General features: G+C 36.7%; 1 protein-coding gene across 1 annotated transcript; it reads left to right on the top strand.

Annotated features, from left to right (window-relative positions):
* Nucleotides 1-20,855: 20,855 nt before the first annotated feature.
* Nucleotides 20,856-199,559, top strand: WDR72 (WD repeat domain 72). Its single transcript, XM_090270624.1, has 19 exons — nucleotides 20,856-21,016; nucleotides 26,710-26,816; nucleotides 31,649-31,727; nucleotides 32,786-32,960; nucleotides 33,632-33,708; nucleotides 34,718-34,837; nucleotides 35,781-35,926; nucleotides 36,312-36,408; nucleotides 41,120-41,261; nucleotides 42,844-43,089; nucleotides 44,974-45,194; nucleotides 47,562-47,757; nucleotides 73,064-73,266; nucleotides 108,575-109,392; nucleotides 112,232-112,323; nucleotides 116,174-116,253; nucleotides 121,552-121,747; nucleotides 192,542-192,646; nucleotides 197,979-199,559. The coding sequence occupies exons 1-19, from the start codon at nucleotides 20,864-20,866 to the stop codon at nucleotides 198,032-198,034; spliced, it is 3,309 nt and encodes a 1,102-aa protein (XP_090126750.1). The 5' UTR covers nucleotides 20,856-20,863; the 3' UTR covers nucleotides 198,035-199,559.
* Nucleotides 199,560-234,090: the final 34,531 nt, after the last annotated feature.

Below are 234,090 nucleotides of genomic sequence, written 5' to 3'. Positions count from 1 at the left end.
ATTATAGCAGAGTATCTGTGGGTTAAGGATTCAAGAGTGGCAAAACTGTATGGTTGTGGTATAGGGTCTCTCATGAGGTTGCGGTCAAGGTGTGAGCTAGGATTGGAGGATCCATTTTCATAATGGTATCTTCACATGAGGTGGCCTCAATTCCATAATGGCTATTGGCAGCAGGCTTCAACTCCTAACCACATGGGCTCCTCTGTAGAGCTACTTGAATGCCCTCATAGTTGGCTTCCCCCAGAGAGAGAGTGATTCAAGAAAGAGTGATAAAAAATGGAAGTTACAATGTCATTCATGATGTAGATATGACTCTCCATCTTTCTTAACATTTTGTTAGAAACCACACCCAAAGAATAGCCTACACCCAAAAGGAGGGAAATTAGGCTTCACTAAAGGGAAGGGTATCAAAGAATTTTTGGACATGTACCAAAACCATCACAAATTACTTTTAATTTTTCCCAGAATTGACCAAATTAATTTTCTTACACTATGTATTTCTATTCATTTTTATATTATAGTATGTCAGAGAATCTATTCTGATTTGAAGTTAAATTACCGCACACCCTCCAGGGATATTTATTTTATCTGGTAAAATTCTTTAGTGCTTAAAGAGGAGAGAGGATTGCACTGGATAGCATCTTATCACCAAAGAAACACATTTCAACTATAAATGAAATATTTGTCCATTTGTTCAAAGACCCAAATCCTACCATATAGAGATTAACAGACCTCATTGCCTGGCTTTCCCTGTTGAGGTGGTGGAAGAAAAGGGAGGAAGTATTTTTGTAATTCAAGGCACTTTTCTGAAAGCACAAAAGTATTCTTGGGACAAAAACTCAATGTCTTCAGTGGCCAAAAGGTAGTATAAATGTTGACAACTATAAGGAGTGATGAGGCCTTTAATAGTCAAATGCAATAAAAAAACAGTAACAACAATATCAGGTTAGCTAAACAAAACACCTGCAAGTGCCCAGTTTGGGGTCTCAGCTGCCAGCTTGCTCTTGCTGTTGAGGTCTATAAGGTCTGACTTGCTTTTCTTTGGAAATTCTGCTTTGGAATTCATTAGTTTTGGAGCAAAAAAGACCTTGGCTTATCTAATCCAATTTCTCCATTTTACAGATAGGAATGAGACCACAAAAGGTGTGTGTGGGGGGTGGATTTGAAGGGTCTGTTGTACAGCTTATCATGGATGAACAAGGTCAGTCTTATCAGTAAGTCTTATGTAAGTCATTTCAGGAAGCACGATTCCTTCGAATAAACCATTTTCCAAATACAAAGGAGTGGGAAGATTTCTCTAACTCTACTGTTTTCTAGGATTACAGGGCTTGAATAATGTTGAACATTGTCAAGAACTGCACTGGTTTACAGACCAAATAATTAATATTATGTAACATTCTTCAGCCTAAAAGTTATTTTATTCTTTCTTTACATTTTTGTGTGCCCTAAAAGTATCTAGGGATATGATCTGAGACACAGAGAGATTGAGGGCCTTTGAGACCACAGAGCTAGTTATTGGAGAGTTCAGGCAAGAGAGACCAACTCCCAGGCTCTTACTACCCCTGTACCTCTACGAAAAATGAAGACTCTGCTCAAGAGGTAGGATGAAGACTTGGGGATGAGGAAGAAATAGAAATATTAGTTTGAAATTGTTAGGGTCAGAGACCCCATGTTGCCCACCCTGGAACCTGCAACCTGTATCATGCCACCCTAGAACCTGCAACCTGTATCAGGACTTGCAAAATAGTCTACGGTCAGTGGTCACTGTGTTCTGGGGAACTGTGGCCTACAGTCTTGCAGGACCTAAGCCAACACCTGTGCTAAAGCAAAGAGGGTATCCATCACCAGCCATGTACCTGATCACAAAGTCCCCTATTGTCAAAGGCAAACGAGGCATAGCTGCCAGCATCCTGCTGAGACCTGGTTTCTCTCCCCTGAGCATTTCCCAGGAGCAAGGGCCATAAATCTCCTGGACTTTCTGTTTCCATAGCAACCATCCCTAACCAGAGGGCATTATTGTTTCACCTACATCCTGGACTCTGGAGCTGGCAAGCAGGGTGACTCACTCCCCCTGGGGTCTGCTCCATGCCCTTAAAAAAAAAACCTACCCTTTCCCTTGCCGCTGATGTCTGCTCGGACTCAGCCTGAGCATCCTTCAATAAAGGCTTTGAACTGGTCCATTCGACTCCTCCCTTCTCTGGGCACAAACCTAACGGAAATGATATTCTATAGACCTATAAGGTAAAGATAGATGAGGGAAGTTCCTTAAAGAACTGGGGCCAGGAGGTGCCTTAATAGTTTGTCACATGCATGTCATTCAACATTATGTGTTTACTACGTGACTGAGCTGACAGGCCAGCAGGGAAGCCAATGCAACAAACAATTTCAGTAAGTCGTGACTAGTGTTATGGCAGAGGAAGTGAGGAATCTTGCCAGTGAACTGCAGGAACACCTAACCAGAGGAAAGTGAAGCTGGGGATGAACCAAGAATAGGAACTAATGGGTCACAGAGGATGGTGAAGGTGAGAGGAGTGTCCTAGTATGAGGTATTCACACAGGAAGACCCAAGATATGTGAATCTGACCTCAGAGCTGACCTAAAACTCGTGCCTGGCCAAATATCCTTAGTACTTGGGAAGCCAGGTATCAGTGAACAGGGAGTGGTTAAAAATCTCTCCCCGCCTGCTTCAGGAATCCATGACTAAGTCGCCCAGAGTTTGAGGGTAAAGTAAAAACTGCGAAACCTGAGGAAAAACAAACTGTCCCTCCCGTTTCTCTAAACCACCCCGCCAGCTGAGGTTCCTGGGCCACTCTTTGCGCGTAAGAACGCTGGCCTCCAGGTTGAATTTTCCACCCATTGTAGACGGGTACCTCGAGTCCCACTCTTCCCTGCAGGAGGATGCAGTATGGAGGGGGCCGCTTCTCTCGTCCCTCATTGGAAGTCTTGGGGGCCCCAGTCCCTGCCACGTCACCTGCCCTACCTTAAATCTCCTCACCTTAACTCGAACTCTCCCCAGCCCTGGAAGAACTGGGAGCCTCCAAGGCTGTGGGTAGGCCTGTTCCAGCCGCCGCCACCAGGCGGGACCACAGGGCGGGGCGCGGGTCCGCGGGCGGCCCAGGCCGGAGGGAGCCAGAGCTTGGCCCGGAGCAGGCAGGGGGGGCAGGTGTTGGGAGGGGAGGGCCGTCGGGGGGCTGGGGCGTGGCCTGGGCGTGGCCGGCCAGACCAGAAGGGCAGACCCGCGGTCCAGCTGTCAGGCTGCGGTTTCTCCGCTGGCGGGTCCACTGCATGCGTCCCGGGTGAGGCGGGCGCCTCCAGGCTCGGCTCAGGCTTCCGGTCCCAGACGGCGGGTGTCGGGCTCCCCCGGGCTTGTGCCACTGCTCAGCATCCCGCTCTCAGAGCCTGTGCGGGCGCGTGTTTGGATACTGGGGCAGTGAACGAAGGTGAGCGTGCGTAGCAGTTGATACATCCTCTTCTTTGCTCCAAGTTTTTGCACGTGAAAAGTTCCCCCTTCAATCTGTTGGCCAGATGTCGCAGCGGTGACTGAGGCCACGCATCGGTCAAGTCGGTCCTTTCGTGGGGGGTGGGGGGCAGAGGAGAGGGCGGGGCGGGGGTTGGTGAAGGCCTCAGTATTCTTACCTGTGGTCCTGGAGGGAGCCGATTCTCCAAGACTTTGAGAGACCTGCCATTCTCTTAAGATAGTGTCTGGGGGCTCGGAAATGGGACTTCTATGGAACTGGTATCCATTGAATTAATTCCAATTGATTTCCGTAACTAGGAACACTATTCGGTGCTGTGAGCCAGAGCAGGTGCGTGACAGCTTGGCGGCTGTCGGAGGAGGGGGACCTGGCAAAACTTTCTTCCAGCGCATTTGCGGTTGAGCCAGCAATAAAGAATGAGGACACAGGACTTTTATCACCTTTAAAGCTGGACAAGGGGCAGGGAAATAAAGGGGAAGAAGGGGTTGATGTCTCCATTGACGAATATCTGGAAAAGGTGAAATACTAGGAATACTGCCCTCGCGACAGGTGCTTCCTTATTCCACCCTCATGCATTAGAGCACCTTTGTACATATCTAAAAATTTAAGATATAAAGAGAAGGTTGCAGCACAGTGACCTTAACTTTTTCTTTCGCCCTCTCCAGTTTTATACTAAATGAGTTCAAGGTCACCTACTGGAATACTAAGTCGCCTGTTGGGACTATTTTCACGTTAAGAAAGGATTCCTTTTATCATCCTTCCTATCTCCCCCACTTCCTTCCCTGACCCATTGTACTGTGTCGTTGTTACTCTAGACATGGGGAGAGGAATGCAATCGCTATTGCCATGCAAATACTTGTGGTTAATTTGGTGTTGCAACTCGCTCCTTAGCCTTCCTTTAGTTCCTTCACTGCACCAGTAGTGTTTCCTGTAAAGAAAAAGTTGGAGGAGAAAGGGAAACTACCCCCTGACGTGGTCTAGTAAACTGATAATTATTTGTTTAAAGTGCAGAAATTGGGACTCTGTTGAATTTCAATGTTTTTACCTCTTTTGGGAGAAGATATGTTTAAATTATAATATCAACAACATATCAACTGATAAGCTTCTCCCTGTGTAAAATCTATTCAATGGAGTGAATGCCTTAGAAATCTGAAGTTCTCATTAATAGAGGCCAAATGTAATAGAAGTCCATTTAAGTTATAAAATAACTTCATGGAACCTTGTTAATAATGGTATTAAGATGAAAGTTTTTTAAGATTTCAAGGTTTCTGCATTCAGATGTCTCTGCGGCTTGAAAATTCACTTCTTCTTTCTGTCAGTTCATAATGTTACAATGTGTGGCATCTCTTATTAATAATTCTGTCAGTGTGTTATAAAGGACATCTCTTTGGAGCCTTGTTCTGAATGCCTAGTTTTTCTTCCCAGTTGGCAAGATTTTTAGATTTAGTTCTGCTCTAGACTGAATTGGAGGCAGGGAGAGAAGGTGGGAATCAGGACTAAAAGAATCTGTGCACTGAGTTCTAGTACCAGATCAGCTTTGAAGTCCTGATAAATTTCCGAATTAATTCTGGGAACCCAGAAAGTTTCTTAACTTATGTATACCATTTTTTGTCTTCAAAATAAGGTTGTTGTTGGTCTTACTCAAAGGACATTCAGATCCCTTGAACTCTTCTATAAAAGGCAAACCCTTATTTCTACAAGTAAGCATCATGGCCTTAGAGAAGAATCTCTTCTACAGTTTTGTTCTCATTTCCAGGTGTCTGTTAGGTTTGTGCCCAGAAAAAGGGAAGAGTCAGGTGGATCAGTTCAAAGCCTTTAATGATGTTCAAGCAGGCGGGCTGAGTCCGAGCAGACTGCAACCCTAGCAGAAGCAGAGCAGGGTTTTTTGTTGTTGTTGTTGTTTTTGTTTTGTTTTTAAGGGGTGGGTGAGTTGGCAGAACTTTCAAAAGTTCAGATAGAGCTAATGATTGATAGGGAAGTAAGCTCTGAGAACAGGAAAGTTACTAAAATCTTATCAACAGAAAAAAATATCTTTGTTAAACAAGATAACGGCAGGGCATAGGCAGTTACTGGTGGCAGCAGATAGTGGGGACAGCGGATTTATCAGGGGCTTGCTGAAATTAGACCTGAATTCCCAGAACCCAGGTCTTATGCCTAAGAGTACCCTAACATTCCGGGCACTTCTGCCCCACCCAAGTAAGCAGTGTAGTGCTTTGGTTAAGAGCATGAGTTTTGGAGACTGATGGATCCCTTTCCATTTTCTAGCTCTGATCTTGGGCAAGCTATATATATTCTCCAAGCCTCATTTTCAAGTTTAAAAGAAAGATAATAATAATGCCTAGGGTCATAAGATCAAATGAAGCAATGCATATAATGTAAGTAACCATCTATAATTTAATGAATGGTAGAGCTAAAAAACAAAATTCAACTAAGTAAGTTGGAACATATGATTGGTTTTATTAAGATATTCGTGAGCCTGACTGATATGGCTTAGTGCACTGAGCACCAGCCTATGAACTGAAAGATCACAGGTTGATTCCCAGTTAGGGCACAAGCCCAGGTTGCAGGCGAAGTCCCCAGTTGAGGGTGTGCGAGAGGCAGCCATTTGATGTTTCTCCCACACATAGATGTTTATCTCCCTCTCTTCCTCCTTTCCCCTCTCTCTAAAAGTAAATAAATAAAATCTCAAAAAGAAAAAGAAAAAAAATTCACGAATGGGTCGGTATCCCATCTAGACACTCAAAGTGCTCTTAAAGGTTATTCAAAATGGAAGGTCTTTATGGGAAGAAGGATAGAGCAAGGGAGTTATTAACAAAAAGAAAAGAAGGGATTATTCTTGAGCAAGAACAATTTCTTGAAGGAAGTGTTTTATCATGCAAATTGACCCTTTCTATAGGGTAGGAGAGAGAGGAGGGCCCATATAGCAGATTACCCCATTGGTGTAATCAGAAAATTTCAGGCTGATTAAGATTATGTTTCTGGGCGTATTGAAACTTCAATTAGATCAGGTATTAAATTTAGGTTTGGTATCGGGTTTTTCAGCAAGAGTGATGCCATTTTCAGCCTGTGGTTTTCTCTTTAACAGTAGAAAGTGTTTGTTTTCAGCACTGACCTTTCTCCTTTTTTTTTTTTTTTTTTTAACAAGATGACATTTAATCTGAAAAAAAAAAAAAAGTCAAATCCTACATATGGGTATTTGAAAAAATAAGCAAGTACAGAATGAGGAAGTTGTAATTAATTTAATTAATCAACCTCATGGTTGATTGACTGTGTATTTCTCCTATGCCAGCAGTGAGCTGTGAGGACACAGCACACTGATAAGATTTTTGGCTGCTTTAGTAGAAATTAGAACGCACTTCAGTAGCCAAGGATATTTTTTCTACATCTGTCTTTTGCTTTTTCTGCAAACCTCAGAGCTACATTCAAGATGATTATTTACAAACTGACTTGTCTTGGGAAAGAAAGGACAAGAGGCAACTCTTGGAGCCATGTCATATTTATTCATAATTAAAACATTGTTTGATTTTCCCCTTCAGCATTTTTGACCTTTTAGTATATGTTAAATTATCTGACAGCAGAATGCAAAAGAAAAAAGGACATGTTCTTGCCCTCTAAGCATTCATAGTATAGTTCAGGTAACAGACAAGAATAATTACAGCAGAGTGATAAGAGCTCTGATAAAAGTAAAAAAAAGGAATGTTGAAAGTTGAGAAGTTCTAAATATCAACCAAGGAAGGCTCAAAGTGTCACTGGAAAGGGACCAGGAATGAGGCAGGTCTGCTCCTGTTTGGTCTGAAATGTGTAAACCATTTGTTTCTAAGTGTCCTTGGTTAGGGAGGGTAAGACCTTGTGATTTGTTGGATGGTTGTAGGTTGCCTGGCCTTGTTTAACTCTCAGTTTCCCCATGCTACTTGCCAAGGAATTTTCCTAGCTTCTTACTATCCTGCCTCAAAGGGAATTAAAGTTTAGTTCCAGTTTTGAAGGTTCTGTTACTGGACCAAACCAGGTCCAATTACTCAGTGGCTGCCAGCCAAAAAATGACTCTGAGAAGATTTTACAAGAAAGAAAAGTACTGTATTGTAAGCAGATAGACAAGATGTGTATGTGTGTGTGTGTGCGTGTGTGCGTGTGTGTGTGTGTGTGTGTGTGTGTCATTTCCCCAAAATGGTTTGTCCCCAAACAAAGCCTCAGATTCATCTTTATTCATGCATAAACATTGAGGTGAGATTCCTCATCACAAGTATAAGTGTAGACATTCCTGCACATGCTCAGTTAGAAAACATGCTTAAGTGCTCTTCCTCTCAGGAATACATCCACGCCAGGTGCATTACCTTTGCCTTTCCCTCTCGTAAGCTCTAAAGTAACTTGTTTCCTGAGCCTACGCAGCCCAGCTGGTTCACTTCTACTACCTCTGTAACTTTCTGAATGAACTTTCTCTTATAACTGGAAAACAAAAAGAAAGAAAACATGCCAATACACACATCATGTGATTAGCTATAGCTAATCAAAAATTTCCATACTTTGCTTCTGCCTTTTTTTTATAAAATCTCTCCTTGGGCTCATCCTGTGGGTGAAGCTCTCCTAACTTCTTCCAGTTTGGTGCTGGCTGATTCAAATCTGCTTTTGCTCAAATAAATTTATTTTTTTTAAAGAATTCATTACCATCTTCTTACATCATGAAGTTTAATGGATGGATAATTTCAAGAGTATGAAAATTATAAAATTCTGTCTGTAGAGACCTGGTTAGAGACTTAGCTACCTTAAACATTTTTAATGATGGATGTAAATTGCCAACTGAATATTGCAGTAATTAAATATCCCTTTGAGAAGCCCTCCTTGATCCTCTGCCCAGACAGGGTTAAGTACAGCCTCCCATGAGTGCTCCATATACCTTGTGGGAATCAGGCCTCCGACCTTCTCATTGTGTGGTGATACAGGTTGTATGGTCGGTCAGCATTGTGGGCCATGAACTGGGGCCTTCCTGTCAATCTCAAGCATTGACCATAGTCAGACACACAGTAGGTGCTTTGTAAACACTTGTTAAGCAGATTAACCACTACTTATGCAACCACTGCTAAAACATAATTCATTTATTATTTTTCATAACACATTTTATCATTTCTCCTCTCTTTTAAATGTGAAAGACTCTATGCTATTCTAGATGCTTCCTTTTGAAAAATACAGGTATCCAACTGTAATCACTATTTAGAGATTGAAAGTAAAAAGAAAATTTAATAGCATTATATATACTTTTTTTTAGTTAAGAGAAATAATGACTGATTATTTATACCCCATCAAGTCACATGGGTGCACAGACACTTATATCTCCTCTTCTTGAGGCACTGGAAGGTGAGCATTGGAAAAATATTTTTCTGTGCATTTTGATTTTCTATTGAACAATAAATACAGAAAGAAACAGCTTTCTTTTCTTTTCTTCCTTTCTGTTTGTGTGAGGTCACAGAAATAAACCAAGTCATAGCAACTGTCTTGAATAGCTAATGTCTGTCTCCTGAAGAAGAAGAAAATTATTTTCTGCCCTCCATGTTCATGTGTATAGAACATGTGTTCTGAGTAGCTGCTATTTTCCCTGCCTCTTTTTCCAGTTGAAGTGCAACATAAACTATTTTAATTAATATTGTGTCACCAAAAGGGATTGAAATAGCCAATTGAATTCTACCAAGATAGAGTCTTTTGATGAAAACATATCTTTATTGATTGTGGATGAAGAAAATCATTCCTAAAATGAAATCCAGAGAAAAATCATATCCCTCAGAGAAAATTTCTGAGTGGCAGGCTGAGATTAACATCATAAAATTGAATTTGTGCTGCAAGCCTTTGATGTAATCAGCAGCTGGGAGATGGTGTTGCCCTCGCTGTGCTCCCTCTGATTGTGGTGAATTATTGTGTGGAATGAAATAAGTGTTTCTGGTGTCCCTCCTCCAAGAAATACAAACAAGGCATTACTAGGTAGTTTCTTGCTAGTTAAAATGGCTTGGATCGATTCCAGACCTTTCAGGCTCACATATAGCCATGAACTCTGGGAGTTGGGCATTTATTTATGCCTCAAGGACAGAATTTCTTGATATCACTGGATAGTGACTTCTTTGGTCAGCAGAAAGCAAGCAGAGAAGAAACAAGTGGGGTCCCCCTTGCCAGGGACTTTTTATTCGTTAGAATAAGCAGAGGCCAGGATATATTAGAAAATGCTACATTTGCCTGGTTCCTGCTGGCCTATAGGTCCAGTTGAGCCCTTGGCTACCACTGTGACATTCACTGCACGGAAATCATTGTAGTGTGGAAATCTCACTTTATGCCATGAGCTTTGTTCCATAACACCGGTGTTACTATGAGCTTTTTTTTAATTGTTCTGTATTAAGTCTTGATGCGTTGAAAACTTTCTTGCCCATGCACGCACTTCTGCACATGTAATGAATAGGTTTTGTAGATTACAAGAAAAATCTACTTCTATTTTACCCTCAGAGTAAAGAGTGATTTGGCATCTTAACCACCACTTTAGTTGAACCTCAGTTGTTTTTGTTTTATTTTGTTTTTAAAAATAGGCATTCTGGTTTCTCTGTAAACAAGAAATGTAAACTATGAACAGGTATTGGTGTCATTATTGTGTACTCACCCTCAAGCCCTTTGAGAACTGCCATGGTCCTTGCTGTCAGACAGATCTAAGATGTTATCCAAGCCAAGGGATTTAGATTTACCAAGCCTCCTTTCCTAAGAACACTGATGGTGGGTGTACAGATTAAGAGATAATGCATGGGAAAGCTCCCAGCACAACATCTGGATTGTCCATGATTCTAGTTAACACGCAGTAAAACACTTGTTGGATTGAATGTATAACACTATGACTTAAGACTAGGAAAAAGGGGAAAGGACAATTAAGGCAGAAGGTGGGAATGTGTCCTGGAATAGGGAAAGTAGGAGGAGCCAAGACCAGGAAAAAGGCCGTAATACAGTGAGGTAGGGGAGTAGAGGATATCAAAAGGTGGTAGGACTTGCTTTTGATCACAACAGGAAATCCACAAAGATGAGAAAAATGGTTGCAATGGCTCACCTCCTATGTCTGGAATTAATGTTAGAATGGGCTGGAGGTTCTAGAATATAACTTTTTTTAAAATTGAATATTCCAGTAAGGCTAAAGTCCATTGGATTATGACCATCAAGTCCTTTACCTCCTCTACTACTCTTTCTAGATTACCACAGGATTCTGCATCTATAGCCTTCTTGATGTGAATCTGTTTTGACTAAGCTTTTGCTAAGATCCCGAGTGTGAGAGGATAGGTTGAAAGGCTTCCTTGCCAGAGGTGTCCTTGTTTTGGTGGACAGTCACAAAACACTAGAATCATGGACATTTGAGTGGCTTCTCCAAATAGGACTGTCTCTATAAGTCCATATTCCTGCCTGTGAAGAGTGCCTTCTGTGTTTATTCTGGGAGGGAAGGAGAATCGTCATAATGGCAGTGTACTGATTTACAATGTTAGCTTGTGTTGGGAGAAAGGAAGTAGATGTCAGGGACAAGGAAGGACACAATGACCCATGGAAAAACACAGAATATTTCTCAGAGAAAAGCCTGGGTGTATGATATTCAATGTTGCCAACATTGGGAATGAAGTGACCTTTGCTTTTGTACCTTGGCAATACTCATCCCATCCTATTCTGTATCAGTTATTGATGTATTTATGACTTGACATATAGGTTATGAATTCCTAAAAGGTTAGAAATCTGTATTTTCATCTTGCATTTACTAAGGCTTTTAATAATAATCTGTCAAATGAATAAATAAGTATATTCTTTTCACAGAGAACCTATAATGTGGATAGAAAGAGGGTTTATTACATAAAAGAAGTAGGGAACAGAATTTAGCATACGACTAGTTGTGAAATTCAGACTAAAATTTAAGTATATGTTTCAAGAATTGATATATGCACGAAGCTGTAGATTCTGACTAGAAAGAGACAAAATCTGTCAGATGGTGTGTTAGATTACTAGGGCTGCCATAACAAAGTATCAGAAACTGAGTTAGCTTAAGTGACAGAAATTTATTGGCTCACAGTTTTAGAGGCAAGGTGTTTGAAATCAAGGTGTCTCTGAAGTCAGGGTGACAGCATTGTTGGTTCCTTGTGAAGAAGAATCTGTTCCATGCCTGCCCTCTCGCTTCTGGTGGTTTGCTAGCAATATTTGGCATTATTTGGCTTATGGAATTATCATCCCATCTTTGTCCTCATCTTCACATGGCTCTCTTCCTGTGTGTATCATTCTCCAAATGTCCCTGTTTTATATGGATGCCAGTCATATTGGATTAAGAGCCTCATCCAGTCTGACCTCATCTTTATTAGATTAATTATATCTACAATGACCCTAATGCCAAATAAAGTCACGTTTTGAGGTTCTGGAGTTTACAACTTCAACAGAGGAATTTTCAAGTGGGCTCAATTCAACCCATAACAGATGGGAAGGTGGTAGATTTTGTTCTCCTTTACCAATTTGGTACCTGTGTAGTTCTATCTTTATCTCTCCTGCTTAATTCACTAGTAGATGCAATCTACTGTAAATTATGAATAATAAAATGGTGATTATAAATGCCAATGATTTCACTTACTGTTCTACTTTTTACTTAGCAGGATTTATACACAGATTTTGAGATTTTAAGAAACCTGCCAATAATAGCAGGTAGCATTTATTGAAAGCTTACTATCTAAAGATTTCTCTGCATTATCCCACTTTCATATTAACTCTATTAGAATGATATTGTTATTTATTTATATTTTATTGATATGTAATTCAGTATGCAGTCATAAAGTAATCTACCCAAGGACATAGAGTGGTGGAGTTGGTTGGCATTCCAGCCCAGGCTGACGACCCCTAGGCCTCACCACTCAGTTTTATTTCAGCCAAATAAGGTAGAGGCTATTTCCATTTCATGGATGAGTAGAATAAAGTATAAAATAACTGGGAACTTTCTGGGTCACAAAACCAGTAAGTGCATAATGTTATATTCCTGGGGAAATTCTTCCCATGTTTAATTTCAAACTCCACCTGTGTTTCCTCCTCAAACGCTCTTGCATTTACTTTACATGGCACTGATCAGGACATGCCTGTCTCCTTAGACACTACTGAACTCCTTGAAGTTTATAACTGTCCTTGTCTTTCAGATCCACATTCCTAAAATTTGCATAGTCTCTGGCATATAGTAGACAATAAATCTTTGTTAATTAAATGTATAAAAGTAAAGGCAAAAGGGCCAAGAAAAAGGGAGACCAGTTGAAGATATGAGAAAAGGGGTTAATAAAAGGAGTAACTGAGGTGACAGAAGATGAAATTTGAGGTAAAGATAAAAATGTTAATATAGATCAGCTATCTTAGAAAAATAAGCTAAAAATAAGAAAAAGATACAGAATTTGAAGTGATGAAAGGAAGTCCACTCATGTCTAAATGCCAGATTTTCTTGGTTAATCAGAAGGAAGAATCATCAGCTAAGAGTGCTTGGGTGCAAGGAATTGTCTGTGTTGGGGTGAGGTTTTGAAAAGGTAGAAGAAAAGGATTCACTATGGGAATGGATTAGAGACATGTTTCCCAATATGATTATTTTTTTTTACTGTGTGGTTGCCTCTCTCTCGCGCCCCCAACTGGGGACCTGACGTGCAACCTAGTCATGTGCCCTGACTGGGAATCGAACTAGTGACACTTGGCTCACAGGCCGATGCTCAGTCCACTGAGCCACAGCAGCCAGGGCTCAATATGATTTTATGTAGTACACAGGATACAGTCATCACAAGTTAAATAAGTACTTATATAAGTAGTTATTTTAATTTGTATTTTGAAAAAATCTAAACAGCACATCATACTCCTTGGTTTTATGGTGATTGGAATAATTATAAGGAGACTCTTATATAGCTTAATTTATTCTTAAATACAATAATTTAACTTAATACTTAAATAGAGTTAATTTAAAGTCATATATTAGGCACCTAGTTTTGCAGATTATACTTAGATACAGCAAAAAATACCACTCAAGATTGAAAATAGGTTTACAGAATTTACACAAATGTTTTGTCTAATAGCAGAAATTCTTGGTTAAAGCTAATCATAAAATGACTCATTGTAAATACTTTGAGGTCAGGAACTGTGTTTTTCCATTCTGTTTGTTCTCTGAAACCCAACCCACCTCCTTCAACACATTTGGTTCTCAGTAAATATTTGTTAGATTTATTTAAGAATGGACTTATAATAGTGGTATTTGTTGTTTGTGTTAATTGCCTCTAAGTTATAAAAAGATTTTGTAAAATTCAGCATGGTTAATGTCGAATAAATTAAAAGAAAAAAATTCACTCTTTAAAGCCTACAATTAAAGTTTTAGAAATGTATTAGAGATCCATGAAGTTATTCACTGATTGAATAGTAAACAAAGGAGCCACCCAGAAAGAAATGAGTTGTCCTCATTTCTTTAATCTCCCTAATGCTATCTCTTTGACCATGATTGTAAATGAAACATATTTGGTATTAATTTAGCTATGTGATCTCTGTTGCACTACAGCTTAATGAGCAAGGAGGTAAAATTTGAAAGTAATTCAGTACTTTGTGAAAATCTTTCTCACAAGGCTGGAAGAGCTGAGAACTGTGATAGAAACTATCTATATAGTGAAAAGGATTGTGATTTCTTAGCTGTTTTGTTTTATATGTCTTCCAGATCATGGGTGTTTGAAGTTCAGAGATTAATTTGCATATCTGTTTAATTCTTCCACTGATCTCTAGGTTATTTTACCTGCCAATGTGTTCCCTACCTAAAAGATATTACTTTCTAGAGATTCTTAATCAAGTCACTCAATAATATTTTTGGAGGAGTATGGGTTTGATACTGGTTAAGGGTTAATTCTGAAATAGTCATGCTCCACTGGGCAAACCAGGTGGAATTTTATGTGCCTTGAGTAGCTTTTGACTTTGTAGAAACTTTTCTTTTTTTTTGGTAGTTGTTTGTTTCACTTTTTCTAAGGCGTGATCTAATTACAGCCTGTTGATAAAATAAGGTCTTTTGCTTCTGGAGCATCTGCAAACAGACAGTTTTTGGAGAATAGGGCTCCCTTCTTCTGAGACCATCCCAGCTATGTGTTGTGCATGCAACCTTGAGGCTACTTGCTTCATATTCCCATGTGGTTCAATAACCCTTACTCTGCCCTACCTTCATACCCTGTTACGTTCTCTCCAGTTTACTTCTACTCCTTGTCCCTTCAGAAAGCCCTCTTTGTCCTCTCCCAATTTATTGCCACTTAGACTAGCGAGCTCTGTGACATCATTCAAACTCTGATCCCTAGTCTCTCTGTTTTTCCAACTTCATTAAGGTATAATTTACTTACAATAAACTACACCTATTTAAAGGATATAGTTTGAAGAATTTTAACATTCCAAACTCTTTTAACCTAAACTCTAAGTTGAGAAACAAAATGCTCTCTCGGCTCTAGATAACCAAGTTATCTTATGTGAAGGAAAGAACATGAAGTAATTTATTTGTGTCCCTCACAGCAATCAGATACAAGTTTTGAAGAAGTAGCTGGTATTTCTCTCCACTTAGGATACAGATTCAGAGAGTTCACAGGACTCTAAGGAGCAGATCTGAGATTCAGATCCAGATTTGTTTTTATTTCAAAACTTGTGTTATGAACTGCTAAGCTACTTTTACTCTCTTTTTAAAAGAGATTTACTTATTTTTGGAATGAAGGAAAGAGAGGGAGAGAAACATTGATGTGAGAGAGAAACATCGATTAGTTGCTTCTCGGGCACATGAACCTGCAAGCCAGGCATGTGCCCTGACCAGGAATCAAGCCAATGACCTTTCTCTTGGTGGGACGATGACCAACAAACTAAGCCACACATATCAGGGATACTTTTACTTTCCTCATGGGTGTTACTTTGTTCAAGAAGCTATTGCTATGCGTGGTAACTGAAGTCTTTTTTTTTTTTAGTGTATTTTATTCATTATGCTGTTTCAGTTGTCCCAATTTTTCCCCTTTGCCCCTTTGTGGCAGTAACCCCCCACCCCCACCCCGCTTGCCTCCAGCAATCTCCTCTTAGTTCATGTCCATGGGTTGTGCATGTAAGTTCTTTGGCTTCTCCCTTCCCTATACTATTATTAACATTAATCCATTGTATTTTTTATTTGGCCATCTTCAGTCTAGGTGCTTGAGGTTTGTCTCTGTCTTTGAGGCTGGTGAGGTAGAGACTCAATGCCTGGGCATGTCCCTGAAGAAAGCTATTTATGGCAAGGTAAACAATCTCAATGTCCAGTAGACACCAGCCACAAAACCACATTTGCATCATACTCATTATTCTGTTAGCCTCATGTAAGTCTGAAAGACAAAAACAAATTGTTACAGGGAAGAAGATGAAGATGAGAAGGAGAATAGGGATTGTAGTGTGAATGGTGTGTTGTCTTTTCTTGTACTTGCCAGGTATATTTATGGAGAAAGGACTAGAAATGATTAGCTCAGTTTTTAAAGGCTATGGAGGTTATATTGGAGACTGAATATTTAGGCAGTTTTATTGTTGTCGTTTTGCTTAACTGTTCAAAATTATACACACATATATATATATATACACACACACATATATATGTATGTATATATATATATATATATATCCCTGGCTGGTTTGGCTCAGTGGATTGAGCGTCGGCCTGCGAGCTAAGTGTCGCTGGTTCGATCTTCCAGTCAGGGCACATCAGAGAAGGAAAACTCTGACTCCAAAAAACCTCCGCTGCCTTGCGGCATACCTCTTCAGGGGAAAGGCTAAGGGAGTAAACCCCGACAGAAAATCCGGAGCCGGAGTCCCTAAGGCGGTTTGACGTTGTAGTCAACACCGGCAACTCCTGCGGCGCACCTGAAGCCAAGCTGTATTGACTCTGTCTTTCCCTTGGACCCTTCAGCTGCGAAGAGAGGGGGGGTCTGCTGCATGGGCAACAGCAGACCCTCCATATCACCCTGCCCAGGCTCTGTAGCTTCAGCTTCACTGGAGAAGACACCCCAGCGTCATCGCAAGATGTCGATTCAACACGGGAGGAGACAGATACCGTGTCACTCCCGAGTCGGACTGCACAGCCATTCTCGGCGGTGCAGATAGACTCTTAAGAAGCTACACCATCGTCTCTCGAGACGGACGGTTGCCGACGAGATATATATATATATATATATATATATATATATATTTTAAGGAATTACCAAAATAACAAAGGGTTTTGCTTAGTAGATCACTAAGACTTTCTGGTGGGGAAGTCTGTCTTGAATTTGTCATGATGTATGAGGAAGGGCTCTGGATGGGTTATTAGAAGAATACCTAGTTCTGGTTCTTGCTCAGCCACTCTCTTCCTAGGTTATTTGGCAAAGTGAATAACTGTCCTGGGCCTTCATTGCCTCCTTTGTAGAAGGAGGGAAAGGAGTGATAGTGATCTTCAAGTCTCACTTTTGGCTGTAGCCTAGGGTTACCAGTGGCTCTAGGATGCCTACAGGATACCCAGTTCAATTTGGACTTCAGATAAACAATAACTTTTTATGAGCATGTCCCATGCAATAGACAATATATTTTCATGTGTGTGTACACATGCCCCAAATATTTCTTAGGACATACTTATACTGAAAAAAAGTTATTTGCTAAATCTGGAAGCAGTGAATGGCTATGACAATGACCACATCACCAGGAGGCATATTTCTTCATTGTCAGAATGGCTTTTCCAACTCTGTTATGGTTCAGACTCTATAGCTTTAAATTATTTATGTTCCTAGACAAGTCTTATTGAAGTTAGTGTTTCCCATTCTTTTTCACATCAAAACATAAGTATAGAAAATGACTCTCTTTGTGCACACTTGGTTGAGGGTGTCAATTTCTCTCACCCCTTGTACCAACTACTCACAATCCAGTGTATGCCATGACATACAGCTGGGAAGCTCTGACTCATTTAATTTATATCATAGTCGACCACTGGTTATAGAAAGGGAGCACAGAGACTTCTATTGTTGAAATTCTGTTTCAGTGAAAATGAAAACAGTAAGTATTCTACAAAGTCACTACAAGAAAGTTTTCCTTTAAACTGTCAGCTATTGATACATTCACCTGATAAAAATCTTTATATGGAACATCGAGCTGCCACTAGTACTTTAAAAATCAATACTAAAATGGGGAAAATCATAATGATTTCATTGAATATGGCCTTTTCTAGAAAGGAGAAATATTCACACACTCAATGTATTTTGAATGATTAAAACCATTCATATAACAATTGGCAAGTAAGAGTATGAAACCTCTCATTTAGAAACAAAATGTGGGAATTAGAAAAATGAATGTTTGACTTTTTTAACCACAATAGGGAGTCTAAACATTATGGCACAGATGCAACTTTGATCTTGTTTTATAGTACCTTAATTTCAATCTGTATTTAAATATGTAATATTAAAATAATGTTTAAATTTAATATTTTGCTTTTCTTTTATAGACAGGTATAAATTGAATTTGTCTTTATATAAAATTAAATTATCAAAATCAACTTTATCATACACTAATTATTACTAGATCTAAAATAATGTTTTTCTTTAAATTATTTTTCATTGTACTATTAAGAACTAACAAAATAATTAATATGTATGTGAAAAGAGCTTTGAGAGACCATATATTATTGAAGAAGGGGACAAAAATCAAATGGCTAGGAAAGTTGAAGAGACTCCAGGTATGTTTATGGGTCTCAACACACTCTAATCTGTGTTCTCATGGCGCTCACTCACGGCCAGAGCATTGTCGCATTGTCCTATGCTGCTACATGGTATTAAAGCCACTTTAACATTTCTCTGTCTCTGTTTCTCTCCCTCTCTCTCTCAAGTCAATATTAAAAAGTGTATATAGGATACAATGATCATAAACTGAGGCCTATGATAGAGATTTGTAATCTTTTCCCAAAGATTTACGAGTCATCGAGATTCATAGTTATTTGAAACAGGACTTCTGTTGGAGACATAACTTACTCCTGCCCTAAATTCTAGATTATGGGAGTTTATAATATGAGTAATATATGCAAGGTATTAATAGCATGGCCCTGGCTGGTTTAGCTCAGTGGATTGAGCGTCGGCCTGCGAGCTAAGTGTCGCTGGTTCGATCTTCCAGTCAGGGTACATCAGAGAAGGAAAACTCTGACTCCAAAAAACCTCCGCTGCCTTGCGGCATACCTCTTCAGGGGAAAGGCTAAGGGAGTAAACCCCGACAGAAAATCCGGAGCCGGAGTCCCTAAGGCGGTTTGACGTTGTAGTCAACACCGGCAACTCCTGCGGCGCACCTGAACCCAAGCTGTATCGACTCCGTCTTTCCCTTGGACCCTTCAGCTGCGAAGAGAGGGGGGGTCTGCTGCATGGGCAACAGCAGACCCTCCATATCACCCTGCCCAGGCTCTGTAGCTTCAGCGTCATCGCATGATGTCGATTCAACACGGGAGGAGACAGATACCATGTCACTCCCGAGTCGGACTGCACAGCCATTCTCGGCGGTGCAGATAGACTCTTAAGAAGCTACACCATCGTCTCTCGAGACGGACGGCTGCCGCCGCCGCCGACGATTAATAGCATACTATGTATATTATGTCCACATGCTTTTATTAACATTACGAATTTATTACGCATAAGAATACTGAGATGTAGGCAATGCAGGTGATGGGATCTTCATTTTGCTACATATTACCTTTATAATCTAGAAATAAATGTCATAAGTGGTAATAGATACCTTAGAACCAGGTATCTGAATTCCAGGTCTGTTTCCACCACAGTTAGCAATCTGGATTGTTCAGGATTAACTCTGTTTAAGATCTGATTTCTTGTGGCTTTGGTCTTGGTGCTTTTTGTTTTCGGATTTGGATGTGTTAGAAATCCTAAGACTGCTAAGGGCTTTAATCTGTGAATTGTTCTGACTTATTTGATTCTCTAAACTCAAGTGCCTTGTACTTAAACATTTGCATGGGGGGATGCTTTACTTGATAGGAGTCTTTAGACTATAATGTGTACTTTCATTCATTTATTCATTCATTCATTAAGAAAATAGTTATTGATTTCCTGCCTGCCCTAAACCCTTTTCTGGGCTCTGAGAATATAGCAGTGGACAAATAAGAAAGAAATCCCTGTCTTTGGAGGAGAATTTAAAATCTCATGAATTTGTAATGAACTTAATATGAATCAAGATAAAGCAAAAATGTGATGGTAAAGAAGTTTGCTGTGGGTAACTGTTGCTATTATCCCAAGGCCTGGGAGCTAGAATTAAAATAGTAGTAATTACCAGTCTGTGTTCTACATTATATGCATGTTCTCATTTCACCCTCATAATACCCTGAGGTAGGTATTGTTATTATTCTCATGTTATTGATGAGAAAACTGAAGCTCGGAGGGCTTAAGTGACTCACATTTAATTCTAATTTGGCTTAAAGTTCATACTCTTAATCAACTCCCTACTTTCAGAAACAGAGTTTAAAAATCATAAAGAAAAGAGTTTATCCAACTCATTTATTTGTTTTTTCTGTTCAAAGCACTGTGTTTCAGGTACTGTTTGGGACATAATAATGATTAGGAAATAATTCCCTTCTTTCACAAAGAATATAAAAGGAAGAAGAATTAAGATCAGTTTGGTTAAAAGAATATTTATGAAATACCCCCTATTGGTCAGCCACTATGTACTAAAGGCCTGGTCTCCATCCTTAGGGAATTGTATCATTTCATTAGAGAGATATCAGTGTAAAGCAGATAATTTAAGGGAAATATAAAACCAGACTAATACAAAGTGGCTGATTATTGGGTGGACAATGTTGCAAAATTCCAGTTAGAGAAGCTAATTTCCCAGAGTACTAAGGATATAAAGAACTAACCTCCACGTGAATATGATAGAAATCATGACATCAATCTTTGAAGACCAGGAAACACTAATTTTATGGAAAAGATTTACTTTTTAATAGAGAAATTCAGGTATATTTTTTTTATTTAGGTGAGTTGACATTTCTAGGGAAAGAGAGTCTGCAAAGCTGTCTTCAAATTGTAATGTGTAGACAGCTCTATTCTTGAGAGGCCTAGCTGGGCTTTGAAAAGGTCAGGATCATCCCGAGTCAGAGCTGGGTATGAAGTGGGTAGACTATTTCTATCCTTATCTTCATCAGTATCAGTAATCAAGAATTGGAATAAAAGTCATTCCTCTCTGACAAATGAACGCCAAGCAGTGTCTTATGACTATCTTTCCCTCTCATTGATGGCTCTGGTAGAACATGTTCAAATTTGTGTCATTATAAATCTGCTGTGGGATATGATCAGTTTCCCTAAGAATGACTGCTGTATACACTTCTTCCCTTCTCATGTTTCCAGGATTCTCCCAACATGAAGTCCTCCCTGCAGGCAGTCGCACTCTGGGGAAAGAAGGCCCCTTCCCACAGCATCACTGCCATCATGATCACTGATGACCAGGCAACAATTGTGACTGGAAGTCAAGAGGGTCAGCTCTGTCTCTGGAGTCTCTCATCTGAACTAAAGGTTAGTGAAAACTATTATATTGAAACAAACAACACACAAAATAAGCATAGCTTGCTTCTTCTATCTGCAATGACACTGGAAGCTTTGCGTGATTGTTAGGGAGATGCTTACTGAAGTCACAAATTGGTTATACTTCTGGACTTGGAGAGAATGAAGTGTTACAAGATAGATCAAGATCATATTGGAAAATTATGTTATTAATATTGCTAATCTTAGCTGCTAGCTGTTATCACCCTTTGAGCTATGCTGAATTTTACTATTTTATATCCTGAATTATATGTTTAAGTAACTGAACTACAGGCATGTAAGTATAATTCTAAAAATTATGGCTCATTAATCTAAACAAAGGGCACCCTTGAAAACCGCTATTAACTAAATGAGTAATATCTTAATTATCTGGGTGTTGCTGTCAATTGGCCTTCTTGCTATTTTTTTAGTCTCTGCTTGCCTGGAACTTTTATAGATTGCATCACAAAGCCCCAAATTCAATTTACTATTGTCGTTCTATTTCAGAACCTAACCTCATCTAGGATTTGGCCCATTGATTAGCAATTAATTGTCCCTGTCCCAAGTCATAAACATTTAACATATTGGAATAGATATTTGCTTAGCTCTAGCAGCCTGTAGACCCAATTTGAACATTTAAACTAATGATGTACTTAAAGTATACTGCCCTCATTAAGAAGCCTTTTAAAGATCAAAGACTATTTTTAGCCTTTAAAGTTTGTCACTTTAAAACCTAAATTAACAATTAATTGTAATTCTATTTTATAGTGTAATTAATTAACATCTCCCATCACTGAACAATTGCACCACAGGACTGCCAAGAACAAGCAGAGCAGCTCAGCTCAATGTTCATGAACATCCCTGAAAGAAGGAACTGGTATTATTTCAGCAGTAGAGCTGAATTATCTCTTATAATTTAAACTCAGACCCCTAAATGGCTAAAAATGTCTTGCTATTCTATTTAATGTTGAAGTGTAGTATTCTCTGGCCAGAACATGTAGGTTTTTATAGCTTAAGAAATTTTGAATCCTTGCTTCTGTATATTTTTAGGTATGTTCCTGGTATTTATTCAACATTTATTCAACATACATTTATTGAGTGAATATTATAAGTTAGGATGGTAGGTACATGAGTTCAAACATGAAGACCTAGTGCTGCCTTCCCAGAGGTTATAGTAGGCTAATGCAATGCAGTTATGTTATAATACAAGGTATTCTAGGTAGGGAGAGTTCAGCACTGCATCTTCAGTGGGAGACATTATGCAAGCTTTGCTTAGGAGCAAGTCTTTTGCTTGGGGTTAGAGCAATGGTTCTTAACAGAAAGTGATTTTGTGCCCCACTCCAAGAGATATTTGATAATGTCAGCAGACACTTTTTGGTGGCATCAAGTGGGTAGAGACCAGGGATGCTGTAAACATCTCATAGTGCACATGAGATCCCCTTACAAAAAAAAAGGATTATTCCGTCCAACATGTCAGTAGTGTTGATATTGAGAAATCCATGATCATAGATATAATGTAGAAATAGGAATCTGATTGGCAAGGGTGGAAGAAATAAGGAGAACCAGCAAGAAGATTTAAGTTGGGGATTGGACCAGCCTTGTGTTTTGGAAATTTACTGTGAGGATATGGTGAAGAAGTTAATAACACAAATAAGATACTAATTAGTATGGATGTGAGATTTTCCCACTTGAGAGTTCTCCTTAACATTTTCTGTGGCTAACCATAGGGCCCAAAAGAATGAACAGCCTCTCTAATTTTTTTCCCATGAATCTCATTCTTAAATGACAATGGATCAACTATTAGCAGGGAAAAGTCTAGGCTTTTCAAAAATCAAGGGCATTTTTGAGTCCTCAACAAATCCTGTTGCTATCTTTAAGGCAGTAAAGTGAGTGGCTCATCATTAATATTTGAATACTTCATAGTTTAATTTTACTTTTGTTTTATATATATATATATATATGCATAATTTGGGCAGGGTAAAAAGAAGGGAGGCCTTGAGGACATGGGAGATTGTAAGAGGGGACATAAATATCTGGGTGACTGAGTGTCTGTAGGAAAGCTTAAAGACAAAGGGCATATCAGGGTGAAGATAACAGGTAGGAGAGAAGGAAGTTGTCAGGGCAAGGGGCAAAATGATCTGGAAGCCATTTATTTTCTTTTTGTACTAAATTTGGAAAGAACTCACCTCTCCCCAAAAGGATTTAGGTAAGAACACTCAGTTGCCACTATATAAGTGGAAAAACAAACCTAGGCACACTTACTTATGCCATCATTAGACAAGTTACACAGGTGTTTTTGTTGTTCTAGGCATGGATCCCTCCTTCAAGTTTCTCAGAGTCTAATGTAGAAGACAGACTTGTTAATAGGAAGTTGTAAAGCAGTAGGACACTTTCTGTTTCTATGAGTATGACTATGTGTATCACAAAGTGAAATCAAACAATATTTATCCTTTTGTGACTGGCTTATTACACTTACCATAATGCCCTTCCCATTGAAGACTGAAAAATATTCCATTGTTTGTAGAACTCACATTTTGGTTATTCATTCGTCCATCAGTAGACACTTGGGTGCCTTCTACCTTTTGACTAATGTGAATAATGCTGCTATGAATCTGATTGTACAGATATCTGTTTGAGTTTCTGACCTCACTTCTTTGGGATATATAGTCAGAGGTAGGATTTCTGGATCATGTGGTAGTTCCATTTTAAAATTTTTGAGGAGTTGTTAAACTGGTTTACATAGCAACTTACATTTTACTTTTCCCACCAACAGTGTACAATGGTTCCAATTTGTCAACATCCTTACAACACTTGTTTATTTTATTTTTTGTTTGTTTTATAATAGCTAGCCTAATCAGTATGAAGTGGTATCTCATTGTGGTTTTGGAGGGAAAGGCTCCCTGAGGGTAATGTTTGAACTGAGTTTTAAAGGATGCACAGGATTTGAACAGGAAAAAGAACAGGAGGAGAATAAGGACAGAATAAGTGTGCATAAAAAGCATGAATATTTTGCTTTCTGGAAACTGATAAGAGTAGTTGAGTAGGCCTGGAACACAGCAGGGAAGTTAAAAGTGATAGGCCCATCTGTACGTGCTGTAAGGGATGGAGCAGACTCAATCTGGAATTTGATATGCTGAGGGCGTTTATATATATATATATATATATATGTATATATATATATATATACACATATATATATATATATATTTTTTTTTTTTAACTAGTAAGAGCTAACACTACATGTTAATTAAAAGTGGTGCTGTTAAGGGATTTGAGGATGTTTTATGCAAGGAGATGACATAATGCTATGTTATTACATTTGTGATTTAGAATATCACTGGGTATTAATGTGAAAGGTATATTGAAGGGAGGGGAAAATAAGATAAGGGAAGGGATTATGGGTAGCAGGCTTCTATAGCACTGTAGTCAAATAAGGTTTTGAGCATGACCAAATTAGTGGCAATGGGAAAGAAGAAGAGATGAAACCTGAAAAGCTATTAAGCAAAGAAAATAGACAGAATGGAGCAACAACAGTTGGATGTGGGGTAAAGGAGCAGGAATAGTCAAGGATACCTTTCAAGTTTGGGGTTTAGATGATAGATGGGATGGGGAGGAATGATATAGTATAAGGAATAGAGCATAGCAACAGGGGCAGGGGAGAAGGTGATTTAAGTTCTAGATATCTTGGAGTATCCAAATATTCATCAGTCTTTCCGTTGTCTGTGGGTGGTAGATGGCAGGGTATAGGAGAGCTGGAGACTATCTCCCTGTCCTGGGCTTCTCATCACATGCCTAGATTATGCATGTTGCTCCCAGGCTCAAGGTCTAACTCACAAAGACTTCTAGTTTCCCTGGAACTTTTGTCTACTAATGTGAGAAACTTTCGTGCTTGGGTTTCCTGGTATTGATTGCTAGTGTTCATCACACCTATAAGAATAAAAAGAGATGAGTTGAATGTCCTCTCAAATATATTCCCTTAGTTTTGGAATGTTCTATTTTCTTTCTGTTTAATACAAGGAAACACAACAATGACAAAATAAAGACTGTTGATATTGTGTAGAAAGAATGGAGATATCTGAGTCAAGTTCTAGCTCATATTTACCAACTCTGTATTATTGGACAAGTGACTTATATTCTTTGAACCTCAATTGTATCACCTTTGAAATCAGGATTAAACACTTTTCATAGTTGCGCCAGTGCCTGGGATTTGGTAGATGCTGGTCAAATTGTGTGTTCTTTTCCCTTTCTCATTTTTGCCATGAGAAGTACACGGAGTGGGTGAGGGTAGGTATGGGAGGACAGTGCTTCATAGAGGTAGAGCCAGTGAATACAAGGAGGAGTCTCCTGGCTTTCATCAGGACAATGACTAGGTGTGGTTGTAGATATTTTTTATTCATAGAAGTTCTAAAATATGATAAAATTAGAAGACTAGTGAATTGTCATAGCTCGTTCAAGTACATGTGGGAATTTAGTAGCAGAATGAGTGAGGACCTAATATCAAAAGCAGCGATGTTCCATTCTGATATTTGGTCCATGGTGGATTTTCTCTGGAGGAGAAAATGTTTTTGATGTGCCCAGTTCATTGTTTAATTAGCCTGCAATATGTTGGAAATGGGATTGAAGACCTAGGAGTATGCATTTCCAAGTGTTATGATGAGGAAGCATATTATGTTGTTCTGAGATGCAACCTTCTGAATTTCTCAGTAATTAGGTAGAGAGTCTGAACTTGGGTTGTAAGTGACTGTAACCAACCACAAAACCCTTCTAATACCACTAGAAATTTAGTCTGATAACGCGTTTTAAAGAAGTATTTCTGTTTATGATAGAAATAAGATGAAGGCAGAGAGTGATTATCTATGAAATAATTTGTTCTCATTCATATGGTTGGTCAGTCATCTCCATATATCTATGTTTACATAGTTCAGAAAAAACATAATGAATATTCATTAATTTCCAAATTAGATTTTTTATTATTCATGAAACAAGTTTTATTAACTACAAGTTTTCTTGTGGTTATTCAAATTAACAACCCCTTCTCCATTTTAGAAGATCCTGCATGTTTCCCATTTTATATTGTAAATTTTATAATCATGTTTTACAAAATAATGAGAAATAGACTTTTTTCACACCTGCAGTAATGGAAGGATTAGCCCTTAGTGCCATATTGTTAAATTCACAGACTGGAGAAAATACTGGCATTTTATATAAGCTCAATTGCAATTTAATTTTTAATATAGAAAAGTAAAGCATTTCATAAGCAGAAGTCAAATAAGGCATTATAATGGTTACAGAAAGGGTAATCTTTTGTTTGTGTTTTGTAAACTCATTTCTGAATTCTGAACTTTGCATATTAATATTCTAATTTCATTTGAAGAACATTCGGTGCATACTAAACATCAACACTAACTTATTTGTATTCAAAACCTAAATGTTGTAAAACCGGTCTGACAGTCTTCTAGGTTTCATGATGGATACAGAACCAAAAACAAACGAAACTTTACAGCATAGTGTCTTTACTTAGAAGTTTATTATTGTGGATTTTGATATGACATATATCAGTTTTCCTATGTACAGCAAAAACATAATATAACAGGATTTCCTTAGCAGACTTATGAATATATATATAATGTTATATTTTCTACTAAAAGGTTTACAGCTGTTTAAAAGCTTACCCTCATCATTTTCAGATTTCAGCAAAAGAACTTCTGTTTGGTCATTCAGCTTCAGTAACATGTTTGGCAAGAGCCAGAGACTTCTCTAAACAGCCCTATGTGGTTAGTGCTGCTGAAAATGGGTAAGTATGATGTGTGGAACTTTGTATCTCTATTTCCTCTCTAGTTTTAACACCTGATGGGGTACTGAATTTGAGGGCTGAAGGAAGTGTTAGAAATTAACATGTTCGTTTTACATTTGGAAAAGCTCAGATTTTGAATGGTTGAGTAATTTATGTGATGGTCTCAAGAAATGTAATCTGTACTATGACTCCCAGTATTTAAACATCCCATTGTGTGTATCAGGCCTTCTGGCAGCCTCACTGTGTAAGTAGCACCTATTATAGAATTGAAAATGCGGAAGTCCAGGTGCTTGTCTTTTTTTATGTAGCAACTCACTTAGAGCTCTTAAGCAAACTCATCCATACCTTTGGAGTTTTGTAGAACAATTCAATAGTTACAATCTTCATGCACTTGACTGAAGTCATTATAAAATGAACAGAGGAGTGGATTCCATTGTGAGTGAAATTGTGGGAGTGAGAAGGGAAAGGAACATAGGCAGTGATTTGAGTTCTGTTTCATAGAAGTGAGGTTTGTTTAACAAAATACGACTTGGCCGTAGGAAAAAGCCCCACAGATGGAAGAGCTATGAGGAACTAGACTCCTCTGATGACTTATTTGCCAAAGTATACTCAAGAATGCAAAATTGATTTAGCATGGATTTGTGAATGAGGGATAGGGTTACGGGTTGAAACAAGAGAACCCCTCATTTTTTTGTTTTTAGTCTGAGGAGAAATGATATGACTTTAAATTCTGAGAATCAAAAGAATGAGGAATCAAGTGTCGAACTTGGAGAATCTAAATAGTTTATAACAAAATGGCTAGTGGAACTGATATCAAAGAAGTACTTACACCCATAGCTTATACCAAGAAGTACCTATTCCCTAATTGTTATACTTAGATTGAATTTTGAATAAGGTTAAAGTGAAATGGCCTAGTACATTTTGTTTTAACAGTTGCCAATAGCTTTGGTACAATAAGGCTGCTTCAAAGCCTGCTACACATGCTGAAATATTTATTCCCACTCTATTTTTTTTAACCTTTTTTTATTGTTCTTTTATAGTTGTCCAATTCCCCACTCCTTACTCTTCCCCTGCTCTGCCCACCCTCCACCCTCTGTTCCACAGTCAACCCCACCCTGTTGTCCATGTCCATGGGTCATTCATACATGTTTCTTGACTAGACCCTTCCCCTTCTTTCCGCCCTTATTCTCCTCTTCCCTCCCCTCTCTCTGGTCACTGTCAGTCTTCTCCAACTCTAGAGAATATGGGGAGTGGTGGGGAATGTTTTCTGAGACTACTTGGAGAACTGAGAAAAGTAATAGCTAAGTGAGAAATAGATATGAAAAGTAATTGAGTTCCAGATTGAAGTTTTTGCCCATAGTGGTCTAGCTCCGAAACAGAATCTAGGGTTAATGCACAGATTCTTGATGATTGATGAATTCAGCTGTATGAATCCTGTAAATATGATTGTTAAATAGGTAATGAGTTTGGTTTGGTCTTTCTTTGCCAATATGACTTGAATTTTCTAGAACTCTGTTCATTTGATATCTAAAACGTATCCTGCATCTATAATATATTTCTTAGAGCTACTGCATACTTACCATCTAATTTAATCTGCTGGACATCATTAAAATTACTAGGCTTAGCCTATTATTCCCCAAACAACTTTTTTTTTTTTTTTTAAGTTTTCAGACGACCCAGGAAGTGGCTGGGGGCACTCAGCCTTTCTGCCTCAAAGATGATCAAGGGGGACTCAAAACTGCCTCATGACTCAGTTTTTCACTTTCCCCCCCAAAATATTACATCATGTGTAAGCATGAATCCTAAGATTCAGGAATCCCAGTGAATTCTAGGGCAAATGAAAGGAAATAAACACTTGGAGATCTGATAATAAAACGACAGAATGAAAAGGCATTATTTACAAAGGAATGTTAATTAAACTGATCTGACTTCTCAACAGTAAAATAAAATTATACAGCAGTGAAATATCTTCAAAAAATTGAGAGAAAATGTTTATCAACTTAGAAGTATATCCTTTGCAAAAATATCTTCAAACCATGAGGGCAAAATGGTAACATTTAAGTCAAATACTAATAAAGCTTTCAATTACTGCCAACAGACCTTCTACAAATAACAAAATTCTAAATTATGTTCTTCAATAAGGAGAATGATTGCAGAAGGAAAATCTGAGCTGGGAGAGGAATATTGAATAAGACACAGCAAATATTTTAAAAATTAAATAGACAGACTATAAAACACAGTAATATTTATATTTACTCCGCACCCCACCCCCATACAATCCTAAATCAAGATCACATATAGTAGTGTAATGATGAGAACCCACGTGCTCTGGAGCTTTAGAGCGGGTAAGGGTGTTGATTAACTTTAGACTTGAAGCTAGATGTACTTGGCGACCATCCAGAGTGGCTGCTAGAAGAACAGACCAAAGAAATAAAAATAAAATAAATAGAATGTATAATTTTCAACTTAAAAAAAACAAACAAACAAAGAAAACCAATGCTGTTTAATCCAAAAACAACAAAAAATAAACATGGTAGATAGAAAGCCCGCAATAAGATAGTTGAAATAACTCAGAATAGAACAGCAATCTAAATTATGGGAAGGCACTAAGCCCTTCAGTTAAATTATACAAATTAGCAGATAATTTTTAAAATTAGCATATAATTAAAAAAAAAAAACAGCATAAGGGCATGGGAAAGTTAAAAGTAAGTGAATGGGAAAAGATTTATCAGATAAATACCAACCAAAATAAGGTTGGTATAGCTGTATTGATGTTTTATATTAACAAATATATCTAGTTAATAAAAACTTTAAGGCAGAGTTCTGCATTAATAAAGAGGGTTTTTACTTGTTAATAAAACTTTTAATCATCAGCAAGAGATGAGACCAAAGAGACAAGCAGGCACCTGGTCATGGACAGGGCCCCTCAAACCAGAGCCTGCATCAGGATCCCTGCAGAGTTTGTTTAAATACAAATTTCTGGGCCCCACTACTGGAGGAATGGGTTCATTAGGTCTGGGCTGAAGTTCAAGAACTTGTATTTTGTAACACATTCCTGGACAATGCCAGAGAGTTCCAGGACAATGCTCATGCTGCTGGTTCAGAGATGTATTTGGAATAGAGAGTCTAGAAACATTAATATTGCTGGGGGAGCTTTTACTCGTGCCCAAACTTCAACCGGGAAAAATGCAATTTAATTAGTCTGGCTTGATACCTGAGTTGGGTCCCACATACTAGTATTTTTTAAAAGCTTCCTGATAGTTCTGTTATATAGCCAGTGTTTAGAACCACTATTTTGGAGATGAACACCTAAAAACTAACCAGGAGCTTTTCAAAATTCCATGCGCTAGGATCCCAACATAAGGCTATGAAATTAGAGTCTCTGAAGGTATTTAAAATATATATATTCCCAGGTGATTATTGATACATAGATAAATTGAGAATCATGATGATAAACTCTAATTCCTGATAGGGATAAAATTTTATATTGATGACTGCTTATGACTCTATTTTTTTTAACTTTTGACATATGTTTCTTTACCTATGAGATACTTTATTTCAGTTTCTACTATTCTCTCAATCTTATATTTCAGACAGACACACACACAAAGGCACAGATTTTTCCCCCAGTTATGAATTGCATGCCTTAACTTATTTTTGGAACAAGGTTTGATATCAACAGAGATAAAGACATGAATTTTTTTTTCTAGAACATGGTTTGACAACCTCAGTATTAATGACAGTTAGACCATTGAAGAATTCTTTGTTGTGGGGACCATCCTATGCATTATAGGATGTAATTTAGCAGCATCTCTGGTATTTCTCCACTAGATGTCAGTAGTGCGTTCCTAAATCGTGGCAACTGAAATATCTCTAAACATTGTCAAATATCCATTGTGGGGCAAAGTCACCTCAGGTTGAGAATCACTGATTTGAAAATTGAGTCCTAGTGTTTGGCTAGAAAAGAAAAGGAAAAAAAAAAAAAAAAACAGCCTGCAAATTACTAATTACAATGAAAAATATTAGTCTATACTTGTTTTCTTAATAGCAGCTACTCCCCTTAAGCCAGTAAAACTTCCATTTCTTCCATGAAAAATTGTTTGTGTTTTGAAACTGTCAAAATGGAAGGATATTACCCAACAATTTTGGAACAGCCATTCTGGTTTTTGTGAACAGAAATCATAGAGATTTAAACTGCTTTCACTAGATATATTTTGCAGCTGTTATTTCATGACTGCCTATCTCTTTGTAACATAAATGTAGCCAAGTAAGAGTTTTCTAAACCATGAGAAGTTTTTAAACATTAAGTGGCAAGGATGATTTCAGGATTTCAGGAGAAGCAAAGAAATAAATCCCATCATTAACAGGCCAAATGTGGCCTCTTGGTGGCACTGTTTATTTTTCCAGAAATGCTACCTCTGCTGCACAAAACACAGCACTTGATGCATTATGCTTTTCAGAATATGTAGTTTAAGTTCAGTGAAATAACCCGTTTTCAAGAGGCTTCAGCTTCCACGGAGAGATTGCTGCACTGCTCCTCTAACAACCTGTGATAGCTGTATCCCCACAATTTGTTGTAGGTCAGATTGGCACCAGGGTAAGATTTGTAGGCTGGCTGCAGGTATAATTATCCACAAAAAAAGACTCAGATACAGTATGTCATCCCTGCTAATGACCACAACATTTTCTTGCCCAGTAATCTGTAACAAAAAGCCACATAAACGATCAGGCCGCTTTTAAGTGCAGCACTAAAGAAAAACTTGGTGGCACAAAAATTATTCCAGGCAATTGAGTGGAAATGACAGAGAATAATACGAGGTTATCTCTGCTAGGGAGATGTGTGTTTGGAATGTCACCAATGGACAGTGCGTGGAGAAGGCCACACTTCCTTACAGGCACACTGCAATCTGTGTAAGTACGGTCACTTCCTTCTTAACATGGCTGGGGTCTGCAGCTCCTTCAGGGCATTGCTATGCACACATTTGAAGAACTGTCTTTGGAGGACAGTCTTTTCTTGAATGTTTTATCTTGTCATTGGAGAATAACATTGTCAGTTATTATCTTTTATTTCGGCATTTTTCTTCCCCCAAAGCTATTATTCAGCCAATGTTTTTCTTATTCTTTTACTTTTGTATCTTTTAGTAAAGATAAATTTGAAAGACAATTTTCTTATTTTTTCTTAGGTATACTCATAGAACACACACACAGAGATACAGACACAGATACAAGGACTCCATTTTAATAATATGCTATTTTATAAAGAAAAATATGTGTGTGTTTTTCCCTTGTTTCCAATTTTTACATTTTTGGGGTGGATAGATTCTTATTTTCTGAATTTGCTATTCATGAAGAGAGCAAGAGGCATAGTTTTAACCTTTGTAATCATTTCCCAATATTTAAAATAGATTTGGCATTTGGTAGATGAACTCCAAGCATATATGTGAGGTAGTTGAATGATTCCAATGGTGCTGACAGCTTTTTCATATTTCATTCATTGCTTGTAGCATTGATGACTTGCCCTGCAACAAGCACAAACTCTTTTCTGGGGCCAAAACCCTCCACAATGACTGAGTTTCAAGGGTAGACTATACTACCTGATCTTTAATAAAAGCCATTCTCAAAACTTATTCAGGACCAGAATCCCTCAAATGCTCTTCAAACACTGTTATTTCTTCTTAACATGTAGCAATGCTGCTAGAATAAGGAGACTGGCATTTGGAATAAAGTTCCTTCTTCATGAATGATCCCCTTTTCTCTAAAAAATTATGAAATAGAAGCAAGGCTAAAGTGCAAAATCAACACTTTAGAAGTATGGAAAAACGTAACTAAAAGAACTTTTAGTTGCCATTCACTCTAATACTTTAATTGAATAGGTGATAAAACTTAAAATTCAGAAAAATTTTCACCAAAGCCAAAATTATGTTAATTGCTAGTTGTAATTATTTTTTTGCTTGAATCCATTTGCGTAGTATTACCACTGCTCATTCCGGATGACAGGAGATGGCTGGCTTCTGTGTTGTGGAGAATATCAAGACATTCTTATAATTGACGCCAAAACCTTGGCTCTTGTTCATGCCTTCACATCCTCTCAGTCTCCTGATTGGATCAACTGCATGTGCATTGTTCACTCCATGAGAATTCAAGGTAATGGATCCTATATAACACTACGAGGTTTGATGTAAAAACATCATGTTTGTACCATTTGTTAAATTATTGTGCAAGAATTTAGAAGCCTTCTTTATGTTTCCTTGTTAGTGGGGAAGCTCCCTAAGCCAGATCAGGAAAAACCGGGAGCCCCTAGGTGAAGGGTTCAAGTCGATGGAAAGCCTGCAAGAGGTTAAGATGAGGTGGAAAGAGGAGCACCTGTATTGCCACCACCCGGTTTTGCTTGGGACATTTTTAAAAGTTACAAAAGCTGGGTCTCTGGTGGATTAGCAGGACTCTTGCAACTTTCATCCTGCTGTACCTTCCAGCTGTGCTAATGCGGAGAATTTAGTGTCTGTAATGAGCAACTACACAGGAACAGGAAGGCTGGCTGCATACCGATTTCTGAAACAGGAAGGTGTAATACTGCTCACGGGACGGTGTTTACGCGGTTCTGCTTCTAGTGCTGCTCTCCTTTTACATGGGGGGCCACTTGGAAATTTTAAAACAAGTTAAAAACCTGATCTAAAATGTTTATTTAAATGAACAACAAAGCTGAATATTTATCATCTGCATAGCCCTGCATAATCCTTAAATGACTATGACATGATCTTTACACCAACCAGTTAGAGCAGTGGTCAGCTTATATGCAACCTTTGCTGTTTTTACAGAAGACTCTCTCTTGGTCGTATCAGTAGCTGGTGAACTTAAAGTGTGGGATCTGTCTTCATCCATCAACAGCATTCAGGTGGGCTTGTGAAACTCCTTTTTTTCCATATCTATTAAATCTTTTTTAAATTACGGGGATAGTACATGCTTACTTTGGACGTTAAAATAATATAGACAAGTATAAGTTTTACCTTTGTGTACTTCCCCCATCCCTCTTCCCGCTTAATGCCAGGGCTGGATTGTGTTCTTCCATGCTTTTCTCCATGCATATCCAAATCTTTTCATCTATGCACACACACTAATTACATTTTAATTAACAACAAAATTATGGATGAATATCTCTTTGTCCCTTACAGCAGAAGACCCCCCTTTTTTCCTGGGTGTGTGTGAGCAGTGGCAAGGAGATGACTATGAACAGCTGGGGGTCACATACACTGGGAGTCCTGTATATTCCCCTGCTGCCTGGCTTTAGGCTACAAGTTGAGGTGATGGACAAAACAACAGTCATAATATTTGTTGTGCTGGTAACGAAATTGTTTTGGCTGCCTCATGGTGCTCAGGGCTCTCCTTAGGAATGTCTTTGTTGAGGAAGCTCAGAAATTATATTGGCATACTGAGCCCAAGAAACATGCTCCCAGCATTTTCAAAAACTGATCGACAATATAGCATTCTATTCTGGCCGCTCTTCTACTTTTTCAAAGCACTTTGTGTATTTTTCTACTATAGCAATTAAGAAACTGCAGGGTTTAAAAAAATTATTTTTCTTCCTTTTTTTTTTTTTTTTGGTTTGTCTTTCTGCCAAGTCTGAATGTCAGTAACTTACATTCTCAGCACCCAGCCTAGTCTCCCACAGAATGTTTGCTGAATGATTGTATTTACATAATCTTTGAGTCCAAGTGGGTTTCCTGCTCATGGTGTCTTTTGCAAAGTAACTTCTTGGTTCAGAAAATTAAAAATGAAACTGGGGTACTCTTCATTTTATAATAATGGTGTGATCTACTTCAGGTGTTCAGTGGGGCAAGTTTTCTGATATAGTCACAGATAAACTACCTAGATCTAGTACTAAAATGTCTTCATTCCTTTTGAAGGAAAAACAAGACGTCTATGAAAAGGAGTCCAAATTTCTTGACTCCCTGAACTGCCGGACAATTCGATTTTGTACATATACAGAAAGACTTCTATTGATCGTGTTTTCTAAATGTTGGAAGGTATATAAAATAACCTAATAAATGCCAGTAATATACACATGTAATTTTTAATTTCTTTCTTATTCAGTGCAACAGTTATAAGAATATGTTTTAAAATGTAATACAAACTTTATGTATTATTATTACCAGAGCATGAATGACCTAGCTTTTATGATTGACTTTTATTAATTTCCCACTCCTCAAGTTCAGCTGTTTTGCTTCTCAGGAGATTATATATATAATAGGAAATGCTCATATTATTAATAATGAACCATATTAATAATGAGATTTTATCTCTAGATTATTTCCAAAAGTTGATACCCTGAATTAAAAAGAAAATTAATACTTTTACCTACTTAAATTTGTCTTATTTATAGATATTTTTTCTTTTTCTGCTTTGTCATTGCACTTGATTTTTTAGGGAATATACATTTCTTTCTTGTAAATATATTCACTGGTATTTCCAAGAAGATTTTTTAAAAATTAAGTTACCATCAGTGATAGCATCCTTTAATGTTTCATATATCTGACTCAGTTAACAACATTATATTTTCTTACTTATATGCTGATATATTTTAAACAACAAAAAAATGCTAAATAGATGGTCTAACAAAGAATTTATACTATTTAAACTTTTTGTGTAATAAATTTTCAAATGTTAGACTTGGACTGTCCATATGGAAAGAATAAAATTATGTAGCGATTTGGGGATTTCTAGTCTCTGTGCTTAATGGACAAATAAAGTTTATCTCCTGAAACCTACCTTAGGATAAGTAAGAAAAAAATAAGTACTAGTAAGTTATCATGATACGTAAATACAGTGTGGACTATCATTAATAGTTAATATGTTGTTGCACTAACACTGTTATCTAAATAGTCTTGATAAGCACAATTTATCTATCATCTCAGTAGCAGATTATATTGGAAGCTTTTGTTAATGTGTGCCATTCATTTTTTGCTTTAGGTTTATGATTATTGTGATTTTTCCCTTCTGCGGACCGAGGTCGGTAGAAGTGGGCAGTTCTTTGCTGGTGGTGAGGTGCTTGCTGCTCACAGAATCATCATCTGGACAGAAGATGGTCACAGTTACATCTATCAGCTGCTGAACAGGTGGGCTCAGATGGGAGCGGCATTTAAAACATTCAGGTTGGAAATGAACTTTGGGAGGTTTATTATGGAAAAATCCCTGCCTGCTGCCCATGATCAAAAACCAGAACAAAACAACTTTGGCACTAGAAGATTTACTCTGAGCTTGGTAGGCTCTGCTTTTGTATAAAACAGCAGGGGATGAAGGAATGAGATTAGCCATGTATAACTTGTACAGCTGGTGCTGGGTTTTCAAAAAGTCACTTGTAATTATTAACCCAACAATTTCTAACTAGAGTTTAGAAACTTGAATGGTACCGTCCAGCTTTTGAAAGTAGGAAGGAAAAAAAAGAACACAAATAAAGAACCCCAAAGTTCTAAACTTCGCTTTTTATTTTTTGCCACGCAGTGGGCTTTCAAAAAGCATATATCCTGCTGATGGAAGAGCGCTTAAAGAGGCCGTTTATCCTCATTTACTGTGCTCTACTTCTGTGCAGGAAAATAAGGTAATGCAAGAAAAGAGGGGCTGCCTCCATGCTGTCTCGCTCCGTTTCTCAGATAAGTGTTGCTTCGTCTGAAACAAAGTCAGGGTTGAAAAAATTGAATTGAAAAATCACATCAAGTTGTTAATGAGAAAAGCAAACCTAACCATTAATGGCTACTAAAGAGAAAACTTTGTCTTAAAAAAAAATCCATTGTTTTCAAGTCAGATTAAATAGTACATTTTTATTATAGAAAAATTATAAGTGTTTTAAAAAAAGAGGAATTAAAATTCTAATAGGACCACACTAAATATTCACTGTAAATATTTTTATATGTATTTACTTATTTTAATTGGAAAAAAACTTTAAATACTTGAAAAGTTGCAAGATTAGTACAATCATCATTCACGTATCCTTTACCTAGACTCACCAATTGTCAACATTTTGCCATATTTAATCTCTCTACACAGACACACACACATTCTTCAGGGACCTTTTTGATAGATGGTTTGATACAACGCTAACATTTTGATGTACCTACTCCAGTTTTAACTTTATCAAGTGGTTTATATCCTGTTTTTTTTTTTTTTAATATTGAGGTCATTTTCACATGCATTTTACTCATCTTCTGAATATATTTTCTTGTTAAAAACAAATATAATTATGATTTCTGGAAGAAAATTGAGGATATAATTGTGAGCTTTCACTTGGCTGAATTATATCTTAGATACTCTATGAAGCCTGAAGACTTAAGCAGTTATTTTATTATAGTAGTGTTAAACAAAGTGTTTTTTTTTTTTTAACTTATTGGTCATAGTCATCAGTTAATTATCCAAAAGTTATTTCATGGAGAATGGGGGAGTTTAGAATTATTGATGTGCCAACCAAGGAAGCATGTTAGTTTTTACAGAGTGATGGTTTGTGTAATTAGACAGTATAACTGTTGAAAATCCTATAGTTCAGTGATTGTTCCACTAACATATCTGTGAGGTTTTGTTGTAAAGAGTTGATTAGGAAGGTGTCAACCCAAAATTAGAATTGCAGGTACCACTGGTGTATAGGCAAACTTTAGAATTATGGCATTCAGCAGAGTTTCTAAACTCATTTGCAGTCAGCAACAGAGCTTTGTGTTGCTGTTGATCAAAAAAACAGTTTTGTGGTTACTCAAAAAAGTATTTTTAGTTATTTTGGATAAACTTTCCCTTTTTTCCTTTTTACCTCCAGAATACATTTTTATAAAGCACAGTTTTCCCTAAAAACTAAATATAAGTAGTGTGCTTTATGAGCTTGTAGACCATTACAAATATCAACACTATGCATAACTATGCTGAACAAGTGCAGTAATTATTTTTTAATAAAATACTAATATTATGGGAACCTACCTTGCTTTGTGTCAAAGTGTAAAGATAGAGTTTTATGGGTCTTCTATCAATAATTTTTGTTTAGACAACCACAGTTGTTTCTGTATTTTATTTTATTTTATTAATCCACAAGCAATTTATTTAAAAAAATTTTTATTGTATTTTTTTCCATTATCATTTGTCTCCCTGTTTCTGTATTTTATAAGTGGGAAGTGCTTGGAATAACCTTAAACTGAAAGAAGATGCTATACCTATTCTTAGCCCCTTGGCCTTTTATCCAGCCAAGAAAAGAAAGTCAGATATTGTTCTCCTTATTCAAAATGTCACTGCTATTCACTAATTATGAGACTTCTTAGTCACTCTTGTAGCTAAAAGATGACGTAAGCATTTTGGTTGAGTGGGGAGATGAGTAAGCATGTAGTATTGACTGAATTTTTTTTTTTTTTTGAAATTAATCATAGAATTAAATTTCAAGGTTTGACTGTAATATGCTCTCAGGGTTACCATTTGTGATACAGAGTACATATCTGAGGATGGAGTTGTATTAGCAAGAATGGGGACTCCTCCTTCCTTTCAGTAGCTTTACGGGAGCTTTCCTAGCTTCAAGTCATAGCTGGTGCGGCCTGCTAAAGGGCTCCTGGCTGTAAGAATGAGGAGCTGGGCTTGCCAGGGTCTTAGCTGAGGAGTAAGACTATGTTGCTAAATGGGAGTAACAGTGATAGAAACAACTGAAGGATTGCAGGGAAGACATCTGAGTGCATGAACTAAGAGTAATGACAGGATGATGATGATAGTTCTTAATATTGTCAAACATATTTTACATCAGTTCTCACCATGTTCAGAAGGTTAATACCCAGGATTTGAACTCAGGCCTGAGAGACTGGGAATGGGTCTTTGGAGTGAGTTTCTCGATTTTTCGGGAAGGGGATAATGAGAATTGTTGATATCTATTGAGCTCATACCAAATGCTGGGCACCATTCTAGGTATCTTACCTTATCAATTCAATTCTGACCACATAGTAGGTGCCTTTATTAGCCTTCATGAAACATAAAGAAGTAAATTGTCTAAATCAAGCAATCAGCTCCTTTAATAGATTAGTATGTGCCAAAACCAGTATTTGAATCCAGGCAGTAAGCCCAAGAAAATTCACTCTTAATGACTATTTTATTACATATTGGAAGAGGGGTACTAGTTCTTATAATGAACAATGAGAATTCATATGGTAAGGGATTCTGAGCAGGTTTTTAGGTGACTTGCAGAACTAGAGAGGAAACTACTGGACAGAAGGATGATCAAGATGTCAAGGGGTAGGGTGAGCAAGTCAGAAATGGCAGGGCAGAAGCTGAGGACAAAGGGGACATCAGCAGCAGGGGAGCATGAGCTGTAGGGGTAGCTCATGGAGCAGGGAGGGGAGAGGTGTGCTGCCACCAACCTGATAACCCACCAGCTTCTCTGGAGCTTCATTGTCATCAAATCCTTGGGGGAGTTGGACTAGTCAATTCTGAAGCTCCTAAAGGCTGAGAGAGTTTGAGAAACCATTTTCTCAACACCATTCTAACACATACAATGACGATGGCTATGAGAATGCTAAGACGCTAAACTGCCTTCTGAATCTTAAAAAACCAACACAAAACAAAATTTATTCAGAGAACTGACTTCATGGAACTGTTTTCTCTTCTGCAATGCTCTAATTTCTTGGGACTATAGAGGATTACATATCTTGTTTGAATTGTCTTGACTTAGTTTCTTATTTCCTTCCTATTTTAGTTTTCTTATCTCCATAATAAGAATAATAACAATATTTACTTATTCTGTAGTTTTTTTTTAAGGATTAAATGTAGCAGTATTTTGGCCCTTAATATTCTCTAAAGATACATTATAAAAACTTTCTACTAATATATTTAAGTTTGGGCCTTCAAACATGTATTTTCTGACTAAAAACTGTCACTTTCTTACACTTATTTTTTTATTAAAAATTTTTAAATTACAGTTGACATTCAGTATTGTATTACTTTCAGATATATAGAATAGTGATTAGACATTTATATAATTTCCAAAGTGATTACATGAATAAAACTTTCCTAGATGTCTTTAAATTTAGCACCAGCAGTTGGTTTTCTTTTCGGTGTACCTTTTATAAATCAAGAGTAGTTTTTGTTTTTCTAATCACTTAATTGTTTTGATCCCTTGTGCATAATCTCTATATACAATCTACCCGAAGAACATCTACCCTGCACTGAAGTACTGGGGAGATTCAAACCTCATTCACTAGTGAAAGTATATCTTTCAGAGCACTGGTTCCCCATATTGACACTCTGCCTCAGCAAAATTCTAACTCTCTCTCTAAACATATAGCATTGATATAAACTATAACTATACAATATATGATGTATATTTTATTCATATTAATAACACATAATACATATTTTAACAATTTATGGGCCCATTTTTCCTTGTGGACACTTAGGAAATTTGAAATCAGGTAAGTTGAATCTGAAAAATGGTCAGCAGAAAGTGGAAAGTAATGAACAAAACAAACAAATGAACAAAATAGAACCAGAGGCATCGAAACAAGGGGCAGATTGACAGTGACCAGAGAAGAGAAGGAGGGGGAGAAAGGGGGTAGAAAGGGAAGGGTCTAGTCAAGGAACTAGTATAAATGACCCATGGACATGGACAATGGGGTGGGGATGGACTGTGGGAGAAGGGGTGGGGGTGACTGGGGCAGAGGAGAGCAATGGGGAAAAAAATGGTACAACTCTAATAGAATAACAATAAAAAATGAAGTAAAAAAAAGAAAGTGGAAAGTATTATATTAACTATACAAAATTACTATCCAAATATTAATTGTTGTGATTTTTACTGACAATTGGAACATAGAGAAATCAGGTCTTCTTGACAGTAGAGCATGGTTATTATGATATGGGCTATTGAGTCAGAACTACTGGACTCAAGATCACTACTGTCTCTATCACCTTAGATAAACCAAATTCTTCACTGGCAGTTTATTCGTCTGTAGAGTGAAGACAATGATAGTGCTAACTTCACAGGATTATAATGAGGATTATTTAACTGAATACATGTAAAGCCCCTAACAATATATGTAATACATACACAGAACATGTTCAATGAATGTTAGATATTTTTATTAACTCTCTGAAGTCTAACTGATGTTATTTCTTTTCATTTTATACAAACTTTTTTTGACTTGAATAAGAGATTATAAGTACTTGAAAAATTTTAAACAGGAGGAAGTAAATGCAAACAATTTAGTTCATCTATGAAGTTCTGTTCCTTCATTTAAAAACAGTGGCTATTATTTTATACTTAGATATTTTCCTACATAAAAACTAACTTTTTTGTTTTGGACCAGAGCCTTCCCTTTGTTATGGGCTATATGAATGAAAGGAAAGAGCCTTTTTATAAGGTACTTTTCTCTGGAGAAGTCTCAGGAAGAATTACTTTGTGGCATATACCTGATGTTCCTGTATCCAAGTTTGATGGTTCTCCTAGAGGTAAGACGATCACATGTCTCCTGACAACTAGTTTATAATTAACTCAGTGTTTTTTTAAGTTGAGTCACAGGGGCTACAAACAAGTAAAATTTCCTCATGTACTACTTACTCATTAGATGCTGATGTAAATGGCTTATAGATCTTATACAATAATATAACCAATATAATACAAAATAACATTAATTTAACATGAGTAATATTTTACTGAAGTAAAATGAATGCTGGCAATAATGACATAGGGAAGGCTGACACATCATATTTATATTTTTGATTTTGTCATGTCTATATGCAGTACTCTTTTTCAACCAATTTCTCTGTTGGGATTATTCCAGTGCTTGGAACAGCAAGCACAGATATTAACCTGGGCACTAAAACATTTGGCAATTTGAATGCTAACTAGATGATTTAGCATTTGCTTATTTTAATTTTTCTCAGAATAAAAAACTGAAATCATCAAAGTAGACCTTATTGCGGAAAACTTTCAAACTCCTGAGAGTATGTATTCCAAATTGAGGAACCCCGTCTTATGCACTCCCTCTTATTCCAAAATCAGTGTGTCATCTCTGTGAATCATTGGCAGGGGCAAGGCAGAATCAGGGTTCTTTATACCTGAATTTCTAAGAACAAGTTTCCATTAGTAAATAATTTCACTGGTAGCACTTTTAGTGTCCCTGTCCCAAATGTTTTCAAAATGGTTAATTTAGACCTAGGTTAATAAGAAATGGGTCAAGAAATAGACTTAGAGCTTGGTGTAGCATGTGGAAAAGTTTCTTATAAGTCATTCTTAAGAGTTAAAAAGTATACCATACCCACTGCAGAGGCTGCTTGATGGTGGCTCTAAGATATTTTATACTGTTCTATTTATAGCAGCAGAATTAAATATCTAGTCAACCTTCTTTATAATTAGAACCAGAGACATTTATGACAACTCTTGGTACTAGTTGAAGGTTTAAAGGTGGAGGTTTGCACGGTCACTGTAGCATGTGTACTGGAAGGTCAGGGAGGCCCTTTCCTAGAGAGGTAGGTTGGCTTTATCTTGCCTTCTCTGCTCCTGAATGCCAAGCCACTCTCACTTCCTGAGCTGACCTGAGTCCCAGTTTAAATGCTCGGGCAATCAGCTCTATAACAAGGAAACCAATGCTCTTGGTGGCCATAGATAGTTGCCTGGGCTATGGTATGATTTGGAGATACTCCTGTCCTTGACATTTAAGGAATAAATTTCTTCCATTTTACCTCACACAATAAAAGAACCCAATTTTCCTTCTTAACCTTGCTAAGGCAAATAGAGAACTCACGAGAGTGGTCTAACACTCTACATCGCTGCAAGAGTCTCAGTTTTTTTCAGTTGACCTAAATCTAAAATGAATGCACTAATACACATTGATTCTTCCAAGGCTCATTGAAGGACAGAGAACCGATAAAGTTTCATTTTTGAGTCAAGATGGCGGATGGCAGGAGAACTTTTCTGCCTATAGCCCATTATTAGAATGGCACATGTCTCTAGGCACCCCCACAGGACAGTGCCTTGAGAATATTTTCCAAATCTATGATGACTATATAAACCAATTATTTTTCCTTTCAGAGATACCAATAACTACCACCTGGACCCTTCAAGATAATTTTGATAAACATCATATCATGTCACAAAGTATTATCGACTACTTCTCTGGGTTTAAAGATGGAGCTGGAACTGTGGTAGTCACTTCATCAGAGTATGTTCCAAGTCTTGATAAACTAGTATGTGGCTGTGAAGATGGGACTATTTTCATTACACAGGCTTTGAATGCTGCCAAAGTGGGACTTCTTGAAGGTGGTTCTTTATTAAAAGGTCATTGAATTTTATTTAACCCTATGTATTTAATTTATCTAAGTTTCAACTTTAGCAAGCTGAATTAAGAATATTTCTGAAGCTTATAAAAATCGCTGGCATTTGCTAATAAATTTGTTCTTTCTTTAACATTAAAATTTAAAAAATACTAAAAAATTACACATTTTTTTTAGTCAAACAGAAGGTTATACAATGAGAAGTATGTTTCTCCCCTTCTTTGATTTTCTTGTTTTCTTCACCAAAGGCAACTGTTAATACATTTCTTTATATCTTTCTCAAAAGTTTTTATGCATATATAAGCATATACCAGCATAGCAATATAAATTCTTTAATTAGTTTATACAAATAGGAACACATTCTTCACACTTTACTGAAATGTTCCTAAACAAATCTTAATAAAATATTTTGGAGTACATCCTTTATGAGTTCATTTTAAATGACTAATAATAGTCAAATTTTAATTTTTTAAAATATCTTATTCATAAATATTTAAGTTTTTCTTGGCTTTGACTGCTAGGACAATGCAGAATTAACTATCTTTGCACATATATGTGGGTAAATCTATAGTATTAACTCCCAGAATTACTGGACCAATATTTGTATCTATTTTTAATTTTGAAAATACATCCAAAAATGTTCTCCAAAGAACATGTATCAATATACATGTGTGTCTACTAACCTTAGCCATCTTTGTGTGCTATTAAACATTTTAATATTTACCAATCAGTAGAAGAAGATATCCTATTTTAATTTTATTTCTTTGTTTTGAAAACATAAATATGCTTTTGTACATCTTTGTGCATTGCAATAGCAATAAGATACTGCTATCAGATCAATGGCTGCTGTTAAAAGTTAGTGAAGAAGCTTAAGACCTTAGCATGTTTTTTACCAATGCTGATTTGTCTTATCCAAAAAACAAGCAAAAGGTTACATTTGACTTGTAGGTTTTATTTTCAGTAACTATAATATGAATTACTATCTATCTTGGTTTGCTCAGGGGATATAAAGTAAGAGCATATCTGATGAAATAGAAGTAACTAATGATTTTTCAATAGAAGTAATAATGACTCTTTGGGACTCATTTTTAATTTGAATACAGAGAGTTTGTGGTCTGTAGTCCTATCCAATTTTTTTTTAGATTTCACTAATGAAAGAAGAAACAGTGTGGAAACTGGGTATCGATAGCCCTGAGTTCTAGTACAACTACGGTACAAAATATCCTTTCCTCCTATGTGCCAGTACCAAGAAATTATGGACCACATCTTATTTATTCCACACAAAGTAAGAGTGATAATTAACTCAGTGTTTCCAGGTGCAGTATCTGTGGCTTAGAGGGACAAAGCAACTTGTCCATGGTGACACACCTATTGACTGATAGACCCAGAAAAACAAAGCCAGATCTGATTAACAGCAAAGCCATGCTCTTAAACATTATGCTGTGCTTTTTCACTGGGATTCAAGTCACTTAACCTCTCTGAAACTCAAATACTTTATCTGTAAAGCAAAGAAGTGGAACTAGGTAATCTATAATATTTTTGAAAGCAAAAATATTCTGTGAAACTTTTCTTTTATAATCATGGTTGTGCTAATTTAAAGTACAGCAGTAATGTTCTAAGATTTCTTTGTAGAGACAAATGTTCAAAATTGTTTGTTCTTTTTACTTGCTAATGTCCTTAAAAGAATTAGTAGACTTTTTCGTCAGTAATGATCTGGCTTACGAGGAAGCGCTTGCCTTTGAGATGATCCAAGAGTTGTTCACTAATTTGTTAGCCAACTTCCTAGTTCTTGTAGTTTTTTTACCTTAAAATTTTATAAAATGCTATCCCAGGACTATCTCTTGAACAAAAATAACTTTTGTATTATTTGGTGTTGGTCGTTTTTCAGATTCCCTTCCTTACAAAGTTCTCAAAGGCCATCAACAAAGTGTTATTTCATTACTTTATCCACATGGTCTCTCTTCAAAATTAGACCAAAGTTGGCTGGTGTCTGGGGACCAGGACTCATGTGTCATCATGTGGGATATCTTTACTGAAGAGATTTTGCATAAATTCTTTTTGGAAGCTGGTCCAGTAACAAGTCTTTTGATATCACCAGAGAACATCAGAGTAAGTTAAGAAAAAAGAGTAAAATACATCACATAAATTTAAAAGCTTTTTAACATTACAAATAGATTATTTTTATGCAGTTTTCTAATCTTTTTATATTAGTTTTATTATTACAGATTATACAAATATTTTGGTTCTAAAGCAAAGGTTTTGTTAACTCTTGGCTTTACAAAGGCCTATTAATTCTCCTAAAATATCTACATTCTTTCCTTTTTTTCCTCCTAGTTCTATATCTTAATTTTTAATGGAATTATCTTGTCTTTCTTAATAAAATTATAAAAGTAAGGACACTCAACTTAAAAACAATTAAAATATTTACAAATAAGAAATTAAATTTTGCCTTCCACAATTTAATAATAATATCGATAATTACATTTTCTTTTTCTTAAGTCAGTTTTTGTTTGTTCTTTAATTTATTTAATAAATTATAAGCTTTAACAAATTTATGACCATCTACCTTGTGCTGGGCAAAAGAAAATATTTTCAGGTATAATTTTCCTATGCAATGTGAACTTAAATTTCATAGCTCTTTTATATTTGTTACAATATTAACAGCCAACTTTTGAGTTTCCTGAGTTTGTAAGTAAGTTGATTGGTTTGTAAAAATTATTTCTCCTTAGTAATATTATAAAAAATCAGCTCTAAAGTAAGCTTAGATAAAACTTATGCTGTATTTTTGTAGAAAGACATAAATAAAGCAGTGTATCAACAATACAAACAACTTAATTAAACAGCAAAATAAAGCCAACTGACTTAAAAACCAACAAATTTCATGGGCTGATTTGGGATATCTTGATATGTCTTTTATTCCTGAGGTTCCCCTCCTTTATCTTTTACTTTTTTCTAAACCATTTTTTTTCTCTCTCAACTCTAGGATGGTAGTCCAAATCAGTTCCCTTCCTGATCCCTTTTACTTCTGCCTCAGTCATAGATAATTTGACTCTAAGGAACAAGACCCATTCAGACCAAGTCAGATTAAAAAGGGAGGTTATTTAAAGGGCATAGGAGACAATCTTTTTATATCTAATATGAAACACTACAGCAAGGACCTGGAGGAACTTGAACTTGAATACAGAAACCAAGGTTACTCCTTGAATCTCCCTACTTCAAAAGTCTGCTTTTCTGTGATTTTTTTCTCTTGCTTCTCCCTATGACTTGTTTTACCTTTACAATTTAGATGCCTACCAAAAGAAAAAATTCTGATTGGCCTTGTGTGGGCCTCTAGTGTATGTATACTCATGGCCTTAGGATTTGTGTTCATGTGTTATGTGTGTGTTCACATGTGTATAAGAGGCTATGCATTGGGCAGGTACTCCAAGAGGTAATATTTGGGAGGCAGTACCATTTTCCCCCTTCTACAAGTCCAGGCTCTCCCCAACTAGTCACCTGCCATTTTGTGATTTTTTTTTCTTCAGGATTTCTGTAGTCTCCTTAAAAAGAATTAGGAAAAATAACATGCTCCCCAATGCCCTATGGACTATGGTTAATGATGGGCACTGGATGATTTTTAAGGGATCCCAACTGATGCTTTAATCATAACAGCTGGAACTCTGGCTAGTTGGCTATGTGAAAGTGGGGGTATCCATATACCAAGGTGATTAGAAAAGAGACAGAGAGGGTAGATGAGCCACTACCTTCTCTCCTCCTTACCTGCCCTACCTGCTCCACCACATTCATGGGCTATTGCACAGAGCTGCCTTATACATTTTTCCCCAGATTAGCTTCAGCAGTACCCTGCATGGATGGTTTTGTCCTAAACTGTGCTCAAGGTAACCACATGCTGACTTTTTTCAAAGTACCTTAAGATTCTTTGTCCTATGAGCCTATTTTTGGTCCTTATGTCTTTGAGCCTGAACATTCACTGGGAACTATCTAATTGTGTCTACACTGAGTTTCCTGTTTGGATTAGAATCTGTAGAGTTCTGGGAACAGCACCAAATCACATTTTGAGGCTTTAAGTGGAAAATACTAGCTGATGATACCCTTGGGCCTAAGCTTGTGTCTACAAATAGCTTCTTTTTGTGGCAACAAATTAGTTCTGGGGTTTATTTTATTCTGCATTATTTCCGATGTCTGCCTCACTGACTGAATTTGCTGAGTGATGGTAAAGTCCTTCATTTATCTTATACGTAGGTCTGGCCTGGGATTCTTCTTTTTACCTGCATCTCTTGACCTTCCTGATAGGCTCTTGTTTAAAGCTCCCTCTTAGAGTATTGTGTCGAGAGGTGCCGTACAAAGTGGAAATGTCATTTTATAAATGGGACTTTAATACACATTTTATATTAGTAGGGGGAAAAGATCTGATTTAATTTTAAAGAAAGCATTTGACTATTTACTTACAAAGAATATCATTTATTTTTTCCACAGCTAAGAAGTAATCAGGTAATTTTCTGTGTATGCAGTGACCATTCTGTGGCTCTCTTTCACCTTGAGGAGAAGAGGTTTCTCTTTTGTGCCCGGAAGCACCTTTTTCCTGTGAGGATAATAAAATGGTACCCTGTTGAGAATTTTTTAATTGTTGGATGTGCAGATGACTCTGTTTACATCTGGGAGACTGAAACAGGTAAATGGAAGATTTACCCCTTTTCATCCTTTATATATTTATGCACTGAACATTTGGCTAGGTGGAGAATTTCAGAGAATATGCTGTGATGACCTCACTTGCTTCTGCTTTTGGTTGGGTTGCATTTAATGACTTCAGTTGAAGGCTGATGTGGAAAATAAAACAGAATGGCCCCATCAGATCCTGACCAACTGATGAACAGCTGACAGGGCAGTGCACAGGAATGATCCGGATATATCTGGAAGCTATAAATAAAAATATACGTTATCTACTTGAATTATTAACAAGAGAGAAATTTAGTGTCCTATTAGTCTCAAATTATCATTAAATTCTGCCTTCTTCAGCATACCCACCATCTCAGCAACATTTTGAGTTAATTGATAACCAGTAATAATGGAATATGATTAATTACAAAACTCCAAAAAGTTGAGTCAGGGAAACTGAAAATCGAGTGGCTCAATTGAACTCCTGATATCATAGTGAGGCAAATGTATAGTTTGAGCCTTGAAGCTTTTAAGAAAGTTTTGTTATATAACTTGAGAGTAAGACATTTCAGGCAAATGCTGGGAACATATCAAATAAGTTGAGGTAATTAATAAATGTGAGTCAGTGGAGTATGCTGGAGAGTACATTCCACTTAAACCATTGCATAATTTTTATTGATTAATCAGTGGTGGTTTTATGTTGGGTGTTATTAACAGACTGGATAGTTTACTATATTATAGTTTAGAGCCATACTTCACCAAAATAATTGCTACTTTCTTTACATTTCACTTTCATGTGTTAATGATGATGGCTAATGTACTGGTATATAGCAGATGCAACATAATCTGCCTTACACACGTACCTCACTTTATAGCTTTAACAGGATTTCATGCTAGTTTCCCATTAGATTGCTACAACCTCTAGGATAGAGGGGAAAGATCTTATTCTCCATTTGCTTGATGAAGAATCTACAGCTCTGATTTATAAATGTGCAACAAATATGAGGGCCCTCATTTTTCTGTGCAAGATATACACAAAATTATGAGAGTTTTAGAATTAAGTAATCTGTCAGCTTGAGTGACAATTAAGTATCATGGATGAAATGGCTATAAACATTGGGCTTGCCTACAGGGCCTGATAACAGACAGATACAAGACCTTGGGCAAATTGCTTGGCTTCTCCACATGTCAATTTCCTCAACTGTGTAATGAGAGTAATAGTACTGCCTTCCTGTTAGGATTAAAGGGACTAAAACCTGCAATGCTTGTAACAGTGCTTATAGGTGTTGCTAAACCCTTTGTAATAGTTAAATATTATTTTATTATCATCATTATCGCCAAAGAATGCAGAAAAATCTTGACTTCTGATTGTGAAATCTGATGTAAAACACAAGCACTCATAAATGTGTGCAAGTTGCATTGTTTTCAGTTGTGAATGCTTGCTAACCAAACATTTTTCCTAGGAAATAGAATTTGGCAGGAATACAGAGATATCAGGACACTCACAAGTGTTTGTGGTTCTATTGCCCCACACGGTACTTTTTAGGGCTATGTAGCTTTTTTAAACTTATTTTTGAAAGGTGGGAGCAGTAAAGGAGGGAAGTCAAACCACTAGCACTTCTTGAGACCACATTGATTACCACATTGTATTTTAATTTTATTTCTTTTCACACTCCCAAAATACATAATCAAATATTGTAGAACATTTGGAAGATACAGAGAAACATGAAGAAAAACAAAAAATTCTATGTCACCACCTAAAGGTAACTGCCATTCATATTTTGATCTACTTTCTGTCAGACATTTTTCTATGTCAATAAACAGATGTCTAGATTCTGTTTTAGTCACAGTCTTGGCAGGAAACTGAATTCAGCCCAGGTGGGTCAAAGGAAGAGACTTTAATGAAAAGACTATTATTGGGGTGCGGGTAGGGATTAGGGAACAGACAAGGAATGGAGAACGAAGTCCCCATCACCCAGACCCTGGCAGTATCAGGAAGCTTTTACCACCTCTGGGGCTAAAGTGGCAAGAGGAGAAATAGTGTTACGGGAACGGGAACACAGTGTGAGCTGAAGTGGAGGAGGCGTGGTCACTGCCTGAAGTGATGGAAGAGCAGCAGCTCCCGCCAGAGATGGAGAGCTGGAAGAAATTCTCTTCTCTCTCTTGAAGTCACCTTTATAGCTGAGTTCAATGGGGAGGCCGAGGGGAAGGAAGTGCAGTACTTGGCATCAGCTAGGGGCACAGAGCAGGACACAGAAGGTAGGGGAAGGATGTGCATAGGTGATCAAATGGACACTAATCAGCCTACTGGTTCTTATGGGCACATCATACTTTAACTAAGGAATCTCCTACAATTAGTTATTTATAGTTTTCTTTTTTTTCCTTAGATATCATGTGGCAATTTATTTTTGTATCAAACCCATGTCATAATGTTAACACTGCTTATATTTCCATTCTCATCACTTACAATCCCGCTTCAAACCCAGGCTTCAAACCTGGGGTCCCACCATGGCAAATCATATGCATCTCCCTGACTGCCACCTTTGTTCCTCCTGTCCCATAACAAAATACCACCCTCAGTGCCTCTTATTGTCCTGCCTAGAAAATTCTCAAATAATTTCTTTTTCTTTCCTGATTTCACTACATCTGAAAAGTTTATCATTTCATGATTTGGGTTTTAACTGACAATTGCAGTATATATATTTTCTTTTTCACTTTAAAAAATTTTATTGTTGTTTAATTACAGTTGTCCCAATTTCCCCCCCATTGCTTTCTCCTGCCCCACCCACCCTATTGTTCATGACCATGGGTCCTTTATCCATGTTCCTTGACTAGACCCTTACCTTTCTTAGTGTTTTCTATTTTAAAAGTTTGTTTTAAAATTATTATATAAAATAACATGCACTATGTCCCCTTCCAGTATTCATTATTTAATATCAATAGTTAATTGGTGTGCCATATTAACTTATAGAATATTTGTTCCAAATGAGACAGTGAGGCTGTTTATCTCTTCCTTATCTACATTAATAGTTGGTGAACAACCATAACCCAACTTACGATGGAGCCTATGATTTGTGAAAATATTATTAATGATTCTATCAGTGCCTTTACATTTGTGATGGGCCTCTTCACTTTTAAAAGAATCCTCTCACTGATGGTCTCATCTGAGCCCCACAGTGCTCCATGTAGGTGGCTGGCCACGTGACTTTGTTCCCCACACCTGTTCCTTTTATATCAGTTCATGTCATTCCTTTCCATCTTGTGTCTGGTATTAGCTTTGTTTTGGCTTCCATTTAAACCTGAAATTCCAATTTTGCTTAAAATTTAATGATTTATTTTGCATTCCTAAGCTGGATTTTGACTAGCTAAGAGGCATTCATCATGTTTATTGTACTTGATTTATATTTCATCCTTTTCCTTAGGTGGAAAAACGCATAATAAGGAAGGTTTTCCAATTATTGTTTCATAAAGTTAAGGGGGGAAACATCAGCTAAGACCAGAACAGTTAGTGTGAAAAGACATCTACGAGGGCATGGAACATGTTTGCTCACTGATGTGCCTGACACATGAATGAATGAATGAATGAATGAATGAATGAATGAACCCACATGTTCTTGGTCCTCAGTAGATTATGAATGAGTTCATATTAACATAGGCCAGTTGTGGTGGCTCTTAGACTGTGGCTTCTCAACTGTAGGTGTATGTTCTTGGCTTTCGCCTCCAAGTCTCCCCTAGAATTTCTGAAATTCACAGCATATTTCACCTCCTCAGGTAGAAGCCTGTGTATTTTCTACTCTAGACAATTTTCTCTGAGTCTTTGCCTTTCTGCCTTGCTAAAAGTTTCAAACTGAGTTCCATGTATGAACAGACCTGTCCTTTGCTTCATTTCTTCAGCACTCTGCCTCCTCTAAATACACGAAAGAGGAATAAATTGACACTAAGGCATTTATCAGATCTTTCAGCACCAGAACAACTCCAGAGCCCACAGAGAGAAAAATAGGAGGTGTCAGTGGGATAAGGGTTAGGAGAAATGAGCCTAGAAAGAAAAGGCAGGGGGACAAGCTTGGAGCCAAAAGTAAGTAATTTGCAACTGTGCCCAAAGTCTGCCTTGGCAGAAGGTTGAGGGAGGGGTGGGGTGTATATATAGTCCAGTTCCTGTGCCACCTTTTCATACGTGTTGAGAATGAGTTATAAGACTTTGGCTTTTCACAAACACTTTATAACAGTCTATTCCTGCTTTATTCTGAGGTTCTTTGGTAGAATGTGCAAACATATTCTAGAGCCATTTACCCCATGCCCATTTTATATTGAAATCACAAGAGGTGCTTCTTTCTGTGACAGGTGGCATGATCAGATGCATGCCGGGGAAAGGGTCAGGATCATAGATGCGCATGCCATCTCATGGAAGAAGTGAACAATCAAAGTCGAGGCGTATTTATGTCACAGTGAGGGCCCTCACCTTCTGGTTCTAAAACTGCAGCTCTTCCAGGTTGGGAGTGATGAGGGCATCGAGTTTTGCTTATTGATTTGCTGGATGTCCCATGATGGTTAGGCCTGATTAGGAAGGGAAATAATTGGAGATGTCATTTTGATTAATCTTTGATCTCCCACAGTATGTTTGGCACTGACATCTCCGGGCAGCTCTGTCGCCCTCATTGCTGTGAGACACAATAGGGATAACGTAATACTGATTTTTTTTTCCCCCTAAAATACACACCAAAAATAAGTCTCAGCTCTGAGCTCGTTGTTCTTTTAGGAATTAGATTTAAATAATTCTAAGAACTTTTCTGTTCATAGTAATGGATTTTCATAGCAGAAAACTTTTGTAATGAATTTCTTGTGTGTTATTAACATTATTATTATTATTATTATTATTATTATTGTTATTATTATTATTGTTATTATTATTGAAGGTTTTCTGTTAAACTTGTGGCCTGTGTTGTGAAAAATGCCATATTAAGCAACTGGATTTTATTTTTGTGTGGAAAAGTGAAACCTGACTTGCTTGAAAACAAAATACCTCTTAATAAGATAGGTAGAAAAACTGTTTTTTTTTTTGTAAAGGGCTAAATAGTAAAGATTTTCAGCTTTGTAGGTCATGTGATCTCTGTTGCAACTACTGAGCACTGCTTTGGGAGCACAAGAGAAGCCACAAACAATTCATAAAGAATCAGGTGAGGTTGTGTTCCATAAATCTTTATTTACAAAAGCAGGCAGCAGGCTGGATTTGGCCTGTAGTCACAGTTTGTAGAACCCTAAGACTGATGATAATTCTTTTTAAAGATCATTAGTTTCATCATAACTCATTCTTGGGCAGTGTACAATTTTTAATTGATTACACTTCATTGATTATATGGTTATATTCATTTTGCTAGTGAGGAAGTAAAGCAGACAGAGCTTGTTTGAGTCTGAAGGTCCCACGCTGGGTGTTGGTTCCGATGTGTTCTCTACTGTGCCACACAACAGGCACAGTTCTTGCAGATGGAGGCCAGCTTTTCAAGACTGTCAAGCATGGAATTAGTTAAGAAAAGCTGCCAGGAAACCTGCTACATGCTCTCCTGAAGGAGATGATCTCTGTCTATTTCTCAGAGCTTGGCTCTCAATTTACACCGAGTTCTAACGGCTCTGGTCATCTGATTTCTCAGATGACAGATTGGAAACAGCAAATTACAAGTGGGGAGACTGCTAGTGGCAGGCACTCTGATAGCAGAAACGACAGCTGATGGGAAGGGAGGAGAGGCAAAACTGTGTATCTCTGCTCAGGGCATCTTCCCTGTGCTCATGGGAAGACGGTCACCAGAAAAAGGCTGAAATTGTTTCCCCTGTTCAGGAAGCTCTTAGATGTGCCTGCACAGGTTATACGGAGCTTCCACTCCACTTCTCATGATGCCTGCGAGAGAGCTGGATTCTCCTTTGCAGGCATTTCTGACTTAAGTAGTCATATTTAAATGTATTAATTAGATCGATGGTGTATTCCAGATGTAAGGAAATCTCAGAAGCAGCTTGGGGCCTGGAGTTCAAGGGCACTGAAGTCTGGTCAGCGAGCTGGTAGAAGTTAGGGTGAATGTGAGTCTATTTTTGTTCATTTCTTCCTGTTCTTGCTCAGGTAATGTGAGCTGTGTGACCGTGAGCAGGAAGCGTTACTCCTGTAGCCTGGCCTGAGCACCCAGCTTCTGCTTATGATATGGTTTCTGTGGGAGAACACATTCTTAGTTTTGAAACAACCTTCTTTTACGCAGGCCACTGGAACAAAGCCTACGCATATGAAATTGAGGAAGTAAGAAAGAAGCTAATACATTTTGAGGTTATTTTCACCACAGGGGTTAAATTCTCTCTCTCTTAATTTATTTTTCTTAGTAAAATTAGTAGCAGTTAGCTAGAAAAATTATTCAATCTACTATGATGCCATATAAAATGAAACATTTGTTTTTCTGTGGTTTCAAAGTACACAGTATTAAAAAGACAATTACAAGAATTAAACCATTAAGAAAGATAACTTGAGGTTTGTCAAGTAATAGCTAATAGTCATATTTTTAGAAAATATCTACTGTTTAATCTTCTACTCTATATATCTGTTTGCTCTGATTGTTTAGGTTAAGGGATATAGCTATATGCAGGACACAGTTTACCAGAAATATGCAATGAGTTTTTTCCAAATAATGTGGAACCATGTGGTTAAATTCTCACTTTGCCACACAGTGTCACTACATGGACAAGTAATTTTTCAGTCCACAACTTTTACTTGGTCTTCTTCTTTTATAATATATAGTATATAAAATTAAAAATTCCACTAGTGACCAACTCTCTTATTCTGAGGGGTGTTTTTTCTTGGTTTTCCCATCAAGGTCACTACTTTGGGGATAAAGTTACATTGTGTTAATGGCTTTGTCAGCATAACCAGAGTATGATTTTCATTATATGCATGTTAAAGGTAGGTTTGGGATATATAGCAGTTAATAGTTTTTTTTGATGTGTCATTTTCTCAAAGCCATATATATTTTTAATATGCTTTATTGATTATGCTGTTATAGTTTTCACAATTTCTTTTCCTTTTGTTCCCCTCCACCCAGCAATGCCCCTCCCTCCAGTTATCCCCCCCCACTTTGTCGATGCCCATTTGTTGTGCATATAGTTCTTCTCAACATCTTCCTGTCTACTCCACTCCCTCCTATTATGCTTCCTAATTCCTGTACCATCTCCCTCCCTTTCCCCCTTCCCCCTCCTTGCTGACCTCCCCCCAAAATGTTCCCCATACCTATAATTCTTTTCCCACTTTCATTGCCTACTTAGTTTGCCTTGGTTTTGGATCCCTAGCTCCTGTTGTTGGTTGTTGTGATACAGTTTTCATTTTAATGTTCATAGTTTTGATCTTCTTTCTCCTAAACAAGTCCCTTTAACATTTCAGATAACAGTGGTTTGGATCTGATGAACTCCTTCAGTTTTACTTTGTCCTGGAAGCACTTTCTCTGCCATTCTATTCTGAATGACAGTTTCTCTTGATAGAGTAATCGTGGTTGTAGGTTTTTGCTTTTCATTCCTTTGAATATTTCTTGCCAGTCTATTCTTGTCTGCAGAGTTTCTTTTGAGAAATCAGCTGATAGTCTTATTAGGACCCCTTTATACATAATTGTCTTCTTCTCTCTTGCTGCTTTTAAGATTCTCTCTTTATCCTTAATTTTTGACATTTTGATTATAATGTGTCTTGGTGTGGTTCTCCCTGGGTCCAGTTTATTTGGAACTCTCTGTGCCTCCTGAACCTGTTAGTCTATTTCCTTCCCCAAGTTAGGGAAGTTCTGCTTCATTATTTTTTCACATGATTTTTCAATTTCTAGTTGTTCTTCTTCACCTTCTGGCAACCCTATGATTCAGATGTTGACCCCCTTATAGCTGTCTCATAGGTTTCTGAGCCTCTCCTCATTTTCCTCACTTTTTGTTTCCTCTTTCTGCACTGGTTGACTGTTCCTTCCCTATGTTTCAATTTGTTGATTTGATCCCTGTTTTTCTTTCCCTCACCACTAGTTTCATATGTGTTTTTGTTTATTGCAGCAGGACTAGCCTTCAATCCTTCCTTGTCTTGTTTAAGATCTGCTGTTAGATCTGTAAGCACTCTTATAACAAAGCTCTGAACTGTGCCTCAGATTAGATATTTGCTGTCTGGTCAGCTGCGTTACCAGAATCTCTATCATGATCTGTGCCATCCTGACAGTTTTGTGTTTACCTTTGCTTCCTGGGCGGGGCTGTCACACCTCCTACTCTATAGGAGGCGGAGGCCCATGCACTCGTTACTACCGTGAGACCCTTCTCACCACACTGTGTCATTTTGTGTGGGGGTGGGAGTCTAAGATGGATTCCTGCCATTCACTCTCTGCTGAGAGACTGGGAGCCTCCTCCTCCATCCCCACCCCCTCTGGGCCTCACAGTCCAAGGCAATGGGGGTTGCCTTCCCTGGCATTGGAATTGCAAGTTGATGGGTCTGGTCTGCAGCCAGGGGTGCTCCCCAGGTGCTTCTTGCCTCCCCTTAAATATGGGTGTCTGTGCTTACCACTGTCCTGCCGCCATCACTGCTGCTGCCGCTGTCAGCACAGCTTGACCTCTCTGCCCTGGCTTCGTCCCTCCTATCCATCCGGATGAGCACCACTTCTTTATAACTTCATACGTTGGACTTCCACTTATTTTCTAGAACTTCTGGTTATTTATGGTTTTGCGATAGTTGTGAAGGGAGACGGAACGTGTCAGTCCAGCCCTTCATCTTGGCCAGAACTCTCCTGTATGTGTCTGCCTCTGTGTCTTAGGTAGAGCTGTCGCTCATGTTATGTTATAAGGGGTGGAGCTTAAGGATTCCTCAGTACAGGGCGACTTGTTTCACCACGTTGTAGCGCTGTATGTGGGGAGGCATCTGAGAAGGAACAATGGCACTTGCCCAGCACTAACCTCTTTTCCAGGCATGTCTCCCACTTCTGTATGGGACTGGTGCCTCTCTAGCTGTTGCCCTGGCTTTTGTTCCCAGAGTGGATGGGTCTGCGGATGTTCTAGGACTCTGGGGGGTCCTTTAAACAAGTGGGTCTGCTGAGTGATCAGCAGTTTTTGCCTCCGCCCCAACCCCCACTGGTTTGCACAGTCAGAAGCAATGAGACTTTATTTTCCCCCAGTGCTGGGACCTTGACCTGTGCGGTCTGGTAAGGAGCTGGGAACGCTCCCCAGGTGTCCCTCCTGACTTTTAAAAACATGTTACTGTGCTTTCTGCCAGCCTTCCGCTGCCACCGCTGCTGCTGCCACCACCACACCGTGTCCTCTCTGCCCTGGCTACGCCCCTCCTACCTGTATGGATGAGTATTTCTTCTTTATATCTTTGTTTGTTGAACTTCCATGCAGTTTGATTTTCTGGAACCTCTGGTTGTTTTTACTGTTGAGGTAGTTGTATTCCTTCTTAGTTATGGAGGGAGGTGCAGCATGTGTGTTTATGCCTCCATCTTGACCAGAAATCCCTGTCATATTACTTTCTTGTGGTAAATTATAGACAGAACCCATTTGGGAAGATTGTTTTCAGAAAATAAAAAATAGGATATATTAAAGGACAGGGTGGGAGTTTTCCTAAATCACTTTTTCTAAATCCTTTTTTCTTTATTATAATAGTTATTATGTTATTACTCAACACATATTTTTAGCTTACTGCCTATTTTTTGGAATCTTTATTTATTACTATTGGCCCTAGTTATTGCAGCTACATTATAATTTGGGATTTTGACTTATGTAGCATTTTGTGTGTACATGTATGTATGCAGAGTCATATGTACACACTTGTATGAACTTTATCTGCAATTTAGCTGCTAAGTATTTACACAGCTGTCAAAGTTTAATGTCCTAAGTAGGAATTAGTATCCATTGGGTTTATGACCATGAGCCCTGGGATTCAGACTCCTGGGCTTGAATTCTTGTTCTAGCCTTTAGAATCCACGTTATCCCAGTAAACTTTTAACTCCTCAAAAACTCACCATCTCCTATATACTGTGTGTGTGTGTATTTTAACTACGGTGTTATTCAACTCCACCCTTTTAAAAAAATCTCTGGCATCTTAATATATGTTAGGCATGTTATTATGGTATTTCCAGGATGTCTGTGGAGCATTTTGTATGCTCAGAAACAAGTATGAAAATCAGTATTATTTTATTCTAATGATACAAATAAATATTTTCTGTTCTTAAAATTATTTTCACAAATTAAGTTGCATCCTTCGCTGCCTTTATTGTTTCCCTTGTCAGTTGCTCTTCCTGGGTTTTACTTAAGTAGAGAAAATCCTTGGCTGGCTTATAATCAGTTTTAGCTGGCTCCTGCAGTCTGATTACTCTTCTGGATCCTGTGCTAGCTGGATATGTTTGTTACATATCTGCATTTAACATTCTTCGGGCTTATCCTACAACAGGAGAAAGAGGAACACGTTAGGATGGCTGATCTGTGGCTCCTCCTTAGCTTGAGCCCCCCACCTTCTGTGAGCATTTTATAGGAACATTTGGAACGTTAGTGGGTTTCACAGCTGCCATGTTTGGCAAAATAAACCCAAAGGAGCCATCTGCCCCTCCCCACGCTGCCTCCTTTCAATTCCCTAGCAACTTCCCAGTAGCCAGCTGCCACAGAGATGATTGGAAAAGCAAGACTCAGTGGACTGTAATGATTGTTATTCTCTGGGAAAACAGTTTCTTTGATTTGGCTGCAAGATAAAGGCTATTGGGTGCACTTGATTCATCTGAGTGTATCAATAATATCCACCTTGTACCGTTAACTTACTCATTAGGATTTGATGGGAAAGATCTTTTGTGTTTCTAGGGGTGAAACAGGTAAAAACAAACCCAAAAGTCCAATTGTACACTTGGGAGTGGTGAGCAGAGAATGTGACTGTGGGAATGTTGTCAGATTTTATCTTACGTGCTACAAAAAAATGTTGGTTGCTAATCTCAAACTTGTCAAAAAGTCCCAGGCATGGATTGGCCTGCTATTTTTCCCAGTCCCTCTGACATTCAAATGCAAATAGACTCCATTCCACTCAAGGCCCATGTGCTGGGAAGACTAGGGGCTTGTTACAGCCATTTGAAAGTGTTGGGTACCAGAAGCTCCACTGAGGGACACAGGATATCATCTTATAGACAGTTCATTAGTTGAACAGATTTTAAGTTGCTTTTGTAAACTTAGTTAAGTGAATTGTACTTTATCCTTAAAGAACATTTATGGGTTGAGATCTTGAAGAAGAACTGGAATAAGATTTGACAAAACAATTGACCTTTAATCTATGATTTACACTACAATTTAATTTCTGTTAGTTATCACATTTTTTTCTTCCTTCTAGAAGCATCAGCTGTAAGTCTAGTTTGAAAAGCCTGTTGTTACATATTTCTTATGTTCTTGTCTTCATTTCTTACTACTATAACTGTTTTCTCAATATGGGTTTGTTGGTAAAGTTATCCCTTATCAATGATTTTATAAAGGAAGTTGTGCTTTTGTTCAAGCATTGGACATAAAAGAATCTTTAGTAAATTACAACCTAATCATAAATGACATAGACAAAACAATCAGCAAAATTGGGTGTTTGGAATTAGATGACTTAGCTTACCTGTATAGCTTTAAGGAGAAATTAAATACATGAGCAGATAGACATCCTGTATTCTGAAAAACTGAACATTTTGCCAACTTATCTTAGAAAATATCTCTTTCAATAGCTCTGACCTCCTAGCTACCAATTATTTTGAATACAAGTCCACATTTTTTTTATTCACAATTTAAAATCTAAAAGGATTTATTTAATTACTTATCTACTTATTTATTTTTGGTTCATAGTAAAACAAAAAAAGGAAACTTCAAATCGGGCTATTTATTTTACTATGTCTGAATATTATTTTCATTTTTGCTGCAGATATATGACATACTTGATTACTGTCTGCTCTCCTAGACCCTGCTATAGCTATTGTAAAATATACATATGTGCATTATCTTATATCTCCAAAATCTGAAAAATCCTGAATTCTGAAACCCTGTGGTCCTAAATGTTTTAGGTATGGAATTGTGGGCACCTATTTTCTTTTTCTGTTATTCTCCCCAAAGTCATTGATAGTTCTCTACAAAATACCATCTTTGTTTTCTTGCCTCTCATTTATTTAACACATTGTAATCAGGCTTCTGCCTACACTAATCCTAGTGGGACTATTCTTCCTGATGTTACCTCACTGCCAAGTTTAGCTGTCATTCTCTAGGTTGCAGGTAGTTGACCTGTCTGAAATCACTGTCAACAACACCTTCTCCTCTCTCTCTCCACCCTCAGCCTTACATAACACTGTCTCTCCTAATGGCTAACAACCCCCTTTTCTCAAGTTGTTTTATTTCTACATGTGCTGTCTATATTATTCACTGAGTTTATTTGTGTTTTTCTTGGGCTGCACTGTCAACATAGATTGTATATGTGTGTATGCGTGTCTGTGATTGTGGTAAAATATACATAACATTAAATTTACCATTTAAACTATTTTTATGTGCACAGTTCAGTGGCATTAAATACGTTCACATTGTTGGGCAACCATCAGCACCACCCATCTCTGGAATTTTTTCAGCTTCCCAAAATGAAACTCTGTACCCATTAAGCTTTCCCCTCAGCCCTTGAATAACCACCATTCTATTTCTGACTCTATTAATTTGGCTACTGTAGGTACCTCATATAAGTGAAGTCATACAGTATTTGTCCTTTTGTGATTGACTTACTTCAAGGTTCATCTATGTTGTGGCATGTGTCAGGCTGAACAATATTCCATTGTATGTATATACTACATGTTCTTTACCCACTTATTTGTTGATGGACACTTAGGTTTATTTCCACCTTTTGTCTATCCTGAATGATGCTACTATGAACAGAGATGTACAAATGTCTCTTTAAGACCCTGTTTTCAATTCTTTTGGATACAAACCCAGAAGTCAACACAGGTCTTTTAATTATTACTCACATGTCCTAAGAGGTGGGTTATGGCACATTGTGGTGTAGAATGAGCAGTCACCCAGAGTGAGATCTTTCCCTGACAAAGGGCCACAACACAGTATGGAGGAAGATCAGGTCATTTTCTAATTTAGAAATAAATTTTTCTGCTATCAGCCTTTGTTCTATCTATTTCGTATGGCTCCTTCTATGACATAAGGTATATGCAACTACATACAAACCACCTACAGGAAGTTGCAGCAGATGACAAGCTACAGAAACAGTGATGGTGGTGGACAAATGCTCTGGCTAAAGAAGAAGAAGAAGGAAGTAGTTTTATAGTGTTAAGAATCCACCAAAGACCACTGGAACCCATGTAGCCATTCCATGAATGCCCTAACCTATAATTCCAGAGGGCATTATGGTTTCTTAGCACCAATGCTTTCAATAACATCCAGTAATAAACTTGGATAAATTAAAAGACAAATTGTGTGCTATATTTCTTGTAAGCTTCCGATAAAACACAGAATTATGTAATATAGTCCAGAGGTACCAAAAAAAAAAAACAAAAAACAAAAAAAAACAGGTAAAATTAAAATGTTATAGGGCAAATAAATTGGGACCATCATCATTTTTTATATTAACTATTGAAAAATATCCTCACTGATTACCTTGTTAGTCAAACCCTGTCTTTCATTCTCCTCTCCATTTTGGCAAACATCTACATTGCACTCAGCCCTGAATGTGCCATTCCCCGTGGTGTGAGGTGAAAAGGTAACTTCACTGCAGAGCATCACCACCCTTTCCTAGCTTTTCAGTTAAAACACCTCCCCTAACCACCCTCCCAACCGCAGTATATATAAGTACCCTGAAACTTACCCTTTCTGAACTTCACTTTCTTTGTACCTTGCTGCATTGTTTCAAGAATTAAATGTGCTATGTGAAATACTAGTCACAGCACTTTGCACTTGAAAGTACTCAATTAATGGTAGCTAATGGTAATTCTGATGATGTTAGAAGAATGAGAAGATATATATCTTGCCAATAATTCCTAATGAAGTAATCAAGTGACTAAAAAGTCATCTTTTTGATGTAGTATATGATTGTTTAATCACCAGCTATTTAGTGAATATCTTTATGGTTCTTACTACTCAGAAAATTTAAAAGCAAAAAATGTCTAACCAGGCTTCACATTTATTTATTTTTATGATTTTATGCAGTAAGATATTTAGTCATTTTGTTTGAGGTGGGACTTACACTTATGAAATAGTGAAAAAAGAATAAAAGAAGAGATCTAAATAAACCTGTGGTCAAGAGTAAAATTACTGCTGCAAATCCTAGTGGTATTTCCTATCACTACACACATTTATCAGCTTAAAACAACACCTATTTATCTCACAGTTCTGTAAGTTGGAAGTCCAGGACTCATTAGGTTCTCTCAGGGTTGAAATCAAGGTGTCAGCCAACTGGGATCTTAACTGAAAACTCAGGGGAAGAATCTGTCTCCAAGCTCATGCAAGACCTTGGGAGAATTTAGCTTTTATGGTTGTAGGTCTGAGATCTTTGCTGGATGACAGCCAGCTGTCAGTCTCAGCTCCTAGAGGCCATTCTGATCCTGTACATGACCTCATCCATCTTCAAAGTCAGCAATGATACTTTGAATCCTTCTTATGCTTTAAATCTCTCTGACTATCCTTTCTTCCACCAGCTGGAGAAAACTCTGCTTTTAAAGGGCTCACCTAATTAGGTCTGGTCCTCCTGGATAATGTTCTTATTTTAAGGTCAGTTGCCTTAAAAATCTTAATTATATCTGCAATGTCCTTTTTTGTCATGAAGTAATATAACCACTGGGGTGCTATTTCATTATATTCACTGGAGAAGGAGGGTCATTAGGGATAATTTTTAGAATCCTGCTCAGCGTATTGGCGCTTAGGTCGGGTAGTTTCTGGACGCTCCCCTGGGTAAGTAGATCCATGGAACAGAAGAGTAAAGAGATGGAAGAAGCCTTTTGGGTTATTGGGAGCAGAAGCATGGAATGAAATTTTACAAGTGGCACTGGGAAGCCAGGACTGTAGAGGGTACACTGAGATTTGGTCCTTTCAAAACAAAACCCTGACATGCCTGCTGGAAATTTGGTTGCCCATTATTTATCTGAAGAAAACCACTCCCATGTTCCAAGGGGACATTCATTGCAGTTAAAATGTTTTTGTCCTTTCATCTCCACCATGTTCCCCCAAATCCCTACCAAAAAAAAAAAAAAAAAGACTTTACATATGACTTCTTTCCTCACCCAACATCTTATTCAGGAGACTGTACCCCAATTTTTTCTTTTCCAATTCTCCTTCTCTTTCCTAACAAAATTCCAGATCAACTCAGTAAAATATTTCCCTAATTAAATTAATTGACACCAGCCCTGGCCAGGTGGCTAGGTTGGTTGGAGCATCATCCCAGGGACTCAAAGATTATTGGTTCAATTCCTGGTCAGAGGATATACCTAGGTAATGAGTTCAATCCCTGGTCGGGGTACATCTGGGAGGCAACAAATTAATGCTTCTCTCTCACGTTGATCTTTCTCTCTCGCTCTCAAAATCAATAAATATCTCCTCAAATGAGGATTTTTAAGAAGTTAATTGACAGCAGAGTGAATAAAATGATAGAGTCAAATATTTCCTAAGGAACTTAACCTTCCACCAAGAGCATGAGGAAAGAAAAGATCTGTTTTTGAAATATTTTAAAATTAAAAAATGAGCATGCCTGGTGTAAAACTTTGAAATAATAAAGTGAATGATATTTTCAATACTTTTTCACATTTTGTATAAAATACATAATTATAAAGTTATGTTATTTTAGTGTTTTGTATATAAGTAATTATAAATTTAAATATATACTGTACATAATAATACAGAAACATTTCTGTTAACATTCACTTTTTAAATTGCTGGTAAATTGTATTAATTTTTAGAGTAGGGTTAAAAATTAAAATTTAGTCATAGTAGATTCTGTGAGGTTAGCACATGTTTAAGAAAAAGTATTTGATAATAAATTCCTTATCCAGAAAATTTACTTTAAAATTAATGTATTATTTATATTCCTTTTTATATCTCAACAACTTTAAACCTCTATATGTTTTGATCCTTATTTTTTTTCTTTCACTCCACTCCCACCTTTTTATTCTGTTTTTCTGGAGGTCAGTGGTTAGAATTGGATGTGAGGGCTGAGTGTAGCCCAGTTGATAAATCCCAGGGTTGCTCTGAATGTGCTGGAGGCAGTGGCGGAGCTGAGGGTAAGGTCGCAGTGGTCAAGGACTTTATAACAATGTATTTTATCTACCCTTAAGGTATAGAAGGTTGATGTAAAGCCTTTCCTGACTTTGTTATCATATTAGGGCCTTTATATAGAACAACATAAGCCACATTCTCCACAATCGATGTTACAGCTGAATGTATTATGTTCAATTATATTTAGGAATGAAGTATGTGCCTTTATGCCTAACAATATTTTCAGATTCATTTTCTCCCCCCACTTAGCTAAGTTTGATATCTCTAAGATCCCCTGTACCTCTTCAGAACCCTTATTAGCTAGACATTTTCTGGAGTAAGATGCAGTAAGATGTTTTGTTAGAAATGAGGCACCAGGTTGATCACCATATGTTTATTTGAGCAAGGCAATAAACTTCATGTATAACTGAAGATAAATGATAAACTTACAAAAGACCCAGTGGTCAAATTCCTTGATATGTGAAATTTGATTATAGCTGTTAATCAGTTGATTTGTTGAAATCCGATTTTATGAATTTGACTACTAAATTTGGTAGATGAGGCCATTAGCCCGTTCTGTTTTAAAGGGAATCATTTCCTAATATTGTGGTGAATTCAGTTAGAAAATGCCAGCCTAATGTAAAAAAAAACCTAACTCTAAAATGTATCCACTCGCACGGTCTTGTTGTTAAGTTTGTTTATGTAAATATAATTTATACCCATCACAAAATAGGAAATACTCTTTTCAATTATTTTTTACAATAGCATAATAAGCAGAATTTTAATTGTATGTGTTTTGTTTTTTGTGAAACAAATTGTTTAAAATTTGATGGTTTACAATACATGTAATTTTAATGGGCTGGGAGGATTTTATGTTTCTGTAGCAATGCACTTCCTATAATGTTCTTCTGAGGAAAAGCACCATGAGTTTTAGTAAGTTAATTACTGTCTCAAATTTATTTGTGTATATATATATTTTTTCATTAAAAAATGTTTTTGTGCAGTGTGATAAAATATCAATCCATTTGGGAGTGTTTTTAATTTTTTTTAAGTATATTTCATTGATTATGTTGTTACAGTACAGTAGTTCCAATTCTTTCCCCTTTGCTCCCCTCTGCCCAATACCCACCTCCCCTCCAGCAGTCCCACCCCCCTTAGTTCATGTCCATGGGTTATGCATATAAGTTCTTTGGCTTCATCCTTTCCTATATTATTCTTAACACCCCCCTGTCTATTTTGTACAAACCAATTATGCTTTTTAGTCCCTGCACCATTTCCCCATTTCTCCCCCTCCCGCTTCCCGGCTGACAACCCTCCAAATGATCCCCATACCTATGATTCTCTTCCTATTCTGGTTTGCTTAGTTGGATTTTGTTTTTACTCTTTAGATTCAGTTGTTGATAGTTGTGAGTTTTTGTCATTTTATTATTCATAGTTTTGATCTTCTTTTTCTTAAGTAAGTCCCTTTGACATTTCATGTAATAATGGCTTGGTGATGATGAACTCCTTTAGCTTCACCTTGTCTGGGAAACACCTCATCTTCCCTTCCATTCTAAATGATAGCTTTGCTGGATAGAGTAATCCTGGTTGTTGCTTGCTTTTCATCACATTAAATACTGCTTGCCAGTCCCTTCCTGCCTGCAAAGTGTCCTCTGAGAAATCAGCTGATAGTCCTATAGGCATCCCCCTGTAGGCAACTCTCTGCTTCTCTCTTGCTGCCCCCAGGACTCTGTCTTTATCTTTCCCCTTTGGCATCTCAATCATGATGTGTCCTGGTGTGGTCCCCTCTGGGTCCAGCTTGCCCAGGAACCTCTGTGCTTCCCAGAACTGCATGCCCATCTCCTTCGCAAAATTTGGGAAGTTTTCCTCATTTTTTTCAATTCTTGCTTCCTCATTCTGCACTGGTTGACTTTTTATTTTTTTCCTTATGTTCCAAATCATTGATTTGAACCCTGGTTTCCTTCTCTTCACCATTGGTTTTGTGTGGATTTTCCTTTGTTTCACTAAGCATAGCCTTCACTTCTTCTCTTATGTGTTTGCCGTACTCAAGCATATCTGTCAAGCCTGTGAGCATCTTTATCACCAGTGTTTTGAATTCTTCATCTGTTAGGTTATCTATCTCTTCATCTGTTAGGTTGGCTATCTCCTCGTCGCTTAGTTCTCCCACTGGAACCTTGATCCATTTCCCCTTTTTGGCCATACTTCTCTGTCTCCTCATTCTGACAGGGTCCTATGTTTGTTTGCCTCCCTGTCCCAGGTGGAGCTGTCGCTCCTGTTATGTTGTAAGGGGCAGAGCCTTAGGCATTCCTCAGTACAGGGCGACCTGTTTTACAACAATGTGGCGCTGTATGTGGGAGAGGGGTCCAAGAGGAAACAATGCCGCCCACCCAGCACTCGCCCCCCCCCCTTCCAGGCACTTCTCCCACTTCCGCACCAGACTGGTGCCCCTCTAACTGCTGCCCTGGCCATCATTCCCAGCTTGGGCGGGTCTGCGGACGTTCTAGGACCATGCAGGCCTATTAAACAAGTGAACTCTGCTGAGACTGGCAGTTTCTGCCTCCACCCCAACCCCTACTGGTCTGCACAGTCAGAATCAATGAGACTTGATTTTCTTTGGTACTGGGACCGTGGGCTGCTAGGTCTGGTGAAGAGCTGGGAACGCTACCCAGGTGTCCCTCCTGACTTTTTAAAACATGTGACTGCACTTTCTGCTAGCCTGCCGCTGCTGCCACTGCTGCTGCCACCACCACACCACATCCTCTCTGCCCCGGCTCCACCCCTCCTACCTGTCTGGATGAGTACTTCTTTATATCTTCGCCTCTCAGTATGGAAGTGTTTTTGAATCTTAATCTACTCCTGATCATTTGTAGATGGATTCATTAAGTAACTATAATTTCTTTTTTTAACGATTCTGGTCCATTTTGGGATAGTAGCAGTTGCTTTTTCTACAAACTTAGTGAAACTTGTTGTTAAGTTGTGAGACAGAATTTGTCTGGCTAGGGCATTTAAATATGTAATTTAAAACTATTCATTAATTGATAGTAGGTTGTGGTAATTTTATTGATTGTGAAAAAATGTTTAGATAGAAGACAGCAAATATTAAATGTATAGGCAAATTACAAGGGAATGACTTTTGGCTGTTTCAGAGGGAATAAAAATATAGACTATTACTATTCCTTCTTCCCTTTCCTCATGCAGATGATCATGTCTGGTACAGCATGAGGCATATTTTATCACCCAGAAGTGTTCTCTGTATCCTCTGCTTTGCTCCTCTATCACAACTGAAGGCAGCATTTTTCACTGTATGTCTTGCTTTAAGATAGCTGGTACTTCACAATCAGATTTCATAGCAGGTACATTACAAAATGTTCATTTGCCCTATTTAAAAACAAAACAAAAAACTGTAGGTACCCTGGAAATATTGACAATTCCAATGCATTTGAAGTATGTCTGTATTTTAGCAACATCCTGATTTCCAACAGTTCCTGAATCTCCCTCCCTTTCTTTCCCCTTTATGTACAGAAACTGGTAAAGGTTTTGTGCTGATCTCTTGACACATCTCACTCCAAACTCTCTTAAAGATGGTATTCTTTCTTTGGGATTTAATCCTAACCCATCTGCTGATATAGCTTAAGCCAAGCCTTTGTCTCTCTGCTCTGATCTCTACCTAGGATGCTGCTTGTTAACTTCTCATGTCTGTTTGGATGTCTTCAAACTTGGCCTTTGCAACAGTAGAAACATCCTCTCTGTCTCCTGTTTATTAGAGCTATTTAGGTAGCTAGCAAGCTATTGAAGTGAAGCAAAGTTGGTTTCATTAGAAAGAGGTATTTGATATAAAGGATTCAGGGGTGTGTTGCAGAGACCTTAGGGGCAGTAGTCCTTAGGAAGGAATTAAAAACAGAACTAGAAAGTTGAAACTTTCTCCCCCTGTCTCTCTTCTTCCCTCCCTCCCCGTATCTGTCTCTGTAGACTATCACTTTCTGCTTCTGAGTCCAGGGAATAAGAAATGGCTACTGCATAGGTCAAGCATGGTGTCACATGCAGAGAATGACTTGTTGCTTTCAATTCCAAATTCTTGGGGCCTTAGAACCGACCTAGCAGCATAACTAAGAGCTGGGATAGACAAGAGCATCTGAGTGCTGCTTCTCCCAGTGTGGGCCCTCCTGGGCTCTAGGGCTCAAGTTTATAATGGGTATTGTTGGATGTTAACGCCTTTCACATGGAGACTTGGGTATGCTCTGACGTAGCTGCCTCCTTCCATTGCTACAGGGAAAGGAAAAAATTTAATTTATTCATTCTCTGAACAGGTATTGAGTCCTGCTTTGTATGAAGCTCATAGAATACATACTTGCCAAAAAGGATTTAGAATCTTGTAGGGAGGTAGCCCTGAATTTAAGCAAGCAAATAAAAATATAACAATTATAAATGTGTTAGGTTCTTCAAAGTAAAGAAGCTGAGATAGGAAACAATGCAAGAGAGGAGAAGGATTTGCTTCAGAAAGGTCTCTGTGAAGAAGTGAGATTTTAAGCTAATACTTAAAAAGTGAGATGGAGCTATCAGTAAAGGATTTATTTTCAGGTAACTTAAAAAAAAATCTAAATTGTGAACAAGGGGAGGATGACATGGGAGAAAAAAAAAGGGTGAGAATATGAGTTAGGATTTTGGATTTCATCTCAAATGTAGCCATAGTAAAAAGTGATTAGCCATGTTGCTGATGTCATATATTCCATTAAACAATATTTCTCTAGCCTTCAAATTATGCCAGAATTCAGTCTGGTTTACTGAGGAAAATTCAGAAATAAGTCAAATATATAATCCTACCCAGATTGTGATTATAGCCTAGTCTGAGAGGCTAGGCTGACTGAGGAGGTTCTAGTTGCAGGTAGGAGGGAGGGGGGGCCCCACACTGAACCCAGGTATCAGACATTGCAAAGCCATGGAGCCTAGGAGGTTTGTTAAATGGCTCACAAGGGACTGAGTAGGAACCTGTCATGCATCTCAGAACCTTATAAACCTTATTAAATATCTGCTCAAATAGATCCTCAGAGTAACCTAATGGGATAAGAATTATTATCCCTATTGCACAGATGAGGAAAGGGAGGCACAGTGGAAAATGGCCAGCCCAAAGCCACACAACAGGTGTGAGAAGAGCCAGGATTTGAGTGCAGGGCAGGCTGGTACAGTCTGCTCATCCCCACCATGCAGCGGGGTCTCCTGGCTCTCAGCCTTGGCAGCTGGAGAAGAGAGCCACTGAGCACAGGGTAGCAAAGCGAGTCATCCTGGTTTAAAAAAATATGATTAAGGATGCTGTGGGCTGTGTTGAGTTGATGGGGAAAGCAGTATATACAAGTGGAAATATTGTCAATCGGGACCTGAAACCACAATTTTGGCTGCTTATTATGTTTCTGTGCACTGACTTTGGAGGACTAGGCAATTTTGGATCAGTGAAAAATATTTTGAATGCTGGGCAGTGCCATCTTTCCTTCATTTTCTGTTAGGATGTTAATTGCTGTAAGCTCTCATTTCTTCCAATTGCTTCTATTATGTAGTTTGGGACAAAACAGATTATATCAAAATTCATATTCATAAACTAATACTAAAATGCAAGCTATTTACTGGAAAACATTTTATATTACACAATGAAGAGTTTACTTGTGTTAGATTGTGTGGTATTTATTCTTACAACGTTTACTTTGAGGGAGAAAATATAACTGTCACTTTCAGTAATATTTAACTCTAATATGTCTCTACATCTTTGCTTAACATTTTCAGATTGATCCAAATGGATAGTGTGAGTAAACTCATCACCTTGATGTAGCACAATGCAAAAGAAAAAAAAAAAAAAAAAAAGGAGAGAGAGAGAGAGAGAGATCTAATTATCATTGTGTTTACTTTGGAAAGCAAAAGATCTCCTTAAATGGGAAGTCAAATTAAGAAATTTTGTTAATCTTTAGTGTCTGTTATTTCTTTGATAACAGGAAGCAGTGACTATTCTCTCTCTGTGAACTAACTATCCAAAGACAGTTCTATTATAGTTGCAAAGGCCATCCCTGGACCTCCTTGGGATCATGCCCTCCCTCCTAGGTTACTGGTTTTACTATTTACTCTCTCTAAGTATTTAACTATGTCACTGAAGTTTCATGTTAAGTTCCATAATTTTAGGGATATACTTACAGTAACTTTCTGCATGGGAAGTAATTTATTATGCTATTTTAATGAGGATGTAATCAGGAGAGAGGAATGACACAGTAATTGAACCAGAAAAAAATTCAACATAAATAATTACTAGCTTCCACACATTATGCGAGTGTAAGGGATTGGTTAATAAGAACTAGACACAGGAATAGCAGACTAAGGAGCAACCACTACCCTTGGAGCTGAGGTAGGTTGCCTGGGGCACAGGTTCCCCAGGACTAAGATCCTGACCTTACTGGAAAGCTCTTTTCTGTGGTCACTGGGTAGTAGAGAAGCTGCTGTAATGTGGTGTGGTATGGTGTTGCCAGAAATATGTCCTCTACGGTATAGGGAAAGCTGTTCATAGGGAGATGTCTCCCAGGAGGCACTCTGTTGAAAAACTACACAGAGTGCCCCAGGGGCAGCTGCTGTCATGCACTGCCCGAGTCTGGTGCTGAGGAAGCTGCCCACACTGCGGCGATAGAGCATCCCAACACTGAGAAGTCCTTCCTTCTGCAGGTCTTTCCAGCACCTTTTATCCACAAAGGTTAACTTGCAATAGCTGTTAAAAGAAACATATTTAGAGAGGGCCATATCTCTTTTCCAGAGCAGGCAGTGAGGGGTGGATTTGGAACTAAGAGACAATCAATTAATAGCTGGCACACATGTGAATCCCTATCTATTCACTGTCAGCGTTTTGACCAAGGGCTTTCAAAAGCTGTTGTCCTGAACTTATTAGAAAATCAACTTATTACTTTTAATACGTAGCTTACTTATTTGTCTATGGTGACTTTTAAAGAAATTGACTCTCTTTAACCACTTCTTATGTCACATTGTGTCACAACCAGTTCTTTGAAACAAAATAATCTAATTATTTTTCAAGTACTTTAGAATTAATCATGATGGAAACTATTGTTCACACAACCACGTGTTCAATATTTTGTTGAATAAATGTTAGTTTGTCGTGAAAATAGCTCATGTCTTATTTTAAATATAGCAAATTAGTTTTCAGATGTTTCTTGCCTCTCTACTACCATTGGATTTTAAGTAAGTTCCAGGCTGACTGGGATTGAGTCATTCTTGTTTACTACATGTTGCCAACATCTGGTACAGTGAATGATACATGGTTGATGCTCAGCTGATTAGTTATCTATAAATGAAAATTGATTACAGCTGTCAAACCTTGTAGGTAAAGTATTTTTATCATAAAAAGATATAAGAAATACAAGAAACAGTTGTGTATAGATTAATATATATGTGAATATATAAAATTATATAAGGCACATTTCATGCATATTACAATATAACAAGATATTTTCTAAGAATTCTTTAAATCTTTAAAAAATACAATAGTTTGAGAACCACAGAAAACCTGTGAGAAGAAAATATCCATGGTGATACCATTATTCAAAGAGAGATTTCTCATAAAAACAGTGAATTTTACCACATGCTGTAGTTACAAGTTCTGGAATGTGGTCATTTTCAAGAAGTAGTAATAACTATTATCTTCTGTTTGAGAAACTCTTCTTACTGTCATCCTTGAAAGAAAGGATTTTCTTGATGTTACTGCCAACTTTGTTTGTTGAAAACATTGATCTTGATGGAAGAGGAAACCTCAGAGAAATAATATGTTTATTATGTTTTATGTTAAAGATGGTAATTTATGAATGTAGGAAGGTTAAAATGAAAACAAATCATTATTAAGACACTAGGGACTAAATTTTTGCCCGGTAGCCTAATAATTGATACCGATTCAGACTCCAAAGCACCAGCTAACGGTAAGGTTAGTTTCTGTAAAGGAAGACATAGAAGAGAGGAAGAGAAATGAGGTTTGGAGAATCATAATCTTTAAATTTATCTACCTGTCTAAAGACATTGGTATAGAATCATTATTTTTATTTTTCTGATGGTAATTACTTTAAATTGATATTTTTCTTAATACTGTCAGTAAGAATGATCTTTTTCCTTAGCAAATAGGACAACTACTTCTTTCTCGATAGGAAAAGAATAATATGAAATAAAATATGTTTTTTAATTGTATGACAAGTTGATTTTCTTTAACTTCTTTGCTTAGTAAAATATAATTATATATTTAATATGGTATGAATAATGCAAAAGAACTTATGACTGATATGAAACAATAGTCATGGTTAATTGATATTTATTGAGATTACACTGAGCATACATCACTGTATTTCATAAAAACACTAACATTAACACTTTGTGAATTGTTTTCTGACATTTTTGCTTTGTTTTATATTTGTTCCTTTTAAATTGAACTTGCCAACACCTTGAAATTCTGAAACTGCAAGAATGACAGAGAAGAGGGCAAAGGAATTTTTTCCCTTCTAATAACATAAGACATGAAGGTCAAATGTTGTAACAGCTATAATACCAACAATAACAACAACAACACCCTAGTGTGGCCTGTGTTCCTGAAGCTGTGAGAACACTTTGGTGAGGGAAGTAGTAATACAAATCATGTATGTCCTTACTTAACCTATTCACTTCAATTATGTACCAACAATGGAAACATTTTAAGCTTAGGAACCCAAGCAAAGCACTGTGGATTCTCCGTCGTTTGTGATCAGAACACTTAGGGACAGCACTAAAATATTCCATAGTTTTTTGTTATTCATCACTTGCATACTATATAATAAGTAAAAGATTTTACTGTTAAAGATTATTGAATGCCCTGTTGATTTCAGTAGATGAAAAGCACAAAAAGGAAGATGAGCTGTTTAAGTCCATAATTTCAGCCTTTGAAAGATAATGATTTGAATAATGTAGAGAAAAGTTCCAAGCTGTTTTTTGGTTGCAAGAAGAGAGTAAAACATGATAACTTAAAGAATTGTGATTTGTCTGTTAAAAGTGTTTTGTTCATTTCATTCTTTTGGGGTCAATATTTTGCATAAATTTTTATTTCTAATCTTGTTTTCCAGGCACTTTGGAAAGACATGAGACAGGAGAAAGGGCAAGGATTATTCTTAATTGTTGTGGTGATTCACAGTTTCTAAAGCCTGAATCTGTGCTTCCAGTTGCCTCAGAGACACATAAGCACAAAAGTGTAGAACAGAGACCCTCCAGCTCATACCAATTTGGGCCAATACCTTGTCCTGGTCTGCAGGTGGAGTCCTCATATAAGGTAAGTTCAAAACAAACTGCTATTTATAAACATCATTGACTATGACTGAGAACTAATATGCTTTTATAAATATGTAGCAGTTAAATATCAGCACAAAAACAAGAACTCAGATATGACTACATCTACCAGACATATCTACCAAGTGATCTTGGGGTTAATCAGCATAACTTTTTGAGTGATTATTACTCTTGGTATAGTTTTTTAAATAAAATAGATTCTAGCTTATCAAAATTGAGCTAATTTTATTATTATTATTTTTTAGATTTTACTTATTTATATTTAGAGAGAGGGGAACGGAGGGAGGAAGAGAGAGAAGCATCAATGTGTGGTTGCCTCTCATGCGCCCCCATCTGGGGACCTGTCCTGCAACCCAAGCATGTGCCCTGCCTGGGAATCGAACCAGTGACCCTTTGGTTCACAGGCTGGTGCTCAACCCACTGAGCCATACCAGCCAGGGCTGAGCTAACTTTATATTAACTCTTGAACTCTAAGATGTTTTTTCACTGATAAAAGGGAAAAACCTACATTCCGTGGTCTAGATCCTTTTTCTTTTTTTCTTTCTTTTTAGTTGAGAGTATTTGACCTCTTTTTATAATGCTAATTACAAATAAACCCCCAAAAAATGTATATCAGAAGAAACTGAATCATCATATGGACAATTCACTCAGCATCTCTAGGAAAACCAACTTTTTAGGTTTCCAAGCCTCAGTTAATGCACAATGATGGAATTTATATTTACTTTCATAAACCAAGTCAACCAGCTTCACAGAAATTTGGATCGGGTTTATTAGTTTTTAATTACAAATATGATATAGTAATTCATTTTGATTTCTTTAAGGGACTCTTCTATCTTTTCATCATCTTCACCTCTAATTATTTCCTCATCTTGTTATTATGCTGCCATATATGTGCATATATTTACTGTAAAACTTTTTTATATTATTACATACTTTTTAATGCCTGCATCATGTTCAATATACTGTGTTGTACTATTGCAGATGTGAATTGTTTTTCCATGGCTTAATATTTGGATTGTGTCTATGTTTCCCCTGTTTTGTTTGTTTTAATTATATTATATTGATTATGCTGTTACAGTTGTCCCAACTTTTTCTCCCTCTGCCCTGCTCCACCCAGCAGCCTCCACCTCCTCAGGCAAAGATATGGAGAGCATTTTGATGGTCGCCAGAAGTGAGGGGGTGTAGGGGAATGGGTGTTTCACTTTTATGAATAATGCATCTATAAGCCTAAAGTTTTTTTTTTTCATATTCAATATTATTTAATAGAATATATTTCCAGAAATGGTATTTCTAAGTCAAATTTTAGCTGATGTTAAATTACATATTATTAACGTTTTCCATTATTTTAGTGATAAAAAGACTGTTAAAATACCATTAATAAGGACATTAAATAAAACTTCATTTCATCTCATGTGTTTATATATAGTTAGAGGCAAAAAGATGTGTCATCTCCAATTTTTTAGGTTTAGAGACTTGATTTAGATTTTGAAGCCAGGGTTTATCAACTTTTTGAGAACTGACTCACATTAACCAAACATCCAATAAATGAATATATAAACTAGAACGGTTATCATTTAATTTACAACAATAAATGTAATTGCAGTGCTGGTCATCACTCAGCACAATCTCACTGTAGCAAAGCTGTAGGGAGTGAGGAAGAGGAGGGAGGTAAAATGGTGTATGTCATTGACGGGCATGGAGTCAGGGGGTGTTCACTCATTGAGCTCTAAGTGTCTCATGCAGCCATTCCTTCGGCCCATTAAGGTTCTCTCTCATGTTTAAGGCTGATTTACATTGAAAAATTACTAAATTTTGGATTTCTCTTTTTAAGAATCCACTTAGGCCACCTACTTTTGTTTATAATTTCCTCCTTCAGGTCTTGAAACCAGTGTTTAGGCAACAGCAACCTCCCTTGCCTTTTTTCTTGGTTAGTCAAATTGTTTTTAATTTCCCAATTCCCCAAAACTATTGTTCATGTTCAAACTTAAAAGAGGTCATGTTTTATAAGGACAATTATATCAGTATGATAAAACTTTAACATCCACAGCTGAAAGAGGAAAGTCATAAGGTCTTAGCCTCCTAAGACAGAAAATTGAACCACACTTATATTATGTATGTGTCATAAGGTTGGAATACCTAAAGCCCAGTGAGTGAGCCCGGCTGACTGCCAGGCATTCCCTTCTTAATGTGGCTTTGCTACTCTGTTAATAATAGAGTGTGCATTTTAGGGTGGGAATTGTTCAGTGTTAAACTAGTAGATGAGAACTTGAAGATGTCTCTTGACTAGTGCATGTCAAATGTCTAGGGTCTGCAGAAGCAAATATTCTTAAGAGCCCATTTTACTAATTTAGTGTCCAGAAAGCAAACAGATGGCTCTTTCTTTTAGTTTCTTGGAGGACCTCAGACCTACCGTTTAGGTAGTAGTAATAGGATATATAGATTTCATTTTCTTTATATAATTTTGTTTCTTTCTTGACTCTAGGAAGCAGTAAAATGCCAGGGTCTTGTTCTCTTACTCTTAGGCTGATTTCCACTTTATTTTTTAGCTGCTGCCCTTTAGGTGACTACGGTATCTAACCTTCACTCTCTACAGAGTAAGAGAATTGAATAAAAGAAGGCTACACCTCCTTTGTTCTATATTTTATACTATGCTTCTACTATTATTGAGCTTACTGTTACCTAGAGGTTTTTTTTTAATTTGTGCTTCTCCTAAGTTATATCTTCTCCAGTTATGTCCTGCATCTCTTCATTTCATTCTCTTAGATTTAAGCCATTGAGATTGTTTCATCTTAATCTTATTTATAAATTTGATAAGCATGAAATTTCAAGAGTACTTATAAATTCTCCATTCTTCTTATAGTTAATATAGTAAAATGCTCCATGAGGTTTTAACCAGGAAAAATAGAATCAGTTTTTAAGAAATGATTTGAGTAACCCTCATTTTAGAGATGGGAAAAACAAGGGACAATAAGCCTGTGAAATTTGGAACTGTCTAAGGTTACTCTGTTTCAGGAGTTTTTAGTTGGATTTAAGGAAATAAGTGAAATATTTTCAAATGGTAGAGTGAACTGTCTAACTGGGAAAATAGTGTGTAAGATCTTTACTGTGAGCTTTGTGTTTGGCAATATTTATAATTTATTAGCATGCTCTATTCATATTTCCCTCTTGCATTTGAAGAGTACATATAAATTTGGGGAAATATTTTAAAGAGAACAACTACAACAAAACATTTTAAAAATGGGTCCAGTTTGGAATGCCAAAGGAGTTGAATTGTGCAGCTAGACAAAGAAAAATCTTTTGGGTAGGAGAGGCCCAAGGTCTTAAAGGATTTAAAGAAATACAATATCATGCTAGTGATGCGGAAATGATTTTCTCAGATTCTGCTGAGGATAAAACAAGATAGAAACTGTTTAAATTGCAGTGAGAGGAAATTAGCTTCAAAGTAGAAAATAAACAATCTTACTAAAATTATCTCTACATGACAGAACTCTTTGTAGCTTCATTATATTTTAAGGAGAGAAGGTATATTTTGTCTGTTGGCATGTTTGTTTTAAATTATTTTTCTGAATTTTTTGTCTATAAAATGAGCACAAGAATAAACTGGATTATTTTAGTTGCCACGATTTAGAACCCTTGTACCATCCTGGGAATTTTTTTTAACTGATTTTCTATAGAATGAGTCCTCAATAGCTCCCCCTGGTTCCTTATTTAGAGCTACACTGTAGAATATGGTAGCCATTGACCATATATGACTTTTGAGCACTTGAAACTTGGCTAGCACCACATGTTAAAATGATACTTTGGATATATAGGATTAAATAGAATATATTACTAAAATATTTAAAATTTTTAAATATGGCTACTGAACAGTTTAAAATTGCATATGTGGTTTATATTTTACTTGTTTTGAACAATGCTGAACTAGACCAGGGATAAGCAAACTTAAAAGACCGTATGGTAAATATTTTAGACTTTGAAGGACAGATTTTTGCTATTGTAACTATTCAACTCTGCTGTTGGAGCATGGAAGCTACCACAGACAATTCTTAAATGAGTAAGATTGTGTTCCAATAAAACTTTATTTGCAAAAACAGTCAGTGGACCCCATTTGATGCTCATTGACCATGGTTTGCCAATTTCTGATCTAGATAGCCCTTTCTGGATTTGGAGATAATGAGACACTAGCAGGAACTGGCAAAATAGCCAATACCTCCCCTCTCCGTAGATAACTGAATTTTTAATACAACTCACCCCAACTTCGTTAGAGTTGACTTCCACATGCACTAAAGAAGTTGGGATGAGTTGAATTAAAAATTCAGTTATCCTGCCACCTGTCATAAAACACAGATGGTGCACTGGTAGCCACCAATAAAAAATTGGATCACACTATTACATATTACTTTATCAGAACAAAACATTAGTTATTTTATATTTTATGACACAAAAACTTAATCAAAATAGAACCCGAATAGTTTCAGAATGGTAGGATTTCAACATGTGACCTGCAAATTTACATATATAAATATAATATAATTTATTGTGGCAATATTACGTGTCACAAATTAACTCTGTTTTTATTAAACTATCTTTTATTATCAAAATGAATCACTATAGAAAAGAATAAATAATACATTTTTGAAAACAATTAATTGTATTATGTAGGGGTAAATCCTCAATATAGAATGATAATTTTTATTTTCTTAATTGGTAGTTAATTTTTGGTATATTCTTTCTAATGAAATAAACAACATATAACTATTTTTTCTAATTCAGAAAATATTTTGAATTGATTTTGTATAATTTTAAAAGTAAGTAGATTTTTATTATTAGACATGTAAGCCCTTCATGTAAATATAGGAATTTCTTTCTATAAAAATTGGATTAAGATTTTTAAGTATTTTCATTTTGTGAATCCCAACTTAAAACTTTAGTGCTTAGATGATAATTCCCTTCCTAGTAAGATAGAATAGAGAAACATTCAACAGTGAAGAAATACACAAGGCAATTTTCTTCTTGAACATGTAAGGTGATGCAAATTTTTGACAGAATATAAACATTTTTCATAAGTATTTTACAATACACATCTGTTTTAGCTATTTTGAAGGTAAGTAAAAATCTGTGTAATACTTAATGCTTTTTTTATAGCTGTTTAATGTAGAAAGCCCCTTTTCTCACTTTGTAGTATGAGTTTAAACATTTTTTGGTACTAAGTTGCCTCAATGTTAAGGAAAACTATGAAAAACATATCAGAACTTGGTTCCAAAAGTCATTTTGGAGGTCTCAGAGTCACTATGAAGAGTAGGAAATGCATGATTAAATGACTCCTGCTGTCCCCACGCACACAGAAGCAACCTTGAATTTCCTCACAGGACTTCAAAGCCTTGCTCATATCTAAACGTTCGTTGGCCATGTAAATCAGAGGCACAAAAGGGGAATGCGCCTATTTCATGGTGTGTGGCTGGCTTAAGTCCTGCATTGTGCCGCACGTGCCAGTGGGAAGTGCCAGAAACAGAAGGGCCCTGTTCTGACTTGTGTGACAAATGCAGTTAACATCAGATCCATATTAATGTTGTCAAGTTCCCTTGATGTATTTAAACAGATTTTAATTATTTTCAGCGTCCAAACGCCTAAAATATATAGCCTAATGGTTCTATGAAGAAAGCTTACTTAATGTGTGAATGTAAAACCTCTCATAAAAATTAAACTTTTATATTGGCCTTAGTCACTGACATAGGTTATTCATCAAGTCAGCAATTTGTGTGGCAAAGTGCCATTTGAATAGTGTATTGTTAGGATACTTATGGTCCACTTGACAAAGGCTCTTGCTGTAAATAGTGCAATTTGACTCCAGCTGTTAAAGAGTGGCTTTGACAGCAGCCAAGTAGAATGGAGATGCCTTATTGCACCGCCAAAAAATCAATATTGGGTTCTTGTTCATAGTAACCTGTTCTTTTCTCTTCTGCAGATTTATAAATGACTATCATGAGTTTATAAGTAGAAGTTTAAATATTATTTTAAATGTAATTTACTTTGAGTTTCAAATTAAGACTTGTAATAAAATGGTACAAGTGCAGAGTCTTAGGATATTATTTCCATCCCCTGGTTCATGTTTAGTCACAGTTGCAGTTTAGTTACATTTCAATTCTCTAGCTTCAGTAGAAAAGAATGTGCAAAACATGAGCTCAAAATCATGTGCCTGTTCTGTATTGCCAGGACAAGTACTCTTCTTTTTGATTCCCTTATTAATTTATCTTCTGTGCCGCACCCCCCATCTTCTATGTGTGTATACCTTTTAGTAGCATTGGCAGGGTTCTTTGTGGCTGTGCCCATAGCAACACCCACAGATGTGGACAATCAGTAATGCCATCGGCGTTGTCCAAGACTTCCCTAAAGCAGACTCTTGCTGGTTTTGTAGAGTTTTCTAGCAGTTTTCAGTTATACAAGGTTGCTATGATACCTGACTGGCTGTAATAGATATTGAATCTGTTAATTACAATAACTACATGCACTGGGGTTCTCTCCTGTTGCTAGCTGTTATATTTACGATGCAGCGGAAGAAGTAAAATTATATACTCAAGATGAGGGGAAAAAAATGTTTCAAGAGTTACCTTAAATCCTCATGTTGAATAAAAAATTTCCAGATATAAAAACCTTTAGCTGACTATTGATTTCCCATGATTGCAGATACAATTTATTTAAATCATTTCTAGTTTTGATTGAATTTTATTTTGAATTTTATTGTTGTTTACCTGATATTTCATGAGCCTTCGTTTAAGATGTGCTGAGCAGGATTTGAAAGAGCTGTCATTTTTAACATGGAAAATGTTGGTAAGTTGTGTATTTTCTTAAAAACCTTTTTCAGTGGAAGATGTTAAAAGAGTCATCTTTCTATTACTGACCAACTTTGCATTTATTGAATTTGTGGCTGAGATACCAACTGAAAATTTATAAAGCTGATAATATAATTGTGTACAAAGACCTTTAACGCTGATTCAAGGTCAGTGTTATTGTTTTTATAATTGCTGATAGGCAGTTGTGATTTCAACCAGCGAAAGGATTTGTTCTGCTTTGGTTTAGCTGGTTTCAAAAATGTTATTTCTTCTGTTAATTCCAGAGTTAACCTTTTTTATTAAATAAATGTTTGTCTCATTTTTAAGTATTAGATTTAGCCTAAATTTATCTCACTTTCTCCCTTAACCCCACAATATTTATTAATCCTTAAGAAACTTGAGACTTTAAGATTATAACTTTCTTCTTGAATTAAATATTCTGATTATACTCATCAGAATATGTGGCGTGGACTTGTGGGGTAGGCATTCTAGTATAGAACCATGAATAAAAGTTAAACACAAAGGACATTACCATTTTGTAGTTAGCTTAATCTAGGGACAGTGTAACATAATTTATTAAGCATGTCTTTAAAGTTGCATTAATAATTTTATATAGATATTTTAGAAACTATAAATTCTGTAATCATGTCAATCCTACATTACCCACCCATAACCATTTACTGGCTTTTTTATTTCTCCCTTATTTCTTCTTTCCTTTCCCACTTTTTCTTCTCAGTTGTAAATTGGTTTTGCTTTTTAAAAACCCATGACATTTCCGAGTAAGTTAAGTCCCAGCTTTTTGTAGAAGACAAAGATGGACTTATTTTCCTAGTGAAAGAGGTCTATGTCTACTGGGATTGAAATTCACTTCAGTGGACTTAATATTCTGTTATTGAGCAACTTGCTGGTTCTGATTAAAAAGTGGCAGTAAATGTTACCCCTTTATAAAAAGTTGGAGTTTTCTTGTTAACCAAGTTGTTGTCTTGCATTAAGAATATCTTGTGTTTATATCCCATTTTTGATGACTACCAAAAACTGGTAATCTCACTTATTGACTGAGAGTACCATCTGGACCCATTTAAAAGAACCCCAACAGGAGCACTTCAGTCTCATTGACTTATGTTGAAACTTTCCCTAAGAGAGCAACAAATGCAAAAATGTAACAGGAAGCAATTATTTTTTTTAAAAAGGCATTTATTCTAATGAAATGTTTTTCCTGTTTTCCTGTGCTGGTAAAAAGAAATGTGTTAACACTTTAGCTTTATTCATTGACTAGGAGCATGAACTTATTGAAAAATATATCCAACTGATATTCCCATCTACTTTTCTGAATTGCATTTAATAGTGACATCCTGGAAGCACAGCCAGTTCTCTGCGTCCACAAATGGCATTCAAGACATTAAATACAAATAATGACATGTGACATTATTTGTAATTTTATACACACTATAAAACTTATGAAAATGGTTGTTTTAATCCTACATTAAAATTTCTTGCATAAGCTTGTTGTCTAAGTATGATTATTTATACCAGGTATAAAAGGTGGTGGTAAGAGGCTACTGTGAGCAGCAGGGGCTTCTTATACACATGCTTGACTCTGTGCACCTTGCACAGCACTGTTGTTCTTCACATGCTGTTCAAGACCTGGTGGTTTTTGAATGCCATTATGAAAGCTTACACAATACAGTCATACTCACCTTTATTACTTTCTTCCCAGTTCCCACTAGAGGTCTCTGGTCATTATACAGAACTTAGCCTCCATTTACTCTCTTGTAGCAAACATTTTGTTTTCCTTTTTGCTCCTTGAGCTAATAAAATATTAATTTGGATGCATGAAGATTAGTAATGGAAAGGTACAGGTTTATCAGAACCTTTATTTTTAGCGACAGCATGTTAGAATGGCAAGTGGTCAAGTTACCTGTTCTCTCCTTTTCTTTCTTTACTTAGATTTTGGAGCCCAGTCTTGAGAGAATCATATGTAAATTGGTTCCTGTCTCTGCTCTCTTAGTCCCAGTGTAGCTACATCCACTGATGGATGGTTCCTGCAGCCAGTCTCCAACTGCCAGTTATATCTCACAGTTGGTTCCCAAAGTCTGCACCCCATTTTCTTGAGTATTCATTGCCAGCTAAGCATAGGATCTGGTATACTAAGACTTTAGTTAAGGTTTTTCTACAGTCCCAGCATTTCAGAATTCCCTGCATTTGCTGTGATTGATTGATGATATTTAACTTTTGCTTGGATCTTTGATTTTTCTTTCCTCTGTCGATTACCTGGCTTAGTATACCTCTTCCTTTCCAGGTTGCCTCTCTAGGAAACAGAATCCTCAATCTGCACTCTCTCTGATGACCACAGTGGGTTCTTCTGCCTGCACCCTTCAATATGGTAGCATTTTAGTGTTATTTTGCTATGTAGCAAATTACCACTAATGTAGGAGCTTAGAAGAATACACACTTATTATATCACCATTTCCAATGTTCTAGGAGTCCAACAGGGTTCTCTGTGCAGGAGCTCAACATGGCTGAAATCAAGGTATGGGCTGGGTTGCTCTGTCACCCAAGGCTGGGGATCCTCTTCCAGGCTTATTCAGATTCTGGGAAGAATTCAATTCCTCATGTTGGCATGCCTGGAGTCCCTGTGTTTTGGTGGCTATTGACCAGGGGCCAGATATTCCTTGCCACATAGTCCCCGTCCTCTCCAAGCCAGCAGTGGAGAACTTTTTGTGTATAAATTTCCCTCATATTTTGAATTTCCTACTTCTCCCTCTGCCATCAGCTGTAGAAAACTCAATGTGATTAGATCAGGATGACTTAAATAATCTCCCTATTTTAAAGTCAACTGATTTGGAACCTTAATTATATCAACACAATCCCTTCAGAACAGTACCTATTGTTTGGCTGAACACCTGGAAGAAGGCATGTTTCACCACAGTCTGGGAATCTGGCAATTTATAATTCTGCCTACAGAAGCGAAGTCATTCTAACTCAAGGCGAATGCTATTTAAGGACTATTACTCTTTCTGGAATATTTAACATCTGCCTAAACGCTCTGATTATCTGTTATGAATCAAGACTCTTGTTTCTCACACTGGCTGGGTGATTCGGTTGGTTGGAGCATCGTTCATACACCCAAAAGTTGTGGGTTTGATCCCCAGTCAGGGCACATACCTAGGTTGCAGGTTTGATCTCTAGTTGGGGTGTACATGGGAGATATCCAATTGATGTTTCTCTCTCACATTGACAATTCTCTCCCTCCTTCCCTTCCTTTCTCTCTAAATCAATAGACATACCTTGGATGAGAATTAAAAAAAAAAAAAAGACTCTTGTTTCTCTTTGGGACCTCTTCACTCTGTCTGTTCCTGCTAGGAGTTGACCTGTGATACAGCAGGTCTGTCTCTTTTGTCACTCAGGCCAAACCCTGTTTGCAAAAATCATAGTGTGGCATCGATCATGTGATTGTATGGCAGAGTATGAAAAGAATAATATGGTTCCTGTCTCTTTCTACATAATTATCATGAGGCTTAAATAAGAAAATAATTTTACCATTGATTTGGCTCTCCAAATCTGTTACCTGAATCCAGAACTTTCAAAAAATTTGTTATATGGTTGGCAGCCCAACAGTTTTAATTACCAAGGACCTGTCTTTTATTTAACTCTGTCACTTACAGTTAAAGTCAAATTTATAGATGGTAACAAATTGTTTGTCTTTAAGGCCTCTTAAGCATATTTTTTCTTTACGCCTTTATTGTTTATGTTAATTATCAGCTTAACCAATCTTTAGAACATGCTTTATGCTCAGACATGAAATTCCTGGTGTTATCAAGGATGTCTGGAATTAGTAACTAGGGTAGCAGAAAACTACTGGTGTTGAGGATATTTTGTAAAAATTTTATTTGCTTTTTTATGATAATTTCATTAATTATGATGTTATTATGCCATTGAAATATGCATCCAGTTTAAATGATCTCCCCTTCTATCTTACTCCAGAGAACAGCTGGAATCAGGTAGAGCAGTTCCAATGGGTGTTGCCAGGAAAGAGTGCCCAGGTAACACAGCATGCCAAGTGGTGGTTCACCTCACTATTCTTGAGACCCAGTTATAGGGTCAGAGTTGGATGTTTTTTGGTCTTAAACTAGTATTCTATGATCATTGATTAGGAACTAAGCTGTTCTATTCTAAAACATTATGTTACTATTCTTGAGTAGAATTTAGTTTTGTAACAGGAATTATCAAAAATCTAAAGATTAAACCTAAGGCTTTTGGCCCTTATTTTATCTATCTGCCAAATAAATAAATAAATAAATAAATAAATAAATAAATAAATAAATAAATAAATAAATAGAGCATTATAAGTGGTGCTTAATTCATTGGCAAATTATGAAGCACAGCAGAACTAAGCAGTATCGTCGGCAGCCGTCCGTCTCGAGAGACAATGGTGTAGCTTCTTAAGAGTCTATCTGCACCGCCGAGAATGGTTGTGCAGTCCGACTCGGGAGTGACACGGTATCTGTCTCCTCCCGTGTTGAATCGACATCTTGCGATGACGCTGGAGTGTCCTCTCCAGTGGAGCTGAAGCTACAGAGCCTGGGCAGGGTGATATGGAGGGTCTGCTGTTGCCCATGCAGCAGACCCCCCCTCTCTTCGCAGCTGAAGGGTCCAAGGGAAAGACGGAGTCAATACAGCTTGGCTTCAGGTGCGCCGCAGGAGTTGCCGGTGTTGACTACAACGTCAAACCGTCTTAGGGACTCCGGCTCCGGATTTTCTGTCCGGGTTTACTCCCTTAGCCTTTCCCCTGAAGAAGTATGCTGCAAGGCAGCGGAGGTTTTTTGGAACCAGAGTTTTCCTTCTCTGATGTGCCCTGACTGGAAGATCGAACCAGCGACACTTAGCTCACAGGCCGACACTCAATCCACTGAGCCAAACCAGCCAAGGTTACTAAGCAGTATAATCTGCAACATATTTAGTACTTCATTGCTACTTTATTATCTATAAATGATACAGCATATCCCTTACAGCTTTTGCTTGACGTCTTATCGATCAATCATTTAATATGGTTGCTTCTAATTCCCATTTTCAGGATATGCTGAATTTCATTCAAAGAAGACATGCAACACCATGTTATAATTAAAAGTTTCCTTAGTTGACAGTTAAAGCAGGGGTAGCCAGTAGTTAATTAATGATATCTGGGGGAAATTTTTAATTGATTTTTACTATCCTCTGTTGCATTTTGTTTCCAAATTCTGGACACCTTGATGCATAATCAAAACCTAAAAAATATCTTCCTTAATATTTTAAAATATTCATAAAATTCAAAAGCTAACTAGTATTACTATTATGTCATTTTATTGTAGCTCCTAAACTGGGGACTGTATCTACTATTTTCTTAGCAAGAATACCTTCTGAGTTTTAAATTTGATTTTGATGCTCATCTTGGGAATAGGGTAAATATCCTGTAAAGATCCCACATGCTCTTCAGCCATATGACTTTCCAATCTGTTGAACTCACTTAACAGTTTGTGGATTAGTCTTTTCAATATCCACTAGAATGAGGTGTATGAGAAGAAAAGAAGCTTGGAAATGGATATTCAATTGTTATTAATCTGAGTTATATTCATCTCTGGAATACAACCCAAAATTATAAAGTACACATGAAAAATATATTGAAATATGTCCACTATATATTTGGCACCAATACCTAGATATTTAATTCCCAGCTACCTGGCCTGATTAAGGAAACTCATATTCCCCCTTCTACTAGTCTTCTGCCAGACTAGTTTCCCTCAGAATCTTTACCTTGAAGTCTAAGATCCAATGTCACTTCCCTATAAAGTAAGTAGCAACCCACTTTCCATTCTCTTTCTCAGCACCCTTTTTATTTTATTGTATTATGCCCCCCCAACAATATAAGCTCAAAGGGGGCAGTGACCTGTTTTGCCAGTTTATCACAGTATCCTCAATTATCTACCACATGTCTTACACAAGGCAGGTATTCAGAAATATTTGTTGAATAAATGCATGGACTCAATACCACTAAAGTCTAGACATGAAAAATAGATGAACTGTAAAGGAAAAAAATGAAAACAACTGCCAGAAAAAATACACATTTAGCCAAGCAATTGCTTTAAGTCCAAATTGGGTTTACGTGTGACTTGATCTTACAGAGGAAAGTGACCTAGTAAAGAGAGTCAATAACAGCAAAGAGGCTGTTAAAACCCAACAGCAAGCCCACCAATATTTAGATACCAGTCCCAATCAATTCAAAAGTTTATAAGGCATATTGATATTTAGACCAGTCCAAATCAATTCGAAAGTTTATAAGAAGAAATCTATTAAATGCTGGTGATGAGATTTAGAATGTTTAGCACATTAGGGAGAAACGATTCACTATAGGTGAGATGGGCACAGCAGTGAGCTGGCAAAGATTCATAAACAAAGATTAAAAGACAGTGTAGTTATTTGGTTTCTTACACTAACGAAGTTTATATTATTGCCCCATCCACTTGTTCTTAAATCTCAGACTCCTTTTTCTAGTAACAAAATCATCTAAAATAAGCACTCAGAAATAGCCTGAGGATTATATTGTATATCACGGGCCCTCTGCTTCCCTTAAATAATTACTTTACTAAGACCTCCCCTCAATACAAAAACCCTGAAGCCAATAACAACACCCTAATCAACAGGTTTGTAATAACTTTTAAAAAGGTAAGTGTAATAAACATGAAGAGGCCTGATTTATGTTTCATTTCCCAGATGCAAAGACTTTGGCACAATCCTGCATCCCCCAAGTGGCAAACATTGCTTCCTACTTTCCTAAGATCATTTGAAAACTGCTGAACTCTCCCTCTGATCAGAGGTTTGTGAGGAGAGGGCTGATTCCACTCTGTGATGTGTATGACAGCAAATGCTTGTAGGTAACTCCCTGTTGTGGGAATGTAAGATAACCTGTTGAACTGGCAGTCCCAGGAGACACTAAGCCTCATATGATTTGTTCTTCCTTGTGTGCCAGCCTCCAGGGAACAGGTGTCTCAATAATTGTGGACAAATGAATGCTCCTTCTTATGGCTGCCCTGCCGACTGCTCTCTATGCATCACTGCCTGTCAATTCTCATGGACGGGAGATGTTCTACTGTCCACCTATTTGAATCCCATTCATACTATAGCATCTGCCTACACATTTTTTTAAAGATTTTTATTTATTTTTAGAGAGAGAGCGAGAAAGAGAGGGAGAGAAACATCATTGTGAGAAACATTGATTGATTACTCTCGTACACTCCCCAGCCAGGGACCAAACCCACAACCCAGGCAAGTGCACTGACCAGGAATCGAACCGGTGAACTTTCATTCTGCAGGACAACTTCCAACCAACTAACCCACACCAGTCAGTATTGCCTACACTATTTAACATGCCTACAGTAATCAACTATGGATTACTTGGTTATTTTACAATAATTTATTTGTCTGATCTTCTCAATTAGGCCTAAAGCCCCTTGAAAACAAAGAATTGCTATATCTACATGATATGTAAATTTTGTAGCATGGAATAGAGAACAGAAGAGTTTATTTATTCAGCAAATATTCAGTGAATACCTAGTATGTGCTTGACACTTTTCTTGATACTAGGCACTCTGACAAAGTTCTGGCACTCATGATGCTTAACATTTTTGGAGGAGAGGAGATAGATCAGAATCCATATGAAACAAAACAAAAGAAGAGGAAGGGTCTAGTCAAGGAACATGAACCTATGAACATGGACAACAGGGTGGGTGGGGATGGACTCTGGGAACAGGGGTGAGGGGTAAGTGGGCGGGGCAGGGGAGAGCAATGGGTGAAAAACTGGACAACTGTAGAAGAACAACAATAAAAAAAAGGCAATTAATAATATTTAAAAAAAACCAATGTCAGATATTGTTTAAGGCTCTACAGGGAATTAACCATAGGCAGTGTGATAGACATACCTGGGGATTTACTCTAGGCTGAGTGGTCAGAGATCAGAGGAGGAGTTGGCATTTATACCTGTTAAGTCCGGCAAGAGTGAGAGGAGAGATGACAGGAGAACAGGCCATGAGTTTAAAAGGTTTATTTGGCCATCTGCAATAGGCAGACTGAGACCCTAAGGTGTTAGCACCCCCCGCCCCCGCAAAGTAATATAGGGGCTTTTAAAGGGGATGGGGGGAGGAAGTTGAAGGGAATTTCTGCAGATGGCTTTGGGGGCATTGGCTCTGAGAACAGAGGAGTTACTAAAAAAGAAAAGTTACTAAATTCTTGCCAGCAGACTAAGGTATCTTTGAAGGACACAGGTCTTGCCAGCAGGCTAAGATATCTTTGAAGGACACAGGCAGTCACTGGCATCTGCAGTTACTTGGGGGATAAGGGGGAAGAGGACGGGCAGCAGATTTATTGGGGCTTGTTAAAACTAGACCAGAATTCCTGGAACCCAGGACTTATGCCTAAGAATACAGTCTGAATGAGGAAAGAGATATAACTAACCATATGACTAGCAGAGAGGAGAATATTCTAGACAGAGAAAAAAGGCCTAAAGTAGAAATGAGCTTGATATAGACATTGAAGTAAAAGCCAATGTAACTAAGAGAAGTGTTTGGGGAGAGAATTAGAAGTCTATATTAGAGAGAGAGATAAGGTAGACCATGCTGGGTGTGGTAATCCAAAGTATGGAGCCTGAGTTCTATTTTAAGAGGAGACTTTTCCTGTTTTACTCAAAAGAAGTGATGGGATCTGATTTATTGCTTTGAAAAGATTACTTTGGTTTCTGATTAGAAAATAGTATTTGTGGAGAGAGGTGTGTCAGAAAGAAGAAGCTATTGCATAGTTGTATCAAGAGAAGGAAATTATCAGGGGAAGCAGAAGAGGGTAAAGGGGGGATAAATGGTGATGGAAGTAGACTTGACTTTAGGTGGTGAACACACAATACAATATACAGATGGTGCATTATAAAATTGTACCCCTGAAACCTATATGATTTATTAACCAATGTCACCCAATAGATTCAATGAAAGTTTTAAAAGAGAGAAGGAAATTATTAGTTGGTGTTGAGATTTTGAATAATAAATTGGTAAAGGCCATGACAGAATATATGTGCTCTGGTAGACCTACACCCCAAAGTGCCAGCAAAACTGTAGATGGAGAGACTGGTGCTGTCCAAATAATGCAGGAAATAATGTTATGTCTAAATTTTGATGGGTGTATTTTGGTAGCCCACACTACAGTAGGGGATTGATGAGAAGTTGATATGACTGGAGATAGAATTTACAGTGGGAATGTCTATAGTCCTGAAGAAAAATAAAGTCTTTGAACTTGGTCTTGGACATCTGAGAGCAACTCACATTGTATTTGTAGTGGAAAATCACATAAGGGACATACAAACAACCAATACAACCTTATGACAGAGGCTTCTGCTAAAATATAACTTACCTGAATCAAGGGGATTTAACACCTCAAATTATATGCTTTATTGTGGGTTTGGCTAGAAAAAATATCATTGTATACATTTAAAATTTCTTTTAATTTAGAATGGGCTAGGGGTTGGCAAACTTTTCCTGTACAGGCCAGATTATAAGGCTATACAGTCTCTGTCACAACTAGTCGACTCTGCCTTTGTAACACCAAAAACAATCATAGATGATACATAAACAGATGTACATTTCTGTGTTCCAATAATATTTTATTTACGAAAAAAGCAAGTAACAGCCAATATTGAACCTGCTGGCCATGGTTTTCTAATCCCTGATGTAGACAAAACTGTGATTCAATTACATTATATTCAGTGTAATAGGCCATGAGAAGAGGGATAGAATCTTTTCACTGGAAAAGCTCTGTTTGGTTTGTGTCATTAAAAGGTATTATTGTAATTCTCCCTCTCTGTGAAATTTTGTAAGTCTCTTCATTCAATTTTTGAGCCCTGATTTCTAAAATCTGTTTTGGCTTTTTGTTCATTTTTATTTTCCCCACTCATACTTCTTGAAGGTAGTCTACAAACTTGGTCTTGTTGATCAGATACTAGATATGTGACAATTCATTGTTGTATGCTCCTTCTAAAGAATTCATGTTCTCAAGCATTTCATTAACTTTAGTTTAAATTATACACTTTTTTTTACATGAAGGTATTCTCTAGGTATTAATTTCAATTTAATAAATATGCATTAAATTGAATTGACTAAGATATTTGGTGACTACATAAAGACATTTACCCCAAATCACTGTGGCTGGCTATTCTTTATATAAATACAACTTAAGAATCATTCCAAAGAGAAGAAGCACTTGTTTTTTTGTCCTTTGGTCTACTTCGTGATAAACCAATTCCAAGTTATTTTTTCTTCAACCTACATCCTTTCTGGCCTTTTGGCCAATTATAAGCTTATTAGTATGATATTTGGAAAGCATCAATGTGATACCAGTGACTCACATGTCATAGTTGGAAAGCAAAGGTGTTAGGCATAAGTCAAATTAGCATATTTACAGCACATCTCTTAATTAGTTTTCATCTCTAGGGGGTGAGTACAGAGTAATTTAGCAGCCTTACTTGTTATCTTAATTGACAATTATATACAGAGAGAAGTACAAAAATTGATGAAAACAGTTGCTATTTAAAGAGTGTATATGGGACAAGCATCCTTTATACTGGTAATTTAGGTTTTTAATGAACTTGCTTTTGAACTTGATATTGAGTACTTTTTGCTACTAATGTCACTGAATTTTCTTTAAAGGATACAAAGCAAACCAAAGTTGAACTAATATAAATTTGTTCAGTTATGACCACCTTTCAGAAATGGGGAGGAAAGCGGTTTCAGTGTCTTCTAGTATTTCTAAGAGAAACATAGGCACATAAGCATGAGAGATCTCATTTTATATGGTGGAAAGAACACTGAAATGGGATAGTCAATCTGTCTTCTAATTTAAACTGTGGAATTTAAGTAGTTGGGTTAATTAAATCAATGGCTATATGACTTTGACTCGGTCACCACCCCCTCTTTGCTATTGTGATAGTGTGATATAATAAGAAGTATATATTTCAGTCTTCATTTAAGGTTTCTGACACATAGCTCCTAAAACCCTTGGAATTTCCTAAGTGATAAGGGCCATAAGGATGTCTTTTGTTATACATATCAGCCTTTTCAACTGCATGGGAGTTTATGTTAATGGAGTGATTTTTGGAAAGGCCCTGGCTGGCCTCTGGATGGGGGTTGATCGCCAGCTGAACCAGCCATGTCCATTGAGGTTCAGAACTTTCATCCCCACACACTGACCTCCAGGGCAGGCAGAGGAGCAGTCGTGCCTGTGTGGTGAAGCCTTAGTGAATACCCAAAAGGACAGGGTTCAGAGAGCTTCTGGGTTGTTGAACACAGAGATGTCCTGGGAGGGGCGGTGCACCTGTGATGTCAGAGGCCCCCGGGAAGGCCAAAAAAGTTCTCAAACCGGTAGCGGCTTCCAACCCTTGTCACCGCACAAGAAAGAATTCAAGAGTGAAACAGAAAGATTCAGTACAGCAGAGATTTTATTAAAGTGAAAGTACACAGTCAGATAAAGGAGTACAGGCAGACACAAGAATCAAGTCATCTCAAAGGGTCTCAGGGGCTAGGCTTATATTTTGGTTAGTGGGGAAGAACTCAGGAAAGGGCAAATTTTGAGTGGTTCTGGACAGAGTTGGGGTGCGGTAGGTGAAGCTCCTCCTTCACAACAAGAGGAAGGATTTTTGTCTTGATTTGGTCCTCGTGGTGTCAGTGCATGATGGGTACAGGTCTATCTGCAATACAAACGATATTATAATGGCAATACAATTAGCTATATAGGTCATTCTTCAGTCAGAGTTCCTGGCATGGCTGGACAGAACTGGTTTTTGTTTCTTTGTGGTTTCTTACAAGCCTGCTTCCTCTTGCAAGTCTGTTCCCATACAGAGAGAAGGAGGAGAGGCCTGGTACCCTAACATAGCTATCCTACCTCACCTGGAGAGGGCATGGAAGCACCATGCTCCTTTTCACATACTTTGCTCTTTGTACAGGCATACCTCAGGGATAATATAGGTTCTGTTCCAGACCACCACAATAAAGCGATATTGCAATAGTGTGCATCACCCAATATTTTTGGTTTTCCAGTGCATATAAAAGTTATGTTTACACTGTACTTGAGTCTAATAAAGTATACAATAGCGTTATGCTAAAAAAACAATGTACATACCTTAATTCAGAAGCAGTTTATTGCTAAAAAATGCTATCCATCATCTGAGCCTTTAGCATGTCATAATCTTTTTGCTGGTGGAGGGTCTTGCTGTGATGTTGATGGCTGCTAACTGATCACTGTGGGGGTTGCTACAAGTCGGGGTGGCTATTCCAAATTTTTAACAGAAGAAAACAATGAAGGTTACCTCATTAATAGACTCTTCATGAATGATTTCTCTGTATCATGAGATGCTGTGACAGCATTTTACTCAGACTTCTTTCAAAATTGGAATCAGTCCTCTCAAACCCTGGCACTGCTTTATCGGCTATTTTATGTACTATTCTAAGTCCTTTGCTGTAATTTCAACAATTTTCACAGAATTTTCACAGGGAGTAAATTTAATCTCAAAAACTACTTTCTTTGCTCATCCTAATTTGTCAAATTTTTATTATGAGATTGCAGCCAGTTAGTCACATCTTCAGGATCCATTTCTAATTCGAGTTCTCTTAGTATTTCCACCACATCTATAGTTATTTCCTTCAGTGAAGTCTTGGCCTCCTCAGTCATCCGTGAGGGTTGGGAAATCAACTTCTTTAAATGTTTGATATTTTTACTTCATCTCATGAATTGCATGTTCTTAATGACATCTAGAATAATAAGGTTTTCAAATTACTTTGCTCAAATCAGTCAGAGGAATTACTAGCTATGGTAGCTATAACCATACAAAATGTATTTTTTTAATAATAAGTATTGGAAGTAAAGGCTACTCCTTGATCCATGGACTGTAGAATGGATGTGTTAGCAGGCATGAAAACAACATTAATCTCATTGTACAGGTCTCACCACGGGCTTAAAATATTTAGTAAACTATTCTTTAAACAGATGTCTATCATCCAGGCTTTTTCGTTCTATTTATATAGTGCAGACAGAGTAGATTTAGCATAATTCTTAAAGGCCACAGGATTTTCAGAATGGTAAATGAACATTCGCTTCAACTTCAAGTCAGCAGCTGCATTAGTCCCTAACAAAAGGATCACCCTGTCCTTTGAGGCTTTGAAGCCTTGAATATAGGCATTGACTTTTCCTCTAGCTAAGAAAGTCCTAGATGGCATATGAAAGTTCTAGATGGCATCTTCTTCCAATATAAGATTGTTTTGCCTACATTAAAAATCTGTTGTTTAGTGTAGTCACTTTTGTTTATTATCTTAGCTAAGTCTGGATAACTTGCTGCAGCTTCTACATGGGCTCTTGCTGCTTCACCTTGTCCTTTTATATTATGGAGACAGCTTCTTTCCTTAAACCTCATGATTCAGACTCTTCTTTTGCAGCTTTCTCACCTCCCTCAACCTTCACAGAATGTAGGAGAGTTAGGACCTTGCTCTGGATTAGGTTTTGGCTTAAAGGAAACTTATAGCTGAATTCGTCTTCTATCCAGCCCAAAATAGCTTTTGTCATATCAACAATAAGGCTGTTTCACTTTATTGTCATTTGTAGGTTCACTGAACTGGCACTTTAAACTTTTTCTTTGCATTCACAACTTGGCTAAGTGGTGTAAGAGGTCTAGTTTTCAGCCTGCCTTGGCTTTCAACATGCCTTTCTCATTAAGCTTAATCATTTTCAATTTTTTATTTAAAGTGAAATACACGATACGATACTTCTTTTCATTTGAATAGTCAGGGGCCTATATAGGGTTATTAATTGGCTTAACTTTAATATCATGTGTGTCAGGGAATAAGGAGGCCTGAGGATACAGAGAGACACAATGGCCAGTCAGTAAAGCAACTGGAACACACACATTTACTGATTCATCTCACCATCTTATATAGATGTGGTTCATGGTGCTCCCAAAGTAATACAATAGTAACATCACAGATCACAGATCACCATAACAAATATAATAATAGTGCACATTTGAAATATTGAGAGAATTACCAAAATGGACACAGAGACAAGAAATGAGCAAATGCTGATGGAAAATGGCACTGATAGACTAGCTTGTCTCATCATTGTCATAGACTTTCAATCTGTAAAGAACACAATATCTGTGAAATGCAGTAAAACATCAGGCAGTTTATTCATATCCCTTATTATCCTTTGTAATAAACTGGCAGTCTGGTAAGTTAAGTATTTTACTGAATTCTGTGAGCCATTCTAGCAAATGATAAAAACAGAGGAGAAGGTTGTAAGAACCTCTGATTTATAGTCAGTTGATCAAAAGCACAGGTAACAACCTGAACTTCCAATTAATGTCTGAAGTAGGGAAGTTCTGTGGGGTTAAGCTCTTAACCTGTGGCATCTGATGCTATCCCTAGGTAGGCAGTGTCAGAATTCAGTTAAATTTTAAGATCCCTACCTGGTCTCTGAGAATTGTTCAGTGTGGAGTAAAACTCTCACCCATGTGGTGTCAGAGTATTAGAAGACAAGTTTGTGATGGTGGTAGAGAGGAGAGTAAAGAAGAAACACGGGAGTGTTCTTCCTTTTCAGGTATTCTGTCTGTCTTTCTCTTCATTCATCTATTGAGGTCAAATTGAATAATGTCTAGATTAGGACAGACTAGCAACAAAGAGTACCCCAAATGAAGTAAAAACAACCCAAGTTTATTTTTTGCTCACTCCATGCATCAGTCTGAGATCAGAAGGGGATCTTTGCTTCTGATAGTTACAAAGAACAAACTAATGAAGTTGAAGCCATGTGCTGAAAGAGATACACACCAGAAAATGTTTGTTAAATATGCTAAGGATTACATAGGTATTAATTTCTAAGACCCTGTTATCTATAAAAGCCTATGAAATTTTGTGGAAAAGCCTGACTTCTTTCCATACTTCCATATCAAAAAGTTAAGAATCTCTTAGATGTTGTGATTATGGTTGATTTTAATTTTCTTTTGTTTATCTGTAATTTTAATAATATGTAAGTAGTATTAGTGTTGTTTATTATAGCAAAAGCTATTTTTTCTATATGTAAGTATCTCATTCAAATGTCTCTAATTTATTTTACTATGTTCTAAAAAAGTCTATGAGTATATATAAAAATCTTTAGTTTCTAATAATTCAGAATTTGGTACCTGGGTTAACATTTTATGTTCTTTATTATTATGATTTTATAATAATTAAATATATCTTTTCAAGTTTCCAGATTGAATCATATTATTTTTTAGTCTTTCTGTGTACAGAAGTAATTCTACCCTTGCACATTTTGTTTTTGAGATCTGGCCAGATTTATCTAGCATTCTGATGGAGTCCTCACCCTAGCTTTGTACCATGGAAAATTATTCCTTTCTACATTGTTTTTAGTTCTCGTGGTACCCTACAATTTGGAGGAATTTTTTGGCATCAGTAGAATGTTAAATAAGTTTATTAGCAAAGACCCTTAATTATTTCTAGATTATTATTTTATCTTTGGGCAGCTATAACAAAATACTATAGACAGGGTGGTTTATATAAAATAAATGTATGTCTCAGTTCTGGAGGATGGGAAGTTCAAGATTAAGGTACTAGCTAATTTGATGTTTGATAAAGGCCCTCTTCATGGTCACAGTGCTTTTCATTATATCCTTACATGGCAGAAAAAGAGCTAGCTTTCTTTCTGGCCCCTTCTTATCAGGGTACTAATCCTATTCATGAGGACTCCATCTTCATAACGATGTCACAAAGTCCCCACCTTCAAATACTATCACATTGAGATTAGGGTTTTAACATGGATCTGGGGGCAATACAAACATTCAATCTATAGCATTTGGTTCTATAAATTATTTTCCACAATTTTTATTTGGCCATACCTCAACTTGCCATTTCTTTTCCTGAACTCTCTTAGAGCCTTTCCCTGGAGTTGATTTCTGTCACTTCAGTATTTCATTGCATGGGAAGAAGATTGTGTTGTGCATTTGCTTTTTGGAATTACTTTAAAGACCCTGAAACTTTGAAGCTAGTATTTGGTATTTATCCCTTTTCAGAAGCTGGGGACATGGTTCTACTTGTGGTTCTTTTTTGTTGCAAAGAATGTAGTTGTCCCTAATGATTAGTGGACATTTGGTCCTGTCCAAAATATCGACAGAAGTATTTGGTCCACACCACAAAGATTGTCAGCTAGTCTGAGACAAGAATAGTTCTTATTGGCAATGTAGCCATAACACAATTATTAGACCAATAGGACACAATATTTTACTATATTAATCTGGTAAACCAAAAATATAAATAAACATTATGAGCTATTTGAACCTAAGTGTCAGTGTTTCTGGCAGACCAAATATCAAGGACCATTTGTCATGCACTAAATATGCTCATGGATGTTTTTGATAGGATAAAATTTGAAGGAATTTTTAACATGGATTAAATGTCTCCTTGGAGTTTTGGACAGGACCAAATGTCCTGAAAGGGTCCCTAAACTTTGTTTCTAGTTTGTTAGCCAATTCTCAATCTCAGGTGCCCTGAAACATTCCTTCTCACCCCTTGGTAATCTTGTTCATCTCTTTCTCTTCTTCGACTCCCCTTCTTTCTCTAAACTTATAAGTTCTTCAAAAAGCAGTGAGTCGTTTATCTCTAGAGCAACTATATCTGTTTTTTCTCACTTACCTGCAACCAAATCTGTTTGCCTTACAGAAATTCAGTTGATTGCTGAGAGAATATTTTGGAAATATCATAACAGAATACTAGTTGCATGAACTTTATAAACTCAAAATATAGAAATAAAAATATTAAATGATTTAGTAATATTCTGACCACGACTTTATTTTCTCATTGAGTACAATGAAAAGTTTTTAAAAATTGGAACTACATCTGTTGACCAGAAAATTTTTAAAAACTATCTCTTTTTTTAGTCATGTAAAAAAATGCTTTTACAGTTATAATTGTGATTTACAGAAAAATAGTCAAATTTCAAAAGTGATATAGAAATAAAGGTTTTTTAAAATCAGCATACTCATTGCCATATTCCTTTAAGATAGAGTTACCATACAACCATTTTCACTGGGACAATTATAGTACATGCCTGTTGTTTCAATGTAATGATTTATTTTTAAAGATTTTATTTATTTATTTATTTTTAGAGAGCGAGGTAGGGAGGAAGAGAAACATCAATGTGTGAAAGAAAAACACCAAATTGGTTGCTGTTTGCATGTCCCCAACCGGGATTCTGGCCTGCAACCCAGGCATGTGCTCTGTACTGGAATCAAATAGACATCCTTTCTGTTGGTGTGATGATGCTCAACCCACTGAGCCACTCCACCCAGGACTCAATATAATTTTTAATAGTGCACTATTTCACTCTCAAAATTGGTCTGGTGTGAATGATAAATTATACTGTTACTTTATATAAAGGAGCCTTTAGTCCAAGTGAAGAGAAATATATAAATCTTCTACTTAAGGTTAAAAAAATAATTTCAAAATATTTAAATAACCATGATAATATACTAACACAAAGGATTAATAAAGTACAAAGCTGATGTTTAAACATTTTCCTTTCACATTCAGCTATGTAAAGCACTAGAACCTCCTTCTAGCAGGTTGAATGGCATAGTTTAAGAGAAAAATTTATGTCTAAACCAAATTAAAATCTTCATTTTTGCTTCATCCAAAACTTATAGTCTTAGTTTATCTGTATAAGGTATAACTTTTTTGATGCACCATTAATAAAAATAAAAACTTGTGCAATAATATCATTGCACAGTAATGAAAAATAAATCCCGCCTTTTAAATGAGTTGTTATAATAGTAATCAAATGTAACCAAGTGACATGTAGTTGTGCCTTACAAAATTCTGTTTTTCCTCAGAACGAAAAAGCAAAACCTACAGTTATAAATGAAGCAAGCAATTTTGTTCATTAGCCAGAGTCAGAGCGTGTATATTAAAACTAGAGTTTTTGTAGAGTACTCAAACAATATTTGACACCCATAAACCAGGTGGAAGCCTGAATCAATTTCATTTATCTTTAGATTCTAAGCGTTATAGTGTCGCAGAAAGTGTCCATCTGTTCCTCCGTGATTGCTTCAAATAGTGAGTGGTCAGAAAGACTTAGATGATAAAGGTCAAAGGAGCCTCTTGACCCTGTGATACTTGCCAAAGCAGTTGGAGCATCGGGACTGATATACCGTTAGATACAGTTTGCTAAAGCAGGCTCCACTTTAATTGGTAATGATAGCAAGAATACATAGTAAAGTTATGGCTGAAAGAAAATAGAAAGTATCCAATGTAGTAATTTATTACCAGTCAGTGGGTTTCCCCCACTAGGTTGTTGTACCCCTGCAGTGGTAAGAGAAAACAAAAAGGTACTCTAACACTTAGCCGAAAATGGCTGCCCTGCTGGTCCCAGGGATGCGTGGTGGCCCCATGATTGCTGGTGCCATTAGCTTGGTAATGTCATCTCTATTGTAAACTCAGCTCCCCATGTTCTTCCCGTACATCAGCTGCAGATTGAAGGCTTTCTCTTTTGTCTTCTATTTGCGCTGCCAATCACGCTGCTTTCCACTGACCCTTCAGAGGGTGACAGTTTTTACTGCCAACAACTATCTCTAGCAACCCTTGGGATCAGCGGGTCTAAAAATAAATGGCTGGCCCTTTCATTTACACCTTATTGTCTGATTTATTCGTTGTTGGGATATTTGTTCATTCCTGTCATTTCACCAATAGTTTTTCATATATTTGTAAGATACATGCTTTTTGTAACCAGTATATCCCTACCTGCTTATGGTTTTCTATGAAATTCAGTCATTTGTTATGAATGTTGAAATGTATTTGGTGCAATATGAGCAAAGCCCTTTGTAGACCTTTTTCATTTAGCCAATCAATAAAAAAAAAAGTCCTTTTAAAAATAGTTACTAGTTTCTGTCAATGAAGATAAAATTCCCATGGAGAAATATAAATGAGCCCTTTTGAACATCCAGACTTTTTTCAGAAAAATATCTGAAGATAAAGTATATAGCTCTGAGAAAAGATAGATTAAAGGAGAAAATCTCCTAATTGCAAACACAGACAGGGTAAAATAAATCTTATTTTACATTTCCAATTATATATGAAAGGAGCAGTTTTTGTTTTTGGTTTTTGGTTGTGTCTGCTCTGAAACAGCCCCACCTATATAGAATGAGTAAAATTCAGTAAGCATCTGGATACTCCCACCTTCCTCAAATGTTTGTGTTTACTTCATCTGCTTAATTTCATGACAAATTATTCCTGAAATAATTATATACAGAAAGTAATATTAACTTAGCTTTACAATTAAACATAATACACTTGATTTTGTTTTCATACCGAGGGTCGAGATAGTGTATTGAAAGTTTGTTACTGTATGCATTTTTAATGGATCAAGTAGTCTTTGATACATTTAGTTTTCATATTTAAAATTAAGTGATGTGTTATTATAATACACCATGGAAATTTCATTTTAATTAAAATTTAGACATTTTAGTTTAAATCATAGAAATTAATAAGTTGTTGAAAAGTGTTATTTTCTGTCTTGTATACACAAACACACACATGTTTCAGCTTTTGTTTATGCAAACACTATCTGAAACTAGATCTGTGAGGAGCTAGAAAGCTCCAGATCAGAGTCAGCCTCTCCTCCATCAGCTGCTTTTATTTTGACCAGGCCCTCAGGTCTGTATTTGATTACTCCAAAGGCAGTTTGGTGGGAAGCATTTCCCAAGCTACTTTGAATCTATTTTAGAAACCATAATGCTTTGCACTTCAAAACAAGTAGGAATTTCAGCTTTGAATGCTAGAAGGCATTTCAGAAATAAAAAGAATCCTAATAAACTGTTTCTACACTTTGAAGGATTGCTTGACTTCCTAAATTAAAATTTTATACTCAATAAACACTGAATTATTATTATTTTAATTAAGTAATTAACTGCTGACATGGGGAACACGCATGCAGTATGCCCCGTGTCATAAATATTCATAAACCAAAGAATTCTTAAGTCAATATCTGGTTTAGCTCTGAGTTTGAATTTTTAGACCAAATAATTTTAAAGTGAAATTGTGTGAAAGCTTTTAGCACTGGATAAAATACATTATTATAATTACATTAATTAACATTTTTTCTAACTTGTATATCTACCCTAAAATCAGCCAAAGGGCAAAGCAGCAGACAAAGCAAGAGCTCGTTCATCAGGAATGTGTGTCTTCTTAGAAAAATGAGTAGTGTCTTAGGAAAGAGGGTAAACCAATGTGGGATTCTCCATCAGCTAATGGAAATATGTATTTTAAGGGAGGTAGCAGACTTCCCAGAATAAGTTAAATCCCAACGGTAAACAGTCTTCAGAGAAGGTAGATAGGTAAAATAGCATTTAGGTTGTACTTTCCATGAAATTTTTATGTGGTTTTGTGTATTAAATCAGTTAAGTAGATGGCTTGTCTTGATATATTTGAGGGGGAAAATATGAAAGCATTTTCTTTTCCTGGACATCCTGTCAGTAATATATACAGTAATTTGACTTTTCAGATATGGTTTATGTTGTAATCTAAGACTTTCCAAAATACAATGTAGCAGTATTGGTTTTCATGTATCACTAATGGATTAAGGCTGAATTTTAGGAAATGAGTGCTTGGCAGTTTAGGGAGGACCATGACATTTATGGATAGTAAGCAAACCTCTCTCACTCTTCAAACCTCTGCCTTTGTGTTGGTCTCCATTATTATGATGTCGTTGATGTGTTCCTTCCTAGACCACAGAATAAAAACATGCATAGAGGTCTGTGTACATGTGTATACATTTCTTTTTCATATAGAAAGATAATATATTATAGATGCTGTTCTACAAGTTGCTTTGTTAAGTGAGACATATTTGGCAGGCATTTTTCTGTATCAGGCCATGAGAAGAAGGATAGAAGCTTTTCACTGGAAAAACTATATTTGGCTCTTGTCATTAAAAGATAGTATTGTAATGCTCCCTCTTTGTGAAATTTTGTAAGTCTTTTCATTTGATTTTTGAGCCCTGGTTTCTAAAATCTGTTTTGGCTTTTTGTTCATTTTTATTTCCCCCACTCATACTTCTTGAAGGTAGTCTACAAACTTGGTCTTGTTGATTAGTTACTAGATATATGGCAATTTATTGTTGTATGGTGCTTTGAAAGAGCTCATGTCCTCAAGCATTTCATTATCTTTGGTTTAAATTATACACTTCTTTTTTATTTTTACATGAAGGTTTTCTCTAGGTATTTTTTCAGTTTAATAAATATGCATTAAATTAAATTGACTAAGATATTTGGTGACCACATAAAGACATTTCCCCCAAATCAATGTGGCTGGCTATTCTTTATATAAATACAACTTAAGAATCATTCCAAAGAGAAGGAGCACTTGTTTGTTTGTTTGTTTGTTTGTTTTTGTCCTTACCAGATTACACTAGTTAGATTTTTTTTAAGATTTTATTTATTTATTTTTAGACAGATGGAAAGAGAAAGGGAGTAACATCCATCTGTGATCTGTTGCCCCTTGCATGCCCCCAACATGGAACCTGGCCTGTAACCAGGCATGAGCTCTGACTGGAAATCAAACCAGCAATCTTTCAGTTTGCAGGACGATACCCATTCCTCTGAGCCACACCAGCCAGGACTAACCTGGTTAGATTTTTTAACCAAGCTTCCAATATATACAGTATTCCCTCACTTATCACAGGTATTACATTCTAGACCCCCCTGTGACAGGTGAAAATCCATGACGTAGGAACCTTACATTTATTTTAGTATTTATATGTATTTTAAGGCTTTATAAACCCTTCCCACACACTTATAAACCGTCCTCAGTCCCTTATTAACTGTTCCCACTCCCTTATTAACCTCTTTCACACTTTTATAAACACTACTTATGTTCTTAAACATATTCTACACTCTTAAACCTACGTAACTTTAACAACATACATACACAGTACAGCAAAATCCTGCAATACAGTGAAAAATCTGCGACAAATAATTAAATATAATATTTTTTAAAATCCTGTGATACAGTGAGGTTGCTGTAAGTGAACCACGATATAGAGAGGTACTGTACTGCTTTAGTTTTCTCTTTCAGAAATCTTTGATGGGAGAAGCTATTTAGAATTATCTGTTAATATGCAATCATTATTAGTTTATGCTGTCAAAATGGACCCAGCATTCTTTCATTTACCTGATATTACTATATAAATCTAATTTATATGACCAGGAATTAAAAAGGGGTGGCTATGCACATAAATGGAATTAGGAAACCATTCCAGCTTATCCGATATTAGGAAAATGTATGAATCAAATAATTTTAAATTAAAAAAACAATAATAATTATATGGATTTAATTTATAATAGTATAGCATTGCTACTATTTTTAACTTCTTTTTAATGTTTTAGCAAATGCCAAAGAAAGTTAAATAAAAAAGTTAAGAATGAAAAGAATTGGACAAATAACTTTTATTTAAATATAGTAATGGTGAATACTCTATATAAAAATATGAATAGAACAGAAGACCTAATAAAACAAATAATAAAGTTAAGCATAGTAGTGCTGAAAACAGAACTCATATAATACAAAACCACTAGTTTGAAAATACAATAAATATATAAATTATCTTGATAATAACAATTAAAAATAAAAAATAGAAGTTTAATAAGAATATATGCAACAGCTATGTGAAAACGTTTTAAAAATTACTAAAAAACATGAAAAATATCTTAATTTAATAATATAATACAACCCCAGAGGGAAAACACAGTCTTTTAAAGATTAGCATAGTTATAAATCTATACATTCAGTAACAATAACTTTCAAATTCTGCTTGGTGGGTTTTTGGAAACAATGAGTTGATTACAAAATTTTTCTGAAAAAATAAATATATAAAATGAGTAAGAAAATTAGGTAAAAAAGGAATAATGGGCATGGGATGTCCTTCTCTTATGTCAAACATCATTCATCCATCCATCCATTGATCTATCTATCTGCAGTGGAGTGCATAGTGGTTCAAGAACAGACAAAGAGATAAATAAAAAAAAAATAAAAGACTCCAGGAAGGAGCATGTATATAAGTCATAATTTGCTCTTAGGAAAAAAATGGCACTTAAAATTCTGAAAGTTAATAAATGGCTTTTGTATAATTGGATAAAATATAAGATAATACCCTTTCTACCTTTAACAAAAATAAACTTCAGATGAATGAAAGTTTTAAATATAGAAAGACAGATTATTTGAAGAAAATATATAGTGATATTTTTACTAATGGGGTTGTGAAGGGCCTAAGAGTCACAAAATTTCTAAAAGAAAAATGAAAAAATATATAATTTTTACTACTTAAAATTTTTTTAATTATATTTCAAGGCTCCCAATCTATAAACTTCAAGCCTAATAAGACTTGAAAATTATCTGCAATATATTCAATACCAGATTAATATCTTTACATACAAAAGGACTCTTACACATTGATAAAGATAAATAGGAAATTGGGCAAAGATTAATACTTATAATACAAAAAAATAGGCATTGAGGTTCTTTTCACTAAAAAAATCAATGCAAATTTTCTATTATCAGATTAATAAATATTTTAAAATGCTGAACACTAATGGCATAACAAAATAATATATGCGTTTACTTTTGGTTGAAGTATGTTTTGTGTCACCTTGCATGACACACAGTATAACTATTTAACCAGAATATTTCACCCTGAAATTCTATTTTAAAGAATTTTTAAGAGAACCAGAAAAATGTTTTGGTTTTCAGACAAGGAATAGAAAACAGTGGTTTTCATTTGTAACTTATGGAGAGATGGCTTACTTATAGAACACTTTTGCTCTTTTCCAAACTAGCCCAAATTCTGCATCAATAATATTTTGAGGGGACATAGTTCAAAGTCAAGGCAATGACATCCAAATATACCAGGAGCCAGAGTGGGGCACCCTAAGCGAAGCTCTGTGTAGATGGGAACCCACTGACAAAGGCAATCTGTTATAGAGCAGGTTGACTCTTCACTGATCCTGTAATTAGGTGCTTAAATGGGCTAGTGTTCGGAGATACTTATTTTTCACTTAGACGACAGTTTTTTAAGTGAATTTCACTGGTCACACAGAGGTTAGAGATGGGTTTACAGACATGTACAGAACTAACATCCAAGGGCTGAGTCCCAAGTTACCATAAGCAAAAGTATACTTAATAATGATTGTTAAAAATATGCTGGCTTTTATTTATTTATTTCAAAAAGACCTGGAATAACATCTTCAATCGTTATATTTCAGTACTGAATAGATACTAGAGGAAACCATAAAATCAGTACATTTGTCCTCAATGGTTAGGTGACTCAGCTTATCCAGCACTTTTAGGCTCAATGAAGTCTTATATAAAAATCCTCATACTTCATGAAATCTTAGCAGAACAAATTCTTGCTGGTGTAATGCACTGAGATTGAGACAAGCTCAGCTCTTTAGAGACTAGAGTTGAAGAAAATAAGGATACTTAACATATGATGATGGCAAAAGGTGAATGTTCAAAAACATGTAAGATGTCACGAAACATCCAAGGAAAGCAAGATTCTAACTGGAAGGGAAAAATCAAAAAGGTTTATGAGGTTAAGTCTCTTGGGGAAATGAGTGCTCTTCAGGGGTAAAATTTCTATTGATGGTTGTGAGGGCATTCTCAGTCTGAGAAGAGACTCAGAGGCAAAGAAATCAGAAAAGGCTGAAAGGCCAAGACAAACTATACACAGCAGAGGAATCAGGCAACTGTGCCAGGCACAGATTAAAATTAGGAAAGGACGGCAGGAAAGGATTCGAGTGAGGGGAACAAGACTGTAAACTGCATGCTTCAGAAGCTCTGTCTTGCTCACCTTAGTCTTTCACATAATGGTGCAGCAGGAGGCACATAGTAAATGCTTAGTAAACATTTAATAGATAGATGGATGAGTGAATGATTAATAAAATGTGAAGGTGAGAACTTGGTGTGAGAGGCATTGAAGAAAGTGAAGGGGAAATAATATGCAGAATTAAACCTGGTTCACTGGGAGAGTGCTACCAGGCATGTCAGTAGATGGAGTAGACTTTCTTAGTGAGGAGGCTGGTGTTGCAGTAACCGGGGTTTTTAATAAGCATGTTTTAGAACACAAATAATACCTTCTTGATATTTTAAAGTTAAAAAAAATTTCTGACTTTCAGTATGTTTCCCTGTAATTTTGGTAAAAAGCATTGGCAAACAAAGAATGTGATGGTGATCCAATATAAAATTCTGATCACAAATCTAAAAGGATATTTGTCGTACCGGTGACTAAATGTCACTTTTTCTGACTTGCAGGGCCGTGTTTAAAATAAGCCTTTGCCATGTTGCAGTGGAGTAGAAATGTCATGGTTCTTTGTCTCATATTTCTGTTTTTAGCGTAACCCTCTGTTGTCTGAATGGAAGAAAATGAAAGCCCTGCTAGACCAAAGATGAGACCTGAGCATCTCTGACTTTGCTAAGGCACCGAGAATGTTAGGCAGTGACAGATCTGCCTTTAGGTAGCCCCCCTTTTGGTGCTGAGCTTTTTCCCTCTCGTCTCTAGAAAAAGACTGTCTAATGTCACAGTAAGAGATTGGATGTATATATCTTAAGAATTATTCCTACCTTTTTGTTGGTGAAGTGGTAACCGTGAAGATATAGTTTGCTTTTACTCACTTTTTGACTTAGAGGAAAACAAAGTGCTTTCTTTCGTTAGTACTATTTTATGCATTTGTTTTCCTGGTTGTGTAGGAAATATAAAAATCTTTCATGAATTTTCATAAATACTATTGTTTGTAAAATGATTGATTTGAGAAGTAGCTAAAACAATCAGGCAGGAATCCTGCTCTCAAAAAACTCACACCAGAAGACAAAGGATATTGTTCCTTGGGGAACATTAAAGATTCACTAGGGTACAGTGAATTGCTGAAGAGTTGAGAGGGGAGAGAAGATATGGGACTGGAGTGGGTAAGGATGTGAACTATAGGATGTTGGATTTGGGCTAGAGCCTGAAAAGAGGGTGGCTCTTAAGGTAACAAGTAGAGACAAAGGCTCACATGTGGGAATAAGTCAAATGTATAGAAGGATCTGACCAAATGCAGAAGGAAGGGAGGCCACCTTATGCAAGAAAGGGAAAAAAGGGTTTGACTGGTCACCTGGGCGTGCCATTCACTGGAATTGGACTTCATTCTATAGGCATTTGGAGACTTTTGAGAATGTAAAAGTAGTATGTTCAAAGCCCTTTTTTTTAAAATCTAGATTACTCTGACAGTGCTGTGCAGGCTGAGTTTGAAGTTGACAAGTAAAGATGTTCTGTTAAAGGCCGCATTAAAATGACCCATGCATGACCCTAGGCTCAAATGGCAAAAATGTGGAAGGAAAAAAATGTGCAAAGGAAATATGCGAAAGAAGATCTCACACAAATGGACATGTTATAAATTTTTATTTCTCTTCAATTATATGATTATTTGTCCAGTATAAAGCTAATAGAGAAGCAGCAATAAAAACAAATATATTGATACATACTACAACATGAGTCTCAAAAACAATGCTTAAGTGAAAGCAGCTAGATGCAAAAGTTCATACTGAATAATTTCATTTCTATCAAATGTCCAGAACAGGAAAATTCATAGAGAGAGAAAGGAGGATTTGGTACTAATTTTATATCTAATCCGTTCATTAGTGAATATTTTTGTGTGATGATGACTTTCTTCCTTATACTTAGTTTCACTTCCTGATTATTACTGGCTGTAAACTTTTTTTTTCATATTTTAATTTGAATGTCATCCTTTGTGACTTGCTATTGATCCTATTTGCCCATTTTCAGTCTGTAGTTTTCTTTTTCTTTTGATTTGCAAAAATTATTTATTAATTATTACACTGCCCTGACTAATGTGGCCCAGTGGGTGGGGGTTTGTCCTGCAAATCAAGACATCACCAGTTCCATCTGGTCAGGGCACAGGCCTGGGTTGTTGGCCAGGTCCCTGCCTGGGTGTGTGCGGGAAGCAACCAATCTGTTTCTCTCCCTCTCTTTCTCCCTTCCTTCCCCTCCCTAAAAATAAAGAAGTAAATGAAATCTTTAAAAAAATAATTATAGTCTTATACTATTTTATTGATAGAAAAATGTGTTTCTTAAACTTATCCCATTTTGGTTCTGTATACTCAAGTTTTTAATATTTTTAATTTTTATTTTTATGATGATGAAATATGTCACCACAGCAAAAAAAAAAAAAAAAAATCCAAAAACTAATTTTTTTAAAAATAAGAGAACCTTAAAGTTTAAAGATTATTTTAACCCTCTCTTTCTAATTAATAGCTGTTAACATTTTAGTGCATGTCTTTCATGAATATATATGTATATACTATATACTTATATATGTCAATATGTAAAAATACCTATAAACTTGTACACACATGGTATTATTAAAAGGGGATTATTTTTCTGCATTATAGGATACATTTTCCAATAAATGTAGTTAGCATTATTTCAAAATATTTGAATGGTAGTCCATTATACATACGTGCTAATTGTTCATTCAACAAGTATTCATTGAACCCCTTAACAATGCTATATAGCAGCATTATTTTATAGGCACTGGGAACAAAGCAATATACAACACTCCTCCAAAGGTTGAGTTTCAGCTATTGGTGAAATATACAGTAAACAAATAATTATTTTATATAAGTACTCGGCAGAGAAAATAAAGGAAGAGGATAGAGTAATACATTGGATATGGTACCTTAGAAAGGCTTTATAAATGAGCAGGGACCTCACTGAAGTGTGGAAGACCCTCACACCAATCTTTAGAGCAAAATCATTTTAAGCAGAGAAAGTACAGCTGCAGGTTCACAAAATGAGCTTTTAATAAACACAATTTGTTACTGGTTACCATTTAGGTTGCTTCCAATTACTTAAATTTTTAAACAAAATTTTAAACTGGTTTGAAGAGACCATTTTTGTTAAAGATTTTCTAAATTCTTACAAGTCTTCTAACTGTTCTCCTTAATTTTTAAATCTACTTTTCCCCTGTTGTACGTCTTCATGGCTATATTGTTAGGAAGATATGAAAATGTATATGAAAGGAGGTCAGTAAGATGCCTTCTTATTTCATAGGTTCTAATTTTTATTTTTAGAGGAAAAACAAATGTTTTACAAGAAAAGAAAAAGGGTTTTCATACATTAAAATATATAATGTAATTTAGAGGATAATTTTTTATAGTTCAGGCAAAGGAATAGAAATGACTTGCTCTTAGTTGTACCGCTACTTAATACTTTCTGTTTATGCCATTTTAATATTATGAGACCTTTAATAAAATCAATTAAAAATAAGGACTTTGGCACATAAAGCCTTTTTCTTTTTTTTCTAATCTCCTTTAGGTTACTGATGCCAAGACTTTTTCTGGTCCTTTTAATGTCTTATCTGTGAAAACAAAATGGAGTAACATTGGTTTTCATATCCTTCTGTTTGACTTGGAAAATCTTGTTGAACTTCTGCTGTCAACTCCAGTCTGCAAAAGTGACGCTCCCAATTCATTTTATGGTAGTGAGATCCTGAGAAGAGCCAAAACTACAGTAGAGAAGAAAACATTGACGCTGAAAAGAAATAAAACTGCCTGTGGTCCCCTCTCAGCAGAGGCACAAGCCAAGCCTGTTAGTGAAACCCCAGCCCAAGGAGATAATTCCGTCACAGTTGTAGAAGAAAATGACGGCATTAAAAGGCAGAAGAAAATGAAGAGCTCCAAAAAGACACACCCTACACCATCCAGAAAATTTGATGCCAACCTCATAATTGATGCCGCCAAACTGCTCCTATCTTGCCTCTTGCCATGGGGAGTGGATAAAGAATTAGATAATCTCTGCATTAAGCATCTCAATATTTTGAAGCTGCAGGGTCCAGTTTTTTTAGGACTTGCTTCAAATGAAGATCACTTCTCATTGATGCTGCCAGGTTGGGATTTATGCAATGCAGAAATGACAAAAGACTACTCAAATGGAAATTTATTTTCTAGGAAAGTTTTGGACTTGTCAGATAAATATACATCCACTCTTTCAAATCATGCTGGGATGCCAAAAGGACTGGAAAATAATTGTGATTCTTTGCATGAGTCGAACACTATAGTTTATTTATTGAGAAGACTATTTTTAGTTCACAAATTAGTTAACATGCCTGTAGAATTGGAATATGGAACTGATAGGTAAGGCATGCCTAGAGATTTTGGCTATTCTTATTTGAGACATTAAAAAATTATTATTATTTGCTATATTCAGCTCTCTATTCTCTCTCCCCTTCTTTCTTCTTTCATGTGAAGAATAAATAAGCAACAACCTTTTTAGCTCCAAACACATTTTAGAAAATCTTTCTTTTAATTTTTGAGACTGGAGGATAATTTAAGCAATAAATCTATGTTTTAAATTTTATTAATTCAACAAATATCCATTGCTCTTATAATATGTGCCAAGAAAATCAGAGTGCTGGATGCTGAATGATTCGATAGATACATACATACATACATACATACATATATACATACACCTTGAAATCCATTGTAGTTGCTGTCAATTAAGTATGAACAAAGAACATGTAAGTAAATGTCTATGATAATATACTTTATATATCATAAGGAAAGGAAAAGTTTAAAATTTTTATACCTCAAATCCCACCATATAATTTATATTTTGGCATATTAAAATAGAAAAGACCATCGGTAATTAATTTATAGAAAGTACAGTTCAGTAATAATAACTTGTATTTTGAGTGTTTAATATCTGCTGGTCATCATGTAAGTCCTTTAAACACGTGATTTCATTTAACATGCACAGCAAAGCTGGTTTATAGGTCCTATTGTTCTGCTCATTGTAGAGGTGAGAATATTAAAGCTTATGGAGAGAAGAGAGCAAACTCCAAATTAATTCAGCTTCTTAGAGTCTGACTCAAGGCTGAACATCAGTCTAATTCTAGAGCCTGATTAATTACTAACCTTGATTCTGAGAATTTACCCTCTCCCACTGCTAAAATTCAGTGTAATTTTTCATAGTCTGATATTAGAAGATTTAATTCAGTTCACCAAGTACTTACTGAAGGTGTCTTTAACAACAGCCTACAGGGAAAATATAAATAAATTTCTCGTTGGGATGTGAACTCATGTAAATGATAAAGATAATGTACATGAAATATGTAGAAAATATTAAAGGTAAAGAAACTAGAAAAAACATTTGTAGTATAGGTTATTATGTGTAGTCAGTGTAAAGAGAATAATTAGTGTAAGATGAAACATCTAGAAAACCTTTATAGAAGAGACACTGTTTGAACTACCTAAAATGTGGTGGTAAATGGTCCTTGACATTTCTGTTCTTTGATAAGAGCTTAATTCAACAAATATCTGTGCCAGGCACTGTAATACACATAGAAAGAGTTCCTGCCCTACCTGAACCTACAGTCTGGTGACAAAGAAAGTCCATATGGATTAAGTAGGATTCAGTACAGTATTCCCTCACTTATGGCAGGTATTACGTTCTAGACCACTACCCCCCCCCCCCACCGCATAATAGGAACCTTACATTTATTCTACACTCTGAAACCTATGTAACTTTAAAAACATACATATACAGTACCGCAAAATCCCACGATATAGCAAAAAATCCATGATAAACAATTAAATATGATATTTTTAAAAATCCTGCGATACAGTGAGGCTGTAATAAGTGAACTGTGATATAGAGAGGGACTACTGTATTATAATGCTTTGTGCCTGCCACTGGAGTTTCCATTTTCTGTTTGTAGGCCTAATAATGAGAAAATAGACTGGTAAATTTCAGTACTTTATTATCCTCTATTTTATTCTATTTATTTTAATTTCTTTTTAATTTCAGAGAGGCTTCTTTATTTTTCTTTCTATTACTGAGAAAACTACGTAGCACCTAAAGTACAGATTTAAAAAAAAAAAATGGAGTCAGCCTGGAGCCTGAAAACCTAAGGATGAATTCTGTATTTTTTGTTTAAGTAGCCATGTGGCTTTGGACTAGTTAACTCAGCCCTCTGGGCTTTGCTTTCCTCATTTACAAAATGATGTGGGTGGGATAGGTGATATCATTAAGATTTCTTCAAAATCTTAAAAACTTGGGCTGCTAACAAATTATATTTATTTGCTTAATTGCGATCCCACAGAGCAGGTGAGAAACTGTTACTGTTTGCCAGAGGTGTTCATTCTGAGTTTGTTCCTGGTTACAAAGTATCGGAGTACAGGATGTGTCTCATACCCTCTAGGGGAGAGGATGGGCTTTCACCATGCCTTCCTTAAATGGCCTTAAAATTGTTACTAAACATTCGTTAACTCTTTAGAGAATTCTCCATTAAAACTAATTATTGAATGGAGGTGCAAGATTAGAGACCACTTCCCTAAATCAGCCACTTCTGATTTGATATGCTGTTGGAGACTTCATGTCCTTTTGCAGGAAATCAAAATAATGCATATTAGATTTGTCACACTAAATCCTTCCAACAGATTTGATCATTTCACTGTGGTTGTGAAGGTTGAAAAATCCTTCTCCATTTAACGATCAGTGCATGACGTAAGTGAATTTCAACGAAAGAGCTATCTGCCTCTGAGAACATCCTTGGATAGTATCTAAAGTTGCTACTGAGTCAGTGGACTAGAGTAAAGCCTGCCTTTGTCAGGTCCTGACCATACTTGAGGAGAATTTTTTTGCAGGTATTAACGTATTAGGACTCAAAAATGTATTGCAATAGCTACAAGTTGCAGGACCTAAAGTAGCAAGACCCCTCCTGTAGAAGTGAGTCACCAGATAATACTGGTAAACTAAAATTCACAATGCAGCTGGGATTAACGTTTTAGGTAGGAGCAAAGTGGGAAAATAAGATTCATCAAATAGATTAATGTGGAAGACATTGCTAAAAATAATCTGTGTTTACTTCCCAAATTTGTTAAATTGGGCATGTGCTCATATCTTCAATTTGTTTTTCAAAACATTTTTCATACATCTTTAATAATACCCTTTAAATCTTTTTTTCAACAGCTCTTTCAAAATGGAATCTGTATATAACAAAATGAAAAGTCCTGGGAATGATATTTTGCACATTTCAAGCTTCTACAGTTACTTACGAAATGGTAAAGAAGTTATAGTCTGTTTTTACTTCTATGATATAAAATAACTAGTATTTCTATAACTGGATAGCACCCTAATGTTTAGAATGAGCACTATATCTACTTACTGTTTGGCTTAGTCTGCATTTCACATGGTCATATTTTTTTATTCTGACAATTTTGAAATATATATGAACATTTTTATTAAAGTAAAACATAAGACATGTAATATGATGATTTCATCAAATGAACCTTGAAATGCCTGGTAGTCTGAAACTTTCTGAAAGTCTGAAATATTTGTGTATTAAATTAAGATCTTATGGGGAAGTTTATTGCATCAATGTCTTTATTACCAAATAAGTGATTATTAGAGAATTTTAGTTATTTCAGAAGTCATATAATGGTCCTTGAAATCTTTTGAATGACAGTTTTGATGTTTAGATTTCCTTTTTATGACAAATGACTAATTCATTCCCAAAACCTGCTTCTCCAAAACTTTGACATCTCAGTAAGTGGCAATTCTATCCTACTTGTTAAGGCCAAAAACTTTGGTGTCTTTTTACCTTTTCCTTTCTCTCATACGCCAGATCCAATCTTTTAGTGATCATGTTGGCTCTGCCTTCAGAATATATCTGAGGTTTCGGCTGCTTCTCTCCACTACAGAACCTTCTGTCCCGACTCTGAATCACCTCTTGCCTGGATGACTACAGAAGCCCTCTAGTCACCCCTCTGCTCCTACGTTTGGTTCCTGCTCTCTAGTCTCAACCAAACAACCAGAGTGATCTATTCGAAACTAAGTCAGAACCTCGTGCTTCTGCTTAAAAACCTTTCAGTGGCTTCTGTGTCACCGAATAAAAACCACAAGGCCATATATAACCTGGCTTTTCTACCTACATCATTGCCCACACACTCCATCTGACCTCATCTCTTTGCACTCCCTTCTCACGTCCAAGGGTCCAGATATACTGGCCTTTTTACTCTGTTACCCAAACATGACAGGCATGTCTCAGGGCCATTGCACTGACTGTTTCCTCTGCCTGGAATTCCCTTTCCCCAGATACCAGAGGTTGGCCTGCGGCCCCTCACCTCTACCCCACATCCTTCAATTCTTGCTCAAATGCCATTTCATCAATGAAGGTGCCCTCCCTGCTCCCAGCACACCCTACCGTTTCCCTGTTTTACTGTTTTCCACAAACCTTTCTACTATCTGACTTATTGTATATCTTATTTTTTTAATTTTCCATCTACCTCCTGCTAGTAAAAAGTAAGTTTCATAGTTTTTTTCTATGACTGCTTTATGCAATGCTATGTTCCTAGTTCATTGAACAATGCCTGCAAAGAATTAAGCAAATATTTTTGATTAAGGGACCAACAGCAAAAAGAACAAAAGGTTTGCAGATAGCTAAGATTCAAGATCCAGGTCTGCCACTTGCTATTTGTGTAACTTTGGGCATGGCTTTTATTTCTTTAAAAGCTGTATCTACTACATTTGTAAAATGGGAATAATATTCCAGACCTGATATGTATGTTGCCTGCAAAGTTGTATAGTTGATTATTGATACATTGGAATGACTTGAACACCACCACATAGGGGCCTTTTAGAGGGCCTTTGAGAAGAATTATTTAGGATGTTTTAAAATGAGAGTTTGTTACTGTTGTAGCTTCCAATTACTTAGTGCCTGGTATGTTCACACAATTATGCTAATAATTTTGCATATCTTATCTCATTTAATATATAAAGGACCCTACATAGTAGGAGGAACTATCTCTATTTTTACCCTTAGGAAAACCAGGGGTCAGGAAAGTTAGAGGATTTACTCCTAGTCATAAGCAGAGGGGCCAGGGTTCTAGTATGACTCTGTCTGATTCCAAATGCCTTGCTTTTTCCATTATATCAGGCCACTTCTCACATTTATGATTTGAAGTTATCTTCTCCCTATATGACCCCATTCTGGGTAGCTTGCCTTTTCCTTAGGTAATAGTGTTTCTTAGGGTATTTATCCTCATTTTTACTTTTTATAACACTGGGAAAGAGACTAGAATTTAAGTCATAATATAGGTGGTTTCTGCCGAGACCAAGAGATTTGCCAACCAGAACCATAGAGGTTTTCCCATGACTGCCCCCAACCAAAGCAGTCCGAGCAACTAGTGTTATTACTGACGTCTCAGTGATGTTTCAGGTTGGCGCTTACAGCATTTCAAGTCCAGTTTGGTAATAAGGAAATGTGGTTTTGTGTTTTAATAATTGGAAGATGAAAGGGAAAGTGAAAAAAGGGATTTATTTTGTGTTACTAATTCTATAATCAAAGCCTGAAGAATAAAATAACACTGTGGTGCTTGTTCTAAAGCGTTGACCAGAACCAATGCCCACTGCTGTCAGCAGCAATGGCGAATAGGTGATACTGGAAAACAGGGATGTTTTCTTTTTATCTTCCCCTTCTGATGTTGCAATTAATTCTTTTTACTCACTAACATTGCCAAAAAAAGTTGGCTCTCGTTTCTACCTCATATTAAAATTTTAACATCACATTAAAGTGCACTGTGAAGTACCCATGATGCCAGTAAGTAGTTACAGTTGAGACCAATACTTTGCTTTGATGGTAAAGTCACAAGGTCGATAAAAAGAGAGAGGAAGAAAGGAGAGAGATCAAAAAAATTTCTCTTACCTGCTGTGCTCATGAAGAAATAGAAAATGTGACTTCAGAATTATAGCGTATACTTGCATGTTTTATGCACTAATCTCGGTAATTTCAAATTCATATTGTATGTTCCATCAGGAAAAAATGATATTAATGAGTCGTAAGTTTCTTATAGACATATATTTTTCACGTTCTCAAGTTACATTACCTTCTAACACATTTCCCTTGACAATTAATATAATACACACTCGCTGTTATCTATTTACTATTTAAAATGGTGATTTAATGAAATACATTCTGGACTAATATTAATTTTAAAAGTTGATAGAAAGATTTCAAACATATATTAATACATCACTTTAAATAGACAATTATAGTCATTTTTCCTTCCAGCACAAGCCCTCATTGTTTTTATCTCATTCCTGGGATCTGTCACCTAAATAATATATTTTATCTATCAGAAAGCCTTAATTCATTGATTTTTCACTTGCATGATAATATGTACATTTTCAATTAATGAAAAGGCACATATTAAGTGCATTTTTGTGTAGGGAACAGCTGGACACTCTATAGATCAATTTAAATAAACCAAACCTTAGCTCACTCTTAAAATTTCACACTGAACATTAAGGCAAATGGATAGAAAGAAGATTCAAGAGGGCAAACTTTAAAGAAACACTACATTAAAAAAATGAGTCATATTGAAACAGAAGTGCTGTACCTATTGATCAGAGTAGTATAGCCAGGTAAGGATAAATCAAAGGAAGGCTTATATGATTTCTGTGTGAGATACAATGTACAACTTTAGGAACTATTTGTATGAAGAAGGAATTATAAAATTTGGTTATCGGTTTCGGGTGGGAATATTAGTCATTGCTTTTTGTTGGCAAAATGGTACAAAGATGGGTTTAAGGTATACTTGTAAAGATGAATTTGATTTAATGTGAATATGTATTAATATAATTATGAAAAATCCATATAAATTAATTAATGGTTCTCAACTGTGGCTATCCCTGAAAATCTTCAGAGGTACTTTTACAAAGTATTAATGCCTACCCCACCCTCATCCTGAGATCTATTAAATCAGAATCTCTGGAAGACTGACCCTGGGCATTGGGGGTTGTGAAAAAACTAATTGCCCCAGGTGATTCCAGTGTGAAGCTGGAGTTGAGGACCATTGGGATGCATCTATTTTTAATATTTTCAAACTCTAAATGTGTTCTGTATATTTCTAGGTAAGAATGAAGCCCATATACCTGAAGTTGACGTTTCACTTTTGAAACTAATTTCCTGTTGGAGAGACCAGTCTGTGCAGGTATGACACAGCTCATGTTTTTGAAATTATGGAAGAGTTTCTTGCTGCTCTGATTCATTCATACTTCTCTTTACTTGAAAATACAAGTAAGTGGGTACTCTTGTTCTCACAAAATGTCCTCACAGGGCATTTCATTTAACAGAGCTAATGCGGAAATGAATAATGAGGGGGGAAAGTGGAAAATAACATATGCAAGGATGCACCAAGATAGGGGTATAAATGCACAGAGCTCAGGAAGAGCTGTTATCAGTAACTTATTGCTCATTGAGGTTTCAGTTTGTGGCAGAATTGTCTATTATTTTATTTCAAAATGTGCCATGATGTTAAGGTCCCTAGGTTTAGGAATTTGGTAAGTGTAATTAGAAATCAGTTTTCTATCCTGAGAGTATATATCATTTGTGAGCTGATTTAGAGAGCTAGTTTCAATGCCCAATTTAAGTTTATTGTTTTCTCTTCCTTAGTCTTTTTTAGGTCCTAAAAGCTAAGTAGATAGCTTTGTACATTGTGCAAAAATTATCTGTGTATTGATTAGATTAAATACTTATTGGAACTTTATTCTTCTTTATGAGCTTATTGAATACCAAATTTGCAAGATGAAAATAGCAATAACTCCAATCAAAAAATAGTTACTTTTGGTTACAGGAAAGCAAAGAAAATTAACTCAGAACAAGCTGTGGAGGTTGACTCTATAAACTCAAATAAACAATTGGAATGGCTATTGAAACTTCTTACCATGGCCTACAGGTTTCTATATGATTTGTCCCTGGCTTAACCTCATTGCTCATCATTCTTCCTTCTGTCCTTACTAACCACATTGATCCCCATTCCCATCTCAGGACCTTACTTTTTTCTTGAGCCAGAATTCTCATTTTTTCATTCATCATTTGCTCAAAGCCAACTCCTCAGAGAGGTCTTCCCTGATCACTCTAACTAATAGTGCCACCTCCCCCTCCCCCACCACATGCCTCCAGTCCTATCACAATACCCAGTTTCATTTTCTTTGCTGTGCTTGTTCTTAATGGAAATTATACCTTGTGGGTTTTGTTGTTGTTTTGTTTTGTTTTTGTTTGTTTGTTTATCTTGTGTCTCTTCACTGTTACAGCAATTTGCTGAGAGCAGGGACTTGGTCTCACTCACCCTTCTTTGACCAGTGCCCAGAAAACCAGTAGTGATAGTAAACAGTCAATAAATATTGAATGAATGAATAAATGAATGAATGAATGAATGAGTGTGCAAAAAGATTATGTGATAATCAAGTGAACATTAGTACATACTGATTTAACCATCATATTAGCAATCACCCTAAAATAGTCTATCTATTAAAGGTGAGATTTCTTTTTCTTCAGTAGCCAAAGAATTTCAGAATGGGGAAAAATCCTTAAGGAAAAGAATTCAACAGAGCATTTATCCTGAATCGCTCCAACTAAAGATCTTTTGTAGTTGTTCATTTGACCTTCAGATAAGTTTTAATGTGATTTAGACATGTTTAGACTAATGGATCTTTTAGGCTTTATGATTCTATGACCTTGTGCAAAATGCTGGGAGCAGGAAAAATATTATGAGAGCATTTATGACTCATGTTATAGGATGGTCCAAGCTTCACAGTTTTTCTCTTATCTCAGCCGCTACCCTGATGAATGACCCTGGAAGATAGGTTTAACTTGACTATTTATTTTCCTCATGTGCCATGTAGGAATGAGAATTCCCTGGTCCTTCAGGAAAAACAGACTTTTGCAAGTATTCATTTAAATGCCTCATTAACCAGTCCTCAAATTACTAATAAAGCTCTTCATTTAAGCAGTTAGTCAAATTGTGTTAACTTGAATCTACTTTTCAATGTATTTGAGGAGCACTACGTGAGAATGGAATGCTTTTGTGAAATAGAACAAAATCCTACTTCAGACATTGAAAGGGTGGAATACATTTAAGGGACAGGTAAGAAGGAGTATATTTTTCAGATGAATGAGTTTGTCTGGAGATTGTCTATTTTGCTTCTCACCCAAGAAACATACCCAACATAGAAATAAATGCTGGAAAAGCAACAGCAAGGTTTTGGATTTGCTAATTTGCATGTTTTTGAAGCTGCACTCAAGTTCTTGGGATTTTATAATCTAACTCCAGTGGGTGAAATACAACATCCAAGCCTCTAAGGCAGATACATTACCTTTCAGGAGATGCTGCAAAGACATGAAAGGCCTGTGTGAGCTGAGTGCTGGGGAAATGCTTTTATACCAGAAAATCAGACATTGAACTACTCACAGACCTTGGGGTCTCCCATGAGTCTTTATAACATTCTGTACTATTTCACCTTGCTGTTTGAAAGTGTTAGTAGAAAACCATTAAAATTTTTATCTCACCTATGGCATTAATACTTCCAGTAATAAGTATATGTTCCAGATTTGTGTCTGTCTCTTTCCAACCAATAGATTTGTAAACCTTATTTTAAACACTGCACATTTCTTCATAAGCATGTAATACTTTGCATACGATCTATTTTCAGAGAAACTTGCATTTGGAGGACAGCTTTATAGCCAAAGTGCTTTCAATTCTAGCTATTATTAAGATCACTAAGTTTGTAAACCACTGTATAAATTTTATATTTTGTTGGAGTAAATTTTATCCCTACCATCTACAAAATTTTTCTACTATATTTACATACTACAGAAACTCAACTATTGATAGTTTGAAATTATCAATAAATTCTACTTTCCACAGTTTATATTTTTAAAATGTACAGAATCTATTTCAATTTTATTAATATTTATTTAGTGCTCCCTGTATACCATTGTGATAATGTTATTACCTGCTTATGAGCTGAATCATTTCTCTGAATTGGAACCATGCTTTGTTGATTTCACACTGAGCAAAAAGTGTATATTTTGAGTTTGTTTCCCACTGGGTATGTGCCATTCAGTATTCACTTTTAAGTTTTGTGGCTCTCAGTATCCTACTCATTATTTTTAATATGTTTTATTCTGTTATTTTTACTTCCTCTTGTTTTTAATACTATTACTAATTCTTATAATATGTACTTACAGTCACAAATATGTCATAAAACAAAATTCAATAGTTAAAAAATGTGGTCATAATATATAAATCCAGTAATTAGAAATATTACATGAAATTAATAAATTCCCATATATTTTTAAGAAAGAATATTGATCCAAGTTGTTATAGACTGTTATAGCCAGTAGGGTCGGAAATATTCTAAATCACAGCTGTGGGTGCTCTTCAAAGATGATAGTGATCCCACAGAGAGGATAGCCGTGTTCCATGGGAGAAGATGGCCAAAGTGCTCTTTATGAGGGATAGACCAGAACCTGAATGTACCGTGGGTCTGAGGATACCCTCCAAAAATAGCCTTCTGAATTATAGTTAGAGACAGAAGGAAGTTCCACACAAGAGTCTGTAATTGGAAGGTCTCAAAGCTAGCCTCTGTCAATATCACAGGCTTTGTTTTGTAAGTGAGGACATGAAATCCCAGAGAAGTACCTGGACTTGCCAAAGGCAGCATTTGTAGTTACTCTCATCATTAGATCAGAAACTCAGGCTTTCTCACTTCTGATTGAGCCCTTTTACCACATCATCCATATCTTGTAATCAGTGCTGTCAAATAAAGCGTGTGACAAAATTAAAATGAAATTCAGTGATGTAAAATTGTTTATAAATAATTAATATATTTTATTCCATCATATGATATACATAAATAAGCATAGTTCACCTATATATTGATGGAGTATATGTTAGTAGGCATTATTTTTAATAGTTAATGTAATATCACATATTATAACATGGTAGATATTAATAGGCATGATTCACCAGTATCATGATATGTAGAACTGTATGTTAGATTCATGGCATGCAAGAGCTGACACATGGTTGAGAGTCTCATCACATAATATGCATGAGTAAGCACAATGTACCTGTATTGTGACAGACAGTACTACAGTACTATAAAGTTAGTAGATATGGTGTTCAACAGTAAAATCACTTCATTCTACCTAACCAAGCATTTGAGTGGACAAGAACAGAGGGTTGATCAGTGATCAGGAAGCCACTCTGATACTAAGTTTCCCATATTGAAATTCAAGGGCCCGGCTCCTTCTGCCCCAGTAGTTCAGTAAGTGCCTGCCATCAGCAACAGCTCTTTGAGTGTCCCTAGAGCCTAAAAGTTTCATACGCTGCCATGCCACATAAAAGAGACTGCATAAGTATTTAGATGAATACATATTCTGTTTTTGGCATCAACCTCTTTTCAACATGTCCCAGTTAGTGTTGTCCCCAAGCCCAAGACCTAGGTGTTGTATGGGTAGACTGGAAATAAAGCAGAAGAGGCAGTAGAACATGAGTCATTGGTGGGCAGGCTTTGCAGAGGGAAAGGAGCAGATATTGGGTTGTGGCCATATGAAAGGTTTAACTGTCAGCCAGAACAGGATAATGGGAGGTGTCCCAAATTCACCTACATCGGTGGTGCCCTTCCTTTTTTCTAACTGATTCAGCACTTGACTTTCCTTGAATTTGACCTAACTTCCAGCCCTTGTCTCATTTCTTTCCAGAAAGAGGTGAAAGTGCACTGGCCTTTTACTCAGGGATAATGGCATAGAACATGGGAATGAAATATACAAAAAAGACATAGAAACAAGGCTCAGAAGCCCTGTTTGCAGAGTTCGTGTGGAACTTGGGGTATTATATCCCATATTCTTCATTTTAAAAATGAAGACAGTGGATAAGAAGCTCTGAGACAAGCATTCCCCCATCCCCTCCACTCAACAGAACTTTGACTGGGTATATACAATAATCAGAAGTTGCACATTGCAGTGTTTTGAGCAATATAAAGCTTCAAACACATATACACAGTTTAGTAAGATTTGTTAATAAAGTTTTGTCTTTAACCTTATGTATTAAACCGAGTTTAAATAAATTGTTTTTAGTTAAATGGTGCTTTAGAGCTAGACATTGTTTGAGAGCTAAACTTGTCTTTAAGGGCATTGTGATATACTCATATTACTTTTCTTTATTTTTTAGTAGGAATGAAAATGTCTTATGGGAAAGAATTCAGACCTCCTTTCAACTTTCTTCTATAATCTCTTGCATTTATTTACAACAGAACAGTGTGGTGGTTTGGGTGCCTGTTCTCAGCATCTACCAATTATTTCAGATACTAATCCTAGTGGAATAGAGCATTGCAATTTATATGAAACCTTCCTAATAAAAATTCTAGGCTTTAGGTTTTGTGCAAGACTCCAAATATTTGTAATAATACTAAATATAATTTATATGAAAACACAAACTTAATAGGTAATTGAAGCAATACAAGCTGTTCTTTTGGCGGAAGTTCAGCAGCACATGAAAACATTGAGAAAGACACCAATCAACAGTCAGCCAGGGTCCATGACTGAGAACGGTAACTATCAGATGATGCAGATGCGGCCAAAGATGGAATGGACCGAAGAACTGGAGTTACAGTGCATTACAGACAATTTGTCTCTGCAAAGTAAGTGCACAATTTATTGGCATGCTCTTTCATCAGAATTTTCCTACTACTTACTACTTGCTGAGAATATGAGTTCACAATATATCATTTCTGCAAAAACCAAGCCATGTGCCCTGTTTCTGACCTATTCTGCTATCAATTTCTTCTTCCAAGTGTCAGGTTTTGAAAGAATTTCTAAATTCTATTATAACCAGTAAATATTTTCCAAAACAAAAATTTATATCATTTATAAAAAATATTTTGAAATTAAGTGATTAAAAATGAAAAAAAGATTAAGAGTAATGGCTTAATACATTCTAAGGATATCCTAATAATAATGGGTCTTAAGTTTCTTTTTATTTGATACCTTGATGGTAGCCATGTGCCAGATTTTTTTTCTTTCCTGGGAATAAGAGACATAATATGAACTAATATTAAACTGGTTTATAGTTGGACCACATGATTTTATAACAAATTTTATCATCATGACTTTATAATGGCTAGTAAGTGAATCTAAACTTTTTCTATAAAATGTTAACTAATTTTTCAGCCATTAGCTGTGACTTCAAGAAAAAGAAATAAGAAACAGTAAAAAATTAAGTATAAATTTGATTTTTCAAATAGTAAGCTGTTGATTAATAAAGTTATAATATGATTAAATATATATTTTTGTCAGAAAAATGTGTTACACATTTGCATGTTCCAGGTTATTAAAAACTGTTACGTACCCAAAAATAATTTTCTTTTTATTTATTTGGGACTCAGAGAAATGTTGCTGTAGTTAAAGTGTGTAAATATTAGCAGAGTTGTCATTCTTGAAAATGCATTATACTTATTTCTCCTTACTATTTTTATGATTACTAATAGGAGAGCACTATGTAGTGAGAGAAAATATATAGCAGAAAAACACCTTCTTCAGTGAAGGGCAAAAATCAAAATAGAATATTTCCTGATATCAAGACTGTTACTGAGGATGGAAAATTCAATAAGTAGTTTGATAAAGCTCAATGGTGATTTCAAGTCATTTATTTGTTTGTTGTCCAGAAATTAGCTTTAATTATCTGATAAATTCACCCACTGGAAGAAGAGCTCCTTTTTGATCAATCACATAATTGTAGTTGTATTATACATTTCAAGCAAGAAGCATAAATATTCCTTCATAAATTAATTTTCAGGGGCCATATTTGAGTTCTTGATTCATTTGGAGAGGCACCCATAGTGTCATTAATAGGTTTCTTCCAACTCTCCAAATATTACTAGTGTCATTCGTCATGTGTTAATGCTCATTTGGTGGCATTTCTGTGTCTTATTCCTAATCCTTATCCATTGGCCCAAAGCTCTATTTTCTGGATGAGAAATTCATGGCAGGCTATCAAGGTGAAACTTTTGATGTTTTGCTATCACATGGCTTATCCATTGTTTGACATTTCACTGAGGCCCTGCTCTGTCCCCAGTTAATTATTGGGTATAAGAACTATTAATACTATGGAATTTACTTACAGTGACTAAAGACATTCAGATTTCATCTTAGACATTAGCTACCTTTTGATTATTATTAAATAATTCTTTGCCAATATTACAAGAAAATTTAGGATTAGTTTGTGATAAGAATTGGAACACAAAAATACTACAGCTACTTAATATGTTGGCAGATAAAATTTAGAATATTTTATTTAAAAGAAATATACTCACAAAATCCTGAGCGTATATATTCTGGGGGGAATACTTCCTGTAAGAAAATATTAACTGCAATTACAAGTAAATCAGTAATACATAGCATATATTAAAGAGAAAAATTTTCAAGCAATATTATATTACGTATTAACATTGCCTTTTTCCTCCTTTTGGAAAAGACTTATTTAAAAAAAACTATTCAGAGAAGCTTAGAAAAATTACAGGAACAGTTTTAGACCTTTATTACAGTAGTATATACTGCACACTTGATGTATTTAAACAATAAATCAGTAAAAAGGCTATTTTATTTATTTCCTTTCTAAAAAATGTATTGGGGTAACATTGGTTCATGGGGTCATATAGCTTTTAGGTGTACATTTCTATGATATGTAATCTGTATATTGCATTGTGTGCCCACCACCCAAAGTCAAATCATCTTCTGTCACCATATATTTCACTCCCTTTGCCCTTTTTACCTCCAACCCTCTTCCCCCTGGTATTCACCATGCTGTTGTCTGTTTGTGTCTATGAGTTTCAGTTTTATATCCCAGATAGGAGTGAAGTCATATGGCTCTTAGCTTTTCCTACTGATTTATTTCACTTAGCATAATATTCTCAAGACCCATTCATGTTGACGCAAATGGCAGTATTTCATCTTTTCTTATGGCTGAGTAGTATTCCATAGTATATATGTACTACATCTTCTTTATCTAATCCTCCATTGAAGGACACTTTGGTTTTCTTGGCCACAGTATGTAATGTTGCAGTTAGCATAAGGATGCATATATTTTTGTGAATAAATGTTTTCTTTTTAAAATTTTTAAATTTATTTTTAGAGAGAAGGAAAGCGAGAAAAAGAGGGAGAAAAACATTGATGTGTGAGGGAAACATTAATTAGTTGCCTCCCACACTCCCCCAACTGAAGACGTGACCCACAACCCAGGCATATGCCCTGACTGGGAATCAAACCAGCAACCTTTTGCTTTGCAGGAAGACACCCAACCTACACCACACCAGTCAGGGCAAAAATTAATGTTTTTGAGTTTTTCAGTTAGATACCCAGAAGAGGGATTGCTGGGTCATATCATAACTAAATTCTTAAATTTTTGAGGAACCACCATACTGTTTTCTATAATGGCTATACTAAACACTGAAAGATTATTTGATGCCTATTCTTCTCAAACTCTTCCAAAAAATTGAAGAAGAGGCAATGTTTAATTTTTTCAAATGTCTTTATTCAAAGATTAAGGAGATGGTATAGGTACTATTCACTAATGTAATTATTCCTCAACTTTTATAGGCAGATTTACTTAACTACAATGTCATTAAAACATATATTATTTTACCAAATTTTCTTATGATAAATGGTTTATGTCATTTAATTTTATTAGATTCTTGCTCTGTTGTCCTCTGTTAGCTCCCTTCCACCCCATTAAAAAAATTTCTTTTTATTCTTAATTTAATTTCTTTCATTTCTTCTTGGTTACTTGATGTATTCTCTTTGTAAATCATTTTGAAAGTAACAGATGATAGTTTTATTATGCAAGAATACTCAAAAACTTCTTTAATGCCAGGGTATAGTATACAAATATAGTAAGCTATTACTAACAATAATAGAGAAGAAAAAAATAATAACAACAATAAATCATGTTCTTAGTACACTCTAACATGATGCTAAGTATATTATAAATGTTATCTCCTTTTTTTCCTTTGATTCTTACATAATTCACATGAATTCTAAGTCTCTGTTTTCAACATTTGAGTCATCTGTGTAAACAATTTTACAGTTTTTTAAATGTCCATGTTCATGGAAATGAAATTTCAAAGTACAACTGAAAAAATCTACTCTCTGAGAAAGAGATTCCTGAGAAATTGCCTCTATAATTTTTTATTTTACATAATTATATAGCTTCATCATATACATTAAATAAATAATGTTTGAAAAAAAAATCCATTACTCTATTGCTACATTGAACGCCTCCAGTGGTTATATATCTTGCACCTTGAGACATACTTTCTATTATTATCCCATTTTTTTCAATGAATAAACTGAGACTTAAAAGATGATATGTGCCTTGTCTACAATTTAAAAAATTACTAAAAACAAGGATGCAAATACAGATATTCTCATAACCACTGTGTTCCTGTCCAGTAAACTGCATTTTCCATACTGGCAGTTTGAAGGAAATTTGCTCTAAATCAGCTCAATCTAAAATTGAATAATTTATTGAGTGCTTTTTTAAGATTTTTATTCTTCTCTCGTAAATCATACTTTCTATTACCAAAGAAAGTTCAATCGTTGCCATGTTAGCCCTTATAATAAAGAAAATCACCAGATTTCTTGAACTATTTGTACATGAGATGAATTTAGAAAGTAGTGGAAATGAAATGAAATGAAAATTGAAGCATAATGTGTTTGAACTTTATAATTTTGTATATTATTTATTTTCATGGTTTTCACGTCTTACATTTCACAACTTGTATTTGGGGGGTTTAATATTTGTGTATTGGTATTTCATGGGAGAGTGGTAGATTTTATCTGAGTTTACATTTTTATAACGATTACATTGCTGTTTTTCTTAAATCTCTTTAATAAGAAATTGTATAATTAACACTCACATTTGTGGCTAAAATTCATTGATTTTAAAATAACAGTGTTTTCTATTATTAAAATACATTTGAAAGTTATTTCCTTTATTTTTGAGTGGTATTTGGATCAGTTTAAACAAGTGTTCTAAATTGTTCCATTAAACAAATTGGTTTAAATAGAAATGGAGGTTTGTAGATAAAGCTGTCACCTGGAATTATTGGCTGAATTTAAATTCACATTAAACTGTGGCTGTGAAGATCATGCATCAAATATCAGTATTGAAAATAATCTTTATTAGATGCATTGTTTTCAAAGACTTATATACAAAATTAAATAATGAAAATGTGCTTTTCCTTTAAATAAAGTGCATTTGTAGTAAATCAAAGAAATAAACATTGATTCAAAAGAAAAATTTTGTCATCCTGGTGGCCAATAGCAGAAGGACTGGCCTGTGACAGGCTTCCTCTGCCTGCTGAATTTCTCAGAAAGGAATCTGTCTAATCATTGAAAGGCCTGGAAACATAAGTTGACTACTTCACAGGAAAATGCTTTCTTGACTGTACTTATAGCAAATGCATTTTCCACTACCCTCTGTGAGATCTTCAGGCTAAATGAGAAGGCCAGTATGTTCTTCCTTATGGCTACAGAAGTCATGTAGGAAGGGTTGGTGTGATGTGAATGAGCAAGGAGCAGAGAAGTAATGGGGCGCGGGGCATATAATAGAAGGCCTTAGTTGTCATAGTGAGATCTTAGGTTTTCTCTCTGTGATTGAATGTGAAAACACTGAGCAGACAAATGGAACATATTTTTATGGAAACACATTGTCTGTGGTTCAGGGCCAAGGACAGAAACAGGGAGACCAGTTGGGAGGCCATTATGCTAATCTTGATGATGGCAGCTTGGAGTAAATAGGGTGACCCAGATGAAGAAGATGAAAAGTGGTCAGATTCCAAATGTATTTTGAAGGTATAGCTGGCAGTATTTGCTGATGGACTGAGTATGGAGGAGTGAGATGAAAATCCATACTTTCATTATTTCAAACAAAAAATATTTGATACAAGACTGACCCTGGTATTCTGGCTTGATTTCTAGTGCAGTGTTGCATAAGGTATTTCAGGAATGCTGAAGGAAGAATGGAAAACCCACTCCACACTTCCATCTGCCCCTGCTGTGTTCAATTTCAAGTGTTTCTGCTTAGATGACTTTTACTACTAACTAAACTAACCCTCAGAAAATGTGAAAAACTTTCTGCCAGGAAACTGGATTGAAGATAATATTAATAATGCAAGCTTAAGCCAATAAGATATAAATGGCATTGCCAAACTTACCTTAAGTAACTTCAGGTTATGTGTGTGTATAATATTCTTTTGAAATTTCTATTTGTGTATATTTTATAATGGACATAATGTTGAATACTAATAACATTATGTTGTTTGTAAACAAATGTACTTTTCAGTGGTACATGCTTGAGAACTTTTTTTTTTTTTCTTTCAATAAAGTATTCCAACCATTAGCCTTTGGCCTTTGGGTGGACTGAGCTAAGTAGGCAGATGGAATAAGCTTTTGGTTATGCAGGGTTGGCAACTTAATATTCTATAATGCACACTGTGCTATCTCTAAAACTTTAAAAATGTCTTCATGTATCACTCCTCTGTATCACTTGTCTCTGCCTCTCTGCACCGATCCAAGAGTTGGGGATACACGGAGAACTAATTGGAAATCTTCAGTGGAAGACACAAACTAGCATCAAGGGGACAATGAAAGTATGTCAGTGCAGAAGAGGCTGCAGGAGCACTTCAAAGAAGGACCTAACTCAGTCTTCAGGGTCGCAAAGTCTTCTTAGGGAAAAAAAAAAAAAAAAAAAAAGTCTAACTGAAGTCCTGAAACATGAATACGATTTAACCAAGCAAAAAGTTGGAGCAGGAAAAAGTCGTCGTCGGCGGCGGCAGCCGTCCGTCTCGAGAGACGATGGCGTAGCTTCTTGAGAGTCTATCTGCACCGCCGAGAATGGCTGTGCAGTCCGATTCGGGAGTGACAATCCCTGCCGCACTTGGTACAGGTGAAGGCAGATGGCTGTTGTTGCTGCTGCTGATGCTGCTTCCGCCTCGATCTTTTCTGGGCCGCCTCCTCGTTGCGCGCAGCCTCCGCGCGTGACGTACCTTGCCTGACCGCGAGCCTCCAGGCTAGGCGGTCGTCTGCTTGAACTTCCCATGTGTTGAGATTGATGGAGCATTGTGTCATGTCCTTTTTGCAGATGTCTTTGAACCACAGTTTTGGGCGCCCTGTCATCCTCTTGCCTTCTGCGAGCTCGCCGTAGAGGAGGTCTTTGGGGATACGGCCTGCATCCATTCTTTTGACATGGCCGAGCCACCTGAGGCGTCTCTCGCTAAGAACTGCATGCAAACTGCTCATATTGGCTCGCTTCAACACCTCGGTGTTGGGGACCTTATCCTGCCAGGCGACATGCAGGACGCGTCGCAGGCACCTCATGTGGAAGCTGTTGAGTTTCCTTTCGTGCCTTGCGTAGGTGGTCCACGTCTCGCTGCCATAGAGGAGAGTGCTGAGTACGCAGGCTTGGTAGATGCGCAGTCTGGTTTTCTCAGTGAGGCTGGAATTGTTCCACGCTCGCCGGTTCAGTCTGGCCATAACTGTGGCTGCCCTGGCGATTCTCCGGTTGACCTCCAAGTCGACTGACAGAGAGCTCGAGATGGTGGACCCGAGGTAAGTGAAGTCGTTGACAACCTCCAGGGTGTATCCGTCGATGGTGATGCATGGGGGAGTCCCCGTGCCTTGAGCCATAACATTCGTCTTCGTCAGGCTGATGGCTAGTCCGAACTCCTTGCATGTGTGGGAAAGGCAAGTGACTAGCTGCTGGAGTCCCTCTTCGGAGTGTGATGTCAAAGCTGCGTCGTCGGCGAAGAGCATCTCACGGATGAGCACCTCTTTGACTTTGGTCTTGGCTCGTAGATGGGCCAGGTTGTAGAGCTTGCCATCGGATCTGGTGTGAATGAAGATACCCTCGCTGCAGTCCTTAAAGGCGTATTGGAGGAGCATGGAGAAGAAGATTCCGAACAGTGTAGGCGCGAGGACGCAGCCCTGCTTTACTCCGCTGCTGACTGGGAAGGCCTCAGAGGTTGCGCCGTTGTAGGACACCGTGCTGTGCATGTTGTCGTGAAAGGACATGACCACAGCAAGCAGATGTGGTGGACAGCCAATCTTCCGTAGCAAGCTGAAGAGACCGCTTCGACTGACCAGATCAAACGCCTTCGTGAGGTCGATAAAGGCGAGGTAGAGTGGTTTATGCTGCTCGTGACACTTCTCCTGCAGCTGGCGTAGGGAGAAGATCATGTCCACTGTTGATCGGCCAGCTCTGAAGCCACACTGGGACTCTGGGTAGACGCGGGAAGCAAGGGTCTGCAGGCGGGCAAGAGCGACCCGGGCGAATACTTTGCCGACGACGCTGAGGAGAGAGATGCCCCGGTAGTTGTTGCAGTCGCTGCGGTCTCCTTTGTTCTTGTACATGGTGATAATGTTGGCGTCTCTCATATCCTGGGGGATGTAACCCTCCTTCCAGCAGCGACAGAGTAGATGGTGGAGCGGCTGTAGCAGGACTGGTTTCCCGCTCTTTAGGATTTCTGGAGGGATTCCGTCGCTTCCTGGTGCTTTCCCGCAAGCAAGGCGGTCGATGGCTTTGCCGAGCTCTGCCGCAGTAGGTGGGGTGTCTAGCTCCTCCATGACTGGTAGGTCTGGGATGGCTTTAAGAGCAGTGTCTGTTACGGTGTTCCTCGTCGCGTACAGCTCGAGGTAGTGCTCGGTCCACCGCCGCATTTGCTGTTCCTGGTCAGTGAGGACCTCACCTGTCTTGGACTTAAGGGGGGCGATCTCGTGGTAAGCCCTCGTGGCAGGAAAAAGTAGCTATTTGCTAAGGCCCCCAAAGCCCCCTGTGCTGCTCTTTCCTTCCTCCCCAGAATCATCTGATTAACACAAGCATGAACGAGGAACTTGGACATAGAGAGAAACCTACATCTTGAATCTCCTCTCTCACACACATCAGTGTCTTCTTTGCATCCTATTGTGCCAATGCCTTTTTTTCCTAACCTTCAGCCTTCTAGAATAACGATAATGATAATGGCAATCACAATAATAACAGCTTATATTCTTATGGTTTAATATGTTCTAAGTAACTCACGTAACTTAAACAGTTTGTTCCAGACAACAGTTCTGTGGAGATGTAACAGAACCCCTAGGCTGCTCCGATTGAAACAGAACCCACGGGCTGTTTAGTTAAGGGCCCGATTGCCTGCTGCCAGAATTATAACTCTCAATACCAGAGTTTGGTGAAAAGAAAAAGAATTGTTTATTTACACGTAGTCCTGCCTCCCCCTCCCAGACCTGGCCAGTCTTAGGAAAGTCAGAAATACCGTTTCCCTACTTCCTAGGCACAGTTCAGCTTTACCAGTAGCTGCCAATCACTCAGTTCTGATTGGGGAGGTCCTTTCTGTGCTGTGGTGCCCTCTAGCTCTCAATGCAGGACTGTCTTGATTCTCAGCCTCCTTGCAAACTGCCTTCTTCCTGTAAACCACGTGGATCTCCTCTCCTTCTCAAAACTGCCTGGCGAGAGCTTCTTCTTTAAGCAGCCTGGAGACCCCTGCCCCTCCAAGCCACATGGAGGGAGCCCACAAGAGCCAGAGAGTGAGGGCGTGAGGGCCAGAGAGAGCCTGAGAGAGAGAGCCTCCTAGAGCCAGAGCCAGCCCAAAAATGTCCGCAGCTGCTCCTCTCTTCCTCCCTGCCTCCTCTCTCCCCCTGCGTCCTCTCACGCAGTGGGTGTTGCAAACCATCCTGACCATTCACAGAACCCTACATAGGCTCTGTCTGCTTCTTCGTACCGGCCCACAGTCCAAGACCCATCCCAGACCTGAACCTTGGAAGTAAAGCGGTTCTTTGCAACAATGTTTCCAGCCACTAGCTCCAGGCATGCAAGGGCATCCTGAAAGCTGCTTTCTTTTCCCTATCTCCCAGCCACAAACTCTGGGGTTTGTGTTTGAACTCACCTGTTTCTGTAACAGAGATAGGTAATATTGTTATACCCATTTTATTGATGAGAAAATAGATAAAAGAAGTTAAGTAACTTCCACAAGACTTTATTACTAACATTGCCAGAATCAAAACCAGGAAGTCTGGTTTCAGTATTTGCATTCTTTGTCAGTCTCCAGCATTGTGTCCCAATTAACCATGATTCTCCTTCACTACTTCTTAATTCAGCAAATATTTACCAGTGCCTCCTATAGGACAGTTACAGAGATAGGTATTACCTAGGCTAGGGATTACAGGGCAGCAAAAACTGAGATATTTGGCATAACAACAAAGGGAAAATTGTCTTGAAGAAGTTAGTCAGCAGATATGGGTACCTAATTTCTACTAACCTTTGGTGTGGCAGTATGTGCTACTCCTCCAAAGATATACTTACTACTAACTATTTTTATTTGGAATATAAATTTAGGTAATTATAAGTTTTAGTAGTTAAAATATAGAATGTTTTATGATTGGGAACTGGAAATTTCTACTGGTAGATGGTAGAAATGAAAAAAATTGGCATATGTATTAATTGAAGGGATTAAGGGGTAGAGTGTACAAGAAAAAGAAGAAGAAATTTAAATTTTTATTTTTGGATTAATTTGGATCATGTATTAGACAATCTTACTTAAATCACAAGATATTCATATGTTAGATGATGACAAATTTATATATAATCAAATTATTTAGCACCTAGAATACATTGTATACCTTTCAGAAAACACCTTTGTCACCTGGGTTTAATACATGTCCTGTCTTATTTTTAGCTCCTTGTAAAACTGATGGAGAAATTTCATCATTTCTCTTTTTCCCCATATAAATTTTTCTGAACTTCTCCACTGCCTCTGCCCTCTCTGTATCATCTTAAAGATTACATTGCCTTAGAAAGACTGATAGAGTTCACTGCTCTTTTTCCAAAAGTAGTTTCATCTTTCACGGAGATTGAGATTGATGATTTTCATCTTGGCATATGAAGAACTAGAGTATTTCATCGTCTTTTTTCCTCATGAGCAATCAGAATGCCAACCTGGCCTGATTGCACAGAGACCGCAGCATCAGGAATTGAGTTAAATATTTCCTTGGTAACAGTTGTACAGGCACCACTTATTGATTATTGTCTGCATACCCATTTAAATTTATTGACAAAGAAAAAGTGATCTAGACTCTGTCGCTGAAATCAATGTGTTTTGCGCTATTGTTCTCCCACGCTGAGACTGGCCTCCCAATACTGACCCCTCAAGGACAAGGGTCGGGTCTATTTATCTTTTTTCCTCCCATCACCTAAGATGGTCCTTCACCTAGTAGCTGGTAATAAGTGTTTATTGAGTGGATGGATGAATGGATGGACCGGGGGATGGCTTGTACTAAAGATTCAGTTAACTCCTAATTAGTAAGAGAAAGAGGAGACAAGGAAAATCAGCTGATTGCTTTTCTTTAGCAGCCAGATATCATGTGGAACATAAACTAAAATTGTGCTTTCTAAGCACCGTCACCCTGGGATCATGTGTACACGCACAGGAGGCTCACAAAAAATTTAAAATAGACACGAATGAATCTAGTTTGTAACCCTCCAGATGATTCTCTTTCCTGATGGCTGATTATTTGGCTCTTCACCACTCATTTTGTCATGACCTGATTTCAGTCTGATTTTTTAGAAAGCCCTGAGCCTTGCCTTAAACTTGTCTTTGTGCTTCTCAGTTAGCTCCAGTTTCTCTAAGGAAGTATTTAAGGAGCTGTTACGTCAAACACCATTTCCTCAGCATTTGGATTCACATCCTGGCTTCCGACTCCTCTGCCTGTCTCTGGACTTCAGGCTCATTCCTGATATCTTGTCGCCAAGGGCCCTTAGGCTGCAAACCTGGACCCTCTTCACAACCTGGCTCACCTGAGTCAGCCTCCTCCCTTTTGACTCCTTTCCTATTTCTGAGCCTGGGACTTTGTGTGACATTAGTTCCTTCACCAAATGCAATTCCATTAGCCAGTATGGGTATGCATTCCTCACTGTGGAAACGATTTTGGTATGACTAAATACCTTGAGCGAAAAGCAGGGATTTAGTCAGCTTTATATTCTCAGTGGGTAGTACCGGGTCTGTCCCATGGCCAGGGGACTGCTAGAGAAATGGTGGCTAATGGAAAAATGATCCATTTTCCCCATGGCATGAAGATATTCCATCCCATCAATATGTCGTTCACCTTGCTGGCAGGAGCCTTATTTTCTGTTTTAACTTGTCAAAATATCTGCCCAATTTTTAGCACTGGGACAATTTGAATAACTTCAAAATGGCTATTACATGTTTACTATGTCTAAGGATCAATGCAAGGTACTCACATTTTTTATTACACCCCTTTCTACACTTCTTACATATCCTTCTAAAACAGTGTTCATCAGCCTGACACACTAATTGTTTGTTTATATGCCTTTGTTTCACCATCTCTCTGCACTCCTTCAGGGCAAAAGTTGGAACTTATTAGTCTTGTGCTCCTAGCAGCTGATGAACCACGTGGCTCATGATGGATGCTCATTAAATGCTTGTTGCCTGAGTCAGCAGATGAATGATAAATGACAGTGACAGACATGTATCAAAGAACTCTGATCTAAGGCAGAGTGAAAGAAATGCTAAATAACATGTTAATGGTCTGTAGGTAGAATGTGAATGGGGAAGGATCATTGTAGGGATGTTGATTTTCTTTCTAAAGTGTACATCTAGAGGCAGTACTTAGGATTTATCTGTTTTGTTCATGAGAAATTTATCAGTCCAGAGAGCCACCAGGAAAAAATAATGCTGATGTTTAAAGGCAAAACAAAAAACATACAAAAAAAAAAAGAAAAAGAAACAGGCAAAGTACTTCATATTCAACCCCTGAGAATAAGCTACAAGAAATAAGAAATGAAGACTGTTCAGAAAAAGTGGTTACCTTTTTATTCCTTTTACCTGTTAGACAAACATGTGCCCTTTATATTTACACAGGAACACTTGTCCTCCAGACAGGCAGCCTGCTAATCAGGAGCCATGTAAAAGCACACCTTAGTAGCTGACTAAACGTATGCATGGTAATCATGAATGCTCTACCACCTTCTTAGGTTTTTTCTCACCAAAATAAAATTTTAGAAAATTTTAAGTGTCGTGGTTCTCAACTCATTTCAATCCTAGTACCAACTTTATAGCCCATATTTAGTAATGCACTTTTATAATCCTAAAATAAAAGTCCTAAATAATACAACCTCTCTGCATACATAATTTATATAAAATTTAAAGGGAAAAGACAAATAGTAAGTAATTTACATTAAAAAGCCTGGGCATGACGATACTAAGGGATTTACAGGAATGCTGACAGAGACGCATCCCATTGGTAAGAAGTCGGCAGTCACTAATGCAGGCCCCTGCATGTGTGTGGAGGTGCTGACAGTCACATGCGTGTGCACATGGATTTTCTTGGTAAGATTCTGGACAACAACAGCAGAAAAATGAGGCCATTCTTTGATATATAGAACAGTGGCCCTCCTAGAAAATTCAGGGTGCATTAAATACTTTGAAATACACATGTGTAAAATAAAATTAGATTCTGGGCTCAGAGAACTACAAACGGAGCTTTCACTTCCATGGATTCCCAGTGACTATTTGGAAACCAGGTGAAATATCAGGACAATTATTAATTGCCAAGGACTGTGCTGAGCATTGCAGGACACCTGGCAATTCTGTTCTAAATACCGGTTAAGTGTCTCCACAATCACCAGGGAAACCGAATGTCCCTCACCTCGGCAGTTTCCAAAGCCTTCCCCTAGGGGGCAGTACCAACCCTGCTGAGAACAACTTTCAGGAAAGGGATTCTGTGTGTTCTGAGGTCTTTCTTTGTTTCTGTCTCTCCCTTTTAAAAGTGCACAGGAAGATGAAACCAAATTAGTAACCCCCAGCTAACTCAGGAAGGTCCTTCCTCAGGTTCCTGTGTTGACTCCATCTGTGTTGTTTATACTGCGGTCACAGTATTTCCCAGGCTGTGTAGTAAATCATGTATTGTGGTTCTGCTTCCTTTAGAAAAAGAGCTTCTTGTCCTGTTCTTTCATTTTTATCTTTGGATCTGGGGCTAACATAGAGTCAATGTTGTTGGCTGATTAAATAAACAGTGTATGTTACTGAACTACTAAGCTTTCTCCAAGGAAGTCTTCAAAGAAAACTCTAAAATCTACAATTGAAATTAAATTATTTTATAATACAGAATAAACACAGTACATCTTATATTTTAAACATTAGATGATGAGCTATTTCCAAGTCTTTGAACTGAGGAAACTGAAAATGAGAAAAGTAGATGAAAAGTTACACAGGTAAGTTTATTAAACGATAGGGAACAGAACCAAAACTTTGGCTTAGTACAACTAATTTTTGCTACATTTTGTCCTTAAAGTCCAATAGCTTAATAATACTTAGAGTACATATATTAAAATTATTTCTGAGAAGTTCATAATACCCTTTGACATGTACAAGGTATGCCCCTTCGCATCTCTGTACCAGAGCAGGGAATAACCAGCCTGATCAATCATCCAGCTGGTAGGGCCACCCAACCATCTTCCTGTGAATATGTTATGTTAGGTGTTCTTTTCCCAAGCTACCTACTAAGAATCTGAGAAGATATGGTGAAGTTTCTACTCTCTAAAAGGTCGAGTCCTGTAAACATAATGAGGCCACAATGCAGTATGAGATACTAAAGTTCACATTGCTGTGGAAGCCGGGAGAGCCACTAGTTGCCAGGGAATGATTTTTAGAGCTTCACGCAGGAGTAGACTTTCACATGCCCTTGGAGAATAGTGTGGTGGTAGACATGGAGTGATGCATTGCTGAGGTCAGTCTACAAGAAAGGACTACTTGCCCTGCTGTGAGGAGTGTGGTTCACAGCTTCCAGCTGTTGACACCTCCAGGATCCATCCCTGCCATAGACTCAGAGGTCAGACTCTTCTTGGGGCAATGAGCAAGGTGGTGCTGCAAGGGCCTAGCTATTTCTGGTTTATACAAACCTCTAACAGCCGATTTTGCTCTGAAGTTTTCATTAGCTGATAGAGACTTTATCAGATCTGCATAGTGAATAGAGAACTCCTTACCCGATTCTGCTTTTGCCCTTTTCCTCTCTCAGGTGTTACTCCTAGTACACCTCTTGCAGTTCTATCTCCATAGTCACATCTGCTTTTGGGAGCACCCAGCTGCCCCCAATGGGAAAGAGCTTGGCGTGCGAAGCATATTTCAGGCAAAAGGAATAAATGAGGACAGATACAGGGACATGCAATGTGTTCCGGTCAGGAAGCAGGGATAAATTTGGTATGGGCAAGTTATAAGAAATGAGGATGCTCCATCGGAGACGCCTAGAAAGTAAAGGTTCTGATGAGGGCTTTTTCCTGAAAAATAAGGGGAGTCATTACAAATTATTTTAAAAAGAAAAATGAGGCATTTCTAGTGCAAAATACAGAGTGAGTAAAGCAAGGGATACAAAGAACCCTTGGGTCTAAATTTTGTCAGAGTATTTCTATTAGCATTTCACTTGTAAAGCAGAATGTTTTTCCTTAACTTTTTATTGCAGGGTTATTCAGATGGATTATTAGTGCTTCATTTTCCACACAGAGAAAGTACCTTCATGTTACATAGAGGAGAGAAATTTTCCTCTTTGCTTTCAGGCCAAATGACACTGTCTGTTCTTCAGAATCATCAGAGTTGCTGTGGTTGCTGCGCTCATTTGAGGTATATTTGGCCATTATCTCAATCTCTTGAATCAGTTCTAAAACTCTTCCCAATTTGTATACATTAATATTTGGTCTGATTTCTTATTTCCTTTGGATACATTTCTATCATTTATGATTTATTGACAAGTTTGGGTGTTACCATCCACTTTGTGTCTGTGTGTGTGTATTTATGAAGACAATATTGACCTCGTTTTTTACAAACAATCTTAACTGAAACATTAAGTAAGATCAGACTTAATAAGGGTTTGCTATTAGATATTTTCCAGGAATAGAATATATTATTTCTCTTTACCACTTAAGAAAATTCTTGATTTAATAAAATTGAATTTTAGCAAAGCATGGCAACTCTGAAATGTGCTTTTCCATGTGTTTATACTAATATCAATGAATAATTTCAAAGGTTAAACTTTATGATCTATCCCTTCAAGTCATCTACTTCAGTCTTGAGTCCTTACATCACCTGCTTTCCTTATGCTATTGATTTATGTTTCCTTCAAACTGCTGAGTTTGGGCAGTATCATTTATATTTTAATATAACATACCCTGCACTATAAAACAGTATTTCGGGAGCTAATGGCAAAATACTTACAAGACGGTATAGAATTGCCTGCTCATCTGTGTGAATCAGTCACCTACCCATTAACATTTGTCTGGGGGTCTCATTATTCTGAAAGAGAATGAAAGGTTTTAATTGGTCTTTTTTTTCTATAGTAAAGATGTCAGGGGAACCTCTAGATAATAGGAGTACTCAAATACCATAATGTGTCTGTGTTAAAGTTGAGAGATGCAAAGGAGTTTTTAGAATTTTCTTAGAGATCTTATATTCCAGGCTCTCCAAAATAGTTAAAGTCTATTGAAAATGTACTGTGAAGAAATGGCCATTTTGGGACCCTGAAAATATAACTACTTGAACATTGTTTTCAGAAATTAAAAAAAAAAAAAATTAGGTGGATTTTATTCAAATGACCCTTTTCTAGTAGTTACATAACATATTTCTTTGTCCAAAAGACTATGGCATGTGTTTTTATTTCTCTTTGCAAATATTAAATGAAGTAGGCTGTTGCCAATTTCATTGAGAAAAAAACTAGAATGCGGTAGACTTAAGTACCTTTGCTATTGATATGACTTGTTGCAAAATGGCCTTAGACTAGATTGCATGCTCCTATTTGCTAATCTCAGATTCTTTTATGTAAATCACACTATTTCAGTGGGCAGTATATAGAGGATAGAATTTACAAAAGAATAAATTTATTTATTTATGAAAATTGATGCATTTCCTTCTAGCTAAATGCAGGCCTTTCCCTAGGAGGATATTGCCATTTTTATATTTTTGATGGCTCATTTTAAAGAAAATATATTACACATTTAAAAACGAGTTAAACTATGTCTACTGTTAATGGCAATCCACTCTTATTGATATTCATATTATAAAAGCCAACTATTAGTCAAAAATATAGTTTGATGAAAGCACTGTGTTTATAATTTGAAGACAGTCATTTCATTTCTTCCACAGTTAATTTGCTTTAAATATTAGTTTATTATATATGTTTGCTTATATTACAAACATTTCCAGTAAGCAAACACAAATCATTTTTATATTTAGCATTAAAAATGTATCTTAACTTGACCATTAAATCATCTATTAAATATTCAATTAAAGTGGGTTTTGATCCATTTTTTTAAATTAGTGGTCAGGTATTCGGGGAAACAAGCTTGCAAGATATTTCGAAAACACAATTCACTTCATTTCTTGTTCTGTATATTTTGTCAGAGAATGCCTTAATGTAACAGAAATCGGATTTGGTGTGTATTTTTACACCAAATCAAATTGTGCAGGCGCCACCCTCCACTTTCTCCAAAACATTATAAAGGATAAGATTCCACCATGGTATAGCTTAAGAAAGCAGTGCAGCCTGAAAGAAGTCCATACATGGAAAGTGAAGCTATAAAAAAATACATTTTACTGGAAAACCATGTTTCTTATAGCACCATTACAGTACTGGACTTAAAAAAATAAGTTTACTTATCTCAGTTCTGTCTGCTTCTGGAATCTGTACATAAGGCATATATGGTTTTTTCCTACTTATTCTGTAGGCATAAATCCTAAGTGTAAAAGGTACTGAAAAATGTAAGGATGAAACTGCAATATAGTAGTGACTAATGGTGGAAAGCACTTAGATGCTCCAGTTGTAACAACTGTATGAAGAGGGTGAAGGCATCATAAGTCATATTATTTATGGCAATTGGCAGATTTCCCTTCCTAGTTGTATTGAATATAGTCTTACTTTACCTTTCCTTTTCTTGCCCAATCCTTATTTGCCCAAATTAACAAAGCATAATTATAAAATTTAATATATTTAATCTATTCTTTTCATGTGTAACAGTAAGCCAAATTATTCTTTTATCAAATCAGAAGTGGAAAACATCAAGTATCCTTCGTAGGCTTGTTCTGGTATAAAGTCTGTTTTAGAACACAAGTTATAAAATTTTCCATTTCTGATTCTAGAAGGAAGAATTTGTGCTTCCCTCCTATACACAGTTGCTTAAAATCAGAAGGTTACTATAAAATAATTCCTACACTCTGAAGTGAATTAAGTTGTTTTCCCCTTTGAACGGGATCTTCTATGCAGCCAAAATTTAGAATTTTTAAAATATTGGAAAAATAAAGCAAAGTTTCACCAATTACTTCTATCTCATATGTAAAACTTAAAATTCCTAAAGATTTTTACTAATGACCAGCTTCCTTTATTATTTGAGAAATTATCTAAATTGGTGTTCTAAAGGTTGCAAGCATCTAAATCCTTAGTAAAAATGAAGTAATCAAATAAACTATCTTATTAGTTTAATTGATAATCATTTACATATTACAAAATTAAAGCACTGAGATAAAGAATATTTCAATGAATTATGAGCTTTGAAATTAGACAGATGGGTGACGGCCATATAAACTTTTGGTCTCAACATCCAATTCATTTTGGTAGATTACTTTCAATAAATTGTTGTGAAAAAAACACGAGTCATACTGGTAAGCACAGTAGCACTTCAATAGCACTTGTTTGTATAATTTTACATGAGTGGACTATCTACTACAAACATTAAACCATATAGACACAACCTCTTTAACCAATGACATATTTATATTTTTAAGTATAGGCACAGCCATTAATCTTATATCTGCACAGAAATAGTTACATAGCAGCACAAAACAATGTGTTTATGGTTTCCAAGTTCATTAAATATTAGTATAAAAATTTGCCTTTTAAGATCACAGTTCTTTAATAATAGCCACATTACATATATTTCTAAGAGAAAATTTGAATCAGATGATTATGTAATTCCCTCTGAGAAGTGATGAGAGTCCATGCAATGCAGTTTGGAAACCACTGGACAGGGTCATGTGGGGAGAGACTTTAGCATTTCTTCTGTACACCTCTTCCTCTAGTACAAAATTGTGGCAGTGCTACAAATATTTGCCTAATTACCCCAATTGGTTAATGGCCACTAATGTTGTGTGTTTTATTTTTTTAAAAAAGAAGAAGAAGAAGAAGGCCAATTTCATGATATAAATAGTGTTAGCTGTTGTCTGGCTGTCATGTTTAAGACTCAAGCTATAAATCACATACTGTTTCACCTCAGAATGTGCCGTTACGTTTCCCAGTGCCTCGGTTAGTGCCCAGCTGGTGCCAGGCAAGCTGTTGACTTTCACAGAGAGGAATTCCAGGAAGTCGTCAGAGTGGGCCATTTTCCAATAATGCTCCCTGGCATGGATGCAGTTCAGGGCTCCTTTACAAATGGCTATTACCCTGAGACCATGATGAGATTTCCTAGAAGTACTCACAATGCTTTTCACTAAAATTTTCTAGTTCAAAACTTTTTATAAAAATGGAGTTTCTTTCCCCCTGCATTCTTAATGTCACATAACCATTTGTCATTACATTTTAGTGTTCCCTTAAGGTATAAAAGTGCTTAGATCTCTTGGAGATATGCTTTGTAAAATTAATGATTATTATTATTTTTATTTCACCTCACTTTGTTTCAGATGTTAGGCTTAAATTATACTAGGATTTTATGACTTCAAGATGGTTGAAGAACACAAGTACTAAATTATTAATTATTTCTATTAATTCTGTCAATCATCAGCAGTCACTGAGAGATTATGGTGGGTAGATGTTGCAGTAAGTACTACAGACATGTGGGCAGCTATCTCGGATAATCTCAGGTTAGACTGGCTGATCGGAATCTGCCATCGCACCTTCCATCTGAGGAAACTAAAGCACACAAAGTTCTTCAGTGACTGATGTGATCACCATGTTACCTTGGGTGACATTTGGGTGTAGAGATATAATGGAGTCCTCAGTTCCACCTCGGACTAAGGAGTGACTCCAGCTATTGGTCTTCATTCCTTGATCTTTCTGTTATAGGCATTTGGTGTCTGCTTGATTTTGAATGCCTTTATGGGGAGGTTGAGGGGTGTTAAAGATTAGTATAGTACTTGTCATACAAGTGGTACTCAGGTAAAGGACTTATATGACCTTTGAGTTGCAATCACTTGGAGGTCATTGAGTCTAAGCCCTTTGTTTTTCTGCCTAGGAACCTGAAGCTCAGAGAGGCTCAGTCCTGACTTACTTAAGGCCATACAGCTATATAAAGAAGAAGACAGTATCCCAACCTAACCCTTTCTAATATTTGTGATTTTTAAAATTGGATTGGTGGTCCTCATTTAACATTTCCTTCTTTTTCCTCAGGCTGTTCTTATTTGCCAACCAAGCTTATTGTTTTCTCCAGTAAGTGGTAGATGAACCACACACAAAAGATATGGAAGCCAGGTTGCATGCCTGTAAATCCCACTTGTTGGTACTGGGTTTCTAGATCTAAATGAAACTTAAGAAGAGGAAACTCCCCCCCCCCCCCCCCGTAGGCTTCCATCTTGTTTCAGCAAAGATACTTACTAATGCTGATTAATGTATTATTAGAATAACTGGCCCTAGAGGCAGCTGTCTTTAATAGCTGAAGTTATCCTATAAAAACAAATCTGTTTATATTAACTTTACTATTTAAAAACCTTTAGTGGTACAATGCCCACCAAGAATTCTTCTTTAGGCACATCTATACCTTCAGACTCACAAGGTGATGATGCAGCACACCTGGCACCTGCCTACTTAGAAGGACAGAGATTAAGAACCACAGCTTGTCTGCAGGGCAGCAGTGGGCCATCCTCAGTGAGAGTCCTTGCAGCAGTCCAAAGTCATCTGTGGAAGTCACCCTGCTTAAGTGTTTATGGCTCATTTATAGTTTCTCCTAGTCCAGATGCAGTGTACCCATGAGGGGTTATTTTTACTATTAGCAATGTCACCTTGAGATGGAGTTGACATCCTACCTTTGTCAAGTTACCAAAGAAATCCAACTAGAATTAACCAAAGGTCAGGTTCTTATGCCTAAAGAAAAAAAAAGAGATTGTTGTTTTTTTTATTTATTTAAGCACATGTGGCTTCCCTTTTCTCATAATTAAATATATTATTTAAATAAATCACAAGAATCATTACCAACTGGCTGCTGAATGCCTCTCTAGTCTCATCTTGTTCCCTTGTATTCACCTTAAACTCTACAGTTTAGCCAAACCAAACCTTTTCAGTTCCTCTGAAGGACTTATCCCTCTTGGCTTTCAGCCTTCCCATGTACTGTTCCATCTCTCATTTATTTATTTTAAAAGTTTTGAGCCCTGAACCATGTGGTTCAGTTTGTTGCAGCATTGTCCCATACACCAAAAGGTCATGGGTCCAATTGCTGGTCAGAGTACATACTTTGGTTGCAGATTTGATCCCCAGTCAGGGTGCGTACAAGAGGCAACTCATCAATGTTTCTCACATAGATGTCTCTCTCTCTTTCTCTCTCTCTCTCCCTTTCCCTTTCTCTAAAATCAACAAGAACATACTTGGGTGAAGATAAAAATAAAATAAAAAGTTTTGAGTGCTTTCCATGAGTGAAGCAGTGAACAAGGCCTTGATATTAATGAAATTCTCTTTAAATAAAAAGCAAAACAATACTATTATAGAAAATAGAGTAGATAAATTTTAAAATGTTGATTACCCACAATAAAATTACTTAAATGAAAGTAAACTACTATAATTGGGTTATTTCCAGTTATCTGAAACCTAAAGACCATGTTAACATTAACAGACAAATAATAGGGTTGGGTTAGTAAGGGCTACAAAAACTCAGAAACAGTCCTAGGATTCTTATTCACACTTAATGTAGTTTTTGAATTTTGGCCTGGCAACTAAAGAAAAGAAATTGTTTTCCATTAAGATATCATATACAGTTGCATCTGTGAGGATAATCATCCTTTCCTGGAACTGCTTTTCCTGTACTTTATCACGTGAGTTCCAATATAATGTAGTAACAAGCCACACAGTCGAATATACCTCTGATCAGCTTCCTAAAAAGTACAAAAGGTATGCTTAAATATGACACTTTTTATATCAACCAGCTATAAAACCAAAGAACATGATATGAGTCACAGCTCAGAAGCAATGTCTTTGACTAAGATAATGTGGTCCAAGACATTATTTTCTGACGGTCTGAGAGTGCAGGGATAGAATTTAGAATTGTGTAGGTAAATGGATAGTTAACATGCCCATTTAGGCCTTTTCTCTCAAATATCAAGTATCTTAAATGAGCTTTGGAGAGGTGCTGGACCACATTCAATTTGCAATCAAACTCCCTTAATAAGATTTTCCAGTGCAGAAATTTGTCCTTGCTGATTAAAATGAGAGCCATAATTTTATGAGTCAGGTACTGACCAAATTTCTGACATAAAGAAATCCAGCACACTGGATCCCAGCCATGAAAAGCCTGGGTGTTTACAAGTAGCATCCTAGTCTTGTGGAAGAAGCAGTGGATCTTTTCATGCTCAGATGTGTAGAAGTAATTTTCCCGCTGCCAAGTCATAGAGCTCTATAGCACAGGTTCAGATGGGGCCCCTGTATATGGATTCTGCTTGATTTATACAGTAGTACTGCATGACAGAAAAAGAAAGGAAAAAGAAACCTTAATTATCAATATTTAAAATCCAGGATATTTCACAAAATGTTCCAGATTTCTGGCTTCTCGTAAAATTCAGCAAGAGAGGACACACTTAGTCATCATTTAATGCAATGACATTAGGCTGAAGCTGATAAGCAGGTGATTATGAGAGACAACCTTTCAGAGTGAGTGTGTGCTCTCCAGGCCACCAAACCTGCTTTCCCCAGTTTTCACTAGGTTCCTACAGGAAGCTGAGTGTTTGACTTGCTCAACACCATAAAGCTGTAGCTTGAAAAATTCTGTGTGTACCTATTTGTAGGGTTGGGAGAGGAAGAGAAGAGGAAGGGAATTAATATTTAACAAGCAACTAAACTTCACCTAATAAGTAATAGGCACTGCACAAGTTTCCATATGTACAAAAAGGAATAAGACACAGGACTACTTTAAGGTGCATCCTTTGCTTAGGTCAAACGGAGTGGATGCCCTGAACCTACCTGCTTATAAAAAGCTTCAGGGGCACTATGTCTTCTCTTTTCTGAGTATCCTTAAAATTTAATTCCAAAATGTTCACCTGCTTATACCTCAAGGGGTCTTAGAAGGATGTTAACCATGGGAAATCCTTTCAAGTGTGATGAATTTGGGAGATGTGGAGAGGCATGCCCTGGATGACGTGTCCCCAGCCCAACTCTTGTACTTTGAGGTATAGCCCCTGGTACACAGTCTAGAGAAGGTTATATACCTGATGAACTAACAATAACACAACATCAGCTGGGCTATTTTTGAAGTGTAATTTGGAGTAAATCTTGTGGGTGAGTAGAGCAGGCTTAGAGTGTGGTGGGGCCATTTATGAAAGGTTTTGTATGCCGTACTCTAGGTACTAGGAAGTCTTCAGATTGTACTTTAGACATTTCTCAGTATGATAGATGGATCAAAGGAACTAAAGCAGGGAGAGCAGTTGTGAAGTATCTGTGTGGTATGGGCATTGACAGCAGCTACTGAAATGCACAAATTAACACTAATCCAAATATGGACATCGATACTCATATTCAGTTTTCATCATTCCCCAATTTTAGCAGCTCAACAATTATGTGTGATTTGCACACATCTAATTTAATTTTGGTAACAACTTTGTGAGCTAACAACTTTTATTTCCATCTTACTGATGAGGAAACTGAGTTCAGTCTCCTTTCTAAGATGTGTGGCCTTTTGCATAAAATTATACACAGGCTCAGGTTGTACCATTCAAATACCAATGTTTCAATAATTTTAAACCCTAGGTTCATTGTTATATCTGTTAACAAAGTTGTGTTAGAGGATACACAGGGTTATTAAATTTCAAAACAAAGATATTTGTGTTAGTAATTAAAACTTTATTTGAGAGCAATCACGGTTTTATTTCAGTGACAGAACCTGTAGCCAATAGTATTGATTATAGCCTAATACATAAAGTGTCAGTACTCAGATAAAAAGCATCTCTGGCATATTGTGGAAACTGGCCATGAATCACTTCCCTTGAACATCAAAGATTAAACCCACATTTACACATGAAAGTGCACGCTCACTTGGCAGTTTTCAAATACAATTAGTAATGATTCTACTGTTGAGTTTGGAACATATGATATGTTTACTACTCACATGAAAACAAATCTACTACTAATTTCTCTATATTGCTTTTTAAAAATATGTATGAAAACATATATACATGTTTATTAATTTAAATATATGTGTATTGTTTTCATTTTTAGCAGCCTATTTAAATGCATTTTAGGACAGCATCTATTGAAGTTTTTCCTTGCTTTGAAGTGTAGGCTGATGTGTGAGCTGTTTTAATTTTACCTAACACCACCACTATGAATAGTTATAAACTCCTTCTTCCCTCCTCATATACACTTTTTCATATCTAAGTACAGAGAAAATTAGGGCTTATATCCAATGGACTATATCCTGTGGAAATTCTCTGTTAATTTGTTTTATAAAAGTAAAAGAGGAGGAGGAGGAGAATGTCTGGGTTTTATGTCATTTGTTATATAAAGCTGCAGCATTTTGCATTAGATATAATAAAAAGAAAGAACCATCTTTTCAAGGAAAATATTTGAATACTAAAGAGTCTCTTTAGGAAAAGTTTTTAATAAAATTAAATGTATTAGAAACAGTTGAATTAGAATATCTGAAAGACCCTATAGCTACATCATTTATTTCCTTTATTCTGAAATGCATAATTTATATATTTCTGAAATCTAAATAAATGTCTCTTATAATTGAAGAGCATAAGCTTAATGAGCGTAAAGATTTTATTTATATTATTCATCCTCTTTTTTTAGTACCTAGGTCAATGCTTGTCAATATTACGCTATACATAAATATTTACTGTATGAATCTAAGTTAAAGACAGTTGCCAGTCACCCAAAGAATGAGTGTCATTGCCCATGCATGAGCTTAGATCTCATCATTCAGTTTTTACCTTGTTTGAATGAGTTGCATTTGTAGCACTGCTCATGGCTAGATTTTAAATTGTTTGGATTTTCAGTTGTCACATAATATCTTCAGAAGAATTACACTGTGATATAGAACTGAAACAAATACAGAAGACTTCCTGTCACACATGAGGAGATATGATTAAAGACAGTAGAAATGAGTCAATCTTTCACAAGAGATCATCAGATTTTCAATCTGGAAATATCCGTGTAACCAACTCATGCATCATAAAGGACTAACAAGTTTCCAGCTGACTTTCTTTCTTTTTCTATTAATTTTACTTTTACTATCTTTCAAATTGACACATTTTTCCCAGTCCCATAGTTTAGGCCACAATCATCTTTCACCTAGAATTCAGTAATTATTTTCCAAATGGTGCCCTGCACCCCTTCAATTACATTGCACAAAGAAGCCGGAATGTCTTCTTTCTGAATAAGAAAATCTGCTCCTGTCCTCTGCCGGTTATACACCTTTGGTGGCAACAATCTTCTCATAGTTGGCAACCATTTCATTGTCTTCTGTCTCTCATCATTCTGTGGCTCACATCCGATGTCCTAACCATATTGAGCTATTTAACATGTCTTCAAATATGTCCTGCTCTCTCTCACTTCCAACCTTGCATGAGGATTTTTCTTAATATTCTGGGATATATAATTTAATGAAAGAAATAAAAGCAAATACAAAACCATGACATTAACAAATAGAAATGCAAATGAAACAGTGGTGTTAAAATTTGTAAAAGAGTTCAAATTACAAGCAAAAATTAGGAAAAGCAGTTTCTTAAATGACATTGTACAAAAAGGCAGCAGCCAACATGAATTAAAAATCTTAGCCTCTGAACACACACAGGATTATACCTCAACATTATTAGGATGATTGGAAAAGAAAGGGGTATGTATTGTATACATAAATGTATTGTGAATTGATACAAAGTGTGGACAATTATTGTGGAATCTCCTTCAGCCTAACCACACATTGGGGGGGGGTGTCATTTGGAAAAAATGAGTTACTTATTAAAAAGGAATAAAGTTCACTCAGTTGATTTGAATGTTACAGGAAAAAGATAAATGCAACATTTGTTATGAGAGTTGGTTGCCATTATTTGGAATCCGTGACCATGGAAGAGAGTCTCCTGATTGAAAATTTGCCACCTCTACCTTCTCCCAACTCCAACTCTAAGGTCACTAGTTTTCAATAGAGCAATATAATGGTGTTTTGTCTTTAGCTGGATTTCCAATTAATAAAAACCCAGTGACTGTGAAAAATTCGTATCTGTGGTGAAATAATAGAAAATGTGGTTCTCTGAAAAAGAGAACCTTAATTACTGCTGGATGCTGGAGAAGGTCAGAAGTGTTTCCAGATGAGCAATACCTGGGGCACAGCATGGAGAGTAACAAAGGACCTGGGTTTTTTCCCACCAGTATCAGTTCGTCACTGACTGCAGGCCACCCCGGCAGGGTATGCAGCTTCCCAGGCATCTCTAGTCAAGTTGGAGCCTGCCTGCTAAAGTCATTTCCAAAAGGGGATCAAGAGTTTCCTGCAGCAGTGTTCCCAACCTCTCCACTGGAAAAAAAATAATAATTTTGCTTAAGTCCAATTTACCAATTTTTACTTTTTGTGGGTTGTGCTTTTGGAGTCAAAGTGTAACCAACAACTCTTTGCCTAGCCCTAGATCCTAAATATTTTTCCCATCTTTTATTTTAATATGCTTTTAAAAATTTTAAGTTTGCAATGTGAAAGAGAGACTATGTACCTACGAAAGCATATTGTTCTGCATGAAAGACTAGCTCACTTCTAGTGAGTTGGTAAGTGTGAATCACCTTTACATACCTTTCACTAAAGACCACAAAGGCCATCTACTTTAAATGTTAATTGTTTTCATAGTTTACTTTTTCCTAATTCACTATTAATGCAAAGATAAGCAAACCAGAATAACAAATATAAAACAACACAAATTATATTTACTCCATTCACATAATGGTGTCCTAAGGTGGTCACATAATGGCATCTTAAGGCAGCATGATGAATGGGATCATTACTCCTGTGAGAGCAAACCTGAGTACTTCGAGAGGAGGGGCTTAATTAAAGTTATAGCAACTATACATTTTTAAAGCTGTCCAGGTGGCTCATATCTTGTGGTACCCACATTCTACATTTAGTCTTGTGCATGCAAATAAATGCCTCATAAGCCTATGCCAATATATTAGGTGGAATTCCTGGTATGTGGAATTCTCATGAGTCGAATGGGTGATTCAGAGCGTGTCTATTCTATGATGCAATCAGTCTTGGGTCTATATTTAATACTGTGTTTTAGCCAAATAAACACATAGACAACTCTCAGGGTGCCTGTCTGGTTGAACCTTTCTTTACCCACAGCCTTGTCCATGACCTTTCAGAGAACTTGGACCTGTGATGCAGATACATGAACTATTGGCCATGTAACCTTGTAACCCTAGTCATCTCTAACTGAACCAAGAGTGGGTAGAGACCTGGGACAGACGAGATTTTCTGTCCCAGAAATGGGAAGGTAAGAATGTAGAGAGAATGCAGTTTCTATTTGATGTAAATAAGATTGACCACATAAAGACAAAGATAGGCTGGCTACAGTAATTCAAAGCATTTCAGGTTCATCTGCAGAGAAAGAGGAAGGAGAATGATCACATATACAGAAAGGAACAGAATGTAAGTCCTATAAAAAGGCAAGAAAACCTTGGACTTGCATGGGTGTTTCAACAAACTCCTCATTATGCTTAAATACTCCTAATTACCCTTAAGAAAAATTGGTAAAGTATTCTTTTACAGTTTAAATATATCATAATTAAAAATTTCCCCTATTGTTTATGCTAAACTCCAAAAGACAATAGAGATTTGTATGTGCATGGTATGTACAAGTTATGTATGCTTATAATATATGTTACATTGATAGAAGTTAAACACCAAATTCCAGCCATGCCCTATATGTGGAGCTGTGTGATATTTGAGTGAAATAGTCTATAGTCCTACTAGAGATGATCAGAAGTGCTTTTAGAGCAGGAATTGATGAGGAACTTTTAAAACCATAAGGTGGAAGAGTGACTAGAGAAAATAGGAATGTTTTGCCTCAAAAAATTAAACCTTAGCATGAGAGACATGATTAGTGACCATCCTAGTGAAAAGGGAGAAGACTGTTTCAGTTCTTCCAGAAGCCAGAGTGAGGACCATTGCTAGACATATAGGGAGGTGTGTGTACAGTATTTAAGCAAAAATATTTGAACTCTTATATTTGTGGAATGATGGAACAAACAGGCTGCCTTCTTAGGTGGTGAACACCCTGTTACTGTTCTAATAGAGGTGATCAAGAAGTCAGAGTCACTGTTTTGGGCCTGAGATCGGTTAAAAAAAATCCCTGTTTTACAGAAATTGATTTCACTATTCTGAACATCTTAAGGATTTGCAAACTCAAAGGCTTAACATGCTTAACAGGACCTGCTCTTTAAAGCTGTTGCTGTTGGTTCCAGGATTTCAGCATCAAAATAATAATAATAATAATAATAATAATAATAAAGCTGCTACTTCCACAGCATATACATGTGTGTAATCCACACACATGTGATTCACATATTAAAGGTGAAGAATTCTTTTGCATCTGATATAAATGAGCCCACCTATTTAAAAATCAGATGCTTGTTGACTAATATTAAGAAATTAGGTAGACTTTACTTCAAGGAAATAAACTTAGGAAAAAACATGCCTAAAATCAAAACTTCATTTGAAGCATCCTAAATAATCAATAACTTTTCTGTTTTTGTTTAAAACGACTGTGTTTGTTATATTCAAGATAGTGAGCAATTGATGTTGAAGATAAAACTTGACTAAATGAATATTGAATTTTACATATTTCTAATAAAGCTTAGAAATAATAATGTCAGTGCTTTTATCTATAAAATATAAAATCTTGCCTAGTGATTTAAAATTATTAAAATTGAACTATTAATTTGACTTAAATATTAATAATATACATTGGCATTTAATTGTTTTATTTCCAGGATATTTTAATAATATTACTATTTTATTTATATAATTCTCAAGGTTTCTGTTCCTATAAAGATCAGTTTAAACACATAAAAAAAGTGTTTATATCCTATATTTTAGTCCAATCATACATTTTTAGCTTAGGTGTATTCAGAAGTGGAATGTGATTTGCTAACTTAGGAGATATTGTTTATAATTTACAAGATGGATTCTGTAAACTGTTAAACAAGAAAATCAGTCCCATCTCTTCAGGTCATGCCACACACTGGATATGTCAGAGATTGTGCCACCATTTTCAGAGAATGTACCTCCCTTTAAAAGGGGGTCCTTTTCTTTTTCCTTAGGAGGGAATTGTGGAGGTTGGAATTTCTTGAGACTGAATTGATCAATTGACTGACAGCACCTACATATTCTACCCCCCAAACTATATTGTATGAACTGCATATTACACAATCTAGGCAGCCTCAGAAAATCTATACTCATTTCTTGATTCCAAATGTGAAGGTCCCCCTTAAACCTAGAAGACTCTTGGAAGGATTTACAGGGAAAATATAATGAGTCTGATTTTCTAACATGTGTTAGACACACAGCTCACATAAACCCTCAAGTAGCCCTCATAGATTTATATGAGGTGGTGCAGGAGAATTCTAGCCATTGAGTGCGACTCTCCTGCTTCTGAGTTATGTCATGTATATAGGAATCACTCCCGGACCCTCTCCTGAGACTATAGCCATCGCCTTTAAATCCTCAGTTTGACACTTTTTCTGCATGGTTATTAGAGCTTCAAAGAAATGTATCAGAACACTGAGCCAGCCTAGGGAAAGTGATTTTCTCCTAGACTATCACCTCCACAGGACGGTACTGGTGGGGAGGTGTTATTAACCTTTTCTTTTCTTGTGTTTAGGAATAAATAGCTCATGAACATTACTTTCATAGTATATGGGAGATCTTAGAAATAAGGAAAAGAATTAATAACTTATTCGTAAAGTAATTCAAAATGTTCTTGTTTTAGTTTGGTTTTATTTGGTTTGGAGATAACGTTTTCTTTGATAACATTTTCTTCTGGCTTTCTTTCTTACCTCTTGGGTTAGCTAGTCTTAATCTCACTCGGGTTCTTCTCTTCTTTGGCCTGTTCCTGAAACACTGCTCCCTAGGTGATCTCATCCATCCCGGTGACTTCCCAGCCACATGCTGAGGATACCGCATAGACATCTCCAGACCAGACTGCTCCTCCAATTCTCAGTAGAGACATCCTCTGCTTGACCTCTCATTGGCACCTCAACTCAAAAATCAATTTACTTCCCTGTCCCATTCCTTGCTTTCCAATTTTAAGTCTTCATGGTTTCCCATTCTCACAGACAGTACTGACTTGTCCCTTTTTCTTTACGCTGTGCATTCAGTCATTTGCCAAATTCTGTCAATTCTACCTCTTTGAGAAACCTCAAATGCATCAGTTTTTCTCCATCCCAAACAGGATATTGCAGTGGTTAAAAGCCGTTGCTCTGAACTAATACCTCCTTGGATTTGAATCCCACCTTTGCCATAAACAACCTGCATAAAATGCACAGCTAATTAACTTATGAGTCTCAGCATTGTTTTATATTTATTTATTTATTCATTTATATAGTCTGAAATCAGAGATAACAATCACTATGCATCAATGCTGTTGTAAATCGTCGTCGTCGTCGTTGGCAGCCGTCCGTCTCGAGAGACGATGGCGTAGCTTCTTAAGAGTCTATCTGCACCGCCGAGAATGGCTGTGCAGTCCGACTCGGGAGTGACACGATATCTGTCTCCTCCCGTGTTGAATCGACATCTTGCGATGATGCTGGAGTGTCCTCTCCAGTGAAGCTGAAGCTACAGAGCCTGGGCAGGGTGATATGGAGGGTCTGCTGTTGCCCATGCAGCAGACCCCCCCTCTCTTTGCAGCTGAAGGGTCCAAGGGAAAGACGGAGTCAATACAGCTTGGCTTCAGGTGCGCCGCAGGAGTTGCCGGTGTTGACTACAACGTCAAACCGCCTTAGGGACTCCGGCTCCGGATTTTCTGTCGGGGTTTACTCCCTTAGCCTTTCCCCTGAAGAGGTATGCCGCAAGGCAGCAGAGGTTTTTTGGAGTCAGAGTTTTCCTTCTCTGATGTGCCCTGACTGGAAGATCGAACCAGCGACACTTAGCTCGCAGGCCGACGCTCAATCCAGTGAGCCAAACCAGCCAGGGTGAATGCTGTTGTAAATAATACATGAGATAATGAATTTACATGCTCAACACAGATTCTGCCTTATAGTATATGCTTAATAAAATCCCTGACCTTCCACATCATCCATACTGGGTTCTCTTTTTGGCTAACTGCTGCATAGCTTTCTAACTGCCCTTCTTGCTTCCTGTCTTACCTACTCCCATCCATCCATTCTTCACATTGCAGTGAGAGGATGTCTTTCTAAAATATAAGCCTAATGAGGTCATTCCTCCTCTAAAGACCCTTGATTTACTCCCCAGTGTTCTCAAGGTAAAAGTCAAACTCCTTTTTGGGAAGTTAAGGAAACAGTTTTCTCATACCTTGCAAATGGGATTGAAAATTAGTTCAGCCTCATGGAGAACAATTTGGCAAAACCTACCAACATATTAAATGCTAATACCCCTTGACACGAAAATTCTATTTCTTGGAATTTAACATATATGCACATGTTTGAACTGACCTAGGTATAAGTTTATTCTTTACAGTATTGCTTATAAGAGCAAAATTTGAAAATAAATTAATTATCCTTCAACAAATGAATGGTAAAATAAATCATGGTGTGTATGTACACAATGGATACTATGTGGGCATTTGCAAAAAAATAAGATTTGGTTCAGCCTCTAAAATATACATATATTATGTCAAAAAACCAAGGTGCAGAACTGTGCATAGTATACCTTATTCTTTAATTTATTGGAATAGGGTATTAGTAATATATATTAATAATTCTTATATATGCATTTAGCATCTACAGAAAGACACACAAGAAACTGTTAATGGCATTCTCCCTCCAGAAAGAGAAATGTATAGCTGGGGAGAGGATGGAAGGGAAACTTTTTATTGCATATCCTTTTTACACATTATGTTCCCATGCACCCATGTTCAAAAATAAATTATTAAAGAAAAGAAGCAGATGTCTTTCATGATAGGATACTTCCCATTCCTTCAAACGCATCTCCTGTCTTGGCCTCATAAGCTGCTATAGGCCCCCACGCTCACTCTCTCATGCAGTCCCCTTGCTGGAAACACTTTTCACTCTCTTCCCAGATTATGGCTGTGAGGTTTCTATTTCTCTACCACTCTTTCCCCAAAACGTTTTGGGCTTTTAAGATTGAGTGAAATGTTTTTTTCTATATCCCACAGCACCCAGTACTTACTTCTTGCACTTAGGAAATTCTCTTTTAGACTATTGACTATCTGCATTAGAATCATCTGGAGTGCCTGTTAAAATGGTAGGTATCTAAGCACAGGGCTAGATCTGTTGACTCAGAATCTGGGCTTTTGAACCCCTTGAATTTACATTTTTCATAAGCACCTTGGTAGTTTCGCTGTATACTGAGCTTTCTATTGCACTTGCCCATTTTCTTGTCTGCCTCCTTCCACTGGGCCGTGGGCAGTACTTCTGTCTTCATAATTTTATTCACTTAGCAGTGTGACTGAAAATAGGAGTGAATAATAGGGTAAAACTATTTCTTATTCTTCTCAATAAGCCTTTGGCTAGACCAACAAATATTATTTCTGTGTTACCAAATGTGGACACTAATGATAAGAGCAGCCATACAGTAAATTCAGACACAGACACTGGATCAAAGCAAACCCTACTATTTCCTATACCAACCTTCTTTTAGGGCTGTTTAGTTGACCTGGAGATAATTTCTCTAAAGTTGAATTTCAAATTCTAGCTTCCTTAATCTTGAGAAAAGAAGCAAGCAGGTAATATATAGCATGTTTACTAGTGATTTACATATCAATAAACAGTTCTGAGATATAAGAGCATGGCACAGCACATAACTAGAAATTTTAGATAGCCATTTAGAGAGGTTTAAAACATTTTAAATGTAAAAATTTAAATTATGAGGGACAGTTGATGTTTTAGGTTAATATTCTTAATATGATATAACAACTCCCATGTTAATTTGACATAAAAACATTAATTATTGTATCAGGCAATTCTAGCCATGCTGAGATAATAGCCATTAGATACCTTGTTTATTAAATTCCATTGGAGATAAAGGTGCCAGAAATAAATTAATGACTGCTATAACAGCTGGGCTTTCTTGCTTACAAGAAAAATACCTTGACATATTTTTTGACTCTGTGATTGGTCTACATTTCAAGGGTATAAATTAATCTTCAGAAGATCCTAAAGAATATCTTCCCTAGATACTTCACTTATACATCAAGTTGGCCATGTTAGCAATCTAATCACAAACCTGTAATTCAGTGGACAACAATTTCTTATTGTGAACAGCATAGTGGCTTTTACTATCATTTAGGTCAGCCCAAGATTGCTGATGCACTGTATGTTTCAGGCCAGGGATGATGGATGGCAAGCTCTGATGCCCATCCCTAAGTGATTGGAAAGATTGAAGACACACAGTTCACTTAAGCTTGCTTACTATTACATCAAGTAATCAGTGTGATAGGCAAGCCTGTGCTCTTTATGTCATCCGACCAACTTTCTGCAGAAACAGTATTTCACATTTTTAAAAAAATCTTAAGAATTGTGTCCTAGCTGACATTCCTATTATCAGACCAAGCAGCTTCACCTCAGACCTGGGTATGAATGGACATTTTAAAGATACCTTTGTTATAACAAGCAGATCTTGCTTTATTATTATTTTAACAGCCCAAGTGAAGTACATGTGTCATTGAGGTTATAAGTGAAAGATGTAGTTTTATTTCTTTTAAACTTTTTTACTCAGGCCAACAAGAGAAAGAAGTTGTTAAAATCTCATATTTTCTATGCCTACTTTCCAATTTAATAAGTTAGTCTGCTTGTTAACTTTGTCATAAAGTTGCGAAGATTCATCTTTGTTAAGACTGATTTATATAAAAATACCAGTCTCTGAATCTCGTCCAACCAATCCTCAACACAATAATTAAGGGCATCTTCCCAGCTACTACTCTGTTGTGTGAGAGATTTCTTTCCAAAAGTGATGAAGAAAAACCAGTGTATATCTTAAATTGTCAATTTTGCACCAAGAGCATAAATCATTGAGATATACTCAACAATATTCCCTTGCTTTTATTGTTTCAGACACTATAATTTATAACTTGAAGCAAAACATTTCATGAAATAATTAAATGTATCTTGATATGATTTAGGTAATTTAGGGAACACAAAGCAGAGACGGACTTAAAATGGCTCGTATTGCTCATTTATTTTCTAAACAATGTCATAATGTAAATGCATTTGACTTTAGAATACTTGCACTGCCTGCCATCCCACACCAAGTCTAATTTTAGCTTTGTAGGTAAAAGAATGTTGAACTTCATTTATTTCTTGGGAAGTGTTCGAAGCAGGAAATAGGAAGCCACTTCTTAAAGTTTTATTTTATTATTAATTATAAATAACATAATTTATATATCACCAGCCCTCTGCTCTTCTTTTCTATTTGTATTTATATGTACTTTTTCTATTTACATAAATGAGTTGAGGATGCTTATATTGAAGACAGATATCATAATAAGATTCATTACAATTAAACCAGCCCAGTGATTCTTAAAGCATGGACCAGCAGAATCAGGATCACCTGGGATCTCCTTAGAACAACAAATTCTTGGTGCCCCACCCAAGAGCTCAATCAGCAATCTGTGTTTTAACAAACTCCCTAATTTACTCTAATTCACAGTGTAGTGTGAGGTCCACTTTCATTCTAGAGTCCAGACCAAAGCTAGGAACTAAGCACAAGAGTGTGTGTATGAGGAAGTGAGGTGACAATTAAGGGAAAACCATTTTACAGATTCAGAAAAGCTGCAAGAATTGACTACTCAAAGAGATTTTAGAGTGTAAGCTCTGTAGTCAGATACAGTATTCCCTCACTTATCTCGGGTATTACGTTCTAGACGTCCCCGTGAAGTAGGAACCTTGCATTCATTCTACACTCTTAAACCTACGTAACTTTAACAACATACATATACAGTACCGCAAAATCCTGAGATATAGCGAGAAATCCGCGATAAATAATTAAATATAATATTTTTAAAAATTGTACGAGGGATTTTGATTCCTAGATGTTCTGCTACTGAGGAGCTACCTGACCTTGATTAGTCAACCCCAACTAGTCTCAATCTGGTTATGTATAAAATGAGGAAAATAACATTGCTTTGAGCATTAAATGAAAAAAAAAGCGTATGAAATCTCACTGTAGTGATTAGCATGAGATATAAGCATATTGCTTCTTAATTTATTGTTTGTTGCTCTTAATATAAAATAACTGATATTTTAATTTACCCCATGTAGAACAGCATAGATGGCACCTTGAGGGCATTATGCTAAGGGGAATAAAACAGAGAAAGATAAATACTGAACAGTATCACATATGTGGAATCTTAAAAAAAAGAAAAAATTAAACTCTTGGAAACAAATGAGAAAAGTGATTGCCGGGGTTGGGAGATGGTGGAAATAGGGAAAGGTTGGTAAAAGGGTACAGACTTCCAGCTCTAAAATAAATAAGGTTTGAGATCTAATGTAAAACATAGTGACTATAGTTGATAAGGCTGTATTGTATCATTGAAATTTGCCCAGAGAGTAGAACTTAAAAGTTCTCATAAAACACAAAATAAATATGACTTGATGGATAATTAGCTAGATGGGGGAAATCCTTCCACAATTTGCACATATATCAACTTACCAGGATGCATACTTTAAATATCTTACAATTTTATATCTCATTTATATTGCAATAAAGCTGAAACTTTAAAATATAACTGACCTAAAAAGATTTATGTAAACTGCTTGAGCTTCCTAGCAGCTGCTCTGTGAAGGTAAACACAACAGGTTATGTAACTTTGATTGGAATGGTGGTCCCTCTCTCTGAATGCACATTTGAATCACCTGGGGAGCTTTTAAAAAATGCCAGTGCTTGGGCCCTACTGTCAGACATTCTGATTTAATTGGTCTGTAGTGGAGTGCTGGCATCTCTATTTTTTAAGAGGTCCTTGGGTTAACCTAAAATGCAGGCAGGGTTGAAAACTACTGCATTAAAGCAGGGCTTTTCAAACTTGAAGTGCATATGAATCACCTAGGGAACTTGTTAAAATGCAGAGTTCTTACTTTTGTGAGGTGAGGTCTTAGATAGTCTAAGAATTCCCCAGGTGTGAGGTACTTTGAATAACAAGAAATTCGGGTACTAGGAAATGTGTGAGTCCAAAGAGAAATAAACTTTTTCCTTTTTAGCTGTGAGAGAATATGAAGCCAGATATGCTAAAATACTTGTTTTATGTAGAGGAATAACTCTCATTGCTGACAGCTTTAAATAAAGTAAAAGTGCTATACTTTGATCATAGTTTAATAATTGCTTTATATTTACATGTTTATACTTGGGATACAATTTTCAGCTCTGAACAGATTAATAGCTTTCACTATCCTTGTTTTCTTTTTCAGGAAATTTTACAATATAGTACAATTCCTAATTTTCTTTAGGGAGGAGTTCTAATATTAGGTTTTGGTCACACATTTCGGTTGTAGAAATAGATCCTTATCAGAATTAATTCCAAAGGAAGTTTTTTTTGTTGAATGAAAGTGCTGTAACAGTTCACTCATTTATTAAGGATAGAATTTCAGGTGTTCTGAGCAATGCAGTTTATGATATTCAGAATCAAATAATACATCTCTACAATGTCAGTAAAGAAATTGAATTGAAAATTTATGATGTTCTAATCTCAAACAAAGGACTATTGTAATCATATCTTTAAAGAGGTAACTCTGTTTGGGAATGATGTGTAGAGATAGTGTGGAAGAATATAATCTTTTTAAATGATTTAGATCAAGTCTCTCTTCTTTTTCCTTATTCTCTCTCTCTCTCTCTCTCTCTCTCTCTCTCTCTCTCTCTTTTCTCTCTCTCTCCTGCTCAGACACATAAGTAAGAATAACTCTAGAAGAATAAAGAATACAGAAATTAATAAATATAGTTGGCAAAATCAAGCTAGAAATGAGGATCATAGCATTTTAATATTTCCTGTTAAATCCCTTGGCAAAACAAATTTCAGTCATTGAAACCTACTAAAAGCAACTGAAAAGGTGGTGGCCTTCTCTTAAAACAAGCCTCCCAAGAATGTCCTTGCCCTATTTAAAACTCATTCCCTATTTTAAAGAATAAAATTAAAATAAGAATAAATACAGTATCCTCAAGATAGAAAGGTAGATAGGCAGTAGATAGGTAGGTAGGTAGGTAGGTAGGTAGGTAGGTAGGTAGGTAGATAGATAGATAGATAGATAGATAGGTAGATAGATAGATAGATATTGGGTTGGCCAAAAAGCTCATTTGGTTTTTTTTTCATAAGATGGCTATAGGGGCACTTAGCTGTCTTTAATTTCATCTGAAACAATTTTGTTAGCTTGCATTGTGACAGTGTCATATCAGCATGCATATAAAATTCGGTGTAGCCATTTTAACATTCAGGATAGAAAAAATATATACATTTTTGGCATTGTGCCTTATTATTTCAAGAAAGGTAAAAATGCAACTGAATTGCAGAAAAATATTTATGCAGTGTAACTGATCAGATGTGTCAAAAAATGGTTTGCAAAGTTTCATGCTGGAGATATCTTGCTTGACATGCTCCATGGTTGGGTAGTGCAGCTGAAGTTAATAGGGATAAGATTGGGACATTAATTGAGAACAGTCAATGTTATGCCACATGTGAGGTAGCCAACATACTCAAGATATCCAAATCAATAAAGTTATTGGTGAAGATGAAAATGTCTTTTATGGGAAAAAATACTAAACAAACTTTTTGGCCAACCAAGTAGATGGATAGATTGTCAAACAAATAGATAAATGCAGTATCTTGATTGTTGAGGGGAAAAATCAATCACCTTGCACACTGTGGCCATGGTACTGAAGAAAAAAATGGGGCTGCTCAGAAAAGCCCACTCTAACACTCTTCTTTACACCACTGCCATCAGAAGAGCTATTGATAAGGACATGTAAAGAATCCCAGCTTTTACCCCGCACAGTCTTCTGTCCTTTATGATAAACCTTTTTGTTTTTAAGTTGTGAAGATGGGAGATTCCCTTATGTTGAACACAGTGGCTGTTTGGCCAAGTCAATGGTGTGCATCGGCAAGTAGCAGAATATGGAGCAAGGTGCAACCTCAGTCTGGTCCATAATAAAGTAGCTGTTCATCTGTGGTCAGAGAGCACCACGAAAGACCTTGAGTTCTTTCATTTTATTTTGCAGAAAGCCATCGGACAGCTTTGCATCATCTAACTCTATCAATCAAGGACCTCAACTGCTGCTCGCTGCTGAAAGCTTTCCTGTTTGGCTCTGTTTTTTCACAGACAGCTCAATAACTTGTCTGTGGAGCTGTGATAAATGTGCCACGTGCTTCTAAACTGTCTCTTTAACACTGGACTGCATTTCCACTTGTAATGTTTGTGACTAATTGCTTGTATCAAAGGCTTTTTATTTATTTGTAATGATTATCCAACAGGCTTATCATTTATGTTTTTCACTTCTCTTCATGAAGTGGTTTTATTTTAAAGTTGCACACAGCAGACTGTCAAGGAACTATTAATGTAGCAGCTCTTGCTCAATGAATAAGCTGTCAAGTTAAGAGAACATAATTGGCAAACCCTAGTATATAACCAGGGCAAGTGCAAACTCCTAATGATTTTTCTTTCTCTTTTTGTGATCGCTGCACATCAGCCATAGTTTGAAACACCAACTTTATGGCCACCTGCTGTGGCTGTCGTAAGGGAAATTTCCTAGTGGTTTTGTCCTCTTATGTAAGGACAGTAGCCAGGATCACAAAACCTTCTTCTTTGGGCACAACTGCCAGTTTCTGCTAAAGAGGCTCAGAATAGAGCTATTATGATAAATGAATAACTTCTCACTTTGAAAGAAGGTGGTTCTTTTAGATGAGGTTGGAGGTCAATGACAGGGCAAGGAAAGGAAGCTCATATTGCAGCTGTCTGCAAATGAGCTTTTCCTACGGATACTGTAAGGAAAAATAAGAGTCTATCGGGAAGGCTAATCTTCACCTAATCTTTAAAAAACATATTTTAAAAAGAAAGGAAAATCTGAATGCTTCCTTTAAGACTTTCATTGTATTTTTGAAAAAAAAAAATCCATACAATTCCCCTCATTAAACATTGTTCATATTGGGAATGAAAAGAAGTCCAATATTTCTGCTCTCTAGCTCATGCTTAAAGAAAGAGGAAATGCTATGACAGTAGCAGAGTCCACATCTTTCAATCCTAAAAAAATATTACTAATAATTAAAGAGAAAAATATACTGGTAAGTTATAAGTAAGTACTTATTTAAGGTTTCCCTTGCTTTTTAATTAAATTTCTTTTGACTAAATATTTTGTTTGGTGCATAGATTGGTAAACCAAACAGATAACTGCTTTTCTGCATGCCTGAAATTCTAACTCACCAAGAAAGTGGATTACATTTTTTAAATTATACACATTTTAAGTATGCAAATGGAGTAAGTTCAAAAGTAGAATGTCCCATTTTATTTGAAAAGCAAAAAGATGTTTTAAGCAACTTTAATACTGAAACTGGTTTCTTGCTTTACTAAAATCTTATCACACAAATGAATTCAAAAAGCAAGTGCCATTTACTGCTGTGAATCAGAATAAGCCAGCCTCACTCACTGGCTCAACTGGAAGAAAAAAGTTGCACATAAAATCAAAAAGTCATCTACATATGGTTTTGGAATGCATTACAGGTCCTCTCTTATACAGCAACCTAGTTTGTGGACTTTAACTTTTTTGAATTTATAAATTAGGAAATCAATTCAACATTCTATTAAAGTATATTTAATGGAATGTTGAATTGATAAGTCATCATTTTGAGGGGTAATCAGATAATTCTTTTTCCTCCTTCACTCTATCCTTAAGCCATTTCTCTAAAAATCAAAAATAGAGGGTAGTATGTATGGAATAATATTCAGTGAATTTTCAGTCATCTAATGGAATTTGATATGTAGAATTTACTTTATAACCAATTTATTTTCAGAATTTGTTTTTGGCTCTTTCTTCCTTCCTTCCTTTCTTTCTTTCTACCAATGTAACACTTCTAATTTGGTTTGGATCAAACAGTTAATGTCTTCTGGAACAACACCATAAAACTACGAGGTGAAAGGAAGAAGTAATCTGGAATTAAATGTCATGGATAACGTTTAAAATGAGGACAATTAAGGATATATTATTATAGGATAATTATTTGCTATCAAGATTCAATAAAATATTCAAATAATATGAGAGTTTATAAGTTTCTATTATGAAAGAAGCAATAGATTACAGGTCACGTTTATGGTAGAATTGGGCTTTTGCCCTGCGTTCTCCCCACTATGCCATGGTTCTACCATCACCACTATTTTATTATCAACAGGGAAGTCATTTTACCCACTATTCCATATAATCCAAATACAGCAGTGAAGATTTTGGCAGCACTTTCTTTCTTCAGCTACCAGGATTTCTATTTTGTTCAAGCTAGTCTCAGCAAACATAATAAACTGATTCCTCTGATGCTTTCCCGTGACACCATTATAGCTCAGCTCATTTGTTTTTATGACCCACAAAGCAGACAGCAGGATCTCAAGGAAGAAAGCATCTGCTGCTTCATCTTTGGGGGCTCTAGGTTTGGCTCCGGCTGCAGATTTTTATCGTTTAAAGGAAATCAGTCCCTCCTGAGTAGGAGGCCCATCACTGAATGGTGGCTCCAGTGGTAATGTGTTGAGGAGTCTCACCCTAGGTCTGGGAAAGAGAGGCTGCCATGATAGTTTAGTGATCTCTACCATAGGCCAAGGATGGGGGCCCAAGGAGGAAGGAATTGGGGAAGGCACTTGACAATTTGGTAGGTGCTGAACTAGGAAATAGAGCTGATTGTCGGCAGAAATGTACCTTTGTATATGTATGAGGCAGTGTGTTAGTTGGATGAAAACTAAGTCTGAATCCCAAAACCACTTGTATGTGTCTCAACTTGGTTAGCCTTCTTGAGCTTTAGTTTATCTATACATTAATAATAATAATATAAAAATTAACATATGTAAAGTGTTTTTGAATTGTAATATTGCTGTGTAAATATTAGGTAGTAGGAAGTTATCTCAGGGCTAATAATAAGCTTGAAAATTATCTAGGAGGATCCTCTATTAAAAGGCAAAGAAACTAGTTTCATGATGGTTGATGGCCACTTGCTCAAGTTCATGGGGCTGGATATCTCTGGTCCTCAGTGCAGATTCCATTACATGAGATCACAAAAGGCTCCATATGAGTTTCCTTTTCTCCATTCCTAGCTTTCAGCACATGTGGCTCATCAATGAAGGGACTGTTTCTTGTTAGGTCCAGACATAGCATTAGAAATCTTCTGGACATATCCTTTTAAGCAGTTGCTATACCTTTTTGAATGTGGCGTGTGAGATGAAACTCTTAGCCATCTTAATGTCTAAGCAACCCTGAAGCTCACCCCAAATAAGGTTTACATGTAGTGCTTCTTACTTTCGGTGTCCTTTTTATCATATTAAAGGCATAGTGAATTTGTTTCTCTGAGATTGTCTGACATTTCAGGAAAATTTAATAAATGCTGAACACAACATGGCCCTTTCCACTTAGAAAAGAGGAAGAACTTCTTAAGCTTAGAAAATTAAGTGTAATGACATTATAATTGTTCATTTTGCTCTGATTGCTGTGGCCCTGCCTCTTGGCATCTGAGTTATCTGGATAGCCTAATACACTAAGAGCTAATAAAGTAAATTACTTTCCAAAGTGCAGTTTTTTATTCTGACTGAGACAACCTTGGCAATATTCATTGTTTAATTGTTGAAGTCAGATTTCTACTGTCAATAAACCTTTAATTCCTCTTTTCTTTTTTTACCTGTTCAGAATGAAACTCTTTCATGATTGCCCTATTAACCTGAATTCTTCATTCAGGTTATTGTAGGTGTGTGTGCAATGTATATGTATGTATGTATTGTAAAACATCATTGAGTAACTTTTCTATGTGTGCTCAGCATGATTTATACCAGTAATTTATGTTTTTATAAAGACCAGATTTATGATGTGTTTTGAACCAGGTACTATAGAATGCCTATAATAGCATTCTGTATTTTTTGGTCTGATTTTAGATGGCCTGATTGGCCTGCTGTTGTGAATTGAATCCCGTCAAGATATTGCATTTTAAATCATCAGAAAGGATTCTCCACGATTTCCCAATGCAATTATATTTATTCTTTGAACTTTTATCAGTCCAAGCAGTTTACTAGGCTGGGTTCACCAGATAATTGCCAGCTCGGTGCCAAGTCAGCCTGCTTCACATGGATGATTTGGGTGATATAGGTGACAGTTGATAATTCAGTTCCACCCATCCATGTACAGGAACACTGCCGAATGTCACCCTGCTGATTTCCAGACCCTACGAGAAGCAGTGCTTCTCGAAACACTTAAGTGAATTCTGTGAACTAACAGATTAGAGAAAATAGTGACTTCTTTGCAACATAATGAAAACCAGAATGAAGGAGGGAAGATGAATCTTTAGTTCTAAAAATAATGCTCTACAGTATTTTTAATGCTGAAAAGTTTAAATGGTTTTATCATCATAACCCATATTCTCATATTAATGTTAATTTATTCAATCTCATTATTCAATTGCTTTTAAAATGTTTTCTCCAAGAGATGGGTATTATATCAGCCCCATTTATATATCTGCCTCTTTATTATATCTCTATTAAACATTTACAGTGGCAAGTAAAGGATAACATCATTTGTTTTCACCATAGAGAAATGATGGAATATATTCTCACCCAAACATTTGTTTTCAGTGAAAAGGTATTCAAAATTTAGTTTATATTTTTATTTTAAAATAGTGTATCATAGTGGGAAAAATCATAGAATAAAATTTAGAACTATGGATTCAAGCCTGAGTTTATTTTGCTATTTTTCAAAGGAAAGTGCCTTATTTCCTTTGTTTTCCTGAATTTTGTGAAATGAAAATACATATTAGCCTCTTTTTCTGAAGGGTGTTATAAGACTTCTTAGGTAATGGATGCAAACCCCCTGTCTTCTTTGCAAAGTAATACAATCATGAAGGACTGGGAAACATTTTTTGTTGTTGTTGTTAATTGCAAACAGGGATCCAGCAAATAATCAAATAAGTGGTCTGGTTGTAAAACAGATAAACCAAACCGCATTTTAATTTACTTACAATGTGGGTGATAGGGTAGACAAGTCAAGGAATGGAATATTAGGTGGTTTGTTGTTGTGCTAATAGGGATTCAAAAACTGCAGAGAATACCACAAATAAGAAATGTATTTATTAGAGGATGAAGGAGTGGAGGAATAAAAACAGGAGAGAGGGAAATGAGCTAAAAGAGAAAAATTAATACACATCCAAAAAGAGAGATGAAAATGTTATGGAATGGTAGCCCAAACTTGTGACATTTTAATATATGATAGCTGAAGACCTTCAACTACACTTTGCCTTTTACTAATTATAGAAATAAATCAGGATGTTATCTTTAATCTGTCTTATTGCCTTGATGAAATTAAGTCAAAGGCCAGGGGTACCTCACCCTTGGTCTAGACTTTTAATGTGGAATTATTTTCACTCGTTTTCAAAATCTAGTAATCAAAGCTCTGTTTAGTAGTTCCAAATCTATAAATGAAGCCATTTAGAACAGATTTATCTTGCAATTCTGCCAGATGAAAACAAATAACATTGTCTTGTTAAACTGGTTTCATTTTGATTTATATTTTAGTAAGTGGATTAGACCGTTTGCCTCCCCCTTCACAGCACCCCCAATTCAAAATAATTTGATGTTGCAACCTCAGATGAGCTTTATAGGAGAAAGGAGGAACTCCAGAAAATAATACCTTATCATGTACCACTGAATGGCCAGAGATGTAAAAGTACCTCAAGAATGCAGAGAGATTGATGCATCTGCAGCATACATGTTCCTATGAGTACCTGCCTAAACAGGGAGAGAAGGCAAATCTAGTCAAAGTGGTTTGGGACCAGTGGTGTCTGAGGCAGCAGGCTTTGTTCATGTTAGACTTGCTGGTCTCTCTGGTGCTCTTTCTATCTTGTTCTCTCTCTTTCTCTCTCTCTCTCAATAGATAGATGATAGATGATAGACATGGATAGAGATATAGAGATATCTATATATAAAAGGTATTCAGTGTATCTCTATATCTCTATATATAATAGATATATTATATAAGTATATATACTGTTTCTCTTCCCCACCTTCCTATCTCTGCCCAGCTCTCTCTGCCATTCTTTCCTCTGAGTGTGTCTTTATCTCCCACTGTTTCTGTCCTGTGTGTCTGTCTCTGCACCAAGGTCTCCATGCATCCACCCTGACTCTCTAGCTTCTATACTGGAAGTGTGTGCTTCTCTGCTTCAGTATTCAATTTCCTTGCTCTTCTGGCACTGAATGCCTCTTCCTTCACATTTTTTTCCTAAAGGGTTTCACAGTGCAGAAGGGGAAGAAAAGCTCGGAACCTGGTAGCAGAAGGTATCTAGTGGTAACCCTACTATTCTTTACCTCTTCATTGCAGATTAGCTCTTTGATCCCTCCACATGAGTTTTCTCAACTCCAAAACGAGAATCTTCCTATCTGCCCTATATTCAGTGGGGTGGCGGAGTCAGATAGCACCAGGTCAGGGGGCCATTAGTACACATATCTTCCTGACATCGTTGGTAGCTTGAAGTTGGCTAAGGTGGGGATATTTGCACCATGAATATCAGCAAATGATACAAATTAACTTTTTTTTAAAAAATGTATTTTATTTTTTAGAGCAGATTGTTAAAACTTTACTAGCACACAACTGCATATATTCCACATGAGGATAAAATTAAAAGAAATGTGAAGTGCTCTAATGGGACAAAAAAATGCTCCACCAGGTGTCATTTTATTCTGCTCAAGCCTGTAAATTCATTTTCTCTCTTCTGTATCACAGTTCAGCTGGTGCATGTCTATATAGCAGTAGTATTCCATATTATTCATTAGAATGTGACTTCACCATAAATCTAGGTCAAGTGCTTTTACTTGAAAAATTTGTAACTTTGTAGAAAAGTGCTTATGTACAAGACACAATGTTTTCATATAACGCAATGATCTTTATCAAGACCTGCACACCAAAAATGTCCAATATGTATTGATTCAGTTGAGTCAGGCTGAGCAAATTTGAAACAAATTGAACAACTACTGGCTTTGGCTGCCATTTTGCCTTTCTATTTTTTGCAGATATAGGAAATTTTGATAAATATGTAATGAGGTTTTCTCCAAATCCCTCACTGTTATTTTTTTAAATTTATAACAAACAACAAACTATTGGTTCAAAAAAACTCCCAACTCACCTGTGTTATATTATTGTAAGGAGAGATAATGTTATTTTATTAAGTGACCCTTTCGCTATTCACACATTAACAAGAGTTTAATATGAAGAGTGGAAAAGAATATCATTTTAGTTGAAAGCTGAAAAGGGACCTAGCAAGATAAATGTAATTAGCTAAATTAGAATTTGGCCAGACTCCTAAAATTTTTTTTTAATCTAATAGAATACCAAGTAAACACAAATTTAGAAAACTGTGAATGTTCTTAATCAAAGATATCAAAATGAGATCTATTAAAGTATATTCATTAAAATGTTGTAAACCTTTACTAAGATGACTTTATGACGGCTGGTTTTTCCCAAAAGCAATAATGAAATTTTAAAAGATTAAAATTATAAGGATGGACAGTTTAATTTGAAGACTTATTTCTGTTTTTATTTTTGTGGAAAATAATAAAATTTCTAGATTAGATCACTGTGTCATACAAATAAACTTAAAATTTTTAACTAATTACTGTACTAGGAATGTTTATATAGCTTAACACTGCACATTTAAGTATCTACATACGAGCACAATATGCTGTAAAACAAAGAGCAAGTGTCACATCTTCAGAGATAAGTAGGCTCATTTCCACATCCAGAAAATTCTCATAAAATATCCTTGCTGATAACATACATGAAATAAATATAGTAAAAGGAGCTCTTATTTTTTTTTGCCATAGTTAAAATAATAAAATAAATTAGAATTAGAAGATAAACCTTGGCCAGTGTTTAGGTTTGTACTAAATCTTACAGCTAAGTGGGAGGATTGGGAAGCAGGAAAGGATACTTCTTTACAGAACAACAGAAATACTTCTATAACATCTTTTTACATGACACAACAGCTTGAAAAACCTATCCTCTCTTGTGCTACCTAATACTAAAATACTGCAGCACCTACATTCTGGCTTGAGACAGCTCATTAGCTGAGCTGTCTGTGAGCGTGTGTCTGCCATCAGCATCTGGTGAAAGGGGACACACTGACCCTGCCAGATTTGGGTCAGGAGGTCAACAGGTCTCATTTATTATTCAAAATTGCTTTCTGACCTTTTATCTGCTAGGTCAAAGGACGTTGTATTCTAGTTGGTTGAATTTTTTAATGATGAAGCCACTATCTTGCCAGATAATAAAATTACTTCTCCCTTCTACTGGGCAATATGATTTTCTCCTCCCCTAACCATTTAATGTTCTGAATCATTGGCTATGGGAAAGTCCTCAAAAGAATGCCATTAGTTATTGTTTTTCTTTTTTCTTAGATAAGACTTCTAGAGATTTAAATGATATTGACTGTTGACGGTGGTTGAAGTCATTTTTGGGGGGGCTGTGATTTGAATATTCTACTCCACATTAGAAATTCCATCACTTCCTGGAAGGAAGTACTCCATAGAAACTAGGACTCAGTGTGCTGACTCTCCCTGAATTTGTGTAGTCATAGACTTCTAAAGCAAAAGAAGGTACAATCAAATGTCATTAGATATTTACAGGTTAATATTTGCTCAGGAAAAGAAATAAGTGTGAGATAAATGCCTTGATATGTCATCCAACACAGAATATATCTGAGAGCATTTTTTTTCTATATTATACAGGTTTTTCATCCATGAAAGGTTTTCTAAACCACTTTGTTATTTCCAATGTCTCATTTCATAAAACATAAGGAGCAAGAGCAGTTAAAAACCCACTTCAGTAGAGATTTGAAAATACTCAGACATCTAGTCTATCCTATACAATTAGTTATAAACATTTAATAAGCAATATTACAGAGAACTGAGACTTTTTCAATAGCAGATTTGGTAGCAAAGAGGTAATGTTCCTAAGGAATGATTTTATCTTTTATAGAACAAAAAAGTCAAAGGTCACATTGGTCCTGCCTTTGAAGTAGACAGATGAGATGTGACCATGTGCTTTATGACACTGTGTATGATGAATACCTGTGACAAGCTAGTAAACAAATAGTGGAGAATATGTTGCGTTCATGAGCCCAGTGAGGCATTAATATACAATACAGCTGAAGTTATAACTCTAATCTTAAATGTATACCTTGTCACCAATATGAAATTAACTGATATTGACTCTGTGTACTAATACACACAAAGGCAGAGATAGATGTAGAAAAATTTATTTGGGGATAGTCTAAAAATATCAGGCGATGCTTATGGGGCATTCCAAACAACCACACTCTGTCCTTTTTCTGAATATGCTCAGCAGCAGACACCCTTCCTCACCCTCATCTCACAGGACTATGACGCTAAATGGAGACCAACTGCCAGACAGGATTGGAAGCTTCTTGCCCAGCAAATAGTGTTCTAATGTCTTTGAGTGAGTGAATCAGCGAGCGCGCGCTTGTGCGTGTGAGAAAGAGAGAGAGTCTGTCTACTCTAAGTCTTCTTCCATATCAGTGTTATCACCCCACATCTGTGTTCACTACCCCTTATTAATGCTTTTTTTTTTTTCAACAGAGTCCCTGTCAAGGGACTTTCTGCCTCTGGTTCCCTGCTTTCCTTGTCCAGACCATCTAATGGTTAAATCTTAATTGTTTTATATGGTGACTCTACGATTTATAAATGGGATTTGTATATAGCATTATAATTGTGAGTTTGCACAGGGAAGCAAATTTATGGTAATAGATGTGTCCAGTTTTACCCTGGGGTAAAGAGGTAAGACTTTCTCCCTTTACTCGTCTCCTTATTGTGTATATAGTTGCTTCAATACACTTTCTCCAGAGAAGGTGCTAGAAGGAGGAAGGTGGAGAGTGAGCTTGATCAAATTTTTCTTCTAAGCCATTTTTACACAACAGAATGAAATTTTTTAAAATGTAAGTCTAATCATGCCATTCCCTGCCTAAATTATTTCAATGCCTTCTCATTGCAGTTAGGATACAATACAAAACCTTTACAAGTTCTATTAGGCTTGTGGTTTGATCCCTCTGCCTCTCCAGCTTCAGTGCCTTGCCAGGTGCTTTCCCTTTTTCTGTGCTCCATTCACACTGGCTTTACTCCAGTCCCCAGATTGGGCCAAGTGCCTTCTCGCCTCAGGACTTTCAGAGACATTTGCAAGGCACCCATTCATCCTGTGGTCTTTCCCATCACAATCTACCCATTTTTTCCCACCTAATCTACCCATTTTTCAGGACTTACTTAAGTTTACTTCCTTAGAGAGGCCCAGGCTTCATTATTTTTCACTCATTGTTCATTTTCATAGTACCCTGTGACTTTCTTTCAGATCACTTATCTTCATGTGTAACTAGTAATTATTTATAATTTTTAAATGCCTACATATTTATTGTATGTCTCCTAGTAAGATTCTAGTCTTTATAAGTGATGGAGATCATATGTGTTTTCTTTGCCATTCCATCTCCAAGACCTACATTCCAGGACTTACAGTAGGTGCTCAATAAATATTCCTTAAATTAATGCAGCTTTAATTCTTTTTTCTTCCTCTTGATTCATAGTACTTCTAGAATGGAGTCCTATTTTCTGATAAGATGGAGTGTGTATAGAAAGCCTCTATCCATTTTCCTAACCATTTCCTACGGAAGAAGTCAAAAGACATCTTTTTCTCTACTGTACCAGGTTGTGGTTAAATGGGGCTTTGAAGAAGAAGACAGTAAGTTGTATGTTTAATTTAATGCTTAATAAGTGCAGGTATGAGGAGAATATTATTTTATAATCCCAAGTTCAAAGGCTCTGATGAACTATCAATATTAACACCATCATTGTGCTGTGGAAGCTTGGTTCGACTGGTGGTTTGATGAGTCATCCAGAAATGGTCAAGACCGGGAGTTTGCAAACTATAGCCTGCGGGCTAAATCCAACCTGCTGTCTGTTTTTGAAGAGTTTATTGGAACACAACCACCACAGATTAGTTCACATATTTTTTCGTCACTGCTTTCATGTTACAACTACAGAGTTGTATAGTTACACAATAGGAATTGTGTGGCCCACAAATCTAAAATATTTACTATCTGGTCTTTTAAGAAAAAAAAATTTCTTATCCTGGTCAAGACCCTTGAGAGGAAGAAGCAAATGCAGGACATAAATTTTGTCTCATCATGCCTACTTCCTCAACACTTGCTGCCAAACAGTGTTCAATAAACAATGATTGCATTTAACTTTAGGTTTTTCAGGTTTAATTGCGATTCTGATTGATGGAGCTTGTATTACTTAAGGGGGGTACCAGCAGTTCGCTCAGGAACATAACTATGTATCTTCATGAATGAAAAGTACCTGCATGAGTGAAAAGGAAAGTGAATTATGACAGATGGTACAGATCACTCTGGGAAATCTAGGGACTGAATCTGGGGCCTAGGGTTTAGGTACTTGAATTTGGGAATATATTATGGAGTTGGGCACAAGAATGAGGCAGGAATCCACGTAATAGATCATGGTTAAGGCTAGAGTATGTTCAGTAGGAACAAGCTGGTCCTGGAATCAGGAGCTCTGTGGCTACATGTTGTAGGCATTGAAAAGAGGGGGAGAGAATAGAATGATCAAAACCATCATGCCTTGAAAGGAGGGGATTTTGAAATCTATTATGACAATAGACTCTTTGCCTTCAAGGAGTTTACATCCAACTTGAGAAAAACAGCATATAAGTAGGAGACATTTTGACAATAAAATATGAAATATAATGAGCTATGTAAACTTTTGGCAAAGGCAGAGTATTATGTAAAGGTCAGGAAGTGGAGAGAGGTACATGGACTCTAGCTGCTTAGAAAAAGTTCTTAATTGGTACCTTTCCTTTTCACAACATTTTTGTGGAGCAGGAAAATGATTTAGGAGGGAACATTTATTAAGCACTTGCTATACATGCCCAGGACTATGACAAGTCCTTTAAACAGACCATCTAAATAATCACCTTAGAATTGTGAAGGTCAATAGTTTCCAATGCTGGCTACTATTTGGAGTCTCCTGAACTTTACACTCTCCCCACCCCCAATCTGATTTAATTATTATTAGTTGGGCCAATCATAGGTACATTTGTAACTTGTTCCAGGTAGTTCTGATGTACAGTAGGTTTGCAGTCTCTGGTGTTTATGATAATTTTCTTACCATTGCTTCTGTGGAAACACCAAATTTGCTGTGGAGAAGAGGGAGAAGCTGGGAGAAGAAAAGTATGTCTAAAACTCACAGAATTCAACTAGCCTTGACAGGGTGGTTATAACACTGTCATTCAGTTATTAAATTATTTAAAAAACGATCTTCCCATGATCTCTCTTAACCTCAGTCACTAACTCCTTCTAACTCAGTACTGTTTACAGTGAAATAGAAATGCAGATAACTTGATCCTTTAAATAATTCTAAGTGAAAAAATGAATCACAAACCTGTCTTTAAGTGATCTCTGCTTTCATATCTTTTCACACATCTATACAAAGCTAGACAAGCACTTAAAAATGACTCAAACTTAGAGTGGAGAGTTAGTCTGTAGTTGTCATACTCAAGAAGGCTTGTTAACATAGATTCCTGGGCTCAGACCCAGAGCTGTTGATTTAGGAGGTCTGGAACCAAGCCTGAGATTAGCATGTCTAACAAGTTCCCAGGTGATGCTGATGCTGCTGGTTCCAGAGACCACACTTTGAGAACCAGTAATGTGGTGCCTAAGATGTCCTTAGAAACAGTGAAGACTTAGAGGGGACTTCCTGCCTCATTTTATCATTTCGAACTAACCACCTGACATACATGCTTATTCTGAGATCTGATTTCCAATTCAGCCATAGTTAGAACAAGAGCACACACCTCGTGCCCCACAAGACAGGTGCGCTGTGTCATTCCCTGCCTTTGTGGCTTACATTACTAGGAGAACTAGGCTAATATGAATACTGACAAGTTAATACCTTTGTCAGCCTATAACCTCCATATCTTAATAATAATATAATAATAATAATAATAATAATACAGACTTTTCAAATCAGCTTGTTTTTGAAACCAGTGCCCTTTTGACCACATGGGTCTTGATTACATATTAGAGCATGTTACTTTAAGTACCTTAAGTTTTAATTTCCTTCTTGCTAAATGGGGAAACATGGACCTAATTGGCAGAGTCATTTTAAGGATTAAAGAACATGATACATATAAAGAATGTGTGTCTGTGTGTGTGTGTCTGTCAACAACCAAACCTTGTGAAAATTGACTTAACAATTTTTAAACAGTCTGCTACATTCTAGTACTGTCAGGAAACAAAATGATCTAACATCCCCTAGCTGCATGCTCCAAAAGCACTCTGCAATCACCCAGTATGACCTTCATCACATATGAATGATTGTAATTCCTGTTCAATGTCTCTTCACTGTTAAACTGTAAGATCTGTAAGGGCATCAGCCATGCCTATCTAAATGTTGACTAAAATAAAAATCCCTAATAATAAATAATGCACTGTTTTTCATCATTAATTGCCACAAACTGTTCTTTATGCTCAGGGCACAGTAATGGGTTCTCTTTCTTCTCAAAGTTTCTCCTGCTTCTTTCTCCTGCTTCTTGCCTGTCGTTCCCAACCTGCTCAGCATTAGTTAAGAAGATGCACAAATATATATATATAATCACTAATTGCATTGCTGATTATGCTAATCTCTCTCTGTTGACTTTGAATTCTAAAAATGTCTTCTGTAACCACTTATGACCTAGTCACTTCTAGCAAATGGCTCTTCCATTTTTCAGTGGTCAGAACTTTTTTTTAAATCTGAGAGTCACTTATAAACTTCCAAATAATATGTAATCTTTTACAATCAAGCTATGCATTTCCCCCCAAAAGCATGTTCGTGACATGGTCAGAAAATCATTAGCTTTCACTACAAACACTTTTCTCAGAGCTTACTGTTTCACCTCACCCCAATTCCCATTGCCTTTATAAATTAGTAAATGGAGCTTATCAAAGATTAATATCTTGCTTTCTCCTTTTGGTGACTAACTCTCTCTTCTCAAAATTACTTTCTTTGAAGTCAGCTGAAATTCTGCACATGGTCTGGAGGCACAACAGGAATCCCAAGCCCAGTGTGTGGTGAAAACTAACCATGTTGCATTAGAGTTCAAGTTCTCACACCACACCTGCTCTACAGGAGCAAGGTGGCCCTGGCCAGGTCTCTTCTTTTGGGGGAGTCTTACCTATGATTAATACTATACCACAGGTACATTTAAAAGGAAGGTTAGGAATAGGGTACAATGCCAACATAGACTACTTTATTTAAGGAGAGGAAGAGAGGAAGACTTAGGTAGGAGGTGATTAGCATATAATTCTAAATTACTATAGGGAAGGAGCTGAGTTGATGAATGCCCTATGACCAATTTTATACTTGTGACTTTTCATTGGATAAGATTGCTTCGCATTCAGTACTAACTTAGACAGCAAACAAATCCAAGTGGTCAGTTACAAAGAGATCATGTAGCTTCTCATATCAACCTTGGGAAATCAGTGGCATCAGACCTTTTTGGACCCCCCAGCATTCATTGCTGCCATGAAGGCACCTCATTCTCTTCTGCGCATTTCTGCAGGGAGAATAAATTCATTTGTCTTTCCACTTCAGACACCATAGACATGCCCTGATAGGGACTAATGCAGTTGTTTCTACAAGGAACTTGTGGATGCTCCCTGTTCCAGTCTGCTCTGGGCCTGGATTTTCAGCCTGCCTTTTTACCCTTTGGTGAGCAGTTATCTTGAAAATGGTTGATTTTTAGTGCTTAGAACCACTAAAATCTGAAATACAGATATTGCCACTGAAATACAAAGATTTTCAGTGAAGTACAGAGGTTGATCGCCACTGTGTACCTGCCACCTCTCATAGCACCTGGCACCCAGTCAGCACTCGCTGTTTATGAAATTAATAATACAATAGTAATACGGCAGTTATCAATATTAGAGCATGAAATATCCAAGCAACTCATTTCTAACAAATAATTTCTAGATGTTTTGATGAAACTACCTATTGTTTAAATTTCATGTTTAAAAACTTCATAATAAAAATATTTTTGTCTGTTTTCTCTATGTGATAATTACAATTCCTAGGAGACTCAGGGTAGTTTATTGAACATAAATCATGAGTTCAGATCTAAGACCATGCTCTTCCTCTATAGTGAAATCTTTTATTTAACATCTCTGAACTCATTTTTGTTTTTGTTTGTTTTGTTTTCTAATGATATTAGGCAATAGGGCTAGATTCAGAGAATTAAATAATTCAGTTAGTTGCTCCAAGTTTTTCCTTACAAGAGTAAGGTATATCTTGCCAGTTGTTCAAATCCACTTTTATGTCTTTTAAGAGAACTTCAGAATTTTCCTCATATAAATCTTGGATAGTTTTTATTATTTTTAAAAATTACAGTGAATACAGCCTTATTTTTCATATCTTCTAACTGGTTTTGTTTGTATGTTTGAAGACTATTGATTTATATACCATGCTACGTTGCTAAGCTCCGTTTTTGCTCGATGTTTTTTTCATAGATTCTTTGGGTTTCCAAGATATAGAAATGTATCTTATGATTTAAAAAATGCCTTACTACTTCCTTTTTAGTTACCATGTCTCTGATTGTAGTTGCAATAGTAGGCATCCTGTTCTTTTTCTTATTTTGGTGGGAAGGACATTGATGTTTCTATATTAAATAGGATGCTGTCTTTGGAACTGAGGCATATATACTTTATTGTGTCAAAAAATATCTAACAACCCTATTGTATTAAGTGTTTTTACATAAATGGCTGTTAAATTTTGTCAAGTGGGTTTTCTTTCCCCAATTCTGCTATGGTAATTGTTCATTTGCTCCTTTGAGTGCTACAATTTTTTTTTCATAAAATTACTTATTTAATCTAGATTTTCATATAAATTTGTACAGATCTGAGCACTGCCATTTCATGACTTTTTAAGACTTTCTCCTTATTGATAGCTATTTCTCTCTTTTTTAAAAATTTTGTGTATGTGAACTTTTCTTTACTTCTTGATTAGATTTGCTCGTAGCTTATTGGTTTTAGTTATTATCTTTTAAAAATAGCTTTTGGATTTCTGTCTTCTTTTATCTTACTTTTCTCTAACTTATCTATATTAATTTTTTTCTAATATGCTAATAAAGTCTATTAACATTTATTGATAATGTTGCATATATACAACTGTATAAAAATGTATGTCTTCTTTCACTATATGGGCAGTTTTACTTAATTTCTCTCAAAATCTCTGTCCTTCTCTATGTCTTTTTTCATGGGAAGTAGGAGACTGTTTGGAAAAGTTTATTTTTTGTTATCATGCTTACCTTTATGCTAATGTCTTTATATAATACCTTTTTTTGCCATTGCTGATTCGTTCTCGACTATTAGCAATATTGAAATAACTTTGCTAGTAACACTTCAGCTCCTTCTTTCCCAGCATTTACTTTGAAATATTATTCAATCTCAGGTAACACTTGTAATATAATCAATGAGCTTATCTTGCTTCCTATGCACTCTTCATATCCTTCTAATCCCTTCCAGGTTTTTTACAGTTCTATCCCTACATTGTCAGAGCATGTAGTCATATTTTTATAGACACAAGTAGTCTTAGTCCTACAGGTAAATTTATGTAGAGGTTGGCAAAAGTAGGTTTATAGTTGTGAGTATGCGAAACCTGAGTTTGTTCTTGTATTATTATTTATTATTGTATTATTTATTTGTATTATGTAAACCTACTTTTGCCCACTGCTGTATTTAATACTTACCTCTTGTTCTAATGCAGATGCTTTTTAATTATGCTGGTTGTCTCAAGTTCATTCTCTAGTAAACCCTTAGGAAAGGTTTATTGGAAACATTCCTTAAGTTATTGCGTGCTCATATCAGCTTGAAGCCTTTATAATTAAAGATCAATTTTGCTGGATAGAAAATCTTAGCTCCATTTTTTCTTTTTGTAAATTTAAAAAATATGTTACACTTTCATTTTCTGGGGTGAACTGTTGTCATCAAAATCTTATGACAATCTGCTCTGATCTGTGTGGTGCAGTTGGTTGGCCACCCTCCTGCAAAGCAAAAGGTTGCAGGTTGGATTCCTGGTCAGAGCACATGCCTAGGTTGTAGATTTGGTTCCTGGTGGGGGTGTGTATGAGAGGGAACCACTTTTACATCGATGTTTCTCTCCCTCTCTTTCTCCTTCCTGTCCCCTCTCTCTGCAAAAAAAAAAAAAAAAAAAAAAAAAGTCTTAAAAAAAATCTTATGACAATCTGATTTTCTTTCCCTTGTGAGTAATGACCAATTTCTTACTCTTTCTATTTTGAAAATTGTTCAAATTTGTATTATTGCTGTCATCAGTAGTTCACATTCATGAGCTTTCCTGGAGTATATGTTATAAAATACCAAAAGCAAGGCACTGCTTAGTACTTAATGTACTTGCTAAGATCTTGCCAATCACCAAGTCCCTGGTATAGTGCAGCTGCTGTTACAGAGGCATCAACCATGTAGTGATCTGGTCAATTTCTGAATCTACTGTACATATAGTGGCAAGGGTAGCAACAGTAAAAAATATCTGGATCTAACTAGATTTGTTTTAAGTTATGGCCAGAGTTGGATATAAAACAATCTTAACGTATGGTTTATCTTTATGAATCATAATATTGAACTGACATAAATAAATAGAATTTTCAACTTTGTGCTAATTAAGATGGATGTAAGCATGCTTTTTTTCATGGTTTAATTTGATATTCCAGGGAAAGATTTTATTGTTATTATTTAATATGGTGATATCTATCCTAGAAATGAAAGAGAAGGAAAATGTCAGTAATAAGTAAGCCACTATTTTTGTATTTTAGTTTTGGACTATATCCAAAGACTACCGTCTATTAATATTTTGGCCTTTGATGGGGCTAAGCTGGATTTAGACTTCCAATTTCAATACTAGCACAAAATATGTATATGGAAATCAGTAAAAAGACTGGCAATCAAGGACCATGCATAAGTAATGGTAAAAGATTGTGCTCAGTTTGCTTGCATTATCAAAAACCAGTAAGTACCACTTCTTTCTATATTCAGCATGCTCGATAGGAAAAGGCAGAATTACAGATGACTTTGTATAGGATTTTCTTTGGTTATAGATATTATCAAATGAATACAAACCCACATGCCTCCTTAAACTATGTCTTTGTTTTTAAGTGGGCACTACCTTTATCTTCTGGATTTCTATAGTTCTAAGTGAAATTTGAGATTATATAACTATTTGAAATAGTTCTTTTATTATTAGGTCAGATAAATTTTAAATATTACTATGTAGCTAGTAAAAATAAAGTGCCTTGAACTGAAAGGTGGACATCTTCCATTTACATAATTTCTAGGCAAAGACATAACAACAAAAATAATAATATTGCCTTCTAGCCTCTAGTCTAAGCACTAATTGTGTTTTAACTCATTTAATTGTAATAAAATTCTATGCATCTGGTAGAATTATTACTATTAATCATTATTCATATTACTATTTTGTATATGTGGAAACTGAGACACAAAAATAATAAGTAACCTGACAACTATGGGGTTTGTGGATGAGCCAGTATTTTGTTAATTGGCTATTCAATAGGGATAAATTTCCATAACAATAAGCTACTTGTACCTCAGTTGTGAAAGCTCTTTTTCCAGTCCTAAGAGTGAATAATGATCTTGAACAGTGTTTGTTAAAGGAAACACTTATAAGAAACTAGCCAATTACAAAAGAAAGGCAATATATGTAATTCTTTCAACATCTAATCATATTGTATCTTTCAATTAAATCATCACTCTTAGAAGTAGAATCCATGTATTGCCAAACGCAATCCGTGCCAAATATCCAGACACAATCATGGGCTTTAAGGATTACAAGTCACATAATAAAGGATAATGACCTAAAATTAAGCACATCAATATAAAAAGCTGGGACTGCCATGCTCTGTATAAATCAGCAATCTATTAGATTTAATGTGAGATTAAGGTGCTGTGTAACCCGCAATTACACTGTTTTTCATTAAGAAAAAAATGTGATGATGGTGCTCAGTAAAATTCTTCCTCCTACTCACCCCTGTTTAATTGGATTGGGGGCTGCTTAAACATCTTTGAGTTGAAGCTTATAAGAAGATGATCCCAGCTGTTTTTCAAAGCTTAAGGCAGCCGGCAAACAACACAATCGTGTCAAGGCTCATGCAAAAGCCTTAATCCTACTTTTTTCCAACAACCAGCTATAGCAGTCCAGCGTTTAACCTTCTAAGTACTAAATGTGCTTTGTCACTGCTTTGGTAGATTTCCCACTGAATTGTTATTGTTTAATTCTGTTAGCTTCACTGCCATTAAAAGATTTTCTCAATTCCTTCTGCCATTGTATACTGACCATATTACAGTTAGAATTCTCAGTATTTTATGCCTTAATTTAAAAATAGTAAGTGGTCTGCCACACTTCTAAAATGCCAAATAGAGAGGAGTGACTTGATTGTTTGTGCACTTTTCCACCCATTTATTCATTTGACATAAATATCAAGCCATATTGTGTGTTTCCCAAGCTCTATGGCAGACAGCAGAGACCAAGCATCAAGACAGAAACCAACTAGCCCCACAATTGTGGCATCTTAGCCAGCTCTTTGGACCTCATTGATGAAAGTAAATAAAATAATTTGGAATTCACTTTTATTTATTTTTTCTAGCTACATTTGCCTAATCCAGATACCCAGCATCTTAACCTTAGAGCTATCAGCTGCAGCTTTACCTAGATTGGCAATGTCATCGTATTTAAAGAGTCAACGTTAAATGGTCAAATTAGCTTTCCCCACAGCTGCACGTTACTTGGATAGTGATGCGGCTTTCTTTTCTCTTTTCCTTTTGGAGGGTGAGTAGTAAAGGAAAGGGGGAGGGTCTCTGATTTGTCCCAATGGCAGCTAGCAGTCAGCAGGAAAGGAGACAAAGTGAATGCTCAGCTGCTCGGACCAGTCAAGCAAGCTACCAAGTCCCAGCTGTGCCTCTTGATGTTTTCTGATTGCACCTACTCCTCAATCTGTGAACTGTTTTCTGGACTCAGATTCATCAAGCACTGCCACTTCAAAAACACATGCAGACAGGCATCTTAGGATTTGCCATTATAAACTTCTGCCAGGGGATCTTCTACGAGATAAATGGAATCTATGTGAAGTAAATTAGTGTGAACCAGTTAATCTGAGTGTCAGCCTTGAGCCACTTCCATGGGTAACTAGCTGGCTGACTGGAGGCCAGGGTCTTCTGCCATATGTGGACTGGAATCTCTGAGATTCTATTCTACAGAATGGGGGGAATGTTAGGGCTGTTTATTCTTGGAAGAAGGCCAACCTGATCTGTGTTTTAGATTTGTCAGTGAAATGGAAAGCATTTTTGTTTACCTCCTTACTCTGGCTGTACTGAATGGCTCTAAGTTGGACAACTTCTTTCCTGGGAAAAAATATGAAAGAAATTCCCTGGAAAGAACAGCTTCCTCTTGCGAAAGCTGCCATTTTTCACACTCCAGCTGCACTGTGCTTGGTCTGAGCCTCTTAAGATGTTTAGGGTTTTAAAACAAAATAATTACCATTATACAGCAAAACAAGTTAAATCCAAATATCTCTCTTTTTTTTTTTTTTTTTTTTTTTTTTTAGGAATAAATCTGTGTGATCTTTAATTCATGAAGAGATGGAGAGTCTAAGCAAAGCCTGATGATCGTGGTTCCCTGTAGATACCCAGCATGGGAAATCAAATTTTGGCTATTAGAGGATGGGGTGCAGGATGGGGAAGGCCCTCAACAGCAATAGAATGAGAAAACCTTTTAAAATGACTTAACTGATTCATGGAAAAAAGTTAGAGACAAAAAAACACGAACCAGGAGATACATAAGAACCATTATTTAATATGATTAAATGGTAAGTGTAAATGGTTCTATTATGTAAAAATCATATTTCCATAATTCCTTTAGAACAGTCTATTTTTACATTAAGATCACAAGAATTTTTTATCTAATTTATGACAAATCATCTTTATTTCTTTTTTCTTTTATTCCATTAATAAAATTTTTTATAACCTCCCTTTTTGTAGAATGAAATATCAGCAAGATGGTTAAGCATAGAATAGAAATATATAAAATAGAATGAGAATAAATGCACATCCCATATTTGGGGGAAATTTATAAGAACATTTTCAGCCCCATCTCCACAGAAGTGTTTTGTATTTCATAAAAAGAAAAAATATCTATCTTGGAATAAGAAATTGAGCAAAACAAAAATTGTTTAACTATTCAACAAATAAGTGTGTTTTCTTTTTCTGGTTCCCTTTCTGAGGCTTATGTGTCTATAAGGTAGCTTTTGCTACTTTATGTGAAGGTACAACCATTACAGAGTCCGTGGAGACACATTTTATATATAAGATACATTTCAGTGTATAGTATGTGTATGGATGTTGGATGGCATGAATCATAGCAAAGATCAAACCAAATGCTTTAAAAATTGAGTGACCCTTTCCTTGAACTAATGAAACAAAAATGGGATGTCCTGTGAGAACAAAATTTGTTTTATGCCCGTACATTGAGTCAGAGAAATAAAATCCCTAGGGTAAATTTAACTTTATGATTTATGAGGGGAAGGAAAAGAAAGTAAAAATCAGTGAATTTCCCCTTCCATTGTAGGGCACAGGTATAATATTTTACAATATATGTCTTATTTTACAAAATTCTGTAAAGGGAAAGTGAGTGGTGTATAAATGATGCTTTGATTTAGCTAGCGATTTTGCTCAATATGGTTCACCCAATGTCTACATAATCAGAGAAATCTATACAGAGAAAGTAGACTCCCTAGCCACCACTGTCCCGTCCATAAGAAAGCTGTCCCATGAGCATGAGACTCATCATATTTATGGAACAAGCATACTGTCTATGAATTCCCAACTATCTGAGACAAGTTAAGGATGGCAGAGATTGACAGACACATTTGGTCAGGCCTTTGATTCTTCCAGCTCAGTCTTCTGATGGTAGCACTAGAGGTTCCATTGTAGAGAAGTAAAATTGTCCTCATGACATCAGCCTCAAATTTTCAAGATGTGCCTAAAATATCTTCCTTCCTTATTTATGTAAACCAGTGAAATAGTCAGACATAATAACCAAAAAATGAGATGATAATAATAACACAGGTCAAAAAAAAGTGCTAAGAAACACAGAAAGAGGGGAGAAAAAATAATATTAACTAGTAGGTTGATGAAGACTTCAGGAAAAGGTGGCATTTGAGCTGAGTCGTAAATAAGGAGGAGCATTTTGGCAAGAAGAGAATTGGAGATTGAGATGAGAGAGGATCAAGCTGGGGAATCTTCACAAAAACACCGATGTGGAAAATAAATAGCATTCCTAGGGGACAATGAGCAATCTGAGTTTATGATATCAGAGTCTAAGGTGGGGAAGAGTGGGAGGGGGACAGCATCCAGTGAGAAACCTTTAGATGTGAGTTGAGACTATATCACGAAAGGCCCTCAGTTCCAGGGCTCCAGAATCCCCCATCACTGACAGTAGAAGTGATTGTAGGTTTTTCTTAATAGAAGCTGTATGATTAAACCTTGGTTTTAGGGATATGACTTGTCTCAATTTAAATAATTACTGGAGAGAAAAACATATCTTATCAGACTATTAAAATAGAAGAGTGACTCTGGTAATGAAAAATAGGGTGAAAGTACAATAATATTGAGGGGTTGGAGGAACTAAAGGCTAGAAAATGACAGTCATATCTATATATAACTTCCTGGCAATTTTACAAATATCGATCACATTCTTCTTTAGATTTACTTTCATACTGGAATCTTGGTCTTCCTAATTTCTTCTTGATATGTTCTGATACTATATTAGGTCTGGCCAGAAGGTATCCAGCCATGTAATATGAAAAATAGAGACATTTATTGAAGAAGATACAAGATACAAGGAACATTGTACATAGGACAATAACATCTCAGTCCCCTTCAAAGTAGGCACCTTGGGACCTCACATAGTTCTTTTAATCACCATCAGCTGCCCAGTGTTGTATTTTCCTGAATCTCATTGACAGTCTGAAATCTCTTCCTTTTCAAAGGTGATGGGAAAAGCCAGAAGTTGCTGGGCAACAAATCTGGAGGGTTGAGTCACCTGGATGATTTGATGTTTCACCAAAATATTCTGCATGGGATGTGATACATGAACAGGTGCATTGTTGTGATGAAGCTGCCAATCACCAATTGCCCATAACTACGGCCTTCTGAATCATCTGAATAGTTTCTGCAGAAGAATGTTCAAGCTTAACACAAAATTTGATGTAGATCCATTGCTCTATTCACTCAGTCATTTTGAATGTGATGGCCACACAGTACCCATGCTCACTCAGTGGCATCTACAGCACCCACTGACTAGTACAGTGAAGTTGTCATTGTTCATGCATCTGAATTCCAGTCCACTCTTCTTGGCTGTCACATTACATTGATGCCGGCCAAATCATTCTTGTTATATTAACAATGACTGGACTTTTTCCAGACAGACCTCCCCTTCCTAAAGTGCCAGCCTTCTCTTAAGCATTTGCCTACATTTTTACATAGGCTGATGTCCTTGAGTTGTAGTAAATGGTAGCTAAGAGCCATGTTCTTGTTATATATATAGTGGTCCTTTTTTTTTTAGTGTCTCCCAGGATTTGCTATACTAAACTGTGTATACAGCATGGATCCCTACTGGTTCAGAATTAGAATTGTTTCTGTAGTTAATCTAATCAGTTTAACATTTTGTAATTCATGAAAGCTTATTGTCCTCTCAAATCCTGGAAATTTTACCATGTAGTCTTCTGAGAGATTTATAAAATTTATTAAAAGGAGAATTTTATACTAATCTAGGACACTATTTTATGCCATCTTATCTAACAATATCCGTTTGTCTCTTATCTTTTGCTTTCTATTTCTTAGTTCTCTATGATATTTCTTTTGTATTTAACCTAGTTTTCTGAAAGTCTCATTAGATTATAGTTGCCTGTTTCCCTTTATCCACATAACACTTGCTCTTTAAAACTTTGCTTTCTTTATTTATAGTTGCTACTGGCTTGTCTAGTACCCAAATGAGGCTCTATTACTTGTTACAGTCATTTCTATATTTTGGGCAACCATCTCTTAAAGATATTAGTACAAATACTGACTATTACACAATGACACCACTTAAGGATTTGAGAATAAATGATCTCTTGATTATTTATTTCCCCAGCAAAATTAGTATTTTGAAATGAGTCACTGCATTTTATATGGATGACCACAAGAAGCACAATTCTAACAGACCACCTATGCTTTCTGTGTTCAGCATAGGTGCATGTGTTGAGTGTGTAGTACGAGAGAGTGATGCTTGCTGCTGATTACATTATAATACAGTAGTAAATAACCTTATTAGCATCCAAGCATGTCTTCCATTCAATTTCAGCAAGAACACTAACATGAAATAAGTCACGTTCAAAGTAACCAAGCCTAATGATACAAAATATGGTAACTTAGACCTTTTCTTCCTTGCATCCTTCTTAATGTAATGTGACAAAGAACTAGAAAACAAAGGCATAGTCTAGATAATTTGATTTTCTTATTTTCTATTTCCTATATAGGAGATAAAAGAGTTCTGACACTTGACTAACCATCTGAGACAAAGGTTTTCCTCTGAGATTAAGACAGCTATCAGCTGGGAATTTGAGGCTGCCTGCCAACCATTCTCTGATGGTGTCATCTTAAGTTCAGCCTATGGAAAACTTGCTGTTTTTACGAATTCCAGTGGTAGTGCCACATGACAGTTTCTTCTCCCTCTAATTCAGGAGGAAAATGGTTTTGGTATTCTTTTCCTATGAGTAACTGTAGACTTTGCTGTGGTCTAAATTGTCCTATGCAGTGAGTCCTTATCTTAAGTTCATGGATAAATCATCTTTACCTCCAATTTTAAGTGCCAGTTTGATGCTCTTTTGATTGAAGGTATTTTCCCCCTTTCTTCTAACTTTTCAAATGCAAGCTGGGAAGTTTACTAGAAATTCTTCTTACTGACTGTTCTTCAATTTATTGATACGAGGGGATCTATTTGTTTTCTTCTTTGGAATCTGTGTCTGCTTTCAACTTCTTGAACAGTAAAATTAATACATTTCTGTATTACCATAGCATTTGGCCCTTATGAGAAAAGTCAAATGCTTTTGCAGAAAACCTAAACCACATGAAGAGTGTGGGAGTTAATTTCTGTGCATTCTTAGAACTCATTCATTACCAATGCTTCCTTTTAGTGATGAAGGGGTCCTTTCAGATAAGATGTTCCTGAGTCCCTCGGTCTTGATAATAATCTCTATGGCTTAAAATAGAAAGTAGGGATCGAGCTTGCTGATTTGACCAGTTTCTTTCTTGCATCTAGAAATTCTCTACCAAATTATAGATAAGTATAACAATGACATAAGTAATGTTTTCCTGAGTTCTTTTCCACTATAAATTTACTAAAAATAAATTCAAGGATTAATGTTGTAGAAAATGCTCAGGGACTAAAGTAGTACAAATTATTTTGACTCAATGTTTAAAAAATGGGAGTCGAGGGGCTTCTCATCTACTCATCACCTCTCCTTAGATGACTGCTTGCAAAGGAAATGGTACCCTAAAAAAGCACGTATAGAAATTCAAGCAAATATCCCATTGATAACTCTGACAATCACCTTTTGGGAGGTGAGGAAATGCAGCAGAAAGAGAAAAAAGAGTTGCATTATTCCTTGTTATTCTTCCTTTCTACTTCTCAATTTACACATTTCTCTGGCATACTCTCCGTCCTTCATCCACAATGTCTCAGTAGTCTGTTTCAATCTGAGAGTTTAAATAATTTGATTACAGTTAGTTGTCATGCCAGGCTTGACTAAGACAAATGACTTCATGAGCCCCATCCTTACATATAAAAGGAATAGAAAAAGTTGGGACTCCACTGATTCTTCTTTTAAAAGATTTGACTTGAGGAAAATACAATTCCACAGGAACACAACAGCTGTCCATAAACCTGTCCATTCACTTGATGTACAATAATTGAGAACTTCTTAAAGCCCAGAGCCCTGAGGCCAAGATGGAGCCAGTCCTCAGAGAGGTCTAGAGCACATGCATTAGACCAGCCAACATCCAGGCCAAGGCTTGTTCACTGCAATTGTGTTTCTTGCAATTATTCTATGGGCTCAATTGATTTAAGGTAGGATGATTTATCTTGTACTGAAGTTTATATTTTCCAAATTGATGAAGGGTGAGGTTGTTTAAAGGAATTAATAGCATAAATATGATTCTAAAAGAGGTGAGGTTTGATTTTAAAGATTTTTTTTCACCATTGGTAAACATGTAATGGGTGCTTTTCTATGCCAAGGATTCACCTTTTTTGTTCTCAGGAGCAGCCATACTGTAGCCTCAGTCCTTTCCTGGTCACCTATCCATAGGGCTGCCTCACTCTGGCATTGTAGCTACCCACGTAGCTCTCTGAAGCTGCCGCGGTTCCTCTGTCCCTCAGTGAGATTGGACATTGACTCTTGTAGGGAAATAACAATTGTACTTAATTCAGGAAGGGCCTTAGGAGTCCTCATTATTTACAAGGCTAGTGTAGTAGCCACTTATGCTCTTGTTATCCTGTTTAGTGTTATATTGAGTGGTTGGTTGGTGTTGGATTCTGAACTGGCAGAATATTTGAGTGTCAGAGCCAGAAGATGTCAAAGAGGTTGTCCAGTCCAACTGTATCATTTTATTAATAAAATTACAGGGAAGTGAAATGACATGCTCAAGCTCACACTGTTAGGAGGAGAGGTGGAATTAATTGAACTTTTTTTATAGTACAACCATCCCCCCTTCATTGGGAACTCAGAAGTTTAAAATAAAATTAATCATTGATACTCATTTTTTTTCTATTGATATATATATATATTTGGGTGTTTCACAATGAGGAATTTTATTTTTCATTTAGTAATAAGGCAGGTAGGGTCTCCCTTATTATGTAGACTGTTGAGATTAATAGTAAATTTTGGGGGGTGTCTGGGTATGTTTGAGCTATAAACTTTAGGGCTGACCTTAAGATTTCTCCCTTAAACTATAAGTAAAATAATCATTGCCCTTTAAATTCTTAGAAATCCTTGTTTGCAGTTCCACTCCATCATTTCATAAGTACTCCAGGTACCTGCCTTGTGACTCACATTAGGCTAGTGATGTATTGTACTTGCTTATTTATCAGCCTTACCAAAGAAGCTCCTTGCTCAAACACCCTGGGCAATTAAGGAATTTCTGTATCTGAGAGGAATGAAGCAGTGTTTTAAAAAATTTAGTAAGCAATTAATACTTCTTTTGCATTCACATTTATCTTCCCCTAAATTAGTTGGGTGATCTAGCCATTCATCTCACCTATAAAAGTTAGCTATGTACATATTTTTTTCCCTTAGGCTAGATAGTTAATAATTTGATCCTGTGAGATATATATTTAAATACAAAAACTTCAATTCTATACATCAAGTAAGGATACCAAAATAAAAGTAACTCTTCACAATATTTTGGAAAGTTTATTTTTTATTAATTAAAAAAAAGTCATCCTTTAACAATGTATACTAGAAAATATCATTTAGAAAATAATGTTCCATGTCAGATTACAATTGCAGAAAAATTTCAAAAATATATAGGTCTAATGTTAACTCATTTTGCTTAACTTGTTCATAAAACAATTCTTACTTAGTTATAAAGAAGAATATTTTATTTAATGTTGGGTATCTTATATGATTTTTTTCCAGTTGCCAATCTATGCTGAAGACAAAGGAAGCCTGCAATCTGATGCAGGATGTTGCTTTTGCTATTCAAATAGAATCAAGACGTCCTATTGCCTATCTCAGTATAGATATTTTTAAAGTAGAGGTAATATGTACATAGCTCTTTAGCTATATATGTTTTCCTGATAAGATATCAGTCCAGAAAGAACCATTTTGTCAACTGAATTTGCGGTCTGTTCAAATGACATCCTCTTTGTTTACAAATTGGTGTTATCACTTAGTCTTTTCACTGATTGTACTTCCATCTACTTCAATATCTATTGTAGTCTTTAGTGATCTGTGAGGAATGTATTAGTATTTACTTCTACTTGAGTTTAATGTAGTTGTTGCTGTTGTTGTTTTTTCTTGTAAGCCTCTGGAAAGATTTTTTTTTTTTTTAGTTGATTTCATATTGACTCCTTAAATTTTGGAAGAGATCTAAATTATCAACCAGTATGGTCACCACAGTGAGCTAGTAGATTTGAACACAGGACTTGGACTCTTTTCCACTGCTCATTTCACAAATCTGAGCAGTCTTTTAATCTCTACTGACCTCGGCAAACTCTATATTATTTTTAAGGTGTGATCAAGATTTTTGTCTGAGTTTTATCAGCTACTCCAGTGATTTATTCTGTTCAGTTGACCAATATTTCAAACTATTATGTGTTTTTATTAATGATTTCCCTATCACTATCTACAATACTTCCAAAACCCATTCATATGATGGATGGAATCTATTTTTAAATCACATATAAGTAATTGTATTGAAAACATTATTTGGTCTGCAGATTTGGTTCACACTATAAATGATATGGATTTTTAACAAGGGCTCTCTATATACTACAAATTGACCTAATTTGAAAGGACACATTGCTATTTGTAGGAGATGGAGATTTTTGTCAGCAGTCATCCTCTTCTGGGGGTGTTTGCTGTTCAGGCCTAGCCACATTAAAGAGTTAATACCATCTATTTACAAATAATTTGAAAAGGAAAGAGCAACTTTTTATAAAGGTTAACCAAAACCAAAACAGAGACTAGAGAAAGGTGAAGGGGCATGACCACTGGTGGCCCTGCCATCACATTTCTTTAATAATAAATTCTTCTATAGCACCTTATCCATGTGATCTTCTGGGTTTCCTCGTTAGTGATTCTTACATTTCTTAAATGTGGTTTAAAAATTACTGATTTCATATTGCCTGCAGTTGAACCATTTACCTGTTTAGGACCTAGAAGAATTACACTCATTAAACACACAGCATAGTCAAACACATCCATACAAAGTGCATGGACTTATCCCTCTATCTAGCTACCAGAGAATATTACAAAGATATTTAGGACACTGGCCTTCCAGTTGTCAATATTTTGAGGTGTGTGATGAGTAAATGGAAGAGCCTTATGTCTTTCAGTGGTAGAACTGTCAAGAAGAGTGTCTTTTTGTGTCCCTCGCCCCTCAAATGCAGACTATTTCAGAATCCATTACAGAGGAAATAGTTGATTTTACATTAAGGATGAGCCCAGCAACCATTTACACTATACTGATGTCAAAAGTATTTCTCTGCCAAGCTCTAAAATGCATCTTCAAAAACTACTGAAAATATCCAAAAACTTTAGTGATGAGCTACAAATGGACTTTGGTATTGATAAATAAAAGTCAATATGTATAGTGAAAGGACAACTTACTGTGATAAATGGGCCCACCATCAGTAAAGATCAAAGTATTGACTATGTAGGCCTAGGAGAAACCTGTCTATAACTAATTCTACAGGTGAGAAAAATTAGCCACAACAGCAATTCAGAAAAAGTTCAAAGAGACATGTAAGGAGAATTCATTAAAAATACATACAAAAAATAGGCAGCAACATTCTGTTTACAAATATGTTTGTGGAACTAGTCTAGTATATTTCTTTGGTCATATCTGGCCAGGTTCACAGCTTCTGTTTTTGCCTGAATGAGCTCCCTTTGGGCTAGCTGTTTTTCCTGCCAAGAAGGTTTAATTCAAATTTTACTTTTGGTCTACCGTCTTGTGGGGGAATTACCTCCACATTCCTAAAAACCATGTCACTCTTGAAATATTCTCTCTAATGATCCTACTAGTTAGTTTTAATTATATCTCAACTAGATCACAAGTTGTATGAGGGCACATTAAAATTCCCTTCATTCTTTTACCCCTTACGTGGTCTAGCACAGAGCTCTGCCCACAATAAGCACTAAATCAATATTTGTTGATTTCATCGCTTTTGAAATGATTCATTAGAGAAGCCTTGGTCACACATCATGTCAGAGATTAATGATAAAACATCACAGGAAACACCCAAAAGAACAATTGCAAAGATTAGTCTATCAAAAAGAAAAGGTAGAATGGCAGTAATTAACCTTTTCAATGCCTGTTGGTCCCAATGGACAGGATGTAGGTATTTCTTTTGCAGTAAATTTTATTGGATACTCTATAAAATACCCAGTAAAAATGGCAACTCTTGTACCATCTCAAATTTGAAAGCTAAAATATAATTAAACTAAATATCTGAAGACCAGACCTCTCCACTCTCCCGCCCCCACAAACCACACCCTTCTGCATCCGTGGTGAAGACACAAATGGCTGCATGGCTCGCACTGGTGGGAGTTCGATGGAGACCATGTGGCTAAAAACTGTATCTGGCTTTCTGGCTCTGTTGAATGTCTTGTGATGTCAGTGCATCCTGGGCCACTGTATTGCTACTAAAAGTGGTTGCAGGTATTGATTTCTTGTTCTAATACCATGCCCTCTTCGTTTTTGAGGCCCCCATGTCTAGAACAGAGTCTTGTTGGAGGAATGCATCAATGAATGGGTGAATAATTGAAATTATGAGGAAACAATGTATAAGATGATAAGTGCAATGTATTTGCCCAGATAAACTCAGGTTATACCTCATTGGCTGTTAGGAATAGATTTCACTATTTGATTAATTCCCTATTATAAATACCAATATAAATATTTCAAGAAATTATCAGGCTATATAAAGATAAAAAATTATTAAAACAGGCTAAGATATCTTGACCAGTGTTTTAGTATTCTGTACTTTTGATGCATTTAATTATTCCACTGAAACATTTCACAAAAATCTTTGATTAAAAAAAAATATGCAAGTATGCTCTAAACTGAGGAAAATTAAGTTGTTAACTTAGTATATCAATAACTACTTGGGCCATATGGGTCTTGTTTCTTCTTTCAAGTAACAGACTAACCCGTACCACCATTTTGCAAATAAGCATCCTTCATCTCAAGTGGTCCTAAACAAAAAACTGAACAGATCAGTTGATGATTGTTCCAAGCCCATATCCTCTTGGATCAGGAGGACAACTATTCATTCATTGATTCCACAAATCCTTCAAGGATACTGTATCTTCTATGGCTCAGAGCATACAGAGGTGAATAAAGCAGACATGGTACCTACTTCCATATTTTGCTCAGAAAATTCCAATGTACAACATGAAAAGATGGGTTTACTTATTTAAAACCAGCATTTCACATATTTTTTCTCATATTTTGTTCCCAAACAAAAGGCTTTAGAGATGCAGTGAATCCAAACTCTATGCTCACCCTTCCACAGAATAGACAGAACTTACTATCTGTTCTGTGGTTGGTGAAACTGTTTGAAGAGAATATTTGGACCAGAAGTATGTTACTAGTCTCCTTGAAAGTGTGCATATGTGAGCCTCAGGTTATGACCTCCAATGCTATGCACACTCCATGAAAACAAGATGAGGAACGTGGAAGGTGTGAGCCCTCCTAAAGTTGCTTTGGCCCTGGGCAGCTCCCTTGTGTCACTTATGGAATGTGTGAAGTAACATAGACTTCAGCCTCTGCATTTGCTCTCTCATCTCCTAATGGAGGTTTAGGAACAGTGGCACAGGCCATTCCCCTATGCCAACAAACATATTATTTTATGTGTGACTTCCAAATATAGCCTATATTTTTATCGTATTTATGACTTATAAATAATATGCCATGTGTGTTATCAAGATCTGAGCAGACAGTAGTAGCGTTCATGGCAGCAATTTGTGAAAGATAAAATTCCAGTGTAGCCAATGATATACATATTTATATTGCTTGGCTTCAGACAAGTAAGTATGACATAATTTACATTATTGCAGGCTTGCTTTGTTTTGTTATTCACTGGGGTTTGTTTGTTTGTTTGTTTTTCATGAAGACAGTGTCCACTTTTCACCTGAACAAATATAATATGGAAATATGTGATTTATGGAGATAATTTAGACCAATTATTAAAACTTGTGGAAAAATATGGAAACTTGAACCTATATTTTCTCTAATGGAACTAGCGGTTGTAATGGGCTTCTAGGAAATTTTAGATTCCTGTGGTGGCTTCTGTTTCTGTTTATAATTCCTACTCAGAAAATAAAATCTTATGACAAGTGTTCTGGAGACCTGCCATTGAAAATATCAACCCTCTTTAGTATCATTTGCAGTATATGCATCTGTATTTTAAAATTTATTTTATAGGGATTTTTGAAAGGTAGTTGGTACTATAGTTTTTAATTTGATAAAGGAGAACCAAAATGCATGAAAAGTGTTCATCAGCTGTGATTTGTGTGACAAAAGGAACCATTGTCCCAGCGGAGCGCTGATCCTTCTAACTGACTAGCCCAATATTCTTCTCTCTGTGTCCTGTTGCCGTTAATTGACTATATTGTTTTAGATTTATGCATTTAAAATATGGTTTCTATTTCGAAGGGATCATTTTGTTACTTTGTAGCTTTTAAGCCGATGCCATGAACTTATTTTTCTTCTATCTAAAGTCTCATCTATAGATTTTTCAACTAATTACATGTCTGCCAATACATACTTAGAGGATACATTTTATTTCAATTTATTGTGTGTGTTTACATCGTGTGTCCCTGGAAATAGCTGTGGAACTGAAAGGAAATGTTTAATGGTGTTTATTGCTACTTTTTCATCACTCTTTCTTTTCTCTCTCTCTCTCTCTCTTTTTAATAGCTTCAGCCAGTCTGGTCAAGCATGACAGCAACTCAAACTCGGCAAACTTCCAAGACACTGAGGACATGCCTGACAGATGTGTTGTGAAAGAGTCTGAGAGTCCAGGTGAAAGCCATTTAAACATAGTCAAGTATAAAATGATAAATTTGACACAGCTTTGGGGTCCTTGGAAGGGGCTGGGGAGAGAGGATAGACATTGTAATGCTGTTTTCTCTTCGCAGCTGCACTGTCAAATTAATGGTCACCTCCAGGGGTCACAGTGTGGAGCTGTTATCTTTTCCTCTTTCATCAAGAATTCAGTTGGAGGAAGTACAAAGGCTTTATGACTGAAAAGGGAAGCTGACACTATTAGTTCATTATCATCAATTTTAGACTAACCTGGTTAATAGAGGCAGAGATTGGAAACTGAAGAAATGGCAATATTTTAAATATTTCAAATAATGGGATCAAGAGGAAATGGAGAGTTAGAGAGAAAAGAGACACAAATTGTCATCATTACAATCTATTTCCCTTTCTATATACAAACAGGACTTAATTGGGATGAGAGGGTTTTAGAAAAACAGTAATGGACTAGTGGATGTTGTCAACTGTTTAGGGAAAAGAAAACAATAACCCTTCCTCACACAATAAAATTTATCCAAGATCCAAATTACTTGTGTTTTATTTTCTTTGTAGAAAGACTAGACAGAAATGTACTGAAAAAAATATGATCAAGAATATTTAAACATGAATATTTTTTCTTTTATTTTTTTTGTTGTGTTTTGAATCATGTCGAGTCTTAACAACTAGTTAATTAAAAGAAAAATAATCTTGTGAAAGTTAAATGGCATCCATGGGTCACTGCAAAGCCATAAGGTGATAAAAGATACCTTATTATCATGAATGAAAGAGTTAACTCTTTTCCCCCACGAAACATTTTTCTTCCCTATTTTCTCTGGCTGCTGTGTACTTTCTACTCTCGCATCTTTGTGTGCTGATCCATGTATCAGATTTTTGATTCATCCTCTCTGTGGCCTGTCAGCTTAGTTAAGAGATTTCCAAATCTTGTAGCCTTCGCTGACAGGGGGCAGCTGCAAACAGTCCCCTGATCCTTCCCCGAGGAGAGCTACTGAGATTTAATTTTCAGTGAAAGGTGCAGCCTGCAATCTATGTCAGGTCCCCTAAGTCATCTCGGAACCCCAACAGGCGCAGTGGCAATGGCATTGTATTTCAGTCCCTCCACTACACGAAGATTCTTCAAAAGATGTACGGCTGCTGTGTGTCTGTTCTCCACCACACTTCTGCTTTCTCACAGAACTGAGAAATGGCATCTTTAGCAATGATGGAAATGTATAATCAGCACATTAAACCCATTCCCTACCATCATGGCTAAAAGAGAAATGTAGATTAGTCCCACTCTAAAAGGGAGAGGATAGTGGTAGCATAAAATTTCTAAAATAAAATTAATTTAAAATTACTTTTTGTGTTGATTTAAATTGCCAATTTTGACTAGGCTCTTAAACTATCTTAATAATCAGTTTTCTATCAACCATTTTGTCACTGTTTTGGCAAAAATAGATCCACTTTATACAATTTCAAAAGTCAAATAAATTTTTATCATCCCTCACTATGAGTGGAATTGTAGTATGATTCTAATATAAGATAGTCTATCTGATTGATATAAACAAAAGAAGAATCAGAACAGAAAGATTATTTAGAAAACAAGGTGCTGATAAAGAATCTTAACTTAAAAAGTGAGCTCTGTTCTATACATCGGACATCATTAAACTGGTAATAAAGAATGAATTACTCTGGCTTTTTCCTCTGTCCATTTCTGCATTTTAAGACATCTTGCATTATAGGCCCAGAAACCTCTGGAGAGTTCACTACTGGTCTCACTGCCTTCCACTGAGAATTTGTGGCTTGGTTGTCATGGAGACATCGTATTTCTCCAAGAATTTCTCATATTGATCCGTGGCCAGGCGTAAATGGCCAAGCGAGTGTGAGGAATAAAGGGGGCTGGGCAGTCCTATAAAATGACCAGGGCTTGAGGGTTGGAAATAAGCTCATTGCAAATACTTAGGTAAAAAGAAAGAAGCAGTTTTATTTTGTTTCGGGATTTCTTTTGCACTTTGGGCCATTGTCTTCTTTCAGTATGAACTGAAAGAAACTTGTTAGTCACTTGTCATGTCAGATCTTTGGTGCTCGTCCTGACACAGCTGTCAGCCTTCCAGCTCTGTGCAGTTCAGGGACACACAACAAAGAGGCAATGACATGAATTATTTATTGCTCCTTGTGTAGATAAAATTCTGTGATAAGAAATTAAGACACTTCTGACAGAGGTGCTTGTTTAGTAAGAAAGATTTTGATAAGAGAGCACAGTTTTGAAGTATGAATATTTGAGAGACAAAATTCCTAAAACTGAACATGAAGGAAGAAGATGCCTGAAATTGGTAGCACAGTGGGACTTTCTTGCACTGTCTACTTCTCAATGTCTAAAAATTAATTTCAAAATATCAAGTTATTCAAATGAAAGGACTCTGAAACTATAAACAATACTTGATAGCTTAGTTACTTCTATTTACCATGTAAGGGGGATATTTCTCTGGAAAGTAAGTTTAACCTCTTTTGTTAGAAGAAAAACCAAAATTTGGAGCTTTTAAGTGATAAGCTTTGGATGTCTTCAAACCAATACAGGTGCTTCAGTAGCTAAGCTTATCATTGCATTAGTATATATGGTATTCCTTGTAAAAAAGCAAGTGAATTTAAATCATGAATGCATCATTCTTACCATTTTCATCTAGAATATTATCACTCATTTAAAATTCCTTTTAACATCTTCATGTACATGCAAAACCCCAGTTATAAAGTTGAATGTGGTCAGCCTTCTACTTTAATGGATATTGACCTTACATAGTTTTATCTCTGTAATTCTAAATGACTAATATATATTTATTACATCATTTTTAATGAATAGACCCATTGCTTAAATAACATATAGAAAATGAAAACAAAAAAATCATTTTCCCATTCAAGCACAGGTCAAGAGTATCGTCTCATATATTATTCTTTTCAAATAAAGTTTTTTCTTTGTAAATCTTCTAAACATCATTTTACTTTAGTTCTTACTTCACATTGCTGATACCAACTCTTATGCTGAGTGCAAAGGGCCACCGGAACACAGTAAGATTGGCTTTGCGAATTGATTATGTTTGAATACAATGGGTTTTGAACTTCGTCTATAGAGTGGTATTTTTCCATTGACTCCACTGCTCTCCAGCACTGACTACACCAGGATGACCCATTTGTAGATGAGCTGGAGTGTGCATATAGGTCACAATTGAGAGACCTGGTGCAGTGGTTGTTCACCTGATCTCCAGAGCACTCTCCCTTATTCATCATGCCATTGTGATCTCTTTATTGGTTCAAGCTGTATACCCAGGTGAGTGCCTGCTATCAATTAAGGTTGGCAAAGCAACTTTAGACCAGAGCATTCTTGTTACTCTGACCCTGCTAGTGAACCTGGGGGTCTTGTCTGATAGGTTAAGGTCTCCCTCAGCTGTGCCTTTTCTTTGCAATAATTTATTAGCAAAGAGTTTTGCCTCACAGGTGAATCCCAGATTGAAGTTTCTGGCTTAGACTCTGTGGTCTGCTTTCTTCTTCACTGGCGTCTATACATTCCCAAAACCTGTGGGAATAACTTGATGCCTAGTAATAGAAGTGCTGAGACAACGTTGTGAACTTGCAACTCCCTTTTCTGAGATTTTAGGGCCATTAGACTTTCTTTCTTTGTCTCTTTAAGGCCTCGTTGCTTCTTAATCTGAAAAATGCTATCACAGAAATAGTTCAGTTTAGTCATTTTCTCGTTAACTTCCTGTTAACTATTTTGTGCAGTGATTAAAGCTGGATTCTCATTCACTAGGATATAATAAAAAATGTTTCTTGTCCCTCATCTTTGCACTCATGATGATAAAAAATTTAGTATGACATTCACAGTTTTTATCCAATGGTTAATGAGAGGCCTTGAGCTTTTATCACCTTATTGGCTTGGAAAATTAAGAATTTTACTTCCCAGTGCACTGGGGACAGTACACATAAATATAGCTTCAACTTAAAATAGTAGTGACAAGAGAGAGCTTGAACATACAAAAAAAAGCATTCAGATAAGCATTTTCACGTCATTCTGAAGTAATTTATAATCAGTATGCATTCTGCTGTTAATAGAACATTTTAGTGGTTTTTATATAGCACATTATGTGTGTAGATCTATATACATCATTGTCAATCAATATTGCATTTGCATGAATCTGATGAACAAAACCAAATCTCTCACAGTTTCCAGGGGATATTACATTGTGAAAGCTAAAGTGGATTTTTTTCTTTACTATTCTGGCTCATGAATCACCAGCAAAAATCAGGTAACAGAAAGTAGGACAGATTCAGGACTGGAGTGTTGGAGATGGCTGATGATGATGCATGAAGCAGAAGAAATGTGGAATGTGTGAGCAGCCCATCAATCATAGCCATCGAGAACACACTTCTTGTGGTTAGTGCTAAAAAAATCTTCTAGAAGGAGGAAGGACAATTTCAGTAATGAAAATATTTAAACTTTTTCTGCTTGTGTTTAACAATATCAGTATTTTTTAATTACCCAAAGGGAAATATTTAAGCATCAACCTAATAACTTTTAAATTATGTAAAGTTCTAGGCTAACATATTATTATATGTAGTATATATAATACAATATCAAACATTGGTTTAACTAAACCAAATAATCAGGCTTTTGAGGTTTTGCCAGTAGTAGTGGGAGTTACTATGCATGGTCAAACACTAATATAAACGTGTTTAGATGTTCTTAACTAAGGCATAATGCTCCAATTAGTTTGATGATCAAATTAAAGCAAGTGATATTTTTTAGACTACAATAACAATCATCCAAGTTGTTTGAGAATTTAAGTTTTTATTCTATAATTGAAATCGTATTTCAACTAACATTTAAACATTTGACCCTAAAACTGCAATTGTGAGTTGCTCTAAAAATAATTCAGGTCCTTGAAATGTATGGAAATATAATGATTTCAAACCTAATTAATCTTGTTAAAAACTTTCAACTTTCTTGGCAATAATATAAAGCAGCCTATATTAATAATGTGTACAATTAAAATATATTTAGTTGGGGCCTGGTTTATAAGACAATAATATTTTATTATATTAACATATTTTATTTCAGGAAAGATAAGAAATGTGGAAATTATAGGCAATTCCTTCCTTCCTCCCTCCCTCCCTCTCTTCTTTCCTTCCATCTTCCTTCCTTTCTTCCTTTCTTTTCTGATTCCTTATTTCCGTTCATACTTCCCCCCTCTTCCTCCCTTCCTCTATCCCTTTCTTCCTCCTTCCCTTCTTTCTTCTTTTTTCTTTATTTCATCATATAATGCAAGATAATCTGTTTTCTTTCTAGGTGAGCCAAGGCATCATTCATGGATAGCAAAGATGTGCTTCTGCAAGCTATGCTAAATGAAATCTCACCTATAGGAATTGGATTTGGACAAATTAAGAAACCTAAAACATGCCATTTGTTTATCATTGTACGTATGCTGTGTTGGTATTGATCAAGGTATTAGGTTGTAGTAGATATGCTAATATTTTAACCAGAGTATATTGAATGTATAATTACTGATAGAAAATATCTGAATTTTTCTAATTTTAGAAAATCATTGTATAAATAATCATATATTCCTGTTTCTTACTTTTATTTTAATATTTCCAACAAGGAATGCTAGCCTGCAAACATAAATTTAATACTGTTTTAGAGTTTCTTCCATCTTTTCAGTTCTTGAATTATAAGCAACATTAAAACCACATTACTTTTAAACATTGTAATAGACAATGCTTTTAAATTTAGTGTTGCTTCAATGTATTTAATCTAAAACTTTACTGAATTTTTTGACTTGTTAGGTTAGAACATTTGTTTCAGTAGATTCTTTGATTCAGATCAATCACCCTGCAGTAAATCTAATCCTTAAGGATAAAGTGTTGTCAACAAATAACCAGTCCCATATAGTCATCAATTAGCTCAAATAGGTGATACAGAGTATAATAGGGATCAGTCTTGTGCAGTTAAATTTCAGATTTCTAACGACATAGAAACTTATGTCTTTAGTTAAAGGTTGATCTTGTTGGCCATATAGATGTGAATTAGGGAAGAAGACCCTACTTATAGCATATCACAATTGATCCTTATGAAGTATAAAATCTTGTAGTTCTTTTCCCAGAAAGGAGCTTGACTAGCAGGAATTCTTAAACTAAAACATGCAAAGCAATATAAATAGGAACAGACATAAAGTGCTCATCTATTAAGGCCCTTAGTGATCTGATGTATTTGCTGTGATTTATATTGTATATTATTCCTTTTTCAAAGAAGAATAAAAATAAGTATAAATCATTACCAAATTTAACATGTTTTAAGGTCTAAGAAAATCAGTACTGAAACTTTGATAAATATTTTATGACGTCCCTAGGAAATTATAACTGACATAATCCTGACATTACTAAATGAGATTTTAAATATTTTTGGCATCCTTTTGTAGTTGTTAATATCAATAATTAATAATACATCGCTAATTAAAATATTTTATCAATAGGAATTTTGGAAGCCAACACCATTAGCTATCAAAAAATTTAATTCCTAAAAATGAGATTTAGAGATACACATTTAAATAATACTCCCTAATATCCATTCATGTGCAAGCTGCTTTTTAAGCAAATCTAGTGTCTTTAAAATGATTTTCTTATATTGACTTATGTTCAACATTTCAGTAATTCCTGCCATAAGGAGAACTTGAAATAGCAAGTTGTCAGACAATTCAGTGGATAAACCATGTGGTGACCTAACCACAACTAGAAACTCTAAACTCGATTATGTATGTGTCCTTTTTGGTGGCCTAACCCTAAGTAACAAGTGGAGCAATTGTATTGGTGAACAGCGTGCTTGTCTCCAGAGTCTTCCTTGTCAGTACAATAAATGATTCATTAAAAATTATCTTGTGTTTCTTTTTTGACAATAATCTTGATTATATTTAGGATTACATATTTCTCTCCAAGGAATAGCATATTTTCAAATTTGCAAGTGGGAATTCTGCTTTATTTATTGAGTTACCCACTGGCTATATTGTGAGGAAAAAATCTGAAAGCAGGTAGGTTTAAGGGCCGAGGTCCCCTGCCATGTGTCCATGCAGCGGGCCCTTGCTGCACTTCCCAGAGCCTCGTTCCCCTCCATGCAGAGAGCTCCCTCACAGGGCTTGTGCAGAGGCGCTCCACAAGATAGTTTGGGGAAAACAATCTGAACTCTGTAAAGCACTTCAAATATAAGGTAAAATTTATAGTATTATAATATTAAAACACACAACTAGAGAGGTAGCCTTAGGCCTGAAACATTCTGATGCTATTTTAGAAAGTAAACAAGGCTACTTTGAACATGTCACGTTAGAAAAATGATAAGAAAACACTTTGCTAAATATTAAAATTTTATCGAGATTGTAGTATTTGGGGGTAATTTTTATTTCCTTCCTTGTACATTTTTCTCCAATGTTCTGTTTTTTTAAAAACCTTTTATAATTACTTGAGAAGTCACTCAAAAATAGTGTTTCTCTTCAATCTTTAGAGGGCACATTATAATAATTGAATTATTAAAAACTAAGTTTTATGTCATGAGTTTAAAGTGAAGACTCAGAATACATTAATCCAATTGATTTTAACGTCTTATTTTCACAGAATAGACCGTTCATATAATTTAAAATTTTTTATATTGCATACATTTTGATTATGCAGTTATTTAAAATCAGTGCTATTTACCATTTAATTCTCCACAAAATATTTTTTACATGTAAAGTGCCCAGAGGTGTGTCTAATCACAAAATAAAGCCATCACTTTGTAAATGTGTACATAGTTAGCATTGTAAAATACTTGCAAAATTAGCTGTAACTGAAGTGGCAAAGTTAAAACTTTCTTAAGCAGATATCTTTCTGATGAAGGTATTAGGTTTCAAGTACAGTGAGTGGTTCCCAGATCACTTTGCTGTGATGTCATCAGCGAGGACACTACATGAAGGAAAATATACAACCTGGAAATAAAGGCAGTTTCCCAGTAAAAGCACACCACTGGAAACTCCCATCCAACCACTTGTCTGGGAAGACAGTTTTATCTCATGGCAGGGTGAGGGCAGACAACTTCCTACTCCTCTTGCCCTCACTCCAAGCTTCTCAGATCCTATCTTCATTTAAAATGTTGTCATCACAGGGTTTTTTTGCATTAAGTTGATTTCCATTATTATTATATTCAAATATATGTATCTTGATTACTGAGGTTTCTGCAACTTCCCAACCCTGCTGGTATTAGGCCATATTTATTAACTCTGGGAAAACTGCACCTTTATCTCAGAAAGCATATTGTAGATAAATAGACTAATCATTGCATCATTCTGAGCATGATTATAATGATACAAATAGTAAAAAATGGTTTTTTAATACCCTGTGAAAACTAAAGCCACAGACCATTGAAAACATTTGCAATGGCTTCTCCTACTATACAGGGAGAAATGAATGCTTCTTTCTTTTGACATTGTTCCTCCAAATGTCATTTTTTCATTGCACAGAGCATGTTTTCCTATTATCAATTTTAGGGATTCTTTCAGTCTTCAGCACACTACTAATTGGACAGGTAGCAGTAATTTTTGCTTTTTTTACTCAAAGATACAATGTTTTTAATAATTAGTATAGATTTAGTACAACATTGTGCCTAAATCTGCAAAGTACCATATGCCTGCAAAATACCAATATTCATAACATTACGCAATTGCAATAGTTGGTTGGCACATGCTTACAAAGCTTATCATTTATTCATTTAACAATTATTTTAATTGCTACTATCGGTAAAGTCATCAATTGGCTTTTCAATCTTGCATGTGTGTTTTCTAGGGAGAAGATGTTTTCAGACAGCGTCAGTAACACCATCCTGGCCTTGGATGATGCCATCTCAGATAAAAGGACAGTCTATGATGTGTTCTTGACATATCACAAGTTTCCTTTAGATTTTTAAAGAGATTTCCTGATAATTCTGCAGTGGCAACTACATTTCTTATCAGAATTAGTCTCTCTTCTCTATATCAAAAGAATTCTTATATTTATATTCTTTCCATTTACATCAATTGATAGTTATAATCAACTGAGGAAACATTTTTTAATTTAATATTTTCCTTTTGTACTTTAGAGCCTTCCAGGAAAACAAACAACAACAAAACCTACAGCACAGTGACATTAAGAGCTTTCTTTCTCTCGCTGAGACAGTCATAGCCACAGGGATCAAGTTACATTTAAGAATGTTTTTATGATAAGGAGGATTTTCTTGGATCAGATTCTATGTCAAATAATCACTGTATTCCCACCAATCTAAGCAAAACCATTTGGTCCAATTTCTGCAAGAACTTGAGAGAGGAAGTGAGGTGAAAATAAAAAATACTATTGTTTTGATTGTCACTGGGATAGCCAAATTAAAGAAATAAATTTGGGGATTTCTAAAGTATGTTTTCATAGAACATGTACTGTCCAAAAAGGTATTAGGCTTTGTTTGTAGTCTTCCTGCCATGTAGGTGGCAGCAACACTCAAGACTAGAAATATTCTCCCGCATTCTCTTAGCTCTAGCCCAAAGCATATTCTTACAAAAAGTCTTTGTAGAAGAGAAAAGGTTGAAAGTATAGAGACAAATATCTCTATGTCCTCACATATCTCTAAAGCACTATTTTAAGGTTGTGCTAAAGTGGCTCCCATAATGTGAAAACATTCATCATGTCCCTAATACAGAAGTCATATTCTGCTCTCGGACATGTCGGTAGTATTAGGTTTCTGTTTCTTTATTTACTAGGATTTTACTTCTTTACTATTTCTCAGGCTAAAGCCTTTCTCTGATGAAAAAGGAAGAAAATTCTGCTTTGAACTGCCACCTGGGAAATAGTAAAAGTCTGTCCTTTATTCTTTGTAAATATCTAAGAAGCCAAGTTATTTAGTAAACGTGGACAGATTTTCCTTTCGTCTTCCAAATGAAGCCATTTTCTCTGATTGTTCTGAATAGATGTGACTGCATTCAAGTTAGTTCTGTGTGCAAATCAAATGAAGTCCAAACACAGAGGCCCAAGACTCCTGAAAGTAAATCTACAAGACAAACAGGACAGGAACTCTAACACACAGGGGGTCGAGCTGTTCAGTGGATGTGGATCCTTGCCTTAGAAAGCTAGTGGCTTTGAACCCAAGCACAAATAAAACTTAGAGGCCCACATTTATGTAAATAACTTGCCCTTCCTTAGTATTGGAAACTGATGAGCAGTTAGCTTTTCTTCAATTCCTGGCATTTTGCTAGGACTAGGATATGTTACATATAGCAAATGGGCAGCTTTTGTGAAGGAATCTTCAGCATGTCCTTTTTACACAGTGTTGGTCATTATGTCCAAAATACCAAGCAAATATGCACAATTTCAGACACAAGTGAAGAAGATAAATTAAATTCCCAGGCTATAAGAAGGTCATTGAATGGTTTGGGGAAGGTGAGGAGAAGGTTCTATATCTAGCATCTTCCAATCCAGTCTTTACTGCTCCTTACTTCTTTTGCCCTCCATGTCCTTGATCACTTTCCCCTAATACCTACAAGGTTTCACGCAAATATTTTGCATTGTAGGAGGCATTGAAGATGGAGTCTAAAGTACAGTCATGTGTCCTAGCTCCTTCATTTCCTTACTAGGTGTTTTAATGTTAGAAATGTAGTTTCAAGCTTCCAGTTAAGATGACAGCAAGGTAAATGCAGCATTCACATCCTCCACAACCACATCAAAATTACAGTCATTAAGAATAGCCTGAAATCTAGTTGAACAGAACTCCTATAACTAAGGATATAAAGAAGAAGCCACTCGGAGACTGGTAGGGCTGAGATGCAGAATGAGTTGGTCCTACACCTACATGTGGCAGATAAATACCAGAAGGGACATCTCAGCCACAGAGGTCCTCCCTAATGAGTGAGAGGACCCAGACCCACACCAGGCTCCCAGCCCATGGTTGCAGTGCCAGGAAGAGCAGTCCCAAAGACTTTTGGCTGAGAAAGCCATCAGGGACTGTGGCTGAGTGAGAAAGAGGGCTTCTGGAATCCCAGGCATTCTTCTTAAAAAGTGTGCACATGGACTTACATGAAATCACTTGCTTTGACCTCCACAGCTGGGGCAGCAGTTCAAAATATGCCAGGGATATATGGGAAGAAACTTAATATTCTGGCTTCAGGATGAAAGCTGGAGGGGCCATTATCTCCCATACAGATATGCTGTCAGAGGCCATTGTTCATTTTCTGAGTCACCTACCACAGAGCCAGTGGGCAGGTGCCATATCTGAGTTTCCATCAACCTGGCTCACACTGTTCACCTTGCCCTGGTGATTCCCTGAGACCCTACCCCACACAACTTTCAGGCCCACCCAAGCTATTTCCATATGGTTTTTCTCTACAAATGGCCTGTCTTGGCTCATGCTGCAAACATTCATAAAGTCTCTCAAAGGTCCACAAACCCACAAACTTTACCTGTTGCTAAGCAGCCTCAGACCCAGCACTAGGTGCAGCCAGCCTTGTTTCACAGCCTGGCCTCTCCAGGGAACATCCAAACCCAGCACAAGTAGCAGCCCTCTGAAGATCACTCTAGCTCATGCAGGGTGGACCTTGGAAAGGCACATGTGGCAGATGATGTTGGCCTGCATCTCTGAGGAGACCTCACAGCCAGTGCACCCAATGGACAGCTTCAGACTGTATTAATACATTACCTAGCCACCTCCACAATCGACAAACTCAAGGAGCAGATTAGCAGGCACCAGAGCCCCACTGAAATGAACCTGCTCCATTGAGTTGGTCCCTGCATAGGAGATCCTCTGCTGCAGTCACTGCCAGTCCTTGCAGCTGATCAGCCTGGGGGTTAATCCCACTCATTGACAGCAATAAAGGCTCAGGTACAATAAGAGGGTGCATACAGTCCACCTGGTGGGGAGAAGGGCGCACCTGTAGCACTCAGCTTGGGTTACCAGGGAGGCTCTTCTATTGGATCCTACAGGATACTTACTATGTAAGGTCATTTTACAAAGATCAAGACTGGGAGACATAGAAGCTCTATCTAACACATAGAAACAAACACACAGAATCAGCCAAAATGAGACAACAAAGAAACATGGCTGAAATGAAAGAACAGAACAACTCCAGAAAAAGAATTAAATGAAATAGAGATAAGCAATGTACCAGATGCAGAGTTCAAATCACTGATTATAAGGATGTTCAATTATCCTAGTGAGAATTTAAAAAGATAGAAAATATAAAAAATGGAGATACAAAACAAAAAATAACCAGTCAGAAATGAATACACTAACTGAAAGGAACACATCACAGGAACTCAGCAGCAGAATAGATGAGTCAGAGGATCAAGCTAGCAATTTGGAACATAAGGAAGCAGAAAACACCAAATCAGAGTAGAAAAACAAACAAACAAAAAAACAAACAAACTTCCCCAAATGGGGATTGTTTGAGGAGCCTCTGGGACAAGGTCAAGTGTACAAACATTCACAGCATGGGGATGCCAGAAAGAGAAGAGAGAAAACAAGGAATGAAAAAATAATGACTGAAAAAGTTCCTAACCTGGTGGAAAAATTAGACATACAAGTCAAGGAAGCACAGAGTCCAAACAAGATAAACCCAAAGAAGCCCCCACCAAGACAAATCATAATGATAGTCGTTAAAGATAAAGAGAAAACCTTAAAAGTTTCTCAACAGAAACTTTACAGGACTGAAGGGATCAGCACAAAATATTCAAAGTGATGAAAAGCAAGGACCTACAACCAAGATTACTCTACCCAGCAAGACTATCATTTATAATTGAAGGACAGGTAGCTTCCTAGGCAAGAAAAAATTAAGGAGTTGATCACCACAAAACCAATATTACAAGAAATTTTAATGATCTTGTTTAAGAAGAAGGAAAATAAGTTAAAAATATGAATGATAAAATGGCAATAAATACATATCTATCATATATACATCCAATGCAGCACTGTTTACAATAGCCAAGATATAGAAATAATCTAAGTGTTCATCAATAGAGGAATAGATAAAGAGGCAGTACATATATACAATGAAATATGATTCAGCCATATAAAAGAATGAAATCTTATATCGGCAACAACATGGATGGACCTAAAGGGTATTGTACTGACTGAAAACAAGATATATTAACAAGTAGAACAGAAATGGATTAATAGATACAGAGAACATTTTGATCATTGCCAGATGGGAGGGGGACTCGGGGGATGAGTGAAGGAATTAAGAAGGAATTAAGTAGAAATTGGTAGTTACAGATTAGTCATGGAAATATAAAGTACAACATAGCTGCTAATATTGTAATTACTATGTATGATCTCAGGTGGGTATTGGATTTATCAGGACGATCACCTCATACGTTATATAAATGCTTAATCACTGGGTTGTTCAACAGAAACTACTGTAATAGTGTACATCAACTGAATTGAAAAAGAAAAAAAGAAAAGTTGTTTCATATAATACCCTGAACCTCACTTTTCTCATCTATACATTGGAGCTAAAATTTCTAATATCTCAAGTGCCATATGTGTGTGTTATTATTGAATATAGAATTATAAAAAATTTAAATCGCTAAACATACCAGAAGTAGCTGATTACAATCTTAATTATAGACTACTATAATGGCACTCCAGTGCTTAAGCAAGCTTTTCTCAGATTGGAAAGAGCAGTTTGGCATAAACAAGCTAAACAGGTTGTTTTAATAAAAATTTCTTTTTAAAAATGTTTCATGTTAACTGAGTACTTCTAAGAGCATATTATTAGATGACACTAAAAAAAAAAAAAAGGTTCTTATAGCTTTATTTGAGTAAGAGACAAAACCAAAACACATTAAGCCCTTCCAAAGAGGTTTCCCAAAACTTAGTCAATGAGTTCCTGAAAGATGGGTGTAAAACAGTATATACCAAATGCTAACTTCCCATTGGAGATGGAGATGGTATGCATTAGAAATGTTTTCCATGTAACCCCTTATACCCCCAGCCCTGCAATCACCACACTGTTACGATTAAAATTTTTTTAAATAATAAAAAATAAATTGTAAAAAAAGAAAGCCATAATAGGCAAGTGATGCAGAAGATATTGGGAAACAGGCACTCTCACGTGCTTTAAAGGACTCTCGCCACTTTAAAGGACAATCTGGTAATACTCATTAAAAGTCTTAACATCATGAAGAAAGAAAAAAACAAATTTTTCCTGTTAGGCAAAAATCTGAAAATGAATGCACTTAGTAGAAAATCAAAGTTATGGAAGGATTGAAGTGGGGGACGACTGTGGCATCAGGGCCATCATACACTTGAAGAAGGATGCTCATCTTTTCTTTTACTTTAATAAATCCTAGTAAAATGTCTCATGAGAATTCTGCCTCTGCTTCTGGACCCCTTTTTCCCCTCTTTCTAAGTAAAAAGAAAAAGTATTGGTTAGAAAGATGAAGAAGAATGAAGAAGGGAAGGAAGAAGAGGGGAAGGGAAAACAGGAGGAAGAAAAAAAGAAAAAGGACAATGACAATGACTATGGGGCTTTTCAATTAAAGTGGCAAATTAAAGACATTTATCTCCACTCTCTTCTGATGTTCCATTGAAACAATGGGTTAAAAGACATAAACCCAGCAGAAATAGAAAATGCAAAAAGGAATGAAAACAGCAAAATATTAAGAACTTGAAAGCAAATACATGCCATAAGAAATAATGTCAAGCAGTGAAGTGACTGATGTTACAGAGCTCCTTAAGCCTTGGAAATTTAATCAATTATGACCTCTGAAAATGGGGGTACATGTGTTACTAAAACAGGAAAACTGTTTAGAATATTTTATTCCCAACCCCATTTCCCTGCTCAACTGATGAATAGAGTTTCCTTCCCTGGACAGGTTAAATAGGAGAGATTCTGAATTCAGGATACCAGAGATGCCAAAGGTTGAGGCATCATCCTGAAAATGAGAGATGAATAAAAAATCTGCACAATAATGGCCAACCCCACACCCCCAGCTCCCTCTGTTTTGCTTCCAAAATATTTATAACCATTTTTAGTAACCCTGGACATGAGATAGATAATTCTTTTCTGATAAAATAACCAGCTTGAAGCCAGCAAGCTCATGAAAAGATGCTCAACATCACTAATCATTAGAGAAATGCAAAAGAACACCACAATGAGATATCCCCTCATACTCATTAGGATGGCTACTATTTAAAAAAATAGAATATCATAAGTGTTGGAGAGGATGTCAAGAAACTAGAATCCTTGTGCACTGTTGGAGATGTAAAATGATGCACGTGCTATGAAAATAGTATGATGATGCTTCAAAAATGCGAAACAGAATAATAACGCAGCAATTCTACTTCTGGGTACATTTCCCAAAGAGTATTTGAAAGCAGAATCTTGAAAAGATATTTGTAGATTCATGGTCATAGCAGCATTATTCACAATAACCAAAAGGTAGAAGGAACCCAAGTGCTCATCAGCAGATGAATGGGTAAACAAAATGTGATCTATCCATACAGTGAAATATTATTTAGCCTTAAAAAGAAAGAATATTCTGACACATGCTACATGGATGAACCTGGAGGACATTATGCTAAATAAAACAAACCATTCACAAAATGAAAAATACTGCATGATTCCACTTACATGAGGAATCTACAGTATTCAGATTCACAGAGACAAAAAGTAAAATGGGGGAGGGAAAGGAGAAATGAGTTGTTGTTGTTTAATAACATTTGAGGTTTGTAAGATGAAAGAGTTCTGGAGATCTACTGTACAACAATGAGAATATACTTAACACTAGTGAGCTATACACTTAAAATGGCTAAGATAATAAATTTTATATTATGTATATTTTACCATAATTAAAATTTTTAAAAATCATCCTGAGAAAAAATGATCTACAAATGCTGACCAATCAAGCTCCTCCAATGAAAGTCATAGCCAAACTACTCCGCAGGGCAGCCCAGCATTCTAGCCTGCCCAAGAGCACAAAGTATTTTTATACCTTGCTAGTTGGAAAGCTAAAGATCACCAGATATATGAAGAGAGCTTTCAATATAAAAAGACCAAAATAAATAAGTAGAAGACAGGAAAAAATTGCAATATGGGGTTTTATGAGAAAATTCTAAAACATCTCTAGTTAATATGATCATAAAGATAAGTGCAGAAATTATGTTCAAGAAACAAAAATAAGAAGCTATAAAGAACATTTGCAGTTAAAAATATGTGGTAGCATTCATTTATTTAATCCATCAAATCTGTTTCTACTATGTGCCAGGCACTGTTCTAGCCATTGAGAATATAGCAGTATACTAAACATATATATAACACGCCCAAAGGCTAACAATTTCTTTATTAAAAGTAAATAAATAAATAAAGTTCAGAAGATATAACTGAGGAAATCTCCCAGGAAGCAGAACACAAGAGAAACAATTAGAAATTTTAAAGAAAATTCAATTAGAGAAAGTCCAATATTAAAAATAATGTTAATGATCTCTAACCAGTGTGGCTCAGTTGGTTGGAGAGTCATCCTGTAGACCAAATGGTCATGGGTTTGATTCCTGGTCGGAGCACATGCCCAGGTTTCAGGTTCGATCCCCACAGTTGGGGCATGGATGAGAAGGCAAAGAATTGATGTTTTTTTCTCACACTGATGTCTCTTTATTCATTCTCTCTCTCTCTCTCTCTCTCTCTCTCTCTCTCTCTCTCTCTCTCTCTCCTCTCTCTCTCTTTTTGCCCTGTGTGAATAATAGGGAATCAGAATGGTATTTCACTTCTCAATTGCAATTAAAGATGATAGAAGAAAATGGAGCAATGACTTAATATCCTAACGAAAACCATTTCCACTCTGGAATTCTATACTTAACCACTCTATATCTTTTACTCTTTCACATAAAACTACTGGAGGGTATGATCCAATTTTAAGATGGAGTAAAACAAGGAAGAGCAGCACATACAACATAGAAAAATAGAAAAATTCCCCAGAGGATGGTGAAGATAGATTGCATGTGTACTGCTGTATACAGCCCTCGAGAGCAACTGGGTCAGTTGCAGCAGAGAGGAGAGGATTGCAGGAGGGAGGTCTCCAGGATAACAATGAAACTGGTAGATTACCTAATAAGTTTGACTGTACTGAGAGTGATTTCAGAGTTCTATTGCTGGGCTTGGTAATTAGATAGTGATAGGTATTGTGTATGACAGAAAACTAAACAAATGAAAAGAGAGAAGAAATATAATCACAGTGTATTATATGATTTAACTGTAAGTAATACAATACTAATTATTGCTAGTAATTGCCACTCTAACAAAAAGAGATAAGTATCAGGAGGATGAGAGAATTGTGAGGGAAGTGGGGAATGGGGAAAAGGAAAGCTAAATCCTAATCTCTTATAAATCAGTAGAATAAATAGATAAAATCTACATGTAATATATAGAGAATGGAGAGAAAGAGAAGAAAAAGCCAAAGAATTACTACAACTGAGAACTTCAATTAACCTGAAATAGTGCTGGTATATTAAATTTACTAACAAAAAGAGTTACCTGGAATCTTTCAGTGTCTCGCCTCTCCTTGTCCTGTCTGCGGTCCTATCTTTGCATCTCTCTGGTTATTTAAGATCATAGCTCAGGAACTTACCTGGATCATATGGTTCCCCTGAGTCCCACAGCAATGTCACCCATTTGATGCTGTCCTACCACAGCAGGTGTAACCCAGTGTGAAGAGTAACCCAGTAGGCCTGGTTTCCAGGCTTGGCACTTTCCTGCACAACTGTAATGTGATTAATGAGTGGCATGTGTGCTTAATGAGAGTGGGATTGAGACACTGAGCAGCTGAAAATAATACTGAGTACTCAGCTATCCATAAAGTTTTTTTGGATAGCATCTAAGAGTATTGGGCAAAAATATTCTAGGGAGGGGAAGGGCTCAGTCAAAGAACATGTATGAATGACCCATGGACATGGACAATGGTCTGGGGATTGACTGTGGGAGCAGAGGGTGGGCTGGTGGAAGACAGCAAAGGGGGGGGGGATTGGGACAGCTGTACTAGAATGACAATAATTTTAAAAATTCTAGGCCTGCATATCTGTCCAGTAGATGAGGATGCCACTATGTCTGCTTCTCAAAAATTTACCAGTGTTCATAGAATAAGAGCAAACTATAATAGTATACAAAAGTGGCCTTAAAATAGCACACTGTAAATGTGAAATTTCTTTGGCATCTCATAGGTGATCTTTAAAAAGTCAGTTAAATTTTACATGCACATATATTTATGGTTAAATACTTAAAATTAAAGAGCTAACATTTACTAAACATTTTCTGGTGTTGCTGTGCCTAATACTTTATGTAGAGTTTCTAATTTAATCTTCACAGCCATTTTATGAGACAGCTTCTTTCCTTATTTTATAGATAAAAGATACAGAAATACAGAAAGGCTAAGTAATTTGCCAAAGATCACACAGCTAGTGAGCAGTAAAAAAGAATTTAAATATAACGGTGTAGTTTGCATGCATGCAGACTCTGTATTGAGAGTCTTTGGAATCATTAAGTCTTTTATAACAGCCTATCTTTTTTTTAAGTATATTTTATTGATTATGTTGTTACAGTAGTTCCAATTTTTTTCCCCTTTGCTCCCCTCTGCCCAGTATCCCCCTTCCCTCCAGCAATTCCAACCCCCTTAAGTTCATGTCCATGGGTCCTGCATATAAGTTCTTTGGCTTCACCCTTTCCTATATTATTCTTAACTTCCCCCTGTCTATTTTGTACCAATTGATTATGTTTCTTAATCCCTGCATCATATCCCCATTTCTCTCCCTCCCCCCTCCCAGCTGATAACGCCCCAAATGATCCCCATACCTATGATTTCTTTTTCTTAATTAAGTCCCTTTGACATTTCATATAATAATGGCTTGGTGATGATGAACTCCTTTACCTTTACCTTGTCTGGAAAGCACTTCATCCGCCCTTCCATTCCAAATGATAGCCTTGTTGGATAGAGTAGTCCTGGTTGTAGGTTGCCTTTCATCACGTTGAATACTTCTTGCCAGTCCCTTCCTGCCTGCAAAGTGTCCTCTGAGAAATCAGCCAATAGTCCTATAGGCATCCCCCTGTAGGCAACTCTCCACCTCTCTCTTGCTGCCCCCAGGACTCTGTCTTTATCTTTCACCTTTGGCATCTCAATTATGATGCGTCCTGGTGTGGTCCCCTCTGGGTCCAGCTCGCCCAGGACCCTCCGTGCTTCCCAGACCTGTATGTCCATCTCCTTCGCAAAATTTGAGAAGTTCTCCTCATTTTTTTCAATTCTTGCTTCCTCATTTTGTGCTGGTTGACCTTTTTTCTTCCTTATGTTCCAAATCATTGATTTGAACCCCGGTTTCCTTCCCTTCACCATTGGTTTTGTGTGGATTTTCCTTTGTGTCAGTTAGCATAACCTTCACTTCTTCTCTTATGCGTTTGCCGTACTCAAGCATATCTTTCAAGCCTGTGAGCATCTTCATCACCAGTGTCTTGAATTCTGCATCTGTTAGGTTGTCTATCTCCTCATCTGTGAGGCTGGCTATCTCCTCATTGCTTAATTATCTGACTGGAACCTTGATCCATTTCCCTTTTTGGCCATACTTCTCTGTCTCCTCATTCTGACAGGGTCCTATGTTTGTTTGCCTCCCTGTCCCAGGTGGAGCTGTCGCTCCTGTTATGTTGTAAGGGGCAGAGCCTTAGGCATTCCTCAGTACAGGGCGACCTATTTCACCATGTTGTGGTGCTGTATACAGGGGAGGGGTCCAAGAGGGAACAATGCTGCCTGCTAAGCACTCGCCCCTTTTCAAAGCACCTCTCCCACTTCCGCACTGGACTGGCGCCCCTCTAGCTGCTGCCCTGGCCATTGTTCCCAACATGGGTGGGTCTGTGGATGTTGTAGGACAGTGGGGGCCCTTTAAAAAAGTGAACTCTGCTGAGAGACTGGCAGTTTCTGCCTCCACTCCAACCCACACTGGTCTTCACAGTCAGAAGCAATGAGGCTTGATTTTCCCTGGTGCTGGGACTGTGAACTTCAAGGTCCAGTGAGGAGCTGGGAATGCTCCCCAGGTGTCCCTCCTTACTTTAAAGTATGTGACTGCATTTTCTGCCAGCCTGCTGCTGCCGCCACTGCTGCTGCCACCACACTGCCTCCTCTCCACCCAGGCTCCACCCCTCCTACCTGTCTGGATGAGTATTTCTTCTTTATATCTTTGTTTGATGGACTTCCATGCAGTTTTAGTTTCTAGAACTTCTGGTCGTTTCTAGTTTTGAGGTAGTTGTAGTCCTTCTTAGTTGTGGAGGGAGATGCAGCGTGTCTGTCTATGCCTCCATCTTGGCTGGAAGTCTCCCCACTTTTTCATTAGAAGTATGAGACCTACAATCTGAAAAGCATAACTCTAGTTTATTTACTCCCATTCATTATGATAGAAACTAGTGGAATAAACAGCAAGAATGTCACCACTTTTAACAAATATTGATCAGCAAATTACTGATTTGATTAAAAAATAAACAGATTTTGTCATAAGCCCAGCATTGATAATATAAATATCTTTGTGTCAATGACCTGGAAGCCATTGGACTGGGTGGCTTTAGAAGCAGAAGGCTGGGTTCAGGTCTTCTTTGCTGTACTGATAGCATACTCTATGAGCTACCAAAGTACTTTTATTACCTTGCACCCATCACTCCACTAGCTCTGTCTGTGATATTTGATTTATTCCCAAACATAACTCTTTGAAGCAGGTATTCTTTGTATCCTCATTTTACATATGGAAAAATAATTTGCTTAAGAACCCAATGAGTGAATCATAGAACCAGGATTCTTGCAAACCCAGACAGCTGGACTCAGCGAACTGTGCTTTTAATCACTGTCTTCTTATGTGGCTGACCACCTCTGTCCTCATATCTGACAATGCAGTAGCCAAATTTAATGGTCATTTCCAACCCTCCAATTTTTATATGCCTTTAGATGCCTTTGTATCTATTCCCATGCTACAAGATTTATCTTTGCATCAACTGCTAACCTATATTGTGCGGTTCATTCAGTGAAAGTGCTAAACTTTCTCTAGTCCTCAGTGTGGTGTGTATCTGAGAGCTCCTATGCACACAAGGGCTTTTGACCAGGTAAGTGGCCTTTTGAGATAGAAAAGCTAACTGAAATGGACTTCCCAGCCAGAATGTCAAGGTTCTTTCATGCATTACATCAGCCTTTCTGTGGTGTTTCTTGATCAGAAAAACAATTTAAGGATGATTTCAGCTCTTTCAACAAAATTGTTAGCTCAACTGTCTAAGGCAGAGGTTTCTCAACCTCAGCACTATTGACATTTGGGCCAGATAATTCTTTGTTTCAGGTGGGGAAAATGTAGGATATTTAGTAGAATCCCTGGCCTCTAACATCAGATTCCAACAAGAGTTCCCTGTAACCCCTTCCAGTTATGACAACCAAGAGTATCTCCAGATATTGTAAAATGTCCCCTGGGGTGGAGGGTGGAGAACAAAATTGCCCTCAGTGAAGAAACAAAATTCTTTCTACATAAATTTCTAAGCAAAAGTTCATAAATTATTATATTTATTTTAAAATAATACCTTCTAGCCTGACTTTTACATAAAGCTTATTTAAGTTTACATCTACTGAGAGACTAGAAGAAAGTAATCACTATTTATTTTTTTCTCTCTCTCTCTTTTTTTAAATCCTTACTATTTTCTCTAACTCTTACAAGCTGGTGCCTCCAAATCACATGTCCCTTATACGCATCTTCATGCCAAGCTCTACACACCAAAATTCACCTGTAAAATCATCATCTCACTCTGAACATCCCTCAGGATACTAAAGTCAATGTGTCCTATGCTGAACTCATTCCCTACCTCCACACATTTCTTTGTTTCTTACTCCCAGCATGCAACTGGTCTCCATATATCTTCCACTGATTTCTAAATGGCTGTCAAATCTGTCTTCATGGCATCCCCACTGTTACTGCCCCAGTTCAGACTCATTGTCCTCCACACTGTCACAGGGGTTTCCTGACTAGTCCTTCAGCCTCCAGCTCATCATCCACACTGTTGCCCAAGTAAATTCACTAAAACACAAATCATTCCTTTACTCCTTTGAATATAGTTTAAACCCCCTTAGCTGGGCTTGTGAAGTCTTTGTAAAGTGTCCCTTGCTTTCTGCCCTCTTATAATAATAAATTGGAGAGGATTACATTAGCTGTATAAAAGAAAGGCACTATAAGAACTTGAACCTGAAATTAAATATATAAAGTATTGAAATTGTATATATATTCAAATAACGAGTTGTGCATAGTGTAATGGATTTCAAGATGTAAAGTCCAGACATTCAGGTGCCTTTTAAAATATAAAAGGTGAATTTTAGTATACAGTCTCATTTATGCCAAAAACCCAATCTTATTTTCTCTATAAATCAATTTAATTTTCATGTTAGATTTTCCTCCTTATTTTTTCCAGGTAGCATAAAACTTAATCTCCGCTAGTTTAGGCTTCCCACTTTTTCTCCTATGCTGCACCTAAGTTTTGAAGGCTTAGGTAAATAACAACATAGATTTTAGTGCAATGTAGGACTCCTTCCAGAGTGAGAAGGACAGCTGTTTAACAATTATGCAGGAGGGAACCAGTATAACCAGGAATACCCTAGGCAAATGGAGATAAAAGAACACATTTGACTTCAGTAATATCAGCCTAGTAGTAGAGGGGTGTGGGTGTCTCAGGAATATTCCATCGTCATCTGTTCATACTAGATAGACACATAATATTATGTCCAGATTCGGTGTCCAGAAATGAAAACAATGTTTTACCTCATTCCTTTCTGGTCTTTGGTCATCAGTTCGTACATATCTCAGTTGCTTCCATTCTCTTTTCTAACAATAAGCCTCTCTGGTCTGGCTCATTGTAAGGTCCTTCCAAGTCCTGCTGAGGTGAACAAAAATATTTTAATCTCCTGCATGGCACTGACATGGAGCATGGCTGTCTCCACCATGTCTGTGTCAAGTTGCATGCTACAACATTCTATGGAGCCTGCAGTCCTCCTGAGCTCCACCCAGAAATCCAGATAGAGCTCTCCACTGTTCCTGAATTTTAATTCTATCTCAGGATTCTCTTCTGCACCCCATCTCTAACTGGAAAACAGATGGGGGATGAGCCACAGGATTGCTTTTTAGAAAACCACAGTATCAGGACTTTAAAAAACCAAAGAGTCCAATCAAACTATACCATAAGAATCTTGTCATCTAACACAAGATTCCTAGGTTGGGTGCTTCAGAGGCTCAGCAGGGCCACCAGAAGTCCCAGTTCTTTCCATCCCTTGGCTCTGTCATACTCTGCATGCCAGCTTTGCCTCACGGGCCCCCCATGGTTGCAAGCTGACTGTGTCAATCCCAGACAAAACCTCCAGTAAGAAGGAAGTGCAGAGGAAGAAAAGGAGCCGTATCTCACTATGCCTCCTTCTAGGAGGGAGACAAACTTTTGCATAAGCCTCCAAACAGCATATTCCTCTCTTATCTCAATGTCTAGGACTGGGCAACATGAGTGTACCTAAAGCAGTCACTGATGAGATAAATAAGATTACCAAGTTTCTCTGAGGTTCATCATCTGAGAGCAGAAGCAGTGTTGAAGAAACTGACCACAAAGGTTACCACACCTCTGATTAAAATCAGTAACTGAAAACTACATATAGTAATATCCATAACCCCAGAATTCTATAAAAAGCTGCCTTTATTAGCCCCTAATTCTATGTGGGTTTATTAAATGAATAGCTCAACAAATATGCGTGAAATTACCTGATGGTATCATGCTCATATTTCTTGGCTAAAACTTCTGAATTAAAACAGAAATTTGACAAGTGTCTACTAAAGGCTTACTATATAGCCAGTACTGATGTAGTCACTGCCACCTACACCATATTTTATCCTTACAAACACCCTGGGAAATGACTATTGAAAATCATATCAGCCCAAGTCTCAGAGGAGTTAATAATTTGCTCAAGGTCACATATCTCTGAGGTTATGTATAAAGCAATTTCAAATTCGACTTTTAGACTGTTAAGTCCAGTGCTATTTCTACTCTATTAATTGACTAGTCTGCTAGTAAATTTCATCAGCCTAGATTAGGAAACACGTTCTCTTCTTTTCTGATATTTATAAATAACCTTTGTAAAAACTTAATCTGAAAAAGTCCATAAATATATCTCAAATGGAGTAGAATTACAGGTGAAACATACTATAAAGCAAAGGTTAACAAACTACAGTCCAGATTCTGCCTGGTTTGTAAATAAAGTTTTATCTGAACATAGCTTTTGTTTACATTATTATAATATCTATGTCTGCTTTCTCTCAACAAAAGCAATGTTGAATAGTTGCAGTAGAAATCCTATGGCCTGCAAAGCTGAAAATATTTCTATCTAGCCCTTTACAGAAAGTGTCCCAGCCCCTCATATAAAGGAAAGCTCTTAGAATTTGAAATTAAGAGATCTGAATTTGAAACCTTGTTCTGAGTAGATTTAATGGTGGTATACATATGAATATGAAGTATTGTCAAGTTTTAGAGAGAGAAAAAAAAGGAAATTCTTATTTCTATATCATACCGAGGTATTCCTAACACTAGAGTGGAAATCTGGATTGTAGCCAAACTGGAATAAAAAGAACTGGGATGTTTTGCTTCACAAGGTAGCACTATTTGCTCAGCTGAATAAGAGCTGATTGTGAAGAGTTCAATGACACCAGCCTAAGGTGATGGGTGTATCTAGTGGTTTCTTACTGATGCTTGACAAATAGAAGGGGGCCAGTGAACACAGGAGGGTAGCACAATTAGTCAAGTCAAATAACCCAGGGCCAGGTAATTGTCCTAAAAGATCTCAAAATTAGATGAAAACATAAAGGCAGTGCATTATATCACATTTTCTACCAATAAAATGTGCACATTTCCAATTACAATAATAGAATTCACCTAAGAGTTTTAAAAGCAAAAATGATATATTCCAGCAATTTTTTAATGTCTTGTGGCCTTTGTTTATGATACACTAATGAAAATTCCTTAACCTTGCTGTTGACTTTGACCATGATAAAAACAAACAGTTGTCTATTTTTAATGCTTGACAGCAAATATCTTCCTTTCCTGTTCTAGGCCACTCTGGACGATAGAGCAAAAAACAATAAAATATGGAGCAAAGTATAGTAAAAAGGGCCACTTACACTGCTATTCTGACTGCCATTACCAGTAATAACTATCATCGCTAAGCTGTTCAGCAGTGAGTTCACAACAGTAAGTGGAAACATTTTTTATAAGTGCTGTATAGTAATATCTGACATGTATATAGCACCTTTCATCTGTAAGACTCCCAAAGTGCCATGTGGAGTATCCAGGGATCACTTTATCTAGTAAAGAAATACAGTAGTCTCTGAGGTACAAAGTGGCAATCCTCCATACATGTAATATTTCACAGTCTTGGTATTCTTGGGGAGAAGACAGAGTAAATATGTTTCACTTTTCTAGCCCCTCCAGAACTAAGTGACTTACACTCTCATTTCATGTGTACAACCATAGACCCAAAAGATAAACTCTTCCATTTTTATGTTTTTTGCTTTAGTGAAAGACTGATTCTTGGGCAACTGTGGGGACTTGGAGGAACCTTACCTAAATGTTGATTTTTCCTGATTGCTTTTTATTTATAGAAGAGTTTGTAAAAATTAATTAAAATACAATAATTAAAAACCTTTTTTGACAACTGGTTTTGCTACTTTCTAGCTATAGATCTGAAGCATTTTTCTTGATATCTCTCACCCTCATTTTTTAAAATAGAAATGCTAATACCCATTCCAAAATGAGCTTACACATGTTAAGTGACTTGAGAGCAGTCAGGGTAACGTAGGCATAAAATAAATATGTTTTTCTTCATTTCCATAATGTATGGCATATAGAAAACAGTCCATGTTCTTTGATTAAATCAAGGTGGAGAGTTAGACAGTAAGGGTTCCATTATTTCTTAGTAGGGAAGTTAACTTTAGTAATGGTAATGCTATGAATTAGGAGTCAGGGATTTGAGTAAATAATCTTTGGGTGTGTCAGTTATTTGATGCCTCCAATTAATCCTGTCTACTAAAAGGAAAAAATTATATACCCTACTCCCCTCACTAAAGACTTAGGTTAAATTGAATAGTGTTTGCAATAAAGCTCTACTTCCTCTGAAAATGGGGCCACAAAAAGATAATGCGACATAACTCTGGTTATGATTGTTGACCAAGACCAGATTAGAAAGGAAAAAGTGAATGAAAGTAAAAGATTTAGAAAGGTTATATTAAAGTCAACTAATGAAAAAGTGTACAAGTGCCATCTTAAATTGACCCCTCTTTACTCCCCTACTCCTCATTATAAAGCTCAGTAATATAAAAACCAATAGAAGGTAAGCCACCTAGTTTTTTGACTATGTAATATATTATTTTAGCAAATATTTATTAAGAACATACTATGTGCAAAGTATGACAATAATTTATTCCCAGATGAAACTAAAAGACATTCAGTTCAACTAATATCCCTTGATATCTACTATGGGCTAAGCACCATGGTTAATCTTAGTACTAACAAGCTAGAAAGATTTCTTTTTTTATTTTATCCTCCAAGAAAAAGATGTACATAGAAAGATATAGCTATGTCATAGAAGATAAGATGCAAAATACATGACATAATTATCAAAAGCATGAGCTTTGGAATTAGCTAATTATTTTTTAAAGAAAAACAGCTTTACCATTTACTAGCTATTTGACTTTCTCTAAATCTCATTTTTCTCATACTTAATCCAGGGGTCTTTTAAGTACCAAATAAGTTCATATGTGAAAATGCTTTGCTATGGGCCCTGCTCTACAATATTTACTCAATGTATATTAACTTAAATTTTTTGATCATTATTATTTAGTAAAATGGACTTAGAACACTTACTTTTTTTTAAGTATATTTTATTGATTATATTGTTACAATAGTTCCAATTTTTTCCTCTTTGCTCCCCTCCGCCCAGCACCCCCCTTCCCCAACAATCCCCTCCCCAAGTCCATGCCCATGGCTCGTACATACAAGCTCTCCTGCCTCACCCTTTAATATATTCTGCTTCTTTTTTTTAATAATTAATTAATTAGTTAAATATTTTAACAATAAAAAATAACAATCCCTCCCTCTCAGACTTAAGACCCTTTACAATCTTATAAAGGACAATGGACGAAGGTCTCGAGCTCCTCGAGCTGCTTCAAGCTGGACATGGTCGTTGTCCTACCTACCCTTGGGTCAAGAAATCCCTAATAAGAGTAGGGGTGTGGAGGGGAGGGTGGCCTTCCCACAAGGGGAAGGATCGTGCAGACTCCAGGTTGGTTGGCTGTCTCTGGACAACGGCATGCTTGGTTTAACAGGCTGGCATCCTTGTTGTATTCTGGGGGCATCAGGGTTAAAGGACATCATTCAATCCGTAACCACTAGATGACAAAAGACAGGTATTAATTTTTCAATATCCCACATTAGGGAAAAGAAGGGCTTCTTTGGAGGAAGGTATGCCAGGTACATCTCACCTGTCCAAAACCCTTTTGCCCATTATACTTAGTTTGGACTGAGGGAAATATTTTAGGTTTCCCCCCTCTCAGGCCTCTGGGCTCTTTCTGTCCAAGCCATTAGGATAGAAAAGAGAAACCAGTTTTAAAGTGAAGCCCACAGACCACCCCGTTCTTCACCAACCCAGCCACTTAGTTCAGCCAAACCATTGAGTCTCAGGAGGCAGCAATGCAGACAGGATTAAGTGAGGCCTATACGTACAGACAATCACTCAGGTAATGAGATCGTAGGCTTATGCCCTTTGAAAAAAGAAAACACATGTTAATTTATGTAACATAACCCATATACAAGTCTCTAGATCTGTAGGACTGTCTTATCCGAAAGACATCCAGTTGCAAGGCATAGAACACTTATTCTTAACTGGGGCTGATTTTTCCTCCCAGGAATATTTAGTGATATCTGAAGATATTTTTTGTTATAAAACTTGGGGGTGTAGAGTGGGAAAGACTACTATCTAGTGGGTAAAAAGAAGCCAGAGATGCTGTTAAATATCCAGCAATAAACAAAAAAGCCTCCACAACAAAGAATTATCTAGCCCAAAATATCAATAGTCGCAAGGCTAATAAACCCTGATTTAGAGAAAAGTATCTAGCTAGCTGGCTATCCTTTCATCCATCTATCTATCAATAAAAGTTGGTTTTGAATCAGCTAAACTAATTGAATTGCTGTCATGTTGGCTGATAATAAAAACAAACTACATCTCTAAACTGAAGTTCAGAGCAGATGTAAATCCTAGAGGATGGAAACAGAACACAGAATTCAGAAAAAATTGTGGTATTGTTAATGATCAAAAAGTGAAGGCCATTATTAAGTCATTAAACATAAAAACCAGGGTGCTGCTATTGGAAAGTATAGTGATATTAGCATTACTTGCTTACTCTGTCAATGAAGGGAGAACAGAAGAAGAAAAAAAAAAAAAAAAGCAATCAAAACAGAGACCACTATCGCTAGTGAAACTCATATGGAGAGAGATGTCTTTAAAACCCAGTCTCAGGATTCTGCGGCTATACTAAAGGGAAAATGAGAAAACCTAAAGCACCATGGAAAGAATTTCTGGTCTGTCTCTTGGGAGAATGAACCTTCTGTTCAAGTAAATAACTCTTTTGTGACATAGAGGGTAAGAAAGAGAAAGCTATAACAATACAATCAGTCTCCCAGGGGGCAGATGGTAGGTAGAGGGACTGTGAGACAACTGGTAGCCAAATGTCTGACCTTAGGAGGGCAGAGAGCCCCAGGGAAGCAGCCAGGAGGAGCTAGAGGGAGGCCAGTGGAGTCTAACCTGGAGAGAATGAGTGCACAGAGAGGAGACAGCATCGGTCAGTTGTGTTTTGTGTAACTGCAGTGAAGAGCATTACAGAAGAGAAAGGCAATCTGACTAGGGTGAGGAGGGCTGGACAAAGTGGAAGTGATCTATCATAGAAGGATTTTTAGCCAGGGCCAAATGCCCTAGGAATATGATACACTGCCATTAAGTAAACAAATGTAGAGAAAATTCTGAAGTGCATTTACAATACACACCAAAGGGGAGGGATCATTTCAATTGCTTGAGAAAACAGGACTGAGGCACTTCTTGTAATATTCCAGCCCAGAGACCTTTGATCCAGTCACTGTGCTTTGGAAAGATTCAGTAGTCAGGCTTAGCAGGTTTGATCACATGTCCTAATGTTTAAATGCAGCAAATATTGAATCTCTGCTATGAGTGTAAACAGATTCCAATATTGAAAAGTAGAGCCAGGGATAGAGTGGGCAAAAAAAAAAAAATACAATTTCAAGAGATAGAGCAACATCAACACCAAACATGGCAAAGATGTTAGAGTTATCAGATTGGAATTTAAAACAACTATACTTAATATGCTAGGGGCTTTAATGGATAAAGTAGATGGCATGCATGAGCAGATGGGAAATGTAAGAAGAGAGATGCAAATCCTAAGAAATAAGCAAAGGGAAAAAATACAAAAGAAATGAGGATACTTTTAATGAGTTTATTAGTAGACTGGACGTGGTTGAGGAAAGAGTCTGAGAGCTATAGGATATGTCAATAGGATCCTTGAAAACTGAAAAGCAGAGAGAACAAATACTGAAAACAAACAATTTCCAAGGACTGTGGGACAACTACCAAAGGCATAACATGCATAATGTGTATACCAGAAGGAGAAGAAAGAGTGAAAAGTACAGAAGAGATACTTGATTAGGAGAGGAAAATAGCGGCAGGGTAGAGATACTTAAAACAATAATGACTGAGAATTTTCCCAAATCAATGTCAAACAACAAACAACATATTCAGGAAGCTCAGAGAACACCAAGATGAACAAATGGCAAAACACCTAGGCATATGACTTTCAAATTATAGGAAATCAAAGATAAAGGAAAATCCTGAAAGAAGCTAGAGGAAAAAAAACACCTTACCTACAAAAGAGCAAAGATAAGAAAGATGCAAAAATCCTGAACAAAATAACAGCAAAACAAATTAAAGTATAAAAAGAATTATTCACCACAACCAAATGGGATTTATCCCAGCTACTTGAGAATGGTTCCACATTTGAAAATCAACTGTAATCTATCAATAGACTAAAAAAGAAAAATCACACGATCATATCAATAGATGCAGTAAAAACAGCCATTAATTTAAAAAGAAATCTGTAAACTAGAATAGAAAAGAGCTTTCTCAACTTGATAAACAATATCTATAAAAAACCTACAGTTAACATTATACTTAATGGCATAAAATGAAGCCTTCCCACTAATATCATGTATAAGGCAAGAATGTTCCTTCTCACCACTCCTTTTCAACAACATACTGGAAATCTTTATCAATGCAATAAGGCAAGAAAAGGAAATGAAAGGGTTACAGATTGAGAAGGAAGACACAAAACTGTCTTTGTTTGTAGATGACATGATTGTCTATGTAGAAAATCTGAACAATTGGGGGGGGAAGCCTCCTGAAACTAATAAGTGATTATTGCAAGGTTGCAGGATACAAGTTTGATGCAGAAAAGTCAATTGCTTTCTCATATACCATCAATGAACAAGTGGAATTTAAAATTAAAAACTCAATACCATTTGCATTAGTTCCCCAAAATATGAAACACTTAGTTATAAATCTAACTAAACATGTACAAAGTCAATATGAGAAAAACTACAAAACTTTAATGAAAAATATCAAAGAAACTAAATAGAAAAAATATCTTATGTTCATGGATAGGAAAAGTCAACTTGCCAAGATGCCAAATATTCCCAGCTTGATCAATAGATTCAATGCAATCTCACATCAAAATCCCAGTAAGTTATTTTATGGATATTGACAAACTGATTCTAAAATTTATAGAGAGGAAAAATGCTCAAAATAGCCAATATGATATTGAAAAGAATGGAATTGGAGGATTGATACTACAAAAGTTTGACTTACTACAGAGCTACAATAATCAAAACAATGTGATATTGGTGAAAGAATGGATAAAGAGATCAATGGAACAGAATAGAGTCCAGAAATAGACCCTTATAAATAGAGTCAACTGATCTTCGCAAAAGCGCAAAGCCAATACAATGAATCTCATAGTTTTCTGAACAAATGATGCTGGAACAACTGGATATCCACATGCAAAAATTGGCAGAGACCTTATACACTTCACCAAAATTATCTCAAAATGGATCACAGACCTAAATGTAAAATTCAAACTAATGAAATTCCTAGAAGACAATATAGATGACCTTGGATATGCTGATAATTTTTTAGCTACAACATCAAAGACATGATGCATGAAAAAAATAATTGATAAGTTGGACTCCATTAAAATAAAAACTTCTGCTCTCTGAAAGACAGCTTCAAGAAAAGGAGAAGACAAGCCACAGACTGGGAGAAAATATTTGCAAAAGACATTTGATAGAGGACAATTATCCATAATATATTAAAAAACTCTTAAAATTCAACAATAAGAAAACACACAGCCCGATTAAAAAATGGGCCAAAGACTTTAACACCAAAGAAGATATATGTATTGCAAAGAAACATATAGAAAGATGCTCTACATTATATGTCATTGGGGAAATACAAATTAAAACAACGATGAGTTACTACTACATACCTATGTAAATGGCCCTAAACCTGAACACTGTAACACAAAACACTGGTAAAAATATAGAGCAACAGTGACTCTCATTTATTGCTGGTGAAAATGCAAACTGGTACAGCCACTTTGGAAGACAGTTTGGTGGCTTCTTAAGAAATTATACATACTCTTCCTATATAATCCAGCAGTCACACTCCTTGGTGTTTATCAAAAGTTGTCAAAAGTTACACACACACACACACACACACACACACACACACATGCACACACTTTTACATAAACATTTATAGCAGCTTTATTCATAATTCCCAAAACTTGGAAGCAACCAAGAAGTCCTTCAGTAGGTAAACAGACAACCTGTGGCGCATCCAGACAATGAAATATTACTTAGCACTAAGAATAAATGAGATATCAAGCCATGAAAAGACACAGAGGAATCTCATGTGCACATAACTAAGTAAAAAAAGCCAACCAGAAAAGGCTACATACTGTATGTTCTCAACCATATGGCATTCTTGAGAAGACAAAAATGTGGAGAAAATAAAAAGATCAGTGGTTACAGGGGTGGGGGTGACAGATTTTTAAGACAATGAAAATCGTCGTCGTCGGCAGCCGTCCGTCTCGAGAGACGATGGTGTAGCTTCTTAAGAGTCTATCTGCACCACCAAGAATGGTTGTGCAGTCCGACTCGGGAGTGACACGGTATCTGTCTCCTCCCGTGTTGAATCGACATCTTGCGATGATGCTGGAGTGTCCTCTCCAGTGAAGCTGAAGCTACAGAGCCTGGGCAGGGTGATATGGAGGGTCTGCTGTTGCCCATGCAGCAGACCCCCCCCCTCTTCGCAGCTGAAGGGTCCAAGGGAAAGACGGAGTCAATACAGCTTGGCTTCAGGTGCGCCGCAGGAGTTGCCGGTGTTGACTACAACGTCAAACCGCCTTAGGGACTCCGGCTCCGGATTTTCTGTCAGGGTTTACTCCCTTAGCCTTTCCCCTGAAGAGGTATGCCGCAAGGCAGTGGAGGTTTTTTGGAGTCAGAGTTTTCCTTCTCTGATGTGCCCTGACTGGAAGATCGAACCAGCAACACTTAGCTCGCAGGCCGACGCTCAATCCACTGAGCCAAACCAGCCAGGGCTGGTGTTCCTAATAAAACAAACAAAAAAGAAATAAATAGAGGACTTCCGGCCAAGATGGAGGCCCAGACGGACACGCTAGGCCTCCCCCCACAACCAGAGAGGAACACAACCACTCCAAAACAAAGGACAACCAGAAACCCCAGAAAACAAAACTACACGGAAGTCCAACATACGAAGCCACAAACCAGCGGTGCCACCTGGGCAGGCAAGAGCCAAAGAGGGCAGTGCTGTCCACAAATTATTACTCTATTGACTTTGTCATTAAAAAAAATCAGCCACCATGGCCAGGTGGGCCCCCGTTGTACTAATGCAAAGTGGGAAGAACACGCCCTCCCATCACGGGAGGGAAGTTGTAACCTGCCATAGCATCACCTAGATTCAGCACAGGTAGGTTCCAGGTTTGAAATACAGTGCAGCTACAAGTGTGTCTAAACACAGGGATGATGCTAAGACTTGCAACAATAATGGCTGTGACGCAGCCAGAAATGCCCCCAGTGGTCTGACAGAAGGTGGAAAGAGACATGTCTTATGACATACCTGTATTCTCCATGGTGGTGGCTGTTGCAAGTGTCGGAGATCTTGTACGCCAGGTGGACTGCAGGTGCACTGGTGGCAAGCGTGAACACTAGTGCCTGTGATCATGGGGAAGGTGTTATACTCTGCAATGAGGTTGTGGATGTTCCTCCTCCTGCAGCAGCCATGCTGTGGCCAGATGGATCCCCAGTTAAGAAAAGAGGTGGTGACTTTAGCCAAGGGAATGTTGCCACTGGGTGGTATGTGGTCAGAATTAGGAAGGGCAAGGACAGGGGGCAGCGGTTTTCCTATGGAGCAGGAGTGGTGTCCATAGGCTCCTCGGGGTCCATGGCAGGGATTTGGTGAACTGCCATGGATCTTACACTGCCACCTGGAGATGATACGACTGTGGTGGCATAGTACGGAGGAGTCGTGTCCATTTCGGTGTCATCATCCTGTAAAGCGGGCCGAGAGGTCAAACGTGTAGATGCTCTGGCAGTGATGTTAACAGGGGCCTGCCCCATTTGAGTGGCCAGGGGAAGGGTTCCTGCAGGCACCGAGGCAGGTGGAGGCAGAGAAGCAGCAGGCTGAGTGACCTGGGTCTTGTCCCCCGCAGTCTTTTTCCTTGGACCCTCAGATCTTTCCATGGTGTGCAGCTTTGGGTCCATGGCAAGGCAAGGAAGTTTAGCAGGCGGGGGCAGCTCACCTCGATCCCACCGCAGTGGTGGCAGTGGAAGCAAGAGCGGCCCAGACTGCTTTCTTTTGCGGGGCCTCCTGCTGGCAGAGGCCGGGGGAGAATTGCTGCTGGATTGCTTCTCCTTCCCTACACATACTGAATCTGGAGTGCTGGGCAGATGCCCACTGCTGTGGGGGCTGTCCCCATGATCCTGCCCTTTTTCCTCTACCTGGCTGGTCTTGTGTGCTGTGCCTTTTGGGGACTCTTCCCGGACCTTCCCCACCACCTCCTTTGGGAAAGGAAGTGGGACGATTATAGAGGGTCCCGGCTCCTCAGCCTTGACTGCCTGCTCAGGTGGTGAGCGCAGGCCAGAAGATCTGTGACCTGAATGACGAATAGGGCCTGGTCTCAAGCTTCCAGACCTCCCGGATGTACAAGCAGGAAGCACAGGCTTCTGCGGGGGGTCCTTCCATTTCACCAACTGGTGGACTTCCAGAGGGAAGCGCACAGTCTGTGCGAGAGGACACCGCCCTCTCGGGACAAGGCCGAAGGCCGATGGACCAGCAGCATGACAGAAATGAAATAGTGGGTGGAAATGGCTGACAGCAGGGTGGTCCCAGCCAGGTGGGCCATAATCACGGGTGACAGGGTGATGGCCACCAGGCAAGGGATGGTGGCCGCGGCGGAGGCGGCAGAAGAACAAGCGAATCCGAGAAAGGAAATTGCCCATGTAGGGGCAGTTGTGCGCCAAACGAACTCAAATAAGAGTGGAAACAGGGAGAGTCTCTCCTTTGCTTCCTCCTCCTCTGGGGTTCTAACACGCACTGAACTGACTTCAGCCAGGACCTTCTGATGTCTCCATGGAAACATCAATGGACCTTGAGAGGTCACAGAGGAAGGGGCGGGGCCTCCCTGAATGGCCAATCCCATCATGACCTTCTAGCACCTGGGACCTGCATCTCTGTGTAGCAAGTGTTTGGCACCTGCCTTGCCCTCCATGAGGCCTTTGTCCCATACCACTGAGGCCCCACCTGCCTGACATCACCGTGTCTGGCCACTGGCTCTGTGGGAGCATTGGCGCCTGCCCCACTGTTGTCCCAGGGGCCAGGTCCTGCTCAAAGTCAGTACGGGAGCCACCCGGCTCCTTCCTGGACATGGCCCACCTCCTCAGGGGACCTTTTCAGCTTCTCTTGGAAGCCCGAGGCAGGTGCACTTTCTCCATGTCTGCCCTGGCCACCAGCCTCACCAGTCAGCTGTGAAACACTGTGAGGTGGAGTGGACACAAAGCCCTAACCAACAGGCTGCTGCACCTGGAGACATCCCAGAAAAGAGCTGGCAGCTAGCAGGGGTGTAAACCCAATGTGCTGAATTACTAATGAATAAAAAGGGAAGGAACTAATGGAAATCAAAGCATACCGAATTGCTCAGAAGGAACATACATATATATTAACTTTAGAATTTGTTAAACATGTGAAATGTTTAAAAACGACTATTAAGATGAAAACAGAAGCCTGGCTGGTGTGTTTCAGTGGAATGGGCGCCACCCTGTGAAGCAAAAGGTCACCGGTTCAATTCCCAGTCCAGACACATGCCTGCGTTACAGGACAGGTCCCCGTTTGGGGGCATGCGAGAGGTAAAATCGGTCAAGGTATCTCTTACACACTGATGTTTCTCTCCATCTTTTTCTCCCTCCTTTTCCCTCTCTCTAAAAGGAAATAAATAAAATCTTTAAAAAAAGAAAACAATAGAATTAGCTATAACTTCCAAGTCAGTAGAGAAAACACAAAGTAAAAATATTTCAATCATTCCCAAATAAGTCACTCTAATATTAGAAAAGAAGAAAAAGCAGGGTAAATTGAAAGCGAAAAGTAACTATTAGGAAAAAGTACAACTCCATGAGAAATATAAGTAATTGATCAGTTCAAGGCAGATATTTTCAGATTGTGTTAAAATATCCTAGCTGTATTGTTTAAAGAGACTTGTAACACATAAGAACCCAGAAATATGTTTAAAAATCAGTTTGTTAAACATAGGTATAGCTATATTATTATCAAACAAAATATACTTAAAGGTTTAAAAAAAGAGAAAGACATTGCTAAAGTGGAGCCTGTAACATAATTTAATACTCTCATTCCCTAAGAATACATAACATGATAATTCTAAATTACTTTGTGCCTAAAAACAAGCCAAAATGGATATAAAGCAAAAAGGGAAATAATTACAAAAGAAATTGACAAAGTGAGTCAAGGCAATTGAATGTACTTGGATGCAGAATATATTAAAACAACTTTTTTAGGAACTGAGAAATAAGTAGGCAAAACAAGTATGTGAGCTTATAATAGATAAAAGCATTGAAAATTGGAGAACAGCATTGAAAAATTGGAGAATAGACACGTTTCAGGAACAAAGGGGACATTTATGATAACTGACCACATATTAGGCCATAATTAAGCCTTAATAATGGAAAGACTCCCAAATCAGCAAGTATGAGTTTGCCAGTCACCCCAAGTTTGTTTTTCAATCATGGTTTCCTTGAAAGCATTAACATAACTCGCAAACACAAGATGAAGGTGGGAGAAAAAAGAGTTCAGAGGGACATATGCAGTACCATACCATTCACACAAAAGACTCACAAAGTCAAAGATTGGCATTAGAAATTTCGAAATTCAAGAGATGCTAACTCTTACATTCAGTGCATGAGGAATAAAAGAAGACCAGGAACACTCAGATTTATTGTGCTATTTAATTTCTTAAAGCTAGTACTTCCACAAGGATTCAGAATATCATCTTTAGACCTTCTTACATGCCTGGAAATTTTATAATAAAAAAAATAAACTAACAAATAAACAAATGCTCTGTACATCTCTTATTGGGAAAGAATAAAGATAACATATTGCTTGTAAAAGGGATATATTGTTTCGATCCCTCGAAAACAAAAAGAAAACAATGGAAGCTAATTTTATGTTGGAGGATATAAATTTCAAAAGGTGAACCAAAACAATGTAAAACAAAATGAGCAAAATACAGCAGTTGCAGAGTATTATGTCCTTCAAAGAAATAGAAGAAACCTTCCATTATATGTTTTCCAAGACTGTATTATGCCACATGTTAATGGCAATTTTGGGTGAAAGATCAGGAAACATTTCACATTGTATCACACCTTGGAGAGACACAAGGCACATTACTACATGAAATGGTTCTGCGAAACCAGCTGTGAAATAAATGTTTACTTTCATTTAATTTCAAGTTTCTCAAACTCGTTTGATCATAGACCCTTCTAAGAAATGACTACTAGCATACTTCCAGGAGATTAATGCGTCATTGAACAGAATTCAGGAAATATCCCCACAAAATTTTATTTCCTAGAGTCATAACTAAGTGAGGAGTAGTTTACTTTAGCTATTTCTAGTTCATGTATATGAAAAGTAACGTGTACTCAATAATTCTTCAGGTAAAAACACCCAAATAATATTTTTCCTCCCTATGCTTGTCTATTGTCATTTTTGTTGCTAAAATTAAAAGAGAGAGTGTTCTAAATACATAACAAGACGTGTTAACCATCAGGCCATTATTAACTATTTACTATCAGATATTTTTTATTCAAAATATTTTTATTCCATTTTACTTTTCACTAACTGCAGAAGCAAACCATAGAACACTAATCAAATCCAAAACAAAAAGATATAGAGTAAACCTATTTGAAATTCAGCTATAACCAATATTATGGTCATAAAGGTCAGATAGACCTCATTAGATAGACTTTTTCTTAATATACATTTTCCAAAGGCCTTTGCTCAAGTGAAACATCCCCTCCCTCTTAGTAATCACCTGATTTCTATTCTTGAGATAATTTCTTCTTCTCTGAAAGCCAGTTTCTGTGATTCAACATCTTAGATTCAATTAATTTAAGTTCATCATGTAAGTCGAGTGAGCTTTATATCAAAGCAGAGTCCAAGGAAAACATCTTAAGTCAGGCTTCCAGCATTAAGGTTACAATCCTCCCACAACCAAAAGAGCAACTCAGATCTCCTTGGTCAGTACTTTAGTCCTTTGGTTGACTGCCATCAATGGCATCCAGCAATATATGTCTGTCATTATTGGGTAACCTTCACCTCATTCGTGCATTTCATGCATTTATGCACCGATTGATTCATCCACTTAACTAAAAGTAAAGATATATGCTCACTCTTCAAACTAAACAGGATTATACAGGCTTGGATATAGCACGGCAAATATGTAGAAAAAAGAAAAGGAGGGCGAAAGGGAGGAAGAAAGAATTCACTATCTCATTTTGGTATTGGCTCTCAAGTCAAGCTTATAGCAACGAGAGCCAATGTGATTTCATTAATGCTCTGTTTAGTCCAGGGAACTGTTATTTTCTTCAAACAGAATATGGTTGAAAGTGATAGTAAATATTTACAATGAAAATACTCTGTATGATATTACAGTGGTGACCACCTGTCATTATACCTCTGAAACAGCTGAGAGTTCTCTTTTGCCTTTTTCATTTCTTCAACATGTAATTAACAGGTCTTTATATCAAATCATCTCTGTTAAAATAGCTCGTGTGGCTTCTGTCTCTTCGCTGGAGCCTGAGTGAAGCTGCAGTGTGCCCCCCCCCCCGCCCTCCCCGCCCTCAGTATATCTAGGTGTGACCTTGAATGGCTTTCTCTTCAGTGTTGGCTGCACAAATGAGTCCTGGGCCCCCACAGTTGTGCCCTACCTCCACGTATTGGTAAGCTGATGAGCCTCAGTGGAAAGGAGGATCCGTATTCAACAGGTGTTTAAAATTAAATTTACTGAAACAATATTAGTTAATAATATATAGTTGCAGGTGTACACTTCTATAATACACCATTTGTACACTGCTTTGTGTACTCACAACCCAAAGTCTAGTCTCCTTCTGTCACCATATATTTGACACCTTTGCCCTAAATATGGCTTTTTTCCCATCTTCTGCTATTTTGTTCCATGTCCCACCTCAAAGCACCCATATGCATTTCGCTTTAGTTCAAGTGTTCAAGGTACCCTCTGCCCTTGCCCATTTTACCCTCTTTCTTCAGGTGCCCTGGGTTCCACAAAATCTTTGAGATTTTTGAAGTTTTCTCTCATCTATAAGAAGCATAGCAGAAGGACAATAATAATATTACTCTACCATTTTTTATTTACCATAATCACAAAGGTGAGAGATCCTCACTTAATCCTCAAAACAATCTTATTTTATAGATGAGGAAGCTGAGACACAGAAAGTTATCATTATTTGCTCAGAGTCATGGACTAAACCAAGATTTGGCCCCAGGCAGACTGAGCAATTTCTTTCTTCATGACCATCAGAGTAATATTAACTGGGGAACACTTTAGTTGTTTTTCAAAGATGATGAAGCTATGAGCTTTGAACCAGAATTACATTTGTGTATGTGTGTATGTAAGCTCTAGATTTTGAGGGGCATAAATATATAAAATCTGAGAAAGAAAAAAATCATCTGTGAGGCTTTTCTGTAGCACTATAAAACCAGAGGTCAAGAGTGGGGGAAGGGAGGTACTGTCATAGAAAAAATATATATAACTGCCCATTTCTCTTGGCAGTACCTGGATGATTACTGGCTCCTTGGCATTAATCACATGTCAGAAATTACCTTCCCCACACCTGACACTCCTACCTTGACAATTTTTGCCTCCTTGCTCATGAATGATGGGATGGTGGTTAAGCCCTATCCATCATGCATTTTGATCAGACTGTCATCCCTGTGTGACTCACATCTCCTGGCTGGGATTGAGCCCCAAAGATGTCAGCCCCAAAGTGATATCTTGTGATGGTTGCGTATATGGTTCTGGGAGTAGATTGATGGCAGTCAACGTTTGCTATATGTCAGTACCAGGCTGCCAACTGTGACACATGAGCTGTGTGCGCATATAAAAGCACAGCATGAAAAGGATGCTGGCCTGTGTCTACTTCTTAGCATAAGGATGTACCTAATTGGATAGGTACTCAGCTGTGCTTCATCTGGGGTCAAGGACAGGTAAAATAAGAACAGAATTCTAACTTAGTAAGAAAGAAGAGTTTCTGTGTCCTCTGAACAAATGACTCAGAAAACCTATTGCTCCCAACCTTGGAGACAAAACAAACAAACAAACAAAAAATTGAACATATAAGTAAGAAAAGGTTTCTAGGGCTCTGAAGACCAAAGAACTCTAAAGTAGAAAGACTGGGAAAAATCATGAAGATCTAGGTGTGACCTCTGCTTTCAGAAGAAATAATAGTTTGTAGTTAGCATTATACTCTCTGGGTAATTTCATAATTCAAGGTCAGTAAAACCCTTCTCCAATGGGGAAGCCCAAAGGCTTTTTAAAATAAAAATACTTTTACAGTGTACCTGATATTTTATCAACATTAGATACCGGTACTTCTCCTCCTTCTTGACATGCTCTCCTTTCTTCATCTATTGCCTAATAATCTAGACCCACCTAAAATTCCTTCTCCAGTGAGCCATTCTTACTCAATTATTTTGCACTTTTGGTTTTTATTATATAATTCATCACTTATATTTTTCTATTCTACCTTACTGGGTATATTTTATGGAAACAACAATTTTTATAAACCTATCATCTGTATGTATAGTTATGTTTGTATCATCTCCCTCCCAGGGGATTAGGAGGCCTTTGAAATTAAGGACTATATCTTATTTATTTTGGGTTTCCTAGTGTTTAGCACTAGTATAAAGCTCTGGGAATATTTACTAACTAACGATATTTATGCCTTTGCCCTCCGATAACACCTAGCACAAGGCTAGGTACATAACAGCTAAGTAAGAGCTATTGACGGGTTCAGGTAGGGACTGATGTCTTATTTAGAACTGCCAGCAAGCCATCTCCAGGACACAGTCTGTACCTCTTTCTGGGTACATGATGCTATTTCTATCCTTGAGGTCACAGAATCCAGCAAATTGAAAAGATTTCTTGGGTCTCACTCAGTAAATTCTTTGCAGTTGAAATAGTATCTGTTTCAGATGTCACTTATAAGAGCCAGTAATAATACAAGAGCTTGATCTTCTTGACAGGAGAGAAATGTGTTAACATTCCCAATGTGCCATATTTACTGTAATTTTGAGGAAATGTCACTTTTTCTTTACTACCTCTACTTCAGACTCTCTTGTTTGAAGAGTAATTTCTGTGGACTATTACCCAGATTAATAGAGGATTTCCTTTCCTGTTTTTGCTCCTCATGTTGCCCTTAATCTGAATGCTTAATTTCTTCTTACTTTTCTCGTGGTTACCACTGATCTTTTGATCTTTCATTCTGTTCACTCAGTCACTCATTCATTCAGCATTTATTGCCACCAGCTGTTACCACTGGCCTTCCTGGTTTTACTCTTGCTGTGTGACTTTGGCCTTCTATTTGACTCAGTTTCCTCATTCATAAAATAGAAATAATAACAGT

The sequence above is a fragment of the Furipterus horrens genome, unplaced genomic scaffold (assembly GCF_987537825.1).
Source record: "Furipterus horrens unplaced genomic scaffold, mFurHor1.1.pri manual_scaffold_3, whole genome shotgun sequence".
Classification (NCBI taxonomy): domain Eukaryota; kingdom Metazoa; phylum Chordata; class Mammalia; order Chiroptera; family Furipteridae; genus Furipterus; species Furipterus horrens.
This window is presented reverse-complemented; position numbering and strand designations above follow the sequence as displayed.

What these genes read in the sequence shown, in the direction of transcription:
- WDR72 (XM_090270624.1), top strand. Translation starts at nt 20,864, where the DNA reads ATGAAGTCCTCCCTGCAGGCAGTCGCACTCTGGGGAAAGAAGGCCCCT. An exon ending in TCACTCCATGAGAATTCAAG is followed by an intron (nt 32,961 to 33,631) that starts GTAATGGATCCT and finishes CTGTTTTTACAG; the next exon opens with AAGACTCTCTCTTGGTCGTA. An exon ending in CTTCTGTGCAGGAAAATAAG is followed by an intron (nt 36,409 to 41,119) that starts GTAATGCAAGAA and finishes GTTTTGGACCAG; the next exon opens with AGCCTTCCCTTTGTTATGGG.